Raw genomic sequence first — 243,381 nt, forward strand, 5'->3', positions numbered from 1 at the left:
AAAATAATTAAGAAAACTATTAAAAATCATTTAATGATTGGTATGTACATAATATTTCAGTTGATGTTTAAAAAATGTTTGAGCTAGACGAAAAGTTGTATTCGATAGCTTAACAAAATTTACAAACAATAAACGTAACTTCCACAGTTTTTTAAGGTAAATATTGTACCTAACAGCCAATTATTATTTTCTAATTATATGACAAAAAATAAAATCCGCAATTTTATATGCACCTATCCATGGTTTAAGCCAAAAGTTAAAGTTATTATTACCACATAATATATCTGCAAAAGTTATTTATTCATGTATAAATGCACATCATACTATAAAAACACAATTATTCTTAGGTAAACATAAAATACATTTTTAAAAGTTCTAAAAGGTTATTGTAATGTCTTTAATATGAGATAGTTGAACGAAAAAAAAAACTGTTATATTACTTACCGGGCTGTTAAAGTAAAAACTAATTAATTACACTATTCTTAATAGCTTAAAATGTTTTATTGTATGTGCTGCGAGTCACAAGTCACAACAAGACTGGCAAAAAGAGCGTTCTGAGGGAAGAATAGGTGCAAACTCCGTTATGTGCCATTAACGGGCGCAATATTAAGTTTTCCCCTTTAGTTAAAAATGCGATATGTGAACGGAGTCTTCATAGTGTATTTTGAAAGCCATTTTTCAAGTGAAAACACATAGCTTATTTTGCATTTTTCTAAACTAGCTTTAAAATCAAAAAAAGGGTTTCATAGGCCGATCCGTCTCTTCTTGTTACATGGCAGGGCGGAAAAAACCGAAATTTGCAAAAAAAACGTTTTACGGATTTTGCAGGCGCAACGACGATGTTGAGGTCCACTATCGTGGACCCCCATTTTCATTTCATGGACCCCTAAATTTTTTTTTCGTTGACGTAGACCCCTTGCAGGTTGTCATAGACCCCTGGGGATCGATATAGACCACTTTGGGAATCACTGATCTAAACAATCAGTATTTGACATAATATTTCAATTTAAAATAAAACACACATTAAATCAATAAGATAATTTATTATATTTCATAAGTGCTTAATTTCGGTATAATTAATGGTAGACTTTCAAAACAATTTTTAGAGGAACATCTGAAAGAAGAAAATTATTTTCTTCTAAATATGATAAATAAAATCTGAAACAAAAACTTTTCCTAACGATTTTTATTTTAAAAACCGACGAAAAAAAAATTGAAAATAATATTAGCATATTTTCTTCAAGCACTTTTATTTCACGTAAGTAATAAATATACGAAAGCAATTTATAACAATAATGAATACAATGCACTAAAAAATTCCAAAACGCACGACTGTCAAGCACCCGTTTTGTGCAAACACATTTATTACACTCAATCTTTGATTTGAAGTGATTTAAAGTACAGTAGAACCTCTATATTTGTCAATCGTCACATTTCTGTGGCTTGGATCTAGAACGGCCGATGTCAATTGAAAATTTTGCATATTTAACTATTTTATACACACAGATATTGTGTTGTAATATTTTTTGTTAATATTTGTTATCAAAAATGTCAATCAGTTCATTAAAACGCCACAAAATGGCTAAATTATTACTCTCCTGTAGTATTATAATTTACAACAAAAGCCTTTATAGATCGAAGCCACAGATTTGATGACAATTTTTTCCCCCATATTTGTCGTCCCACTGTAAAATGTATTTAACGATAATGTGAGTGACTGCTTCTGGGAGGTTTTTCAGAGCAGATGCAAACAGATAACATTGGACAAGTTATTTTGTTAAATAGTGTGCTACTGAATTATCCATCAGCAAAACGGAGTTGGAATTACCGTTGGCTGTTTTATTTTCATTGATAGCAACTCTTGTTCTTAACATTAATCTTCTCCCTTTTACGCATCTACCACTATATATATCTATTTAGTCATAGACATGCCCTGAGCCCTCAAAAATGATGACACTTAACTCATGTCCAACGCGTATTTAGTTGTTCTTCGAACACCAGCCGGGAGTGACGATTAGAATCGAAACCAAAATGCCTGCTTGTATTATGAAAGCCTGTAAAAAACCTTTAGGATAAACATTGTGAAAAAGATTGCGAAACTTTTTATTGGTACATTCACTAGTAATTAACAAAGCTTAAAATAATTAATAAAATATAAACATATTTTTTTGTACACGTCAAACACAGCAATTACAAAGCTTTTATTACTTACAGGGCTGCACTGTGATAGTCAGCGTTAGTATTGATTGTTAATGTTAAAATACAAACTTTTTTATATGCCGAAAATTAGTATTGTTTAAATTTGGTATTGTCGAATGCAGCCCTGATATAAATAAACAAACTTCATAACTATGGGTACGTTTTCGTGTCGCTACTTAAAAAAAAAGACTGTATAGGACGGGTCTATGTATATAATATGTCAATGTATTTAGTACAATAAAGTTCAATATTAAACAACATTTTTGTATCATTTTTAGGAGCTGGAAACAGATTAATGACGAATATAGAGGTTCCTCTGTACAAACATGGATTTAATTCTCAAACCACATTCAACGAAGATTACAAATCACACCAATTCAACCATTACCAAATATATTTAGACAACATCCTTGGCCACCATATCATTTAAGGAGATTTCCGACAGCCGCAAAGAGTTGAGAAAGCTCATTTTTCATAATTCACGTGCATTACATCTGAATACCCTATTCTCCATTATTCACAACGAGATCACAATAATTTCAGCAATTACATTCACAAGAGTATCTCTTCCGCTTTAATAAATAATGGACACAATATCCAAGATCTAACCTAACCCTACTTTTAATCCATCAGAAATGGAAAGTAAATAAAGTTCTAGATTATAAAACAAAATGCAGAGTGATAAATCATTATTTTATATGACTGAATGATAGAATCCATACATTTATTGAGGTAATCAAAGTCAATCTGGCTCTGGCCAAACATTAATTTGATTGACAATGAAAACCTCGATATTTTATCATATTGTTTAGGTTGTATTAGAGTGTAAGGTGACCAGATATATTCCGATTCAAAGATGGGGCACTATGATGGCCATTCAGCGGAAATGGATGCATATAAGTGCTTGTAAAATGTCTCTTACACACTTTTAAAAATCTACATTGTTTGCAAGTATTTTAGACATATGTATTTTTAATAACAAAGTCATAATTCTTTAAAAATCTACATACATTAAACATTTATTTAAGATTCGAGAGAAGTTTCATTCCTAGATGAAGAAAACCGTTTTTAAATTATATTTTAGGTAGGTACTTTTATGGCCCCAAAAAAATTATGTGCTACAGTTTTTTTTTCTCCCAGCCAAAATAAACTGTTTTGTAGCCTAATTTAACATTGCATTAAAAATATTTTAAAACAAAACTACTATGTTTGAGGGTATTACTTGCAAACTTGGCAAAATACAAAAGCATCAAAAAGTGAGATATTCATTGAAACTTATTCGGAACACAATAATTATAACACTGCAAGTTAAAAATACAGCTTTATTTGTGAGAATCTGACTTTCAAATAATGATTGGGTTTGTTGAAAACATGGCAGCCCCTACTCAAGAATTGCAAGATTGGCAATTTCCAAAATTAAATTAATTATTTCAATATTGTTTCTTTCATCACTAGATACATATAAAATATTAACTGGTTAAAATATTTTTAAAAAAGTTGAAGATGGTATCAGTTGTTTGTGATTTGCTCAAAATAAAGAAAAATGGATTTTGCCAGGTTTGCAAATACATAGTACCCTCATTTATTTGACAAGAGCCATTGGAATGAATAATGTACATAAATGTAGAATTTAACTGATGATACATATTTTTGATGAATAAAAAACGTATTTTTAAAGAGGGAAAAATCTAATTGTAGCCTACATGGTTCCTACATAAAAGTTTTTTGAAATTCTTAATTTCAAAATCTAAACCACTAATGTTCCATAATTTTTCATTGTACTTGCAACACTATTTTCAATGCTTCCATTTTTAAATCATTATTTAAATAATGCTATGTCAATTTTGCGCACATGGTAACGACGCCGATCTACATACAAGCCAGTACAGGTTAAGAAAGATGGCCGCCATTTAATGTCTTTCGTATTGAAATTCACGATGAAAATCCAAATAAAGTAGAATTGTTTTAAATTGGAACCATGAGAATATTCCAGAAAATAGAAAGAATTAATTGAATATTGATAAAAAAAAGACATGTATTAGGTGTTAAGATAAGTTGTGTCCATTTTTTTACAAATTTAAAATTAAGTACCAACAGTTTTAAAAATGGTACAGGTCATTCAAAATAAAATTTTCAGCTCTACAAGATGTGTTGGTTATACATTACATAGATTATTTTATTTGATTGCCTTCAAAATGGATTGTCAAGTAGATGAAAGTAAGCATTTTCGACACCTCTTTCTGTTCGCGTTCAAGTGAGGGGAAAAAGCCTGTAATAAAATGTAGTTCCTTTTAGTTCAAAGCAGTTTGTTTTGATTAATATTTTCTTACATTTTTAAGAAACTTCACCATGCAATTAAATATCTATCTCTATGTTGAACAATATTACTTTGGACATTGACATTTTTCACGTCTCTGAGGGAGTTTTTCGTTACAAGATTCTCTTACTTTTTTAACATATTACTCTTTGGATAATTTATTTATTTAGTTATTTTTATATATACCTAATTTTACCTTATTATTTTAATTATTTCTATATACATGAATTAAGATATTCCATTTTGTAATGTACATATATATGAATAAAAGAAATCATTTTTATGTCAGTAGCAATTTTCAGTAGCACTGAACTTCCTCATTAGTGAAGTTCATTAGTTCAGTAGATCAGTTCTGTTAGGATAGTAATTTAGGAGTCGATAGTTCGTAGTTCTCCCCATCACTCTCGCGCTACATTACCGATTCTGTATTATATTCACATCGAAGCATAACATCGTTTTATTCTGTCATCTCCAACTGGTGAAGAGCTCCCAGCGTCAACAAACAAAATCCCAGTTTCATATTTGACTAGATTCTCTATTATCCGGTACAGGCACGATATGTAGATCGGTTTTGATAGAATGAGATGCAAATCGGTTCAATATTGAAAGCCTTAAAAATATTAAACTTGAAACAAAGGTCACTTTTGTGTGATTCAGACAATCTGCATTCCCTACTATCTATGCAACCCTCGGACACAATATACATCATTACCTTCCTAGACGATACATACAAATCAGTTCGGGTAACATTAGCGTTAGCACCACCCACTAATTGAAAATAGCTTTCAATCTTTATAATATAAACATGGCTGTGATCACTGACATAAAATTAATAGACACATTATTTCCTTACTACATTGTTACATTTTATTAGTAAAAAATATTGACTTGTCTTTGATGATTTTAAATGAAAATATTTCATATTTAAATTTGTTGTAACAGAGAAGGAAAACATTTTTGAGAAGGGAATATGGGAGTCTAGGCATTTACAGGGCTACAACAAATTTAAATATGAACAACGCATTAGGGAGAAAGTCCAGCCAGTCTGCAAGCATTTGGACATATTCAAAACATTGTTGAAAATATTTCGTGCCGCGCTTTTCCATCAAAGACATGTAGTGTTGCCTTTCTAACCCTTAGTGTTATTAAAGGGAAAACTCACATACTACAAATACAGATAAAAATATATGAAACGGATTTAGAAAAATTGATTGTATTTTCAAAATCAATATGGATATCGTGGAGAAATGTTTTCATACATAACTTTAAAAAAGCATCGGAACATCGCATTGCATCCTCGTAGGAGCATTGCCTCGCTTATGATGGGTTTTAAACGAGTTAATTTACAATCCCAATATTTTGGAGCCCATAAAATTATATGTAGCGAGCGACTTATTTGTCTTTTATTACAGTTGTTTTTATGGACCTTAATAATCTATTGTACTTTTTATATCTTTTTGATGGCTTCAGCCAGACGACAGAATTTGATTCAGGATACGGCACTACCCGATGTAAGGAGTACTGTTTTACCAACTATTAAACTCCTGAGAGTCTTCCTTAATTCTGATCTTTCTCTCGACGCTCAAATTAGTAGAACGATAAGTTGAGACAGATTAAACAATTATGCAAAAATTTGCGAGTTGATGCCGCCCGTCGATTAATAAATGCGTTTGTAGTGTTTAGAGTTGAATATTGTAATGGTATCTACGCAGGTCTACCAATGAACAAAATGACTCGCCTACAGTCTGTATTGAATGCTGCAGCGGGACTTATTTTTGGAATCTCTAAGTTCAGTCATATAACTCAACTACTTTGGGAATTACACTGGCAACGTTTTCCACAAAGGGTGGAATACAAGCTCTGTTGGCTTATGTATAAGTCACTGCACAACTCTGCTCCGGAATATCTAAGGGAACTCTGCATTCCAGATGAACTAGCTGAAAGACGTCTTACGCTTAGATCAGCTACATCTACGTCGAGAGGAAAAGTTATTATACCTCTACGCAAACAGCGCACTTAATTTGGCGAACGCGCATTTGTGGTTGCAGGCTCTATGGCATGGAATGCTCTCCCAGCAGAGGTGCGAGGCTGTGAGAGTGAAGTGATGTTTCGGAAAAAACTTAAAACTCACTTGTTCTCTAAATCGTTTGAATAAATCCGTAGCATGTGATAGACAGCAAAGCAAATCATTTTTCTTAAATTATAAATTAAAAAAGTTGAAATTAAATTAATTTTTTTATATAATCACTTTGTAAAGCGCCGTCGGCCTCGTTGTTTAGTGGTCAGAGTATTTGCCTGCCACGTAAGAGGTCTCGGGTACGATTCCCGACATGGTTGATGAAATATTTATTTGATAAGGTGTTTTTTACACTTAATTATTTTATAATCATCTGAAGCGCAAGGCTGATCATCTTACCTTCATGTAACAAAAATGATCAAGATACGCTGCGATTTAGGTATTATATTACAAAAATGGCGCTACATAAGTTTTCCATAATAATAAAAAAAAACCTAATTATATTGTTTATGTACATTTTAATTGGCAGTAGTGCTGTATTGTACATTTAAATAAATAAATAAAAGAAATTATTGAAAAATATGTCCCTATAAAATCGCGACACGTTTGGCCTTGATAATTGTGACGTCAATATTCGTGACGATGTTTAATTTAAATTTAAATGGTCACAAAGTTAAAATTTTTTATTGAACTGTCACAAACAAGGGCCAATGCAATTGACCGTTTTCGTGGGAATTCAAAATCATAAATTTAAAAATATTTTATATGCTAAATACTAATAAGAAAAGACAATCAATAATAGCCCATCTGCCTGTTAAAATTAAAAAATTCAAGGTAATGACAGCGCATGAGTCAGATTATTTGACGTTTGAGATGACATAATGCGCATGCCCCATAAGGTGCAATGGCAACACTTTGGAAGAAACGAAAATATTTTTTCTTCGACAGCAATATCTTACTGAAAACAGGTATCGATATGTCGGTAGAGCCAGCTTCGTAATACCTCGGTAGATAAAGTAGAAAAGTTACGTTTAAAAAAAGTTTGTCGTCTCGATACATAGCGATGAAGATAGCGTTTGTAATGTCCCCCCTGATCAAAACAAAAGTCTGTAAGAGAATGAAGGCAAGAAAAGCAAATATTCACCAATTGAAATGTTGTTCAATTTGCGCTTGAAACGTGTCTAATTGATTTTATGTCATTGCGAGTGATTACATTTAAAAATTTCGAAATATGTACACACCAAAAGTGTGAAGTATTATTATGGTTACAGTTTTCGAAAAGTCTTGAAATAGCCAGCGGGGATCTTTGGCATAGGCAATCACAAATAGAGAAAAATTAGCAGTCATAATGTGTCAAAATAGCAGATTAATTTTAAATTTATTGTTGTGTATAAAATTATAAATTAGCAATAAATATAATCAAAACTTATATATTTAGAATGCAAAATTTAAAACAATTTTAATTTAAGGATTATACCATCCGCAAACATGTTTCTAAGTCTTTGAAGCAAAGCAATGTGCACTAAATTAAACATAAATTAATCTTTCATTAATACTTTTTTATAATAAATTATGTAGACAAGTGAAAAAATATACACCATAGAGTAAAAATATATCATTTCATAGACAAACAATTATATCTAAATCGCAAATAGTTTTCTTACGACTAAAGTAAAAATGGATAAGCAGCCAAGCGGTAATTATCAGCGCTTATTAATTTGAGATCATTAGAAGACTCGAATGTGGGTATCGTAATTTGAATGTCAGATACACGACACCTCTCCCCCAATAATGCAATTGATAGGTTCCACATTACTCAGTTATAAGAACGAGTAATGGCCCTCCTCTGTTCAATGGCATTTTTTAAGGTAAATTATTATTAAAAAATGTCATTTTTAATTTATATTAACTGAGTTATCGGAGAGCTGACTGCACTAAAGAGGTCAATTTCATAATACAACATTTGGCAAAGGAATTGCCAGGATTTAAAAATAAAATACATAAACGGTAAGTTAATAGTGGGGCAAGTTGGGCTACCAATTTTAATATGGGGTAGGTACTTAAATACATATTAAATATCAGAACTGGATTATTTCAAATAAATTTGATTACTCTATTATTATTTAATGTAGAAGTAGTTTTCATTGTTGAATTTTTTATTTGCAATTGAATTTAAAGGATAGATTCGTAACTGACCAAAGTCACATGCTTATCAGCTGGAAAGGAAATCATGTGCTCGAACATCACATGAAATGCAAGATCGGCCAACAAACAGAGGGCGCTGTCACAACTTTATAAAACAAAGAATACCAGACAGATCGCTTTCTTTTCCACGCTGACAGCCTCCCAACAAAAACGTGCAGTTTAATCTCCAAAGCTCTTGATTATTAATTGTTCTTACCATTGTTAAATCAGCAAAAAATCAATCTCATGTATGTAATCTTCATCACGTATCATTTAATAATCGTGAACTACAAAATTCTAAATAACTATAATTAACTAAAATCAAATCGGGATAATCTTCCAATGATCTTATCCCAACAGATTTGACAACATAGCCCAACCTGCCACTAATCTAAATATTCCAATGAAAATGCCTTCAATAAAATATAGATAAGAGTATGCTAATAGCACACCCCACCACCGAGAGTACCAAAGTCAATAAAACTTTGATTATGATTATCAATCACGACATTAGCTGCAGTTTACAGGAATACAATGGGCCGTAGGTACTCAGGTTGAGAATTGCAAGTGCAAGTTCTATGCAATAGAGCTTAAGAGCTTCTTTAGTGAATTATTACTCCGAGAGTATGAAATTTGATAAAATTTGGAATGAAGTACAGCACATGCAAAGCAAGGTCTGTATTTACAAAACATATGTCAGACCAATAATTACGTATGCAGTAGAGACGGGGGCAGATACGGTGAGAGTGAAAAATCTGCTCGGAACGTCAGAGATGAAAGTACTGAGGGCAATAGCAGGTAAAACCCTAAGGGACAGAATCCGAAATCACGAAATTAGACGGACTTGCGATACCCAAGACAAAGTACGGCATAGCAGAACAAGGAGAAGATTCTGGAGAGATCACGTCGATAGAATAGACGGCTTCAAAATCCCCTTTACCGTGGCCCATGAAATCCCAGCTGGTCGCCGTCTGCCCGGAAGACCGCCAAAGAGATGGAAGGACAGCTGGAACTCAGTGTCTCAGGAATTATCTCCTAGCCATATAATGTGTCAAACTGCCATAACTAAAAAGTTCATTATAACCACACTCTAAGATGATATTTATTTATAATCTTTTATAATCATCAAAACTGCCATAATATGAAATGTGGGAGTATGAATGCATGTAATATTGCGTATTTTTTTTTATGAATGTTACGGAAAATGACAGCTTTAAAAAGAACTGGAAGTGCGGATAGAAATAGCAGGTGCCACATTCAACAGTATGAAGGCTGTTTGGAGATCGGGGATATTTACTCAGTGAAAACCAAATGCCGCCTATATAACGCCTGCATTACACGTATTCTCCTTTACAGGTGCAAATCGTGGCACCTCACAAGGGCCCAAAACAGCAAAATTACGAGTTTCAAGAATAGATGTCTAGCAAGAATCTTGGGTGTGCGGTGGTTTGACTTTGTAAGGAATGGAGTAATAAGAGAACAGACGCAACAAACTCCGGTGACAACTGTCATCAAGCGGAGGCGATACGGTTGGCTCGGCCATGTATCGCGGATGCATCTGAGAGCCTTAACCACCCTAGCCTACTTTACAAGGCATCAGGTTCTCGACGTCCCGGACGTCCACTGCCGACTGCTCGTTGGAACTGCGGGATGCAAACCTGACTTGGGAGGATGGCAAACCTGACTTGGGAGGATGGCAAACCTGACTTGTGGCACTCCGGTCGGGGGAGGGGGGATGCAATAAGGCCAGCACAAAAATAATACAGAGTATGTTCAGGATCAGTTGTCTTTGGTAGTTTAGTTTGGCGTTCAGCCGCGGTCTTCTTCGTTGCCGCTCTCCTCTGACGACGCGCGGTCGGCGGACGACAAAGCCACGCGGGCGTACTCGTCCGTGTCAATACTCTTGCAGAAGTGGATGGCGTACCTGGGGAGAATAAAAACAAGGATTAAAGACGAACATTGCAACAACAGAGGCAGATAACTTTTTTCATGGAGAAGATCAGTGGTTTAATAAAAAACATGATTTTTTAACACACCTTATGTGGGTTTCACTAAAATGTAATAAATTAACGCAGCGGGCGAAATTGTCCAAAAAAATTAATCATTAATACTTTTATAAAAATCGTTATATAGAAAGAAAAAAATTCAAATTAGAATGAACTGACTTTGTGGTTATTCTTTCTAATAAAATAAAGAGAGATCCGAGCAAAATGTTCGTACGAGCTTTTCCCAGAGCACAAATTATGTCATACCCAAAACCCGTACGGCTTTTTTCTTTTCTTTTTTTATTTATGATAATTTCTATTTTGCATTTACAATAGGTATACATGAGTTACAAATATACAAAAAACTATTACATTAACAAATGAAAAAATCCCACAAAGGCATGGCCTGTGTGTGGGTACACATTTTATTTTTAATTGAAAAAAAGGCTACTGGAAGAATACAATATGTATCAATAAGTTAAAAAATGAGTGCTGATATTGAACACAGTTTTTTTGACACTAAAAATGAGAAAGTTATAGCAATTATTGAACCACACGTTAACTACTGTAGTAGCATTTTATTTTTATCAAACAAAGAAAACATAGATAAACTAACTGTATTACAAAATAAAGCCTTTAGAATCATTTTGAAAAAAAACAGATACACGAGGGTAAAGTTGATGGTAAATGAAATTAAATTATTAACATATAAACAAAGAATATTTTACAATACAATGATATTTGTTCATAAAATTATAAACTCTAATAAAAAAACAGAATTTTGGAAAAAAATTGATCGGAACCAGCATGAACACGATCACAATACTAGAGAAAAGAACAAAATTAGACTTCCATTTAGGAAAAAGGCAAAGTCACAAAATTCAATTTTATTTAAAGCAATTAAAAAGTATTACGAAATGGAAAAAAATATTTATGAAGAAAAAAACATATCAAAATTTAAAATAATGGTCAAGACATATGTGATAAACAATTTATAAATTAAATATATTTGCAATGTTATTATTAGAACACACATAACAATATGTATGATATGTGTGCCCTACTTTAAGATTTAAATAAATAAAAAAATAATAAAAAAAAGTACATACTATTCATTAAAAAATTCATTTTGCTCACAGACATTTTTCCTTTATCACACCGAGAGTGAATATTTTGGAAGAGGGTATTAAGCTCTCAAGGACAAAAAATATTTTTAAGAGAGGAATTAAGGACTGGATTTTCCTTAGTGGGACACTCCTTGATGATTTTCCGAATGTTTGAGATTACTGTTTTCATATTGATGTGTCATATATTTGTTTCTTTTAATTGTAATTATTATTATTGTTTCTGATCCTATAATTTCTTTGTGATGATATGCTCATGGTGTCTTTGTCAACTAATTGCTCGTCCCAACTCAATACAGAACTTTATGTCCCACGGAGTTGGGATTTATGTCTCAAATAAGCGACCACAGAGAGATGCATATTTTATAGGCCCAATTTTTTTTAATTCTTTTTTACTGATTCATTGATCATTGATCCCAAACATACAAAATTTTCCTTCTTTTAAAAAACACGCACTATCCTGGATTCAAACTAAAGATATTAACTCTTTTTTCTATGATATATTTTGTTGCCCTTTAATAATAAGCAATTTTTTAATGTTTTTTTTTGTATTTTTTAATTACTATAAAATAAAAAAGTACCATATAATCTTTTATGTATTATTTTCTTTCCTCTTTTTTATATTACACAAAAATATTATACTTGTCCATTTATTATGGGAGCAAAAATTCATACACATTTCTTGTATACCCACGAACAGGCCATGCCTTTGTGGGATTTTTGTTTACTATTTTTACTGTTAATATGCATTTCATTGCTATGTAATTATCCTTTATTTTTTTAATACTCTGCCTACCTCTTATGTATATTGTAAAAAATACAAATAAAAAAACGAAATAAAATAATGTGTAACAAACTGTCTTTAAGTGAATAAATAAACAAATAAAAACGATTATGAAAATAAAACTTTGTTGTCGTCTTCCCACACATTAAATCTTAGACTTACTTATTGCAACTTCCACTTATGTGCTAAATTATAAGAAATAAATTCGACTTAATGTTCTGCCTATGTTTTCATACCCGTACTTAAGATAACCATCCATTCATATGCCAACACCTTAGATAAGAATAAAACCCCCCTGCTCTAAGTTTCACTGATTAATCTGTTTATTTTTTGTTTAGATTCGATGACATTGTGAACAATATTCTGTGTTTATTATATTAGTTTTATATCACCCGTCGATGGGAGGAGTGCTCTCCCGAAACTATAGTTGTGTTCTTGTAAAAGAATAAAATTGTGTAACACTGATAACAAAGTTTTATTTTCATAATAATTTATAATGAAGTGTTACGAAGTGAATGCCGATTCAATTTAAAAAAAAAAATAATAATAAAAACGAATTTGTTTTTAACCACTTATTTTTTTTATTTTCAGAATTTGCGAACCATCTAACAGAAAATTATCATAATTTCAATAAAGACACTGGATTGAAAGTTCTTCTTGAAAATAAAAATTTAAATTTAGACAACTTGGATATCTTAGGAATTAAAAAGCGATTTATAATAAGAACAAAATAATGAATAACCAAATTAACTATATTTCCTTATCCAATTAGTCCACTCTTGTTTCGCAATACGCTTCCCACCCTTACAAGACAAAAAGATTTGATTTACACGCAGCATAATATTGATTAAAAAAATAGGATAGAATTCATTAGTTAAGTATACCTTGATAAAAAAGCTTGTATAATTTTGAAACCGGTCATTAGAAAAAATAAGTGATTAAAAACAAAGTTGTTTTATATTTATAATTAAATTTTATTCTTTATCTTTAATATTAAGAAAAAAATATAAATGAACACGTTTGCAAGATCTTTAAATGAATTTTTTTTCACCTGTATTATGGTATGATTTTCTGTGTTCTAAGTGAAATTAATATATTACAACATATGATTTTAGAGAAGGTAATATAGAAGTTTAGGCATCTACAAGGCTTATGACCTGTCATTGGCTGGTTTATGTGGCCGCTTTACACACTGTGTAACATTCACCAATCTGCCTATATTTGAGCATCTATCAATGACAGGTCATAAGCCCTGTAGATGCCTAGACTTCTATATTACCTTCTCTAAAATTTTCTTCATCTCTGTTAAAGTATGTTAATATTAACAGCTCCCCAAGGAGTCGAATCCAGTCCTCGTCTAGAAAATTTTGGACAAACTCAAAATATTGTTAAAAAGTAAGTGGTTAAAAAAGTGGGAAACGGAGGGCACTCAACAAATTAAAAGTTCCATTTAGTTTTCCTCACCTCAGTTTCTCCCGGAGTACCAGCTTGCAGGAGTAGCGCGGCATCTTGAGCAGGAAGAAGCACGTGTAGCTCTCGGGCAGGAAGTGGTCTGCCGGCTGGTACTTGTCCAGCACCTGCAGCACGAAGTCGCGCCCGCGGAAGTCGGCCTGCGAGCGCGGCAGGCGCGTGCGCCCCCACACGAAGCGCAGGAACAGCGCGCGCTCCGCGCTGCTCAGCTCCTCCATCACCTCCCAGAACCACTGCACCAGGGGGCTGCTGGCCTCCACCCCTGGGGACGGTCACATTCACCCTGTATGAGTACTGGACCGAGACACGTGCACCGCCGAATAGTCATAATTCACATTTTGTAATGGAATGTTTAATTTGTAGTTTATATATTGTAAAAATTTATGTTGAACGTTGAACTTATGATAAAAAATAAATGGGAATTTGGCAAAAAAACGCAAAGTTGTAATTTTTCCTTTAAAATACTTGCCAGTTGCAACGATACATTGATGCCAATGCTTAATCCAATTGTCCATGCACTTTTCATAGGCCTTTTTTAATTTGTTTATTTTTCCATACATATATTTCAAACAAATATAATTACAAAAATACATTTTAAAATTGAGCTAAAACATAAATTGGAAAAAATGCCCACAAAGACTTCAGTGTCTGAGCGTGGGCCATTCCTTTTATAATTATTAATAAGTTTATAGCATATACATATGGTATGACATGACCATGAAGAAAAAGAAAATTAACATATGCTGGTTTCAGCTCCCTTACTTCACAAAAGTCAACAGATGGAAGAGTTGAGGAAATGTGGATGTTTAAACATGGGCAGAATGGTGAATGTTACCAGTGTGCAAGGTGGCCACTTAAACCAGCCAATGACAGGCCATAAGCCCTGTAAATGCCTAGACTTTCATATTTTTTGAATATTTTTTTTAAAAATAAATATTTGCATTCTTATGATTTACCCAAATATTTAATTTTGAGGGCCATTTTCAACGAGTTGTAAATAACTCACTATCAGAAAATGGGAATCAAGTATGGGTAGAGTGGGATTCGAACCACAGACCTTTGGTCCGTGAGTCCGAGACACTAGCCACAGGACCACAACCCGATTCGATATTCCCTTCTCAACAATGTTTTCCCTCCCTGTTGAAATAAATTTAAATATGAATAACTCCCTAGGGAGGAAATCCAGCCAGTCTGCAAGCATTTGGACATACTCAAACATTTTTGAAAAAAAATATCTATTATAAACTTTTTTTCCCTTTATTTGTGCACGCTGCGTTTACATATAATTGATGAGCAATATCTAAAATAACAATTTGTGATTATTATACCAATGTCATAGGTATTGTTTATTGTTTTTGAACTAAAAATAAATAAAAAATATATAAAAAGCTCTTCCAAACGTTTCCACTCTTTTCGACTGATACTTTATCTTATTTTTTCTTAATGGTGAAGCTACATACTAATAGTCCTTCAAATATAGCTTGATTAAAATGACAGCTGCCAAACTAATGTCAATAGTGATGGGAAATTACTGATCACTGATTATGTACCGATCAAATCAATTTCAGTTTTTTCATGCAAACATTAAACTCTGTTTCCGAAAATTGATATAAAAACGCAAAAACAAACCCATTATAGTGTGTTTAAGACGATTATTCACCAAAAATAAGACATTTATACTTTTTTTATGAACAACATCAAATGAACTATTTTTTTATTAGATCAATTTACATTGATCAACCACCCATCTCTAACGTTTTTGCAAAATGATGTAACCTTGCAAGAACGTCGTTAATAATTAGGTTTATTTTTAATTTATTTCAACAAAGAGAGGAAACATTTTTGAGAACGGAATATGGAAGTCTAGGCATTTACAGGGCTTATGACCTGTTATTGGCTGGTTTAAGTGGCCACTTTACACACTGTGTAACATTCACCATTCTGCCCATGTTTGAACATCATTGAACATGACAGGTCATAAGTCCTGTAAATGCCTAGACTTCCATATTCCCTTCTCAAAAATGTATCCCCTCTCTGTTGAAATAAATTTAAATATGAACAACTCCCTAGGGAGGAAATCCAGCCAGTCTGCAAGCATTTGGACATAATCAAACATTGTTGTTACGTTTATTCTAGTTTTTTTTTGGGTTTTAAAGCTGGTTTTATTTATTTATGTTGATTTATATGTCAAGCATTGTATTAAAAAAAATAATTAACATGCCAGATACTAATGATTTTTCGTGTGCCAATATAAATCACTCCTTAGACGTCACTACAAAGTGATGTCGTCTATTGCTGACAACTGTCATTCTAATCAAGCTATATTTTAAGGACTATAGTACAAATCTGAGCATCTTATTAGATTTGTCTACAACAATATGGTGAAATTTGCTTAAAAATAATACCGAGATCTTTGATGTATGTGTGTATGTAGGAGTATGGCATGCATCAGTGAAGACGCGAACCTTAATATCACTTTGTCACACTCACCCTTGTAGGTGGCCAATGAGCGCAGCGCATGCAGAGGGATATCCGGAGAGCCGCACACCAGCGCCTCCAGCTCAGCCGCACTGAACAGCGCCAGCAGCGGGCCGGGAACCACGCGCGAAGCGCCATCTCGGACAGCGGCCGCTTGCTCGTCAAACTCGTGCAGTCTGCAATGACAAATTTGTTTTAAGGCTGTAGATAGTCTTGTAAAACGCACGCAAAATGAGGAAATCATACGATTTTGCCATTTTTAAACTAATTTAATTTTAATCGCGCAATAATAAAAATACATAAATTAGAGAAAAAAAAATTTTTCTGACTTTTTTATGTAACTAAAAATTTTATGTAACTAAAATATAATTACTTTTAGACCGACAGATTACACCATTTCAAATTTAGACTAAACTTAGGTATCTGGGATCTCAATAAAGACCAATACCCGTATGCAGAGACAAAACTTAAGGTGACGAAAGTACATTCTATTGTCTTCACCTTCGGGTTATTCTCCGCATTTGAGATTAGAATGTACTTTCCTCACCTTAAGTTTTGTCTCTGCATACGGGTATAAGTATTGAACTAAAATTTGTTGCAATAATTTAAAGATAATAAGTTGACCATGAAAGTGGCCGAAGCCAAATTTATTTTTTTTGATTTTGAAAAGAAATACAAGCATTTTGAATCTCATACATTTTTGTGACATTTTTCTTTATTTTACGTGAAATATTGAAATATTTTAATTGAAACCTTTTTTTATAGAATTGTATTCTCTTTTTTTTTAAAAGAAGTTATTTCTGGTTGTAATATTTAATTTATAACAACAACTTATTTACGTTTTTATGACCTTCAGACCTGCCCTTATCGTTTTCGGTATATTTTTTTACTATTTCGCAATTAAACAAAAACATTAGTTTTAAAATGACAAAATCGTATGATTTCCTAATTTTGCGTGCGTTTTGCCAGACTACAGCTTTAATATTGAGGCTCGTACAATAGATTTATACCTACAAACAGGGCGTTTGAATATTTAATAAGAATTCGGCTACAAATCGGCCTCGTGGTGTAGTGGTCAGTGCGTTTGCTTGCCATGCGAGAGGTCTCGGGTTCGATTCCCGGCACGGTTGATCTAAAATATTTATTTAAAAAGGTGTTTTTATATTTCATGATCCCTGAGGCGTGAGACTGATCATCTTATCTTCATGTAACAAAATATTATCAAGGTACGCTACAATTGGTGTACCAATGCAGTGCCCTATGCACCATCGGGTGTGGAAAGGTAATGATGATTATGATGAATCTGTTAGTGCTTGTTGTTGAACCGAGTAAACATACAAATTTGTTTGTGTTTAGTAGACACACTAGAATGCTTTATATGAGAACTTATTGTTACGCACACATAAATCAGAGGTTATTAAAGATTCGTAATGGATTGTACATTATTGCGCGTAATTAATCAATTATATTTTTAAAAAACACGTAACTAACCCATTGCAACACAAAGCTGGCGAATCTCCGGCCAAGGTCAATTTGTCACTGACCCACAAAGCTGGCGATTTCCGGTTTGTCTTTGAAGTGATTTTTTTTACATTAAAACTGAATGACAATAACTTTATGAATAAAAATGACATAAATAAGTATATTTCGGTTCCTAATTTCATAAAATATTAATTTGTTCTTAATGTTATTGTAATAAAAAATTGTGTCAAAATTAAATAGTGTGTTGTATGAACAAATTATGTCATCTTTATTAGTCTATGGGTTAAAATAAAAACTTTGAAAAAATATTTATAAAATGAAAAAAATTATTTATATGAAAAACTTTAAAAAAAATATATAAGTAAAATAAAAAACATTGATAATTATAATAATAAAAATACTTTTTAGTTTCATTCCACTTTTATTTACAATTTTTTTTTTACTAATTTTTTACCAGTGACCGGGTTTCGTCGTGACCGACATCGTCAGACTGGTGGGAGACTAAACAAATGTCTTTGTTATATACAAGTGCAAGCAGGGGTTGTAAATCATAATTTTATATAATTATGTAAATAAAAGAATTTAAATTAAAATCATTTAAGTATAAGGTAATAACAATTATAAAAAATAATTAATAAAAGTGGAATAAAACTATAAAGTATTTTTATTATTATAATTAAAATGCAGTTCCACCAAGAAATGTCAGTAGAAAAACTCAATATATTAAAAAACATTGATAAAAAAATATTTAAGAAGAAAAATTTTGAGCAATTGAAGATTCCAATGTGACAAAATTTGATTATAAACATTTGTTGGACTGTCGTTTGTTATCAACCTTTTCAGCCTGGACAGATAAGACAAACCATTTAGAAATAAAACTGAATTTTATATCAATCATGTAAAGTGTTTTTTCTTCTCTGTTGGAATTATTCAATATTGGAATTGTGCATTTGAACAAAAAAAAATGAAAGAACAATCTGATTCTTGTAGATGGGTGTCAGTGCTATGGAATCTTCTGGGGTCACTGCTAACCGTGTAGATTTGCTGTAGCTGGTTCCCATAAATTAATTCTTGCCCTATAAGCCTAGGTATATTAGCACTACAAGTATCAGGCTATCAGGAGAGCGCTTTCACATGCTCAAGTTCAAACTTCTTTTGCGATATAAAGCACAAGACAGGTAAGTTATGGTTGGTTTGCCGCCGCAGGTTTGACTTACCGGTAATTGAGTGCTAGAGAGACGTATTCGTGGCGGTTGTCCGGGGTGATTCTCCGGTACCGTCGAGAGAGAGGAATCTCTTTTCCGGAAGCCGACGGTGTGGAGAACGGGAGCTCTAATGACTGAAACTCCTGAAAAAATCAACGCTACAGTCAGTTTACTGAGAATATTATGTATGTGCGTAAAAATATATCTCTCTTTCCCAAAAATAGCGACAAAAATCATTATAACACTAAAAGTAAAGACAAATTAGTAAATATATTAAAATAAAATCACTTTGTTTTTATGTACCACTTATATTCTTATAATTTGACAACCGACTAGTTTCGGCAATACTATGTCTTCTTCAGAGTTAATTTTCACAGTAAGGGTAGAGTGGGCGTGGCTACGGAAGTAGAGAGGAGAGGGAGAGAGCCGAAACTAGTTGGTTGTCAAATTATAAAAATATAAGTGGTACATAAAAATAAAGTGATTTTATTTTAGTACCAGTTAGAGTGAATAGGCTAGTTCAACTTTATCACTGCAACAATCATATCTCAATATATTCTAGCAATTCAGTACTGAATCGTCTACATGCGCTGGGTAATAAACATGCGGATTTAGGTGACATATTTTTATTGAAATTTCCAGCTTATAAACAATTACTTTAAAACATTTTAGTGTGGAATCAATATTTTAATTGTGTTCTTTCTAAGTAAGCACTGAAAAAGTTGTTACTGTATATACTCCACTGTAAATACTTATGTATGTATGTAATGTAAAAGGTACTTGTACCGTTAATTCTTGAAAAAATAAAATAAATATGTTAAATAATAATGTTCCACAAAGTAAGTGCTTCAAACATGTGCAAAAAAAGATAGTGCAACTTTTCATTGATAAGTAAGAACCTTGGTACTTGTTTATAGATTTAAATATTGAATTTTATTAAGTTTAAATTCCAAAACGTAAAATAATTCATTTTTAAATAAAGAACTCTTTTTGCAATTGTCAAACTCTGCTCTTCTCATCAACAGGGTTGCACTCTATTCAGGAATGCAATTTTCAAAAATGTATCGAATGTCAGTTGATATTATTTTAGTATTAATAAAAATTCAGTAAAAAGATTAACGGGTAGAAATGAATAATAAATAAACAACTAATGTTGTTTGTAAACATTAAAAAACAAACTTTTTTTAAACACAAAAAAACAACATCCTTCCAATTTTTTTTGTATATGCATTCTAGGCGAATGCAACCCTGATGATGGATGGAAAAACATTTATGCTCCTAACTTATTTTCTACTTTATTAATTGAAGATTTTAATAGCTATAAATATGCTCGTGGCAAAGATCTACATTTCGCTGAAAACCGCACGTAAATTGGTCTAGTAGTTATTCAGTCTATCGAGGACACACATACAAACCTAGCCTTTTATATATATAGATTGAAGATAGCTCTCTTAAGGTTCACATAGAGATGTCAAGATGACCAGAGGTCACACCTCCGCACCGTGGCATATCACAGCTGCTAGAGAACCGCAGCGAGGAATAGCACCCCTCTATTTATATCTCGAGATGACCGGGTGACCCCTTACATTGTGGTCCGGCGGCATGTCTCGTATGCAGAGTAGCGCGGGCAGGAAGCCGGCGTCCACCTCCGCTAGGTCGCGGGGGCGCAGCGCCTGCCCCCCGAGCTGGCGCCACACGCCCTCGGCCAGGTGCAGCCCCAGCGGGGACCCCGTGCGGATGGCTATGCCCATCAGGACGCCTGCAAGGTAGAAAAACTCTTCAGTAACTGCGGTGTAAAAATAGCTTTTAAAAGCTTTCTAATTTTGCTAACATACTGTAGATATTCAATATTTTTCATTTATTTTTTTTTACTTCTGCTCTTATAATTACATTGTGCATATATATATGCATAGATTATTTGTAAACTGTTTAAGACATATTAAGGAATAAAGATGTTCAAGTATAGGCGGAATGGTGAATGTTATAGAGTGTGTAATTTCAACGCTTATCAGTTCATAGTTTACCTCTTCGTTCTAATTCTCAAGGCACTCTCTTAATACCCAACCACGGCTTGCCATCCATGCGGCTAGACTGTGGAATTATCTCCCAGATGTTACTACATTATCTCTGTTTAAATCACGTCTGAAAAAACATCTTCTTTCTCTTCTTTAATCTCTCCTCCTTTCCTCTTTCCTCTTTTTTCCCTTTTCCCATTTTGCTCGATGTTTTGATTTAAGGTAATTTATAAACAAATATGTTTGTAAAATTCTGTGTAAAATTCACCATTTTGCCTATGTGTGTAAAGTGGCCACTTAAACCAGCCAATCACAGGTCATAAGCCCTGTAAATGCCTTGACTTCCATATTCCCTTATTTTGTTAATCTTAATGACTCCCGAGGGGGTGAAATCCAGTCTTTTGTCTACGAACATTTGGACAAACTCAAATATTGTTACAAATATGTTTACTTCTATTTTTATATATATGTCTTTAGCTTTTTAATCTTTATTTTCTATTGAATATGTTCTGTAACTTGAATTATAAAAATAAAACAATTATTTTATTTGTTGGTTGGAAGAAATTGCCATTTGGCAATAATAAGCCCGCCAATGTATAAATAACATTATGTACAAAAAGTTAAATAAATAAAAAAATAAAGTGGCCACATAAACCAGCCAGGTCATAAGCCCCGCAGATGTCTTAGACTTCTATATTCCCTTCTCTGAAATGTTCTTCATCTCCGTTGTAATATGTTAATATCAACACAAAATGAATGTTGGTCTTATGGACTTATTTATGCCTCAATAATTATAAATTCAATCAATACTGCGAATATGTACATAAAATAAATATGGAAAATTTGAATCCCCTAGATCTAATCAGATAGTCAATTTGTCATCTCACCCAGGAAGCGGAACATGTTCAGGTGCAGGACGGAGGAGGCGCCCGGGTCCAGCAGCAGACAGTCCCGGGAGGCGCCCTGCTCCGCGCGCCCGTTGGGCGTCCGCACCAGCAGCGGCGCGGCGCCGCTCTGCAGCTCTTCGCACATCTCCGCGATGGACTCGCTGTAGCCGCCGCCGCAGTCGTCCACGCTCTCGCCTGACAACAGCAACCGCAATATTGCGTGTGGAATTTACTTTATTTGACGAGTCGTAGTATGCATTACTTTACGGTAAATATAATGTAAGTTTTGTTAATTTATTTATTTATACAGGATGTCCCAGAAGTCGACGTCAAGCCGGAAACGGATGATAGAACAAGTCATGCTAGTTGTGAGAAAAATGTAAAAAAAAATCTAAGTCTTGTATTTTTTTGATTATAGGCATTTGAAAAAAAATCGAGAAAATCGACAACCTGTGATGGTCTTTTAACTCTCGTTACTACAAATCTTTAATTTATTTCAATTTTTTTTTATTATGTAATTCTGAATAATGTTTCTGTAAATTGTGGTCCAAAGTTTAAAGCTAACTGCTCCAGCTTGGAAGAAAATGTTACTTTTTGTCAGAGAAGGAGAGAGTCATTTTACGAAATGTGAGCGAGACAGATAGTGGAGCCACTTTTACTAATGTGTGGGATGGATTTTTTAAACATTTTTCTCACAACTAGCATGACTTGTTCTATCATCCGTTTTCGGCTTGACGTCGACTTCTGGGACACCTGTATATATGCCCGATGGACATTTTTAGGGACGTATGTATAAATAGAAAATTATTATAAAAGAAAGTAGAAAGACACAATGGTATTTAGCAGACTATATAAGATAGGTGGATAGGTGTTTATAATTGAATTTGATTCATTGATCGTTTGAAAGAAGACAACTTGTTATCAAAGAAATCAAGACTGGTATGTTTGTTGGCAGACCTAAGAATTCTGGGCATAGGGGAATGAAAACCATAGTTAGTTCTATGGTTATCGGTATGAAAGAGTAAGTTTTGTCTGAGGTTTTTAGTTGGAATATTTAATTTTATCGAGCTCAGTAGTTCAGGCGCGTCAAAGAGTGAGTTGAGAATTTTCAATAGGACTCTAGTATTTCGACAGTCTTTAAGAGAAGATATATTTAAGCTAGTTTCTAATTAATTATACGTATTTTGGTCTCTGGATATACCCAACCTCCAGCCTATCTTTCTTAAAAATCGATGTTAAACTGATTCAATATTTTTATGAGACATATGACTCCCAACACATGTGTCGCTCGACGCGGCCGTTTTTGGAATTATTCATTTCTAGAACAAATCAGCCAGTTGACATTTCAATCGTAATGAGAATACCTAATACTGACCGAATTACAAACTTTTTACAAGTTATTTGTTAATTAATGGATAATATAGCTACACAATATAATATATCACGGAGTTACGTCGTTTGAGTTGATTTCATAAATGAGAGTTGTTGTATCACACAGAACCACAGAAAAAATAGCATTTTATAGTATATATACATTTTGTTATGTACCTACTATGTAGGTATAAATAAATGATCTTTTTTTATAGCTTACCTGTAAATAAAATCACTGTTCGCCACTGCTACATACAGAATCTTCGATTTCAATACCTGGGCTCGTTTCGTGTTAATTTTCAGATATATAAAAATGGACTTTTTTGATACCCGTCACCGTTACAAACAGTGACAGGGCCTCCGATTAATACGAGAATTATATATAGGATGCAACGGTCCATGGTTTTGATACTGGATCTCCCCCACTCACCGATGAACTTGACCTTCCAGACGCGGTGCGGCAGCGCGAGCGCCTCGTGCGTGAGCAGCGGCAGGCGCTGCACCATCTGCGCGAACACGGAGCGGGCGGCGGCTCCCGGCGCGCGCGCGCGGCGCCCGCCCAGGCGGCGCAGCTCCACCACGGGCCCGTGCTGGCGGTCCCGCACCATCGTGCTCATCACCACCTGCCGGGAATCAGCTTAATTACATGATGAATAAATAGAGTAACTGCATAGACTTTTTATTTTTAATCACTGAACACTGAACTCACTTATATATTGTCCAGTGTTCATTTTACTTCCTGATGAGATTTTGAGGTCATGTACTAATTCCGCGTCTCTCAGCGATTTTACGTCCGCTCATATCAGCAGTTTGTTAATAGTCAATTGAATGTTTCGATAATTAATTGTTCATATACAGGAAATATACAATTCATCTTCAGCACTGTCCTCCGGGCGATCATAGGTCAGATGACAGTGAGTATTGTTTTACAGGGTGAACATGGAGTCCCACAAACATATTGATGAATAATAGTATGGATAATTAAACTTTTGCACTGCAAATAAAAATGTCTGCCATAAAACAGGTTGTACCCAGTCAAGCGGACTACACACAATCCATAAAAATCTTTTACCACAAAAATGTAGTAGATTATAGGAATTGTTATGTCGATAAACCATTATTAAATATAATTGTTAAATTTTCTTTGAAATATTATGGCAGTCTAACCTTTCTGAATGCGGCCTCTTTAGCATGATATGGCAGAAGAGAGCGAAGTTTTTCTATGGTTTTGTGAGTGAGCATAGACAACACTGGAATGATCATCTCAGCAGCATGATGTAGCAAAACCTAGAACACACAATTTTTAAGATTATTATATCGACTAGAATCTATATAAATATTCTTATTTCGTGTCTGGAAGATTATTCAAAGAATGAAGGTTCTTCTTCACATTTTCTAGTTTTTCAACCGGTTGAAAAACACTACTTCGCAAAATGCGGACGAGAAAAAAAATAAATATGACATTGGCCCTTTTAGACCCAAGACACAGATATGTTTTTAAACAGTTATATTTCTTGGCATTAGTCTGACTTACCAGCCTGTTGAGCAGAGCGGCGGCCGGAAGGGAGTGGAGGAGGTGCAGCTCCAGGGGGGGCACGCAGGGGGAGCGGGGCACGCGTGGGGTCTCCCGACACAGGGCCACGGTGTGGGCAGAGCCGCACGCCACCATGCTGATCTTCTTGCCCTAGATACACAAATACCAAATGACAAATACAAATGCCAAATGAAACCACGCATTCCATAATGATGAGATGAGAGAATGAGAGGGTGCAGAAAAAAATTTCTGCATTATCTGTATCTCAGGGAGTGTGGATTTTACCTGTGGCTTTTCCTGACTGACTTCTTACTAGGAATGCTGGGCTACCAGTCATTGTTGGGGAGAAGGAATATTCATTTGGGTGTTCACATTTTTCAACTCATCGGTGGTCGCATACATAGTCCTGATATTCTGAATGAATTTGGTCTATTTGTCCCTGATAATTATTTATTTATTTATTTGACGGACTTATGCAGTCCATTCTAACGATGGTAAATACAATTTCTTATAATAAATACAGGACTAATCAAATAAAATACAACTAAATAAAATTAAAGCTAGGACAAAAAAAAATTAATACCTCGAGACAAGATACTACATCAAGGAATATCTAAGGGAACTATGCATTCCAGATGAACTAGCTGACAGGCGTCTCACGCTTAGATCAGCTACGTCTACGGCGAGAGGAAAAGTTATTATACCTCTACGCAAACAGCGCACAAAATTTTGTATTTTTCTAGCTTGGAACGGGGTATGTACCCTTGTTAGCTGGGCAAAGTGAACATGGAATTGTATTTTGATAAAGAGTGTGAATAAATAAATAAAAAAATAAAAATAATGGTGTGATCACAGCAGATAACAAGACAATGAAAGGTGAGAAAACCAGCTACAGGAAGGTAACTCCGACAGAAACATCCACCAGAGAAAGCAACGGGAAACCACTCTGGTCTTCATTTTCCAGGAATCACTGTAGCAAGTACATCAAAGAGCAGTCATTCTGGCTGGTTTAAAAAAACCTAAGTTTAAAAAGAAAGTTTGTAAGGCGAAACAGAAAAACACTGCCGGAAAGAAATCAGTATGCAGTAACGAATAATTAGTAATAAATATATGAAAGAGAACATATTGAGAAACAATAGTTACTTTATTTTGATAGCAAATCATTATTTACTTATAAATATGTAAAGGAAATTATTCCCTTTAATTTTGAAAGTTACAGCGTTCCGCGTTGTCGATAAAGCAGTGTTTCACAGTTGGACGGTAAAACAGATAAAACCAAGATGGCGACATTATGTCAGATTTTTACATGGCCGAAGTAAATAAAGAATACAGATAGTTTGAATAAATCGTAAAAGCAAATTGGAAAGAGATTGACTTAATAAACTTAAATGTCGTTTCTTTGTTTTCACAGGTAAGAGTGTTGATAAAAATATGTTAATTAAGTTCGTTTTCTGATGTAAAACTGATAAAATAAATCTTTGTTTTCACAGAGCAATCAATATTATAAATACAAAGACTGTGCAAAAATAAAAATAAATAAAAAAATCACAAGAGTGAAGATAAAATTTGCAATGAGGAATTCCAGCCCAACCCGGAATTAAATTTTAAAAATGTTTTCGTGTACACGTGAATATTTAAAAAATTTTGAGTAGGATAAAATATCTCAAAAACGCACGCAAAAATAAATAAAAAATGTTAAAAATAGTATTCATTTTAAAATCGTAAATAATGACGTCACTCCTTATATCTACGTGTAGTATTTCCGGTTTCCGCTTTAAAGCCCCCGCACCTTGTAAGGAACGTTTTGACCATAGAAAAAAAAGAGTATAATTTGTGATTGAAAAGTTTTGACATTTCAACAGCGTTGCCAGATCTACCGTTCGCAAAAACAATCATAACATAGAGATGAGCAAGTTACGATCAACTAAATGAAGTAATCAAAGCAATATTCCACAGATTCTTGTCAGTTTTGTTATTGGCTGGAGAAATACAACTTACCGCGGTCAGTGAAAGTAAGAACGCCAACCGTTTCATGACGTCACCACTGAAAAGTGACACACTGATTACAGTCATTTGGCACGGTATTTGATAAATGCAACTTTAAAAAATCATATCTTTGTAAATAAAGCACAAAAAAAAAAAAAAATTTTGCTTAGTTAAATAGTACGCAGAATGGAAAACAGTGGAATTCCTCTTTGTTGATTTTGTTCCAGAACACGGGACTTGGGCGTCAACTAGCAAGTTACCTGCAGAGCGAGGACAGGTCGAGGCCGCTGGGCTGCGGCCGTGGTGCCATCCCCCAGCTGCCCTTCGTCGTTGTCTCCCCACGTGAACACCTCTCCGGCGTCACTGCACGCCACGCAGTGCAGGGAACCTAAGAAAATAATGTATTTTTAATGTTTCCTCCCAAGTACCTTTTTCATGCATTCAAAGTTCAGGTGGGTGCTTCGCCCCCCAGAACTTCTACGTCACAATGTAAAAAGCGATGTTAGTATGTGTGTCCTCGATAGGCTAAAAAACTACTGGACTGATTTACGTGCGGTTTTCAGCGAAATGTAGATCTTTGCCTCGAGCATATTTATAACTCTCAATATCGACAATTTATTAAGTAGAAAAAAAGTTTGAGCGTAAATGTTTTTTCCATCATTACCAGGGCTGCATTTGCCGAGAACGCATGTACAAAAAAAATGGAAAGATGTTATTTTTTTGTGTATTAACTCATTACAATAATTGATATCAAACTTTGAATTGCGTTCATTTTATATATGTACGATTATATACCTACTGAAATCTAGCAATAGCAAAGCATCGCCAGGTTTAGCTCATAAAATATGTAATGATTATTCGTCCTCATCATCATTACCTTTCCACATCCAATGGTGCATAGGGCACTGCATTGGTACACCAATTGCAGCGAATCTTGATAATTTTTTGTAACGTGAAGGTAAGATGATCAGTCCTACGCTTTGGGGACAATAAAATATTCTAGTGTACAAACACCGTTTTAAATAAATATTTCGTGTCAACCATGTCGGGAATCGAATCCGAGACCTCTTGCATGGTAGGCAAACGCGCTGACCACTACATGATAAAATGATTATTAATGTAGGTTAAGTATGAAACAATGGAAGCAATTTATAAGAACCCACTGACAAGCTGTATGCTTACAATTCAGTAGGACTTTCATTTTAAGATTATTGTTTAACCTGGCCGAACCGAAGGGGGGATTCAAATCCCCCATAGACCGATTTTTTAAATTTTACTTTATGTACATAAGCATTTGGCAAACTAACAAAAACGAATAAAATATTTGAATGAGTAAAATATGAGTACGTGAAAACATGAATAAATTATTGCACGGTCATAAACACTTCCAATGTTTTATTTTCCTGACGCCATATACAAGTAGGGGCTGGGGTCGTTTGGTCCCCCCGTTCGGATCATGTGTATTTTTTGGATGCTTAGTGAGGAAAAGGTTACATTTTTTTTTTTAAATAAAAATTTATTTATTTATTAACGGACATTGTCCATTTATACAATTTATAGGGTTTAAATATTACAATAAAAGAAGGGTTAAAAACATTTTTAAAAAAAGAAAAGAAGCATTGACAAACATAAGGGACATCGAGACAAGATCTGGACTATTTATTAAGTGCTTGTTTGAATCGTTGTAAACCTAAGCCAAAAAAGTCCAGATCTTGTCTCGAGTTAACAATACGACAAAGACGGATTATTAGAGAATTAAGGACATAGTTTGTTCTAGGCTGATCGATGTTTCTGAACCTACGAGTTGGAATATAGAATTTTACCTGTCTCGGTAATGATGGCACATTGATTATACCATTTAGTATGCCGAACATATATATGGAATCAATATTAGTTCTACGTTTTTGTAGACTAGAAATATTTAATTTTGACTCTATATCAGCATAAAATAATTAAGGGGATGAATAAAATACATAAAATGATTAAGGGGATGAATAAAATAAAAACAATAATAAAATTTAATCAACAATGTCATACATATGAAACAAGGGGTAAAAAAAAAGATAAGATTACCAATGAGGAAAAAAACAGAATTTCAAAACTCATTGTATAAGGGATTGAAGCTGTACAATGAGTTACCTGAAGAAATAAAGGAAATAGAAAAAATTGTACTATTATTAAAAGTTTATATTAGTTCTTAAGATGTAATGAACTAACTTAATAAACCATAAATAAATAAGAATAATTACCTCTCTTTAGTTCAAGCATCCACGCTACTTTTCGAAGCGAGCGATGTTGGACTGATTCAATGTGATTTATGCGATTGACATAGAACGGATACCAGCCCACTATTCTGGGAGGCATGTTCTAGAAGAGGGCGAACAGTTGAGCAATAAAGAGTTTCCACAATACCTGTAGCGATGGAGATGATCTTGTATTCGTGCAGAGCTTGCACCTTGCGCGGCCGCCTCACGTGGTCTGCACTGCCGTGGCCCAGCCGATGGTAATCTCCCTTGCCCCTTGAAAAGCGCAACCGATATCAAATAATAACGCAGATTAAATTTGCATCAGTAATTAAATTAGAATATGGCAATCATTTATCTAGGTTCTCTCATCAGCGATGGCGATGGGTGTGAAGGTGAAATACGGCGACGTGTTGGTATTGCCAAAAGTGCTATGAGTCGGCTGGTGAAGATCTGGAAGAATCGCAGTATAACCATCAACACCAAAAAGAGACTGGTGAAGGCTTTGGTTTTCTCAGTGTTCATGTACGGTGTGGAGTGTTGGACACTGAGGGAATCTGAAAAGAAAAAAATCGAAGCTTTCGAGATGTGGTGTTGGCGGCGAGTGCTGCGGATTCCGTGGACGGCCAGACGTACGAATGCATCTATTCTCCAGGAACTGGACATAGGAGAAAGACTGATATCCATGTGCGAGAAAAGAATCCTGCAGTTCTTTGGGCATATTTCCAGGGGAGATTCTGATAGTTTGGAGAAAACTATTCTCCTGGGAAGTGTCGAAGGGGCAAGGTCGCGTGGACGGCAACCGACAAGATGGAGCGGCACAGTCACTGAGTTATCAGAATCATCACTGACGAATGCCTATAGAAGCGCACAAGACCATTCCAGATGGAGGGAGACTGTCCACAGACGAGCCATGCCAGGCCATGAGTCAGGCGTAATCACCATCCTCAGACATGAGGCACGGATTGAAGAGATAGCAATCTGAAGAAGTGCTTCAGCGACAGCGATACTCTCGCAGAATGTATGACCGATGTGTACTTCCATGACGCATGGAGTAGAAACGCTTACTCTCACCAATTCGACGAGGAAGCTCTGTGTAGCACAGAGAAAACACCAAAGACCACGCTTTGTATATCGAGCCACAATCGGCAGAACAACAAAAGTGAATTGGGCAGGTAAAGGTTTTTTTTTTGTTAAATATATATTTATTTTAATAATCCGGTAAATGATTGGTTACTGCCAATACTGAAATGACAGCCAAATTGTTTAAATACCTTCTGCTTTTAAGATAGTGGCGGTAACGCTGTTTTGCCTGTAATCTGACAGCGGTGCGAGCTAGCGTAACCGCCTACATTGTCGTCGGTTACGTTGCTGAGTAATTCTGGCAAAAGGATTTAAGTCATTGACATTCGCAGTTTAAATCCTTTGGTTAGAATGTGTATAAGAATTATGCGATTGGTTCAAAGCTCATTGGAAATAATGAAATTGTTTTTTCCATAATGAGGACGATCAGCGGTTTTTTTATTTGTCAAAAGACGAGCCAATTTTTGTTTTAATATTACAATGTATCGTATTAATAGCGATTATATGATTTTTTAAAGTTTCGTAATTTTGAAATTACTCCACGTGTGACGTCACAAGTTCTCTTTGGTGAGTTTTGCTGATTGGTGAATTAGCTTCCCATAAATCGGAAATCTATCACAACACGCTATCATCGTTTGATTTAGACGACCTAGTGACGTCGTTTGCAGTAGTTCGTTTTTATTAAAATACATTTTTGATTTTTCTAATATTTTCAAGAAACTTTGCCGTACAATTTAACACTTGAATTTTTACGGCGCGTAGGAAAACATTTTTTTAATCCGATTTCCCGTACCAGCGACCTTCCGCATTGTGGTTCGAAGCCTTCGACCCGAACTCTATCAATATGATGCTGTTCAATTTCAGGCAAAATAAATAATTACCAAGTGTACACGCTGCCTGAGCGAGTGAGGGCGACGGAGAACTGGGAGCCGCACTCCACTCGCGCGACGCCCAGCCCCGACAAGGACTCGATCCTCAGGGGCACCTTACAGTTGTCCGAGCCTCCACGTCCTGCCAATCACATATAGAAACATAATATCCTATAGTCCTTGAAATTTAGCTTGGTTAAAATGACAGCTGTCAAACTCATGTCAATAGTGATGGGAAATTACTGATCACTGATCATGTACCGATCAAATTGATTTTATCAGTTTTTTCATGCAAACATGAAACCTTGTTTCCGAAAATTGATATTTATTCATATTCATAATTTTATTTATTCATATTACAAAATGAAATATCTTAATTTATATACATAGAAATAATTAAAATAATTTATTTTATTTTATTTATTTCGAATACAAACAGATGCACAGGTTAAATGAATATTTTTTTTTTTTAATTATATAAAATGTATACATAGTAGGGGCCTGCCATCCAATTATATGTATTCACTAAATAATACTGTAATAAAGCGACGACGGCTTGAAGTTTAAACTATATAAATAATAAATATACTATATATTAAAATAAGATAAATATGGACAAAACAAGGAGATAGTGGAAAGGAAAAGAAGGAAATTGACAAGGAGCGGTAAAGGATGATAGAAGGAAAGTGAGAGTGAAAAATTGCATTTGATTTAATGATTAAACGAATTATGAATGAAGAGCATGAATCAAGCCTATTAATTCTCTTCTGTACATATTGTATGGAGTGTTAAATATATCAAGACTGTTAAATGTTTCACATATACGAGGGATCGTAGAATGTTTCCGATGATTAGTTTTAAATTTATGAATATAGAAAATATCAGAGAGTCTAGTTGGCCTGGAGGGGACACGGTAAGCAAGTAGATTAATGAGTTCCGGGGAATCGAATTTATTATTGACAATTAATAATAAATTATAATAATAATAAGGTTAAATCAGGTATTTATAAAAATAAGTGCCTAAGGGAAACACTTTGTGTAATTCTGATACATGCCCTAAATACATGGGCTGAAATTTTACTTCAACATTTATTGATTTGAAAATGTTTTTTAAATGACCCAAGCAATAATACCGAGCGATGCTTCGATGTCCCCCAACTTTCTCATCTGAGACATTGAAACAATTTATGAAGGTACTGGACATTGGATAGTCAACACATTCCTGGTCATGTGGCTACAAGAGGAGATCCCAGCAGAATGCTCGTACGAGGATTTCCTGTAACTTGAATTATTTAATACTAAAAACTTGCAAGACTTTCGCTCAGAGAAATTGATCTTTTCTAGGGAAATTTCCAAAACTGTTCAATATTCTGAATGAACATACCTGTACCTCAGAGGCAGACGGATGCAAATCCAAGCATCAACTCAAACAATCTACTTTCTCTAACTGATTTCAAATAATTTAGAACATTTTTTTATTTTTTTTTATTTATTTCTTAAGTTAGCTTATATTAAAACTAATTTAAACTATTATGTAAATTTACATCATCTATATATATTAACATTTCCTTACAGTAACTTATACATTTATTTTTAAATTCTTTCAGACACTTTTCATTCTTCATACATTCAGGCATCTCATCATACATTTTTAAACCCTTATACATCAAACAATTTTGCGACTCAGCTCTTTTCAATAATGGTAGTCTTATTTTATCCTTTTGTCTAGTAGCATATTCATGACAGTTTTTGTTTAAGACAACTTTATCGTTAAAATATTTTGGTAATTTATCGTGAAAAAATTTATGTATAAATATCAACATATTAGTCTCCTTCTTACAGATAACCATTTTAGTTCATCTCTCATTTTTTTTACATTGCTATATTTATTTTTCTTAAGAACTATTCTCATCGCTTTATTTTGTAAAATTTCTAGTTTATTTAAATTTCCTTCGTTTGCTAAAAATAATATTGTTGAGCAGTAATCTATATGTGGAAGAATGATTGTTTTGTAAATTAGTTCTGCAGCATCTTTATTTAATTTATTTCTCAATCTACTAAGGAAAAATATTACATTGATTTGTATGTTCAGTATCTTAATACATTGGTTCTTTCATTATGAGACTTACACTTCTTCAAAATCAATGGACATGGTCATAAACTGGATACGAAAATCGAAATGTCATTTTATCAGATTCTGGATTTGCATCCGTCTGCCTCTGAGGTACAGATATAAGGTTCTCCAAAACAAAAGCCATTTTCAGGAGAGGTGTAAACGTTTGGATTTTTTTCTAAGGAAAGAGACCATTGCAGGAGACTGCTGCGAGGCATTGCATAATAATATGCGTGCTTCCACATTCCATTATGTTGTATCCCAAATCAACACAGGGCTCTTGGCCTCATAGAGTTAGGGATACGTCATTATTTTTTCACAATACAGTAAAACCTCGTTTTTACACCGAAATGTTCAGGACCCATTTTTCTTCATACATTCTCATACAAATATTCCCCCCAATTAACGTTTCTTACATTTTTCATAACCCCGGTTTCACGATTAAAAAATTTCGGAATTCATTTGATGTGTCAAAAAATCCAAAATTATGTCGTAATAATGACGCCGCGGCCGCGCGCCACCGTGTGTGCCACGCGAATGAAGAATAAAAACAGGTAAACAACTAATAAAGGACAAACTATTGTCTTAACCTAAATTCAAAGCAGGCGCAGCGTAATTGACCTTTTTGTTCAAGTGTCTTCCTTTAGGGTTAGTCATTTCATTTGAACAAAAACGTCATATTGACTTGTACAAATCATGATACACAGTTGACAAACGTTTAGAAACAATAAAGTTTTAATATCATTGGATTGCAATGTTTAAAACATAACAATAAAAATATTTAAAGTTATAAAAAGGTGGTTTAAAAATCCGCGAACTATATGACAGTTGTTTTTAGTGATGCCATAGAAAAAAAAGTGATACCTTGTAAATAAAATTTCCCAACATTTAGGGGAAAAATAACTTTGCAAATTCAAAATTCTATTTTCGTTTTTTTTTATTTACACATAAATAATTTTAACATGCTGTTTTTAAATCAAATAAAAAAACAGATTACATATTGTTTGAAAAAATATATATTTTTTTTAGTGAAATCATTGAAAATAGGTTAAAAAAATATTGTCGATTTCCACTTATCACCGTTTTTGTAGCAAATATTTTATTTTTATGTAATTCCTATTTTTCCATACATTATTAAATTCCTCACTTTAGTGTTTTCCTCAGTTTTACACTTTTTTTCTTGCTCTCCCGAAAAACGTAAAAAGGGGCTTTTGCTGTATGTATCTTGGTATAAATAAATATTACACTTATGTAACTTAAATCATTCGGACTTGTCTGACAGATCTTACGAAGAAGACGATCAACAAGTTAAGGTCAGTAGAATTTCGATGATCACAAGTGGACGGCATATTAATGTGGTTAAAGGTTTAGCGAAGTCAGTGCAACTAACCGAGTTTGCCATAGTCCCCGTCTCCCCAGGACCAAACATTGTCGTCGTCGGTGACACACAGAGTTTGAGCGTCGCCGGAGCCGCACGCCACATCCACCACTCGATATCCAAACAGGGCTTCGACCTGCAAATAGACAACCACCATTACAGAAATTGTTAAATTTTAAAAATATTTTTGATTAATATTTTAATTTCAAGCGAGCAGCTTTTTTAACGAAAGTTAGTTGTTGGCATATTTTCACTTTTCTAAAACTAACCTAGCCCCTTTTTGAAGTTGTTTAGTATTGGCGTTCAGCTTGCCTTGGCGACAGCTTTGTTAATTTATTTGTAATAATAAAATACGAGTGACTCACCAGCTTGGGGGAGAGTTGATCCTCCGAGTCGCCGTGACCGAGGCGGCCGTAGCGACCCTTGCCCCACGTGTACAGCTGCCCGGCGGCCGTGACGCAGGCTGAGTGCGCGCCCCCGCACGCCACGTGCGCCACCTCCATCCCCACCAGCGCGCTGATCAGCCTCGGCCGGTCGTATTGCCTGGAATGGGACAAACAAAATGCCCGTGTACAGATTAAACACTCTCCTCCCTAGGGAGTTATTTAGATCTAAATTTGTTGCAACAGAAGGAAAACAGATCTCTTGTAGTAGAGGAAGCTATTACTGTAATACAATATTATTTTACAACACAAACTGTTTCCATTTTGAAGATAGACAGAAAAAACTACAGTCTGCTGGTTTAACGATGAAATTTTTTAACCATCAATATATCTATGTTGGTTTTTTTCAGTTGCATCCGTGCCCCTACTTACACTCTGTTCCCGTGGCCGAGCTTCCCGTCCTCGCCTTCCCCCCAGCTGTACACCGCCCCCTCGGCTGTGAGCGCCAGGCAATGCTTTCCCCCGGAATTGCAAGCCACCTGCAAAACATTAATAAAATTACCATATTGATAATAAAATAAATTAATAAACAGAGATAATTAACAATATGTTCAGACAGTTTTAAACACTACGTATTTATGTTTATAATTAATTTATGTACATCAATATTATTTATATTACAAAACCCACAATGAAAATAACAAAAAACTAACATAAGCTATACACTTGTGGAGCAGTTGATTCAATATTGGTTTGGGCGAATGAGACGATCCATTTTACTTCTACCTAACTCCACTATCCATTTTTTTTATAGCCTTTTTGAACATTTTCTCGTTACTAATTGTTTTAATAGATAGTGGAGGTAGGTTATAGATTTAAATTGAATAATACTCAAAATCCCTTTGTCCGAAAGTGGTATTAGTTTGTATTTGTTTAAGTGGATTTTATGGATTTTTGTGCAACAAATACACTATTTAAAACTGTGTCACTCGCACCACCCCATCCGATTATACCGTACTCCAAAATTGATTGGCACAATGCAAAATAAATCTTTCAAAGTATACTTAAGCTTATGCTATGTTTTTGTTCTTTTATTGTGCGTTTTATAATAAAAATAATATAGGTATACCGATATTGAATATAAACATATATAGGTAGTGTTTAAAACTGTCTGAACATTTTGTCAGTTAAGTTAGTCTACTTTGTATATTCTCACACGTAAAAAAATAAATAATATGGCGGTAAGTGTCCTCGGCATGGGTAACCCCAATGAGGTCACATTATTTGTATTATTTGTTATTGTTTATAATGTGAAAAAAATTACTAAATGAATGAATGAATGTTGTAAATTGAAATATTACAGGAGAGTAATTATTTAGCTATTTTGTGACATTATAATAAACTGACATATTTTATAACAAATATTAATGAAAAACATTAAAGCACATGTATTTGTGCAGAAAACAGTTAAATAATATAATAATAATAATATTTGGCCGATTTATGTAGCGCCATTTTTGTGCAAAATCACCCCAAGGGCGCTTTACAATTGTATACTTAAACTTACATTCTAACTAAGCTGTGACATATTATATTTTCTGATTTAAATTTGAGGGTATGTGTGTATTTGAGGAAGTGAGATTTTAGTTGGGATCTGAACTGACTGAGACTATTGATGATTCGTGAGTTTGAAAGCAATTAGTTCCAGGCAGAGGGGCCAGCAACGGCAAAAGCGCGATCTCCGAATCTAGTGTTTGAGGCGCTTTGGATTTTGACAAGTTTTCCTCTCCCTGAATCAAATGCTGACCTAAAAGTAGATTTTATTCGACATGTATTTTCCCTAATACAAAGGTCCGATAGGTATCTCGGAGCCATTTCACAAAGGGATTTGAACACTGTCCAGCAAAGCTTGTATTTTATTCTCTCTCGGCTTTTTAACCAGTGCAAATCTCGAAGATGTTGTGAGATGTGAAAATATTTTTTACTCGCGTAATAAGCCTTGCATGTACAAGTTTTTCAATTGACCCTCTACAAAATGGTGGCAAGAAAAATATGAAATCCGACATCGGCCCTTTAAGATCCAAGCCACAAAATTATTGACAGAATAAAAATCTACGCAGAGAAAATGAAATAAAGTGTACCTTGGTTATGAAGACATGCTGAATAGACTCCAGTAGAGTGGGCACCAGTACAGACTCGATGCCGCCAATTCCCAGTCTTCCTCCAGCTCCATAACCTAAAGGAGAAATTGCGTTTCATTGTATTTATTTATTTGCGGACTCTGAAGAACCAGTTACCCCCCCTCCCCGGTGCGCGGTGATGTGTAGCCAGTACACATTGCGTCTAACGCATAATATCTTTCTAAATATAATCAATATTGGGTTTAGATTTTCAGTATTCCTCTATTACACATTTACGTATCGACTGAAATCATTTGTTATTAAATAATAAGTACTTATTAGTTATTAGGCACAAAAAACATTTTATTGGAAATCGGGAATAAATTACAAATATCATCAAAAGTATACTCTCAGTCAGTTACGTAGTCCAGTACTATATAGCTACTTAGTAGCTCACGGGAAGTTGGCGCGGGTGCACGTTTCGCCCGAGTCGTTAGCGATACCCAATGGTTTTTTCATGTTTTCAGCAGTTAGATTTGAAATATTAGCATCTTTGAATTAAATTATGGTTAATTAAAGCCGTTCTCTATAAATATTCAATTTTTCCCTTTTTAAATCTCTTATTTTTTTAATGTGTAGTGACTACACAGCACCGTAACGGAAGGGTGTTTTTAGGACAGTAAGGTAAAGGTTAAGTACTCAACAATGTTTTGATTATGTACAAATGTTTGCAGACTGGCTGGATTTCCTCCCGAGGGAATTATTCCGCTCTAAATTTGTTGCAAAAGAGGGAAAACATTTTTGAGAAGGGAGTACGGAAGTCTAGGCATTTACAGGGCTTATGACCTGTCATTGGCTGGTTTAAGTGGCCACTTTACATACTGTGTAGCATTCTCCATTCTGTCTATGTTTTAACATCCCCTCAACTCTTCCATCTGTTGACTTTAGTGGAGTAAACAAGCTGAAACCTTTATCATGTGGCTGAGATTCATTTGGCTGAACTAATTTACCTACTAGACAACACCTGAAAACCATTTTCCAATTTTTATACTTCTTTTACCAGTTAGTTGATTCAACAATGTTTTGTGTACGTCCAGATGTTTGCAGACTGGCTGCATTTCCTTTTCCTAGGGAGTTATTCTGATCTAAATTTGTTGCAACAAATGGAAAACATTTTCGAGAAGGAAATGGGAAGGGAAACTTCACAAAAGTCAACAGATGGAGGAGTTGAGAAAATGTGGATGTTTAAACATAGACAGAATGGTGAATGTTACACAGTGTGTAAAGTGGCCACTTAAACCTGGATTCAAACTAAAGATATGAACTCTTTTATCCATGATATATTTTGTTGCCCTTTAATAATACGGAATACTTTTATGATTTTAAAAATATTTTTTATTTCCTTTTTTAATTACTACAAAATAAAAAAGTCCCCTGTAATCTTTACAGAATACTCTCTTTTCTTTTTCTAATACCACACAAAAATATTAAACCTGTCTATTTATTATAGGAGCAAAAATTCATAAACATTTCTTGTATATCCACAAACAGGCCATGCCTTTGTGGGATTTTTGTTTACTATTTTTAATGTTAATATGCATTTCATTGCTATGTAATTATCCATTATTTTTGAAATACTCTGTTTTCCTCTTGTGTATATTGTAAAAAAAACATATATTTTTTAAAAACCAGCCAACGACAGGTCATACGCCCTGTAAATGCCTAGACTTCCTTATTCCCTTCACAAAAATGTCTTTTCTCTGTTGCAAAAAATCTGTTAATCACTAATCAAAGATGGACGCCCACTACATTTGTCGTCGCACATATATTACGACCTCGATTAAACCGTCTCGCCCATCTCATTGAATCACTTATCGCATGTTTTCCACACACCTTATATCACAAGTGACGAGATTTTAAATTTTATTTGGCATTTCAAACAAGCACCACGAAGCGCACACAACAATCAGCTAACTCATAATGGCGCCAACAACTCAATGGTTCAGTGTAAGTACCACGCATGTGCGAAACTGCCATCGCAGCGCCGCAATGGCAAGAGATACAAACGAAACTTACTCTCTGTTCGGGTGCTCGGCATTGGTGTTGATATTAAATAAAATGCGTACATCGATAAATATAATGTTTCCTCACCGGTGGCGTACAGCTTCCCGTCGTGCGTGACCGCCAGCAGCGTCTGCTCGCCGCCCACGAGCTGCGCGGGCCGCAGCGCGGACAGGGCCTCGCAGGGCGCGGGCAGCTTGACCTTGGCGCCCTCCACGCCGCCCAGCTGGCCGCGGTGGTTGTGCCCCCAGCCGTACACCACGCCACCGCCGCCGCCCCACCACAGCGACCAGTCCTGCGGCCGCCTGCGGGTCGGAAGCCCTCGGTCAGGGTGTTTTTACAACTCCACATCGTCACTTTGACTTGTAAAACTCGCAAGTCCACAAATGGTCAAAAATGGTAATTTGGCATTTGCTGTTAAGACTTAAAATAATCCATTTGTGTAAATGCTTGTATATTCATCTTTTAAGAGATCCTAAGATCTGTGTTACAGAAAACTAGTTGTCCTACTGAGATGAAGACAAACTGTTCCTCAATCGTCAGTATGGAACCCTTTGTACAATTGCAACTCTTTTAACTCGGAAAGAGTTCAAAAAGGGTAAACCTATAAATGAAATTCGCTACCAAACTGTGATGGCTGAGTTGAGGTTACCATTGCTCTCCACCAGAAGGACAATTGCTGACCTCACTCTAATGCACATAGTGATATGCACCATAATAGATTGCCCAAAATTACTGTCCTTACTAATGATAAACTTTCGTGTGCCCACAAGGACCACCAGACTCCGACACATGTTCCAGTGTGAGTACAATAGAACAAACTTCACCCACCATTCTCCTCTTCCCTTCCCTAGTGAGCATCCACAGAACAGCTAATAATTATGCTGAGCTTGTTGGACCTGCTCCACACCACTCCTGCTGCTATCGAATTAGCTATCCTATCCATCCAATGGCCATACCCTCAATTCTCCCCTTTTTAATGTGTTTCTCTATTCATCTTCACTTTATTTCCTTTTTTTAGAATGAATTACATGTTAAGTGTAATATCGAGCGATGTCCTGACCGCATTCACAAAATGGCTTGATCTTAAACCACAAATGGTTGAAATTGTATATCTATTTATGAAAAGGTACTGGTAACGAGGTTTGACGGTACCGAGGTTCCAACTTGGATGTTGACACAGCAAGCTCCACGGTGTTTTTTAGGTTTTTCCCAATTATTTTCCCAGATCAGTCGGAGTTTGATTTTTAAATTACAAATGTCATCCGATTTCAGAAACAACCCATTTGTAGGCGAGTTATTTTTGCGTGCCTGAATGCTATTGTTCAATTAATCTCTAATTTGGAAACATGCGGGTCGGTACAAGATGTGAAAATACCTGTGCATGTTGCATCCAATTGACTTTATCCTAGAGACCGTTTGCCGCACCGTACATTCACCGATTGGATGCTGGAAGAACTCGAAGTTGATCATCAATATTATAAATAATGTTTGATTACTTGTTCAGCCACTGCAGGAGTTGTTCGTCGTGCTGCTTGCTGAGCAAGGCGTGGTCCTCCCACGGGGGCAGCTGCTCCCCCTCGGGCGTAGCCCCGTCCGCGCCCAGCTCCGCGATGCGCTTGCGTACCTCCAGGCAGAAGGACAAAGGCAGGGGGTTCCTGGACACAGACCAATCACGGTTACGCTACATTGCCTATAGCCTTAAGTAGTGAAGTTTGACAGTTAAGGTAGCACCAAATGGCGATTAAGATTTAAAAATTTGAGGTAGTTAGAGCACGAGACGACATCTGTTGCCATATGAAGAAAGGCGTTAGTTAACTGCATCGAAATAAATTCTGAGGAAATTAGCGTTCTGTCAAAAGCCAAGATTTGAGGCTGACGTAGCTTCAAAGACAAGGATACTTATTTTGTACCACATTTTGTGTCTCTGTCCTCGTACAGCAGACAAAGTGGCGTATAGGTTACCTGTTGATGAGGGACTCGGCGGTCCGAAGGGCGAGGCAGTACCGGCGGAGCCAACCCCAGCGCGGGGCTTCGGCCCCCGTGTACAGCTGTCGGTCTAACTTCAGGGCGCACGCGAGAGCTGCCATTTCCTATCAAAAAAGATTATTCACTATAATTTTAATTTTAAAAAAATCTAGGGTATATGAATATACCAATTTAATGTAATCAAGTCATAGTGAGAGGATCATTAGTACTATGTTATAGAAAGAAGAAACCAAAGAATGAGCTTTGGTAAGTGAGTGATCAAAACACAAGGGTTCAACTGATGTTGAACCCTGTGGAGGTCATAGTCCATGATCAATGACACACACACGTGTCAAATCATTTCACCTGAAATATAGAGCAACCAAAACAGTACAACACATTCTGCAAGACTAACAGTATTGCACATAAAATATCCGTCTACATGAGAGCAACGTCCTTCAGTACATTAACTTCGTTCCTGCCATGGAGACATGAAGAATAAAGGAACGCGGCCTATAAATAGACCACAGGTCGTGGTATTGCCAGTTAGCCCAACAAGTATTGACATTATCAACTATTAACTTTAAAAACTTTGATTCAAATTTTGAAGTAAGTCAGGATAAATTCTTTCTTGTAGAAGACGATATTCAAAATATTTTGTTATTTCAATACATACTACGGAAAAATAATTACAAAATCCTGATTCTGTCTCAGTTTACCAGAAGTAATAAATAAGTAAATGAACAAGTACCCGCAAGTAGTGCGAGTGCACGAGGTGCGTGCCCGCGCGCACCAGCGGCTCCTCGTAGTCGTGCTGCGCGAGCAGCGCGGGCGGCAGCAGGCGCGCGGCGGGCGCGGGCGCCGCGCCCCCGGCCGCCAGCAGCGCGCGCAGGCGCCGGCACGCGCGCGCCGCCTGCGCGCCGCCCAGCCGCGGCAGCAGCGCGCAGCGCAGCAGCGCGGCGGCCAGGCGCGCGCCCAGCGGGTGCGCGGGCGCCGGCGGCCCGCCCGGCAGCCGCATGGCCGTCTCCACGCTCGCGCGGGACAGCACGCCGCGGTCGGAGCCCACGTTCTGCGGACACGATTATGTTTATTAATATTTAAAGCACTCTGTGGCCAAACATACTCTGGTTCTATTTCACATACAGAACTGTATTCTTCACCCGCCTGAACACAGAAAATAGTATACAGTACTCTCTCAGTAATCTGCCATTTTTTAGTAATCGAAAAACTAAAATCAGGCTGCATAATTTGCTGGTACATCGTATTTAGTAGTCTACCATTTGCCAATAGCCTGGGTTTTATTCTTTTAGAAGAATTGATTCAGAGGGTGACTGAAAACATAGAACTAACACAAATGTTAAGTATTACGAAATGGAAAAAAATATTTATGAAGAAAAAAACATATCAAAATTTAAAATAATGGTCAAGACATATGTGATAAACAATTTATAAATTAAATATATTTGCAATGTTATTATTAGAACACACATAACAATATGTAAGATATGTGTGCCCTACTTTAAGATTTAAATAAATAAATAGATAACTTGAAGTTATATATAATAGGATTGAGGTCACTCCTCTACATCGCCTCTACTCAATATAACAATTTCTTAGCAGTCTATGAATGGAAATCAAATAACACTAAAAAATCATTTCCCTTAATTATTTCTCGATAACCCTTGACCTATGTAAGTTAATGTTAAATAATATATTATAATTTGTTTTTAAAAAGGTTTCCGAGATTGGTCCATTATACAATATTATTTTTGGTATGTATATATATTTACATATTTATACACACACAATTCTGGGTTTTTTTATCCCAAGGGGGAGTAGGTATATTATTATTTATATCACTACAGAGATGGGTAGAATTTTTGTTTCAAGATTATGGATATTCGAGCATTTACAGGGCTTATGACCTGTCATAGGTTGGGTTCAAGTGGCCACTTTTATGTAGAATTCTACAACATTCCCCATTCCGCTTATTAGCGAATATCCATATCGGTGACATTTTTGGTTTTAGTATATATGTCATGAAACAGGGAAAGCTTTCGCTAGCGCGTTTGGAGCGCCATCTATGTATTTGATATTGAGGTTAAGTAATGGGGAATGTTGTAGAATTCTACATAAAAGTGGCCACTTGAACCCAACCTATGACAGGTCATAAGCCCTGTAAACGCTCGAATATCCATAATCTTGAAACAAAAATTCTACCCATCTCTGTAGTGATATAAATAATAATTTGTCCATTATGTTCAAATAAATATATTTTTATCTTTAATTGTATCTATCCCACAATGATTTGCTGACTCACGGGAATACAATTATGTTTTGTACATTTTTGTATTTTGAAATAATAAAAAAATAGTCTAAATGGTGTAGATTTAAAAGCTGAAAAACAACAAAAAGACCTTGGAATAACAATAACAGATGATTTACAATGGGAAATGTCACATACTAAACATAATAATTACATTAATAAATTACAACAGGGATGGAGAATACCTTAAATAAGGTAATATGGAAGTCTAGGCATTTACAGGGCCTATGGGACTATGACCTGTCATTGGCTGGTTTAAGTGGCCACTTTACACACTGTGTAACATTCACCATTTTGCCTATATTTGAATATTCTCCATCCCTGTTGTGATTTGTTAATCTTAATGACTCCCGAGGGGGTGAAATCCAGTCTTTTGTCTACGAACATTTGGACAAACTCAAATATTGTAATGGAACCAACTGGTCCGAGAAGAAGTTTAAAAATTGGAAAATTGTTTTCAGGCGTTGCCTAATATGTGAAATAATTCAGTCAGATGAATCTCTTCACAACAATAAAGGTTTCAGCTCTTTAACTTCACATAAATTAACAAATGGAAGAATTGAAGAAATATGGATGTTCAAATATAGGCAAAATGGTGAATGTTACACCGTGTGTAAAGTGGCCACTTAAACCAGCCAATGACAGGTCATAAGCCCTGTAAATGCCTAGACTTCCATATTCCCTTATTTAAGGTATTCTTCATCCCTGTTGTAATTTGATAATCTTAATGACTCCCAAGGGGGTGAAATCCAGTCTTTTGTCTGCGAACATTTGGACAAACTCAAATATTGTAATAATAATTACAGTAAAACCCCCTTTTTACGTTTTTCAAGTGACAAATGTGCGAATTTCGGTGTGTGCGAGATGAAAAAAAGCTGAGAAAAATAGATTTCTGCAACAGAATGTCCTTACGTTTGGGTTGTGGAAAGCCATCACAGGGTGGACTACGAAGCGCCAGCCCCAACCGTTGACAGAGCCGTCGCTGGTAAAGTGCCATCGTACCGTGTCACCTGCAAAATTCATTTGTTTATTCTTCAAAATGTTTGTATATAAAACAAAAAAAAACATATTGAAAATGCACGATTAGCACATTCGGCACGATTTTTATTAAAAGTACATTGTCGGGTTGTGGTCCCGTGACTAGTGTCTCGGACTCATGGACCAAAGGTTCGTGATTTGAATCCCTATCTACCCCAACTCGATTCCCATTTTCTAATAGCTAATAACTCGTTGAAAATGGCCAACAAAATGAAATATTTGGGTAAATCATAAGAACTCAAATATTTCTAATAAAAAATATATTGTCCGCCTTGTCAGCGCGTTTGCCTACCATGCAAGAGGTCTCGGGTTCGATTCTAGACACGTTTGAAATGAAATTTTTCTTTAAAAGAGTGATTTACACTAGAATATTTCATAGTCCCTGAACCCTAATCTGCAAGATTAAAAATGAGAGTTACCCGGTACGATGAGGTCGGGCGACCAGTCCGGGGGGTCGCGGCCGGAGCGCGTGGCCAGCACGTATGCTTGGCCGTCCGAAATGATAAGCGGGTCGTGGCGACGCTCCGTGGAGCACGCGCGGTCAAACTCCAAGCGCAGCGACACCGCGCCCGGTACTCGCACCTCGCCTGAAACACAATAATAACGAGTTATATTTTTAGTATTTTTCTTCATTTTATTATATCGAAAACGTTCAGGACAAAGGCTTCGAACCACAGATCTGGAAAAAGCGGTTTCATCATTTCAAATGTGTTTTGAACTAACAATGTTTTGAGCTTATCCAAACGTTTGCAGACAGGCTGGATTTTGTCCCTAGGGAGTTATTTAGATCTTAATTTGTCGCAACAGAAAGGGAATTTTTGATAAAGGATATGGAAGTCTAGGCATTTACAGGGCTTATGACCTGCCGTTTGCTGGTTTCTCTCTGTTGCAACAAATTTGCATTTGGATCACAGAATTTCAAATGTCATTTACATCGCGGCAAAACTATTTTACACTTTTATGATAACGGTTTAAACAACCTTCTTTCCAAATTATGTTCATATCTTAAAATAATATTTCTATTACCAAATTTTTAAACTTTCTGCATCGTAATTTATTGATGTAAAGACTTTATTCTTCCTAAACATGCGTCAACCGCATGTCACAATTGAGTAAAATGTCAAAATTAGACACTTAAATAAAATGGTCAATTGCACTGTACCTACTTTGAATTTAGTTTGAGACAACAATTTACACATTTCTTTATTTACATTGATTTTATTCACCATTTTGGGCAAACGCGGCGGCGCGTGGCTCGGCATCTTTTGACAGATCGAATGAGTTTCGAAAAATTTTCAACGTAAAACCGGGGTTATGGAAAACGTTAAAAGCTTAAATTGGGGGAATATTTAAATGAGAATGTATAGAAATACATTTCCATATACCAAAGCATTTGTAAATGAAACCATTTTGTATATCTGCAAGCTTAACGACTTGTTTTATATTAGCAGACAAACAAACAAACAGATTATTCCGACTTTTGACAAGTCTATATTCAAGTATTTGATGGATTTCGTCATGACATGACAATGTCTTTCTCAGCCTTCCTCGTTTTCTGCGTCCATCGACATTCACACCGTGAATCCTTTTAGCCGTCCTTTCGCTGTCCATTCGCTCTACATGTCCAAACCGACGCAGAACTTCTTTCTAGATTGATACTTTTTGAAGTGATCTTTTCATTTAATTCCTTCATTTCAACACGTCCTACATTATTTCATCTGGTATGCCCGCTGGCGGTCGGCGATAGTGTTACCATTGAGACAGCAGTCGTCCGGGTAGGGGTGAGGCGACTCCTGGGTGACGGGGGGCGGCGAGGGGGGCGCGGCACCCGCCTGCTCCAGCTCCGTGACGCACGCCTCCCTCACAGCCTCCAGAACTGCCTCGTTCCCGGCGCACATCGCTACGGGGAACAAATAAAATATTATATGTATTTACATTTGAAAACATACAAGCACTGCAAACACGATTATAAGATTTATTTACTCCTGTACCCGCTGATATAAAAATGCGGCAAGTTATATGTCTCCATTTTTTTTTTTGCCGAAGTTGGTAGTCAGCATTACAAAGAAAATATTGTTTTTACTTTTACAGCCTGGTTTCATTATTATTTTACAACTATTTAGCATATTTTGAGTATGTACAAATGTTTGTAGACACAGACTGAATATTACCTGGTGGGGAGTTATTAAGATTAACATATTACAACAGAAATGGAGAACATTTTAAAGAAGTAAATATGGAAGTCTAGGCATTTACAGGGCTTATGACTGGTCCATTGGCTGGTTTAAGTAGTCACTTATTTATTTATTTTTTAACAACCAACCAGATCAGATATTATCTTCTATCACTAATTATATTTGAACATTTGTAATTCTTCCATCTGTTGATTTTTGTGAAGTTAAAGAGCTGGAAAAATTGAAAACACCCGCATCAATAAAGGAATTGATTCAGGTCTCGGAGAGTCAAACATAACGTCGCATATACATTACCTTGCAGAACGTTGGTAATGACATTGGCCGCGTTGGGGGCCTCCACGCGACCGGCCACGGCCAGCCTGAGCAAGTCCAGCAGGCCGCGAGCCTCCTGCTCCCCGAGCAGAGAAGTGAAGTCGTCCAGAGAAACCTGCCAACCGCAGCAGTAAACTAACATTATTGTTACTAGAATTTCAATGAGCCGTTACATCTCTGTATAAGGACAGCGCATCAAGTGTCAGGGTGAATGGATCATACACACTGTTGACGCTAGGCGAACTGTAATATGCTTAAAAACTAATATCATTTCATGCTGCACAAGGTTAGAGTATTTGAGGAAAGGAAAGGAGAACAGGGAATGGACCTACCTTTAATGCGATGAGACTGCGCTGTTTTTCAGTACTCAATGATGAAATTTCACTAAGAATTATTTTAATATTTCGATAATGTCTTGTCACCATAACGATTCCAAGAATTCTTGTGTAAGGTCAAACTTTGTATTTTATGTTCCAAATCCAAATAGTCTAATTTTGTATCTTGATGTGAGGTAGATACTAAGAATTGGGTCAAGGGAAGGATAGTAATGATAGGTAATCGGCCAGGAATAAGATCAATAAACGTTGTTTGTCAAACAGGGATGTGTGATCTCATCGTGGCCGTTCAACGTGTACATTTATAGATAACTGAATGAAAGAAGTTCTGAGTTGGTTTGGACGTGTGGAGCGAAAGATACAACGATAAACTCACCAGGGGTGTGTCGTGAGGAGGGCATGGCATGGTGGCAGCCGCCACTGACACGGCGCTCGCCGACATCCTCGCTGAGTGGCGCGAGCTGATGGACGCACTCAGTGGACTGCTCACGGTACTCTATAAACACAACAGAGCCAGTCAGGAGCCAGTCCGAGGTCAGCAAAATATTGCACCCTATAAACTAATATTTATTTATTAAACACTTTATATACATATACAATTTATATATATATATTATATAAATATTGCCTTAAGGCAATTTCTTCCTACCTACCCAAACCGTTCAGTTTGAGAAAATTATAAATACATGGACATTTTGAATCTTACAATTTTATGCAAAAATTAAAAGCAAAGGTTAACAAAAATAAATATTTATAAAAAAAAATATTAACACTATATTATGAAGAGAGTAGAGGGGATGGGAAGGAAAGAAGAAGGATAAAGGAACAACTTAAATATTTAGATAGTGATATTTCAATCTTGACTTAAGTGTAAATAAAGAAGGGGCGTCTCTAACATTAGTGGGTAGATTATTCCACAATCGAGCAGCTACTACTGTGAAAGGAGGCAAGAAAATTAGAGCGAAGGAAGGGTATTAAAAGGGTTCTCTCGTTACTAGAACGAAGAGATAGTCCGTGTTGTGATAGAGGTTGGAAGAGCTCTCTCAGATAAACAGGCGAAGTGGGATTATTTAAAATATTGTGAATAATGCAATAATTCAATTAGATAAATCTCACCTGCATAAATAAAGGTTTCAGATCTTTAACTTCACAAACATCAACGGATGAAAGAATTGAAGGAATATAGATGTTCAAATATAGGCAGAATGGTGAATGTTACACAGTGTGTAAAGTGGCCACTTAAACCAGCCATTGACATTCAACAATAGAATTTATACGAGAATTACAATCAATGATTCTAGGAAAAAAACAATTTGTTACTATATAAATCAAAACAAGAAAGTATGTTATCGAGAACTTTCAAATTACTATGTACATACCGCAACAAGATTATGCAGATCAGCCGGAGCCTCTCCGCCCCCCTCCCTCGCCGCTCCTTCATCTTCCTGATCCGAGCGCTGGCCGGCCTCCGCTCCGCCAGAGCTGCCCGTCATGCTGTTGCTCAATCCAGCGTCACTCGCACCCGTCAGCGAGACGCTGCCGACCAAACCCATCCCGCTCCCGCCCATTACAGAGACGTTCCCCAAGGCCATCCCGCTAGTTAGGGAGACGTTCCCCAGGGCCGTCCCGCTAGTCAAAGAGACGTTCCCGGCTGTCCCCGTCCCGCTCGCGGCCATGGTCGGCGGGACGGTGGCGTTGTTGGTAGCGCCCGTTTGTCCGACCGGGCCGGAAGTGCCCAGAATGGTGGACACCGATTGGCTGCCGCTGTCGGACAGCGGGGGGATGGGAGGGTCACCCGGGAGGGCGCAGTGGGGCCGTAGCGCTTCGATGATCAGTGAACGAGCCTGTAAAATGAATAAAAAGAAACAAATAGACATAAGCTCTTTCGGCGCTGGTGTCATCGTATGGTGTCATTAAAAAACATACCATTAACCGCATGTGGCATCCTAAGGTGACACGCAATTAAGACGCAAAAATACGGTTGAAAATACTTAGAGGCAGATGTGTGATCACTTCTCCATCGACATTTATATACAGCTCAGACGCTGAAGTCTTTGTGGGCATTTTTTCCAATTCATGTTATTTTTGTAATTATATTTCTACGTAAATAATATATGTATGGAAAAATAAACAAATAAAAAACAAACAAACAATATGATTCTGTAATAAACTCCGTGCAGAAGGCGATTATTAGAGTTATATTCAAAAAGCCTTTCCGTTGTGAATCAGAACCATTTATTCGTAAAGCCACCATATTAAATGTAAGACAAATGTTTATAAAGACAATTTTAGGAGGCATTCATATAAACAAAGCTTCGCTCATCGTCATACTAAAAGTACCAGATTTAAAACTGAAGGAAAAATAAATATTCCCCATATGAAAACTTCTTTTGCCCAAAAGCATCCAATTTTCATAGGCCCCCGTGTATCCAATATTCTCCCACAAGAAGATCCGAGCAGAATGCTCGTACGAGGTTTTCCAGTAATTTGAATTATGTAATACCGAAAACACGTATGACTTTCGCTCAGAGAAATGTCTCTTTTGTGGCCCCGGGAGTGTTCAATGTCCTGGGCCCCGATTACAATGGGAAGTTAACAGAGTTATCTTCGACTGTCTATAAAGAAAAATCTCTATTTGTAAAACATGGCTAATAAAAGCAGGTGATAGGAAGGAATGAAGACACTTTTTTTTTTTTTTTTTATACCCCGCTAAGTCTCTATTTTGAGGCTTGTCAGCAGGTGGGATAGAGGGGATATGGAAGAAGGTAATGAAAAATACACCACAACACCCAGACCAATTGAGAAAAAAATCTTTCTTGGATTTTTTTTTTTGCAACTGGCGGGAATCGAACCCGCGACGCCAGTTTCACAGATAGCCGTCTAACCAACTGCGCCACGGCGCCTGTCTTGGACGAGGCCTTTAACCAGCAGTGGAGAGAAGGAGGTTACATAGTTTAATTAAATGTAATTAAAATGGGATTTCAACATCCAGCCTGTTTCTCTGTCAACTCCCCGGCTGGTGTGGGGCCTCCTCGCCAACCGACTCTACCGAAACCCCCACAAACTAGGTAAAGCAGTCATAGGTAGAGGCAGAAATTAGGTCACTTAATTATTTTGCGCCGATTCGTGACTAACTCAATGACTCGGAATATCACGCAGATTCGACTGACCTGCAGGATGTGCGCGGCCCCGAGCAGGAGAGACAGCGCCCTCTGGCGGCAGCCGATGGGCTCGAGGTTGAGCACCTGCTGGGCCAACGAGGGCAGCTGCGCTAGCTTGTTGGTGCCCGCGGCCTCCTTAGCGGCCGCCTGCTCCTCTTTGTCGTATATACCTGGAACATATTATTTAAGTGAGCAGCTTGAACTGCGTGACGCTGTGATAGTTATTCAAAAAAATCCTATTTCAATCTCGTTTTTGCTACAGACGAAACGAAGCAGCGACAGAACCCACACTCAGGCTGTGTCACCATATTATGGAGCACCCCGTAGAGTCTCCCATTCCTCGACCCGAGAGCTAGCAAACTTAGTGAATAATCTGAAAATAGTTACCTAGGCTGTGCGCCCCGAGGGGATCTCTCTGCACGGCGAAGTACTGCGTGTGCGGGGCGGGCGGCGCGGCGCCCGGCGCGGCCCACGCCACGCTGTGCGACGAACCGGCGGCCACGCGCAGCGGCACGGCGCGCGCGGCGGGCGGCGCGCCGGCCAGCGCGGCGATGGCGCCCGGCGGCGCGGCTGCGACGCCCAGCCCCAGCACGCAGCCCGGCCGCTTGTTCACGCCCGTGGAGCCGTTGCCCTGCTGGCCGTGGTCGTTGTCGCCCCACGCGTACACCTGACGAAATAACACACACAATCAAATAAATTATAATACGATACAATTCAATTATGTGCATCACACGTCTATCCTGACGTATATTTCTAGTTTCTTCCACGTTCATACACCTTGTCACATGCTCTTCAGTTCCGTCCGCTTTTGACATGACCAGACTATGGATTCCTGACCACGGCGAATTGGACACTTCAACCTGAAGTAAGAGGCCCTTCTGTAGACATCTTCGGCCTTGACGAGACACAACTGGGTCCCCTAGCCTCCACTGCCGTACAACCAGTGGACGGAGCCGTGCGCTCTAGTGACCGCAGCGAAACTACAACACGACGCTGGTAGCGCATTAGTTAAAGCGACTATGCTGTAATTTTTTACCTACTTAGTCACGGTGATAGCTGCTTGTCAAAGAAGCTTTTTTATATTCAAATCGCAGTTCAAATGTAACTCTGTGACTTTTCTCTTTCCAAACTTCTTCCCGCTATTACCCCCAGCACCCAATTTGCTATGTCGATATGGCGTACCTGTCCGTCGGCCGTGGCGGCCAGGCAGTGCAGCGCGCCCACGGCCACGTGCAGCACGCGGCGCCCGCGCAGCGCCTCCAGCGGCGCGGGCCGGCGCACGTGCGCGTCGCCGCCGTGCCCCAGCCGGAAGTAGTCGCCCTTGCCCCAGGTCCACACCTCGCCGGCGGCCGTGAGCGCCACGCTGAACTGCGCGCCGCACGCCACCTGCACCACGCCGGCGCCGTTCAGCCGCTCCACGTTCTGCGGCGTGGCGCAGCCCTCGGACCCGCCGCGGCCTGGGCGACGGCGATAAAACATGCTTTAACATTTAGGAAGAAGAATTTAACCTAGAAAATAAATTTAGGGTTCGATATAAAATAACAACTAACCCATCCCTTTTTGTGCCAAAAACATCCGCGCGTTACGGTGCTGTGTAGTCATTACACATGCAAAAAATGAGAGATATTAAATGGAAAAAATTGAATATTCAGAGGCAATTGCTTCAATTATGGATAGTTGAAGTCAAAAGAAATAATATTTTTAATTTAATTGCTAAACATGAAAAAACCATCAGCTAAACAGCGAGCAAGAGAATCACTCCTGACGAAATTCGGGTAGCTACTAATTGGCGTCTGGCAGAAGTACTGGCAACTTTGCCGTTTACGAGTGTGACACTTGAAATTGTCTCTATCGCTCCCAAATATACGTGTATCGAGAGTAAGAGGTAAAGAGTGCGTGAAATAATTTACTTCACTAAAATCTCCCTTCTTTCGTTTATCATACCTTCAATTTGAAAATCAGAAATATAATATGTAGCGTTGGCTCAGATAGAATGTAATTTTACATATAAAACTGTAAAGCGCCCTGAGGTGATTTTTCATTAAAATGGCTATTATCAGAGAATACGATGATATTACCGAGTTTCCCAAAGTCTCCGTCCCCCCACGAGTACACCTTCCCCTGCGCGGTGAGGGCCAGGGTCTGGGCGTCCCGGGAGCCGCACGCCGCCTGTACGACGCGCTCGCCAACTAAAGCCTCCACCTTTAACGAAATAATACACATTAGACATTTTTGTTATTTTTATTTATTTAAATTTTTTTGTTATTTTTACAACATAAGAGATAAAACGGAGGTAAAAAATCCCACAAAGGCATGGCCTGTTCGTGGGTATACAAGAAAATGTTAATGAATTTTTGCTCCTATAATTTTATTTTATTTTATTTATTTCGAATACAAACAGATGTACAGGTTAAATGAATATTTTTTTTAAAAAAAATACATAAAATGTATACATAGTAGGGCATGCCATCCAATTATATGTATTCACTAAATAATACTGTAATAAAGCGACGACGGCTTGAAGTTTAAACTATATAAATAGTAAATATACTGTTTATTAAAAAAAGATAAATATGGACAAAACAAGGAGATAGTGGAAAGGAAATTGATAAGGAGTGGTAAAGGATGATTGAAGGAAAGTGAGAGTGGAAAATTGCATTTGATTTAATGATTAAACGAATTATGAATGAAGAGCATAAATCAAGCCTATTAATTAATAATAATAAATAGACAGTTATAATATTTTTGTGTAACATCAGAAAGAGAAAATAAAATATTCTGTAAAAGATTACATGGTATTTTTTTTATAGTAATTAAAAAAGGAAATAAAAAATATTAAAAGGTTCCTTTATACCGTCACTATTTGGCTGTCATGAACATCTGAACATGTGAACTTAAATGTACTACAAAGTTCAAAGTAATTTCTAACATAAACCATAAAAAAAAAATAAGGAGATAATCTTCATCTTCAATGCCAGGTCCCCCCGACGTTGGAGATCACTACAGCGAAAGCATCGTAATCCTGCTCTTATATTCCGCAGCCAGGACAACTGTTTATTGAATATACTCGCCATAGTGATTCCTGGGAAAAGATGACCAGAGTGGTTTCCGATTGCCTTTTCTGGTGGATTTTTATGTCGGAGTTACCTTCCCTTAGCTGGATGGTTCTTGTTTGGAGGCGCCAGAAACCCACCTTTCATCTTCTCGTTATCTGCTATGGTCTCCCCGTGATCACACTGTTCACACTGATCACACTGTGATCACACCGGAGTCCAAACTGTCAGTGGGGTCGTAGTGAGTCACATTTTGCTGGAGGGTGTGATTCTACAAAATGGTGCGAACGCCCAGTTGCAATCCACCAGCAACACTACCGACTAGTTCAACTCGTGAGCGTCCACATCGCGAACCCTGGGCAATGGGATCACACTGATAACGATGTGATCACAGCAAATAACGAAAGGAGATAACATAGAATTAAGAATACTCCAGAAACTGCATACGCACATCAAACCGAAGGTGAGTCAACTACTCATAAATGAGTAGGTTTACGTTTTGACCCATTAGTTTCTTTGTAGACGTCGCTCAGTACGCAACTCCTAATTTGAATTCAACTATGCCGTGTTGTGTCCTTTTAAAGTGTAGAAATACTGCTAGGATCTTAAAGAAACAGGATGCAATCGCATTTCATGTGTAATTAGCGAATGATTGTGTATATAACAAATGCATTACTAAAAATTTAATTATTTTTCCACCTGTCGAAGAAACAAAATGGAAATTTCGTTAGTGTTGCCAGGGTAGTAAATTTTTCTACCCCTACTTTGCTCATATAATAAGAGAAATAATGAAAATTAAACCTCGGTTTAAACAACGCCGTGGTGAATATTTGACCGACATTATCTTTAAAACATCAAATATTATTTAACATGATATAAAAATATCCGTTTCATGTAAAAAAAAAAATTAAGAATATTTTATGTTCAAAGTTTATTCATTCAATTACTTTTATTAAATGACCCTTTACTTATCTACTCTGTTGTGTCAATCAATGTTTCCGAGTGCACAATAAATATTTAGAAAAATCAACAAATAGTTTTTTTTTTTACCTTACATTTGTGTTATGGTTATATTTTTCGCGATCTGGCAATATTACGCGGTGACTTCTAGTATGCGCGCGTTGAAAGTGTGTCTAAGTGGGGTAATTATTGGACACAGTCCGATGTATTCAAATATGATTCTACGCTCCTTCTGGACTATTTATAATTCTATGGGAGATAATATCATTTTTTATTATAAATAAAATAAATGGGGTTAAAAACAAACAAAAATGAACCATCACACGGTTTTCCAGTAAGGGTAAGCAGAGAGCATAGAACAATAAAATAGGGTCTAGATTTTCATATTTCTTTCATGGGGATATTTGGAAAACGAGGCTCTCTCCCTGATGGCAGAAAAGGCGCGATTGTTCTGAAAGCACGAGACCGCGCGACCCCCTCGAAAACAACAACTAAGATACATCGACGTTTCGACTCACCAGCGTAGGCAGCGTCCTGGTGCGGTGGTCCCCGTGGCCGAGGCGGCCGTACTCGCCCAGCCCCCACGTGTACAGGTGGCCGGCCGCGCACACGGCCGCGCTGTGCGCGCTCCCGGCCGCCACGTGCAGCACGCGCGCCGCGCCCAGCGCCGCCACCTCCGCGGGCCGCCAGCGCGCGCGCGTGTCGCCGTGCCCGAGCCGCCCGTCGCCGCCCTCGCCCCAGGAGAGCACCTGGGCGGACGCAACGACGGGTAATGCGTTAGGATGGATTTGTTTTCGAAGGAAGGACCCGCTAAGCCTCTGTTCTAGGGGCTCGTCAGCAGAGGGGAAGAGAGGTTATGGAAGAAAATGCACCACAACACGCAGACCAATAGGGAAATATCACATACTACGAATACCGATAAAAATATATGAAATGGATTGAGAATAATTAATTGTATTTTCAAAATCAATATGGATATTGTTGAGAAATGTTTTCATACATAACTTTCATCTACCCTCATTTATAGAGCAATTAATACACCAATTGCAGTGTATCTTGATCATTTTTGCTACACGAAGGTGAGACGATCAGTCTTACGCTTCATGAGCCGGTCCAGTAGCTCAATCACAAATAACTGCTCAAAAGACGTGCTTAAAAAAAACAAAGCGATGAGGATAATATTAAGATGTGGGAGACGAACAAATGTTCAGAAAATGATTCAACTCCTAGATATTATGACAATTGATCAAAGAATCAAATTCAATGTTGCCAATGAAATAAACAAAATTATTAAAGGAATAGTTCCGAGATATTTTCAAAATAAACTAAAAAATAATGAGTTCTTTCATAACTATGCAACAAGAGGATCTAAAAATATAAGACTAGAAAAGAAATCAAAAGCAATGTCCCAGAACTGCCGCATGTACAAGGGAAAACAACTATTTGAAGAAATGCCAGAAAGCATAAAAAATGAAATTAATGTAAATATATTTAAAATTGAATGTAAAAAGTATATATGTGAAAAATATTAGGTAGTACATAGTTATAGTGTAAATAGTGAATTTAATTAATGAAAATGTACATATGAAACAGTTAATATTATAAATTAGGATACTAAGTGTATATTAGTGATAAATAATGTTAGAATAAGTATAGATGTAAATATTGTGTTGTAAATATATATTAGACTATGTTACACTAAATAAACAAAAAAAAAAAAAAAACATGCTAAGCTTAACAAATTACAACAGGGATGGAGAATACCTTAAATAAGGGAATATGAAAGTCTAGGCACTTACAGGGCTTATGACCTGTAGCATGGCCTCCGTGTTGTAGTGGTCAAGACGCTTGACTCACGCACGGAAGGTTCCGGGTTCGATTCCCGGTGAGAACACGAAATAATAAAAAAATGTGATTTTTTTCAAGCCTGGGTGTTCTGTGATGTAATTTACCACTGTGATTGGGCCCCCTGGCCTGTTGTGGTGCAAAAATAAATAAATAACAATATTGAAATAAATAAATATAAAAAATTGAAAATGACCTATAGTATGTGAAATAATTCAGTCAGATGAATCTCTTCACAACAAAAAAGGTTTCAGCTATTTAACTTCATTAAAATCAACAAATGGAAGAATTGAAGAAATATGGATGTTCAAACATAGGCAAAATGGTGAATGTGTGTAAAGTGGCCACTTTTTTATTATTTTTTTTCAATTAAAAAAAGAAATATTTGCGTTCTTATAATTTACCCAAATATTTAATTTTGAGGCCATTTTCAACGAGTTTTAAATAACTCACTATTAGAAAATGGGCATCAAGTTGGGGTACAGTGGGATTCGAACCAGGAACCTTTGGTCCGTGAGTCCGAGACACTAGCCACAGGACCACAACCCGATAAACCAGCCAATGACAGGTCATAAGCCCTGTAAGTCTACAGACTTCCATATTCCCTTATTTAAGGTATTCTCCATCGCGTGTGTAATCTCTAAGTCAACGCTCGTGTCGGATTGTTTTTTGTTTTCCTCGTAAATAAACATAGTTCATTGGCGAAAAATCGGCGTTTACTATAAAAAATAATACAATATATTGCATTTGCAAAATAGTAAGGAGTATCTAATACAAAAAGTAAAAATTCAATTACAATTACTACGGCAACTGCTCTTCTTGACATTTGGCTTGCCAACCGCCGGCTGAATGCAATAAATAGCATGATAAATAATAAATAAATAAAAATAGCAGTTTTGGAATATTTTCCATATTTACACCGATGAAATTCAAATATGTGATTGCGCAGCAGGATTATATGTCGCAAAACGTAAATATTTTGGCATCTAATATACGGTGTTCAAGGATGTTCCATTCTGTTCACGAATACGATAATGGTGAACAATTGTTATCACGCCACTTTTTAGCTTATCGATAGTTATTTGTGATTGAGCTACAGATACTATGAAATATTCCAGTGTAAAAACACCTTTTTGAATAAATATTTCGTGTCAACCGTGTCGGGAATCGAACCCGAGATCTCTTACATGGTAGACAAACATGCTGACCACTACACCACAGGCTGAAATCACAAAGTTAGCCACAGTTTACAGCAATGTGCTGCCTGTAGGTTCTCAGGTCGAAAATTGCAAGCGCAAACTTAAACTGTCTGTTACACATTTGTCGTTAAACAAAAAATTTGTAACTCTATTGTTCCATGTTGGTAAGGAATGAAGTAATAAGAGAATGGACACAGCAAACTCAGGCGACTGTCATCAAGCGGAGGCGATATGGTCAGCTTGGCCGTGTACTGCGTATGCCTCCTGAGAGCTTCAACAACGCTTGCCTACTTTAAGAGGCATCATGTCAGAGCTGCGGGACGTGAACCTGACTCGGGAGGATGCACAAGAGCTGGCAGCCGACAGAGATGCCTGGAGGATATTCTTGGTGGTGATATTATACAAACAAAGAGGACATGTATCCACCTTGCCGTCAGAAGTCAGCGCCAGAGCGTGCTTGCCCCCCGAATGGACGGCCACGTAGCGGATAATGTGTTGCGCCAGGTAGGGATTGGCACGCGGCATGGACACGTTGGCCGCGTGGCCCAGCCCCAGGCGGCCCCCTGTCCCCTCCCCGCACGCATACAGCTGGAAACAAACGTACATATTACAAGTTTGTAATTGATGCATCTGAGGAATTTACGTTGTACTCTTGCTATAGAAGGTAAGTCCCATAGAAGGGAAGTGGTAAATTACAAATCTAAATAGTAGACTAACTCGAGAGAACCGCGCGCCGACCATGCCCTAGGACCCGTTTTGTCTGCTCTAAGGTCTGAGAGATTGATAGGACGATTAAGGTCTCTGCATAGGATTGTTTCTACTGTTGGTATTGGGAAAATGGTTTTTGCGAGGAATTCAGTACTATGACGAAAAGTAATTTCGCCTGAGTTCGATAGGGATCATGTTAGGATCATGTTAGGATCTGTGTTAGGATTTTGCCGGTAGTGTCTTGATAATTTGATGTTCCTCTGTGATTTGTTATAGATACGTATTGTTTTTCTTCTGTTGCTCGAGCGCATGTTGTATAGGGCAAATTAATCTAATGTTTCCTATATGTATTTGGGTTTTGTGTCGTTGATTGATTTGTTTGTATTACTACGTTCATCTTCCTTTCCGAGGCGGGATCTGGAGCGTGCGGCCGCGGTCTCAATTTGGAACTAACACTGTATTCCTTCACTGTCATACTGGGAAATTAGAAAAAGGTGATTGTGCTGACCATGTGTGTTTGATTGATCACAAATTGACAATACTGCACATTGCAGTGAGGGGTACAATGAAAGTTTTTAAAGTTTCTTTGTTTTGTTATTTCCGTGGTTTGATTGTAAAGAAATATTAATTTTTCGCTTAGTTAGTTTAAAAAAAAATGATATTGATATGCGAAACTGAAGAAAGACTCGAGTCTTTATGAACAGTTTCGGGAAAGGGGTGGATGCTTTCATTGTACTCTTTCTAACTTTAAAATATGAACATTGTAATAAGGTGACCAAATTGTTGAATTGAATTCTAAATTACTTCTAACTAAGGCAGTAAATAGCACTTTGAGGGTAGTGATGGAATTAAAATCCTTTACAGTTTGCTGCAAATATCCGAGACATTTCATCGCCTTATTAGTGATGGTATCAATCTGAGGAATAAATGAAAATTTTTCCTATAAAACTATCCCCAAATCCTTTATTTGTGTAACTCTTCCCAGATTGATGTTGTAATCGATGTAATCAAGGGACAAAGGGATTTTGAGTATTATTCAATTAAAATCTATAACCTACTTCCACTATCTATTAAAACAATTAGAGAAAATGTTTAAAAAGGCTATAAAAAAATGGATAGTGGAGCTAGGTAGAAGTAAAATGGATTGTCTCATTCGCCCATACCAATATTGAATCAACTGCTCCACAACTGTATAGCTTATGTTAGGTTTTTGTTATTTTCATTGTGTGTTTTGTAATATAAATAATATAAATGTACATAAATACCTTGTTTTAAAACTGTCTGAATATTTGTTATTATCTTCGTTTTTTAATGTTAGTCTTCTTTGTTTATTCTCAAATGTAATTTAAAAAAAGTACATTGTTAAGTGTCCTCAGCATGGGAAACCCCAGTGAGGTCACATTATTTTTATTATTAATTATAGTTTGTAAGCAAAAAAAATTAATGAATAAATAAATGTAATTATGTATGAAAACTAAACTTGTCAGCCCTTAGAGCAGTGGTTCCCAGTTTCATTTGGCTATTGAACCCTATATAATTATCTCGACATTAATCTCTCAGAATTTAAAAGTTTTCCAATGGCCAAACAGCCAACAGTATGGAGGAACCGTTCTTACCTTCCCATCGTGCGACACGATGAACAGAGTCTTGGAGCCCCCGGCGATGTGGACGGGGCGCAGGACACTGAGCGCCGCCTGCAGCGCCGGCACCTTCACCTTGGAGCCGGTGACCCCGCCCAGTTGCCCCCGGTCGTTCAGCCCCCACACATACACCTGCAGACGGAGAAAAATACATGACGCACATATCAAGAACGAACCGTTTTCTCCTTTACTCTTTCGATTGAACAGAACAGAAAGAGGTATCGAAAATGCTAACTTTGGTCTACTTGACATTCTGTTTTGAAGGCTCGTAATAAAATAAAAAGAATCCCGCAGTTCAACCGACAAGATGGAGCGGCTTCGTCCCTGAATTATTAGAATTATCACTGACAAATGCCTACAGAAGAGCGCAAGATGGAGGGAGACTGTCCACAGATGAGCCGTGCCTGGAGTCAGGCGAGATCGCCATCCTCAGATATGAGGCACGGATTGAAGAGAGAGAATCAAAAACAATATATGTAACATAAAATCAAACACAATATCTTTTAGAGCAGAAAATTTTCTTTCAAATTACATATAGCCATTATGTTCATAATATACAGACTGTTATTCAATATGCATATTTTTTTCTTTTTATAATTCCATGTTTTAACCCTCCCTCCCCGATGCGCGGTGATGTGTAGCCAGTACACATTGCGTCTAATAACTATAATATCTTTATAAATATAATCAATATTGGGTTTCGATTTTCAGTATTCCTCCATTACACATTTACGTATCCACTGAAATCATTTGTTATTAAATAATAAGTATCGGAAATCGGGTATAAATTACAAATATCATCAAAAGTATACTCTCAGTCAGTCACGTAGTCCAGTACTATATAGCTACTTAGTAGCTCTCGGGAAGTTGGCGCGGGTGAACGTTTCGCCCGAGTCGTTAGCAATAACCAATGGTTTTTTCATGTTTTCAGCGGTTAGATTTTAAATATTATTATCTTTGAATTAAATTACAGTTAATTAAAGCCATTCCCTATAAATATTCCATTTTTCCCTTTTGAATTATCTTATTTTTTTGATGTGTACTGACTACACAGCACCGTAACGAAAGGGTGTTTTTTGGACAGTAAGGGAAAGGTTAATCCTGTTTTTTTCTTTTTGTATAACTGAAGTTATCATGGGAAGTATGTTTACTAGGGACGGAAAGGCCGAGACAGATATTGAAAGGAGGGTAAGTGCCGGGAACAGGGTGAACGGTGCACTGAAATCTACTTTGGCAAACAAAGGAACAAATCGCAGGAGGCTATACTACCAGTTCACAATGGAGTTTTAGTGACAACTCTAATGAATGGGAGCGAAGTATGGAATTGGAAAAATGATGATGAAAGTAGGTTAAATGCTGTCAAAATGCGATCCCTTAGGCGAATGTGTGGTAAAACGATGTATGATAGGTGCGCAAATATCGAGATCCGTGAACTGTGTAAGGCTGAGACATGCATTATTGACAGAATCAAGAAAGGGGTGCTGCGTTGGTTTGGACATGTAGAGCGAATGGACAGCGAAAGAACAGCTAAAAGGGTCTACGATGCAAATGTTGATAGATGCAGAAAACGAGGAAGACCGAGAAAGACATGGCACAATCAAGTCCATCAAATACTTGAAGGTGGACATGTCAAAAGTAGGAATAATCGGCGCGCGTGCATGAGAAGATGTATGAATGTAGAGGAAGCGAGGTCTGTATGCCAAGATAGAGTGTTATGGCGTTCTATCCTCTCTGTCTACTCCTACGGGGAAACGGCGTGATGGTTTGTTTGTTTGTTTTGTTTTGAAGTTATCATATTGTTAGTATTTTAAAAGGCACTTGTGCTGTATAGTAAATAAATACCCGAAGCTGTTCAACAGACCAGTTCGGTAACATCTGCAATGCCATACACATGTTCAGCCGTTTGATTTGACTCGGATCATTCACACGAGTAAAAGAATGGAGTCGACACTTGAATTCGCCTGAAATACATAGCATTGAAAGGTGTTATTACCTTGGGACAGTCTTCAGGAACCGAGAGGGGCATCTCTGGTCCGGCCAGGTCTCCCTCTCCCCAATCTTCAGCCAAGAAGCTCATAGCCTGAAAATACAATCAACGTTCCATGAGAAAACAACGAGAAATACCACTGTCCATGATCGCTGATTTTGGGAAGGCCAAACGAAACCGATAGTAAAAAGACTATTTCTTTTAAGATCAATGCGTGATGTGGACATCATCATCGTTCCATGTCGGCTCCCTAATTAGAGCATATGGGTGTATATATTGTGTACAATGCGCCTCCATGCATCTCTATCAGCTGCCAGCCCCTGTGTGTCCTCCCGAGTCAGGTTCGCGTCCCGTAGTTCTGAGATGAACTGCAGACGAACAGTCGGCGGTTGACGTCCAGGACGTCGAGAACCTGATGTCGAGACCAAACTATGGTCTTAATCCTCCAATGACCCGCCTTTGTCGTATTGTTGACTCGAGACAAGATCATCTGAACTTTTTTGGTTTACGATGGCACATCGATTATACCATTTAGCGTGCCGAACATAAATGTATAGAGTCAATATTAGTTTTACGTTTTTGTAGACTAGAAATATTTAACATTGACTATGAGAAACGAAAATTTGAAAAAATCCATAAATTTCGTAGAACAACTGAGAGATAAGGTGACATCATAAGTAAAAGAGAGCAAATGGAGTCTAGAATTTCAACAGTCCATGCGCTCAGTAGCTGCAAGACTTGTTATCTAACTTCTAAATTTATAAATTTGCTATTTATTTCGTTTTTAAAATATCACTTAAACTTTTAACTTCATTGTCAAATAAAAATTTAAAAAATAAAAATGTAAATAGGGGCTAGATTTCTTACTGTCCATGCGCTCTGTAGCTGCAAGACGTTCTGTTATCTAGCTCATATATATCATTATTGTATTATATCATAATTAGAGACGAGGAACTAGAATCCCAACCGTCCATGCGCTCTGTAGCTGCAAGACGTGTTGGGATATTTATTTATTGTACAGCGCCCTTGAGGTGATTTTTACAAAAATGGCGCTATATAAATTATCCAAACATTATTAAGTGTATTCAAATCATAGTGGCTTACAAATTACATGAAAACACGGAAAGGATAAACGACGTACTTTAGCAGCTTCTGTGTTTGAGTCGGGGGAACGAACCCCTTTAACGATAAGCCCGTGGATTCGGCAGTCAATCCCTCCGTTCCAGCACTGCTTAATCACAATCTCTACGGTCCGGTAGTACTAGAAGAGGAATAAAGTCACGATGAAATACATAAACTACATCACAATTCTATAATAGATAAATAGATGTACAAGATTGCAGACTACCTTTGTTGTGGCGTCTGGTAGACATTATTATTTTGTAAATTCTCAAATCGTCAGACTGCACCGGCTCGGAAACGAGTATGGGGAAATTAAGATGTTTCGTTTTCCATTGTAAGTTTTAAGATTGAAAATTCTCAAGCCTATGCCTTGTTTGGGGAGGTCGCATTTACGGGTAATATAAATAAAATTAAGATCCTGGGTGGGAGGGTACCGCCAGATTATTCCCTCATCCACGGGCCACGGTTAAAAAGGCTATCTTCATCTGTACATACCGAGACGGTTTACTTAACTTCTGTACTCTCTCTATCTACCTCGGTATGTTCTACCAACTTGTCATCTCGACACCATATGATCGAATCCATCGAATAAATAACCCAGAAAATTTAGTCTGCGTTCCTTACTTAATTAAAATTGAAAATAGTTCTCATTTATATTTTAAATAGCCTGCTGTGATGAAAAGTGCCCACTGCAAAGCGATTACAAACTCCAATAATTCCCAATTCGAGCACTTGAACATGATTTTAATCGGAATTTAATTCGACTTCAAAATTAACTTATTTCGCTCTCATATTTTTAATAGGCTTTTAAGGCGTCCGTGGTGTAGTGGTCAAGACGCTTGACTCACGCTCGGAAGGTTCCGGGTTCGATTCCCGGTGAGAACACAAAGATCAAAATGAATTTTTCTCAAGCCTAGGTGTTCTGTGATGTAATTCGCCGCTGTAATTGGGCCTACTGGCCTGTAGTGGTGCAAAAATAAATGAAAAATGAAAAAAAGGCTGTAGTCGGGTAAAACGCACGCAAAACTTACTTTTTTGTCTTATACTTAGTTTCAATAATAAAGTTTTATTTTATTTTATTAAATTTTATCTCTATTTCTTAATATTTTATATATATTTATATTTTCGATACCTGTCACCCTCTTTCCAATATAACACCCACACACCCACCCTCTCACTCACTTACACTCACACAAACACACTAGTATGTATTGTACGTGTATTTAATGTATTTCTGTGGATATCTGTCATTGGTTTTATTCTCTGTATATGTTATTTGTTATATTTGTATTACATGTATTACTGTTGATATCCCCAATAAATAAATAAAAAATAAAAATAAAAAAATGAGGAAATCATACGATTTTGCCATTTTAAAACGAATGTTTTATTTTTTATTGCGCAATAATAAAAAAACAAAAAACATAAATTAGATAAAAATAGTAATTTTTAATGGTATTTCTATTTAAAAATATATACTTAAAAGTTTTGTGTCACTAAAATATAATTAATTTTGGACCGGCAGATTACGTCATTTCAAATTTAGACTAAACTTAGGTTAATACAAGTCTAGGCATCTACGGGGCTTATGACCTGTCAATGGCTGGTTTAAGTGGCCACTTTACGCACTGTGTAACATTCACCATTCTGCCCATATTTTAACATCTATATTCCTTCCATTCTTTCATCTGTTGATGTTTGTCAAGTCAAAGAGCTGAAACCTTTATTTATGCGGGTGAGATTCATCTAATTGAATTATTTCACCTTGTCTTCTTAATTATCTGAATTATCCAGTCCTTGTCTACAAAAATTTGGACAATCTCAAAATATTGTTGATAAATCCAGCTGGTCCATGAAGAAGTATAGAAATTGAAAAAATAACATTTTCAGGCGTTGCCTAGTATGTAGGTGAAATAATTCAATTAGATGAATCTCGCCCGCATAAATAAAGGTTTCAGCTCTTTAACTTCACAAACATCAACAGATGAAAGAATTGAAGGAATATAGATGTTCAGATATGGGCAGAATGGTGAATGTTACACAGTGTGTAAAGTGGCCACTTAAACCAGCCATTGACAGGTCATAAGCCCTGTAGATGCCTAGACTTCTATATTACCTTCTCTTAAATGTTCTTCATCTCTGTTGTAATATGTTGATATAAACAGCTCCCCAGGGAGTTGAATCCAGTCCTTGTCTACAAAATATTGTTGATAAACTTAGGTATCTGGGTTCTCATATAAAGACTAAGTATTGAACTAAAATTTGTTGTCATAATTTGAAGATAAAATATTGTTGATAAACTTAGGTATCTGGGTTCTCATATAAAGACTAAGTATTGAACTAAAATTTGTTGTGATAATTTGAAGATAAAATATTGTTGATAAACTTAGGTATCTGGGTTCTCATATAAAGACTAAGTATTGAACTAAAATTTGTTGTCATAATTTGAAGATAAAATATTGTTGATAAACTTAGGTATCTGGGTTCTCATATAAAGACTAAGTATTGAACTAAAATTTGTTGTGATAATTTGAAGATAAAATATTGTTGATAAACTTAGGTATCTGGGTTCTCATATAAAGACTAAGTATTGAACTAAAATTTGTTGTGATAATTTGAAGATAAAATATTGTTGATAAACTTAGGTATCTGGGTTCTCATATAAAGACTAAGTATTGAACTAAAATTTGTTGTCATAATTTGAAGATAAAATATTGTTGATAAACTTAGGTATCTGGGTTCTCATATAAAGACTAAGTATTGAACTAAAATTTGTTGTCATAATTTGAAGATAAAATATTGTTGATAAACTTAGGTATCTGGGTTCTCATATAAAGACTAAGTATTGAACTAAAATTTGTTGTGATAATTTGAAGATAAAATATTGTTGATAAACTTAGGTATCTGGGTTCTCATATAAAGACTAAGTATTGAACTAAAATTTGTTGTCATAATTTGAAGATAAAATATTGTTGATAAACTTAGGTATCTGGGTTCTCATATAAAGACTAAGTATTGAACTAAAATTTGTTGTGATAATTTGAAGATAAAATATTGTTGATAAACTTAGGTATCTGGGTTCTCATATAAAGACTAAGTATTGAACTAAAATTTGTTGTGATAATTTGAAGATAAAATATTGTTGATAAACTTAGGTATCTGGGTTCTCATATAAAGACTAAGTATTGAACTAAAATTTGTTGTGATAATTTGAAGATAAAATATTGTTGATAAACTTAGGTATCTGGGTTCTCATATAAAGACTAAGTATTGAACTAAAATTTGTTGTGATAATTTGAAGATAAAATATTGTTGATAAACTTAGGTATCTGGGTTCTCATATTAAGTATTGAACTAAAATTTGTTGTCATAATTTGAAGATAATAAATTGAACAATATTTTAAGTTTGTCCAAATTTTTGTAGACAAGGACTGGATTCAACTCCCTGGGGAGCTGTTTATATTAACATATTACAACAGAGATGAAGAACATTTAAGAAAAGGTAATATAGACGTCTAGGCATCTACAGGGCTTATGACCTGTCAATGGCTGGTTTAAGTGGCCACTTTACACACTGTGTAACATTCACCATTCTGCCTGTATTTGAACATCTATATTCCTTCAATTCTTTCATCTGTTGATGTTTGTGAAGTTAAAGAGCTGAAACCTTTATTTATGTAGATGCCTAGACTTCTATATTACCTTTTCTTAAATGTTCTTCATCTCTGCTGTAATATGTTAATAAATTGAACACGAAAGTGGCTGAAGCAAAATCCTTATTTTTTGTTTTTGAAAAGAAATACAAGCATTTTAAATCACATACATTTTTGTGACGTTTTTCTTTATTTCTACATAAAATTTTAGCCACTGTCTTAAGCTAGGGTTTCCTAGGACAGCGGTGCCCGTATTTTAACGGCCGTAGTGAACGGTGATGCAGTGGACAGCCGTCGTAAAGGTGACTAGAGTGTGGTTTTATAGGAAAACGGTGTTATCAACACCATTTAACCACTCTCTAATCACCTTTACGACGGCTGTCCACTGCATCACCGTTCACTACGGCCGTTAAAATACGGGCACCGCTGTCCTAGGAAACCCTAGCTTTAGTTTTTCACCTACCTATCTACGATATTGCTTCAGTTGAAATATTGCAAAGTGAAGTTTCTAATATCTGACCCTAGAGTTAAGTTACCGCAAACAAAACATATTTGTACGTGGCCCGGCCGGCCGGCTCTCCCCCTGTCTCTTACCTCGGGCACGTCCCGGAGCAGCTCCAGCAGCACGGGCCCGGCGCGGGCGGGCGGCGGCAGGTGCGCGGCGCGCAGCTCGCGCGGCTCCGGCGCGCCCGGCGCCCAGGCGCGCACGGCCAGCGCGGCCGGGCAGTAGGAGCCGTCGCCGGGCTGCAGGCGCAGCGCCAGGCGGCGCACGAGCACGCCCGCCTGCAGCTCCAGGCGCACCCAGTGCTGGAAGCCGAGGGACATTAAGTTCGGTCGCAAATTGGGTATTTGCGGATTGATGGATGTTACAATGTGGCTCGTGGGTAAGGAGTGCGATGACCCAAGGCCAATAACCCAGAAGAAGGAAATAATTAACATTACTTGGGTTGTGTTTAACCCATTATGTAATGTAGACTGTAAATATCAGGTAAGATATTGGGGACTTGAACAAGTTCTGGCTGTTTTTGTTCGAGGTTTCTCGACTTCAACTCATACGGCACCCAATTCCCTTGCTATTGAATCATTCTTAATACTTTTAAAGAAGAGCAACTGTTGGGGGGATCAACTCTCTAAATTTCTCTCGGCTTCAACTCGTACAAGACACCCAGTTCCATTGCTATTGAATCATTCTTAATACTTTTAAAGATTAGACAACTTGGGGGGATCAACTCTCTCAATCTCTCAGCTTCAACTCGTACGGCACCCGATTCCCTTGCTATTCAATCATTCTTAATGCTTGGCAACTGTTGGGTGATCAACTCTCCCAATCTCTCTCGGCTTCAACTCCTACGGCACCCAATTCCCTTGTTATTCAATCATTCTTAATGCTTGGCAACTGTTGGGTGATCAACTCTCCCAATCTCTCTCGACTTCAACTCGTATGGCACCCAATTCCCTTGCTTTTGAATCAATCCTAATGCTTTTAAACATTTAGCAACTGTTGGGGGATTAACTCTTAATGATTCTGCAAGTTCAGTTTACGTCTGACATGAGTCTTTCATTGGACTCTTTTCTTTGGGGTTGTTTGAAGCCCAAGGTTTATGCCTGTTGGAAGGGCTACCGCTATGCTGAACAACATCGCTCTGGATATTGATCTGTTCCATGTATCCGAAGGGGATTTCCGGAGAAGGATTCTCCTACTACTTTGACATGAGTCTCTTTCGTGTATTTTTTTTTCTTTTTATAATATGTACGTATTGAATATATGTTTGTAATGTATATGTTATATTTAAAATAAATTAATTGAATTGAATGCCAATTTTTTATTTATTTTAAGGTTAAAGTTAAAAACCTGTCTACTGTGTGACGCTTCGTATCTTGATGCTCAAAATACCTCTCTCTGATTCTGTCGAATCAAATCATGGAAAGAGTCGTCACGAGTCTTCCATTGGACTTTTTTCTTTGAGGTCTTTTGGTTTATACAATAAAATATTTTATTTTAAGGTTACTGCTAAAAACCTATGTACCGTGTAACACTTCGTATCTTGATGCTCAAAATCCCTCTCTCTCATTCTGTCGAATCCAATCATCAAAACAGTGGACACGAGTCTTCCATGAACTATTTTCTTTGGGGTATTTTTAAGTCTAAAGTTTATGCCAAAAAATTATTTCATTTAAGGTAAATGCTAAAAGCCCATGTACTATGTAACACTTCGTGCTTAAAATCCCCCGACGAATCAAATCATCGAAAGGGTCGAGAGTTTAAAATACCTGGAAGTATATGTTACAATAAATGGCAGCTTTCAAAAATAACTGGGAGTGGGGCTAGGAGTAGCAGGCGACCCATTCAACAGTATGAAGGCTGTCTGGAGATCGGACATTTACTCAGTGAACACTAAATGCCGCCTGCATAGCACCAATTCTCCTCTACCCGAAAGATGATGAAGATAATGTTGTCTCACCCTTCCTCTTCCCGAGTCGGACTGCCAGAAGGTGTGGGGGCGCCCGTCCAGCAGGTAAGCGGCAGCGGGGACCCCCGAGGACACGCGCAAGGATCGCAAGCAGCCCCGCCAACCCAGCACCGGCTGTTCCGGAGTTTCTGCACGCGGACAAATCAAATATTCATTATAATACTCCCACCACTTTGCAGAACTGGTCGAGGGGAGTCAGAGAAGTTTACGTAAATGCTATATCTGTCATCAAAATATAAACACATTTGTTTCAAACCGTAGTTAATTGCATCCTCCCTAGGGAGTTATTTAGATCTTATTTTGTTGCAACAGAGAGGGAAAACATTTTTGATAAGGGAATATGGAATTCTAGGCATTTACAGGGCTTACGACCTGCCGTTAGCTGGTTTAAGTGGCCACTTGAATCGCTTCATCCAGGTGAATCTCACCCACATGATAAAAGTTTTAGTTTGTTTACTTCACTAAAGTCGTTAGATGGAAGAGTTGAGGGGATGTTCAAACATAGGCAGAATGGTGAATGCTACACAGTGTGTAAAGTGGCCACTTAAACCAGCCAACGACAGGTCATAAGCCCAGTAAATGCCTAGACTTTCATATTCCCTTCTCTAAAGTGTCCTCCATCCCTGTTGTAATTTGTTAATGTCACATATCAGTCTGATAACTTACCAACTAATCAACGAACCGTTGTTGATGCGGGAAAGATTCACCTGACTGAACTATTTCACCCGTGTACTAGGCAACGCTTGAATCGGATTGTGGTCCTGTGGCTAGTGTCTCGGGCTCACGCCTCAAAGGTCCGTGGCTCGAATCCCACTCTACCCCCCAACTTGATTCCCATTTTGCTAATAGTGAGTTATTCACAACTCGTTGAAAATGGCAGTCGAAATGAAATATTTAGGTTAATTATAAAAACGCAAATATATTTTTTTTCCAAAAAAATTTATATATATATTTTGATAGTTCTTCTTGGACCAACTGGTAGTTACCAATACATTAACATCATTCTTATTCTTCATATTCTTAGAGGTGGGGGTCAGTGCTGTACAAGCTCCTGACATCACTGCGACCTGTGAAGATCTATTGTGACGAGTCCCCGTTTACGTACGTAAAACGGCGAGAGTTTACATTTTGCTAAATCTCCCCCTCCAAGCCCAAATCTGTAAAGTATCAGGCTATTAGGTAGGGGGCGAGCTCTTTAACATCCTCAGGTTTAACCAGTGGTCCCCCGAGGATGAGGCTCCTTTTACGATGCCAAGCATCACATTCACATAGAATGTGTATAGGTGTTCCTCATCTGCACTGCAGAACCTACACCTAGAAGTTTGGGAAAGTTTCATTCTAGCGTGGTGTTTGTTCAATCTGCAGTGCCCTGGGCGGCCTCTAGAGATAACCCTCACTTGACGAGGCAGAGCTTTATTAGGTCGAAGGCAAACCATTAACGTCATACTGAAATGTGCATAGCAAGCAAGGTTTTACGGGATTTAATTATAAAGAATCTGTCGGCCTCGTGATGTAGTGGTTCGATTCCCGACATGGTTGACACGACGAAATGAAAAGGTGTTTTACACTGGAATATTTCATAGTCCCTAGACTGGCACCCGAAATGTAAGACTGATCATCTTACCTCCGCGTAACAGAAATGATCAAGATACGCTGCGGATTGGTGAACCAATGCATCGCGGAAATGGAACGATGATGAGGAATTAAGGAATTATAGAGAACAGGTCACCTTTAGTTGCCCGCTCCATCTCTCCCAGCTGCCCTGTCCAGCCGGGTTGCTGGGGAAAGTCCACCGTCACGTCGCGACCGTTAGCGGCTATGCCTGAAATTAATGTGGTTTGTGGTTTATACATTGACAGAAATCTGATGATGGGCGGTTCAGGTCCAATTGCTGGTTTCCAGATTAAGAAAGCTGGGTCATGGATTCTGCTCACTTAGGAACATCTTGGACATTGGCACTCTCAGAATGATGTATTTTGCTCTTTTCCAGTCAGTGGCAACCTATGGCATAGTGGGCTGGGGAGGTTGCGCAATGTCTATCACGAACCCCCTAATAAACTTACAAAAATTAATACCAAGAGTGATGCTTGGATGTCCCCCACTTTCCCAACTGAGACATTGTTTCAATTCATGAAGGTACTGGACATTAGACAATTAAAAAAAAAAGTGTGTTTGGCACATTTCTGGTCATGCGCTTACAAGAGGAGATCCCAGCAGAATGCTCGTACGAGGTTTTCCTGTAATTTGAATAATTTAATACTAAAAACACGTACGGCTTTTGGTCAGAGGAATTTCTCTTTTGTGGCCCCAAGAGTGTTCAATGTCCTGGATGAACATATTAAGTTCTCCAAAACTATTTTCGAAAGAGTGTACAAGTTTGGATTTTGTCTAAGGGAAGAGACCGTTGCAGGAGACTGCTGCGAGATATTGCATAGATTTATATACTACGAGCTGAACCCGGCAATGCTTTGGTATTGCTAGATTTGAGTTCTTGCTAAATGGATTAAATAAACACAGATTAAATGAAAGTTTGATATCAATTATCGTATTTAGTCCGAATTAGATATGTAATTCATTTTCAAATACTAATTCAAATAATAATTTAAGTAGGTACTTGTCTATGTTTGAATTCCAAAACATAAAATAATTCATTTTCAAATATAGAATTCTTTTAGAAAATGTCAAACTCTGCTCAGGGGTGCACTCTAGTTAGGAATGCGATTTTCAAAAATGCATAGAATGTCGACATTTAAAGGTAGGTAAAAATGGAGTATATCCTTAATTTCTCGGACTAGCATCTCTTCCACAAACGCCTTCCCCTCTCCTACTCAGCCGTTTCCCTTGTCCGCGTCCGGTGTATATCGCTTCATTGTCGGCCCCCGGCGCCCTCCGTGGTGTGGAGGTCAAGACGCTTGACTCACACACGGAAGGTTCCGGGTTTGATTCCCGGTGAGAACACAAAAATTTAGTGTGATTTTTCTCAAGCCTGGGTGTTCTTGACAATAATTAACCACTGTAATTGGGCCTCCTGGCCTGTTGTGATGCAAATTTTAAAAAAAAAATATAATACATTTTCAAATCAAATCCCGTCGTCAAATTTTTCTTGGAAAACATTTTTATAAGCTGATTTCTGGAGGTATATATAATCCAATTATACTGAAAGAGATCAGTTTGTATGTTCCCAATAATTATACTAGAGTGAGATCTCATGCACTGTTTTACACACCCAGAAGCACGTTCACTAATGCAAGTCAAAATTCACCCATTAATAGGGCGATTCGCTTGCTGAATACAGCTTCTGCAGATAATATGGATCTATTTTTCTGTACATATCGGCAGTTTAGCAGCTATTTGCTTTCTATTCATTGACATCAAACTTACGTTATACAGGGTGTTCATTAAACCCTGTCACATCCGAAACCACGATGATCAGTATGAGCAAGAAGACATATTGGCACATTAAAATATTTTTTTAGAACAAATAAAATAAAAAATATATATGTAAAAAAAGAAAATGGTTGCTCACTTCTGCAGGGGAGAAACGAGGAAGTGGAGGGGGAGTCTGATACTGCGCCGCGCTCCCCTCACTTCTCCACTGCAGAAGTAAGCAACCATTGGTTTTTTTTTATTTTTATTTCTTTGTCCTAAATATTTTTTTAAATATGCTAATATGTCTTCTTGCCAACACTGATCATTGTGGTTTCGGATGTGACAGGGTTTAAAGAACACAATGTATTTACAGTCTGCATTATGTAATGGGTTAAACAGCCCGTAAAGTAATGCAGACTAAAATTTGTCAAATAAATAAATTAATTTGTCAAATACATTTTTTTTATCTCATTTTTTCTGTAGGGGAGGTTTGTGGACGGGATGCTAGTCTGAGACATTAAAAATTTACTTCATTTTCGATTTTTTGGAAAAAATTTATTAGGATTTTTTTTAAAGTTTACCACGAGGAATGTTCCTCCGAAATTTCACGGTCCGGCCCTGAAACACCGTGTATCAATAATATCTCCCTACACTTACTGGTTATGACGCCCACGCTGCTGTGGTCTATGAAGCCCCATTTGTAGCGCGGCTGCTGCACGCTGCGGCGCACGCGCACGAGGTCGCCGGCGCGCAGCGGCGCCGGCGCGGGCGGCGCGGCGGGCGGCGCGGGCGGCGCGGGCGCCTGCCCCAGGAGCTCCACGTGCACGAAGCGCACCCAGTACATGGAGCCGCGCTGGTACCACTCCACCTGTACAGGGGAAAACGGAAATGGAAAAAAAAAACAATGGAGGCACTGGGGAGACTAAGGTAGGTAGGTGACTGTTTTTTTATCCATGTAAAAAATATTTAAAAATTAATATTAACGTAATTTTAAATTTCCGCAAAAACGGTTCACTGCAATGGCCATGCCTCTAATACGTCACAATTCAGTTAAATTTTGAACATTGTTTGTGATCGTTTAAATTTAAACAGGACATTGTAACAAATCTTGACATCACAATTGTCTAGGCCAAACATGTCGCATTTTTGTGGAGACATATTTTTAAACAATGTTTGAGTATGTCCAAATGCTTGCAGACTGGTTTACAAAAGTCAACAGATGGAAGAGTTGAGGAAATGTGGATGTTCAAACATGGGCAGAATGGTGAATGTTACACAGTGTGTAAAGTGGTCACTTAAACCAGCCAATGACAGGTCATAAGCCCTGTAAATGCCTAGACTTCCATATTCCCTTCTCAAAAATGTTTTCCCTCTCCCTTGAAATAAATTTTAATATTTTTAAACAGTTTTATTTTAAAAGTTGTACATGAAAACATTTCCCCACAATATCCATATTGACTTAGAAAATACAATCAATTTTCTAAATCCATTCCACATATTTTTATCAGTATCCCTATTTCTGTATTCTGTACATACTAAAGAAGGTTTTTTTTTAAATGTTGGTATATTTATTTTTTACTAGCAGGCAATGTATGAAAATATCCTAGGAAATTCGGCATCGTATAATCGGCCCTCCGAGCCTCAGTTGATCGGCCCTTCGGGCCTCGGTTGATAAGGATCTCGGACACCTAATTTTATCGGCGCTTTGGCCCTCAGAATTAATTTTTTGCTGTTCGGAGCAGTCTTAATGTAGTAAAAAAGATGAACCTCTCATTTAAAATTATGCTATGAAAACCACGTAAAGTTAAGAGATATATTAAATATTCATTCAAGAAGTTTGATTTTTTATTTTAAATCATCAAATCTCATGAATCTGAAGTTTGTCTCTAGTCGTTATACCAATTTCTTAGTCGGAAAAAATTGTAATCCCCACTGAAAACTGACAGCTCAAGAGTCAGAAGTTAGTCTCTATCGTTTTACCAACCTTTTGGTAAGTTTAATCAATAGGTGAAATGATTGCCGCTATTTTCGTATTTTTATAGTTGTAATTCAAAGACAATTTGTGTGTTTCTGCTTTACAAGTATTTTTTCCGGCCATTTTTGTGTTTTTTGGTTGTAATTTTACAAACAGTTTTTTTATGGACATTTATTGCCGCCATTTTCGTGTTTTAATTGAAATTTTAAAGATGCTTATTGTGTTTTACAGACATTTATTATTTATGAATACGATATTTTAAAAAGTTGCAATTAAAAAATGGTTCAAACATCACCATAATTTTTTTAAAAACAAATAATTTGCTAATTTTTTTTTTCAATACCCTCTATTTACATTTTCCCTCCGTTAACATTTATTTTCGCCAGTCCCTTAAAAAACGTAATTTAGGGGATTTACGGTGTGTTTTCTTAAAGTCCTAGCAGCGGAGCGCTGGTCGGCCCGGCCACGCCGATCCGACGGCCTCACGCGACGAAGTGACGACGATTACCTGCAGATTGAGATCGTGCAGTCCCTCCCTGTCCACTCGGACGATCCTCCCCAAGTCCCCCAGGCGGACCTCCTCGTAGGCCTTGCAGCAGCGCACGGGCTGGCCCGGCCGCGCCTTCTCCGACACGTAACGGGCGTACTCATCGTCGCTCGGGAAGTCGGAGCGCCTCTTCAGCTGGTTGGCAACCTGCACAGAGAGAACAGATGGTGAGTAGCTCTACAGATAAACACCTACGGGTGAGATAATCAGTCTTACGCTTCAGGGGCAGTTGAAGAACGAGATATTGCACTCGATACAACTCAATGGAGATGCTAAGTTTGCGGTGTCAAGTAGTATAATTGAAATCTGTTTTTGCAAGATTTAGAGACAGTTTTGAATTACGCTTTTGTTGAGGTAGGTAGGTTGTTATGTATAGTTTATTTTGGCATCAATAATTCATTTTCTGTTTTTGGTGGAGATTTCTAAATTTGCTTCTAATATCCTAATAATGCCACTCGTTCAATTAAGCCATTTAGTTAATTAAACATAAATACGCAGTCAATCTCCTTGTAAATCTAACTGAAGTTCCGCAGGTTAGTGATGAATTAGAGTGAGCACTTACCGCAAGGTCGGGAGGAGCGTCGGAGTCATTATCACTGACCATGTCCTCGCACGGGTGCTCCAGGAGCCAGCTCACCACCCGCACTACCGTGGTGTGGTCGGTCTGCAGGTGGGGGTCGCAATCTGGCAACAATACTTCAGGCTTAAACTAAAGACTAAAATATTTTAGTACAATAGTTAATACAATCAAAACTAGTGATGAGGAAGTTTACCCGGAGCTGACCTTACAATCATCATTCCTCCATCTGCACCGGATGCATAGGACGCTGTACCGGTACACCAAATGCAATGTAACTTCAACAATGTTCAAGGCATTTACAGGTCTTATGACCTGTCATTGGCTGGTTTAAGTGGCCACTTTACACACTGTGTACCCATGTTTGAACATCCACATTTTCTCAACTCTTCCACCTGTTGACTTTTGTGAAGTAAAAGAGCTGAAACCTTTATCACGTGGGTGAGATTCATCCGGCTGAACCAAATCACTTACTAGGCAACGCCTGAAAACAACTTTCCAATTTTTATACTTTTTCTTTTACCAGGTAGTTAATTCAACAAACATTGTTGAGCATTTTTGCTTTAATTGGGATTTATTTGAGGTTATAATCGCTTTGAAGTGGCTACTTTTTACCACAGAAGCCTTTTTAACCTTTACCTTACTGTCCTAAATATACCCGTGCGTTACGGTGCTGTGTAGTCACTACACATTAAAAAAATAAGGGATTTAAAAAGGGGAAAATGGAATATTTATGGGGAATGGCTTTAATTAACCATAATTTAATTCAAAGATGATAATATTTCAAATCTAACTGCTGAAAACATGAAAAAACCATTGGGTGAAACTTACCGAGGGCCTTTATGCTGGTTTCCACATCCTTCCGCGGGAAGCCCATCTCAATCAGCAGCCGAACCAGAGGCGCCGGCAGAGGCTGCCCGTCGTCTTCCACGTCCAGAAGAGCTGAAAACCAGTAACAACTTATTCAAAGTCCGAGCAAATAATCTTATCTACTATACTATACAATACCTGTATCAGACCAACGCTCGAATACGGGTCTCAGATATGGAATCCCTATTTTGGTGGATATCAACTTTTTGAATTGAACCTAATTAAGTGTTTTGGGATCGCAACGAATTTTTATATTTAGCTTCACTTGTTCGTATTTGTTTGACGTTTAATCATCAGTGTGGCCATAAATGAAGCAAAGTTTCGGTGCATGCAAAAAATAAGGATCCCCAAACTAACCACTCTATAGGGAAAGATTCAGAATACCACCACTGGATATGTTTATTAGAATTGGTTCCACAGATATTAAAAATTGACAGCAACACGACTTTGTTTTTCATGTCTCCATGGCGTGAATGAACTGCAGGACTAAAATTTTACATAGACAGACATTTTATGTACAATATGTTGTATTGTATTCAATATAAAATTATTATATTCAATATAGATTTATTTTTCAGGTGAAATCATTGCATGTGCGTGTGTCATCGATAAATGGACTATGACCCCCACAAATACAATTTATATTGTTGTTCTTCTTTTATCAAGTTCTTGATTATACAGATTTGCATACATTCGTCTTCTATTTCCATAATAACTGACCTTGTATAGTGGCGGCGGGGACGTCCCCCAGAGGAGTGGTGGCCTCGATGACCTCCTGAATGTCCTCCGTCATGTCCTGCTCTTGTTCCTGTTCCGACTCTTGGTCCGACAGCTCTACACAGAACAAACAACTATTAGAGGAAAAAGCGCTTGCATAAGTGATCATTATCAGGCATGTAAAGAAATTGAGATATTTTTATTTATATCCCTACAGAGATGAGGTAGAATTTTTTCAAATTCAAGATTATGGATATTCGAGCGTTTACAGGGCTTATGACCTGTCATTGGCTGGGTTAAGTGGCCACTTTAAGTACTACAACATTCCCCATTCCGCTTATTAGCGAATATCCACACAGGTAACATTTTTGATTTTTGTATATATGTTATTAAATGAGAAACCATTCACAAGCGAGTTGGAGCGCCATCTATGTATTGATATTGAAGTTAAGTATTTTTAATTAGCATATTACTTTATTTTATGTATTTAAGACTCTTCCGAGTTAAATTAAGTACTAGTAATCGCCTGCAGATGACTCTGCAATTTATTTTTACTTATATTTTGACCAGATCTTATTACACAACATTATTTTGGTACGTGTATTTTGTACATACACAAATCTGGATTTCTCCCAAGGGGGAGTTGGTATATATTTTTATTTATATCCCTACAGAGATGAGGTAGAATTTTTTCAAATTCAAGATTATTATTAAATTGAGATATCACTATTTAAAATTACCAATATTTTACCAATGATCGAAGTGTTTTTTTATCGAGTAATTCTATTCTACTAGTCATGATAGCGCCACTGGCCAGAAGCTGATGGACCCTTCAATAACTGGTTTGCGGATTTGCGTTATCTTTACATTATTTGCCACTGAACCCTAATACAAATTAATGCAATTATGTGTGATAAAACTATGTGCGATAGATGCACAAATGTTGAGATCCGTACATTATGTAAGGCTAAGATAAGAATTATCAACAAAATCAAGAAAGGAGCTCTGCGCTGGTTCGGACATGTAGAGCGAATAGACTGCGAAAGAACGGCTAAAAATATTTACGATGCGAATGTTGATGGATGCAGAAATAGAGGAGAAGACCGAGAAAGACATGGCATGACCAAATCCAACAAATACTTGAAGATGGACATGTTAAAGGATGGAATAATCAGCGCGTGTGCATAAAGCGAGATCTGTATGCAAAGATAGAGTGATGTGGCATTTTATCCTCTCTGCCTACCACCCTTGCGGGGGGATAAATGTGAGTATTTTTCCCTGATTCCAAGATTATTTTGTTTAATAATTGTCGATTATGGAAAGATTGATGATAGCGTACCGCTCTGCATGGCGAGGTGCTCGGCGAGCGTGTGGAGGGCGTGGCGTATTACGGGCAGCTGGTGGGCGCTGCGCAGGGGAGAGGGCCGGGTGGCCAGCCACAGCAGGCGCCGCACTACGAGCCCCCGGCTGGCCGAACCTAAAATCAGAACGACGAATAAGGCAACAAACTATTTCATTAATGTCACTGTTCAGTTTTAAGCGAGCATCTTAAAGCTGATATGCTTAAATCTATTTTAGTGCAAGAGAAATCTTATATATGTATTTACAAGAAATCTTCTCGGTCCTGCGCTGTCCCGAGGCCAGGACAACTGGTATTGGATGTACTCGCCATAGTGATTCCTGCGAAAAGACGACCAGAGTGGTTTCCCGTTGCCTTCTCTGGTGAATTTTTCTGTCGGGGTTACCTTCCCTTAGCCGGTTGGTTTTTTGTTTGGAGGCGCCAGAAACTCGCCTTTCATCCTCTCGCTATCTGCTGTGATCACACCGCAATTTATATATAAATTGTAAACTCTCTTTTTGACATACCAAAAATACTTGAATTTATTAATTTTAACAATATCAAGTTTATTTGTAGCTGCTCGTCAAACTAACATTGACAATTCAATTCCATAAATTTAAAAAATACTTACTTGTTTATTTTTACTGCCTTATACTTGTTTTTTATTTTTTACTATTATATCAAATTGCATTGTAGTATTGGCAAATACGCATTTCATAGATACATATTTTTATTTCTTCTTTTTTCGCGATAATATATGCTTGCTTGTTTATTAATTTAACTTAAATTTGCCTTTCTTGCTTACCGTAACACTTTATTTACTGTGTTTGCTTTACAGAATTTATTTCATAAGCTTATATCTTTGCATTTTTTGTTTATATGCTCACTGTTTTTTCTTGCATACCTTTGTTATTATTATTTTTTTTTACTTTGTAAAACTTTTTATTATATCCTTTCTAACTAATTTCACATATTTTTTCTGTATATTCTGTGTTTATTATTTAGTATGTTAGCATGTATTTTATTTTTATTTTTTGTAAATGCCTTTTGGGCGTTAATGAACAAAATAAATAAACAATGTTTAATAACCATCTACACATAATAATAAAATTTGTATTTAGTCGTAATATTATATGCAATAAACATCAAGATTTCCAAACAGAAAGACAGCATTTTGATTCAAGCAAGCCAAAATATACAGTCCACACTCAACAATCCTCATGTCTCTATCAAGTCACCCCTTTCTCGTCATTCCTGCAGCGTTGTAATAGAAAGTTTCAAAAGAATCAAAAGCTATTTTTTTTAAAATAATTCAACGCATAATAATGCCCCGAGTACATAAAGCGTAAAAAATATTGTTTGTATCCACGAGATTTAATTCAGGCGTGAAGGGCTATGGAGAATAGGACGAGAAACTGACCGTTAGAGGCGGGTTCCGGGAGGGACAGAACGGCGCGCAGCCTCTCCTGGTTTCCGAGTAGGGAAGCGGAGGCTCGCAGGCTGAGGAGCTCCAGCTGCTGGCAGCGAAGGGTGGGGATGTCGAGTCCTGCAACAGATTATCGGCCGTGAGAACGGGCGGAGCCACCTGTAACGTGGCGATCGGCAGCTAGGCTCAAAGTAAATTATCTCAAGGCACTCAGATTCAGACCTTCCCAGATACAAGACGTATTCTTTACAATAAACTAGTATCTCTACATCAACCTTTCCGGATCGAACGATAATTTAAGATTAACAAAAAATATGAATCTGTGGCACTCACCAAGCGTATGGTCAGTGCGAGCCAAGATGGGGAGGGGTCTGGTTAGGATGGTGGCCCAGCCCTGGAGTTCCTGTTCTGCTCCGGACAGCTGCCACACATCAAACTGATCTTCCGCGGGCTGCACATTGTCAATCTCCACCTGGTGATAACAATCTCATCAGTTAACTTAAAATATAGAAGACGAGGAATAAAAAGGGATGGCGCTATCAAGTCCAGCCGATTCTTAAGAGTTGGAGTGTCAAAGTCAGAATAATCGGCAATTCTCGATGCGATGCATAGCATTGCAATGCAGGGGCGAATCACTTATTTGGACGATTTGCCCCAGAAATATACCTACATACATTGCAAAATTATTAATTGTAGTTTGAGTTAAATTTATAGATTATTGGTAATAATTTAGGTAGATAAGCGAATGTACCAAATACTTTACAACAAGGTGGACCTACCTTCAATTGATTTTCGTATTCAGGATTTTTACCCGAGAGCAGCCATCGAGTCGAAAACACCCGTCCAGGGTTCTGGTTCTATTTCACACGTAGAACTGTATTCTTTATGCACCCGGGCTCAGAGATCATCATCATTTCTGGATATATCTCGTATTTATTTTTGAATAATATTTTGTTGTACTGATGCTCTATTGACTGGGACGCGTGTCCTCATAATGTAAATAACCCGGAAGCAGATGAAATGAAATTATGTGTCACATGTCATACCTTGACGGGAGTGTCGGCGCCGTGGTGCTGCAGCAGCAGGCGGGGGGCGGCCACGCGGAGCACTGTGGCGGCCTTGCCCCCCTCTGTGACCTGCTGCCCCGTGTGCGGCCTGTGCTCCGCCCCTCCCATCGCGGCGAGGGCGCCACCTGGACATGAAAATAATCGCAATAATAACCTCTAGCATCCCTGGGTACACATGTATGGACTTCCCTTTTTCTAAACTGACAGACTGTCTGAATGATTCATGGTAGCCTGGGAGGTTATTCAACTGTTTTGTTAAGCGGCCAGGCAGTCCCATAGACTTCTGGTTTTCAATTTATTTTTAACACCGAAACTGATTTTTTTAAACTGGCAACAATTTTAAAGGACTCTCTACTGTATTCTCAAATTGCATTTTGAATTATTATACAAACCAGTCCCGCGGAGTGAAAGTAGGTAAAGAATATTACCAATCAGGCACAGGTCGTCAGTGGGGGCATCCCTCTGCACGGGCTCTGGGGCTGCGGGGCGGCAGGGCGACGAGGGGGGCGTAGCAGGCGTGGGGGCGTCGCCCTCTCCGGCCGTGTAGCGCTGCCACTCTGAAGATGTCATCTATAAACCACGTATTCAACTTCTTACATTGTTACGGATTAGGCTGATCTTTCTCATCATTTCCATAACTGCTCCGGAACATTTGAAATTGTATTTTGCTTTAATAAGCTAACGTTATGTATGTATTTCAAAATATCCTGCAATTAACTTAACTGTCGGGCCCGTGGAGTAATGGTCAACGCGTTTGCCTACCATGCAAGAGGTCTCGGGTTCGATTCACACTAGAATATTTTATAGTTCTTGGACTGGTACCTGAAGCGTAAGACTGTCCGTCTTACCTTCATGAAACAAAAATGATCAAAATACGCTGCGATTGGTGTAACAATTTATTTTTTTTCAATTTTATTTATTCATATATATGTACATTACAAAATGGAATATCTTAATTTATACATATAGAAATAATTAAAATAATAAGATCAAATTAGGTATGTTTAAAAATAACACATAAATATACATAATATCCAGAGAATAATATGTTCAAAAAGTAAGAGAATCTCGTAACGAAAAACTCCCCCAGAGAGGCGAAGTCAATGTCCAAAGTAATATTGTTCAACATAGGGATAGCCCTTCCAACAGGCATAACCATTGACAGGTTGATCCTGTATATTGGAATGTGAAACAGTCTATGTTGACGCTGTCTAAGGTAATTATCCGGAACATAAAAGCTAATGCTCCGCATAACTCCAGGGTTGTCAATAATACCGCGCAACAATCGAAAGAAGTGCGTAGTGAAATACACATTCCTGTGTATTTAACTACTTTCATATCAACACAGTGCCCTATGAACCATTAGGTTCGGAAAGATAATGATGATGATGAATAATGTCGTATTTTGCTAAATGTAATATGACATTACAGCACCGTCTCTAAAGGGATCTTTTGGCAAAGTAATATATTATATTTTGAATGTATAACCCGCTTTATGGGTAACGGTCTCAAAAGCTCGCCCGTCTCTACTCTAGCTCGTACCTGCTTGGCGGCGCGGTGCAGGCAGTCGGCCAGCAGGCGCGCCAGCGCCGGCGCCCAGGGCGGCGCGGCCAGCAGCCGCCGCAGCAGGCGCACGCCCGCCGCGCCCAGCGCGCCCGAGCCCGGCGCCGTGAGCAGCGCGTGCGCGCGGTTGTCCACGCCGCCGCTGCCGTCCGTGCCCTCGGCCACTGCGGACAAATTCGTCCCTTCAGATTGAGACATCTCAGCAGGAAATCTAAGAAATCTAGGCTTTTCGGGGTGCCTCCGTATCACTCGGAAATCTCCCATTTGGACCGTCCCAAAATCAGTCGGGTGCTCGTTATTAATTATCAATCCATTTGAATCAAGTTGTGATTCTGTGGCTAGTGTTGCGGACTCACGAATCAGAGGTCCGAGGTTCAAACCCCACTCTATCCCAACTTGATTCCCATTTTTGACTTCAAAATTAAAATATTTGGGTAATCATACGGTCTAAATTTTTTGCAACAGTGAGGGAAAACAGTTTCGAGAAGAGAATATGGAAGTCTAGGCATTAACATGGCTTATGACCTGTCATTGGCTGGTTTAAGTGGTCACTTTACAATTCTTTTAGTATTTTACCTTCATATTTAGGCCAACTAGACTCTGATATTTTCTATATTCGTAAATTTAAAACTAATCATCGGAAACATTCTACAATCCCTCGTATATGTGAAACATTTAACAAAAAATTTAATAGTCTTGATATATTTAACACTCCATACAATATGTACAGAAGAGAATTAATGGGCTTGATTCATGCTCTTCATTCATAATTCGTTTAATCATTAAATCAAATGCAATTTTCCACTCTCACTTTCCTTCAATCATCCTTTACCACTCCTTATCAATTTCCTTCTTTTCCTTTCCACTATCTCCTTGTTTTGTCCATATTTATCTTATTTTAATATATAGTATATTTATTATTTATATAGTTTAAACTTCAAGCCGTCGTCGCTTTATTACAGTATTATTTAGTGAATACATATAATTGGATGGCAGGCTCTACTATGTATACATTTTATATATTTTTTTTTTTTAAATATTCATTTAACCTGTACATCTGTTTGTATTCGAAATAAATAAAATAAAATAAAATAAAATATGAAATAACCAACACTTTTTTACAAATATTGCAACATAAATTAAACTCAAGTTTATGCGCTTACATTCAACAGTGATATACATAACCATCGCCCACGATCTCATAACTGTCTACATTTACCCCCTGTACACTGTACACTCCTCTAAATTCGGAGTGAGATCACTCCTCTAGATTGCCTCTACTCAATATAACCTCCTGCCTATTCACCTTAAATCAATTTCTTGGCAGTCTACGAATGGAAATCAAATAACACTAAAAAATCATTTCCTTAAATTATTTCTCAATAACCCTTGACCTATGTAAGTTAATGTTAAATAATATATTATAATTTGTTTTCAAAAAGATCTCCGAGATATGTCCATTTTTGTTTTGATTATGTTCAACTAAATGTATTTTTATTTTTATCTGATAATCTTTAATTGTATTTATCCCAGAATAAGTTTGCTAACTCATGGGAATACAATCATGTTTTGTACATTTTTGTATTTTGGAATAAAAAAAAAATAAATTAAAAAAAAAAAAAAAATGTATACATTATAATTAGCGTTTTCTTTTAAAAAATAAAACATTTGTACACAAATATTGTAGGTACACTTTTATTACATATGACCGAATCAGTCAAGATTGCCGACCCTCATGATGCAGAGCTTTTCTTCTCGATGCTATAAAACTTAGAAAGAATTGCGCTCTACATTGGCTTTCGGCTCCAATCCTCTTCCAAACGATCTATCCACCTTCTCGACCTCTATGACATTACCTGCGAGTGGGGGGAGCGGGTCCGCCTCCGGGGGCACGGGGGACAGCAGGCGCCGCCCCACCAGCGACACGAGGCGAGACAGCAGCTCCTTCTGTCTCTCTTCCTCCATGGGAGGGTGCGAGGGCAACACTCGTTGCATGAGCTCGCACACTTGGACCTGAGGATGAAAAACTCATCACAGTTGATTTTAATTTAGACAGTCTTCAAAGTATCCTTTCGAGAGATAGAAAAACCAGAAAAATGTTTTATTATTATTATTATTATATTAAATTCATTTTCAGCGAGCAGCTTAAATAAAGCTGATATGCTCAAATCTATTTTAACCAAAGTTAGCTGTTGGCACACTTTAACTTTTCCCAAAGAAATCTAGTCTATTTTTTAACCCATTGAGATCAGCTCTTGTGGCAGTTTATTCCAACCATCAACAATTATTGCTCAGGAAATGCTTTAGTAGATTTATATTGAATCTTGTTTTCTCCAGCCTGAGACTGTGGCCTAGAAGACGAGCATCTTGTTTAAGCTCGAACATGGGATCCAAATTTGGGCAGCTATAGTGACTGTTGAGTGTCTCGTATGTCTCTATCGGGTCACCACTTTCTCGCCGTTCCTGCAGCGTTGTGATACTGAGAGTTTCCAGTCTCTCCACATATCCATATTTAAAAAAAGACGTAGAGTTGTCGGAGAAAGCCCAGAGAAGAGCAACTAAAATGGTAGTTTCTCTAAGGAATAAATCATACGAGGACCGCTTGAGGGAGCTCGGGTTAAGTTCACTGGAAGAGCGGAGGCAGCAATGACTTCACTGAGCAATATAATGTACCCAAGTTGAAATCAATGTTCACTATGAATGAAAACCGCCATCTCAGAGGTCATTCATTGCAACTAAACACTGCCTCCTTCTCATCCAACCCCGGGAAGAATTTCCTGACAAACCGAGTCATGGAGAAATGGAATGGCCCAGTGCTAGTTCGGTTAATGTTAACTAGAAAGGGAGGTAATGTTGAACTGTCTGATGATGTCGCCAGACTGGTCTGTAATCCAGACTTATTTAAGAAAAGTAATCATATGTCACAAAAAGATCTCGGAGTTGCGATTACTTGTGATCTTAAATGGGAAACACATATTATCAAAAATTGTCAAACGCACCAATTCCCTCTTATACTTAGTAAGGAAAACATTCGCTCACATCACCCAAGATTTGTTCCTCAAAATTTATAAAACATATGTTCGTCCACTCCTGGAGTATGCCTACCAAATCTGGAGTCCCTATTTTAAAAAAGACATAGAGTTGTTGGAGAAAGTCCAGAGAAGAGCAACTAAAATGGTAGTTTCTCTAAGGAATAAATCATACGAGGACCGCTTAAGGGAGCTCGGGTTAAGTTCACTGGAAGAGCGGAGGCAGCGGTGACTTCACTGAGCAATATAATGTACCCAAGTTGAAATCAATGTTCACTGTGAATGAAAACCGCCATCTCAAAGGTCATCTCATCCAACCCCGGGAAGAACTTCCTGACAAACCGAGTCGTGGAGAAATGGAATGGCTTTCCCGAGAAAGTGATTGGTGCTAGTTCAGTTAATGTTAACTAGATGCACACATCAATTTAAATGTTCAATCAGCACACAACTCAGTTGAATAGCTGCTAGTGCATTATTAATAATAATATGGGAGACATTTTAGGCTCGGCGACAATTTTGTAGCTTATTTTATTTTATTTATTAAGGACAAACAACAGTTGTTATATGAGAATACAAAATACTACATCCATCCAGTTAAAGTTTTTCACAAATATAATTAAGAGAACATGTTACACAGTAAAGAGAAAAATAATATATTTTATAAGACACGAGAAAAAAAGAGAAAAAAGAGCTCTTAAGAAGGTTTTTCATAATACGAGTATCTATATTCGTAAATTTAAAACTAATCATCGGAAACATTCTACGATCCCTCGTATATGTGAAACATTTAACAAAAAATTTAATAGTCTTGATATATTTAACACTCCATACAATATGTACAGAAGAGAATCAATAGGCTTGATTCATGCTCTTCATTCATAATTCATTTAATCATTAAATCAAATGCAATTTTCCACTCTCACTTTCCTTCAATCATCCTTTACCGCTCCTTATCAATTTCCTTCTTTTCCTTTCCACTATCTCCTTGTTTTGTCATTTAACCTGTACATCTGTTTGTATTCGAAATAAATAAAATAAAATAATATTTTATTTTATTTTTATTTTTATTTATTAGGGAAATCAACAGTTCTACATACATATTTTTAGTAAACAAACAGATATAGTGTATAAACTCAGAACTAATAACAGATTTCCACATAGTATACAAAGTTAGTAAAGTAAATATATTACATATCAAATAAATACCTACAATTTATACATATAAAAATATTATTTTAATGTACTCAATAATCAAAGATTTTTTAAATATTAATTTTAAGAACATAAAGTTACTGTAAATTGGGCGGAATAAGGACAAAAATGCTTGAAGAGAGGATAAGGAGGGGGGGGAGATGTACATATTTATTATTATAATGTCTACTAAGTTACATAATACATATAGTTGAACAATTCAAAATTTTGATATCATAATAAAATAAACATAATTAAAGGAACATAAACTTATTACACACTGACAAATGTTTTGTATTAAAAATATCTAAATGGGGACAAAGTAAATTAAATTTGGAGCAGCTACAATAAATAAACGAGTATTGAACATAATTTTTTTAGGGCAATAAATTATAAAAAAAATGAACTTGTCGTGTTGACTTTACGGGACAATTGATTGAAATACGCTCCGAGAGATATGGACTATCGATAGAATTGTTTAAAATTTTGAAGAGGAAAGACAGATCAGAAATGCGTCTACGTTTAGTAAGGGAAGTTAAACTATGAAAGGAAGAAGAGTCTTCGTACGAGTCAAAATATGTAAGAGATTTACGATCCAGAAGTTTAAGGAATAAGTTTATCTCTGGACTCTCTCCAACAAGTTTATATCCTTAACAAAATAGGGATTCTATATCTGAAACCCTTATTGGAGAGTAGGTCTGATAGAGGTTTTGTATATTTTTAGTGGCATATTCGGTGTTATATATGAGAAGGCTTTTTTTTTAAAATAGATAATTGAATTGGATTTTTTCATTACGTTTAATATGTGGCATTCCCATTTTAAATCTTTAAATGTAGGTAAGTAAATGAGGGAAACACTCGGAATTTAGTAGAGACGAGAGGGACAAACCTGCATATATACCGAGTCCTGTGTGAGGGTTTCATCCGTGGCCTCCAGTATGGACAGACACAGCTTGACCCAGGCCGGGGAACACAGGGCCCGGCGCATGTCCTCACTCACAGCCATATCTGATAACAGCAAACGATCCATCGATCCCGGTGAAAATGGGAAGACAAATTTCCTCATCATCACCATTCTCATTTTCGCACCTAGTAATGCATACTGCATTGGTACAATGAAGGTAAAATTATCAGTCTTACAATTCAGGTGCCAGTCCAGGGACTATGATATATTCAAATGTAAAAGCACCATTTTAAATCAATATTTCGTGTCAACCATGCCGGGAATCGAACCGGAGACTGATTTCGTGGTACGCATACACGCTGATCACTACACCAAGAGGTCGACTTTCATATCAGTAACTATAATAATATCGCATACTTAATAAAAATCATTTTTAGGTTGCTAGAATTTCAATATTTTGAGTATGACCAAATGTTTGTAGACAAGGCTGGATTTCACTTGGTTGGCAGTTATTAAGGTTAAAATTTGTTGCAACGGAGAGGGAAAACTTTTTTGAGAAGTATGGGGATTTACAGGACTTATGACCAGTCTTTGGCTAGTTTAAGTGGCCACTTTACACACTGTGTAACGTTTACCATCTAGCCTATTTTAAAACATCCACATTTCATCAACTCTTCCATCTTTTGACTTTTGTTGAAGTATGATAGTATAGAGCTGAAACCTTTATTGATGTGAGTAAGATTCAACTGGCTGAATTATTCCACCTTCTAGGCAATGCCTGAACAACACTTTTCAATTGTCATACCATTTATGTATGCATGTTCATAGAAAAATGTGTTTTTTTTTTCGGTAAATAAGATGGAAAAGTGGATGTTCAAACATAGGCAGAATAGTGATTGCTACACAGTGTGCGAAATGGCCACTTAAACGAGCCAATGATAGGTTACAAGTCCTTTAACGGCCTGGACTTCCATATTCCCTTCTTAAAAATGTCAAAATGTTAAGTAAATAACTGTATATCTGCCCGGAAACAAAAAACTACTAGAAATTTGTCTTACTCTTGACGAGCGCCACGGCCGCCCAGTCGTCGAGCACGCCGCGCACGATGCGCAGCTCGCGGTGCCGCGGCTCCGGCGGCGCCAGCAGGCGGCGCAGCAGGCCGGCCGCCACGCGCGCCACGCCGGGGCCCTGCGCGGAGCTCGCGGCGCCCAGCAGCGCCAGCAGCAGCCACAGGCACTGCGCGCGCACGCACGCGCCGCCGCCCCCCTCCTCCGGGGGAGACGACAGCTGCAGGTCTGGAATTATCCAAATTTCAACATATCGTCGGTGGCATATGTGATTAGGAATGAATATCGTACGGTTCGTTCTCGGAGTCATGTAAAGTTTTGCTGCGAACAATATTTGTGTACTTTTAAGCGCCTTGTGTGCAAAAACTATAAAGATTACAGAATATCTAGAACAATGATTCGATAACCTAAATTTGGCATACCTCTGTCGGGGGTCAGCGGCGCACTGGGCGCAGGGCTAGGCGCCCGGGCCAGCTTCAGGTCGTAGCGGTCCTCCTTGCCCATACGGTAGGAGTTGGTGGCCCCCGTGTCCCACTCCACGCGCACCCAGCCGTCCTCGCCCAGCTCGCCCACCACGCGGCCCTCCGAGGGCGGCGGCCCGTCCTGTATGCGGACAAGATTCGCATCAGTATGTCTTTCTTACTAAAACTTAAAACATCAGATGTGATCACCGAGTAATGGACCTGGCTCGGACGCGTGCTGCGGACGCCTTGGAAAAACCTTAACCAAAGCTGCCTCTTCTTCGGAGCTACGGGCTCCCAAGGTTCTGGAAGACCGGCGGAACTAAGAGGCGCGGGATTGATGCGGAAGGAGGCGAGAGATACGGCTCGAGGTCACTGCCGAGCGGGATTTTTAAAATTGTTATTAAAATATTTTATAATATAATGATAGGAGTTATTGAAAGATGTCACTCATCAACAAATGTTCGGGGAATATTTCAGTATAAATTTTTTGGCTATCTATCGTCCACTTATCAAAGTATCAGCCTGTAAAGTCAAAAATGTCTAAAGACAGTTACCGCTGGGATTGGGTTAAAAGCCTAGGAATTATTTTTGGAAGCCACCAGATCCGTATACCCGAAATGAACTATAGCAGGGCCATGAATATTAGTCAGAGATGGGTGAACCCTGTAAATCTCAATGTCAACAAAATTCCTCTTTACCTGATCTCCCCACTTCCAGTCCTTGCCGCGCACGACGCGCGTGCCGATCTTCATGAGCGCGGCGAGGCGCGGCCCGGGCGGCGGCGCCTCGCCGGCGCCCCCGCGGCGCGCGGCGCCCGCGCCCTCCTCCGTCACGGCGCGGGGAGCGCGCGCCCCGCCCGCGGGCCCGGCCAGCGGCCCCGCCGCCGCCGGCAGCTGCGCCAGCGCGGACAGCGCGGCGCTGCACGCGCCCCCGGACCACGCCCAGCCCGCGGAGAGGGGCGACGACGCGGTCACGCCCACCAGCGCCATCAGGGAAATCATCAACCTGGAACCATCTCATTGATAAAAATTGTGTACTTTGCGCTTGTACAAAGTGTACTGTCGTACGGTATCTTAGGATGGGGAGGTGCATCATTGTCTTGTCTCGACCCTCTCATCAAGTGTCAAAAGTCTGTTCTTAAAGTAATAAATAAAAAAACGTATCGTACCCTTCAGAGCAACTCTTCAAGGAATTTGATGTTTTGGACGTTAGACAATTGTATGCTAAAACAATAATAATGAATAATCACAATAATAAAATTGACCACGTCTTAACAGCACACAATATATCAACTCGTAGTGTGACGTCACAGAAACACATTGTACAAAGATTGCGGACAAAGATCTTTTAACTTTATGGCTCCTAGAATTTATAAAATTTTATTCACCCAACACGATGTAACTTCTATGCAAAAAAATAAAATAACCTAGAGGCTCATTAAGTCAGGAAGAAAATAAACCGAAACCTTATCAAATTACATTGCAAGGTAAATGTATTATAATTTTTTTTTATTTTTATTTTTCTATTATTATTTTGTATATTGTTTTGATTATTTTGTACATTTTTTTGATTACCTGTATATTGTTTTAATATGTCAATAAATATTTTTGATTTATATATCGAAGAGTCCCGACTTAACACGGAATTTTCTAACAAGTCGGGACATAAAAAAAACATATAATTGTGGCTATGTAAAATTGTGTATTTTGTGCATTAAATAAATAAATAAAATTATATTAGTATTAATATTATTCACGACAATTTAAACACCATACAATACAATGAAAAGAAGGATAAAATTTATAAAATATATATTTTCTGTATGTATGTGTATGTAAGGGTGTTTATGTATATGTGTGTGAATATATGTATGAATATTTATGTGGGTATGTGTATATGTATGTATATGTTTACATATGTGTATGTGTATATGTGTGTGTATGTGCATGTATGTATCAGTGGCGAATGGTGATTTTATTTACAGGTAAGCTATAAAAAATATCATATATTTGTACCTACATACGTAGAAGGTACATAATATAATGTAAGTAATATATACTATAAATTGATAGTTTTTTGTGGTTCTGTGCGATACAACAACTCTCATCCATGAAATCAACTCAAACGATGTAACTTCGTGATATATTCTATTATATAGATATATCATCCATTACTTTAATATCTAATTCATTAAAAATAAATAAAAATACCACTATGAATTCAGTCGATATTAGGTATTCAATTGAAATGTCAACTGGCCGAATGTTCTAGTAATTAATAGTGCTAAAAACAGCTGCGTCGAGCGCCATACGTCCTGCAATATTATGACGCATGAAAGTATTATGGTCTTATGTTAAAAGTACCATCTCAAAGAAAAATAGTCCTTAAGAAACAATGTTTGAAATACTGTTTTCCAAATCAAGAATCTTCAAATAATTTGTGTAATCTGCAAGTTTAATCTAGAAGAAAAAACACGCACTGGGGTTAAGACATTCAAAATATAGTATACTTATTTGTATGAAAAAATAATTTATATTTATATTAGGATAAAAATACAAACGGTGGAAATGATTTTAAAAAAAATGTTAATTATTTATTTGTTTTTCGGTAAATATAGTTACAATAAAACATTATTATGGTTGGTCAAATTTAATGGTAATCTACTCATAATCGCTTCTATACACGGTTCGCCCCTGGTATGTATGTGTATGTGCACACCAGGCGCGTTCCCCCTATACATACTGTAAATGCGGCGCATCCCTTGACTATTTGAAATTAATGATACATAGTTTACTATAAAAAATATAAAAAGAAAATCCTAAAATATTCCTATAACTATCTTGTTCTGTATTTCCAGTCAAGGTTACTGAATATCAAGGTACCTTAGCCTCAGTATTCAGTCAGCATTCGTTAGACACGCTGGAATCTGGATACTACTCTTCATTTTGAGTCCAGTCCTATTACGAGTGATCGAATTTCTGTGCACGCGCATTATTTATTTATTTATTTATTAACGGACATTGTCCATGTATACAATTTATAAGGTTTAAATATTACAATAAAAGAATAGTTTAAAACATTTTTAAAAAAATAAAAAAGCATTGACAAACATAAGGGACATCGAGACAAGATCTGGACTATTTATTTAGCGCTCGTTTAAATCGTTGTAAACTTAAACCAAAAAAGTCCAGATCTTGTCTCGAGTCAACAATACGACAAAGACGGGTCATTGGAGAATTTAGGCCATAGTTTGTTCTATGCTGATCGATGAACAGTACTTCATTGTTTCTCAATCTACGAGTCGGAATATTGAATTTTACTTGTCCCAGTAATGATGGAACATCGATTATACCATGTAGTATGCCGAACATATATATGGAGTCAATATTAGTTCTACGTTTTTGTAGACTAGAAATATTTAACATTGACTCTATTTCAGCATAAGAATAATTATTATATTGTTCTTCAAGACTCATAGAGATAATAGCATCCAACTCGTGTAAAGCAAAGAAAAAATTACTTTAATAAGATATAGCGTAAAGATTTAAATTGCGTATTATTGAAATTTGGCCAAAGTTCAATTTAACTAGTATCATTTTCGTAATATATAAACTCAAGCGCACTTTATAAAAGTGATTCTATGCTTTATTGATTTTAATTAGATATTTATCTATACCTATGCACTATTATGCCTACTCGAAATAAAGACATGTTTTTTTGTCAGCATCCCTACTGATAATATTCACACGCGCTCGGTGCACACGTGTGTGTCTATGTATATGGAAATAAATAAATTACATATATGTTAGTCTGCCTTAGCACGGGTCTTCTTCTACTAGGCATTACATTATAATATATATTTAAAAAATAATAATAAATAAACAGAAAAAAAAAAATATTCAAATTTATTCAAACCGTCGCACTGTGTTCCATCACCATCTTCAATTTCAATTTATTTATTTATAAATTGTCGGAGTAATGATTGGGTATTTTATTAATAATTGAAACCTTCGGTACTTCAAAGGTGTCACTGCTTGTTGTGCAATATAATAATGGCCACCCTGCCCGTCAGTTCTTTCACCAGTGACCAGTTTTTTTCATTTTAGCCGCTAGGGGCTTTGGGAATGCGATAGCTAGTCCCGCGTGATATGCAGTATCAGCGTTTACCAGAAGATGCTCATAATTTTGTTTATTTGTTTATTTATTTAAATTTAATGTTGTGCACACAGTGCTATGTTAATATAAATCTAGACAATATTACGAACAAAAAATAAACCTAACACAGCACCAATTACGTACACAACACAATATATGAGACAACTATCTAACAGTACAACAAGATGTAAGAAGAATTTGTGTTTTGTGTGAATTTACTAGTGATTGTGTTTTTATTGTTGTGAGTATGAAATGTAGTGCGTGGAGTGAGGTGTATGGAGTGATGTGTATAAGATGTGGTGTTTATGTAGTGTGTATTCTGGTAGTACCTAGTTTAGTATTAATTGTTTCTGTTTATTTTCAAAGAGGTTAAATGATACTAATATTACAGTAACTTTAAACTTTGAAGTAGGGCACACATAATCAAATTCCCCTATGTGCTCCAATAATAATAATATACATTATTTACTTTAAGCAAAATATGATATATTGTGAAATACAGGTATTAAAAAATAATTAACACATATTTATACTGTTTAATAACTTCTTTTTTACCAACCAAATGCAGTGTATTTTGACCATCTGTTACACGAATGTAAGTTGATCAGTCTTACGCTTCAGGTGGTAGTTATTTAAGTTTATCGTTGTGCACACAGTGCTATTTTGGTTAAACGACAGTATCTCACCTCCCTCGGCCCGGGTGGTCGCGGCCCAGCTCGTGCGCCGTGTTGTGCGGGTGCGGCAGCGCGGCGTGCGAGCGCAGGCGGCGCGCGGCCCAGTGCGCGAGGCGCGCGTGCGCCAGCAGGAGGGCGGCGCGGCGCGGCGCGGGCGCGAGCGGCACGCGCCCCAGCGGCGCGGCGGGCGCGCGCGCGCCCGCCGCCGCGCCCAGCACGCCGCCGAGCGCGAGCGCGTGCACGGGCGGCGACAGCCAGTGGGAGGCGTGCAGCAGCTCGAGGGCGCTCTCGTACCCCAAGAGCCGGATGTCGGCTCTCCGGATCTGTAATGAACCCGGAAAATTTGCATCGTATCTTACTCCCTAGCTGTTGGACTCCACACCACTTAATGAAGTCACTGAAATTAAATATTTAGGTGTAATGTTGGATTCAAAACTTACATTTCACCAAAACGCTAAGATGGTAATAAATAAGATTGCAAAAAAATATCAATTTTGGGAAGGATCAGAAGATTTATTGATAAGGACTCCTGCAAAACTATTTACAAAGCAATTATTGAACCACACGTTAACTACTGTAGTAGCATTTTATTTTTATCAAACAAAGAAAACATAGATAAACTAACTGTATTACAAAATAAAGCCTTTAGAATCATTTTGAAAAAAAACAGATATACGAGGGTAAAGTCGATGGTAAATGAAATGAAATTATTAACATTTAAACAAAGAATATTTTACAATACAATGATATTTGTTCATAAAATTATAAACTCTAATAAAAAAACAGAATTTTGGAAAAAAATTGATCGGAACCAGCATGAACACGATCACAATACTAGAGAAAAGAACAAAATTAGACTTCCATTTAGGAAAAAGGCAAAGTCACAAAATTCAATTTTATTTAAAGCAATTAAAAAGTATTACGAAATGGAAAAAAATATTTATGAAGAAAAAAACATATCAAAATTTAAAATAATGGTCAAGACATATGTGATAAACAATTTATAAATTAAATATATTTGCAATGTTATTATTAGAACACACATAACAATATGTATGATATGTGTGCCCTACTTTAAGATTTAAATAAATAAATAAAGCTAACCACACCTGCTGCTATTAAATTAGCTATCCTTTACATTAAATGGCCATCTCCTCAACTCTCCTCTTTTTAATGTGTCTCTACTCATTTTACTTTACTTTATTTCCTTTTTCTTTTTTTAGAAATAATTACATGTTTAGGTGTAATAGTTAAGGTTTTATTTTATGTTATTTTCTATAATTCTTCATATACTTTAACTGTGTGTTGTAAGAGCTCTCCGGGCATTTATTAAATAAATAAGTCCATAAAAATTCGGATTGACAAAATGGATCAAACAGTCCATACCTGACAATACATGGCTTTCCTCAGGACATCGATGTCGCAGCCATCTTCAGCCATCACAAAATCTATAATGGATGCTATCATACGCCTTCGCTTTTCCGGGTCCACTGATAACTCTGACGGCTCCCAGTATGTCTCGCAAGCTGAAGTGTAACCTGCACATTAAAAAAAAAAAAAACACATCTACATCAGAGTTGAGGCAATGTGGATGTACAAACATAGGCAGAATGGTGAATGTTACACCGTGTGTAAAGTGGCCACTTAAATCAGACAATGACAGGTCATAAGACCTGTAAATGCCTAGACTTCCATATTCCCTTCTCAAAACTGTTTTCACTCTCTGTTGCAACAAATTTAGATCTAGATAACTCCCCAGGGAGGAAATCCAGCGTGTCTGCAAACATTTGGACAGATCAAAAATGTTGTTAAAAAAGAGGATGAAAGGCGAGTTTCTGGTGCCTCCAAACCAGAACCAACCAGCTAAGGCAGTGATCGGCAAACCGCAGCTCAGTGGAAGTTACACTTTTTGTTCAAATTATTTAGTCTACAGGTTCTACAAAAGAACTTCTAGGACTATTGCCTTTTGAATTGTTGAAGATATTGCAAATACTGTAATCGAATGCATGGAGAAGCGTCATATTAAAATTGATGTAATTATTTCAATTTCAACATATGGAGGTTAAATTATTACCCAAGTGAGAATGGTTTTTTTTATATTTTCAAAGCAAAAATTAATCACATGATGCTTTTTTACCATTGCATCATTCAAGTATATATATATGTATATGTATGTATATGTGTGTATATATATGTGTATATGTATGTACGAAGTATGTATGCTTTATATTTGTGTATTTAATTGTATTTTTACATTTAATGTAAACTTAATTTTTTTTTCTTTTCTTCTCTTTTGGGCTATAACTGTTTTTTATTTTATTTCTTCAATATAGTTTTTTTATTTATAGGAAAAATATTCGTAAACCATATTTGCCGCAACAAATCGGTTTCTTAGAACAGGCATTTGCCCATATAGGAACCGATTGCAACATTAGGCGTATTAATATTTCTGGCTTGCCGACCCTTCATATACTGAGCCTACTCCTAGTACTAGCAGAATTTTGCCAGAGTGTTTTTTGTGCCATTTTGTAACATTGTATGTATAAACTAATAAATAAATTAAAAAAAAAAAAAAAAAAAGAGGCGAAAAATTTCAAACGTTATGGATTTGGTGATCAAGATCGTCAACACAATTGTCGTTAAATCTCCTTTACATCGCTAATTTAAAGAATGTTTACTCAATAACAGAGAGTAAATACGGAGATCTTCACTGCATTTAAAGGTTCGTTGGCTTTGAAGAGGAATCAGTTTAACGAAAAGAAATTTGGCCCTCAAAAGAGATCTTTGGCTCTTTTGACCAATGAGTTTGACGACCACTGAGCTAAGGGAAGGTAGCCCCGACAGAAAATTCCACCAGAGAAGGCAATGGGAAAACACTCACTGGACCCAAAAAGGCATAAAAAAATCATTCCATTTATTATATGTAATTGTACTGGGGGTAGGAAACAGAATAGGTCATTTTGTTACATCAATAACAACCATTCTCTAAAATTTCAGCAATCAATTCGAAAATAAAAATCTTTATCATGTTTGGGTTAGTGATGAATATTTTGAAAACAAATTAAAAGATTTGTTACAAAAATAATTCCTTTCATTGTTTTTGTAAAAACAAGGCAGCCTTCATATTTGAATTTAAACTTACCAGCATCTTTAGTCAACCAAGCACCGAGAGACACGGAATTATCTCTCTCGGATTGATCGATATCCTTCTCATCCTTCGCACTGCTCAGCTCCTTTTCCGGTTCAGTCTCGACCATGTCCATCTTTACGTCCTCGGGATCCAGTAGTAGTTTGGAAGAACCCTCAAACGAGTCTTTCAACAAAGAATTATCCGTCATCTCATTGATGGAACTGATGGAAATTTCGTTAGTTGGAGTTTTATCATCCATTTCGGAATGCTCAATATTCTGCGAAAGCGCCATGTTTTTATCGTTGTCTATGCTTTCGCTCTCTTTCTCTATGGATTTTTCTCGCTTGACGGCCTTGTCGTTGTCTATGGTCAGCTTGTCCTTGTCTTTGAGGGATATGGCGGCGTTGCTTTGGTCCGCCGCCTTGGAGTTGCAGTCCATAATAATGATTGAATTGTCTAGGGTGGGTATGTTCGGTTTCGATGCGGCGTTGTCGGAGTTAGTGTCGATGTCAATGGAACTTTTGTCGAGGACTTTATCATTGTTTCTGTCCATAGATGAAGATCTATAAAGATAACAGTATTTTGTTGAATAAATAAATAATAACTCATTTATTGTGTGCGCAGATAATTGGTAGAATTCCATATCAAAATTTGGTAAGGTATCCAAAATAAATCACTTCTTTTGGATTTAATTCTACTTTTATTTATTTCATATATGTGACGCGTTTCATCTTGTTAGGACATTATCAAACTAAAGTTAGGGTTTCCTAGGACAGCGGTGCCCGTATCTTAACGGCCGTAGTGAACGGTGATGCGGTGGATAGCCGTCGTAACGTCGACTAGAGAGTGGTTTTCTAGAGAAACGGTGTTAAATGGTGTTGATAACACCGTTTTCTTAGGAAACCACTCTCTAGTCACCGTTACGACGGTTATCCACCGCATCACCATTCACTACGGCCGTTAAAATACGGGCACCGCTGTCCTAGGAAACCCTAGCTTAACGGAAATATTTACAAAGTTTCCTGTTTAACGCTATAGGTGCATAAAAGTGCCAATAGTTTATGGGGGTATTTAGCAAGTATTGAGGATTTATATAATAGACCAAGAGTAAATAAAAAGTAATTAAAAATCAGTTAGGGTATATACTGAGTACATTTTATTAGGTACAGTATATTTTTAAATTTCTAAATGTTCCACTAAATCTTTTCAAAATTCATTTGTAAGCAGAACTTGCAATATGTGTAATCAGAAATTAAATTGTATTGATGTTAATAACATATCTTTAACTTCCTTTAAAAATAAAATTTCCAAAATTAATTCAAGTTATGATGTTGCGCCTTCAATCCGCAGCCTATATTATGCAGGTTATGTGCAGTTCTGTATGTAGGCACATGATAAATGTACACTATGACCAATATTCAAAAGTAGATATATTTTCAATAATATGTATTACATTTCTAGTAATATTTTAAGTTTTGTATGCTTAGTTAGTTTATGTTATGTATAATTTTTATGTGGCAACATTTACAATAACAATATTATGATATATTATGATTATGATACGTATCATAAATGAGTATCATAACACAAACTGTATACGTATTTTTATTATTATAAGTTAATATAACATAAATCCGTTCAGGGACAAGGGGCCCCGTAATGGTGGGCCATCGATAACAATATTTCGGATGTATTCAGCGGAGCTTACGGAGCAGTGCTGACTTGAGGAAAGGTGAGATTGTCGGTCAGCGACATGATGTCCTGGAGAAGTCTAGTAAGATCGGGTTGTGGTCCTGTGGCTAGTGTCTCGGACTCACGGACCAAAGGTCTGTGGTTCGAATCCCACTCTACCCCAACTTGATTCCATTTTCTAATAGTGAGTTATTTACAACTCGTTGAAAATGGCCCTCAAAAATAAATATTTGGGTAAATCATAAGAACGCAAATATTTCTTTTACAAAAAAAAAAAAAAAGTGACGTCTACATGCTTCACTCAGGGGCAAACGTGGCAATTATTATTTTCTTTATTTTCTCTTTTTACTAATTAATTATTATTTTACCTAATGTAACAGGTACTGTACATTAGATAAAATGATTACATAACTTTTTTAATTAAAGAAAAAAAAACATTTCTCACAAAGTGACTATAGGAGGTACAATGTGACTTCAATTTAATAGTAGATTAATTGGGGGTTAATAACGTTTTTTTTATTGTTTTTATTATGTTAACTTTGTTAAATAGCTAATTTCAGGCATGTTTCACATTTTGTAAAATGTTTCCCTCAGCACGGGACACCCCAGTGAGGGAACATTATTCTGTATAAAAAAAAAGAATACAAACAATGTAAAAGTATAAATAAATAAATAAATTTGAATTCCTTACTGTGGTATTATGTATCAGCGAAAATGCACTAAGTCATGTCAATCCACTATTATTTTTAAAAAAATGTTGTGAAAGTTTAGTTTTTATTTATTAAACTATTGAATAAAATGTAGTAAATAGATCAATTGACCATTTTTTCAATTTGGCTTAGTAATGTTTACTATAAAAAAAAGTTATTTCGTTGCAAACTTTGAACTTCAATTATCTCAGAAGTAGTAATTTTGACTTAGTGCTTTTTCGCAGAATACACACGATATAATACATATTATATAAATACATATAAGTTTATGCATATAAAAATGTTATTTTTTAATAATCGAAGAAAACACGTTTTTTAATTTTTTTGAAGAACAGCACGTTATTGTCAATTGTGCGGGATTAGGACAAGGATGCATGAAGAGAGGATAAGGAGGGGAAGGGAGATGTACATATTTATTATTATAATGTCTACTAAGTTACATAATGCATTTTTAGTGTCAATTTTAAATCTGACAGAGTGATGTTTGTATAATCTATATCTTTAAATTTTGTATTGTACACTGAAAAAGTCCTACGAAAAAAGCATCTTTAACATACAATGTTTTACTTGTTGGTACATGAAACAGGTGGTACCGTCTAAAAATCCTGGCTGGCACATGTATTGTTATTACACTAAGTAATTTTGCACAGTCAACTATTCCTGTCATAATTTTGTGAAGCAGTAGTCGGTTCGCACACACTCTGCGGTATTGTAGAGAAGTGATTCCATGGTAGGTGGAGGCAGCGAGAGTTGATTATTATTATTATTAATTACACTAGCATATATTAAGCTGAGTGTACATAGTTATTTATGAAACATTATAAATTGATGTGTGCATCTAGTTAACATTAACTGAACTAGCACCAATCATTTTCTCGGGAAGGCCATTCCATTTCTCCACGACTCGGTTTGTCAGGAAGTTCTTCCATGATACATAAGAAATACCAGTTTTGCATTTTAGGTACTTTATAAATTTGTTCTGAATGTTTTCTATACTTGTTGTGTATATGGCATACTGGGGATTCCATATCTGAGATGCGTATTCCAAATGGCTTCTAACAAACGTACAATATAATGAAGTTAGGGCACCATTAGATGGGGAAATAGAACAGTGTTTGTTCGTATGAGAATGTTTGGCATTTCAATGGGGGCCTACCTGGGCTTGGTCCTCATGAGGCGGGTGGCGGCGCGGAAGAAGGGCAGCGGCGGCGCGCGGAGGCGCGGGAGGGCGGCGGCCGCGGGGGACTCGGCGGCGCGCACTTCCAGCACTAGGAAGCGGGCCCTCTCCACCAGAGGGGCGCACACCTGGACCGTAACCGCACTTTATGCATCGACAGCGCAGAAAGTATAACCAACTCAACTATCAATGTGTTGAGAATACACATCCCCTTCACAATACTCCTGAACTACTAAGCTCCGTAATTTAGTCTAGCTGTTTCTAGTCTACAAAACGTAGAACTAATATTGGCTCTATATATATGTTCGGCATACTAAATGGTACTCGTATAATCGATGTGCCATCATTACTGGGACAGGTAAAATTCTTTATTCCGACTCAAAGGTTCAGAAACAATAAAGTACTCATAGAATTAAGAATAGTCCAGAAACTGCATACGCGCATCAAACAGAAGGCGACTAAACTACTCTTAAACGAGTAGTTTTACGTTTTGAGCCATTACTTTTGCCACTTGCTCATACTGATTATCGTGGTTTCGGATGTGACAGGGTTTAATGAACACCCTGTATAGACAGAAAACCACAGAAAAAACAATATATTCAACAAAGTTTTGAGTATGTACAAATGTTTGTAGGCAGGCTGGATTTCCTCCCTAGGGAGTTTATCAGATCTAAATTTGTTGAACAGAGAAAAAAAAAAATTGAGAAGAGAATATGGAAGTCCAGGCATTTACAGGGCTTATGACCTGTCATAGGCTGGTTTCAGTATTGTATAACATTCACCATTCTGCCTATGTTCAAACATCCACATTTCCTCAACTCTTCCATGGCACGAGCTTCGTTATGCCCTCCTCGAAGAACTTTTGTTGAAAATTTAATTCCATCCACGTGTGCCTTCAGAGGTAAAAAAAAGTTGAAATTACAATGTTTATTTACCTCTTTATAGCCGCGATTGACCTGCTGCCGCATCCTGGCCAATCTCCACTTGTTCTTCCACACGGCCTCAGCCACTTCCACCAGCCCGCTGTCCAGCCGCGGAGACAACCCTCGGGCCTCTAAAAAAACATTCAAAAACACATTTATTATTATCTCTTCTCTTTTCCACATCAGCTTCTAAGTGGAACGTGTGGACATCACCAGACGCTTCCGGGAGACCAGTACTCTTCTTTTCACGTCCCAAATTTCTGCCATATACAGCCGAAAGACATTTCAGTTATGTGCGATAATTTTTTAAAGAAGGTGGATTACCTAGTGTGGCGGCCCGCAAGGCAGGTGCGTGCAGCGCAAGGTGATGCACCAGGGCTGCGGCCAGCGCGCGAGCCAGCTCCTCAGCCGGGTGCTCCGGGGGCTGAGGGGGGCCCGGCCCTGTGCGCCCTCGCCCGGTCCGGCACAGCGCCACCCACAGCCAACCGGCAGGGGACTCAACCTGGGACACAAAACACATTGATACTAGACCGTACTCATGAAAGACTGTGCTAAAAAAATATTCTCGAAAGGGTGCTGTAGCTTGATTTTGGACAGACCGAAAATTGGACCACCGTCCAGCGAAGCTGCAGTGGCCATTTGCCGATATCATATTCCATTAATAATGTAATTAAATAGTCTTTCAAATCAAAATAAAGAACTACTGATATCAATTTAAAGTTCGAGCCTCCGAAGAAGTTTTTTTCTCTACGAATTCCATAATAGGTAAACTATGCATCGATCTTACGTTAAGCTTGGCGTCTGCCAGAGCGGCCACGATCGAGGGGGGCTGCTGCGGGGGCGGCGGCGGGGGCGCCGGGGCCGAGGGGGTGCTCCCAGCCGTGCTGCCCGGCGACCGCGCGGAGCCCTTCTCCTCGTCATACGGATTCGGCGGCTGGACAATCTGAAATGGAAAATAACGATAATGCAATATTTTGCTCCCGCTCATTTAGAAACACAAATACATTAATTTCATAATAACCCTTCTCGAATGAGGAAAGGGAGGTAATGTTGAACGGTCTGATGATGTCGCCAGACTGGTCTGTAATCCAGACTTATTTAAGAAAAGTAATCATATGTCACAAAAAGATCTCGGAGTTGCGATTACTTGTGATCTTAAATGGGAAACACATATTATCAAAAATTGTCAAACGCATCAATTCCCTCTTATACTTAATAAGGAAAACATTCGCTATTTAAAAAAAACAGAGTCGTTGGAGAAAGTCCAGAGAAGAGCAACTAAAATGGTAGTTTCTCTAAGAAATAAATCATACGAGGACCGCTTGAGGGAGCTCGGGTTAAGTTCACTGGAAGAGCGGAGGCAGCGTGGTGACTTCACTGAGCAATATAATGTACCCAAGTTGAAATCAATGTTCACTACGAATAAAAACCTTAACAGGTATCCACACTGTAGTTAAAAGTAGTTATCACGCGCCATTGTTCTTGGACTTTGCAACAATGGTGATTGGACTCATAAAGGTAATAAACCAAAATCAGCGATCGAACATCCCATTTCCAAGACAAACAAAAACGATTTTTTCCCAGTACCTTAGCCTTGTACATGACACGTAAGGCTACTAAATACAGGGGTCCAAATATATGCGCTCAGTAGCTGCAAGACTTGTTGTTATCTTACTTCTATTATATAAATTTGCTTTTTATTTCATTTTTAAAATATCACTTCACAGTTAAATAAAAAAAAAAAATTTAATGTAAATAGGGGCTAGATTTCTTACTGTCCATGCGCTCTGTAGCTGCAAGACGTGCTGTTATCTAGCTCCCATATATCATAATTGTTATATATTATAATTGGAGACGAGGAACTAGAATCCCAACCGTCCATGCGCTCTGTAGCTGCAAGACGTGCTGGGATATTTATTTATTGTGAATTATCCAAACATATAAAAAAAAAACCTCAAATCAATATAAAGGGAGGTGCTTTCACTGAATAAATGTGTTTTATGGTAGTAAATATGTGGTCCAAATTCAGTATAACACTCCGGGTACCTGTAGGCCGCCTGTGAGGGCGGGGTGAGACAGCAGCGCGGAGCACTGAAGCTCGCAGGGCTGCGCGGGCAGGGAGCAGCACAGGGCAGAGGCCTGCAGCCCGAGGGCCATCCCCAGGTGGCACGCGGCCCCCCCCAGCACGTGGTACAGTCGCGTGCCAGCGTTCATCTCCTGTAATCATATTCAGTGCTCGATCAATATACTTCTCTTCTCAGTGGTAATCTCATCTTTTTTATCTTTACTTTCGTATGCAATGGCGTTGATGGTTAAAATTTATTTTTACATAAACGGCATAAATTTCCTTCAACATATATTTTATTTATTTAATTTTACAATACGGCCAAGGGGCATTTACAAAAAATATACAGGTAAGTACAAACATAGTGCGTAAAAATTTAAAAGATAAACAATGCTTTTTTGTATACATTTAGAAACAATAAGAAGCATACTGCCATGCAAAATAAAAAGTGAAACTTTACATAGTAAAAAAGAAAAAAAAAAAATTATATGGATATAATAAAAGTAATTGAATTAAAAAGCAAATTGTAAATAACTTGTAAAGGATTCAAACAAAAAAATAAATACATTTTCATATACTTATAAGTATAAAAAAAATGGTATCAACAAATTATTGTTAAAAACAAATAATGAAAATTAGTTAACAGTAAGTATATATGTGAAAATAATATAATATACGGTACACAAAAATATTTGATAAATTAATATCAGAAAGAGATAAGATAATAATAATACACATCAAAAACAGAGAAAGAATTGTATGAAAAAGAAAGTTTTATTACGACATTAATAATTAGTTTCAAACAGTGCATTTAAGAACGTTTTAAAATTGATAATTGTCGTATTAAAAATGTCTATTTCACAAGTAAATTTGTTGGCTAAGGAATGTAAACGCGGAATCGGAGAGTGTCGTGCATAGTTAGTACCCACGTATGTACTCGTAGTTGCAAACAACTCCGTACTTCTAGTGACTCGATTAGGTATTTTGAAGTTAATGAGATTCAGGAGTTCACAACAATCGAGCTCCGAATTTAAAATTTTAAATAAAATATTGAACATATGTATGAAAAAAAAGACATATAAATACATAACAAAAAATGATAAAATTGCATAACTCTAACAATAGTAACAAGTAGGTAAATACACATAAAAAACTAAAAATATTAAAGAAATAAATACATAAATATGAAAAAGCAAAAAAGGAAAACCTTATTAAATATAAAGAAGTTTTAGAATTATATTGCGAGAGAAAAAAAGAAGTCAGACTTGTTTTATAACTTTCAAGTCCAGAACCAAATATATCAGCCTTGTCCTCATACAATGTTATTGTAACAATGTTTAGAGTATGTCCAGATGCTTGCAGATTGGCTGGATTTTCTCCCTAGGAAGTTATTCATATTTAAAATTGTTGCAACAGAGAAACAACACAGTATGTAAAGTGACCACTTAAACCAGTCAATGACAGGTCATAAGCCCTGTAAATGCCTAGACTCCCATATTCCCTTCTCAAAAATGTTTTCCCTCTCTATTGCAACAATTTAAAAAAAAAAAATATTTTATTAAACCCTTTAATTATTTTATGAATAATAATTGCTAGATAATATTTTATTTGTTGCTTTACTGTGAGAAAGCCAATTTCTTAATGCATTACTCTACATTGGAATATATATTTCATTCGAATATCCTCATTCTGTAGAATTTAGTTATTTTTCATTTTTCAATGAGGAACTTCAGCCCTACGGGAAATTTGATACAAAAAATGTTTTCTTACGCGGGGTAAAAATTAGAGCATTAAATTGTACGCCAAAGTTTCTTGAAAATGTACAGAAAAAATAATAAAAAATATTTTGATAAAAACGCACTACTTTAAATGACGTCACTGGTTCATGTGAATAAACCTATGATCTGAGAGCTATGGAAGATTTCCGGTCTACTTGTCGCTTCTGGACCAATGGGAAGAACTGAATGAGAATAAGCGGAAATGAACCTCTGACGTTACAGGCGGAGTTATTTCAGAAATACAAAACTTTGAAAAATCGTATCGCCGATAATACGATATATAAAAATTAAAAAAAAATTTTTTTGGCTTAGTTTAACAGTCTATTAACAAATAAAAAAATAAAAAAAAACCACTGCACTTCCTCATTCAATTTAATTTATTTATTTTAAATAATACATACATTACAAACTAAAATTGAATACGTTCGTATTATAAAAAGACAAAAAATACATAATGAGACTCGAAATGGGAGAATCCTGCTCCGGAAAACCCCTTCGGATACATGGAATAGATCAACATCCAGAGCGATGTTGTTCAGCGTAGCGGTAGCCCTTCCAACAGGCATAACCATCGGCAGCTTAGTCCTGTATATCGGAATATGAAACAATCTACGCTGACGCTGTCTTGGCTAATTATCAGGAACATACAAACCAATGCTCATCACAATCTCAGGATTATCGACCATACCGCGCAACCATCAATAAAAATGTGTAGACAAATACACATTCCTCCTAGTCTCTAAACTGTTGTAGCCGAGCATACCCTGGAGAAAATCGGTCGGGTAGAGAAGAGGATAATCCGCACTCTCTCATGTAGAGATCTAAGAAACATTTTTTGAATTTTCTCTATTATAAGAGAGTACTTCAGTTCACGTGGCCCCCAAATCATCATTTTGGAGGTAGCTCGCCATTAATTTTAACATACCGTCCGAGAAGCCGATGGTCAACAGCATCAAAGGCCTTGGCGAAGTCATTATATCGTTTATTTAGATCTTCTCTCCACGCCAATGCTGATACAAGAGATTTCAGTGCGAAAAGATGTTATAATTATTATAAGTCAGAGTACTCACGGCGTCAGTGTAGTGCGGGGGTTCCAGCAGCCCAAGGGGGCTCATGAACAGGTCCGGGAGGCAGCGGTTATGCGGGGCGCAGGAGAGGGCATTGGTGGCATCCTTCCCCGCGTACCGCCGAATCAGTTCCTCGGTGCTGCTGTCCAGGTTTCTACAAAATTAATTTAATTTTAATTAAATAATGAATAGTTAAAAAAGGGAAGAATCCTCGCAACCACGGAGAGAGGAACTATGGCAACAGGATAATAATAACATATTACATCACTTTAACATTGAAAGAACAAGTTATACCTCCTATAAATATTTGTATCCACACTACAAAATACAATGAAGGATATCAGTTTCATAATGATAATTGCCTACTGAAATACTGAAATAATTAGCATAAAATATTTAGGCATTATAATTGATAAAAATATAAAATGGAAGGAGCAAATAAATAATATTGTAAATAGAATGAGAAAACTTACATATGTATTTATTAGATTAAGGAATATATTAACCATCGAAAGATTTAAATCAATTTACTTTGCATTCGCCTAAATACAAAAATGAATTATAAAAGTTATTTTGAAAAAACCGTCAACTTTTCCCACTGTTCCATTATTTAAAAAATTGAGGTTTTAAAGAATTGTTTGCTTCAAATACATAAAGATAAAATAAATAGCAGTATTTCTAGGTTACAAAACGTAAGTACCCGACCTAGAACAGGTGGTAATATCTTAATTCCCAAATTAAAAACAACTACAGCTCATCATTATACTTACAGAGGAATATTTTTCTTTAAAGAAATGAACAAAGATAATAAAAAGTACAGTCAGGAATACATATTTAAGAAAGAAGTGAAAAGTTACATTTATAATTCTTTTTTATGTTCTCAATCTTAATTATTTATTTATGTTATCCTAAAAATATTAATAGTTAAAATAAAATAATCTATTGTAAGACGTCACTCCCCATTATGTACACAAGAATTGTTTATTTCTTTTACGTAATGGGAAACGTTAGTGTAAATATATGTATTAAAATTAATGTAAAAAATTGTATTTATTAGTAATATTGTATTTTTATTTGTTATCTGAATAAAATAAAAAAATAATTAAAAAAAGGATCTTGGATTGAGATCGTGGATGGTGGACATCTACCCTACTCCCTATGGATCGCCCTCAACAGAATAAGTTGTTATACTAACAGCTCCCTAGGCTAGGGGGTTGAATCATCCACTCCAAGTCCACAAAAATTAAACTTAAACTCAAAACATTGTCAATAAATAAGCAATGAAGGACAATACATCAGAAGACTAACCTTAAAGAGTTGGCATTGTAGACCATTCCATTCACAACAAGCAAAGTGTTGCCATCTTTGGTTTCGTTTTCAATATCACACCTAAAAGAAATTAAATCAATTTAAACATCAACAGCTCTTCAAATAAGTAAAAATAATCATAATCACTTAATGGTTTCCAACTTAAATCTGCAAGCGTCAAAAAAACTGGGCTTAATATCAACGAATTTCAAATGAGAACCTCACATCACATCTATCACCAAGAAAGCCAAGTCAAATATTTGTTTGATTAAGAAGGCACTCCAAAATATAACTGCGGAGATTTTCGTTAAAATATACAAGCAGGCCTCTGTTGGAGTATGGAGTCCCTACTTCACAATGAACATTGAGATACTGGAAAAAGTCCAAAGATGTGTTACGATAATCCCCAAACTACTTAAAAGGATACCCTAGCACGGTAGATTAAAAGCATTAGGACTTACACAATGGAAGAACAACGGCAGAGAGGGGACTTGATGGAAACTCATGTTAGAGAGGGTTCAGAAAAAAAATCTGAGGTATCTTTTTAATGAATTGAATGAATTTTTAAATTACCATTTTTTACTAAAAACATTAAATTTGTTGAAACTTAACGATAGAAGAAAAATTATAGACCTTTTAAATTTATTCAAAATTGTAAATTCAATATGGAATTGCCCTGAACTGTTATCTCTCATCAACATCAGGGTGCCTGGAAGAATGACTAGACAGGTGCCACCGTTTTGTAGCAACAATTCACGGACAGTGTATACTTGTAATGCAGTATTAAATAGACTTCATGAACTCGGCAATAGTTATTCCCACGTATCTGATATATTTAGTGTAGGGTGTTGTTCCTATAGAACAAACCTTTTGAACTTTTTCAAAGATGGTGAATGGTAATTATATTTATTTATTCATGCATTTCATATACAATTTTTTGTTCACTTTGCCTAGCTGTGTGAAACAGTACTTATGATTTTCTTGTTGTTTTACTGTGGAATGTTTTATTATTTAAACTTTCTACTGAATATCCTGTATAATTTTTAGGTTATTTTTTAAAATTTAAATCTTGTATAATTTTTGGTGTGATTTTTTTTTATAAATCTTATTTTTAATATTCATGTTTTTGAAAAAAATATTAAGCCAAATATGTTAATATTATAAATATTTGTAAAAGGCAGATTTGTCGTTTATGTTAATAAAATAAAATAAAATAAAATATGTCTCACGCGGCCAATTTGTCCGAGTCGGTCTTTAGTTCTGTTAGATTCAGGCACATAAAACATTATGATATCTCTAGATCGTCTTTTCCATTCGTCTAGCTCCGCTATCACATAATTGACATTATTACTACTGTGATTGTTTTTGAGTTTCAAAACTTCCTCTTGCGGGTCTTCGATCATTTCGACGAGTATGGGTATCCCCTCGTGGCAGTCTGTTCGATGAAATTGCAAAACTCTACTTTTGAGTTGGAGACACTTAATTTCTGTAGCTGTCAATCCACTTCAGAGACCTTAACTTCCATAGCATTATTTCAATTGCTTTAAAAACGTGTGAGTTTGTTCAAAACTTTGCAATACACATTTTTGAAGAAAACAATAAAAAAACCTTATTCTCAAACCAAACACTATATCTCACTTAGTAATAAACAGATTCCCCACAAATGAATGTATTACACCAATTAAGATACTGACCAAATTATATTTAATTACTATCTTTCACAGAGCAGAACAAAGAAGCACTTTTGACAGTAGATATTATTGTTGCAATTTGTTCAGTTGTAACTGTAACTTTCTAAATAAGAGACTGGCTCTTGGGCTTGGAAAGACTTGCACTTTTATAGTTATTTAGTAATCTGAATTTATATAATTTGTCATATACACGAGAAAAAAATTATAATTATAGGAAATTAAAAGAAAAACAGAAAATATTAATAAAGTAATGATAATGATGTAATAACTTATATTTACATATAACATATTTATTTATTTATATTTTTTTTCTTAAAAACTATAATTAATAATAAAAATAATGGGACCTCACTGGGGTTACCCGTGCCGAGGACGCTTAACAATGTACGTTTTATTTAAATATTTTATATTTCCGAATGAACAAAGAAGACTAACTTTATAAACAGAGATAATTAACAAAATTTTCATACTGTTTTAAACATTACGTTTTTATGTTTATAATTAATTTATGTACACCATTATATTACAAAACCCACAATGAAAATAACAAAAACCTAACATAAGCTATACACTTGTGGAGCAGTTGATTCAATATTGGTTTGGGCGAATGAGACAATCCATTTTACTTCTACCCAGCTCCACTATCCATTACATAGAAGTTATTAATTAAAAATATTTTGTACACTTCCACTTATTTGTTTGACCAATTAGCGCTTTCACCCTCTAATGCGAATCTTTTTCGTAAATATAAGTTATTATATCATTACAGTGAAACTCTATCAAGAATTGTCAATAAATAATTTAAATCAAATTTGTAGTAATAATAATTAAAATAGATGCTATTTTTACCCGGGTTCAAAAAGTTTTAATGCTATATTAATATACATTTTATTATTGACTGATTTACTCTTTATGTTCATCGTGTTTATCAATATATCATCATCATTCCCTTTCCGCGCCTAATGGTGCGTAGGGCACTGCATTGGCACACCAATCGCAGCGTATCTTGATCATTTTTGCTGCATAAAGGTGAGATGATCAGTCTTACGCTTCAGGTATCAGTCCAGGGACTATGAAATATTCTAGTGTGAAAATACTCTTTTCAATAAATATTTCATATCAACCACGCCGGGAATCGAACCCGAGACCTCTTGCACGGTAGGCAAACGCGCTGACCGTTACACCACGAGGCCGGTTCCTTTAAAAAAACAAAATTATTTTGAACATGACTTGTGTGGAATTTAGGAATTTTGATATCATTTTGGTATCTGAGTGACTTATTGATCTCAAAAATTCGTGTCAAAGATTTATTTTGTAAATAGTTTCTACTGTATGAACTTTAAATGATTATATATAGATTATCCATATTAGATATATTATTGATAATAAATAATACACAAGCAGCTATAAGCTGATGCGTGTATATCAAGTGTACATGGTTATTAAACATTATACATTGCTGTGTGCATCTAGTTAACATTCACTGAACTAGCACTGGGCCATTCCATTTCTCCACGACTCGGTTTGTCAGGAAGTTCTTCCCGGGGTTGGATGAGAAGGAGGCAGTGTTTAGTTGCAATGAATGATCTCCGAGATGGCGGTTTTTATTCATAGTGAACATAAGAAAAGTCGGCAAGAAAAGCGATTTGCTAACGGATGTTGATAAATCGAAAGTGACGGTTTTTGAAAGGGATGCAAATATAACTAAATGTGAGATCAGTGTGAACGGAGATATTCTGAATCCGGTAGAAGAATTGTGTATCTGGGAAGTGTGTTTACTAAGGATGGAAATACCAAGAAAGATATTGAAAGGAGGCTGAGTGCCGGGAACAGGGTGAACGGTGCACTGAAATCTACTTTGGCGAACAAACGTTCATCGCAGGAGGCAAAACTACCAGTTAACAATGAAGTTCTAGTGGCAACTCTAATGTATGGGAGCGAGGTATGGAACTGGAAAAATAGTTATGAAAGTAGGTTGAATGCTAGTCGAAATGCGATCCCTCAGGCGAATTTGTGGTAAAACGATGTATGATAGGTGCACAAATGTCGAGATCCGTGAACTGCGTAAGGCTGAGACATGCATTATCGACAGAATCGAGAAAGGGGCGCTGCGTTGGTTTGGACATGGGCAGCGAAAGAACGGCTAAAAGGATCTACGATGCGAATGTTGATGGATGCAGAAAACGAGGAAGACCGAGAAAGACACGGCACGATCGAGTCCATCAAAAACTCGAAGATGGACAGGTGAAGAGTAGGAATAATCGGCGGGCGTGCATGAGAATATGTATGAACGTAGAGGAAGCGAGGTCTGTATGCAAAGACAGAGTGATATGGCGTTCTATCTTCTCTGTTTGTTGTTGTTGTTAAAAAAAAGAGTGATATGGCGTTCTATCCTCTTTGCCTACCCCTACAGAGACGTGGTGGTTTGTTTGTTAAAATTTTGAATGTTTCAATCGAGTCACCACACTACCTCCGCTCTTCCAGTTTTTCCAGTCAATTAATATATGAGAGTATTATACCTCAATAACCCGGTCATGTGTAGCTAGTACACATTGCGTCTAATAACTATAATATCTTTATAAATATAATCAATATTGGGTTTAGATTTTCAGTATTCCTCCATTACACATTTACGTATCGACTGAAATGATTTGTTATTAAATAATAAGCACTTAATAGGCACAAAAAAAGCATTTTATCTGAAATCGGCGATAAATTACTTACAGTATACCAATGTTTTGCATTTTTGCATATGAAGAAAAGAGTAAAGAATTTATTTATGTACGCTTAAAAGTTAGCCCGTGTTATGTTTTATATTTTTAGTTTATAAAACCCTTTTCAGTTTTCAACATTCTGGATAACTTCACTTTAAAGTTTAGTTTACCAGTGTAAAAAAAAATAATTATGTTTTATTTGAATCCTACTATGCCTTATATTATAAACATAATATAATGTATGTATTATATCTTAATAGTGTATTATGTTAACTATGTAACTTTATTTTTAAATTTTAAAAATATTTTTAAAAAATTTTTATATTTGAAAAAATATTAATTATGTTTAATGTGTAACTTTTTCTTATTGTATAGTATGTATAATGTAAAAGCCCCATGGGCGTCAAAAGAAAGAAAATAAAAATAAAAATTTACGCCCATCGCAGAGTCAGTCACGTAGTCCAGTACTAGCTACTTAGTAGCTCTCGGGAAGTTGGCGCGGGTGCACGTTTCTCCCGAGTCGTTAGCGATACCCAATGGTTTTTTCATGTTTTCAGCAGTTAGATTTGAAATATTATCATCTTTGAATTAAATTATGGTTAATTAAAGCCATTTTAAATATCTTATTTTTTAATGTGTAGTGACTACAGAGCACTGTAATGAGCGGGTGTTTTTAAGACAGTGAGGGAAAGGATAATGTTGAGTTCGGGGGTTCCTGGTTCAGTATGATGTCCTCCCAATACAACGCATTAAATATATTATTATTTGTGATGTTATTTTGGTAAAAGATTACTATGACTGCCCCCTGCACGAGATGTATCGATCAAATCCCACTTTCACATTCCAATAAAGTTGCCTTTTGCTATTCTCGGTTCTAGTGCACTCGGGTTGAGTCTCCGAAGCCTCAGCGGGATATAATCGCCTCACCTCCGGATGACGGGCGGGTCGCACAGCACGGGCTGGTCGGGCCAGGCGAGCTCCAGCGGCTGCAGGCGCGGCGCGGGCGGCGCGGCGGCCCTGAGGCGGTCCAGGGCGACGAGCAGCGCGCGCAGGGCCGCCGCCGGCGCCGCGGGGCACGCCGCGCGCGCCCACATGAGGCACATCAGCACGCACAGCTCGCACAGCACGGTGCCTGGCCGAACATGCAAACAGATTGTTATTAAAATTAGATGACAATATCGCACCCTGGGAATAATAATAATTTACTTGTGATTTAGACATTTTTAATACAACAATTATTCATTTTAAAACGTTCTTAAATGCATCATTTAAAACTAATAATTAAAGTCGTAATAAAACATTCTTTTTCATGCAATTTTTTCTCTGTTTTTGATGTGTATTATTATTATCTTATCTCTTTCTGAAATTAATTTATAAAATATTTTTGTGTACATTATATTATATTATTATCTTATCTCTTTCTGAAATTAATTTATAAAATATTTTTGTGTACATTATATTATATTATTATCTTATCTCTTTCTGAAATTAATTTATAAAATATTTTTGTGTACCATATATTATATTATCTTATATACACTTACTGTAAACTAATTTGTATGAATTTTTTTTCACATTAATTTTTGAATATATTTTTTTTGTTTAAATTCTTTACAATTTGCTTTTTAATTCTAACATTTTTCTTATACCCATATTTTTTCTTTTTTCTTTTTACTAGACAAAGTTTCACTTTTTATTTTGCATTACAGCATGCTTTTTTGTTTCTACATGTACACAAAAAAAAGTGTTGTTTATTTTTTAAATTATTACTTACTATGTTTGTACTTACCTGTATATTTTTTGTAAATGCCCCTTGGGCGTATTGTAAAATTTAAAAAAAATAAATTAAAAAATAATGACACTTCTTAAAAAACTTATTTATACAGAAGAGTACTAACATTAGTTTGCAAAAATGCAAAAAATAAGAGCATAACTTAAAACGTTCACCGAGTTCAATATTTTATTTATTTATTTTATTTTATTTAGAAAACATACAGTCATACAAAATAAGTACTAAAAACAAAAAATTTTAACATAAAAAGACCAATTAAGTTTTCATAAATTAAAAAGATATAAACATTAAATGTGACAAAAAATAAAAAATAAATAAGAATATTAAGTGAAAAAAGGATAATTGTTGACATTTGCGTTTTCCATGGAGGTAATAAAATAAAATAAATAAAAATACCAAATGTACACTCCGAGCCATCCACGCACACACATGAACGCACATATAAAACATACACAAACATATACATTACATGCGGCACATATACATAGCATGAACCACTCAAGATGTACATTCAGCAACTATCCCAAATAATCGACCCCATGAAGAAATTTTCTGTACAAATGCAACGTGCAGTTAAAAATGTCTACATCAATACTGAGTCCGTTATAATATATCGCAAACAATGACGTTATGCTGACAAATAGCAATTTTTAAAACGCTAAAACTATAACAAAACGCCCTATGTACCACTGGGTGTGCGGAAAGGAGAACGAAAATATGTGAACAAAACCTGTGTGGTATGTGGGCTAAAGCTGGGCTACGAGGGCCGATATGGCGCCGTCTCTGGAAGTTGCTCGCGACCGGCTTGCGCTACAATCTACTCACCGACTATGTCCACGTTGAGCAGAGCCCACACGGCGGGGAGAGACACTCGCTCCTGCACGAGGGGCAGGGCGCGTCGCAGCGTGGCGGTGCAGTGGCGCGCCACGAGCGCGGTGTGGCGCGCCAGCAGCTGCCGGGCCGAGCGACGCACGTTGCCATCGCGCGACCGCAACTCCAGGAACAGTAATCTGCGGAGATGAGACGACACAGTGTAGTTTCACAGCTGCCGTGCATTTAAAGTATTTTTTCATCACACACGACGGCACATTTTTGCGTAGCATCCCGACTGATCATGAATGAAATTCCATAGAGAATAAAGCAAACATTACTAAAATCCCACAAACTGAAATCCCATTTTCATTGCACTAATAATGTGTTTTTTTTTTATGTCATTGGGTACAATGAAATCTTTTAAAATTTGCAAGTTGTCATAAGTGAAGTATAAAAAATTGATAAAGCACATTTACTAGGATGAGCCCTTCAAAACTTATTTGCTACCTACTGGGCCCTGGTTAAGATGTTGCAATGCCTACCGTGGGTACCGATATTGTCCCGGCCCCAGAATAACAACTGAACTGATCGTGTGTGCATGTGCTTTTGATATTCTCACCGCAATCGCGATTGCGATCATAACTCATTAAATCCACTGTGCCGTGTAATCGTCAAGTGCCCCTCCTTCCTGACCACAAGATCTGATCTGATCCCGACTGCCGCGACAGAAGTTCCAGACAATAAAGGTGCCAGAACCCAGTACAGGGTAGGTAATTGCATTCATTGTCTTTAGGGTTCGGTTGCAAAGTAAATAAGGATAACACATCCCGCAAACCAGACCATTTGGAGCATTCATCTGCCAACAGGCAAGTGGCGCGATTACCCTCAATAACAGAACTAAGTTATTACAAAAACGGTTTGTTTTCTTAGAATTCCTGATGTGAATGGGAATGAACATCTCATGGTTTGTTCTAGGCGTCATATAAGGTTTAGCCGCGGCAAATATTTGTGTACTTTCGAGGGCAAAAGGAAAAAGGCAAAAGGCAAAAACTATAAGGATTACAGAATATCTAAAACTATGAGTGGATAGCCCGTTTTATCGGCAACCGGAAATGGTTTGTTGCGATCAGAGGAGGGGTTGGGAGGAGACGTCACAGTGCTGCGCGTGGGGGGTCTAAATTTGGGCTTATGTGGGCAAGGCGCCCGCTCAATTCAGTTGTATCTCTGAAACGAGTCGTTCAATTTTAGTGATTTATTTGTTAGCCATTTGTACTAAAGATTTCGATGAATAAATGTTATGTAAAGCGTGATTTTCTTTATAACTTTCTTACTGACAAACAAAACAAAATAACCTCTCAATAACTTATGTCATTTTGCATTTCTCAGAATACAGATCCGACAGGAGTATCAAGAATACTCCCCGTGGCCAGACTGCTAGTGGGTTCAGATTGAATAGGGTTTTCTTCATCCTACATATAATTTCATCACACATTACCTCTGGTACTGTAGGAGGAGGTCAACCGTGGGGCTGATCTCATTGTCAGCGAGGTCCTGCGCCTCCTCTCCGCGCGCCTTCTCGCCCCCTTCCCCGGGGGGCTCTACCTCCGCCAGCTTGCCCGGGATAGGGGGGCCCTCCGCCAGAGCGTTCAGGCGCGCCTGTGTACTGGAACTGATACTGCGAACTAGCTGTTTTACCTAGAGACAAAACGTATATTTTTTAAAGGGATTTGAATACTGTCCAGCAAAGCATGTATTTTATTTTCTCTGGGCTTTTTCACCAGTGCAAATCTCGAAGATGTTGTGAGATGTCAGAATATAAGAAGCCCTGTAGATTCCTAGGCCTCTATATTCCCTTCTCTAAAATGTACTCCATCTCTGTTGTAATGCGTTGATTTCTATAATAAATGACAATGAACATCACGAGGATATTCACCAACAAATTTGAATGTTTTATAGAATAACTCTTACCAAGTGCAGAAGTGGTACAGCATCCAGTTTCTCATTTTCAGTCGAGTCTTCCTCTGGTTCTTCGGACTCCCCGTCGCCATCTGCACGGTGAAATAAAACAAAAGATTGATTTAGATGGCACTAGAGAGAGTAAGTCGGTCTTCGTACTCGAGAGAGTGAAAGTTGATTACCCGGAGAGGCATCCGACAGCTGATCCTGGAAAGGAGGCTCAGCCCAACTTTCATCACCGCTCACCTCGAGCTCCAATTCATCTTCATCTCTGTAACCAAACATACTCAGTAAATATCAAACTAAAAATTTAAGACGTACATATTATAAAAAGACAAAAAATACATAAAGAGACTATAATTTTTTTGCAACAGAGAGGGAAAACATTATTGAGAAGGGAATATGGAAGTCTAGGCATTTACAGGGCTTATGACCTGCCATTGGCTGGTTTTAGGCTGATGTTCAAATGAAGGCAGAATGGAGAATGTTACACAGTGTGTAAAGTGGCCACTTAAACCAGCCATTGACAGGTCAAAAGCCCTGTAGATGTCTAGACTTCTATATTACCTTATCTTAAATGTTCTTCATCTCTGTTGTAATATGTTAACTTTATTTATTGTTTGCTTTACAGAATTTATTTCATAAGCTTATATCTCTGCATTTTTTGTTTATATGCTTACTGTTTTTTCTTGCATACCTTTGTTATTATTGTTTTTTTTTTTTTTTACTTTATAAAACTTTTTATTATATCCTTTTTAACTTATTTCACATATTTTTTTCTGTATATTCTGTGTTTATTATTTAGTATGTTAGCACGTATTTCATTTTTATTTTTTGTTTTTATTTTTCATTTTTATTTTTACAAAATAAATAAATATATATACATATACCCAAACCGTTCAGTTTGAGAAAATTATAAATACATGGACATATTGAATCTTACAATTTTATACAAAAATTAAAAGCAAAGATTAACAAAAATAAATATTTATAAAAATATATATTAACACTATACTATGAAGAGAGGAGAGGGGATGGGAAGGAAAGAAGAAGGATTAAGGAACAATTTAAATATTTAGATAGTGACATTTCAATCTTGACTTAAATGTAAATAAAGAAGGGGCGTCTCTAACATTTGTGGGTAGATTATTCCACAATCGAGCGGCTACTACTGAGAAAGAGGCGGCAAGAAAATTAGCGCGATGACAGGGTATTAAAAGGGTTCTCTTGTTAGTAGAACAAAGAGATAGTCCGTGTTGTGAAAGAGGTTGGATGAGCTCTCTCAGATAAACAGGCGAAGTGGGATTATTTAAAATATTGTGAAGAAGTGATAGAATGTGGATGTTTCTTCTATGCCTGATACTGAGCCAGTGTAGTTGCGTGCGATACTCGGTTATGTGGTCAAATTTGCGAAGATTAAAGATATAACGAATACAAATATGATGTACGGAGCCTCACGTGTGCATGGGGGCCTTCAAGTGCTTGCGGAGAGTGGAGCGCAGCCCTCCTCCAGCCAGCAGCGCCGACACTAGCAGCTCCCTCATAAAGCGCCGACCGGGAGACACCGTATCGGTCTCGCCACCTAGAAACAGTGTTCTTATTGTACAAATTGGTAATATATTTATTTATTTAGAATACAAACAGATGTACAGTAAAACCTCGTTTTTACATTCCTCAATTTCACAATTTTCCCGCTTTTTACGGCGAAATGTTCAGGTCCCATTTGTTTCCACACATTCTCATTCAAATATCCGCCCCAATCAACGTTTTTTGTTTTTCATAACCCGGTTTTACGTTGAAAATTTTTCGAAACTCGTTTAATCTGTCGAAAGACGACAAGCCGCGCGCCGCCGCGTGAATGGAGAATAAAATCGAGGCAAATAACAAAACATGTCAATTATTGCCTCGAACTAAATTCAAAGTAGGTGCACTGTAATCGACCATTTTGCTTAAGTGTCTAATTATGACATTCTACTAAATTGTGACATGCAGTTGACGCATATTCAGGAGGAAAAAAATAAAACACATCAATAAATTACGATGCAGAAAGTTTGGCAATAGAAATATTATTTTAAAACATGATGTGAAAAGAAGATATTTAAACATTTATCATAAAAGTGTGAAACATTTTTGCCGCGATGTAAATGGCAGTTGAAATTATGTGTTACCATACTAAAAAAAGTGATACCATATAAATAAAATTTCCCAATTTTTAGGGAAAAAACCATTGTATGTAGTTTATGCAAATTCAAATTATTATTTCCGTGTTTTTAAGGTGAGTAACTACATAAAATTACTAAAACATGTTTTTTTTTTAATTCAATAAAAAAAACACATTATAGCATTGATTGAAAAATACAAAATATTTTTAATAAAACCATAGGTAAATATTAATAATCCCCAATTATGGCACTTTTTACAATTTTTCTGCAGTATATTTAGTATGGTTTTGTGCAATAATTATATTCTTATGAAATTTAATTTTTTCCATACATTTTTCATTTCCTCACTTTAGTGTTTTCCTCAGTTTTACACTTTTTTTGTAGCTCCCTAGAAAAACGTAAACCAGGGGTTTTACTGAATTTGTTAAATGATTATAAATAGAAACTATGTTCGCAATAGTCTTTAAAAATTTAGTCTGAGATAAAAATTGGAGCCGGACGGACGCCGCGCCCTATTATTGCGCTCCTCCTACCTCTGGGCAGAAGCGACGACAGCAGGCGCGCCCGCTCGGCCGGCGTGGGCAGCAGCACGGGCCAGGCGCGGCGCAGGGCGCGCTGGGCGGCGGCGCGCGCGCCCCCCGCGCCGCCGCCCGCCGCGGCGCACACGGCCGCGCGCACGCCGCCCGCCCAGCCGCGCACGTCCTCCGCACACCACCCAGCCATCACACCCTCCAACTGAAAAGAAAATCACAATTCATAAATTTTGCATATTTCGTAGAGTTAAGGATACTTTTATGTGTTTTTATATGAATGAATAAATATTTTTTTTAAACATATATTTTTACATTTTTGTAGACTTCTCCAGTGTAGTCTCGCCTCTCGAGGCTAAACATCTATACTACTTTTCTTAACAGACGATGCTACACCAATTCAATATGATTTATCCGCCCTACATACAAGGCAGACCAAATCATGGAGGCATATTCTAAAAGAGGGCGAACAAGTGAGCAATGGAATGCTTTAACTGTCAAGTCACTAGATGTTCTGCTAAGAGTTTTAGCATAGAATTAAGAATAGTCCAGAAACCGCAAATCAAACAAAAGGCGACTAAACTACTGTCAGATTGTCAAAGAAAACAAAATGGACAATTCGTTAGTGTTGCCAGGGTAGTAATTTTTTTTCCCTACTTGGCTAATCTAATGAGAGAACTAATGAAAATTGGACCTCGGATTAAACAACGCCGTGGCGGACACTTGACCGACATTATCTTTAAAACATCAAATATTATTTAACATGATATAAAAATATCAGTTTTATGTAAAATAAAAATTGTTTCACATTTTATGTTCGAAGTTCATTAATTCAATTACTCTTATTAAATGACCCTTTACTTATCTACTCTGTTGAATCAATTAATGTTTCCGCGTGCACTGTAAAATTTTAGAGAATTAACAAATTGTTATTTTTTTTACCTTACATTACCTTTTACCTTGTTGTGATTATATTTTTTCCCCTCTGGCAACATTGCGCAGCGACTTCACGAATGCGCGCGACGAAAGTGGGGCAAAGTGGGGGGATTTTTGGATGGATCATTTGGTCTGATGTATTCAAATATGATTCTACGCTCCTTCTGGACTATTCTTAATTCTATGAGTTTTAGGGACTTATTAGTCATCAATATGTTCACTAACGTTACCTTCTTTGTAAAATAAATATCTGGATACACTGCATTCGGAGTAACAACACAGTGACTTATGTAGCACTGAGTGTGGATAGCGATCGCGAATGATGGATTTGTTGAAGGGCCTTAATTCTCCCCCTAAAAACTCAGTCATGAAGTAAGCGCAGCGAGCACTTTACCTGTAAGCGTAGCAAGTTGAGGGTGGCCACCGCCACGCACTCGCTCTCCTGCGGGGACAGGTTGCAGGGCTGAGCGGAGGCGGGCGCCCCGGGCGCCCCGGGGCCCTGCGACATCCACAGCAGCCTCTCCAGTTGCCTGGAATCCACAGAGAACTTTTATAAAACAAATGTTCATCCCCGCCTGGTGACATCCTATCTACCTATTTGGATGTTTGTTTTCAACAAAAATCATTGCCATCCCGCGAAACGATCCAGCCCGGAAGACCCAGCACCCCAAATCTCCGTAGGCAACTCATTAAACATTTTTTGTTTTTTTTTTTAAAAAAAGAAATATTTGCGTTCTTATGATTTACCCAAATATTTAATATTGAGGGCCATTCTCAACGAGTTGTAAATAACTCACTATTAGAAAATGGAATCAAGTTGGGGTAGAGTGGGATTCGAACGACGGACCTTTGGTCCGTGAGTCCGAGACACTAGCCACGGGACCACAACCCGATATTCGTTTTTCTTAATGCCTTGACTTCCATATTCCCTTATTTAAGGTATTCTCCATCCCTGTTGTAATTTGTTAATCTTAATGACCCCCGAGGGGGTGAAGTCCAGTCTTTTGTCTATGAACATTTGGACAAACTCAAATATTATAAAATAATATATACAAACAATTATAATGAAACAAAACACCTGTACACAAGTATTGAAAATATAAATACATAAAATAAAATCAGCATAAAATAAAGATACAAAAAAAGAAAAATAAATAAGAAATTATAACATAGGTATGAAGCAAATTAACAATAAATAAAGAGTTTAAATATAAAAAGTATTGAACAGAGGTGATGTATCATAGTATAAACAGTAAAACAAGTATAACAAAAGTATTGATTTTAATTTGTATAAAGATAAATTAAATAAATCTAAGTTTCCATGTTTGTTCGCTTACATGTGGAGCCGTGGAATAGGTGAGTTTTTAGCACAGTTTAAACTATGCAAATCAACAGCAAAATAAGTATTTTGTCTCGTCCCACGCTGTCTCACATAAAAATTCACACAATTTAAAACTTTGGGATTGTCAAGAACATTATTTGATAACTTAAAAAGCAGCGCTAAATCTGAAATTTCCCTTCTATCACCAATACATATTAATTTTAACTGCTTCATTAAACATTTCTAGTTTAACTCTTCAATTGGGATGTTTAATTTGAAATTCATAAATCTTAAAAACATGTGTTGGACCTTCTCCACACTGTTTACATGGGTAACATAATGAGGAGGCCAAACTGAGGACCCACATTCTAACTGACTTCTTACTAGGGTCATGTATAATATTTTTAATGCATCAACAGACTTAAACTCTCTTGTTGTTCTGATAACAAAGCCTAGGGTTTTTGTGGCTCTATTAATCATCTCATTCATTTGGGTAACAAAAGTTAATTTATCATCAAAGATGATACCCAGATCATTTATTCACTTTACAAGAGTTAATGTCGCATTACCGCTCATGATAACTTAAAAAACCGTACTAAAAATAATATTTAAATATCCTCCTACCTTTTCATCGGATTAATTGTTTAAAGAGGTCAAAGTTATTTCAATTAGACAAATCTATTATAAGTCATGTCTGATCAACTTTTATTTATTTATTTATTTATTAACGGACATTGTCCATGTATACAATTTATAAGGTTTAAATATTACAATTTTTTTATATTTTTTTTAAAATTTATTTTTAAAAAATATTTACAATATATTCTTAAATTAAAGTCCTGCTGAGTTGCATACATACAACTCGTCAGCAGGTTCTTATAAATTACATTAATTATTTACACTTAGCCTACATTAACAATAATTTTACTTGAAAAACAATTACAGGTTACATTTTGAAAAATTAAAAACTATCACTAATACAAAAAACTTTTTTCTAATAACCATAATTTGAGCAAACGTCGAACTCCTGTATTTAACTCAGTATTTTTAATATTGTTTGGTAACATATTAAATATTTTAGGTATACTGTATTGCAGTGTCCTTTTGCCATATTTATTGCAGTATCTAGGAACAGCTAGCCCTTCCATACTAGTAAACCTGGTGTTGTAATCATGCACCAACTTGAGTTTATACTCGGAGTGCGATGCATGCTGACAAATTAATTTGTACCAAAATAGAGCCCTAACAGATAATTTATTTACAGATTTATACATTAATTATATTGAAATATTGTGTCTCTGTCTAATAAAAGAATAGTTTAAAACATTTAAAGAAAAAAGAAAGAAGCATTGACAAACATTTGGACCACAAGTAGTAAACAAAGAACACAACAGGAAATAATAACAAGATATTCCTCAAAAGTAAATTAATACGTACCAAAAAGTATAACAACTTTGGCTAGGAGACATTTCTCTGTGGTAGGTCCAAGAATATTTAATTTACTAGATCAGGTAACAAAGGAATCTGAGTCATTTTCAAAATTCAAATCCGGTTTGAGTAATTGGTTTGCTCGAATGGGAATGGATTTCTGCGATCAAATGTGGACTAACTGGTAAATGATTAATATGTATTTATAAATGTAAAATGTAATAATGTATAAAGTATCAATGATGTGTATAAACTTAATATATATGTATATGTATGTATAAAACATAATATAAATATGTATGTGCGAATATGTATGTATATATGTGTGTGAATGTGGTTATGAATGCATTACAAGTGCCGCGACTCAATATGGATTTTCTAGCGAGTCGGAGCAAGTTCACAGACATGGGTCGTTCCTGATTGTGTCGCTACAAACTGTGTCTCTGTCCTTAACAAATGTATGCATAATGTAATCAATAAATAAAATAATAAATAATTACTAATTAATAATTTTGATTAGAGAAAACCGCATTACATGACACTTATCCACGTTAAGAAAGAGAGCATTTCTAGTGCACCACATTAGCCTTTGTTGTTCTATGTCATCATCGTCTGTAAGCCTGTCAGTATTTACATGTCCTAGGTATTTGACCCGCTTAATTGCGTTCGTTACTGTTCCGTTGTTTAACTATAAAATAACACAACTTAAGACTTTTTTGGGTTGTGCGTCATTTTGTGAAATAAATAATGATAATCTGCAGAACGGGTACTGTTTGCTCGATGGACTTACTTGAATGTGGACTCGGTGAGATCGAGAACGAACGGAAGGGAAGGCGGCAGAGACCACGGCCGAGCCTCGCTCCATATTAACATCTGACTGGGACCGCAGCTGACACCTGTGTTGACACATAATAATCATTTTACGCACACATACATACATAACCTTTACACTCGAAAGAATTTTGTTTTGGACGGAGGAATTTCAACCCCCCTCATCCCTCACTCCGTATACCATCACAAAAAAAAAATATTACAAGACAAAAAGACTTGATTTATTACCTCCCTATGTTAAGATTTACAATTTAGTACACACTGTTAAAATAAAAAAAAGGATAATATTCATAACTAAATTTTCTAAAAGCTTCGAAATCTTCGTCATCTTCATTCCCTTTCCGCACCTAATGGTGCATAGGGCCCCGCTTTGGCAGACCAATCGCAGCGTATCTCGATCATTTTTGTTACATGAAGGTAAGATGATTAGTCTTACGCTTCAGGCGCCAGTCCAGGGACTATAAAAAATATTCTAGTGTCAAAACACTGTTTTAAATCAATACTTCGCATCAACCATGAAGAGAATCGAACCCGAGACCTCTTGCATGGCAGGCCAGTGGCGTCTTTGATACCAAATTTCTAGTGAAGCTCAGCTTTTAAGGATAAGTATAATATGCGTAAATGTTAAGTAGACCTACAGTAAATAACACAGTACGGCAGGGGCGAATCGTCAAAGTAAGCGATTATGCACAGCTTACCATTATATTTGACTTTAAATTATAATAATTTATAGTAACCATGTTTATGGGAAAATATATAAAGTAATTGTTATTTATTATAATCACCGTTTATATCTTTCTACAAAAAAAAATATCTATGAAGTGCGCCCAGCGCCAGCGCCCAGTCCATTCTCACTGAACGATAAAACTAGCCGATTACCTCAGCTTATTCTTCCATACAAAAAAGTACACTGTATTTTTCGTCTTTAACCCAAGTCGGCTTTTTTAGTACTAAAACAAACTTGCAGATTACAAATATTTTTAGAAGATTCTCTATTTGGAAACTAGTATTTCGAACATTATTTCCGAAGGACTATTTTTCTTGGGATGGGATACCGTTGACATATTATGTATCACATAGGACAGGTGGCGTTCGCAGTGGCCGTTTTAGGCATTATTCATTTTAAAAGAAATCGGCCAGTGCTCAAGTCTTGACAGTACTGTCAATGACAGATCATAATGAAAATATCTGCTGAATGTCATTGTGGTATGTGTTAATAAACTTTTGTACAAGTTTAGTATTCTATTAAAATAGTGTAGATTAAAGTTACGTATATCGCGTGGTTAGTAATAATTGTTGTTTGAGTTGATTTTCACAGAACCACAGAAAAAGTAGTAATTTATAATTACATTACTTACATGTTATGTAAGTACTTATATGTAGTACAAATTATTGAACATTTTCGATAGATTACCTATAAAATAAATCACGGCTCGCCACTGCAGTACGGACCATGTTTGTAGGCATCTTTGAGCATTTTTATATTGGTTGCTAGTTTTTTATCTTCATAATGTGTTGATATAATGCGAATTAAAATACATATTAGGTGCTAGTGAATAGCAATGATTTCTTAGTGAGGCTCAGCCTCACTCGCTTCATATGCTCCTTCGACCCTGTGGCAGGCAAGCGCGCTGACCACAACACCACGAGGCCGACGAAGCTTCGAAACCGGTTGGTAAAAAAATAAAAATAAGGTCTTAAAAACACAAAATTGTTTTATTTTAATTATTTTGATAAAATTATAAATAAAATTATCAATAAAACTTCTCCGTTTACTTTAGTCAGTGCTTTAAATATAAATTTTCAATTACACATATTTTATGTCCTCGGTAAAATTTGGTTGTTACAAACCTACAACGGCCAGGCTGTCGGGGCAGCGGTGCAGCAGCTGGAGGGGGCGCGCTCCCCCCCACCCCCACAGCTCCCCGGCGGAGGTCACGGCCGCCGCCCCCTGCGCCCCCAGGGACAGGGAGCTCACGCACTTATCTGGAAAACGCACACACAGAATTAGATATCCACAGTTATAGTGCAATATGTCGCAACTCATATTTGTAGGATTTAGGTGTTCTGTATTCTGTGCGTTCTAAAGGAATTATTCGAAAGGAACACCCATGTTATGAAACCGGTCGGCATACAATATTTATTTTAGTGGTTGTACACAAAAAAATGTTTATATTATATTGAATATTTTTTAATTTATTTTTTATTTATTTATTTAAAACACACTTTTACAGAAAAATATACTTAAACAATCTTATGCCTACAAAATAAGTTGACTTAAAAGATATACATTTGACAATTTCAGAAAGTACAATGTAAACATATTTTTAAAGCCAAACAATAATATTTAAATACAATATATTTAGTACATCAGCACTGCTAAATAAGTCATATAGACTGATTCACGTAAATATTTCCATTCTTGAGCCATTTCTAGTAAAAAAAACTGTGTTTGAAAATAGGAAACAAGTTGTGGTAGAGCAGGATTCAGACCTCGGAGGCCTTATCACATTCAATGAATGTACAACAAACAACGAACAAACCATCATGTCGTTTCTCCGTAGGGGTAGGCAGAGAGGATAGAATGCCACACAACTCTGTCTTTGCATACAAATCTAACTTCCTCTAAATTCATACATCTTTTCATGCACGCGCGCCGATTATTCCAATTTTTGACATTTCCATCTTGAAGCGTTTGTTGAATTTGGTCATGCCCTGTCTTTCTTGGTCTTCCTCTATTTCTGCATCCATCAACATTCAAACTATGAATCTTTTTAGCTGTTATTTCGCTGTCCATTCGCTCTACACGTTCGAGCCAACGCAGAGCTCCTTTCTTGATTTTGTCATCTCAGCCTTACATAATGTACGAATTTCAACATTTGTGCATCTATCGTACGTAGTTTTACCACAAATTCGCCTGAAAGATCGCATTTTGAAAGCATTCAGCCTACTTTCATCCCCGTTTTCCCAAGTCCATATTTCACTCCCATACGTCGGGCCCAGGACTCCATTGTGAACTGCTAATTTTGCCTCTTGCGACAAACATTTATTTGCCAAGGTTGATTTAAGTGCACCGTTCACTCTGTTTCCGGCACTCACCCTCCTTTCGAGATCTTTCTCAGTCATTCCATCCCTAGTAAACATACTTCCCAGATACACAAATCCCTCTACCTGTTTTAGTATAACCCCATACACAGTGATTTCACATTCAGTCATACTTTCATTTCTTTCGAAAACCATCCCATTCGATTTATCGACATTCATCAGCAAATCAAAATGTACGGATCTCGACATCTGCGCATCGAAGTACATAATTACATAAAGTGTGGTTACCTTGCATCCCTTGCACCAAGATGGCCGCCACCACCTCCTCGGGGCTGTAGAACCTCAGCATGAAGTAGTTCTCCTCGTCCCACATGTACACCCTTCCCCTGGGGGTACACCAAAAGTACTTTAGTTTATTAATCCCGGGCGGACAACTCGCCAACATTATAATTAACAAGTGAAAATTGCACGGGTGCCAGACATAAAATTATAAACATGTATAGAGTCTTTAAAATAAAGCTAGATTAAAATGACAGCTGTCAAACTAATGTCACTAGTGATGAAAAATTACTGATCACTGATCAAATCGATTTTATCAGTTTTTTCATGCAAACATGAAAACAAGCCTATTATAGTGTGTTTAAGACAATTATTCACCAAAAAATAAGACATTTCTACTTTTTTTCATGAACAACATCACATGAATTATTTTTTTATTCAATCAATTTACATTGATCAATTTATCCCATCTCCAACGTTTTTCAAAATGGCGTGACCTTGTAAGAACGTTGTTAATAATTATGTTTATTTTAGTTTTTTTTTTTAGTTTTAAAGCTGATTTCATATATTTATGTTGATTTATGTGTCAAGCGTTGTATTAAAAAAAAAATATCACGCCAGATACGAATGATTTTTCATGTGTCAATATAAATAACTTCTTAGCAGTTACAATTAAGAAAGGTCTTTTGCGATGGTTCGGTCATGTGGAGCGAATGAATGATGAAAGAACGGCTAAAAAGATTTATGATGCGAATGTGTCTGGTTGTAGAAGTCGAGGAAGGCCGAGAAAGACATGGCATGATCAAGTACAACAAATTATTGAAAGTGGTCATGTGAAAAGTCGGAATAATCGACGTGCGTGCATGAGAAGATGTATGAATGTGAAGGAAGCAAAGGAAGTGTGCCAGGACAGAGTGGTGTGGCGTTCTATCCTCTCTGCCTACCCCTCTGGGGAAATGGCGTGATGGTTAGTTAGTTAGTTAGTTAGCAGTTACTACAAAGTTATGTCGTCACTTTTGCTGACAGCTGTCATTCTAATCAAGCTATGTTTTAAGGACTATAGGGTGGATTATTTTTTTTTTCGAATTTTTAAATGAAAGGGGTCTAAAAAGTTGCCTTTTGGATTACTCGGAATGCAAAAAATATTTGATTCTACTTTTGGCCCTCAACCAGAGCTTGAAGTTTTCGAAAAAGTCAATTTTTTGCACTAAACAAGCTGACATTTCATATTTAAGTAAGAAAATCATCATTCCTTATCCATGAACGTAAGATGATCAGTCTTACGCTTCAGGTACCAGTCCAGGAACTGTGAAATATTCTAGTGTGAAAACCCCCTATCAAATAAATATTTCACATTAACCCTGTCGGGAATCAAACCCGAGACCTGTTGCATGGTAGGCAGAAAATCAGTCCAATTAAATTGTATAATGTGCATTAAACCTTATTAAATAAGCATCTAAGGGCGTGAGTTGCACTTTGTTTTGTAATAAATGGGTAGCATTGGTGATTTGAGGTGATTTTAACAAAAATGGCGCTATATAAATTATCCAACTATATATAGCATTGTTTTAATGAGCCATTGTTTTCGTCAATATTAGCCAGGCGCTCAACGGAATCAGTTCCGTGGAGTGTAAACTTTTTGCATTTTGGTAGTTTTAAAACATGTTTGAATTTGTCATGTGATTAAGTTATATCTTTACTAACAATTTTTTTTTTTTATCAATATAGATTATTAACAAAATATTCAGACAGTTATAAAATTCAAACCTCGGTTGAAGCCAAGAGTAGTATGGAATATTTTTTTTTGTAATTTTTACGTTCAATGTGATCCAAAATGCAACTTTTTAGACACCTTTCACTTTGATGTGTAAATAAAAAACCTCATACATTATTGGCCCACTAATGTATATATATAATGTACCTGTCATCTTGCGCCACACAGAAGTGGGGGCCGCAGTAGACGCGGCATATGCGCAGGCCCGCCAGGCCCGGGAGGGCGGTCAGCTCGGGCGAGGGCGGAGACTGCGTGCCCCAGTCCTTCCACAGGTACACGGACCCCGCGCTGCTGCAGACCAGGAGGTGTTCGTCGTTCCACCCTTGGAGGACCAGAGTATCAAGTCAGAGACTGAGTGTATTCATGTGTGATATGAGGTTAAAAGCTCTCCCCCCCCCCATACGCAAAAACTGTTTTTAAGACAGTCATTTTTCTCATAGTCAATTTAAAAACAGTGAAATTTCCCAACATTTCCGGGAAAATGACTGTATGTTATTTTATGCAAATTCAAAATTCTATTTTCGTTTTTTTTTATTTACACATAAAATAATTTTAACATGCTGTTTTTAAATCAAATAAAAAAACAGATTGCATAATATTGTTTGAAAAAATTTTTAGCGAAATCATTGAAAGTGGGTAAAAAAAAATTATTGACAATTTCCACTCATCACCGTTTTTACATTTTTTCTGGATTTAAACTATATTATGTACACTATAGTGCAGGGGCGAACCGTGTATAGAAGCGATTATGCGCAGCTTACAATTATATTTGACTAACAATAAAAATGTTTTACTGTAACTTTATTTACAGAAAAACAAATAAATAATTACTATTTATTTTAAATCATTTCCACCATTTGTATTTTTATCCTAATATAAATATAAATAATTATAAAGTGCGCCCAGCGCCTGCGGTGAGCCAAGAAACTAGCCGATTATTCCAGCTTATTTTTTCATACAAAAAAGTATACTATATTTTGAATGTCTTCACCCCAGTGCGGGTTTTTTCTTCTAGATTAAACTTGCAGATTACACAAATCATTTGAAGATTCTTGATTTTGAAAACGGTATTTCAAACAGTATTTCTTAAGGGCTATTTTTCTTTGAAATGATACCTTTGACATAAGACCATAATTACTTTCATGCGTCATATTGCAGTACATATAGCGCTCCACGCGGCCGTTTTTAGCACTATTAATTACTATAACAATTCGGGCAGTTGACATTTCAATTGAATACCTAATATTGACTGAATTCATGGTGGTATTTTTTATTTATTTTTTAATGAATTATATATTAAAGTAATGGACAATATATCTATATAATATAATATAATATATCACAAAGTTACATCGTTTGAGTTGATTTCATGGATGAGAGTTGTTGTATCACACAGAACCACAGAAAAATATCAATTTATAGTATATATTTATTTATTTTTATTTATTTATTTGACACTTTATATACATATACAATAAATATACATATAAGGGCGGGCATATTGCCTTAAGGCAATTTCTTCCTGCCTACCCAAACCGTTTAGTTTGAGAAAATTATAAATACATGGACATATTGAATCTTACAATTTTATACAAAAATTAAAAGCAAAGATTAACAAAAATAAATATTTATAAACAAAAAAATATTAACACTATACTATGAAGAGAGGAGAGGGGATGGGAAGGAAAGAAGAAGGATAAAGGAACTATTTAAATATTTAGATAGTGACATTTCAATCTTGACTTAAATGTAAATAAAGAAGGGGCGTCTCTAACATTAGTGGGTAGATTATTCCACAATCGAGCGGCTACCACTGTGAAAGAGGAGGCAAGAAAATTAAGATTAATTACTTACATTATATTATGTACCTCCTATGTAGGTACAAATATATGATATTTTTTTATGGCTTACCTGTAAATAAAATCACCATTTGCCACTGCTATAGTGCAGCAAATCAATTTTATTTTTATGTAATTCCTATTTTTTCCATACATTTCTCATTTCCTCACTTAAGCGTTTTCCCCAGTTTTACGCTTTTTTTCCTTGCTCCCTTGAAAAACGTAAAAAGGGGGTATACTGTATGACCCGGCTACAAGTACTTGATGAGAACCTCGAAATGAGTGATGTTAATTGCGCGACTATGGAACCAATGTTTAGGTAATAATAATAATAAGAACCCAAATCGATTTGTGATATGACGGGAATGAGAAGATTAACAAGTTTGATGTTATGCGCTAGTGGAAGTCATCTTACCGAGAGCCATGTGTGAGGCCTTCTCTCCCAGGGGGAGTTGGACGGCGAAGGGGGCCAGGAGCTGCGTGCCCCACCCTCCCTCTCCCCAGATGTACAGGACGCCGCGTACCGACAGAGCGGCGCTGCGAAAATCACAAGTTGATGAAGAATAAAATTGATGTCTGTCAATATCAGTCTGTAATCGCTGACCGACATTTTAATGAAAAATTAATGTTAGTAAACAATAAACTAAATGTTATTAAATATTTGTACATAATCACTTACCGACTTTTCTATGTCTACCGGTTTTGAGACGTACACATCTCTTTGTCGGGACACCAATTAAACCAACATGCAAAACCCACTATACACCTTCACCGTAGTTGTTGCACAAAAATATAAAACCAACACGACATGCATTTTAATAAGCACATGCACTGATTAAATTAAGAAAATACTCTATGTTAAATTTATTTCAACAGAGAGGGAAAACATTTTTGAGAAGGGAATATGGACGTCTGGCATTTACAGGGCTTATGACCTGTCATTAGCCACTTTACACACTGTGTAACATTCACCAATCTGCCCATGTTTGAACATCCACACTTCCTCAACTCTTCCATCTGTTGACTTTTGTGAAGTAAAAGAGCTGAAACCTCTATCACGTAGGTGAGATTCATCCGGCTGAACCAAATCACCTACTAGGCAACGCCTAAAAACAATTTTCCAATTTTTATACTTCTTCTTTTACCAGGTAGTTAATACAACAATGTTTGAGTATGTCCAAATGCTTGCAGACTAGCTGGATTTCCTCCCTAGGGAGTTATTCATAGTTAAATTTATTTCAACAGATAACTATGTGTTAAGTAAATAATAGCATTTATCGATACTATTCCTGGCCGATTACTTTCGTTCCCATCCTTCCCTTGACCCATCCTTATGGTACCTACCTAACATCAAGATAGAAGATATTCAAAATTAGAAGATTCGGATTTAGAACAAAAACCAAACAACATTTTTGACTTGACATAAAATCCGATAAAAAGCGGATGGAATCGTCGCACGTCATGGAAAACATTGTTATATTTTATAGTTCATATGTGATCCAGTGTCAGAAATTGAAGAACATTCAGATTATATTAATGGTAGGTATTCATTCCATGTTCCTATCCTTTCTCAAATATTTCCCAATAACAAAACTGAATGAAATTCGATTTTCATTTACAGTCCGCCTTTTCGTTAACACTATAAATAACTGAAATGAAATCCAGCCAGTCTGCAAGCATTTGGACATACTCAAACATTGTTATATTCTATGTTGTTTGAGAAATAGTTGAAAAAAGTAGACAGTCTTACATACAAATAATACAGGGTAAAAAGGAAATAATATGGAAATATTTCACATTGGGAAAGCATTAAAAAATAATGTTCCTATTTAATTAATTATTGTAAGTATTTTAATGGTCAATCAGTTGAAAGGAATTAATATTATATACTTTTTCCCGATTTGTGGAAAAATACCCTATTGATCCATGTACCACCCTTATACAATATTTTTTGAAACCCATTTAACAATTATTGATTTTTGTTAGTAAATTTGCAGCCGCGGCCTATACATACAGTAGAACTCCATCTATCCCAACTCCAGTCATCTGAATTGCCAAATATCCAGATCGTTTTATTTTTACATTTACCTCGCTCGGGACGGCATCCCCGAGCGACGCCTAGCAACCCTCAGGTTTAAAATCACCGATCTACAGTATCCGGCCACGCCCTCACTACGCCTCTCACCTGGAGGACGGCCCGCAGGCCACGCAGGAGATGCGGCGGCCGCGCAGGCCGGGGACGCGCGCGGGGCGGTCGCGCGCCTGGCGGCCCTCGGCTCCCAGCCCCAGCTGCCCGCGCCGCCCGCAGCCCCAGCTCCACGCGCCGCCGCGCGCCCCCGCCGCCAGGTAGTGGCGCCCGCACGGGTGGCAAGCTATCTGCACCACGCGCTCGCCTTCCACACCTGGGGAATCGAAACAGAGTTATGAAATAACAGATCGAATAATCATATTAAAGTCTTCGACATCATTGCCCATGTCCGCTGGCTAGTTGGAGCATACGGTGACCGCAAAGAGCCTCCCGGCATCTTTCGACCTTGTCCCTTCGACACTTCCCAGGAGGATAGTTTTCTCCAAACTATCAGAGTTCCCTGGAATGGCTAGGTCACTGAATTATCAGAATTATCACTGACGAATGCCTACAGAAGAGCTCAAGACCATTCCAGATGGAGGGAGACTGTCCACAGATGAGCCATGCCCGGAGTCAAGCGTGATCACCATCCTTAGACATGAGGTACGGATTGAAGAGAGAGAGGCTATCGAATATCTTTATATATTCAATTCTTATGTACGTGTGATGTTACTGAACTCCTCCTAAACGGCTTAACCAATTTGGAATCAAAATCGGGTTGTGGTCCTGTGGCTAGTGTCTCGGACTCACGGACCAAAGATCCGTGGTTCGAATCCCACTCTACCCCAACTCGATTTCATTTTCTAATAGTGAATTATTTACAACTCGTTGAAAATGGCCCTCAAAATAAAATATTTGGGTAAATCATAAGAACGCAAATATTTCTTTTTTTTTAAAAAAAAAAAAATTACGTGCAGTGTTTATCGAAATGTAGATCTTTGCGCTGCGCGTGTTCTTAGATATTAAAATTTTCAATCGAATCTATAAAATAAAAGTTAGAAGCATAAATCTTTTTTTCATCGACCTACCAGGGTTGCATTTGACGAGAATGCATTTACAAAAAAAAGGGAATAATGTTGTGTTTAAAAAAATATCATTTTTGAATGTTTACAAACAACATCCGCTTTTTATGGATCCCAATCAGATCAGATCGGCGGCCTTCGTGGTGCAGTGGTCAAGATTCCAGGTTCGATTCCTTGTGAGAACACAAAAATTAGATGTGATTTTTCTCTAGCCTGGGTGTGCTGTGATGTAATTCACCACTGTATATTGGGCCTCCTGGCCTGTTGTGGTGCAAAAAAAACTAATAATTGTAACAGATCAGACTTTATAATGTCTTCCCATTTATTTCTTTTTACTGGATTTTTGGTAAGACTAAAATAATATTAACTGACATTCGATACATTTTCCAAAATTGCATGAATGAATTTTGAATTCATTAACAAATTGCACCCCTGTTGGTGAGAAGAGCTGAGTTTGACATTTGCAAAAACAATTCTATATTTGAAAATCAATTATTTTATATTTTGGAATTCAACCATAGACAAGTACATAGGTACCTACTTATCAATGAATTCCAAGGTAATAGCAGGCAAGCTAACGTTCAGGCAGGACAACGTCTGTCGGGTCCGCTAGTTTATTACAAAAATTATGACTTTTAGACCAAACGGGGCAGTATAATCTTAGTACCTACAAACATATCCTGATCGTACTGCCCATGGGTATTTGATTGATCACAAATCGACAATACTGCAGTGAGGGGTACAACGAAAGCTTCCTCATTACCTTAGCTGACACGACAGTATTAGAACGCCATTGCTGATCCCGTTTTCCTGTCAAATGACACTCACCGAGTATGGGCTGCAGCTGCAGAGTGTCGTAGGGCACAGTGTACAGAGAGCCGTCCTCGGCCAGCAGCAGAGCGAGGAGCTCGGCACACGCCAGCTGTTTCACTCGCACCTCCCCCAACTGGACGGCCAACACGTTCCCGTTGTAGAGAGAGATTACTTTCTGCGCTGGGACTTGGTCCTTCTGCAATAAAGTCAGAGAATCATAGGAGATAAGTAATGGAATTAATAATGAATAACAAAAAAAAACACTAATAATTATAGACCACACACAATTGTTGTAAATGCCTATTTTATTTAAGCGATTTGTGCATAGGTTTGAGATCAGTAATTCGGTCAAACGGCAACTAATTGACATTCGCGGGGTTCATATTATTATTATGATGGATAACTTATACAGCGCCATTTTCGTAATAAAATACCTCAAGGGCGCTTTACATAGTGATTCTATTGTTAAATTAATTTAATTGAAGCTTTTAAATTTGTAATTTAATTAAAACAATTTATTTTGTTGTCACGTGCTGCGGATTTATTCAAAAGATTTAGAGAACAAGTGGGTTTTAAGTATTTTCCGAAACATCACTTCACTTTCACAGCCTCGCACCTCTGCTGGGAGAGCATTCCATGCCATAGGGCCTGCGACCGCAAATGCGCGTTCACTAAATTTAGTGCGCTGTTTGCGGAGAGGTATAATAACTTTTCCTCTCGCCGTAGACGTAGCTGATCTAAGCGTGAGACGCCTGTCAGCTAGTTCATCTGGAATGCATCCCTTAGATATTCCGGAGCAGAGTTGTGCAGTGACTTATACATAAGCCAACAGAGTTTGTATTCGACCCTCTGTGGAAAACGTAGCCAGTGTAGTTCCCGAAGTAGTGGAGTGATATGACTGAACTTAGAGATTCCGAAAATAAGTCTCGCTGCGGCATTCAATACAGATTGTAGGCGAGTCATTTTGTTCATTGGTAGACCTGCATGGTAGGCAGCGGTGGGCTACCAATTTTTTAACAAGGGGCTCGCGGGGGTAAGTGGTTGGAAGGGGGGGTTTGTAGGATGGTCGAAGGGGAAAGGGGGAGGGGGAGGTGTATCATTTGTTCTAACTATCCAAAACACTAATACATAATACGAGGGCGGATTGAAAATTAAGCTACTTAAGTAGGAAAAAAACATTTTTATTTTATTTTTAAAACCATTTATTCCTCCCTGCACCCTGCGGCTCTTCTCCAGTTTGTCAGGCCAATTTCTCTAATGTCACTTTCCACATTATCCAGCCATCTTAATTTTTATCTGCCTCTGCTTCGTCAGCCTTCCGAAATGGTATGAAGAATCTTTTTAGGAGTACAATTATCATGTAATCTTATTTTTATGAATGAGGAATTCCACTGTTTTCTAATTTATTTTTTCTCTATTAGCGTACTATTTAACTAAGCAAAAATATATATTTATTTTTTTGTGCGTTATTTACAAAAATATGATTTTTTAAAGTTACATTTATCAAATACCGCGCTAAATGACTGTAATCAATGTGACACTTTTCAGTAGTGACGTCATGAAACGGTTGGCGTTCTTACTTTCACTGACCTGACAAGAATCTATGGAATATTGCTTGGATTACTTCATTTAGTTGATCGTAATTTGCTCATTCCTATGTTATGGTTGTTTTTACGAACGTTTCGATTTAGAAAAACCTAGAAAGTTGACATAATCTCTGGTTGAAATGTCAAATTATACAAATTATACTCTTTTTTTTCTATGGTCAAAACGTTGCGGGGCTGTAAGGCGGAAACCGGAAATACTACACGTAGATAAAAGGAGTGACGTCATTATTTACGATTTTAAAATGAATACTATTTTTAACATTTTTTATTTATTTTTGCGTGCGTTTTTGAGATATTTCATCCTACTTAAAAATTTTTAATATTCACGTTTACACGAAAACATTTTTAAAATTAACTTCCGGGTCGGGCTGGAATTCCTCATTGTGCAATGTTGGGTTCGCCATTCAGTGCCTCGAATTCAACTAAATTTAAAACAAAATTAAAGCCATCAATTAAACTGTCAACTGATGTTTGCTCATCACATTCGAGATCTCGCTATTTTCGTGAGCGTTATAGCCAAGTTCGACAGCAGTTAAATTACTCGCAAGTTTGAGATTGTCGGACTCACCGCGGTCATGCCCTGCGCGGAGGCCAGCAGCGGCGCGGCCAGGCGGTCCAGGTGGCACAGTAGCACCACACCGGCCGCGCGCACGCTCACCTCGCCCGCCTCCCCCTCCACGGGCAGCTGAAAACTCCTGGAAACATTACAAAAAGGAGGTAAAAAAACGTACATGATTATCCTAGTCAACGTATTTTGGACATGATACATTATTATTATTGTGGATAATTTATATGGCGCCATTTTTGTGAAAATCAACCTAAGGATTTACATTACAATAATAGCAAATGGAATGGGCAATTATCGTGGATTTTTTTTATTGGCTAATAAATTAATCTAAAAAATCACAAGCCAATCGGTGCTATTCTTATTAAAATCTGTTAAGAAATAAGGGAGATATAAAGGATTAAATTCTAGTAATTTGAATGGTGCCAAAAATAAACAATTCGTGACGTCATCAAGTATGACGTCTTCGGATGTTTTGTGATGTCATCAGATTGTTTTCATCAATGTCTATGGATTTTATAGAGTATTGTAGATAGCTTCCTTTTTCTATGTGTCGTTTGTTTACATTTTCGGCGTCCTGTCACTTATCAAATGCTACGAGTTGTGATTTATAATTTTCATGATAAATTGATAATTCAATTTATCATTATCATAATAAATTAATATTTAAAAGAGGTTGAAAACCATAAAATAATAAAAGAAATTCGAGATGTAAGATGTAATCCGTTTTCACTTTCATCTGTCAGGGCCTGGAACTGGAGTGTGGAGTGGGTAAGGGGGGGCTTAAGATAATATGCATAGACAACTCTCCTTATATTTCTATCTGTGGCCTGTGGCATTACCAACATTAAATTGAATGCATTAGTCGTGAAATTTGAAATTTAATACCAACTTGAGAAACGATCGTTTTCAAAAGACCTTATTTTCTAAACGAAAATAATGAATGAAAATATTCATTATAAGGGTTTGTATAAACACTAGGAGAATCTTTAAAAAATCTTTTATTTGTAGAGTAGGTTAAATCCGATATTCCTCCCGAGTGATAATACCCTATTAATGGTTTACACCAGATTACACTAAAAAAAATTAAAAAATTGTGGGTGTATTGTACATGATAACTTTGAAAGTAATCCTCAGAGGATTTAGAGCAGCGATCGGCAAACGGCACCCCACGGGCCAGATCCGGCCAATGATGTGCTTTCTTTTAATGTACAAGAAATCATTTTAAAAAAAAAAATGTTAATATATTCATACAAATACATATACTCATATATTACAAAAAAATAGTAACGTATTCCTCACTCTATGAGGCCAAGAGCCCTGTGTTGAGTTGGGATACAACATAATGGAAAGTGGAAGCTTGCACATTAAAAAACAATAGCAAAAATTAAAATTAAAAATGATTACATAAACATATATTTCAATAAACATCTGGACAACACGCTCAATAGTATATAAATCACTGAAAAAAATAGCATTAAATATTTAGGCATTATAATTGATAAAAATATAAAATGGAAGGAGCAAATAAATAATATTGTAAATAGAATGAGAAAACTTATATTTGTATTTATTAGATTAAGAAATATATTAACCATGGAAAAATTAAAATCAATTTACTTTGCATTCGCCCAATCCATATTACAGTATGGAATAATCGGATGGGGTGGTGCTTTTAAAACAAATATTTTACCGGTTGAAAAAATACAAAAATTAATTATAAAAGTTATTTTGAAAAAACCGTCTACTTTTCCCACTGTTCAATTATTTAAAAAATTTAAAGTTTTAGATATAAAATTGCTATATAAAAAGAATTGTTTGCTTCAAATACATAAAGATGAAATAAATAGTAGTATTTCTAAGTCTCAAAACGTAAGTACGCGACCTAGAACAGGTGGTAATATCTTCATTCCTAAATTGAAAACAACCACTGCACAACATCATTATACTTACAGAGGAATATTTTTCTTTAATGAAATGAACAAAGATAATAAAAAGTACAGTCAGGAATACAATATATTTAAGAAGTAAAAAATTACATCTATAATTCTTCTTTATGTAACACTGATTGAAAACATTGTTAATATCTTTATTTTAATTTATATATGTTATTTTTAAAATATTATTGATTAAAATAAAATAATCTATTATAAGACGTCACTCCCCATTATGTACACAAGAATTGTTTATTTCTTTTACATAATGGGAAACGTTAATGTGAATATATGTATTTGATTAATGTAAAAAATTGTATTTAGTTGAAATATTGTATTTTTATTTGTTATTAATAAAAAATATAAAAAAATCTATGCAATATCTCGCTGCAGTCTCCTGCAATGGTAGCTTCCCTTAGACAAAATCCAAACTTGTTCAACAATGTTTGAGTTTGTCCAAATGCTTGCAGACTGGCTGGATTTCCTCCCTAGGGAGTTATTCATATTTAAATTTATATCAACAGAGGGAAAACATTTTTGAGAAGGGAATATGGAAGTCTAGGCATTTACAGGGCTTATGACCTGTCACACACACACTGTGTAACGTTCACCATTCTGCCCATGTTTGAACGTCCACATTTCCTCAACTCTTCCATCTGTTGACTTTTGTGAAGTAAAAGAGCTGAAGCCTTTATCACATGGGTGAGATAAACCAGCCAATGACAGGTCATAAGCCCTGTAAATGCCTAGACTTCCATATCTCCTTCTCGAAAATGTTTTCCCTCTCCATCGAAATAAATTTAAACCAAACTTGTTCACTTATCTTGAAAATGGCTTTCGTTTTGGAGAACCTAATATGTTCATCCAGAACATTGAACATTCTCGGGGCCACAAAACAGAAATTTCTCTGAGAGAAAGTCGCATGTGGTTTTAGTATTAAATAATTCAAATTACAGGAAAACCTCGTACGAGCATTCTGCTGGGATCTCCTCTTGTAAGCGCATGACCAGAAATGTGTCAATGACTCTTTTTTTTAATTTGTCTAATGTCCAGTACCTTCATAAATTGAAACAATGCTTCAGATGGGAAACTTAGGGGACATCGAATCACCACTCACTGAGCATTAATTTTTGTACATTTATTGGGGGCTTCATGATCAAATCTCAACTATAAAATTTTCCCAGGACAAGAGGCGGTCTAATCCTCTCCCTCGTGGCAAATTGGTTGCGAGTTACCTCAAGAAATTGTGTGTCGGTGAGCAGTCCACCGTCGGGGAATCGAGCAGGGCGGCGTCGCCGCCGGCGGGGGAGTGGGCGGGAGACGGGGAGGAGAGGGCCCCGAGGCGGCGCAGGAAGGGGCCGAGTGGCGCAGTACAAGCCTCCGGGCACAACCTAAAGGACATTGAAAAATATTTTTACTACTTATTAGTAGCATAAAAATATTTTTACTACTTATTAGTAGCATAAAAATATTTTTACTACTTATTAGTAGCATGAAAATATTTTTACTACTTATTAGTAGCATAAAAATATTTTTACTACTAGACTTATTAGTAGCATGAAAATATTTTTACTACTTATTAGTAGCATGAAAATATTTTTACTACTTATTAGTAGCATGAAAATATTTTTACTACTTATTAGTAGCATGAAAATATTTTTACTACTTATTAGTAGCATGAAAATATTTTTACTACTTATTAGTAGCATGAAAATATTTTTACTACTTATTAGTAGCATGAAAATATTTTTAAATTTATAATTTTAATTTCCCCAAAAACGGTCATTGTATTGGGCCACGTCCCTATTACATCAAAATTCATGTAAATTTTGAACTTTATTTGTGACCGTTTAAATTTAAATAGAACATCGCCACGAATCTTGACGTCACAATTACCAAGGCCAAACATGTCGCGCTTTTGTAGGGACATATTTTTTAAAATTTCTTTTTTAAAGTTATTTATGAAAATATTTCTCCACAATATCCATATTGATTTTGAAAACACAATTCATTTTTCTAAATCTATTTCATATATTTTTATCAGTATTTGTAGTATGTGATATTATACTATTATTATCGTCAATTTATTTTGCTTTACTTTTCAAGGATCAACTTGAAACGTCTTAAGTACAACAAAACCAGTGGCATATTAATGCTTATCATGGGAATCAATAAAATAATTGTACATTTTCATTTACAATTATTGTTATATTTGTGAGCGTAAAAGATAGCTACACTATTGTTCTTCTTAATCACTTCAGCCACAACAATACATCTAGTTTGTGTTAGTAATTATCATAGATTTTGTAGTTGTCATTTAAAATTAACACAAACGCTTTAAGGGTTAATGAGATGCAAACCTGTTATCGTGCGTAGGAAGCTGCAGTAGTAGGGCAGTGGCCTTGAGGATCCTCGGTAATTCAGCCTGACGGATGCTCAGCTCCAGCGTGAGACAGAGAGCCACCTGCCAGTCCTCGGAGCCGATGGCGCAGCCCGCCTCGCTGGAGACCCAGAATGAACAGACTCATAATATTGGCATTTACAATGAAAATATTTTTTTATTTAATCTTAAAATAGTACATACATCTGTGAGGCTCATAGTCTATGATCGATGACACACACGCGCTAAATAATTTCACCTGAAATTATAGTGCAACGGCCGATAAAGCAAGTCATCGTATTTTATTAAATTCAATACAAAATATAATGGAAGTCTATAACGACGAGAGCGTCATTCTGTAGTACATGGTTTTCTACCAGAAGTATTACTAAAATATTATTCCCTACAATTTTCCATGCCTTTGATTTCAGGAGAATGCAGAAAGCTAGCTACGAGCTCACCCAGATTCACACGGGTCATGGTGGGTTCATGAGCTACCTGCATCGCTTCAAGCTCTCCGAGATCGACAGCTGCCCATGCGACGATGAAACTCCTCGAGATGTCCCTCACCTGTTGACGCATTGCCCCTTTGAAGATGGCTCCTGCAATGGTAGCCGAAACGTCGGAACAAATCCAACACACACGGTTTCACCCAAAAAAGAAACATATTGGTAATAGTGACCGTGAAAACCTTCGCACCAATTAATTATTTATTCACCGTGTAATAAATACGCATTAAACAGCAAACTCGTGTCTTCTATCAATCTTCAACTGGGGTAGGAACTCCAACCCTCGGGGTTTAATCCTACACAAATCAGGATTCCAGACTGATCAAGTAACATCTATCGGGCCGTCCGACATTGCGACCCTTTCTTCATTCAGAAAGAGAACATTCGTAAGGACAGCTAAAAATTTTATTTAAAAATGGATCATTCTCACCCAGTCACAATTTGGTGCAGGAAGTCCACGGCCGTGTCCATCAACTCGGGCCACAGGTCGGGGCCGGCGTCGCCCGCGCCGGGGTACAGCGCGCGCGGCGGCAGCGCGCGCACGGCGCCCAGCGCGTCTCGCAGCAGCGCGGCGCACTCCTCGCGCGCGTCGCCGCCGCGCCACGCCCGGCGCGCCACGCCCAGCGCCAGGCGCAGCGCCGCGCGGGCGCCCACGCGCGCCAGCATGGCGCGGCAGCTGCAAGTGACACTTCGGTGGTGAGACAATTCGAGACGAATACTTTGTGTACTGTCAATATACAATAACTGATTAAAAGTTTGATTCCTACTACGGTAATGTTATCAGATATTTATTTTTGTATTTTATAGAACACGATACATTAAAAATGATGTGAACTCACTGGGGTAATCCGTGTCGAGGTCACTTGACAATATATTAGGGACCAAAGTAAGTTGTGTTTTTTACAAATTTAAAAATTAGCACCAAAAGTCAAACAAAATGGTAAAAGTTATACATCATTAAAAATATTTTTTTTTGCTCTACAAGATATATTGTTATATATATTATTTTATTTACAATATTTTGAGTTTGTCCAAATGTTTGTAGGTTTTTAATTACTATAAAAAAAAATACCATATAATCTTTTACAGAATATTTTATTTTCTCTTTCTTAGGTAACACAAAAATATTATATCTGTCCATTATTTATTACAGGAGCAAAAATTCTTTAAAATTTTCTTGTGTACTCACGAACAGGCCATGCCTTTGTGGGATTTTTTTGTTTACTATTCTTGCCAATGACAGGTCATAAGCCCTGTAAATGGCAGCCAATGACAGGTCATAAGCCCTGTAAATGGCAGCCATGACAGGTCATAAGCCCTGTAAATGGCAGCCATGACAGGCCATAAGCCCTGTAAATGCCTAGACTTCCATATTCCCTTCTCAATAATGTTTTCCCTCTCTGTTGCAATAAATTTAAAAATGGAATGTTTAATTTGAAATTCATAAATCTTAAAAACCTGTGTTTGACCTTCTCCACACTGTTTATATTGGTAACATGTCTAATGATGGCTTGGTAGTACCAAAGTATGTAATAATTATGGAAATAGAACTCTCAAATATTTAGTACCTAGAATTTTAAATTTATTACCGAAAGAACTTAAATTTAACTCACATTGTAACAAGAGCAAAATAAGAGAGTGGCTACTCGATCAAGAGTTTATATATGAATAGTAGCTTAGGTGTAAATATTTTAATTTTTCATATATTTTCTTGTATTTAAAAAATTAATTTATATATTATTATTTGTATAAACATGTTTATTCTGATCTTTCCGGCTGTTCATTTTTATCTGTAATTCATTGTTTTTATAAATGTAAATAATATTATTAAGTTAGTATAAATATAATCTTCACCAACAAGCTACAAAAAGTGGCTTGGTGGGAATTTAGTTTTAGTAAAAATATAACAAGTGAAATTTTTTGAAATTGTAAAAATGTATAATTATACTATTAAAATAAAAATAAAAATTAAAAAAAAAAAAACATAATGAGGACCCATATTTTAACTGACTTATTACTAGGGTCATGTATAATATTTTTAATTTTTAAATAATATATTATTATTTTTATAAATTATGTAAAGCGGATTATTAAACAGCTGACATACAAACAAAATTTTTGTTTTCAAATACCTTTGTTCCAAATCACTTGCCTTTTGCTTAATGTAATACGACATTACAGCACCATTTCCAAAATAATGTAACGCAGTCTTTTAAGAGTTTCGCAGAGAAATAATCTTTGCACCTTTGACCAAATGTTGTTTTAGACGAAGGAATGTAGTTTTAATAATGTAATTATTAAAGCGGGAGTTAATGGTGCACAAGCTCATGCACCCTGCGAACTTTTATGGCGAGAGTGAGGAGTCTTACTTGGTCGGTTCGGGCTCCCCCTTGTCTTTCTCGGCGTCTCCCTGCTGCACGGGGGCCCAGCCCCTGCGGGCGCTGGCGGCCACCACAGCCTGGCGCTCCGCCGCGTCGTATACCCTGGCAATAATAAAAAAAATTATATTCGGATTCGTATGAGTTTGTCTCTGTGTTGACATAGACTATTTTAGGCGTCCCAGGGTTAGACTAATTGGAACTCAAAACAACCTGTTTTTTAGAGGCTCAAACGTGTTAACCTTTTATAGGACACAAACTTTGTGTATTTTTTTTTATTTTTTTAAAAGAAATATTTGCGTTCTTATAATTTACCCAAATATTTAATTTTGAGCGCCATTCTCAACGAGTTGTAAATAACTCACTATTAAAAAATGGAATCAAGTTGGGGTAGAGTGGGATTCGAACCACCGACCTTTGGTCTGTGAGTCCGAGATACTAGCCACGGGACCACAACCCGACTAATTACTATTTTATGACTAAAGAAAGATATAATAATATCAGACTGTTACCTTAATTCAACTAATGAGGAAATTGGATACAAAAAAGGATTTCTTATGCGCGGTAAAAATTAGAGCGTTAAATTATGCAGCAAAGTTTCTTGAAAATGTATAAAAAAAATATTAAAATAAAAATGAACTATTTTGAACGGCGTCAATCAACCGATGAAGAGTTGTGGAAGATCTCCGGTTTTTGTATTTATCAGTCATGTTTCTTTCTATGTATCATAATTTTATATTCATGTGTAATTGCATAATTTAATGAAATAAAAACGATTTTAAAACATTGAGATTGTCATTACAAATTAGTTTAAATAAAATTATGTTAAGTATAAACTATCGGAGTTTCGATAATTAAATAACTGTACGCATTATTATAACTTGTGACTCGTGAGTCATGACTGAGACCGGCATTAGGCACATGGCTTATGGTAGTAGCAGTGGCAAATGGTGATTTTATTTACAGGTAAGCTATAAAAAAATATCATATATTTGTACCTACATAGAAGGTACATAAAATAATGTAAGTAATATATACTATAAATTGATATTTTTCTATGGTTCTGTGTGATACAACAACTCTCATCCATGAAATCAACTCAAACGACGTAACTTCGTGATATATTATTCATTACTTTAATACATAACTCATTAAAAAATAAATAAATAACACTATGAATTCAGACGATATTAGGTATTCAATTGAAATGTCAACTGGCCGGATTGTTCTAGAAATTAATAGTGCTCAAAACGGCCGCGTCGAGTGCCATATGTCCTGCAATATGACGCATGAAAGTAATTATGGTCTTATGTCAAAAGTACCATCTCAAAGAAAAATAGCCCTTAAGAAATACTGTTTTCGAAATCAAGAATCTTCAAATAATTTGTGTAATCTGCAAGTTTAATCTAGAAGAAAAAACCCACACTGGGGTGAAGACATTCAAAATATAATATACTTATTTGTATGAAAAAATAGGCTGGAATAATCGGCTAGTTTCTTGGCTTACCGAAGGCGCTGGGTGCGCTTTATTAATATTTATATTAGGATAAAAATACAAACGGTGGAAATGATTTAAAATAAGTTTTCCTGTAAATAAAGTTACAGTAAAACATTTTTATGGTTAGTCAAATATAGAGGTAAGCTGCGCATAATCGCTTCTATACTCGGTTCGCCCCTGGGTAGTAGGCACATGTGCTCGTGTTTTTTTATATACTAAAAGTTTCTTAATATAACAATAATAAAAAAATACATATCCTAAAGGGATATTTAAAAAAAATCATTTAAGAATGAAAACTTTAACAGCCCTGCTCTGACTAGCACAACTATCGTGCGACAGAGACGCATCTCTACAATGTCAAGTTAGCCAAAATTGCCGACAGTCTCTTTCTAAGAGCCGACATACAATATGTAATGCCGGGTACTGTATGTTCACCCAAACACTGGCAAAATGGCTCATCTTGCCCTTGTACGGTCTTTTTTTTTATGGGATAATCGGATGAGGGGGGGCTTATATTAATGTAAGCCTTTATAACCATTAAAAACCAATCATTAAAATAAAACTCCATAAAACATTTACTTTTCCCTCACACTAATATTATTGCAGGAAGCTGAACTATTGGAACAAAGTCAAATTATGTTTTAATATACAAATTTTTGTTGAATCCTGACATACACTGACCGAAGACACAGAGTTCTGGCTAAGATAACATGTGATTACTTGGAGAGCTCCACGAGATGGCGGCCCATGATGGAGCAATGGGTGGCGAGCGCCACAGCCGGAGCGCTTGATCCCACCGCGTCCTGCGCCCCGCTCACCAGCTCCTGCCCAAGCCGCTCCAGCAGCCGCTCCACGGATGCCTTATCTGGGAAGTAAAAGATAACATATACCATAATCCACTCCTACTTTCCTTCATTCATCCTCCACCACTCCTCATCAATTTCCTTCTTTACTTCCCACTATCTCCTTGTTGTGTCCATATATCTTTTATTTTAATTTACCTGAATTATGTTGTTTCAATTACATATAATTTTATTTATATATTTTTTTCTTATGTGTTATTTATTTGTTTATTTAAGTTATTTTACACTATATATACATATAAGGGCGGGCATATGCCCTAAGGCAATTTCTTCCTACCTACCCAAACCGTTCAGTTTGAGAAAATTACAAGTACATGAACATATTTTAACAGAATCTTTTAATTTTATATTACAATTTAAATGGGTCCATATTGAAAACATCAGGCCAAAATACGAGTACAATTGGAATATACTATAATGATACCTGTCAAGGGCCCCCAGTGGGAGGCCTGCAGGAGCTTCTGCACGGAGGGCGGAGGGGGGGCGCTGCGCGTGGGCGGGTGCGTGGCTGTCACCCGCGCGCACGGCACGCACGCACAGCCCGTCACGGGCCCGCACGTGCCCCCCGGGCAGCACGAACAAGTGAGCACCTGAAGGAAAGCGAATAATTAGAACTATTTTTTGCAGAAATACTTTGGAAAAATTATGTTAGTTGATCCAGAACTTGATCTTGAGCATAAAATTGTTAATATTTTACTGTTTTTGCTTGTATATGTAGTTTTTAATACTTTTGAAGTGATTTTTATACTTTTTTAACCTGTATTGGGTAGACACATTTTGTTAATTTTAAAAACTTCTTTATTCTTGAAATTTTTAAAAATTTGCACTCCCCTACTCGTTCAACTTATATATATCCATACATGTCGTTTTTATACTTTTTATTTTTTAAACATTTTTTTTTATTCTTATTTTTTCTTTTTTGATTGTATTATGTATATATTGTCGGCCTCGTAGTGTAATGGTCAGCGCGTTTGCCTACCATGCAAGAGGTCTCGGGTTCGATTTCCGACATGGATGATGTGAAATATTTATTTAAAAGGGTGTTTTTACACTAGAATATTTCTTAGTCCCTGGACTGGTACCTGAAGCTTAAGACTGATCATCTTACCTTCATGTAACAAAAACGATCAAGGTACGCTGCGCTGGTGTACAAATGCAGTGCCCTATGCACCATTAGGCGCGGAAAGGGAATGGTGGTAAAATTATGTATATATCATTTTGAATTCATTTGCATACTTTATCATAATTTCTATTCTGCTTTTGTACGTAAAAGTTTAAAATATAAAAACGTTTGTAAATAAATATTGTCATCTGCATGTCCCTTAATGAGTTTTTTACAAAAACTCCTTAGGAATATTATATAAAATTATGTAGGTATATGTTTTTAATTTAAATAAAAAAAATAATAAATCTAGAAAGTTTATCGCAAAACAAATTTTTACAGTGGGTATTCAAATAAACTTTTTTTTTTAATTTACATTATTAACCCAATCGGGATTTTCAGGGTATGAAATAAATCTAAATCTTCACTGTAATGATTTGCAAACTACATGCGAGTAATGAGGAAGTCCAGTGATTTTTTTTATTTGTTAAAAGACTATCAAACAAAATATAAAAAATTAAAAATAAATTTTTTAGCACTATGATTTTGAAAATTTTGTACTTTTGAAATTACTCCGCGTGTGACGTCTCGAGTTCTCTTCTGTTTCTTCTCGGTCAGTTCTGCCGATTAGTAAGTAAACCGGAAATCTTCCATAACTTTCTTATCATCGGTTGATTCATATGAGCTAGTGACGTCATTCAAAGAAATTTGTTTTTTTGTTTTTTGTTTTTACCACGCGTATAAAAACTTTTTTATGTACAACTTCCCGTAGGGCTGAACTTTTTATTGGTGAAATGAATGAAATGACTGGAAAACAAATAATTGAGTCTGGTTGGTCTGTGAGGCATATGAAAATGTATAAAACTTAACAATCTTTTTTATTATTTAATAATTTGAGAGGTCATTCATTGTTCTCCTTTAAATTAGGCATCACAGTTTTATATTTTATACATTTTTGAGAAGGGAATATGGGAGTCTAGGCATTTACAGGGCTTATGACCAATTATTGGCTGGTTTAAGTGGCCACTTTACACACTGTGTAACATTCGCCATTCAGCCCATGTTTGAACATCCACATTTATTCAGCTCTTCCATCTGTTGACTTTTGTGAAGTAAAATAGCTGAAACCTTTATCATGTGGATGAGACTCATCCGACTAAACCAATTCACCTACTAGGCAACGCCTGATGTTCAAACATAGGGATAGTGGTGTATTTTTTATTTTTATTTTTATTTATTAAGGAAAAACAACAGTTGTTATATAAGAATACAAAATATAAAAAATAGTACATACATCCAGTTAAAGTTTTTCACAAATATAATGGGAGAACATGTTACACAGTAAAGAGAAAAATAATATATTATGTAGGTGAAATAATTCAATTAGATTAATCTCACCCGCATAAATAAAGGTTTCAGCTCTTTAACTTCACAAACATCAACAGATGAAAGAATTGAAGGAATATAGATGTTCAAATATAGGCAGAATGGTGAATGTTACACAGTGTGTAAAGTGGCCACTTAAACCAGCCAATGACAGGTCAAAAGCCCTGTAAATGCCTAGGCTCCCATATTCCCTTCTCAAAAATGTTTTCCCTCTCTGTTGCAACAAATTTAAATGTGAACAACTCCCTAGGGAGAAAATCCAGCCAGTCTGCAAGCATTCGGACATACTCAAAACATTGTATAATTAATTAAGATTGCACATATACTTAGAAAACCGTATATGAGGGTACTACTTGCAAACCCGGCAAAATCCAAAATTTAAAAAAAGTGAGATATTAATTGAAACTTTTTCAGAATACAATTTTTTCCAATAATTTTAACATTGTCAGTTAAAAATACGGCTTAATTTGTACGACTTGACTTTTAAATTATCGGCTTTGTTGCAAACATGGCAACCTCTACTTGAGTATTGCAAAGTTGTTAATGAATAAAATTAAATATATTTTTCATAACTGTTTTTTGACACAATCATGCTTATGTCATCACTGCTTAGGTATAAAATATTTACAGATTAAAATAAAATATTTAAGTTTTAAAAAAAGTTGAAGTTTAGTATTGTATCAGTTTTTTGTGATTTGCTCAAAATAAAGAAAGATGGATTTTGCTGGGTACTCGCAAAGGTTTGCTTTCAACCTAATGAGGCTTGGCTGAAACCAAGTGAGGGTTATCACTAGAGCCCGTCCAGGACACTGCAGATTGAATAAACACCTTGCTTTTCAGCACATAAATATATATCATAGTATGCTATGGAAACCGGCATCACTTATTTTGAACGTTTTCTGCATAACAACGTCCAATTTACGGAGACCCGTCACAATACATCTACACAGGCTGCAGAGACGTCAGGAGCTTATATATAACTGATCCTTATTTTTCAAAATAAGAATACGCGGCGAGTTGAATCTTAAACTTATTTTTTGTTAACAAACGCCACTGTGTGTTACTGAGCTGAAACATTGAATATTACGGAAATCAGTTTTCACCTTGAGTCCGCAATAGTAGGAACCGTTGGGGGCTCTCCTCGAGAGGACGCCCGCCCCGTTGGGCACGCCGGGGCGCGGGGCGGGCAGCAGGGAGGCGCTCCACTGTGCGGCCAGCCCGGGCCGGCGCAGCGCCTGCAGCGGGGTGACGGTCGCCCAGGGCGGCGCCCCGGGGGGCCCCGCACAATCCTCCTCCTCAGATACAGACATCTGCGGACAACAGAATTAAATCAAACATATCTCGCACTTCCTTCGGGACAAAAGATTTTCCAGAGCCCACGAAAGGGTGCTAGGGTCTTTTCTTTATTCAATGGCTAATGCCTCAACAACAAAAAATCATAAAACAAAATTCAAAGCTACGTATAATTTGGATGGAAATAGGTAGACATAGAAAAGTCTGTAAGTGGTTATAAACAAATATTTAATAACATTTAGTAGAATGTTTGACCACAAAGTCAATGCTTTAAACATTTATAATATTCCATATATTTATTTGCCAGGTAATAAATACACCCTTGGAACACCAACACTGAGTTTTCTGTCAATCTCCAACTGGGTAGGAGCTCCAGCCCTCAACAATAGCAAAATCCTACGAACAAGTTTCCTCATTCATAAGTACCTAGTAGTTTTATATTTCATCAACATAAAAAGACCTAATATTTCTGTGTTTGAATTGCGTACTGCCAGGGTTTTTGAAATTACCGGCATACTGAGAATGATTTATAACTCCTTAGTGCGAAGTAGACTCAAGAGTGGCTCGATGATTTGGGGACCACATGAACTGAAGTACTCTCTTATGATAGAGAAAATCCAAAAGTAATTTCTGAGAAATCTCTATATGAGAGAGTGTGGGTATTATCCTCGGCTCTACCCGACCGAGTTTCTCCGGAGTATGCTCGGCTACGACAGTTTAGAGACAAGGAGGAATGTGTATTCGGCTACACATTTTTCTCGATTGTGGCGCGGTATGGTCGATAGTTCTGATGAGCATTGGTTTGTATGTTCCTGATAATTACATAAGACAGCGGCAGTGTAGATTGTTTCATATTTCGGTATACAGGACCAACCAGCCGATGGTTATGCCTGCTGGAAGGGCTACCGCTATGCTAAACAACATGGCCCTGGATTATTATTATGGATAACTTATATAGCGCCATTTTCGTAATAAAATACCTCAAGGGTGCTTTACATAGTAATTCTATTGTTAATTAATTTAATTGAATCTTTTAAATTTGTAATTTAATTAAAACAATTTATTTTGTTGTCACGTGCTACGGATTTATTCAAATGATTTAGAGATTGTTCTCTAAATCACAAGTGGGTTTTAAGTTTTTTCCGAAACATCACTTCACTTTCACAGCCTCGCACCTCTGCTGGGAGAGCATTCCATGCCATAGGGCCTGCGACCGCAAATGCGTTCACTAAATTTAGTGCGCTGTTTGCGTAGAGGTATAATAACTTTTCCTCTCGCCGTAGACGTAGCTGATCTAAGCGTGAGACGCCTGTCAGCTAGTTCATCTGGAATGCATAGTTCCCTTAGATATTCCAGAGCAGAGTTGCCATTCAAATACCACATAAAATTAATTGATTACTTATGGGTACACCTAATATTTTGACAAGAGTCTCTGTATGTATTGTTTTTGTCTTTTTATAATATGTACGTCTTGAATCTTAGTTTATTTAAATAAATCAATTTAATCTAATTTCTTGCAGCAAGTGAAACCAGCACTGGCGGAGATATCGGAATATATTCAGTAGTAAAAGAGTTAATTCTATCTTGTCTTCTTGCCAGATCCTCCTCTATTCGCATTATTATGTCCTTATTGTTTTAATATATTTGATATGAACATCGAAGACTTTTATCACGGCACTTGGATTATATGAGAAATTGTGCAAAATAAAATATTTCCCGTAAAAAAAATCTCCGATCTGCCGAAGGCAAAACTACACAATAAGTCACAATACCATTATATTTACTCGCATCTTTAAAAAAAAAGGTCGATGTAAATGTGAGTAATTCAGTTATAGATAAAACTGAGCGGGGTGTCCGTAAAAATATGCAAATCTTTTATTAATTCACCATACCCGGTGATTTCCGTGGAGCACGGTCGGCCTAGCAACTTGTTAAATATTCACATCTTTATTAGTATAATTAAGTTACATTATATCGTAAATATTAAAACACTACGATGTTAACAATACCTGATGCTCTGTATGCTGAACTGTAATCAATTTCGATATTTTACTTCATTTCTCACACAATTCTGAATCCGATAGGATTTTCCGTGAGGAAAATAAGGGTGTTCAGATGTCAAACAAAATTTTATTTACTGGCACAGCCTTCTATATCCTTACGTCAAAAGCTTTCTTTTAATATTTTATGACTAATGAATAAATATATATCTTCCAATACATTTATTTCTATGTTATCAAAATGTTTCGTTACTATGGTTTTCATTTTTTTTTTCATCCCAAACACCACGAGACCCTAGCGTTGCCAGCCTTGATTAGAAATGTAAGGCCGGTAGAGGGCCGGTAGTATACCATTGGTAGTTTATTGTAAGAAACGTATTCTACCGTAGAATACGGTAGTTTTGGTAGAAAGCGTTTTTCTTAATACGAGTAAAATGGCTGTATAATAATTTGATTAGTAATATTTTATTATAAGGCCAGTTTTTATACCATTGATGTTTTATATTAAGAAACCGTATAATACGGAATTTTTCTATGGTTTTCATGTTTGGCCTCGCGGTGTAGTGGTCAGCGCGTTTGTCTACCATCCAAGAGGTCTCGGTTGCGATTCCCGACATGGTTGACGTGAAACATTTATTTAAAAGGGTATTTTTGCACTAAAATATTTTTCATAGACCGTGGACTGGTACCTGAAGCGTAAGACTTATTATCTTACCTACACATAACAAAAATGATCAAGATACACTGTAATGTACCAATGCAGTGCCCTATACACCATTAGGTGCGGAAAGGGAATAATGGTAAAGATTTTATAGAATACATTTATTTTTTTTAAATGGCAATTGAATCATTTTCGTCCATAGCGCACCGTCTCATTTCAGTCCATAGGGTACTGTTTTGTTTTTTTTCTCCCTTCTCACATAAATTTTCCTTTTAGCATCACAGGTCAAAAATTTTGGTGCATAAGCCACTGCCTCATATTTTGAATAAAACAATATTTACCTATTAAGATATTACTAACTTTTGTTGTAGTTTGTGCTTTGATTATTTTTAATGTTTTGTAATCAAACTCAATACTCATTATTGCGCTTGGCCTGGCGTATGGCGTACGGCAACGTTACGTGTGTATATTGTAAAATTGAATCATCATTAAACTTATCCCCGGAAGGTAAATAAATAAAAGGCTGTTAATTGAATTTTGAACGATATTTTTATTAAATTTAAATATTACAAACAGGACAATGTGAATTTTAAAATGTGTAGGTACTTGTTGTATTTACCTGAAAGAAACATGAAAATTATAACAAATATAAAAAATACAGGTTCTCATACAGTTCCATACTTAGAGGATCTTCTATTTCCATATACTTCTAGTTCTTCATTCTGGATAAACGATAATTCATTAGCAGCCACTTCAGTTGCATAATTCAAATTTGGCAAAATGCTTATTTTTGCATGGTAAAAGAAGCCGTACCGTCACGAAACATGAAATTATTCATTAATTAACTACTTAAGAGACAGCAAGGGGCTCAAAATAAAACAAGAATAATAAAATCAAAGTAAGAAAAGTACTTATTTTATAAAAATATTTTTATATTCTTTACCTATAAAATAAACTACAAAAACTACGGTAGGAAACGTTAGACTACCGGTATACTACCGAGCGATTTGGTAGACTACGGTATTTTTACAACTCTAGCCTCGACCAAGCGAAAATAGGTAGATTCAGAAAAATAAATCGGTAGATTCTGAGGGGGTGAGAAAAAAAAATTGACAGTTGTTCAAAATTAAAGCGCCGTTTTGCCTAAGACCGTTGTTTTAAATAATCGAAAACACTTTAACTGCAATATGTGAATCACCAAAATATATTGATTCCGGCTGCAAAACTGGGCCAGAATACAAATAAATCTTGTTATGTTACTTTGAGGTTATGTTGATATCGGTTGGGGAAAAACTGATTTCGTATTTCGCGCCCCTTTTTTCAACTAAGTATTTCTCGTTCATTATTGGTCACATCTGATCATACGATCCGGCGTTGTAAAGGTGTGAGTGTATAATACAAAAGCTTCTTTGATAGTATTGCGCTTGGTTTTAATTTTTTTTCTTTCCTGCTGACGGGCAGAAAGGGATGGATTCATTTCATAACATGATAAACCTTAGTTAAACAAAAAATCTTGTTTTTTAGGTGCAATGAGGACCGAAATAACAAATATGAAAAGCAACAGGTCAAGAATCATAGTTTACATTAAGAAATACACAAGAATTGGAAATTATGTTTGTAGATTTATTTCCTTAAGAGAAATAAAGTATGAAAAGGGGGTGCAGGAAAGGGGTTGTAAGTTGAGCAGTCAGGTCAGGTGTTGCATGGATGCGTTTATCTGGAAATTCAGAGTGACTGATATCCTGGAGCTAGATAACTCCTGTTAGTGTATTCAATTTGTTATTTCATTATTTTATCGCTTCGAAAGTAAATAAGGATCACAGTTCCGAGCAAACATAATAAAGTTGAACAAATGAAAAGCTTTGTACTGGATGGATATAAAAAAAAGATTATTGTATAATGTATTTTTATATTATATTGATGTTCTTTGTAGATATTTCGATTTAGATAGAGTTATCAATAAAACATAGTTTAGTTTCACTTTTACTTAATTTTAATTTGAATATTATTACAAATGTTAAGTGTTTAACAATCTTATGCCAAAGTATTTTGTTTATTATAATTTAGCTTCTTTCAGTATTAAATCATTGTAAAGCGTCATTGAAGTAATTTTTTACAAATAACAATAGTAAATATTTAGGTCTGATGGTTTTTCAACATTCAAATTATAGTTAAAACGAGTATTTTTATTTTAAAAGACGTCCATCTTTAGTTTATTTATCTATTTATTCATTCAAAATTACACATTATCAATGTAGTTTACACGATCTTCTTCCATCTTAGAACAGGCTGAGCCATGTTAGTTGGACAAGTTACACTAACCTAACCAAAGGACACTCCATATTCATTTTCAAATGCACTAGTGTTGTAGATTCCTTGGTAATAAATATACATGCAATTAATTTATAAATAAAAACAAATAAATGGTGGACCAAACCACTTCAACATGTAATAAGGAGCACAATTCCAACCTCAGAATAAGTCGCTCCTGCTTAAAGAGAGGCCATTTAGCTCTAATACGTAGGGACACAATATTTCATATATATATATAGGTTTACTAGTATGGCTGTACTAGAGCTAGCTGTTCCTAGATATTGCAATAAATATGGCAAAAGGGCACTGCGATCCAGAATACCTAAAATATTTAACATGTTACCAAACAATATTAAAAATACCGAGTTGAATACAGAAGTGAGATATTGCTCAAATTATGGTTAATAGAATAAAGTTTTTTGTATTAGTGATAGTTTTTAATTTTTGATAATGTTATATGTTTTTCAAGTAAAATGATTATTAATGTAGGTCAAGTGTGAATAATCGATGCAATTTATAAGAACCTGCTGACGAGTTGTATGTATGGTTTTGTTTGTTACCTACTAAACGTCGGGTTATGTCGACTGCCTAAGTAGGTTCCACATAAATTGCTAAATATTTATCCGCGTTGATATCATTCCGTAAAAATTGTCTCGTGAGAACGTTTTTTACTTCACGCTCGTTTTAGATAAATCTTCAGACTAACATAGTATGTGTAATGCACAGATAGAGTAAATGATTGTACTTACAGTTTTATTATCTTTTATTAATACAAAAGATACAATATATAAACTTAACTAAACTTCATATAATAGAGAATGGAAATACATAAAAATAACTCAAGGAGTCTGATTTGTAAAACGTAAAATAAAGCAGTTAAGAAAAAGTATGAAATCGTAACAATTAAAATTAAATCGAGTTTTTGTCTAAAGAACGTGTGTCGCCGAACACAGCCAAAACGCTTCTCCTGGTGTCCGTTGCTCGGACCTAGCACGCGACGTCGCGTGTGACGTCTATAGTGTTGCCACATATGTATGCAACTCAGCAGGACTTTAATTTAAGACTATTTTATAAATATTTTTGAAAAATAAATTTAAAAAAAAAAACAAGTGTTCCAAATTTTTGGTTGGGTTTATAGTTTAACAACAAACGTGTAGCGGACAGTTTCAATTTGCGTTTGCAATTTAAACTGTAGTTGGGGTTGCAGAAACAATTGGTCGTGAGCTGGGAGATTTATGAGGAAGGACGCGGTCTGAGTCATAACTCGACTTCCTTGGTTTTAATTACATTTGTTTTTTGGCCCTTGAGACGTGAGGGTGGACGAGTTGGCAAAAGAGGCGGTCTATTCCGGGGATCCTGCCTATAGTAATTTCCTACCACTAGGTGATCTCCTCGTTATAACAAAGGAGAAGCAACTTCGCACATGGCAAGAATATTGGGTGGCCTCCTCCCAAGCCAAGGGAAGACACCTTTTCCAATTGAAGCAAAAATTGTTCTCATTTGTTTAGAATCCATGTCCGGGACTCTGCCATGTGCGCATGTCAGCTTGAGGAGGAAGATCTGAATCATGTTTTCTTTGGATGCCCCATAAATGATTGTTATCCTGAGTTCCTATCTGACCTCTCCAAAATCAGCGTCCCATTCCCCACTAATATTTTAACTCTCTTGTCCCCACCCAATAAACAGATATTTAAAATTTTCTGTAAATATGTAGTTATAAATGGAAATAAGTTATATATTATGTAAAGTGTATGTAATATTAAATACTAACACACTAACTTGTATGTATAGTACTAACAGGTGTGTAAATATTTCAATAAGATATCTTAAACTTGACACTGGCTAGGGGTGAAAAAAGCCAAAAAAACTAAGAAGAAGAAGAATTCAAACTGTAGATAACTTCGTGGTTGATAATCATAGAATGGTTTCAGTCCGCATGGGCGACTATTACCCAGTGGTGTATTATTACTCTAAGGTTCCAACAGCTTGTACACTCTGTGACTGCGAGTGGTATATTACAGTTTTAATTTTTATAATGATTCATCATGAAGTGTTACGAAGTGATGGTAATTATGAAATAGAAATTTTGGTCAAAACGAGTACTGTTGTTTGATCATACGTCTGTCCAAATAGTCACTAACTCTATACACTGTTTTGTGAATTTTCAGCATGTGTTTATGAATCCCAGGATTTCTTTTAAATTTGACATCACAAATTGGGCAAGATAAACGTCTTTCGTCAGAGTGTGACATTATATGCATTTTCAACGCCGCTTTGCTGATACTCCTGTGGTCACAGAGCTCACACTTAAAGTTCTTCTTTCCCGTGTGCGTCATCAGGTGACCGATCAGGCCTCGCTTCAATCGGGTCTTGTGGCCACAGACGTCGCATTCGAATTTCTTAGTCGGGTCGGTGTGCATCTTCGCGTGCAAGTTTAGGTCATTTTGATCCACAAAACAACGTTTACAAAAGCTACATTTAAAATCTCTTATGTTCAAGTGACGTTTGATGTGACTCTCGAGAATTTTTTGGGACGAGAGTTGCTTGCCGCACATTTCACACATGAAAGAGATTTTGGTGCTGCAGGCTTTCGGACGCCGCTTGGGATCACCGCTTCCTCGAGTCTTCTTTAATATCGATGAGAATCTGAAGTAGTCGAAGCCAGACTTAAAGGGAAGATCTACCGAGCAAAACATCTTGTGAATTTTCATGTACTGTAAATTAGGAAAGGGCATAAGGCAGACATCGCACTTTGAATATACCGGTTTACGGTATTTTCTAGGTTTCCTAGTTTTGCTGTGCGCGTGTTTTATGTGTGAAGCTAGTAGAACCCGATAGTTGACAGAGAAGGAACACTCCGTACAGCTGAATGAATTTTTTTTATTTGAATTAACACTTTGACACTGAATATTAAATTCGTTTCTTTCTGGTGTAGAAAAAAATTTGCTTTTCCTAAGTGCGGTGTCGTCGTTTTCTCGGATTTCAGAGGAAAAATTCAATTTACTCTGAGAAGGTGATTTCTCATAGCTGTCAGGATCAGTAAATTCGCAAGCGGGAGATTGAAGCAAGGAATCGCTATCAACATTATCTTCAAACCCGTAATCGATCCACTCTTCATTGAATGCTTTTTCTTTCGCAGAAGTTGGTGCATGTCTTTTCACGTGCTCCCAGACATTCCCCTGTTCTGTACCGTTGCAAGACTTCCTCAGGAGGGAGTCGGCGAGCTCGCACCGGAGCCTGAAGCTGTTGGCAGCTCTCAGGTCCCCTAAGCACCGAGCGCAGATGATATCGGGTAGGCCATCCCGACAGGCTATCTGCACTCTCGCACACAACATCACCATGGACGCGATAGAACTTGAGTTAATCTTGTCGAAAACGCACTTGGACATTTTAATATTTTCTGTCAAGCAAACTCGACAAAGCTTTGTCGATTGTTTCATCATAACATTTTTTGCATTAGATTCTGCATTCATTCTATTTCACTTTATAGTGTTTACAGTTTTCACGCGTTTGGTTATAAATTTAAACGTCAAAAGTCAAAATCAACAAACACAGAAAACACCATAGACAAAAGATCCGTAGTGACGACAGTGTTGCTAACTCGTCACGAGCAAATGTCGCTAAACGGGGGTTCAAAAGTCGCTAAATCTTAAGATGTTTAACGGAGGGGGGTGGGAGGCGAAGGGAGAGGAGGGATGCGGATGGGATGGGGGATTAAGGGGGGCAAGGATTTTTGGCGGCAATTTGCACGATTACCTTTAAGTACTTTTAAGTAATTAAAAAATAAAAACATGTTTAGGTTTTTGTTTAATAGAAATTTAACTGGTAAAAGTAAGTAATGTCATAAGTAAAGGAAATTAGATTTAAAAATGTTTATTTTCAGTGCTACTGATAAAAAATATAGTCAGTGGCAAATGAGTATCACGTTAATATTAATGACAAAAATATTTAGTTGTCATGAAGTACTCTTAATTTAAAAAAAACAGACACCATATATTATATTCCCCAAAAAAAAATACGGAACACTTTTGCCATGCAAAATAGCATCTCTATAATCATATGCATTCTAACAAAAAGGCATAAATACATTACGTATTTTTATAAGTGTAAATTAAAACAAAATAATTGTAATTTTTATTAAAAGTAAATAATATATATCATATCATATCGTTAAAAGTAAGTACATATTAATGACAAAACTTGAAATGTCTGTCTTCCCATTCCTTTCTATATTTTTGGGAATAAAATGTTTTCATCACAAGTGATTCCATTTTTACTTTAACTTTTGACAGCTCGCTTAAAAGTCGCTAGAAAAGTCGTTAGAATTTATTTGTCGCTAAAAAATAAAAAAGTCATTTTCAACGGCAAAATACCGCTTGATCTAGCGACAATGTCGCTAAATTGGCAACACTGGTAACGAACGAAAGAAGAGGGAAGTATTTTTGCTTTTAAATAAATATTTGCGATTTACCCAAATATTTCATTTTGGGCCATTTGTAAATAACTCACTATTATAAAAATGGGAATCAAGTTGGGGTAGAGTGAGATTCGAACCACGGACCTTTGTTTAATATTAAAATAGTACCTACATTATGTACATAATGTGGGTACTATTTTACATACGACTATTTTACTGACGACAATTTAAGAGAGAAAAGTTTTGTAAATATTTTTTTCAAGAATAACATTTTTTTAAATAATGTCAATATGAAAATAACATTTTTTCTATACAATATTAGTCCACACATTTTTTTTCCAGCTAATGATGCCTAGAAAAGGGATGATTCAACTTTTATCAAACAAAATACTTTTTTTTTGTGTTATGATAACAAAGGTTGTGGTGATGACTAGTGTCGCGGATTAGGTCCAAAGTTCGAACCCTACTCTACTTCAACTTAATTTCCATTTTCTACAACGTTGAAAATTTTTAATAATTGGGTAAATCATAAAAATGAAAATACTTATTTTTTACTTTCAATAAAAAAAAGAACAATAAATAAAAGTATATTTGTAGTTAAATAATTATAGCTTAAATTAAGAAATACACAAGAAAAAGAAATCATATGTTTGTATATTTATTTCCTTTGCATAAATTTAATTACAAATGAGATTCGCGAGAAGTTCATAACGATCATAACTCAAAATTCGAAAATAAGTTGTTAACTGATAAAAAAAAAAACATTGAGTGAGTGTTTATAAGCAGTCAATGTGTGGAAAAAGAGGACTTAATTTTATTGCATTGTTTTACACTTTATTCTTACCAAAATTTATTAATTTATTTATTTATGAACGCAAGGTTTTTGATGTACGCAGATGATAAAAAAAAATATACTTCAAAGTTAAGAATCCCCTTGACTGTCTTAAACTTCAAGATGATCTAAACCGTTTGACCGAATACTATATGAAAAATCGTATTAACGTCAATGTATCAAAGTGTTTGCTTATTTCTTTTTCGCGATGTCCCCATCCCATATCATTATATATTAGAAAACCAATCTGTTCAGAGAGTTGATACCGTACGCGATCTGGGTGTTATTCTTGATAGCAAACTTATATTTGAGAATCACTTCGATGACATACTGACCCGTGCACATAGAAACCTTGGTTTTGTACTTCGTACATGTCAGGTATTTAAAGATATCGCCTGTATTAAAATGGTCTACTTTGCTCATGTTCGCAGTTTGCTCGAGTATGCCTCTTCTGTTTGGTCTCCACAATATGTCACACACAAAGAAAAGTTCGAGAAAATTCAATGGATATTTCTTAGACATCTTAACTGGAGATGCAGGTATACCGATCTCAATTATGTGTCTTCCTGCAAAAAGCACCACTTGCTTACTTTAGAAGATCGCCGTCTACTGTTGGACATGGGGGTGCTTCATGACATACTTAGTGGACGCCTTGATAGTCCGGCTCTTTTGTCAGAGTTATCATTAAATGTCCCCGGTTACCGCACCCGTCACACGTCGAGCTCTTTATTTCATCTGCCAGCAGTTCGTACGAACTATGCCCAGAACTCTCCACTTATACGTTTTGTTAGTGAATATAATTTGAACTTTCCCCTTATTGATCCATTTGATTGTAAAAAAATAACATTTAAAATGTGCGTCTTAAAACATACTTTTTTGTCTTATACTTAGTTTCAATAATAAAGTCTTATTTTATCTTATTTTATTTTATTATATTTTATCTCTAATTCTTTATATTTTAAATATATTTATATTTTCGACACTTGACACTTGTGCAATATTTACACACATGTCCACCCTCATTCCAATATAACACCCACCCTCTCACTCACTTACACTTACACTCACACAAACACACTAGTATGTATTGTATGTGTATTTAATGTATTTCTGTGGATATCTGTCATTGGTTTTATTCTCTGTATTTTTTATTTGTTGTATTCTTGTTACATGTATTACTGTTGATATCCCCAATAAATAAAATTAAAAAAAAAAATGTTGTGACAAGTAGTGAACAACGGAAACTTACAAACAACAGTACGCCTATTACTAAAAAATCATAAAAAAACTATATGAAACCATTAAAACTGTTTGAGAATGTATTAATTTGTGACTCGAAAGTACACAAATTTAACTATTTGGATCACCCATAATAAATTACACCATTTCTAATGAAAATGAATTAATGTTTTTTTGTTAAATACATAATATAATAACATTAAAAATGATAAATCAATCCTTATGCCACTCTCACACACGCATTTGTCGAATATTAACGTAAACAAATAAATTGAGCGGGAATGTTGCGTACCTATCATAAAACGAAACAATTCAGACCAAAATGGACACCAAGTCATTGGAACAATACGCATCATCCCTCGGTAACTGCTGTGCAGACTATCTCCCAGGAATCAGCGAGCAGCCTGTTAGCCACATGTCCGGAAATAACTATGACACCTACAGTCTACGAAAGCTACCCTTCGGATATCTTTCTTTGTTTTGTCTGATAAGTGACTGATATCCATCTAGTTCCTGTCTAAAAATTCAAATTATTACATTACTTCAACAGAAAATAAATATCAATTCAACAGTCCATACAATCTGCTGCCGAAAGTGTTATAATTTGGCTTCCTTCTCTATCAAATCATTATAAAACCCCAAGGAGGTAATTTTTTTACAAAATGGAGTAATAAAAGTAGTCAATTGCAAGCAGGAAACAGTCAGCATGGTTTTTTAACATTCAAATTTTTAAATAAAAGTATTATTATTTGATCAGACGTCTGTCTGCGTAATCACCAACTCTGTATATTATTTTGTGAATTCTCCACATGTGCTTATTTATGATTGAATTTCTTTTAAATTTGGCATCACAAATTGGGCAAGAATAATGTCGTTCATCAGAGTGTGATACCATGTGCATTTTTAATGCTCGTTTGTTGATACATCTATAGTCGCAGATTTGGCATTTAAAGTTTTTCTCTCCCGAGTGGATCATCAGGTGACCGATCAAGGCTCGCTTCATCCGGGTCTTGTGGCCGCAGATGTCACATTCGAACTTCTTCGGGTCGGTGTGCATCTTTGCGTGTAAGTTTCGATCTTTTTTGTCAACAAAACAACGTTTGCAATAGCCACATTTGAAATCTCGAATATTCAAGTGGCGTTTGATGTGAGACTCGAGTATCTCGTGGGATGAGAGCTGCTTGCCACATATTTCGCACATGTGAGATGAGCTGCGAGTATACGAACGGAGTGGGTTCGCACGGCAAGTATTCGCACGGCGGGTATTTAAACAGCGAGTTTTTGCCCGGCAAGTTTTTGCGCCGACAGTATTTTCACAAGGAGCATTCGCACTAGGAATGTTTGTACTAGGAGTATTTATACGACAATTATTAAAAGTATTTGCACGAGGAGTAATAGCGCGAGAAGTAATTTTACCGAGACGATTTCCTCGGGGGGCTATTGAGTAGGGAGTATTCGATTGGGAAATAAAAGAGCGGCGCGTATTTGAACGGGAAGTAATTGTATGGCGAATATTTACACGGCGTGCTTTACAACTATTCTGCTTCGCTTTATCACGTTTTCCAGTCATTTTAAATATCGACCCAAAGTAGTCAAAGTTAGACATAAAGGGCACATCTACCGAGCAAAACATCTTGTGAATTTTCATATATTGTAAATTAGGAATGGTTTTATGGCAAACATCGCATTTTAAATATTTCTGTTGAGTTTTGCAGTGGACATGTCGGATGTGTGAGGTTAACAGGAACTGATGACACGCAGAGAAGGAACACTCTGTACAGTTGAATACATCTTGTAAACATACATTTTCTGACTGAATGTCACTAAGCGTAGATAAAAAATCATTATTACTTATTGCTGTATCACTATTGTCTCGAGTTTTTAAGGATAAATTAAATTCATTCTGAGACAGTGATTTCTCATGATTGACAAGATCAGTAAGTTCGCAGGCGGGAGATCGAAGAAAGGAATCACTATTCACATTATCTTCCAACCCGTAGTCGATCCACTCTTCGTTGAATGCTTCTTCCTTCACAGATGTTTGAACATGTCTCTTTTCGGTTTCTCGGACACTCCCCTGTCCAGTCCCATTGCGAGACTTCCTCAGGAGGGAATCGGCGAGCTCGCACCGGAGCCTGAAGATGTTGGCAGCCTCCAAGTCCCCTAAGCACTGAGCGCAGATGATATCGGGCAAGCCATCCTGGCAGGCTATCTGTACCCGCGCGCATAGCATTAGCATGGATGCGATAGTGCTATTTTCCGTCTTGGTAAAAATATATTTGGATTCCTCAATGTATTCAGTCAGACAAACACGACATATCTTCGTAGAACTTTTTATGATATATTTTTTAAAACTGAATTCTGTATTCATTTTCTTGATCCAAATTTAAGCACAATTACAATTCGTCAATCGAAATTGCCTACATTATTATGTAATGTACCCTACATTAAAATATACCCACTGATTATACATGTCAAAAGTCGGAATAATCGGCGCGCGTGCATGAGATGTATGAATGTAGATGAAGAGAGATATGTATGAAAGACAGAATTATATGGCGTTCTATCCTCGCTGCCTACCCTAACGGGGAAACAGCGTGATGGTTTGTTTGTTGTGTTTGACTTTGTCGGCGTCGCTTTGTCCCGCCCTCGCTGAATTTTATTTCTATTACCTGTCACTGTCACTGTCAAAAAACGAGAAGCTGAAAAAGCACAGATTCAGACATTCACCCTAGAAATCTTCTTCTTCTTAATTTTTTAGGCTTTTTCACTTTCCAACTGGGTGTTCTAGCCAATGTCGAGTTTTAGATTTGTTAGTACCTATAGTTTTTTAAATATCAGTAATATGTACAAGCTAATGTGTTAGTATTATACTTTTTTTTTAATATATACAGCATATTTATAGCTTAACCCCATTAATCAATAGATCTTACATTTATTGATACGAGCTAAACATATCTGTTTAAAATATTCAGGAATTAAAAACTTTTGTCCCCGTAAAAATAAGCAGGTATTTTCGTTTTAGATTATAAATTAACCTTTGTAAGTATTGTGAAAAAACGCGGCGATGTTTCTAAATATTTCAATACGAATTTAAATATAACTTTCCAATACATTCTATTGTTTTCTCTAATCTGGGGTTTCTCAGCAATAATGCATTTAAATATAACCTTTTAGTTCATGCCAGCCAATTCTCAAAAGAACCCCATTTTAATTACCGCCTTTACAAATAAATACATTAAAATAAATCCCCATTTACCCGAGCCGTTAATAGGTATTTACAAATATTTCGTCTCTTTTTATTGTCAATTTCTATTCAATACCTCGGGTTAAATTCAAATGATCGAGCGGCGAATTACCTGGAATTCCAAAACCCTTTCTATTGAAAACAATAACTTAAACAATAAACATTGTCCCATGTTTTCCGCTGGGGAAAAACATAACCTTTTTAATAATAATTCGCAAGCCGATGGCCATTAAAATAATATTTGTATTTTAAAAACTTATAACAAAATAAAGCGCATAATTAATTCCTCTGTGATACATACAAACCTTTCTTTTTCAAATTTCATACATCTTCATTTATACGCGCGTCGATTATTCCAACTTGCCACATATTAACTTAAAACTCTAATTAACTTTTGCGCCATCATTTTCTAATCCGCGCCCGTGGTACACAAGGCACTGCACTAGTGCGCAAATCGCAACGTATCAGCGATTATTTTATAATATGTACGAAGGTATTTCACATCCACCTTGCCAGAAATCGAACCTAGGACCTCAAGTATGGTAGGCGATCGCGCCAACCTCCAATTTTTAATTAATGATTCCTTTCTAATCTTCAAAAATATAAATTAGTTTGATGATTTAATTTTCTATGTTTAGTATATATTTATTTTAACGTATTTACTATTATATACATTCTAATCTTAGTTAATATAATTTAGTTTTATAAGAAACAATATGCAGAACATAGTATTTTAGTTTTAAATATGACGAGGTGTTTATTAATAAGTGTGGAAAAGAGACATTGAGTTTTAGGCAATAAGTGAAAGAGAAAAGGAGAGACCTCCTAATTTGGGAGTTATAAAACCACCCCAAACACTCGGAACGAGTAGAGTCGGAATACAGCCGGGAAGGAGAGTCGACCAAGAGTCGGTCGACAGTCGGGGAAGCGAGTCGAGTCTACGCGATCGTACCGTCGATCGCGGAGACGATACAATGTCGAGAGTCGTGGAAGTTGAAGTGAAGTGAGTGTACGGGTAGCCAGTGCTACGTAGCAAACCTCGTGGAATCCGACTACTCCACGAGGGTCGTCGGAGGCCACCTTCCAGCTGCGAAGGTCCCTCCACATCCAGGACATCCATCGTCCTCCAAAGGAACGCCAGTTTCTTGCACCGCCAGCGCGTGTGCCCAGCCCACGGCCGGCCAGTCTTCCAGCTGGCTGTCACCGTCACCATCGCCACGGGACTGAATCCCGAGAGCCGCCCATGGCTCTATCCATGGCAGATCTCCGCCCAGGACATCGCCCAGCATGTGTTCGTCCGAACACAGCATCCGAACTACCCTCCGTCATCTCTCCACATAAGTGAAACCACCGATAATATTGTGATAGAGTTAAGATATTAGTGAAGAGTGACAATTACGAACTGCATTAGTTAAGGACCTAGATCTGTAAGTATTTTTCTTTGTCTCATGTTTGTAACTAGTTCTAAGATTATTTCCATGTTCTAGTTTAATAAACATAGGTACATAAAACATTCAAGCTTTTTAAATTATCTTCCAATTTACTCGTTTTCAGAATAGATTTAAGTTTTTTTAGTTTCTTTTGGGCTTTAAATTCATTAAGTTTTAATTAGGATTATATTATCATGATGGGGAATAAAAATGGAAACACCCATGTGTTCGCCATCGAAGGAACTTACTATTCTACATATCTGATGAGGCACCAGGAAGACGCGATCTTCCAAATTCATCTCAAGTTTCCGTTCGGCGAATGTTCCCGCTTTCTCTCAGTTAGCGGAGAGACGGACAGCTTCCGTCTACTCATACGTGCGAACGCGGAACTTGATTTTTCACAGCCTCCGAGATGATCAAATCTCGTCTATAATTTTTCTCTCGCCACCTATCTATCTCAATACCCAAACAACCCCATAAAAACATATTTTTTTTTACATATTATTTTACCCCCCCCCCCCCCCCGTGATAATACATATAAAAATAAATGCATGTATGTTTGTCCTTTATAGACTCAATAACTACTAAACCAGTTTATGGGCAATTTTTATCAAAATAATCTAATTTACGTAAATTTGGTTTGTAAAAATAATATCTTCATTGCGTTCATCGGAAAAAAGTTAGGAGCGAATATGTGTTTTTCGTCAAACTTCCAGGGTTGCACTCCACTAAAAGGCATATTGCAAAAAGTGTCGTTTTTTTCATACTAAAAAAGTTCAATTATTTTTAATGGATACTGAATTGATTAATTTCCTTACAATTTCTTAATTTCTACATATTAGCTGATTTTAAATGGATTTTTTAGTAATGCTTAAATATTTTTTTAACATTTGGTTCATTTTTGAAAAACGAATTCTTACACAAAATGCACCACCATTTTTTTTCTTTATTAGGGCCTTCTACTAAAACCTGATAACATCGGACAAAAACAAGTTACATTAATTTACAATAAACATGCATGAGAACAATACGAATAACAATATAGATTCAAACAATAGACAACAATCCTCTAGCCAATCACATCAGGAGATAAAACGAAAAACTAACCCTTAGTCGGCCTCGTAGTGTAATGGTCAGCGCATTTGCCTACCATGCAAGAGGTCTCGGGTTCGATTACCGACATGGTTGATAAGAAATATTATTTAAAAGTGTTTTAAAACTTCATTGTCCCTAGATTGGTGCCTGAAGCGTAAGACTGATCACCTTGCTCTTCGTGTATCAAAAATGATCAAGATACGCTGCGATTGGTGTACCAATGCAGTGCCCTTGCACCATTAGGCGCGGAAAGTTATTTACCACTTTTAGGAAATGGTCTGAAAATTTAAATATTTGAGTAAATTATAAGAACTTTCTCTTTTTTAAAAAAAAAACGTCTTGCTCCGCATACTGACATTCGCACACAGATATTAATCGATTATTAAAATAACTTAATATTCCGGATTCGAAGTAGTCGATTATTAAAATAAATTGTTATGACATCACTACTCCCAAGTACTGTTATTATATTTTTTTCTACGCTTTCATTTAATTTGACGTTTATTGTGATTGTGACAGATTGTGATCTAATCTCTGTTGTGATCTGTGTCATAGTTTTGTTTTTCAGTATCCTGTAGCATCTAAATATTATAAACTTTATCTTCATGTTTACGATTTTATTCGCATTAAATTCATCTTCTAATGTCAAACATAAAAAGTATTGTAAAAATGCAAGCAAAATTCCAAATAGAAAATATATTGGTGAAAAGATCAACAAAGCTATGTCGTGTTTGCCTCACTGAAAACATTAGAAAATCGAAATATATCTTTGACAAGATTGACTCAAGTTGTATCGCGTCCATGGTGATGCTGTGCGCACAAGTGCAGATAGCCTGCCAGGATGGCTTGCCCGATATCATCTGCTCCCGGTGCCTAGGGGACCTGGAGGCTGCCAACAGCTTCAGGCTCCGGTGCGAGCTCGCCGATTACCTTCTGAGGAAGTCTCGCGGCGGTACCGGACAGGGGAGTGCCCAGAAACCCGGCCAAAGTCAGGCACCGACTTCTTTAAAGGAAGAAGCGTGGATCAATTACGAGCTGGATGATAACATCAATAGCGATTCCTTCATTCGATCCCTCGCTTGTGAACTCACTGATCTTGTCAGTCACGAGAAATCACAGTCTCGGAACAAATGTAATTTTTCCTCCAAAACTCTAGCAAACAACGATACCGCAATTAGTAACGGTGATTTTTTATCTACACCAGAAATAAGTGAATTGAATATTCTTTCTGAGAGGCAAGCACCGACTTTTATGAAGGACGAAGCACAAAGCGATGCGTGGATTAAATCAGAGCTTGACAATAATGTCGATAGCGATGTATACAGTGATCCATTAGTTGAGATGTCGGAATTTGAATATACCGAAAGAATGAACTGCAAGAAATCTCCATTGCAAAAAAGAAAGGAAAAGAAAAATCATTCGAAAATTACAAATCACTCTGATAAAGAGAGATTTTCTTGTACTGAATGTTCCTTTAAGTGTCGTTATCGGTTCCAACTTACTTCCCACGCCAGAAAGCACACGCTGCAAATTTCCTTGGGGTGTGATACCTGCGGAGCTCGCTTCAATAACTCCCACTACTTGAGAGTGCACAAGATGTTTTGCTCGGCGAAGAGGCCGTTCGGGTCCAACTCCGTATTCCTCCAAGACCGCAAGACGCAAATCGCCAACAATCCTCACTACTGCAGTTTTTGCTGTACCAAATTCACCAGCCTCGCCAGATTGAATAAACACAAAAAAGTTCACAGTAATCTCACTAAATTTGACTGTCTGATTTGTGGTAAACGTTTTAAAAACCGCCAGTCTCTCAAAGTGCATAAACGTATCCACAAAGAGGCCAACATGTGCGAGTTGTGCGGCAAACAGCTCTCGTCCCAGCAGACCCTCCAAGTTCACATAAACCGGCACATGAATATTCGCAACTTCCACTGCGATGTCTGCGGCCGCTCTTTCGCGGGTAAAGGAGATCTCTCCGTCCACGTCAAGATGCATACCGACCCCAAGAAGTTCGAATGTGACTTCTGCGGCCACAAGACTCGCATGAAGCGAGCCCTGATCGGCCACCTGATGATCCACACCGGAGAGAAGAACATCAAATGCCAAGTTTGCGAATACCGGTGTTACGATAACCCCGCCTTGCAGAAGCATATGCTATCCCACTCGGAAGAGAGAAAACACAATTGCCCAATTTGTAAAGTGCAATTTAAAAGAAACTGCCATATTAACAGACATATGATACGAATCCACAAGATAGTTTATAAAGTAGGTGACCACACTGATAGAAGAGTGATTAAAGAATAAAATTTGACCTTTTATTCATGAATAGTGATTCTTATTATTTATAGTCCCTGGACTGGTACCTGAAATGAAAGACTGATCATCTTACCTTCATGTAACAAAAATGATCGAGATACACTGCGATTGGTGTACCAATGCAGTGCCCTATGCATCATTAGGTGCGGAAAGGGAATGATGATGACATTAATTTTAAGAGAGCAGCTTAAATTTATTTTAATGAAAGTTAGTTGTTGGCGCACTTTACTTTTCCGAAACAAATCTAGTCCATTTTTTAACCCATTGAGACTACACCTTGAGATCAGCTCTTGTGGCAGCTTATTCCAACCATCAACAACCCTATTGGCTCAGGAAATGCTTTCGTGGATTTAGATTGAATCTTGTTTTCTCCAGCCTGAGACTGTGGCCTAGAAGACGAGCATCATGTTTAAGCTCGAACATGGGATCCAAATTTGGGCAGCAATATTGACTGTCGAGTATCTTGTATGTCTCTATCAGGTCACCACTTTGTCGCTGTTCCTGCAGCGTTGTGGGACCGAGAGTTTCCAGGCTCTCACTTTCCAGACAACTTTGTAGCTCGTCTTTGGACTCTTTTCGACAAGTTGGCATCCTAAACAAAATAAGGATTCCATATCTGAAACCCAAATAGCGCTTTTTTTGTGAAAATCACTTCAAGGGCGCTGTACAATACGCCTTGCAGCTACAGAGCGCATAGGCGGTTGGGATTTTAGTTTCCCATTTTTGATAAATTTTAATCATATAGAAGCTAGATTACAACATGTTTTGCAGCTACATAGCGCACGGATGTTTAGAAATCTAATCTCTATTTACACTGTACAAAAAAAACAATAAGAAGTTACAACAGAGATGAAGAACATTTTAGAGAAGGTAATATAGAAGTCTAGGCATCTACAGGGCTTATGACCTGTCATGGTTTAAGTGGCCACTTTACACACTGTGGAACATTCACCATTCTGCTTGTATTTGAACATCTATATCCCTTCAATTCTTTCATCTATGTAAACCGTAACCGTTACCTATGTAAAACGTAAACCAGCCAATGATGGGTCATAAGCCCTGTAGATGCCTAGACTTCTATATTACCTTCTCTAAAATGTTCTTCATCTCTGTTGTAATGTGTTAATATTAACAGCTCCCTGAGGAGTTGAATCCAGTCCTTGTCTACAAAAATTTGGACAAACCCAAAATATTGTCAATAAGAAGTGTTTTTAATTTATAATCGTTTACAAATAGAATCTAGAGTAGCATATGGGCAGTCAAAAATCTAGACTCTATTTATAATTGAAATTTAATTTAAATATAATATGAAAGCTAACGTCACCAAAAGTTTGCAGCTATAAAGCGCATCGACGAGAGGAATTCTAGCTACTTAAAAATTATTTTTAAAAGTTTACAACAAAAAAATATAATAATACGATTTCCGTGAGACATTTAGTGGGACAGATGGAAAATTTTACAAACCTATACGCATGATATCAGCGACATTGTTCCCGCAGGGATATATTCAATAAGCGGCTGATTTCTTTATGTATGCATATGGGAAGCACCCAAAGAATCTAGAAAACGTTCTAAATTTAGGTATAAGAAAGATCAGGAATTGGTAAGTGAAACATGGCTTATATCTATCTAACTGGTAAAAGTAATGCCATAACCTTCTGTAGACAGAGAAAAACTATAACCATAAAAATTCAGCACAGAGATGAGATTGTCCCTTTTACGATCCAGATTAAGTTCTTGGGAGTAATTGTGGACGCTATTCTTACATGGAACTCATACATAAAACACATAGTAAACAAAGTGTCAAACCGGTAGTCATCGGAGCCATGAAGTCTACTTCAATTAACCTCTGATGCCCCACTCGGAATTACAATGAAACATTATTGAATACAAAAAGAAGGGAAGACGATGCAAAAAAATATAATTTCTTTCTGGCTGTGACACCTTTTTGGTCCCATAAAACCCATCCTTTACTAGTCAACAGTTTTCATATTTTCTAATCCTTTAAAACCAATATAAACTCTAAAGACTTTTTCCCACTTAATTGTTTCCCTTTTAAAGTCTTGACTTAAGCCTGAAGTATTGAACTCACATTCAAATTTGAAAGCCACCTACAGCCCTAGAGTACTTTCAACCAAATTCGGTCTCAAAATGGATAGGTGGGAGAATAATTACACTGATGGATCTCCGTCAGATTCACCAATCCACACAGGTGTGGCCATACATTGTGAAGATGACAGTGTGGCGGGTCGACAACGACGGCACGAGCCGAACATTGCCGAACGCCGACGTAGAGCGTACGAACGGGCCAAACCGGCTAGGAGAAAACTACCGGATTCCGACCTCACCGCACGCGTCTTCGAGGCACAAAATTACCGCCAATTTAGATTTACCAACTTCATTTTATTTTGCCTAATATAGTTATTAGAATCCTTCTTTCAAGGTGTTAGCTTCAGTAGTTTAGTTTCGTGAATAAATCTTTGTGTAAAACGTAAGTACCCTGTTTTACTTGCTCTCATTCTGTGCACCCACATAACTTTGTACATCACAAAATTAGGCCACCAACTAGGTGCCTACATAAAGGTGGTAACAACACCACCAAAGTGGTATACCCCGACGTTTGAACACGAAAACACAACATTAAACAATCAATCACGGTGACCCCATTCAAATTCCATAAAAATTGCGCAAAATTTCAGACAGAAATATCTTCGCTTGACAAAATTGTACAACAATTACTTTTTTTCGGTCGGTACATGAAAAATTTAAAATATCATTTTTAATTTGATTGCACTTTTAATTTATTTGTAAGTAATCAAGGTTAATCTATTTCAAGGTTAACTTATTGTAAGGTTAATTAATTTAGTATAATAGAATTATATTATAATAATTATAATATATAATAGAATTAGATTTTTCAAAGACCGAGCGAATCGAGTGAATTTTTCTGTCGGTAACAATCTTCAATGTAAATGTAACTAATGTAAATGTAATTAATGTAACTAGTGAATTGATTAAACTGTGATTAATTTCTTAACAATATTACTCGGCCGGGATTAATTCAAACAGGTGATTCATAATTTAACTAAAATTATTATAAACAAACATAATATAATACGTTCGAGCGACTCGCTCACCAAAAATCGCACGCCGAGTAATACATTCCTACAACACATATAAATTTTATTTTTTTTATTTTTCTTGAGTCGAACACACAAACAATTCACACGAACATTTACATAGGGTGCCAGATTGAGTAGAGGTACTTACAGGGTACCGGAAAATAATTGTTATTTATAGTTCTTAAATTTTGTTTTTTTTTTTTTTTTTTTTTTTCAAAAATCCGGTACATAATTATTTTTGACAAATATCATATGGCGAGACAAGCGTGACGTAGGCATCCGAAAGTTTTCTCCTTGTGAACGCACTGCGGGAGTAAGTTTTTTTTTTACCAGCGAAATCTATCGGAAATATTTTTCAGCTGGCGCAGTCGTTCACAATACTTGCAATTTGTAAAATTTTATTTTTGTAAACAACTTGAAACTATCAAACAAACAGATATTCGGGCGGCTAAGCCGACGAATGTTTAACTTAGTACGTGGACATTAGTATCCATACTTTTTTTCTATATACATTATATCGTGTGACTGTACTATATATGTTTATATTTTTAACCTAGGCTATGCATGTTATTATGTGTTACAGATTTGAAGTTTTACCATAAACATTTTTAAACTTGATATATTGTACAACGGACAATCAAAAGGAATATTAATATTGAGGGGACCACTCAGGCTTGGAGAATACAAATACCTAATAGTTGGAAAATGTGTTCCGCCGTATGGTAAAATAATTATTTAAATTTTCTGTTTTTAATTTGCTTTTCTATAACTTGCACAGTACATACATAACAAATAGTGACTCTGACATTTAAAAAATAAATATTTTTGTTTGAAATTTAAATTTAAATTTAAATTTAAATCTAATAATTTAAACTTAACTTTTTAATACAACTACACTCATTATTGAATACTTTTATTTCAATATTTTAACTTATACTGTAATCATTATTACATACATTTTTCTGAATTTTTTTTTTTTTAAAAACGAATATTTTTAAACTGTAAACAATGGCTAACAAGGACAACACTGACTTGACAAATATCAACACAGCAAACAACATGTTCCACACGGATAGGATTAGCGTTAAACTACCACAGCTATGGGTGAACAACATCGAACTTTGGTTTAAACAGATAGAAGCACAATTCGAGTTGGCAAACATAGTTTCAGAAGACGCACGTTATAGTCACTTAGTGTCAAAACTTGAACAAACGCACATAGAACAAGTTTCAGATATTTTACTCATGGAACCGAACCGAGCAAAATATACGAGGCTGAAGGAAGCTATAATCCAACGCATGGGCTGTCCACAGGACAGAAGGAGAGAAAAACTGTTTTCTTCCTTACAGCTTGGGGATCGAAACCCATCCAGCCTACTTAGAGAGATGCGGACGCTAGCAATAGGTTTACAAATAGACGAAACGACGTTGCAATACTTGTGGATACAACAACTGCCCAAGACGATCCAAGCGCATTTAGCCATAAGCGAAGATGACTGGGATAGGCAAGCGACGATAGCAGATCGCCTAATACAGGTGTACACACAGGATAATGTAGCGGTAGTAGGTACCAACAATAAAAATAACATTTGTAGTTTAGAACAGTCCGTACAAGCTCTAACCCATAAGGTAGAGAGTTTATTTCACACAATCAACAAACAGCATAGCCACAACAACAATAACAATAGATTCAAACACACAACAAGTAACAGCAGTAACAATTTCAATAACAACAAATACAACAACAATTTCAACAAAACAAGCTATAGGGCCAACGGAAATAACAAGAAAACTATTCTTTGTTACTTCCACACAAAATTTGGCGATCAAGCTAAGAAATGCGTCACACCATGTGAATTTAAACCGCATCTAGCTTCAAAAAACTAGATGGTCGAATCATAGCGGAGGCGGCTGATTCAACCAACACAACACGTCTCTTTGTTAAAGATCGTGATACCGGTGTGTCATACCTCGTTGACTCCGGATCGGAAATATCATTAATTCCTAGATCTTTACACAAACGCCATGGAGAAAAGTCTAAGCTAATTCTCTATGCAGCGAACGGGACTACGATCCAGAATTTCGGAGTTACCACGGTAACACTGAATCTGGGATGTAAACAAATGTTTACATGGAAGTTTATAATAGCGGATACGACACGCCCTATTATAGGAGCAGATTTTCTCCACAACTTCCACCTGTTAGTAGATGTTAGGAACAAACGGTTAGTAGACAATACAAACGGCAAGATAATCAGAGCATTTGACATCTCCACAAACAACAACATAACATGTTCCATATCATTAACAGACAAAACCAACATTTACCACTCACTCATATTGAAGTATCCACAACTAGTAGATATCAATAAACCATACGCAGGGCTGGATAAACACAACACAATCCACCATATAGATACCCGTGGCAAACCCGTTATGTGTAAGACTCGTCGGCTGTCCCCAGAACTACTGAGGCAGGCGAAGCAAGAGTTCGATCACATGGTGGCTCAAGGTATTTGTAGACCCTCCAAGAGTGAGTGGGCCTCTCCATTGCATATGGTGAAGAAGAGCGATGGTACTTATCGCCCTTGTGGCGATTACCGTAGCTTAAACGCACAGACGGTACCTGATCGTTATTCCTTGCCACATATCCACGATATATGCAATGACTTATTTAACTGTAAAATTTTTTCCAAAATTGACTTACAACGAGCATATCACCAAATTCCAATTAATGAAACTGACATTAAAAAGACAGCTATAACCACACCATTCGGGTTATTTGAATTTGTAAGAATGCCATTCGGACTATCATGCGCTGCACAAACATTCCAACGTCACATCAACGAAGTCACAAGAGGTCTAGAAGGAGTACACGCATATATCGACGATATATTGATCGCTTCACCAGACGAAGAAACACATGTGGAACACTTAAAAGCTTTGTTCCAGCGACTTCAAGATCATGGAATGGTGGTAAACCCATCTAAATGCGAGTTTGCCAAGAAAACACTGTTATTTCTTGGTTATGAAATTTCGGCTGAAGGCATCGGACCCTCGCCAACAAAAGTGGAAGCCATCACGAACCTCAACAAGCCAGAAACCATTAAGCAGTTGAGAAGATTCTTGGCCATGGGAAACTTCTACCGAAGATTCATACCACGAGCAGCACACAAATTGATACGACTACACGATTACCTCAAGGGAGCAAAAAAGAATGACAACAGAAAAGTAGAGTGGAACGAAGTCACTACACACGATTTCGAAGAGGTCAAGAACTCGCTGATCAACGCCACTAAGCTTAGCTACCCAGAGGAAAGCAGCAAGATGTCAGTGGGGACAGACGCCTCAGATTACGCAATCGGGGGCGTGCTACAACAAACCACAGACGGCATCAACTACAAACCGATAAGTTTCTTCTCAAAAAAGTTGAACAAGGCTCAGTGTTCATATAGTACGTACGACAGGGAACTACTAGCCATTTTTGAGACTGTAAGGTACTTTCAACATTATCTGGAGGGCAGAGAATTCTGTATATACACGGACCATAAACCACTACAATTCGTGTTTAGAAGGAAAAGTCACGACAAAGAAAGCCCCAGACAACTCAGATATCTAGACTACATCTCACAGTTCAGCACGGACATCAAATACATAAAAGGAGAAGACAACGTCGTCGCCGATACCTTATCAAGAATCGACATGATCGAACAAGAGGCAAACATATCGTTCGAAAAGATCCATAAAGAACAAAGGCAGGACAACGAACTACTCGCACTCTTGGACGACAAGAACACTGCTCTGAACCTGATCAAAACCAACATGCAGGGACAAGAAATCGTCTTCGATCTCAACAAAGGCAACATGCGACCGTACATCCCAAAAACGCTACAGAGATCTTTCTTCAACCAAGTGCATAACCTCAACCATGCAGGAGCCGACGCCACGACCAAGACCATCAGTCAAAGAGGCGTCTGGAAAAATATGAAAGCAGACTGCGCAGCTTGGACGAAGGCCTGCATACCCTGTCAGAAGAGCAAAGTCAACAAACACACGAGGACACCGATCATCAAGATCGACATGCCGAGACAGAAATTCTGCGTGGTCCATGTCGACCTCATCGGACCTTTTCCACCATCAGAGGGACTGAGGTACTGCCTCACATGTATCGACCGATACACTCGATGGGCGGAAGTAATCCCTATCGCAGATATCCAGACCCACACAATCATCAGAGCCATCTGGGACAACTGGATTGCGAGATACGGCGTACCGGAGAAAATTATAACTGATCAGGGTAGGCAATTCATGTCTACGGACTTTAACTTGTTTTGTTCCAGATCAGGCATAGCACACTCCAACACGACGCCTTACCATCCACAAAGTAATGGCATGATCGAGCGATTTCATAGAACGCTGAAGACGGCCATTAAAGCTCACCACCCTGTTCCGTGGACAAAATCGATCAGCACCATACTACTCGGACTGAGGGCCACACTGCGCACGAATGCAGAGCACTCAGTAGCAGAGATGCTGTATGGGTGCAAACTAAAGTTACCAGCAGACATCCTGGAGCAGACGAACGACTACATTGACCCGGACTCCTACACTAGGCAACTGGTAAATTTCATGCAAAACGTCAAACCAAGGCCAGTCGAGCACCACAATAAAGGTAACGTTTTCATCCACCCGGAACTAAAGAGAGCCACACACTTGTTTCTGAGGGACGACAGAGTGTACAAACCCCTGATGCCGAACTACAAGGGGCCCTACAAGGTCATCACCAGGGCGGAAAAGACGGTAACACTGGACGTGGATGGCGAACATAAAAAGGTTTCGCTGGACAGGTGCAAGCCGGCGTTCCAGACAGCGGAAGAACGAGCCAGTCCAGCAGAAACGGAAACACCAACAGAACAACCGGCATACACAACGCGTAGCGGCAGGAGGGTGATACAGCGTCAGTTTTGAAAAACAGATTTCAAAACTTGGAAGGGGGCTGTGTGGCGGGTCGACAACGACGGCACGAGCCGAACATTGCCGAACGCCGACGTAGAGCGTACGAACGGGCCAAACCGGCTAGGAGAAAACTACCGGATTCCGACCTCACCGCACGCGTCTTCGAGGCACAAAATTACCGCCAATTTAGATTTACCAACTTCATTTTATTTTGCCTAATATAGTTATTAGAATCCTTCTTTCAAGGTGTTAGCTTCAGTAGTTTAGTTTCGTGAATAAATCTTTGTGTAAAACGTAAGTACCCTGTTTTACTTGCTCTCATTCTGTGCACCCACATAACTTTGTACATCACAAAATTAGGCCACCAACTAGGTGCCTACATAAAGGTGGTAACAACACCACCAAAACAGCTTTCGAAAATTGTACATATTGCACAACAATGCGTCTGTATTTACAGCAGAATGTATCACAATCCGAGTTAAATAATTCTAAAGCCCACAATATAGCATGTTCCGTTTCCTATCGGATTTCCAGAGTGCCCAACAAAAGATCAAATCCCCTCCGTTCTCTTATCGCGAGGACAAGCTCTGCGTCAAAACTCAATTTCGTCTTTCGTTATCAGAGGCATCAAATAAAAGTGTTGTTATATTTTGGATCCCTAGCCATTGTGGTATTCCCGGTAACGAAAAGGTGGAATCATTAGCAAGGGAGGTGGTCCGATCTGGGGATCCTGCCTATAGTAATTTCCTACTACTAGGTGATCTCCTCGTTATGACAAAAGAGAAGCAACTTCGCAGATGGCAAGAATATTAGGTAGCCTCCTTTCAAGCCAAGGGAAGACATCTTTTCCAATTAAAACCAAATGCAACAGAAAAGCCTTGGTTCTCCAAAGTGATTATGAACAAATTTGAGACATCTTCCATATGCAGAATGCGCATTGGGCACTGTTATAATGGTTATCACTAGTTCAGTGTCCATGTCCGGTACTCTGCCATGTGTGAATATCAGCTCGAGAAGTACATTTTTGGTCTTAGGAAATATGACCACATTTCCGATTATCGTAGGCAACTGAAATGGCTCAAAATTAGACAGCGGAGAGACTATCACTCCCTCTCACTTCTGTTCAATGTACTTCATAGTCCTAACGCTCCTATATACCTGCGTGAAAAATTTCAACGCTTATCAGTTCATGGTTTACCTCTTCGTTCTCATTCTCAAGGCACTCTCTTAATACCCATCCACAATTCCTCTTTCTTCTCTAACTCATATAGTGTCCATGCGGCTCGACTATCGAATCATCTCCCATCCACCATCAAAGATGTTACCACATTATCTCTGTTTAAATCACGTCTGAAGAAACATCTCCTTTCTCTTCCTTAATCTCTCCTCCTTTCCTTTTTCCTCTTTCCTCTTTTTTCCTTTTTCCCATTGAGTAATAGTTTTGATTTCAGGTAGTTTATTTCTATTTTAATATATTTTTAGCTTTTTAATATTTTTTTTTCTTCTATTGAATATGTTCTGTAACTTGAATTATAAAAATAAAAGTTTTATTTTATTGGTTGGATGGAAGAAATTGCCAGTTGGCAATAAGCCCGCCAATGTACAAATAACATTATTTACAAAAAGTTAAATAAAAAAAAACATATAAATCCATTTTTTTTTTTGATGCCCCATAAATTATTATTACCCTGAGTTCCTGTCAGACCTCTCCGATATCAACGTCCCATTCCCTACTCATATTCTAACTCTGCTGTAGTATTCAAAATTTTATGTGAACATGTAGTTATAAATGATATTAATTTGTATATAGTTATATATGTATAGTGTATGTAATATCAAATACTAACTTGTATATAGTACTAACCCATGTGTAAATATTAAAATAAATAAATATCTGAAACTCGACACTGGCTAGAACACCCCAGTTGGTGGAGAAAAAAAAAAAAAAGAAGAAGAAGAAGATTGAAATATTTGCCTCTTTTATCTTTGACAACTGACACTATAACTGACAGCTAATGGCAACAGGGATCGCGTACAGCCTAATAGTTTTTTGTATATAAAATCTTGTTTTTTCTCGTTACTTTAATTATTAATTAACAGTTTATATATCAAACCTATAATTTTTATTTTCCAAAAATGAATTCCGAATTCGAAATTCCAATATATTTAGAGAAAAAGCACAGTAAACAATGTCGAATTTGTTTAAGAGAAAATATTGAAGAATCTGAATGCGTTTTCGACGAGAGAGAATCTAGCACTATCGCTTCTATGATCATGTCGTGCGCGCGAGTGCAGGTAGCAAGCCAGGACGGCTTGCCCGATATAATCTGCGCTCAGTGCTTAGGGGACCTGGAGGTCGCCAACAACTTCAGGCTTCGGTGCGAACTCTCCGACTCGCTTCTGAGGAAGTTTTACTGCGATCAAGGTGATGTTCCGGAACCGGAAAAGGCGAGACGGACACAGAGTCCCGTGAAAGAAGAAGTGAATACTGCGGATTGTTCCAAATACGAGTCAGAAGACAATATTGATAGTGATGGACAAAGCGATCAATTAGTCGATATATCCCCCGATGAACTTACCGAAGTTCAATCTGATGTCGCGACGAATACTTCTAATCAAGAAACGAACATCGAAGCCGACGCATTGCCAAGTAAATTGGAGAGAAGTGAAGAAAACGCGAGTAATTCTAAAGCCGTATCTCGCAATACACGCAGCAGGTTGAACTGCACCAGGTGCACCTTCTCCTGCAATCTGCAGAATCAAATGGTTGCCCATTTTAGTACGCACTTGAGAAAGAATAAATTCTATTGCGATGTTTGCCAACTTCGTTTTCCCAGTTTACATAAAATGAAAATCCACAGAGAAATGTGCATCTCTAAAAAAGCTTTTAAATGCGAATTCTGCCAGGCGAGCTTCATCAATCATACTTACTTCAAAGTGCACAAGATAATTTGCAAGAAGAAGAAGCCGAAAAGTCAGCTAACGTGCAGCGAAAAATTAGACGCAGTGAACGATTCCGATTCCTCGAATGCTCTCAAGTCACAAGAGACCGACAAATCAGAAGCCAAACCGCAAGTTATTAAGCCTTACAATTGTGTCCTTTGCAACGTCCAATTTTCTAGCCCGAGAAACTTGGTCGGCCACACTAAACTCAAACACTACGACCTCCAGCCCCGCCAATTTGACAAACTGTACAAAACGAACACTTCTTACGAGCCCCTTAAATACACTTGCGAAATGTGCGGCAAGCAGCTCCACTCGAGGCAAACGCTTCAGGTCCACATCAAGCGGCATTTGAATATTCGCGACTTCGCGTGCGAGTTTTGCGGGCGCACTTTTGTGGACAAATCCGAGAGAGATATGCACGCCAAATTGCACACCGACCCGAAGAAGCATTTATGCGACATCTGCGGATTCAAAACCCGAACTAAGCCAACTTTGATCGCTCATTTGTTGACTCACCAGGAAGAGAAAAATTTCAAGTGCGAGCTCTGTCCGTACAAGTGCAACGGCAAATACAAACTTAAGTTACATATGGGGTCGCACTCTGACGAAAGAAAGTTCTCTTGCCCTAAATGTGATGCGAAGTTCAAAAGGAATAGTCACATCAATAAACATATGCAACGGATTCACAAGATACACTACAGAGTAGGTGATTATTCTGATAGACGGTACATTAAGTAATAAAACCATTTGTTGTCCTAACTGATTTATTTATTTAAATATATACCTCCGAAACTTCCAAGGAATTTTATATTATCTTCAGTACCGAATAGGTTAATTGTAGCTATATAAAATGTACGAGACACGTTTCCGCCTCGTATAAAGAATTGTGAGACTGTAATAATCTCGGCAAGGCGCTGGTATTCTACTGCGAGCTGCGATAGGTATCAGTAGCCCGTAGGTGTGAGTATTTATTCCAAATACTGTCGGCTGACAGTGACGGCTGGCAGGTTGTAAATCCGCTTCTGGATTCGGCCGAGTCCAGGAAAGGTGCAGTGAAGATCTGAAGACGAAGTGGCGAAGTAATCGGGCAGAGTAGAGTTAAAAGAGGGTGTTTACTGTTTTCGATCGATGTCTTAATTTTCACGTGTGCACATATTTATACAAGGTTACAAAATCTGACCCTACGGCTAACTTAGGTATGGGAATCGTGCCGGCCCCCCCCTCTTGCCAAGTATTCTCCCAAGCGGCCAACGTATAAGCCACGACCCCCTCCCCCGTTCCTCCATTGCACAATCAAGCGCCGACTAGAGTGGACGTGAAAGGGCCGCTAGCTCGACACGCTCCGCTCAATTCGCCCTTCATACGGCGGCGGCCGGTTAGACACGGAATTAGCCTCGCAGACTCATACATACTAGGTTTCATATTAAATACGACTAAAATAATGATTGGAACATTTATACTAACATACAATAATAAAAGAAAGGACTATGACGTCAGCTACATAAAAGTTTAGGAAAATATTTATTTTAAATTTAGTACTCATCATCCATTCGCTTTCCCCACTAATGGTGCATGGGGCACTACATTGGTACACCAATCGCAGCGTATCTTGGTAATTTTTTTTACATGAAGGTAAGATTATCGGTCTAATGCTTCAGGTGCCAGTCCAGGGACTATGAAATATTTTAGTGTTTTTAGCACAAAATGCCACAAATTAATACTTCTTATGACCTTCTGCCTCGATAAACCTTTAACTCTTTTTGGCATCTAATCGATGAGGCTTTGGCATGTAGACATTATTTTCTCATTTTTAAATTTATTTCAACAGAGAGGGAAAAAGTTTTCGAGAAGGGAATATGGAAGTCTAGGCATTTACAGGGCTTATGACCTGTCATTGGCTGGTTTAAGTGGCCACTTTACACACTGTGTAACATTCACCATTCTGCCCATGTTTGAACATCCACATTTCCTCAACTCTTCCATCTGTTGACTTTTGTGAAGTGAAAGAGCTGAAACCTTTATCACGTGGGTGAGATTCATCCGGCTGAACCAAATCACCTACTAGGCAACGCCTGGAAACAATTTTCCAATTTTTATACTTCTTCTTTTACCAGGTAGTAATTCAACAATGTTTGATTATGTCCAAATGCTTGCAGACTGGCTGGATTTCCTCCCTAGGGAGATCCCAAACCATGCCTGAATTATGGATGAAATGAGCTTTTCCACTGTGGTGCAATCGGCTTCGGAGTGATTATTCTTTCAGATTGCCCATAGATTTTCGATTGGGTTTGTGTATGATAAATTTCCGGCCCAATTTAGTACAGCTGTCCGCTTAATCATAGTATCCATCTTTGAAAGCGTCATTGAATTGTCACAATTTTAACAAACAATGAAAAAACCAGTAAAATATCTTAAACAATATATAAAATGTGATATTCATTAAACATAAATCAAAGACAAAATAACTAAAATTACAAATGGTTTGTGCATACATAATTAATTATAGCGTTTCTACCTCTCAAACAAAAAAACAGAAATACCATCATTTAAAATTGAAATGTGCACATAACAGGCATCAAGCCTTTTTTAAAACATTATTTCTTTATATATCTGTATCCATATCTGTATTCACATCTACATCTATACCGGCATTTATATACATATACACATATATACAGATATATATACATACATATTACATATCATGTCCATACTCTATATTATTTACATTACTAATCTATATCCACATATATAAATACTGTTTTATTCATACATAAACTCCTGATCGAATAGCCATTCTCTTATTGTGCCCGTGTCTTTATTCGCAGTGCCGTTTGGCATCAAATTAAACATAACTGGAACCAAAAAATTATTATATTCTAAAAGATACACAATTTTCTACTGTATGTAGTTCAGTATAGGGTAAGTCTCGTGTGTTTTTTAAATTAGATTTAATTGTTTTAATATTTGCTAATGATTTTAAGATTTCTGGAAGATTAATGAAGTTTTTTTCCCCAACATATGAATAATGATTTAATGCTGCAGTTGTATTGCATCTGTGTAAACTTAAGTTATTTGGAAATCTAGAGTTTCGAGAATTTTGTAAATTAGTAGGTTTTTGTTCTTTGAAAGTTTGTATAATAGTTTTTTTTTAAAGATTTCATTAATTGAGGGTGTATCTAGTTCTTTAAAAATTAAATTTAAAGGGTAAGTTCTCGGCTTTTTTAATTGTTGCCTAAGTTTAACACAGCAAAAAGGTTTGTTTAAAAAATTAATCTGTTCGGTACTGTATTTGTTTATGACTCTTCCTAAAAAAATTGCTTCGAAAATAAAACCTCAGTTCATATATATCTGAATAGTTATTATTGTTAACATATTACACCAGAGTTTGGCGGCCTCCATGGTGTAGTGGTCAAGACCCTTGACTGACTCACTCACGGAAGGTTCTGGGTTCAATTCCCGGTGAGAACACAAAAAAATTGTGTGAGTTTTCTCAGGCCTGGGTATTCTGTGTTGTTATTCGGCCTCCGGGCCTGTTGTGGTGCAATAATAATATTTTAAAAAAGAGTTGGAAAACATTTTAGAAAAGGAAATACAAAAGTCTAGGTGTTTACAGGGCCTTTGGCTGGCTTATTTATGAATGTATTTATGGGTTAATTGGCTGGTTTAAGTGGCCACCTTACCACTATATAACGTTCACCATTTTGGCTATGTTTGAACATCTTACCCACATCGATAATGGTTTCAGCTCACCAAAGAATGTCTGAATGTTCCAATAAAATCAGCCACTCAATTGAGCGGATGGAGCAACTGAATGGTTAGGTCGTTTGTTGAATGAACGTTTGACAAAAGAGCTGAACATCATTTATCCCCCTTAATTTTAATACAACATAATAATTCAACAATATTTTGAGTTTGTCCAAATTTTTGTAGACAAGGACTGGATTCGACTCCCTGGGGAGCTGTTCATATTAACATATAACAACATCTTCATCTCTGTTGTTATATGTTAATATAAACAGCTCCCCAGGGAGTCGAATCCAGTCCTTGTCTACAAAAATTTGGACAAACTCAAAATATTGTTGATAAATCCACCTGGTCCATGAAGAAGTATAGAAATTGAAAAAATAACATTTTCAGGTGTTGCCTAGTATGTAGGTGAAATAATTCAATTAGATGCATCTCACCCGCATAAATAAAGGTTTCAGCTCTTTAACTTCACAAACAAGAACAGATGAAAGAATTGAAGGGCTATAGATGTTCAAATATAGGCAGAATGGTGAATGTTACACAGTGTGTAAAGTGGCCACTCAAACCAGCCATTGACAGGTCATAAGCCCTGTAGATGCCTAGACTTCTATATTACCTTCTTTTGAATGATGACCTGTCAATGGCTGGATTAAGTGGCCACTTTACACACTGTGTAACATTCACCATTCTGCCCATATTTGAACATCTATATTCCTTAAATTCTTTCATCTGTTGATATTTGTGAAGTTAAAGAGCTGAAACCTTTATTTATACGGGTGAGATTCATCTAGTTGAATTATTTCACCAACATACTAGGCAACGCCTGAAAAACTTATTTTTCTTATCTTATCTAATCTAATCTTATTCAAAATATTGTTGATAAATCCACCTGGTCCATGAAGAAGTATAGAAATTGAAAAAATAAGATGATGAAAGAATTGAAGGAATATAGAAGTTCAAATATGGGCAGAATGGTGAATGTTACAGAGTGTAAAGTGGCCACTTAAACCAGCCATTGACATTTCATAAGCCCTATAGATGCCTAGATTTCTATATTACCTTCTCTTAAATGTTCTTCGTCTCTGTTGTAATATGTTAGTATAAACAGCCCCCAAAGAGGTTGAATCCAGTCCTTGTCTACAAAAATTTGGACAAACTCAAAATATAGTTTTATTTTTACTTTTTGTTTATTCATTTACATTTATTTTATTTTTCTTATTATTACTAGTATTTACACGTTTGTTTAATTTTTAAATTATAAATGGTTTATTCTCTAATTTATATTTGTTCTTCAATTTGTATTATTATCGGTATGTTTTCCAATTTATATTTATGTTTAATTTCTTAATTACTAATGCTATATTTTAGAATTTGTATTTATGCTTAAATTTTTATTATTATAGGTATGTTTACTAATTTATAATAATTATGTCTCATTTCTCAACTATTAATGGTATATTTTCTAATTTATATTGATTTTTTTAATGTTATTATTATTCTTTGAATTTATTAAGCATCATTTAATGGAATAAAAAAAACACATGTAAAAAAGAAGGTCCTTCCTAAACACAGGAATTTCCTAGCTAGTCGGGCTCTAAAACAAAGGAACTCTGTACATTTTAAAACGGTGAAATACATAAATAAATTAACAATGCTTTATATTTCTTTAGATGCAGAAGTTATTTTCCATATTTGTCTTTAATATTTAAGTATCAAAATCTGTCTTTATGTCTTATATCACAAATAATCCACTTCTAAATCACGATTCTCGCTAAAGATTTAAATCGGTGAAATTAAATGAAATCAACCAATTGATTGTCTGATTTTGGGAAATCAAGAATGAGGAATGAAAGAATAAATAGTTACTTTGATCCCGATTATGCTTTTAACTTCTCATACCAGGTTAAAGTTGTTCTTTTTTACAAACAAACACACAACAAACCATCACGCCATAACACTCTGTTTTGGCATACAGACCTCGCTTCCTCTACATTCATACATCTTCTCATGCACGCACGACGATTATTCCTACTTTTGACATGTCCATCTTCAAGTATTTGATGGACTTGATCGTGCCATGTCTTTCTCGGTCTTTCTCGTTTTCTGCATCCATCAACATTTGCATCGTAGATCCTTTAAGCCGTTCTTTCGCTGTCCATTCGCTCTACATGTCCAAACCAACGCAGCATCCCTTTCTTGATTCTGTCGATAATGCATGGCTCAGCCTAATACACTTCACGGATCTCGACATTTGTGCACCTATCATACATCGTTTTACCACACATTCGCCTGAGGGATCGCATTTCGACAGCATTCAACCTACTTTCATCATCATTTTTCCAATTCCATTCTTCGCTCCCATACATTAGAGTTGGCACTAGAATTCCGTTGTGAACTGCTAGTTTAGCCTCCTGCGATAAACATTTGTTCGCCAAAATAGATTTCAGTGCACCGTTCACCCTGTTTCCGGCACTCACCCTCCTCTCAATATCTTTCTCGGTCTTTCCATCCCTAGTAAACATACTTCCCAGGTACACAAATTCTTCTACCTGATTCAGAATATCTCCATTCACACTGATCTCACATTTAGTTATATTTTCATCCCTTTCGATTAATCAACATGCATAAGCAAATCGCTTTTCTCGCATAGATCGTAGACTTTTGTTACCAAGAATTGCAGGTCTTCTTTGCTGCTAGCAAGAAGCACGGCATCATCCGCATACAGAAGACAGTTAACAGTTATACCACTAATTTTTGCTCCCATTCTTAAATCTTTCAGTTCCTTCATACAGCTATCAATGTATATGTTGAACAACCATGGTGACATTACACATCCCTGTTTGACTCCTTTCGGAATATTCACACATGCTGTGCTGTCCTTATTTTATATTTATATCAAAAGAATAATAAGTATAAAGTATAAATTTTTTGACGTTTAATCATTCCATGCGGCCATAAACGAAGCAAACCGGCGTCTTCGTATGAATGAACCGATGAAAAGAGAGTAATGAAAGATTTCTGGTTTGCTTGCGGGCAGAGCTGATCGAGAATAAACGGAAGAGAACCTCTGACGATGACGTCACGCGTATGAACGCGGAGTTATTTCAGAAACACTAAACTTGAAAAAAATCATAGCGCTGATAATACGATATATAAAAATTGAAAAAAAGCTTTTTGGCTTAGTTTAACAGTCTTTTAACAAATAAAAGAATGAAAGAAACCACTGAACTTCCTCATTCCGCCAGTGTTTACCCCAAGCTTCCCACCGTTGACTTAAATCTGGCCGGAGCGAATATTTTTAGCCTTAATAAATATTTTTTTTAAAAATCTCATCTACTGAAACAATTTAAAGGAACTTAGAGGGTTTCACGAGTATGTATCATGTCCAAAATACTATTTTGTTTTTCATATTACAATTTTGTAGACTTTTGTATTGTTACAATTAATCTATTTGGTACTGTAGATAATATAAAATGCCTTGGAAGTTTTATAAGTATATATTTAAATAAATAAATCAGTTAGAACAAAAAAACATTTTATTACTTAATAAACCTTCTATCAGAATGATCACCTACTTTATAGTGTAGCTTGTGAATTCGTTGCATGTGTCTATTAATGTGAGAATTTCTTTTGAATTTTGCATCACATTTAGGGCAAGAAAACAATCTAACGTCAGAGTGAGACCGCATGTGTAATTTAAGTTTATATTTGCCGTGACACTTGTACGGACAGATCTCACATTTGAAGTTCTTCACTTCCCGGTGAGTCAACAGGTGAGAGATCAAGTTTTGCTTCGTTCGAGATTTGAATCCGCAGATATCGCATAAAAGCTTTTTCGAATCGGTGTGCAATCTGGCGTGCATAACTTTCTCCGATTTGTCCACAAACGTGCGTCCACAAACCTCGCACGCAAAGTCGCGAATATTCAAGTGCCGTTTAATGTGGATCTCGAGAGTACGACTCGAGGATAGCTGCTTACCGCACTTTTCGCAAGTGTATTGGAGCACCTCATGGCGAGTATTATTACTTTCGTAGGCTTTTTCACTCTGACCGTCTTCTGAGAGGTGTTTGAGTTTTTTGTGTCTGCTTAGGTTTTTGAGGCTGAAAAATCTAATGCTGCAATGATTACACTGGTGAGATTTAAAAACTTGCGATTTGTGAAATAGGTGTCCTGACGTGTCAGAGCTTGAGGAAGCGGAGTCGTCTAATGTAGCTTCAGTAACCGGCTGATCTTCGGGTTTCTTTTTCTCGCAGATTATTTTGTGAACTTTGAAGTAAGTAGAGTTAACATAGATCGCTTGACAGAAATCACAGGTCTGACTATTTTTCAAGGTGCACATCGTTCTGTGGGCTTTCAATTTGGATAAATTTTGGCAAGGAAGTCGGCAGAGATTACAAGAGAATGGTTGCTTTCTCACATGCGTACGAATGTGAGAAATCATTTCACGGCGCAAAGGAGAGATGAATGAACATAAGGTACAACTGAATATATTGCGTGCGTTGTGTTGTATGTTCAAATTACTCGATTTATCTTTATTTCTAGCCAATAGATCATTAGACGGTATTCCGTGACAACTTTTTTTCGTTTCTTGATAACAGCTGTCTGAAATAACATCCGATTGAACCAGGATGGGTTCGCCGGAGAGAATACTAAAAACTTGATCTTGTTCCGTGTCGCTATCGAGGTCAATGATTGATTCAGGTTTAATGCAATCTTCACCGAGCTCCTCCTGTTTTACCTGTCCTGGCTCCTGAACACCACTGCACGCTTTTTCATCACTTCTCATTAGTTTACACGGTAATTCATTGACACGACTTTTTGTTGCTTGATTAGAAGCATTCGTAATAACATCAGATTGAATTTGAGTGAATTTACCCGGGGTGGCATCAACAAATTGAACGCTGTCTCCATCACTATCAACATAGTCTTCCGACCCGTATTCGGTACAATCCACAATGTTCACTTCTTCTTTCACGGGACTTTGTGTCTGTCTCACCTTTCCCGGTTTCTGGACGTTACTTCCATCGCAGTAAAACTTCCTCAGGAGCGAATCGGAGAGTTCGCACCGGAGCCTGAAGCTGTTGGCGACCTCCAGGTCCCCCAAGCACCGAGCGCAGATGACATCCGGCAAGCCATCCTGGCAGGCTACCTGCACTCGCGCGCACAACATCAACATGGAAGCGATGGTGCTAGATTCTCTCTTGTCAAAAACACATTCGGATTGTTCGATGTTTTCTGCCAAACAAACACGACATTGTTGACTTATTACTGAACTGTTAACTGAATATATTTGAATTTCAGATTCTGAGTTCATTTTAATTAAGGCTAAATATAAATGTCCTATATATAAATTGTTGTATATTTATAAACTAATAGCAAGATGAAAAAAAACGTTCATAGATAAGAACTCGGTTGAAAACTGTCATCACTCGGCATGTTCCAGCAGCTGCACGGTGCAGAGAATACAAATTATATTATTTATTTTTATATTATGATATTTTGCCACACAAACTTAACATATTATGCTCTATCCAACCATTTATTTAACTTTTGACAGCTCGATTATGTATCGATTAGGGATGTCCTAATGCGTTACCGAATCGATTTCTCATAAAAATCGACTTTATTTATGAAAAAGTTTTAATCTCAACATTTTGTAGCTTATAAACATACCCAGACGTTTAAAGCAGAGTTTATATTACGAAAGCGCTGTAGTAAAACTTTTTTTTTTTTAAGTCTTCATTCAATAAAAAATATTGCAAAAAATACATCATTTCTTTACAAAACAAACTTTAAATACAGTCTCGATAAACTCCTTAATTGGAGTTTGTCATTGGGTGCAGGAGCTACAGAAAACCCAAATATGCATCGGACTATTTTATTGTCGTAATGTAAATTGAGAAATTTTGTGTCGCGACACTGTCAGTTTGTCGGCGACAATAATAAATGACAGCGACCACGGCGCCATTAAAATTCAATATATTCTGACAAACTGTCAAATTAGTTTTGGCCATAGACAAAATCCGTCGCCAATGACGCAGTGGCGGCGTTAATTTGCCATCACTTGCAACGAGACGCCCGTGCTATATAGTAACTACATTTCCGTTCGCTGAGAGTTCATTCACATTTTTTATACGTCGAGTTGAGTATTTATATTCCTCCGTATTGATTGTTATTATTCCCGTGAGCTTCATACTTACAAAATAATGCCGAAAGGTATGGTGCTTAAAGGACAATCGAGAGAGCTTGTGCTGCGCCTTCGTGAATATTTTGAAAAGGAAAGTCGTAATGGCGGACCTCTTATACCAGTGACGCAAGTTAGAGACCGTGTTGCAGCAGCATTGGGAATAAGTGCTCCAACAGTGGCAAAAATAACCAAAGAAAGCTACGGCAGAAGCGGCATGGAACAGAACACGCTATCTACGCCTAAGAAAAAACGTCAGCCCCGTTAAGTGACTGCAGTTGACAGTTTTGACGCTGATGCTATTCGCCGTCATATATACGACTATTACTTTAGAAAAGAGATTCCAACATTTAAAAAAACTAGTAGAATCTCTGAAAAATAGTGGCTTGTTTCGTGGTCAAAAATCTTCTTTGGCAAAGGTGTTAAAACAGATTGGGTTTCTATATAAAAAATGTGACAAAAGAAAAATATTGATGGAACGCCATGATATTGCTTTGTATCAATGTCAATTTTTAAGACAAGCGAAGAAAAAAGAAAACTGGTCGAATGTGGTTTTCACAGACGAAACTTGGCTCAATGCGAATCATACGCTGTCAAAAAATTGGACTGACGACACTGCTGCCTCCACTTCTGCAGTGCCAATGGGGAAAGGAGAACGCCTCATCATTTGCCATGCGGGAGCAGAAAAAGGATTTATGCCAGACGCTCTATTAGCATTCAAATCCCAGAAAACAGGAGATTATCATGAGGAGATGAATGCGGACGTGTATGAAAAGTGGTTCAGAGAAATGCTGACATCACTCGAAGAGCCATCGATAATATTTATTGATAATGCACCCTATCACTCTCGTCAAATTAATAAAATGCCAACGCAGGCCAATAGAAAAGCTGTTATCATAAACTGGCTCCGTGACAATGGGGAGGATGTGGACGAGTCCTTACGAAAAATAGAGTTACTGGATATACTGAAAACAAAAAAACAGCCAAAACGGTACGTGATCGATGAAATGGCAGCAGAACATGGCCATATCGTTCTCAGAATTCCCCCATACGACTGTCAATACAATGCTATTGAGCTTATCTGGGCACAAGTCAAAGGACACGCCGCTAGAAACAACACAACTCCTCCTTTTACCGCTAAAAAAATGATAGATCTTTTTAAAAATGCGTGTGCTAATGTGACGCCTGAAAACTGGGCGAATGTCGTCGAAAGCACAAAGAAGAAGATATTTTCTGATTGGGATCGTGATATTGCGTTTGACATTGTTAATACGGGAGAATTTACAATTAATGTTACTGAGGATTCAAGTGATGATTCCAGTTCATATGGGGAAGAATCCGACGATTTTTCTCAATAAAATTCATTTAAAGTCACCTTTTGTAAGCCTACAAGAAAGTATCAATACTTTTCACTGCCGTTTTCTTTGGAAATTCACACAGAAATTTAATGTGATAGTGTAGTGGATCGACTATCAGCATTACAGACCAATATTATTGGTCAGAGTCAATCGGGCATCTGAAACGGGGTGAGTTTTTTTTGTATCTTGTTGTACTTTGACAAATAATACTAGATAGCGTTGGCTCCTCTTTCCAGAGTTGAGTAGAGCTTTGACCGCTAAAGCGTGCATCACAATTGCGTATTCAGAAATCGATAAGTAGTTTTTAATAAATATTTGATATTTTCACAATATTGAATCAGTTAGACATTTATATTTCATGTAAATTAGTCGTATTCATTATTAAGTGAACTGTGGCTTTAGATAAAAAAAAAATTTTAAATTTCTGGTTTTAATTTAATTCACATTTTATATTTTTTCATGAAAAAAAACAACTTGTATAATCCTCATTGCATAAGTAGGCTCAATAAACATCGATATCGATAAATATCGGAGCAAAAGAACATGTCGCTTCACTATCGTAATGAAAAAAACATGAAGTATTGCATTTTTCGGTCTATGGTTGCCTGTCAATAATTACGGAACTTTATAGGCGCCCATGTGTCAAAAGTTAAATAAACGCTTGGAAATACTTTTTATAATACTAAATTTTAAATACTTTTTATAGTTGAAGTCACAAATTACTCATACTAATATATTATAGATAGGACACTTAAATTATAGTTACGTTGTTAGACACGAAGCGCTAGTGTCGCTTAGTCATAGATTATGCAGTAACTGACTTAGTGTTACGCCACATTACGAATTCGATCATCGATATCGATGTAATAATGTCCAAATCGATCGATATCGGTCGATATTGGTGAATTAAATTCAAAATTAGGAACAAAAGTAGAAAAAAAACACCGATTAGATATATTACATTTTTATTAATAAAATCACATTTCTAACAAAAAACCAGTACCGTAAAACGCTGCAACTTTGCCGCAATTTTGACTTTTTTTGTAGATATCTCTGAACCTATTTATTATTATGGCTGTTAATGCGTTTTAGATGGAAGACGGACCTAATGCCTAGCCGTATAAGTTCCAAATCCTTTTAAATCTTGCAAGTTTTCCTAATTACATGCATTCAAAGTCGTAGGCAAAGTTGTGTGCAAAAGGCGCAACTTTGCCTCGAAGAATACCTCAGTAAATATAATGTTTCTCTTTATAGTATTTTTTTTCCATATGCAAGAGTCGCTGTGCTTGACCCCGGCAGTCAAATGATTGCCATTAAGGAAATAGATTTTTATTCACAGCTAATGGGGAGAGTTGTAGCAGGTACCACAAACTTCCCATACAAACATGTCGGTAAGTGTAGGGTTGTGCCAAAAAAAGATTTTTTTTTTCCACTTTTATTTCTATTTTTTCCTAAGTTAAACAAATAATCAGAAGTAAATCTAAATAAAGTTGGTAACAGTAGGTATTAATATCAGTCTATTATATCTATAATAATAGGTAGTCTTCTCTCTCAAACCTAAAGTTACTTTTTAGGCAGGTAATTAAAATTTCAGCAACACAAAGTAGGAACAATATTAAAAGCTATGACACTAAACAAACATACGTAAAAAATAAAACGAAAAACAAAAATAGCTAACTGTTTAACCAACATCGTTACTTTTTACTTTTAGAAACCACTAAGAATATATTTAAAAAAACTAGATATGCTTAAAACCAAACAAGCTAATAATAGTCTTATTTTGCTGAAAATACCGTTAAGTATAAAATTAGCATGTTATAACAAAAGATTGAGTCTTTTTTCTCTTTTTGTGTATTTATTTTCGTAACCTTCTTTATTTTTTTAGCTTTAGCTAGCTCTTCTGCTTGTTCAGTTGAAATAGATTTACCAGGTATGACTGGAAGCTTGCTGTTTTTGCCTGTTTTTATTGGTTGTGATTGTCTATTTTGCTGTAAAAACTCCAAAAGGCTAGCATCAAATTGACGAAAATTTTCTTCTTGTAGTGTTGGCATTTTTAATGTCACTCTTAAGGGATTGAAAGGAAATATTCCGGATCCTTCAAATCCTTTACATATGTTGATCTCTTTTGTAATGTTTATTTTTGACATTAGCTCCTGCAGTAGCTGCGGGAAATGACATTTGTTGATTGTGCTTGTAGTGATGTGTGCAGCTTTATAATTTGTTAAAATTTCACACCAATGTCGTTTCATTGGTCCAAAAAATGCCACGTCTAGTGGTTGAGTAAGGTGTGTAGCATTTTTTGGAAGAAAAGTAAATCTAATGTTTTGACTTTGACATATTTGAATTGTCTCGACACTTAGGTGAGATGCCAAGTTATCGCCGATAATAAGTTTTACGCCGTCACGAGAGTCTGCCCATGGCATAACTATAGTCTTGAACCAATCATCAAAACAAATCATATCGAACCATCCAGATTTGGTGCGATTATACCTAGCATCTTTTGGACCATTTTCACACCACTTGGACCACAAATGATCTGCTTTGTAAACCACATAAGGTGGTAGGCAAATTCCGTCAGCAGTTCCGCTGAACATGATTGATACTGAGCTTTTGCTTGCATTAATTACCCTTTCTGGGTGTTTTGTGCCTCTTTTGAAAATACATTTTTTAGATCCGGGGTCGTCACTTAAATTTGTCTCATCAAAATTGAGAATATTACTGGTGGGAACATCTTTAAGAGAAATTTTCAAATTTCTGTAGTATTCGTCCATTTCCTCTACTGTTTTTGCAGCACGGCTTCGTTTTATATTTTGTGTTGCCCTTTGTGAAAAATTGTGTCGTTTTAAGAAAAAACGGGCCCAGCGTTCACCAGGCATTTTTCCTTTAAAAAGAGCAGATTTTCCACTTTTTAAAAGGTAGTTGTAAACTACAATACGCAAATCTAAAAGAGAAAGAGGACAACCAAATTCTGCTGAAATATTCACCACGTCCGCTATGTGAGCTTCTTCCTCAGTTGAAAACTCTGTAGGTCGACCAAATGGTTTATTATGTACGCTTTTGACTTTGTTGCTAATTGTCCGACGTGGGATCCCAAACTGCTTTTCTGCTTCGTATGATGAAATAATTTTTCTTCGAACGAGATCTACAGCAACTTCCAGCATTTCCTTCGAGTAATCAGAATAACTACGAGCTCCTACTCTACGCCTTCTTCGCTGTTGATTGTTTGCCATTTTTCACATAACTGCAATAGAATTAAGATTTCCATAATTTTTAGTATTCAATTTGTCCTCGAAATATCGTTTTATCAATAGATTTGAGATATTTTGTAAACTTATTATAACGATCATCGATAGAGATAAACTTTGAATTAAGTTATGTTTCGAACACTTATATAAGTAGTGTGTCATATTTAAATCATAATTAAAAGTTTATTTGTATTACTAGAAATAAACGAAAAAAACTTTATCCGGGTAAATTATATAAAGTCAAATAAATTCAAATTTCGTTTAATAAAAAAATTAAATTAAATGAAAAAATCAAATTTAAGATAAAGCACGTTGACTACTAGTGATAACCCTAGAACCAGGCAAAAAGTACAAATCGTGTTTTCAAAACACTGCACAACATTGCCTAGCAAGTTTTTTTGATGAAATCGTGTACTTTTGATAAAAGTATCAAACAATACGAAAAATATACAGTATTTTCTTACCCCGGGACGGTTTTACTTTTCAAAAACACTTTTGGTTTTTCTTGAACTTTAAAAGTTTTAGGAGACCAAAATTTCACGACTCCTCCTGCCGACATTCATCGCTCAACTGAGAGCGCAACAATGGAGTTGGCGTTATGAAAAATAAAAAAGGTGTTGCCAGGACAATGAAAAATTACTACCAAATGGTAAAAAGTGAGAAAAAGCCAATCAAATGCGAAATATCGTAATCGTAACGAAACAGGAAAAGTTGTGGCCGGTAGGAAAAGTTGCAGCGTTTTACGGTAACATAAAAGTTTATATAATATACATTATACAAAACTAATAAAAACATTTTTAACACAAAATGACTGTCAAAAAATGCACAAAAAATATTTCCAAAAAAACGATCTTAAAATAACAATCAATTTTTAAATTTTTATAGTTTAATACCAAGGGGAAAATCACAAAATAAATATTGATATACTTTAAGAAACAACTAATGTCTTATTATAAAAACAACAACTTAGTTATTAGCGTTACACATTTATTATACTAACAGAACACAACTACATTTTCGGGAGAGCACTCCTCCCATCGATGGGTGGTACAAAACTAACATTTTAAATACCGAATATTGCTCACAGTGTAATAAAAAAGTTTTTATGTTTATCCAATAATTCATCATCCAAAAAGGTTCATTGTAGATAGGGAAACCAAAATAATATCATTATCATCCCCTTTCCATGCCTAATAGTGCATAGGACACTGCATTGGTACACCACATTTTTGTTACATGAAGGTAAGATGATCAGTCTTACGCTTCGGGTACCAGTCCAGGGACTAAGAAATATTCTGGTGTGAAAACACCCTTTTAAATAAATATTTCATATCAACCATGTCAGGAATCGAACCTGAGATTTCTCAAATGGTAGGCAGACATGCTGACCATTACACCACAACGCTTACATTAATATAAATTATAATGAACCATAAAAAATATTTAGATATGGTTTATTTTAGTAGATTGCAAATATACAAATAAAAATAATGTAATTAATAATAAACCTTAAAGAGAACTAAATATACATAAAACAAACTCAAATTTTTAAAAATAGGTTACTAGTTTTCTTTCAAAAATATATTTAGCATTTTATCATGAATGTCGGTAATTTTAAGAAAGAATTGCCTTTAAATTGGATAGTAAAAATAAAATATTTAAATTTTAAAAAATATTTTCGTTCTTATTTATAAGTTTCCAAATACTTAAATTTTAGGGTAATTTTCAAAAAGTCAGAAATAGCCATTATAGAAAAAAAAATTGAGTGGTAATAGTGTAAAAATATTTTTTATTTGTATTCTAAAACAAACCCTATCTATTTTCAAAAGCATTTTTATAACATCGCCGTAATAAGACACTGAATGTTCGAGATCTGATAAAAGTTTCTCGGCGTTTGTTACATTATTTAAATTATCGTAACTTAATTAATTCCACGCATTTATATTTTTAGAGAAAAAAACATAATACCAAAAAAATATTTGTTTGCATGAGAGCAACTGTCAAGATGTCATAGATGAATTTCATGTTGTCCGGATCTCTTTGGGTTCGCCATTTTGGAGCATTTCTAAAACAAAAAAAATAAATATTTAAAGCTTTAACTTTGTGGTCAAACATATTAATAAATGTAAGTCAATATCTGTACATAACCCGAAAATACGGGTATATCTCGAAACTGGTAGGCCTAGAAGTCCGTACGTGGTTATATACATTGTTTCATTACGCAATTGTTAGGAATCGACAGCTATCTAAATAGAAAAACTAATTAATAATATAAAACACAAAATGAGTATACAGCTAACTTACAGAACTTTTAAGAGCATGGCAATTGTACGTGCGCTGAGCAGTTGCGTGGCTGCTTTCAATTTAATTTTCATCAATTTGTCTGGGATCATGTCATGATTTTGTCATGTTATCTGAGGTAGGTTTTTTGTGTGGCCCAGTTGACAGTACAAGTTGTAAACTGTAAAAATGTCAACCCATGAAGCAGTTTCGTCCTCCCTCTCCTCTGTCCTAGACCATGTCTTCTATAATATTGAATACAATTTTTGTCCAGCAATATCAATGGTTGCATCTAAAATTAACGATTTTAATTTTTTTATTTTATTTGTGTAATCAACAAACATAAAAAATTACTATCAAAATAACACTTTTCTTACAATTATTACCATTTCTTGGCGTTTTGGCGTGCATCTCATGATGTGGCACGCCCGGCAGCGTCTCACGATCCCTCGTAGCGTGGTACGGAGTCTCAGCACAAAATATTTCGCTCTAATATCACTCATTGTGCGCTCCGTACCCGGATGCCCTGATGCTGCATGCTGGTATTTTAACATTAGTTGTGTGTATTCCTCCCCGCCGTCTAGTATTAGCGGGGCCCTGATGTCCTCATCTTGCATCTCTTGTAGGCGCGTGCCCATACGCAGCATGCTGTTCTTCTCCAGGAACGGTGTAACTGGTCGCAGTCGGCCTCCAGGCGGGAGTGGCTCCCCCCGCTGTAGGAACTCTATCTCTTTGTTGAGAAGCGCCTCTGTGAAAGGCGCACCCAAGTTTCTTCGGCGTTATTGATTTCATCCGTCCGTAGCTCGGTGTGGCCTCCAGGCAAGGCGCCTACTTCGGGTCTTCGGGAACGGCGGCAGCGATCAACAAATCGCTTGATCCAAGCCGTCGTTCTTAGCAGCCGCATCCATGATGAGGACCGCGCGACTTCTAGTAAGCCTTCCATTTTCCGACAATGGCCCACAAATGCCGCGTCGGTCTTATTTCTAATGTCTCTTCTGAGGGTGCCAGCTTACTTCTCTCCTGAGGCCACTCACTCTCCGGCCGGGAGAGGAACTCGGGACCTCGGAACCATATTCCTTGTGAGGACAGATCGGGCGGCTGCGTGTCTCGCGTCCCGACGTCCGCTGGATTCATCTTCGTTGGAACCCAGCGCCATCCGCTCGTACCGGCTATCTCGTCGATTTCGCCGAGTCTGTTGGCTAAGAATGTCGAGTATTTAAGTGGATCTGTGCGTAGCCAACATAAAACCGTGCTGGAATCGGTCCAGAACACGGTTTTTTTTTATCTTCATTCCACTTTCCTTTTTTATGCTCGCCGCCAATCGTGCGGCGATAAGGGCTGCCTGTAATTCGAGGCGTGAGATGGTCATCGGTTTTAGGGGCGCCACCTTTGTCTTGCTCATCACAAATGACGTGCCCGCTCTATGTACGAAATAAGCGATCGCACAACAGGCTTGTTCTGAGGCGTCGCTAAAATCGTGCATGGTTACTGCCTCCACTCTTCTGTTGACGCAACATCTCGGAATTGCGCAGTTGTTTTCTATTAACAGTTGTTGCCATTCGCGCCATTTTTGTGCGTGCTTTAATTTGAGTGCTTCATCCCAACCGATGTCAGAGCGCCATACGGCTTGCAGAAGTATTCTCGCCCTTATCGTTAGGCAACTTATAAATCCCATAGGGTCGAACAACTTTCATTGCCGCACTTAACATTTGCCGTTTCGTGGGCCATTCGGTATCATCTTTCTCCACTTGATTATACCTAAACACTAGGCAATCTACGTGCGGGTCCCATTGAATTCCGAGGACCCTTTCCGTGGTAGCTGCCTCACCGATGATGATTGCTGACTTGGCCCGGTCCTCTTCCCGGACCGAGCTCAGTACTCTGGCGTTGTTTGACGCCCAGCTTGCCATCTCGAATCCTCCGGCGGCCAGTAGCGCTGTGACATCTTTAACCAGCGCGGCTGCTTTGCTGACCGAATCCACCGCGTCTAGATAGTCATCCATATACATGTTCTTCTGTACCGCGCCTGCCGCTTGGGGATACTCTTCTGATTTCACCGCAGCCACGCGGTTCCTTACGAATTAGGCACTGCTCGGGGAGCACCTAGCCCCGAACATCATTGATGTGAAGGCAAATGTCCGGATTTCTGCGTCCGGCCGTCACCGCCATAGATACAGTTGTGAAGCGGTGTCACTCGGTGTTATCTTGATTTTCATTTATTTATTTATTCATATTTTTCGCTTACAAACTATAATTAACAATAAAAATAATGTGACCTCACTGGGGTTTCCCGTGCCGAGGACACTTAACAATTTAGTTTTTTGAAATTACATTTGAGAATAAACAAAAAAGACTAACTTAAAAAACAGACATAATTAATAAATATTCAGACAGTTATAAAAACATGGTATTTATGTACATCTATATTATTTATATTACAAAACACACAATGAAAATAACAAAAACCTAACATAAGCTATACAGTTGTGGAGCAGTTGATTCAGTATTGGTATGGGTGAATGAGACAATCCATTCTACTTCTGATTCTGAGGAACATTTCCTTTATGTCGGCGGCAATTGCTACGCCGCCCTCTCGGAATCTTTGAATGCTACCTACTAGCGATGTAAGTAGGTCGGGTCCGGTTAGTAGTTGGTCGTTTAAACGCACACCTCTGTGTGGACACGCCGCGTCAAATACAACCCGCAACTTGCCGGGTTTATTGGCGTTATGCACAGCGAAATGCGGTACAAAACACTTCCTATCACTCTATTTCGCGAGTTAATTCAACGGCATAACCTTTGGCCTCGTACTCGTTCATTTTTGCCCGGTACGCAACTTCAAGTACCGGGTCCTTGTTAAGTTTTCTCTCTAACGAGTAGAGGCGTTTCTCGGCCGTATCGCGATTGTCCGGAAGCACTGCGTCATCACTTTTCCATAGCAGGCCCGTTTCCCATCTTCCCGTGGGAAGCTGCTTCGTAGTGATATTCATTATTTCCAGTGCCTTCTTTTCCGCGGCGCTAACGCGCGGCGTAACTGTGATTCCTAACGAATCTACGTTAAAATTAAATTTCACTAACGCGTGAAGCGCGTCATCACGGGAGGGCCCTCTGGCACACATAAGCACTGCCTCAGGCGATGGCGGGCCCTCTTTATTCACTTGCACGTACGACTTGAGCACTGACGTGTCGGTTTAAAGGTTGATTTCACTAGCCGTTTCACCCGTAGGCGCTCACATTTTTCGCGTTATTTTCATCGATAATTCGGCCTCCGAACGCGACGCGGCCTAAAGCTAGGGTTTCCTAGGACAGCGGTGCCCGTATTTTAACGGCCGTAGTGGACGGTGATGCAGTGGAAAGCCATCGTAAAGGTGATTAGAGAGTGGTTTCCTAGGAAAACGGTGTTGATAACACCGTTTTCCTAGAAAACCACACTCTAGTCACCTTTACGACGGCTGTCCACTGCATCACCGTTCACTACGGCCGTTAAAATACGGGCACCGCTGTCCTAGGAAACCCTAGCTTAACGGTGTTTCACTTATAATCATTTCGTCACTTCTAAACTCTGCTTGTTCCTTTCGCACTTTCAAATGTGCATTGTCCAGGCCTATGAGTATCTGCGGTCGCACTGACACTGTACTCTAAGTATTATCCGAACTTCGTACCATGTGTATCGGTAAATTCAACGTTTTTACCGTATACGCGATCGCGTCGTGTGCGCCCGAGTCACCTTGCACTGTGACCGTCACACGCCACGATACCGATTCACCCGCGGGCATTCCGCAATGCCAGTTAAGCGGATGTCGGCGCGCGGGCCTCGTGCACCGATCGTGTCAGCTATCTTTTTTTCTAATAGTGTCACCATTGAGCCTTCGTCTAACAAGGCGTGAGTTTTCACTTGACCTTTAGGTCCACCTATTGTCACGGGCAAAACTTTAAGGGCGATCGGGGCCCTTTTCCCGCGACATATTTATTTATTTATTTATTAGTTTATACATACAATGTTACAAATGGCACAAAAAACACTCTGGCAAATTCTGCTAGTACTAGGAGTAGGCTCAGTATATGAAGGGTCGGCAAGCCAGAAATATTAATACGCCTAATGTTGCAATCGGTTCCTATATGGGCAAATGCCTGTTCTAAGAAACCGATTTGTTGCGCCAAATATGGTTTACGAATATTTTTCCTATAAATAAAAAACAATATTGAAGAAATAAAAAAAAATAAAAAAAAACAAAAGAGAAGAAAAGAAAAGAAAAAAAAATTAGTTTACATTAAATGTAAAAATACAATTAAATACATAAATATAAAGCATACATACTTCGTACATACATATACACATACATACATATATACACACATATACACACATATATATACACACATTCATACACAATATATATGCACATGCGAAAATACAATAAATTTATATATGATTCAATGGGATAGCATAATATTTAGATTACTATCTTCAATAAATTCTCCGATGTAGCACTATTTCATCGGGCCGAGCCCGTGGCGAGTGTAACGTGCGGTGGTGTTTACCGTCACAATCATCAATGTTACACTTCGCTCCTCGGCGCTTTGAATTCCGGCATTGCTTCTCCAGACACAAGAAGCTAAGTCTCGCTTTACGCACTAAAGCCCACTTGTCCTTTACACTTAGTTCACCATATCCGCGGCACGTTTCGAGCTTATGTGTTCTGTCACATTTCGCGCACCTTTCACTCGTTTCACTATTCACATTTAACACTGAATAGTGTCCTTTAGGGGCGCGATTTCTCTCGGCCTTAGCGTGGCTCACATTCACTTCGAGACACCCCGCGGTAGGTATCGCGGCCGTTAAGTCCTTTAACCAGTCGGATAGTTCACTAAGTCGCGCCTTGTTGGCTTTTCCCACTAGCGCGCCAATCGATAGTAGCTCCGTTAAATGAAGGTGTATGAAATTTGAAGAAGAAAGGTTTGTATGTATCACAGGAATTAATTATGCGCTTTATTTTGTTATTTTCAAATAAGTTTTTAAAATACAAATATTATTTTCATGGCCATCGGTTTGCGAATTATTATTAAAAAGGTTATGTTTTTCCCCAGCGGAAAACATGAGTCAATATTTATTGTTAAAGATATTATTTTCAATAGAAAGGTTTTGGAATTCCGGGTAATTCTCCGCTCGGTCATTTTTTAAAATTTTTTTTATGTGTAGTTGCATTATTCAATACCTTGCTTGTAATGTACAAGGTTAATATATACTTCAAAGCGATAGTTATTAATTTGTTTACTTAAAAATATTTACTTTAATGAAAAACTTTATTTCGTTATTTTATGTAATACCGCTCGGTCATTTGAATTTAACACGAGGTCGTAATTGACATTAACAATGGACGAAATATTTGTAAATACCTAGTAACGGCTCAGGTAAATGGGGATTTATTTTAATGTATTTATTTGTAAAGGCGGTAATTAAAAATGGGGTTCTTTTGAGAATTGACTGGCATGAACTAAAAGGTTATATTTAAATGCATTATTGCTGAGAAACCCCAGATTAGAGAAAACAATAGAACGTATTAGAAAGTTATATTTAAATTCGTATTGAAATATTCTAAAACATCGCCGCGTTTTTTTCCAATACAAACAAGGTTGATTTTATAATCTAAAACAAAAAAACCTGTTCATTTTTACAGGGACAAAAGATTTTAATTCTTGAATATTTTAAACAGGCATGTTTAGCTCGTATCATATTGAACATTTGATAAATAAATAATAATTATGAAGAAGATAGCATACATTTTATGTCTGCAGATTGAACTAAACTTTGTTTTTTGAGATGGGTGACATTTTTATGGTTTTTGCAGTAAAAAAAAACAAATTTTAAGTTAAATGCCGATTAAAGATATGTTTCTTCTGCCTCCTTCCTTTTTAAACTTTGCTCTTTCATAGCTTTAAATACAAACACAGGATTTCTTATTTCCATCGAACGACGAACACGAGGGTTTGTTATTATAATTCTGGAAGCAAAAAATCTGTGTAAAATTTAACTAGTTTTCTTTTCATTTTTGACTCCCAAAATTGGTCATCTCGGCGGACGGTGTTGACTTTCATTTGTCTATCCTTACCAAACCAGATGTCAAGCATGCAGACGCTCTTATTTTTAATACGCAACTGACCCTGAATGTATGAGTTTCATTTACCGTGTAACTGTATTATTTCTAAAATCGTTGTTTTTTCATCGCATCTTCAAGATTTCGAATGGCTTAAGAAGGATATTTAATATCAACTATGCTATCTGCATATTTTCAAATATTCCATATTAAAAAACAACAACATCAACAAAATAAAAAAAATAACGTACTTGTTCGTTGTAGTTTTCTGTGACTCCTACATTATTTTTAATATCAGTCTACACTTCAATCCTAAAATAAAAAACACAATTACTAACAATATTTCAAACTACCTACTCATAGTTTGCCTACGGAAAAGTTAGTAAAAACGAATACGGTTTGGTCAATACAACCTAATTAAGTGTTTTGGGTAATGCTTAAGGTCGCAATAATGATGGTCTGAATGAAAATTTTCATATTTAGTTTCACGTCTTCGTATTTGTTTGACGTTTAATCATCCATACAGCCATAAATAAAGTAAAGGTTTAGGTGCATGCAAAAATTGAAAAATCCCCAAATTAACAACTCTATAGGGGATAGTGAAGATTCAGAATACCACCACTGGTCGAACGAAGACAATTGAACACAGCCCGCTTTTTTTTTTCATCTATGCCACAGTTTTCTTTTGAATTTGGGCAATAATGTATCTTTGGTTTGGTCTATGAATAGAAATTTGAGTTTGACAGCGGACTTCGACTTCACTTCAACTAATATGTCAAATTTGTGCGGCATAATATTATAATATAAAAATAAACAATATAATTTGCATTCTCTGCACCGTGCAGCTGCTGGAACATGGCCAATGGTGACAGTTTTCAACTGAGTTCTTTTTTATGAACGTTTTTTTATCTTCCTATTAGTTTATTAATATACAACAATCTATATATCGGATATTTATATTTAGTCTTAATTAAAATGAATTCAGAATCTGAAATTCAAATATATTCAGTAAACAGTTCAGTAATAAGTCAACAATGTCGTGTTTGTTTGGCAAAAAATATCGAACAATCCGAATGTGTTTTCGACAAGAGAGAATCTAGCACCATCGCTTCCATGTTGATGTTGTGCGCGCGAGTGCAGGTAGCCTGCCAGGATGGCTTGCCGGATGTCATCTGCGCTCGGTGCTTGGGGGACCTGGAGGTCGCCAACAGCTTCAGGCTCCGGTGCGAACTCTCCGACTCGCTCCTGAGGAAGTTTTACTGCGATGGAAGTAACGTCCAGAAACCGGGAAAGGTGAGACAGACACAAAGTCCCGTGAAAGAAGAAGTGAACATTGTGGATTGTACCGAATACGGGTCGGAAGACTATGTTGATAGTGATGGAGACAGCGTTCAATTTGTTGATGCCACCCCCGGCAAATTTACTCAGATTCAATCTGATGTTATTACGAACGCGTCTAATCAAGCATCAAAAAGTCATGTGATCAATGAATTACCGTGTAAATTAACAAGAAGTGATGAAAAGGCATGCAGTGGTGTTCAGGAGCCAGGACAGGTAAAACAGGAGGAGCTCGGTGAAGATTGCATTAAACCTGAATCAATCATTGACCTCGATAGCGACACGGAACAAGATCAAGTTTTTAGTATTCTCTCCGGCGAACCCATCCTGGTTCAATCGGATGTTATTTCAGACAGCTGTTATCAAGAAACGAAAAAAAGTTGTCACGGAATACCGTCTAATGATCTATTGGCTAGAAATGAAGATAAATCGAGTAATTTGAACATACAACACAACGCACGCAATATATTCAGTTGTACCTTATGTTCATTCATCTCTCCTTTGCACCGTGAAATGACTTCACACATTCGTACGCACGCGAGAAAAAAAAAATTCTCTTGTAATCTCTGCCGACTTCCTTGCCAAAATTTGTCCAAATTGGAAGCCCACAGAATGATGTGCACCTTGAAAAAGACTCAGACGTGTGATTTCTGCCAAGCGAGCTATGTTAACTCTACTTACTTCAAAGTTCACAGAATAATCTGCGAGAAAAAGAAACCCGAAGATCAGCCGGTCACTGAAGCTACATTAGACGACTCCGCTTCCTCAAGCTCCGACACGTCACGACACCCGGTTCCCAAATTGCAAGTTTTTAAATCTCACCAGTGTAATCATTGCAGCTTTAGATTTTTCAGCCTCAAGAACCTAATCAGACACAAAAAACTCAAACACCTCTCAGAAGTCGTTCCGAGAAAAAAACCTTTCGAAAGTAATAATACTCGGCATGAGGCGTTCAAACACACTTGCGAAAAGTGCGGTAAGCAGCTATCTTCGAGTCGTACTCTCGAGATCCACATTAAACGGCACTTGAATATTCGCGACTTTGCGTGCGAGGTTTGTGGACGCACGTTTGTGGACAAGTCGGAGAAAGTTATGCACGCCAGATTGCACACCGATTCGAAAAAGCTTTTATGCGATATCTGCGGATTCAAATCTCGAACGAAGCAAAACTTGATCTCTCACCTGTTGACTCACCGGGAAGTGAAGAACTTCAAATGTGAAATCTGTCCGTACAAGTGTCACAGCAAATATGAACTTAAACTACACATGCGGTCTCACTCTGACGTTAGATTGTTTTCTTGCCCTAAATGTGATGCAAAATTCAAAAGAAATTTTCACATTAATAGACACATGCAACGAATTCACAAGCTACACTACAGAGTAGGTGATCATTCTGATAGACGGTTTATTAAGTAATAAAATACTTTTTTGTCCTAACTGATTTATTTATTTAAATGTATACTTCCAAAACTTCCAAGGCATTTTATATTATCTAAGTACCGAATAGATTAATTATAACAGTATGAAAGTCTCGAAAATAGTTTAAAAAAAATATATATTTCTTAAAATAAAAAACAAAACAATATTTTGGACATGATACATACCTACACAGGAAACCATCTTAGTTCCTTTAAATTGTTTTAGTAGGTGAGATTTTGTAAAAAACTGTCTCTTAAATGGAATTAATGGTTTTGCCATTTTAGTTACTTTTAGTGGGTTTTTATACATGCTTTTGATACTAAACCTCTGAGGATTTAGTAAAATATTTGATAAAAAATTTAATGATAAATAAAAAAATATGAAAATCTTATAAAAATGATGTGATTAAAACAAACAAAAAATCTTGCAAAGTGTATGAAACTCCAAAAAGATGGGAACTGATAGAAAATAATAAAATCTAGTGAAATACTATTTTAATTTTTTTTAAATACCAAACTCAAATTTTTATTTGTTGCTCCGACCTCTATCCCATTTTTAAAATCAACTCTTTTCTACAAATTTTGAATTTATTACCAGCTGAACACAATATTTCTTGTGGTAGCATTTTGTATACACGAGGGCCTATACAAATTGATGCCTTTGGGCGAAAGTAGTTTTCATCTGTGGAATATTTATTTTTCCTTCGGTTTTAGATCGGATGCTTTTTGTTGTTTCGTTATTATGAATGTCTTCTAAAAGTGTCTTTATCAAAACTTGTTTTACGTTTAATATATTGGGTACTACTGCTACCATCCGCCTGTAGCTGGTGAGCTACTGACGAGTTAGCAGGTCCACCACTTTTTATTTATTTATTTATTTCGACGGCTTACGCCTTTGACAAAGTATAAAATAATATTAAAAAACAATTATAATGAAACAAAACACCTGAACACAATATAGAAAATATAGATACATGAAATAAAATCAGCAGAAAAAAAGGAAAAATTAAATAAGAAATTATAACATAGGTATGCGGCAAATCAACAATAAATAAAGGGTTTAAATATAAAAAGTATTAAAGTAACAGAGGCGATGTATCTTAGTACATTTTTATAATTTAGAAAAGAAGTGATTAAAAAGTAATGATTTTAATTTGCAGAAAGATAAATTAAATAAATCTAAGTTTCCATGTTTGTTTGCTGACATGTGGAGCCGTGGAATAGGTGAGTATTTAGCATAGTTTGAACTGTGCAAATCAACAGCAAAAGAAGTATTTTGTCTCGTCCCACGCTGTCTAACATAAAAATTAACACAATTTAAAAGTTCGGGACTGTCAAGAACATTTTTTAACAACTTAAAAAGTAGCACTAAATCTGATATTTCCCTTCTATCACTAGTACATATTAATTTTAACTGCTTCATTAAACATTTCTAGTTTAACTCTTCAATTGGGATGTTTAATTTGAAATTCATAAATCTTAAAAACTTGTGTTGGACCTTCTCCACACTGTTTACATGGGTAACATAATGAGGACCCATATTATAACTGGCTTCTCACTGGGGTCATGTATAATATTTTTAATGCATCAACAGATTTAAACTTTCTCAGCATTAAATCTGAAATTTCCCTGCTATCACTGATACACATTAATTTTAACTGCTTTTCACGAGGTCGTCCCTTCCACTGTTTGTAAGGCAGCGGAAACAGAAGAACGAAGCACACACTGATTTCAATGGCAACCGGAATTGAAGGGCGAAGCACAAACACTGGTTCGCTGGCAGCAAAAAGCCGATTTGACTCGTAGCCCTGAAAAGGACTTTAAATTCCAAAGAGAGCGCCGCCAACGGGATCCGTGGTGAGACGTCCAGAAGTCGAATTCAAGGGCAGGCGAAGGTCTTGTAGAGTAGTCTGTATCGGCGGAGAGTAGAGCGGGAGATGATTTAGATTGATTTATTAAATAGCGCTGCGGCCTTTTATACACTAAAAATATGTGTGGCTGGCCAATGGCTGGCGGGAGTAAGCCGACCAATCCCGTAGCGAGAGAGATAGTGCGCTGTCGCCCGCTCTATCTGTCCCTCTCTCGCCACGTATAAGGACTACCTCCTCCCCGCCACCCGCCCCCATTAGGGTGAAGACCGCGCAATAAGAAACATGTACAGAACAGGGAAAATATTATTATTAAAATAAGTATGACACGGCGATATATTTCTTAATACGAATAATCCCAAATTTTATAGGGCTCGATATAACGAAAACCACCCCCGAAAGTAACAAAATAAAGTCTTTATTGAGGAGGCGGCATTTCGTGTTACATTACACTGAGGTTTCTATTATAGCTAGTTATTTAGGAGGCCCCAGGAAGGGCCGCTGCATTGATATGACGTCCGTAACAACACCATTTCCCCGTAGGGACACACGTTCATCCTGGCATACATTTCTAGTCTTACAAATTCATACATCTTGTCATGCGTGCCCTTTGGTTCTGCTTGCTTTTTAAATGAGCAGACTTAAGATTTTGGTTTATCTGATCATGGCACGTCATCCTTGGCGGTCCTCGTCTCATATTACCGTTCATTTTTGACATATATACCTACATGTTTTACGATTCTTCTAGTCATCCATTCATTTTACATGACCAAACCATCTCACAGACAATTTCTTAATATTATCAATTATACCTGACTCAGATTTACACTCTCACCTGATTTCATAATTCGTAACTCATAATCATGTCATATGTTGATTCCCTACACATTCGTCTAAGAGACCGCATTTCGACCGTGTTCACTCGGCTTTTATTCTTCCTCTGCCAGTTGCATGTTCACTTCCATATATATAAGTATTAGGACTAAAACTCCGTTGTGCACTGCCAGTTTAGCTTCGATTGACAATTTTTATCAGCAATTATTGTGCAAAGTGTGCCCTTAATTTTGCTACCCGCATTCACTGTCCTTTCAACATCTTTTTTACTCTTCCATCTCTAAGAAATATGCTCCCCAGATAAACAAATTTTTCTACTTGATCAAGACATTCGTTGTTCACATTTATAATGGAGGCATATAATTGCTTTACGAAATAAAAATTCCATTGAAAGCATCCACCACATACCCGAAACCAATTTAAAGACTAAATGTCTTTCTTCGGATTCACTCGAACAAGCAAGCATTTTTTTTTTTCATTACGAATTGATAATATTTATTAAGGAAAAACGCGCACAAATATTTACATTTACAACTTTCAATGTCCCTTTCACTGTCGCTCTAAAACCCCCCCATCATCGCCTACAAGGTAGGGAGAAGAGGAAGTATAAATAAACGATATTCAACAAACATCAATAGTTGGAGCATATGGCTTTTACAAACAGCCTCCTGACGTCTCTGTCGGCTATCTGCTGTAAAAAATAGTTTAAAAAAAGTCTCGTTGAAAATTGAATCAAACAATATTTGACAAACATAACTCCATGTCAGCTCCATAGTTGGAGCATATGGCTTTCTTAAACAGAATTTAGACGTCTCTGTCGGCTATCTGCTGTAAAAAAAGTTTTAAAAGTCTTGTTGGGAATCGAACCAAACAATATCCAACAAACATCACTCCATGTCTGCTCCATAGTTGGAGCATATAACTTTCACAAACATCCTCTAGACGTCTCTATTGGCTATCTGGTGTCAACTGCTGGGAAAAAATTGTATTGTTGAAAATCAAACCGAACAATATTCAACAAAAATTAATAGTTAGAGCAAATAGCTTTCACAAAAAGCCACTAGACGTCTCTATCGGCTATCTGCTCTAAAAAAAAATGTTTAAAATATACTTGTTGGGAATTGAACCAAACATCACTCCATATCCGCTCCATAGTTGGAGCATATGGCTTTCACAAACAGTATCTAAACGTCTCCATCGAAAATCTGCTGTAAAAAAAGTTTAAAAAAAATAATTGTTGGTAATTGGACCAAACAATATCCAGCAAACATCACTCCATGTCTGCTCCATGGTTGGAGCATATGGCTTTTTTAAACAGCCTTTAGACGTCTCTATCGGCTATCTGCTGTTTATCCCTGTCAAAAAAAGTCTTGTTTGGAATTGAACCAAACAATATCCACCTAACATCATTCCATGTCCGCTCCATAGTTGGAGCTTATGGGTTTCACAAACAGTCTCTAGACGTCTCTATCGGCTTTCTGCTGTAAAAACAAAGTTTAAAAAAATACTTGTTGGGAATGGAACCAAACAATATCCACCAAACATCACTCCATGTCCGCTCCATAGTTGGAGCTTATGGGTTTCACAAACAGTCTCTAGACGTCTCTATCGGCTATTCGCTGTTTATCCCTGTCAAAAAAAATACTTGTTGGGAATTGAACCAAACAATATCCACCAAACATCACTCCATGTCCGCTCCACAGCTGGAGTATATGGCTTTAAAAAACAGCCTCTAGACGTCTCTATCGGCTATCTGCTGTAAAAAAAATGTTTAAAATTATTCTTGTTTGGAATCGAACCAACCAAAATCCACCAAACATCACTCCATGTCTGCTCCATGGTTGGAGCATATGGTTTTTTTAAACAGCCTTTAGATGTCTCTATCGGCTATTCGCTGTTTATCCCTATCAATAAAAATACTTGTTGGGAATTGAACCAAACAATATCCACCAAACCTCACTCGATGTTCGCTCCACAGTTGGAGCTTATGAATTTCACAAACAGTCTCCAAACGTCTCTGTCAGCTATCTGCTGTAAAAAAAAAGTTTAAAAAAATTCTTGTTTGGAATTGAACCAACCAATATCCACCTAACATCACTCCATATCTGCTCCATGGTTGGAGCATATGGCTTCTTTAAACAGCCTTAAACGTCTCTATCGGCTATCTGCTGTTTATCCCTGTGAAAAAATTCTTGTTTGGAATCAAACCAACCAATATCCACCAAACATCACTCCATGTCTGCTCCATGGTTAGAGCATATGGCTTTTTTAAACAGCCTTAAACGTCTCTATCAGCTATCTGCTGTTTATCCCTGAAAAAAAATTCTTGTTTGGAATCAAACCAACCAATATTCACCAAACATCACTCCATATCTGCTCCATGGTTGGAGCATATAGCTTTTTTAAACAGCCTTTAGACGTCTCTATCGGCTATTCGCTGTTGATCCATGTCAAAAAAAATACTTGTTGGGAATTGAACCAAACAATATCCACCAAACATCACTAAATGTCCGCTCCATAGTTGGAGCATATGGCTTTTTTAAACAGCCTTTAGACGTCTCTATCGGCTATTCGCTGTTTATCCCTGTCAAAAAAAATACTTGTTGGGAATTGAACCAAACAATATCCACCAAACATCACTCCATGTCCGCTCCATAGTTGGAGCATATGGCTTTTTTAAACAGCCTTTAGACGTCTCTATCGGCTATTCGCTGTTTATCCCTGTCAAAAAAAATACTTGTTGGGAATTGAACCAAATAATATCCACCAAATTTCACTCCATGTCCGCTCCACAGTTGGAGCATATGGGTTTCACAAACAGTCTCTAGACGTCTCTATCGGCTATCTGCTGTAAAAAAAAAGTTTAAAAAAAATCTTGTTTGGAATCGAACCAACCAATATCCACCAAACATCACTCCATATATGCTCCATGGTTGGAGCATATGGCTTTTTTAAACAGCCTTTAGACGTCTCTATCGGCTATTCGCTGTTTATCCCTGTCAAAAAAAATACTTGTTGGGAATTGAACCAAATAATATCCACCAAATTTCACTCCATGTCCGCTCCACAGTTGGAGCATATGGGTTTCACAAACAGTCTCTAGACGTCTCTATCGGCTATCTGCTGTAAAAAAAAAGTTTAAAAAAAATCTTGTTTGGAATCGAACCAACCAATATCCACCAAACATCACTCCATATATGCTCCATGGTTGGAGCATATGGCTTTTTTAAACAGCCTTTAGACGTCTCTATCGGCTATCTGCTGTTTATCCCTGTCAAAAAAAGTCTTGTTTGGAATTGAACCAAATAATATCCACCAAATATCACTCCATGTCCGCTCCATAGTTGGAGCATATGGGTTTCACAAACAGTCTCTAGACGTCTCTATCGGCTATCTGCTGTCAAAAAAAAGTTTAAAAAAAATCTTGTTTGGAATCGAACCAACCAATATCCACCAAACATCACTCCATATATGCTCCATGGTTGGAGCATATGGCTTTTTTAAACAGCCTTTAGACGTCTCTATCGGCTATCTGCTGTTTATCCCTGTCAAAAAAAGTCTTGTTTGGAATTGAACCAAACAATATCCACCAAACCTCACTCCATGTCCGCTCCATAGTTGGAGCATATGGCTTTGACAAACAGCCTTTAGACGTCTCTATCGGCTACCTGCTGTTTATCCCTGTCAAAAAAAGTCTTGTTTGGAATTGAACCAAACAATATCCACCTAACATCATTCCATGTCCGCTCCATAGTTGGAGCTTATGGGTTTCACAAACAGTCTCTAGACGTCTCTATCGGCTTTCTGCTGTAAAAACAAAGTTTAAAAAAATACTTGTTGGGAATGGAACCAAACAATATCCACCAAACATCACTCCATGTCCGCTCCATAGTTGGAGCATATGGCTTCTTTAAACAGCCTTAAACGTCTCTATCGGCTATCTGCTGTTTATCCCTGTGAAAAAATTCTTGTTTGGAATCAAACCAACCAATATCCACCAAACATCACTCCATGTCTGCTCCATGGTTAGAGCATATGGCTTCTTTAAACAGCCTTAAACGTCTCTATCGGCTATCTGCTGTTTATCCCTGTGAAAAAATTCTTGTTTGGAATCAAACCAACCAATATCCACCAAACATCACTCCATGTCTGCTCCATGGTTAGAGCATATGGCTTCTTTAAACAGCCTTAAACGTCTCTATCGGCTATCTGCTGTTTATCCCTGAAAAAAAATTCTTGTTTGGAATCAAACCAACCAATATTCACCAAACATCACTCCATATCTGCTCCATGGTTGGAGCATATAGCTTTTTTAAACAGCCTTTAGACGTCTCTATCGGCTATTCGCTGTTGATCCATGTCAAAAAAAATACTTGTTGGGAATTGAACCAAACAATATCCACCAAACATCACTAAATGTCCGCTCCATAGTTGGAGCATATGGCTTTTTTAAACAGCCTTTAGACGTCTCTATCGGCTATTCGCTGTTTATCCCTGTCAAAAAAAATACTTGTTGGGAATTGAACCAAATAATATCCACCAAATTTCACTCCATGTCCGCTCCACAGTTGGAGCATATGGGTTTCACAAACAGTCTCTAGACGTCTCTATCGGCTATCTGCTGTAAAAAAAAAGTTTAAAAAAAATCTTGTTTGGAATCGAACCAACCAATATCCACCAAACATCACTCCATATATGCTCCATGGTTGGAGCATATGGCTTTTTTAAACAGCCTTTAGACGTCTCTATCGGCTATCTGCTGTTTATCCCTGTCAAAAAAAGTCTTGTTTGGAATTGAACCAAACAATATCCACCAAACCTCACTCCATGTCCGCTCCATAGTTGGAGCATATGGCTTTGACAAACAGCCTTTAGACGTCTCTATCGGCTATCTGCTGTTTATCCCTGTCAAAAAAAGTCTTGTTTGGAATTGAACCAAACAATATCCACCTAACATCATTCCATGTCCGCTCCATAGTTGGAGCTTATGGGTTTCACAAACAGTCTCTAGACGTCTCTATCGGCTATCTGCTGTAAAAACAAAGGTTAAAAAAATACTTGTTGGGAATTGAACCAAACAATATCCACCAAACATCACTCCATGTCCGCTCCATAGTTGGAGCTTATGGGTTTCACAAACAGTCTCTAGACGTCTCTATCGGCTATCTGCTATAAAAACAAAGTTAAAAAAATACTTGTTGGGAATTGAACCAAACAATATCCACCAAACATCACTCCATGTCTGCTCCATGGTTGGAGCATATGGCTTTTTTAAACATCCTCTAGACATCTCTATCGGCTATCTGCTGTTTATCCCTGTCAAAAAAAGTCTTGTTTGGAATTGAACCAAACAATATCCACCAAACCTCACTCCATGTCCGCTCCATGGTTGGAGCATATGGCTTTTTTAAACAGCCTTTAGACGTCTCTATCGGCTATTCGCTGTTTATCCCTGTCAAAAAAAATACTTGTTGGGAATTGAACCAAACAATATCCACCAAACATCACTCCATATCTGCTCCATGGTTGGAGCATATGGCTTTTTTAAACAGCCTTTAGACGTCTCTATCGGCTATCTGCTGTTTATCCCTGTCAAAAAAAGTCTTGTTTGGAATTGCACCAAATAATATTTAACAAAAATCACTCTATGTCCGCTCCATAGTTGGAGCTTATGGCTTTCACCAACAGCCTCTAGATGTCTCTATCGGCTATTCGCTGTTTATCCCTGTCAAAAAAAATACTTGTTGGGAACTGAACCAAACTATATCCACCAAACATCACTCCATGTCCGCTCCATAGTTTGAGCATATGGCTTTTATAAACAGCCTAGAGACATCTCTATCGGCTATCTGCTGTTTATCCTTGTCAAAAAAAGTCTTGTTTGGAATTGAACCAAACAATATCCACCTAACATCATTCCATGTCCGCTCCATAGTTGGAGCTTATGGGTTTCACAAACAGTCTCTAGACGTCTCTATCGGCTATCTGCTGTAAAAAAAAAGTTAAAAAAATCTTGTTTGGAATCGAACCAACCAATATCCACCAAACATCACTCCATATATGCTCCATGGTTGGAGCATATGGCTTTTTTAAACAGCCTTTAGACGTCTCTATCGGCTATCTGCTGTTTATCCCTGTCAAAAAAAGTCTTGTTTGGAATTGAACCAAATAATATCCACCAAATATCACTCCATGTCCGCTCCATAGTTGGAGCATATGGGTTTCACAAACAGTCTCTAGACGTCTCTATCGGCTATCTGCTGTCAAAAAAAAGTTTTAAAAAAATCTTGTTTGGAATCGAACCAACCAATATCCACCAAACATCACTCAATATATGCTCCATGGTTGGAGCATATGGCTTTTTTAAACAGCCTTTAGACGTCTCTATCGGCTATCTGCTGTTTATCCCTGTCAAAAAAAGTCTTGTTTGGAATTGAACCAAACAATATCCACCAAACCTCACTCCATGTCCGCTCCATAGTTGGAGCATATGGCTTTGACAAACAGCCTTTAGACGTCTCTATCGGCTATCTGCTGTTTATCCCTGTCAAAAAAAGTCTTGTTTGGAATTGAACCAAACAATATCCACCTAACATCATTCCATGTCCGCTCCATAGTTGGAGCTTATGGGTTTCACAAACAGTCTCTAGACGTCTCTATCGGCTTTCTGCTGTAAAAACAAAGTTTAAAAAAATACTTGTTGGGAATGGAACCAAACAATATCCACCAAACATCACTCCATGTCCGCTCCATAGTTGGAGCATATGGCTTCTTTAAACAGCCTTAAACGTCTCTATCGGCTATCTGCTGTTTATCCCTGTGAAAAAATTCTTGTTTGGAATCAAACCAACCAATATCCACCAAACATCACTCCATGTCTGCTCCATGGTTAGAGCATATGGCTTCTTTAAACAGCCTTAAACGTCTCTATCGGCTATCTGCTGTTTATCCCTGTGAAAAAATTCTTGTTTGGAATCAAACCAACCAATATCCACCAAACATCACTCCATGTCTGCTCCATGGTTAGAGCATATGGCTTTTTTAAACAGCCTTAAACGTCTCTATCAGCTATCTGCTGTTTATCCCTGAAAAAAAATTCTTGTTTGGAATCAAACAGACCAATATTCACCAAACATCACTCCATATCTGCTCCATGGTTGGAGCATATAGCTTTTTTAAACAGCCTTTAGACGTCTCTATCGGCTATTCGCTGTTGATCCATGTCAAAAAAAATACTTGTTGGGAATTGAACCAAACAATATCCACCAAACATCACTAAATGTCCGCTCCATAGTTGGAGCATATGGCTTTTTTAAACAGCCTTTAGACGTCTCTATCGGCTATTCGCTGTTTATCCCTGTCAAAAAAAATACTTGTTGGGAATTGAACCAAATAATATCCACCAAATTTCACTCCATGTCCGCTCCACAGTTGGAGCATATGGGTTTCACAAACAGTCTCTAGACGTCTCTATCGGCTATCTGCTGTAAAAAAAAAGTTTAAAAAAAATCTTGTTTGGAATCGAACCAACCAATATCCACCAAACATCACTCCATATATGCTCCATGGTTGGAGCATATGGCTTTTTTAAACAGCCTTTAGACGTCTCTATCGGCTATCTGCTGTTTATCCCTGTCAAAAAAAGTCTTGTTTGGAATTGAACCAAATAATATCCACCAAATATCACTCCATGTCCGCTCCATAGTTGGAGCATATGGGTTTCACAAACAGTCTCTAGACGTCTCTATCGGCTATCTGCTGTCAAAAAAAAGTTTAAAAAAAATCTTGTTTGGAATCGAACCAACCAATATCCACCAAACATCACTCCATATATGCTCCATGGTTGGAGCATATGGCTTTTTTAAACAGCCTTTAGACGTCTCTATCGGCTATCTGCTGTTTATCCCTGTCAAAAAAAGTCTTGTTTGGAATTGAACCAAACAATATCCACCAAACCTCACTCCATGTCCGCTCCATAGTTGGAGCATATGGCTTTGACAAACAGCCTTTAGACGTCTCTATCGGCTATCTGCTGTTTATCCCTGTCAAAAAAAGTCTTGTTTGGAATTGAACCAAACAATATCCACCTAACATCATTCCATGTCCGCTCCATAGTTGGAGCTTATGGGTTTCACAAACAGTCTCTAGACGTCTCTATCGGCTATCTGCTGTAAAAACAAAGGTTAAAAAAATACTTGTTGGGAATTGAACCAAACAATATCCACCAAACATCACTCCATGTCCGCTCCATAGTTGGAGCTTATGGGTTTCACAAACAGTCTCTAGACGTCTCTATCGGCTATCTGCTATAAAAACAAAGTTAAAAAAATACTTGTTGGGAATTGAACCAAACAATATCCACCAAACATCACTCCATGTCTGCTCCATGGTTGGAGCATATGGCTTTTTTAAACATCCTCTAGACATCTCTATCGGCTATCTGCTGTTTATCCCTGTCAAAAAAAGTCTTGTTTGGAATTGAACCAAACAATATCCACCAAACCTCACTCCATGTCCGCTCCATAGTTGGAGCATATGGCTTTGACAAACAGCCTTTAGACGTCTCTATCGGCTATTCGCTGTTTATCCCTGTCAAAAAAAATACTTGTTGGGAATTGAACCAAACAATATCCACCAAACATCACTCCATGTCCGCTCCATAGTTTGAGCATATGGCTTTTATAAACAGCCTAGAGACATCTCTATCGGCTATCTGCTGTTTATCCTTGTCAAAAAAAGTCTTGTTTGGAATTGAACCAAACAATATCCACCTAACATCATTCCATGTCTGCTCCATGGTTGGAGCATATGGCTTTTTTAAACAGCCTTTAGTCGTCTCTATCGGCTATTCGCTGTTTATCCCTGTCAAAAAAAATACTTGTTGGGAATTGAACCAAACAATATCCACCAAACATCACTCCATATCTGCTCCATGGTTGGAGCATATGGCTTTTTTAAACATCCTCTAGACATCTCTATCGGCTATCTGCTGTTTATCCCTGTCAAAAAAGTCTTGTTTGGAATTTAACCAAACAATATCCACAAAACCTCACTCCATGTCCGCTCCATAGTTGGAGCATATGGCTTTGACAAACAGCCTTTAGACGTCTCTATCGGCTATTCGCTGTTTATCCCTGTCAAAAAAAATACTTGTTGGGAATTGAACCAAACAATATCCACCAAACATCACTCCATATCTGCTCCATGGTTGGAGCATATGGCTTTTTTAAACAGCCTTTAGACGTCTCTATCGGCTATCTGCTGTTTATCCCTGTCAAAAAAAGTCTTGTTTGGAATTGAACCAAACAAAATCCACCTGACATCATTCCATGTCCGCTCCATAGTTGGAGCTTATGGGTTTCACAAACAGTCTCTAGACGTCTCTCTATCGGCTATCTGCTGTAAAAAAAAAGTTTAAAAAAAATCTTGTTTGGAATCAAACCAACCAATATCCACCAAACATCACTCCATATCTGCTCCATGGTTGGAGCATATGGCTTTTTTAAACATCCTCTAGACATCTCTATCGGCTATCTGCTGTTTATCCCTGTCAAAAAAAGTCTTGTTGGGAATTGAACCAAACAATATCCACCAAACATCACTCCATGTCTGCTCCATGGTTGGAGCATATGGCTTTTTTAAACAGCCTTTAGACGTCTCTATCGGCTATCTGCTGTTTATCCCTGTCAAAAAAAGTCTTGTTTGGAATTGAACCAAACAATATCCACCAAACCTCACTCCATGTCCGCTCCATAGTTGGAGCATATGGCTTTGACAAACAGCCTTTAGACGTCTCTATCGGCAATCTGCTGTTTATCCCTGTCAAAAAAAGTCTTGTTTGGAATTGAACCAAACAATATCCACCTAACATCATTCCATGTCCGCTCCATAGTTGGAGCTTATGGGTTTCACAAACAGTCTCTAGACGTCTCTATCGGCTATCTGCTGTAAAAACAAAGGTTAAAAAAATACTTGTTGGGAATTGAACCAAACAATATCCACCAAACATCACTCCATGTCCGCTCCATAGTTGGAGCTTATGGGTTTCACAAACAGTCTCTAGACGTCTCTATCGGCTATCTGCTATAAAAACAAAGTTAAAAAAATACTTGTTGGGAATTGAACCAAACAATATCCACCAAACATCACTCCATGTCCGCTCCATAGTTTGAGCATATGGCTTTTATAAACAGCCTAGAGACATCTCTATCGGCTATCTGCTGTTTATCCTTGTCAAAAAAAGTCTTGTTTGGAATTGAACCAAACAATATCCACCTAACATCATTCCATGTCCGCTCCATAGTTGGAGCTTATGGGTTTCACAAACAGTCTCTAGACGTCTCTATCGGCTTTCTGCTGTAAAAACAAAGTTTAAAAAAATACTTGTTGGGAATTGAACCCAACAATATCCACCAAACATCACTCCATGTCCGCTCCATAGTCGGAGCATATGGGTTTCACAAACAGTCTCTAGACGTCTCTATCGGCTATCTGCTGTCAAAAAAAAGTTTAAAAAAAATCTTGTTTGGAATTGAACCAAACAATATCTACCAAACATCACTCCATATCTGCTCCATGGTTGGAGCATATGGCTTTTTTATACAGCCTTTAGACGTCTCTATCAGCTATCTGCTGTAAAAAAAAAAGTTTAAAAAATACTTGTTGGGAATTGAACCAAACAATATCCACCAAACATCACTCCATGTCTGCTCCATGGTTGGAGCATATGGCTTTTTTAAACAGCCTTTAGAAGTCTCTATCGGCTATTCGCTGTTTATACCTGTCAAAAAAAGTCTTGTTTGGAATTGCACCAAATAATATTTAACAAAAATCACTCTATGTCCGCTCCATAGTTGGAGCTTATGGCTTTCACCAACAGCCTCTAGACGTCTCTATCGGCTTTCTGCTGTAAAAACAAAGTTTAAAAAAATACTTGTTTGGAATTGAACCAAACAATATCCACCTAACATCATTTCATGTCCGCTCCATAGTTGGAGCATATGGGTTTCACAAACAGTTTCTAGACGTCTCTATCGGCTATCTGCTGTCAAAAAAAAGTTTAAAAAAAATCTTGTTTGGAATCGAACCAACCAATATCCACCAAACATTTCTCCATATCTGCTCCATGGTTGGAGCATATGGCTTTTTTAAACAGCCTTTAGACGTCTCTATCAGCTATCTGCTGTAAAAAAAAAAGTTTAAAAAATACTTGTTGGGAATTGAACCAAACAATATCCACCAAACATCACTCCATGTCTGCTCCTTAGTTGGAGCTTATGGCTTTCACCAACAGCCTCTAGACGTCTCTATCGGCTATTCGCTGTTTATCCCTGTCAAAAAAAGTCTTGTTTGGAATTGCACCAAATAATATTTAACAAAAATCACTCTATGTCCGCTCCATAGTTGGAGCTTATGGCTTTCACCAACAGCCTCTAGATGTCTCTATCGGCTATTCGCTGTTTATCCCTGTCAAAAAAAATACTTGTTGGGAACTGAACCAAACTATATCCACCAAACATCACTCCATGTCCGCTCCATAGTTGGAGCATATAGCTTTTTTAAACAGCCTTTAGACGTCTCTATCGGCTATTCGCTGTTTATCCATGTCAAAAAAAATACTTGTTGGGAATTGAACCAAACAATATCCACCAAACATCACTCCATATCTGCTCCATGGTTGGAGCATATGGCTTTTTTAAACAGCCTTTAGACGTCTCTATCGGCTATTCGCTGTTTATCCCTGTCAAAAAAAATACTTGTTGGGAATTGAACCAAACAATATCCACCAAACATCACTCCATGTCCGCTCCATAGTTGGAGCATATGGGTTTCACAAACAGTTTCTAGACGTCTCTATCGGCTATTCGCTGTTTATCCCTGTCAAAAAAAATACTTGTTGGTAATTGAACCAAACAATATCCACCAAACATCACTCCATGTCCGCTCCATAGTTTGAGCATATGGCTTTTATAAACAGCCTAGAGACATCTCTATAGGCTATCTGCTGTTTATCCTTGTCAAAAAAAGTCTTGTTTGGAATTGAACCAAACAATATCCACCTAACATCATTCCATGTCCGCTCCATAGTTGGAGCTTATGGGTTTCACAAACAGTCTCTAGACGTCTCTATCGGCTTTCTGCTGTAAAAACAAAGTTTAAAAAAATACTTGTTGGGAATTGAACCAAACAATATCCACCAAACATCACTCCATGTCCGCTCCATAGTTGGAGCATATGGCTTTTTTAAACAGCCTTTAGACGTCTCTATCGGCTATCTGCTGTCAAAAAAAAGTTTAAAAAAAATCTTGTTTGGAATCGAACCAACCAATATCCACCAAACATCACTCCATATCTGCTCCATGGTTGGAGCATATGGCTTTTTTAAACAGCCTTTAGACGTCTCCATCAGCTATCTGCTGTAAAAAAATAAGTTTAAAAAATACTTGTTCGGAATTGAACCAAACAATATCCACCAAACATCACTCCATGTCTGCTCCATAGTTGGAGCTTATGGCTTTCACCAACAGCCTCTAGACGTCTCTATCGGCTATTCGCGGTTTATCCCTGTCAAAAAAGTCTTGTTTGGAATTGCACCAAATAATATTTAACAAAAATCACTCTATGTCCGCTCCATAGTTGGAGCTTATGGCTTTCACCAACAGCCTCTAGACGTCTCTATCGGCTATTCGCTGTTTATCCCTGTCAAAAAAAATACTTGTTGGGAATTGAACCAAACTATATCCACCAAACATCACTCCATGTCCGCTCCATATTTGGAGCATATAGCTTTTTTAAACAGCCTTTAGACGTCTCTATCGGCTATTCGCTGTTTATCCATGTCAAAAAAAATACTTGTTGGGAATTGAACCAAACAATATCCACCAAACATCACTAAATGTCCGCTCCATAGTTGGAGCATATGGCTTTTTTAAACAGCCTTTAGACGTCTCTATCGGCTATTCGCTGTTTATCCCTGTCAAAAAAATACTTGTTGGGAATTGAACCAAATAATATCCACCAAATTTCACTCCATGTCCGCTCCATAGTTGGAGCATATGGGTTTCACAAACAGTCTCTAGACGTCTCTATCGGCTATCTGCTGTCAAAAAAAAGTTTAAAAAAAATGTTGTTTGGAATCGAACCAACCAATATCCACCAAACATCACTCCATATATGCTCCATGGTTGGAGCATATGGCTTTTTTAAACAGCCTTTAGACGTCTCTATCGGCTATCTGCTGTTTATCCCTGTCAAAAAAAGTCTTGTTTGGAATTGAACCAAACAATATCCACCTAACATCATTCCATGTCCGCTCCATAGTTGGAGCTTATGGGTTTCACAAACAGTCTCTAGACATCTCTATCGGCTTTCTGCTGTAAAAACAAAGTTTAAAAAAATACTTGTTGGGAATTGAACCAAACAATATCCACCAAACATCACTCCATGTCTGCTCCATGGTTGGAGCATATGGCTTTTTTAAATAGCCTTTAGTCGTCTCTATCGGCTATTCGCTGTTTATCCCTGTCAAAAAAAATACTTGTTGGGAATTGAACCAAACAATATCCACCAAACATCACTCCATGTCCGCTCCATAGTTGGAGCATATGGCTTTTTTAAACAGCCTTTAGACATCTCTATCGGCTGTTCGCTGCTTATAGCTGTCAAAAAAATACTTGTTGGGAATTGAACCAAACAATATCCACCAAACATCACTCCATGTCCGCTCCATAGTTGGAGCTTATGGGTTTCACAAACAGTCTCTAGACGTCTCTATCGGCTTTCTGCTGTAAAAACAAAGTTTAAAAAAATACTTGTGGGGAATTGAACCAAACAATATCCACCAAACATCACTCCATGTCTGCTCCATGGTTGGAGCATATGGCTTTGACAAACAGCCTTTAGACGACTCTATCGGCTATTCGCTGTTTATCCTTGTCAAATAAAATACTTGTTGGGAATTGAATCAAACAATATCCACCAAACATCACTCCATGTCTGCTCCATGGTTGGAGCATATGGCTTTTTTAAACAGCCTTCAGACGTCTCTATCGGCTATTCGCTGTTTATCCATGTCAAAAAAAATACTTGTTGGGAATTGAACCAAACAATATCCACCAAACATCACTAAATGTCCGCTCCATAGTTGGAGCATATGGCTTTTTTAAACAGCCTTTAGACGTCTCTATCGGCTATTCGCTGTTTATCCCTGTCAAAAAAAATACTTGTTAGGAATTGAACCAAACAATATCCACTAAACATCACTCCATGTCCGCTCCATAGTTGGAGCATATGGCTTTTTTAAACAGCCTTTAGACGTCTCTATCGGCTATCTGCTGTCAAAAAAAAGTTTTAAAAAAATGTTGTTTAGAATTGAACCAACCAATATCCACCAAACATCACTCCATATATGCTCCATGGTTGGAGCATATGGCTTTTTTAAACAGCCTTTAGACGTCTCTATCGGCTATCTGCTGTTTATCCCTGTCAAAAAAAGTCTTGTTTGGAATTGAACCAAACAATATCCACCTAACATCATTCCATGTCCGCTCCATAGTTGGAGCTAGACATCTCTATCGGCTTTCTGCTGTAAAAACAAAGTTTAAAAAAATACTTGTTGGGAATTGAACCAAACAATATCCACAGAACATCACTCCATGTCTGCTCCATGGTTGGAGCATATGGCTTTTTTAAATAGCCTTTAGTCGTCTCTATCGGCTATTCGCTGTTTATCCCTGTCAAAAAAAATACTTGTTGGGAATTGAACCAAATAATATCCACCAAACATCACTCCATGTCCGCTCCATAGTTGGAGCATATGGCTTTTATAAACAGTCTAGAGACATCTCTATCGGCTATCTGCTGTTTATCCTTGTCAGAAAAAGTCTTGTTTGGAATTGAACCAAACAATATCCACCTAACATCATTCCATGTCCGCTCCATAGTTGGAGCTTATGGGTTTCACAAACAGTCTCTAGACATCTCTATCGGCTTTCTGCTGTAAAAACAAAATTTAAAAAAATACTTGTTGGGAATTGAACCAAACAATATCCACCAAACATCACTCCATGTCTGCTCCATGGTTGGAGCATATGGCTTTTTTAAACAGCCTTTAGTCGTCTCTATCGGCTATTCGCTGTTTATCCCTGTCAAAAAAAATACTTGTTGGGAATTGAACCAAACAATATCCACCAAACATCACTCCATATCTGCTCCATGGTTGGAGCATATGGCTTTTTTAAACAGCCTTTAGACGTCTCTATCGGCTATCTGCTGTTTATCCCTGTCAAAAAAAGTCTTGTTTGGAATTGAACCAAACAATATCCACCTAACATCATTCCATGTCCGCTCCATAGTTGGAGCTTATGGGTTTCACAAACAGTCTCTAGACATCTCTATCGGCTTTCTGCTGTAAAAACAAAGTTTAAAAAAATACTTGTTGGGAATTGAACCAAACAATATCCACCAAACATCACTCCATGTCTGCTCCATGGTTGGAGCATATGGCTTTTTTAAATAGCCTTTAGTCGTCTCTATCGGCTATTCGCTGTTTATCCCTGTCAAAAAAAATACTTGTTGGGAATTGAACCAAACAATATCCACCAAACATCACTCCATGTCCGCTCCATAGTTGGAGCATATGGCTTTTTTAAACAGCCTTTAGACATCTCTATCGGCTGTTCGCTGCTTATAGCTGTCAAAAAAATACTTGTTGGGAATTGAACCAAACAATATCCACCAAACATCACTCCATGTCCGCTCCATAGTTGGAGCTTATGGGTTTCACAAACAGTCTCTAGACGTCTCTATCGGCTTTCTGCTGTAAAAACAAAGTTTAAAAAAATACTTGTGGGGAATTGAACCAAACAATATCCACCAAACATCACTCCATGTCTGCTCCATGGTTGGAGCATATGGCTTTGACAAACAGCCTTTAGACGACTCTATCGGCTATTCGCTGTTTATCCTTGTCAAATAAAATACTTGTTGGGAATTGAATCAAACAATATCCACCAAACATCACTCCATGTCTGCTCCATGGTTGGAGCATATGGCTTTTTTAAACAGCCTTCAGACGTCTCTATCGGCTATTCGCTGTTTATCCATGTCAAAAAAAATACTTGTTGGGAATTGAACCAAACAATATCCACCAAACATCACTAAATGTCTGCTCCATAGTTGGAGCATATGGCTTTTTTAAACAGCCTTTAGACGTCTCTATCGGCTATTCGCTGTTTATCCCTGTCAAAAAAAATACTTGTTAGGAATTGAACCAAACAATATCCACTAAACATCACTCCATGTCCGCTCCATAGTTGGAGCATATGGCTTTTTTAAACAGCCTTTAGACGTCTCTATCGGCTATCTGCTGTCAAAAAAAAGTTTTAAAAAAATGTTGTTTAGAATTGAACCAACCAATATCCACCAAACATCACTCCATATATGCTCCATGGTTGGAGCATATGGCTTTTTTAAACAGCCTTTAGACGTCTCTATCGGCTATCTGCTGTTTATCCCTGTCAAAAAAAGTCTTGTTTGGAATTGAACCAAACAATATCCACCTAACATCATTCCATGTCCGCTCCATAGTTGGAGCTAGACATCTCTATCGGCTTTCTGCTGTAAAAACAAAGTTTAAAAAAATACTTGTTGGGAATTGAACCAAACAATATCCACAGAACATCACTCCATGTCTGCTCCATGGTTGGAGCATATGGCTTTTTTAAATAGCCTTTAGTCGTCTCTATCGGCTATTCGCTGTTTATCCCTGTCAAAAAAAATACTTGTTGGGAATTGAACCAAATAATATCCACCAAACATCAATCCATGTCCGCTCCATAGTTGGAGCATATGGCTTTTATAAACAGTCTAGAGACATCTCTATCGGCTATCTGCTGTTTATCCTTGTCAGAAAAAGTCTTGTTTGGAATTGAACCAAACAATATCCACCTAACATCATTCCATGTCCGCTCCATAGTTGGAGCTTATGGGTTTCACAAACAGTCTCTAGACATCTCTATCGGCTTTCTGCTGTAAAAACAAAATTTAAAAAAATACTTGTTGGGAATTGAACCAAACAATATCCACCAAACATCACTCCATGTCTGCTCCATGGTTGGAGCATATGGCTTTTTTAAACAGCCTTTAGTCGTCTCTATCGGCTATTCGCTGTTTATCCCTGTCAAAAAAAATACTTGTTGGGAATTGAACCAAACAATATCCACCAAACATCACTCCATATCTGCTCCATGGTTGGAGCATATGGCTTTTTTAAACAGCCTTTAGACGTCTCTATCGGCTATCTGCTGTTTATCCCTGTCAAAAAAAGTCTTGTTTGGAATTGAACCAAACAAAATCCACCTGACATCATTCCATGTCCGCTCCATAGTTGGAGCTTATGGGTTTCACAAACAGTCTCTAGACGTCTCTCTATCGGCTATCTGCTGTAAAAAAAAAGTTTTAAAAAAATCTTGTTTGGAATCAAACCAACCAATATCCACCAAACATCACTCCATATCTGCTCCATGGTTGGAGCATATGGCTTTTTTAAACATCCTCTAGACATCTCTATCGGCTATCTGCTGTTTATCCCTGTCAAAAAAAGTCTTGTTGGGAATTGAACCAAACAATATCCACCAAACATCACTCCATGTCTGCTCCATGGTTGGAGCATATGGCTTTTTTAAACAGCCTTTAGTCGTCTCTATCGGCTATTCGCTGTTTATCCCTGTCAAAAAAAATACTTGTTGGGAATTGAACCAAACAATATCCACCAAACATCACTCCATGTCTGCTCCATGGTTGGAGCATATGGCTTTTTTAAACAGCCTTTAGACGTCTCTATCGGCTATCTGCTGTTTATCCCTGTCAAAAAAAGTCTTGTTTGGAATTGAACCAAACAAAATCCACCTGACATCATTCCATGTCCGCTCCATAGTTGGAGCTTATGGGTTTCACAAACAGTCTCTAGACGTCTCTCTATCGGCTATCTGCTGTAAAAAAAAAGTTTAAAAAAAATCTTGTTTGGAATCAAACCAACCAATATCCACCAAACATCACTCCATATCTGCTCCATGGTTGGAGCATATGGCTTTTTTAAACATCCTCTAGACATCTCTATCGGCTATCTGCTGTTTATCACTGTCAAAAAAGTCTTGTTTGGAATTTAACCAAACAATATCCACCAAACCTCACTCCATGTCCGCTCCATAGTTGGAGCATATGGCTTTGACAAACAGCCTTTAGACGTCTCTATCGGCTATTCGCTGTTTATCCCTGTCAAAAAAAATACTTGTTGGGAATTGAACCAAACAATATCCACCAAACATCACTCCATGTCTGCTCCATGGTTGGAGCATATGGCTTTTTTAAACAGCCTTTAGACATCTCTATCGGCTGTTCGCTGCTTATAGCTGTCAAAAAAAATACTTGTTGGGAATTGAACCAAACAATATCCACCAAACATCACTCCATGTCCGCTCCATAGTTGGTGCATATGGCTTTTTTAAACAGCCTCTAGAAATCTCTATCGGCTATCTGCTGTTTATCCCTGTCAAAAAATGTCTTGTTTGGAATTGAACCAAACAATATCCACTAAACATCACTCCATGTCCGCTCCATACTTGGAGCTTATCGGTTTCACAAACAGTATCTAGACGTCTCTGTCGGCTATCTGCTGTAAAAAAAAAGTTTTAAAAAAATCTTGTTTGGAATCGAACCAACCAATATCCACCAAACATCACTCCATGTCCGCTCCATAGTTGGAGCATATGGCTTTTATAAACAGTCTAGAGACATCTCTATCGGCTATCTGCTGTTTATCCTTGTCAGAAAAAGTCTTGTTTGGAATTGAACCAAACAATATCCACCTAACATCATTCCATGTCCGCTCCATAGTTGGAGCTTATGGGTTTCACAAACAGTCTCTAGACATCTCTATCGGCTTTCTGCTGTAAAAACAAAATTTAAAAAAATACTTGTTGGGAATTGAACCAAACAATATCCACCAAACATCACTCCATGTCTGCTCCATGGTTGGAGCATATGGCTTTTTTAAACAGCCTTTAGTCGTCTCTATCGGCTATTCGCTGTTTATCCCTGTCAAAAAAAATACTTGTTGGGAATTGAACCAAACAATATCCACCAAACATCACTCCATATCTGCTCCATGGTTGGAGCATATGGCTTTTTTAAACAGCCTTTAGACGTCTCTATCGGCTATCTGCTGTTTATCCCTGTCAAAAAAAGTCTTGTTTGGAATTGAACCAAACAAAATCCACCTGACATCATTCCATGTCCGCTCCATAGTTGGAGCTTATGGGTTTCACAAACAGTCTCTAGACGTCTCTCTATCGGCTATCTGCTGTAAAAAAAAAGTTTAAAAAAAATCTTGTTTGGAATCAAACCAACCAATATCCACCAAACATCACTCCATATCTGCTCCATGGTTGGAGCATATGGCTTTTTTAAACATCCTCTAGACATCTCTATCGGCTATCTGCTGTTTATCCCTGTCAAAAAAAGTCTTGTTGGGAATTGAACCAAACAATATCCACCAAACATCACTCCATGTCTGCTCCATGGTTGGAGCATATGGCTTTTTTAAACAGCCTTTAGTCGTCTCTATCGGCTATTCGCTGTTTATCCCTGTCAAAAAAAATACTTGTTGGGAATTGAACCAAACAATATCCACCAAACATCACTCCATGTCTGCTCCATGGTTGGAGCATATGGCTTTTTTAAACAGCCTTTAGACGTCTCTATCGGCTATCTGCTGTTTATCCCTGTCAAAAAAAGTCTTGTTTGGAATTGAACCAAACAAAATCCACCTGACATCATTCCATGTCCGCTCCATAGTTGGAGCTTATGGGTTTCACAAACAGTCTCTAGACGTCTCTCTATCGGCTATCTGCTGTAAAAAAAAAGTTTAAAAAAAATCTTGTTTGGAATCAAACCAACCAATATCCACCAAACATCACTCCATATCTGCTCCATGGTTGGAGCATATGGCTTTTTTAAACATCCTCTAGACATCTCTATCGGCTATCTGCTGTTTATCACTGTCAAAAAAGTCTTGTTTGGAATTTAACCAAACAATATCCACCAAACCTCACTCCATGTCCGCTCCATAGTTGGAGCATATGGCTTTGACAAACAGCCTTTAGACGTCTCTATCGGCTATTCGCTGTTTATCCCTGTCAAAAAAAATACTTGTTGGGAATTGAACCAAACAATATCCACCAAACATCACTAAATGTCCGCTCCATAGTTGGAGCATATGGCTTTTTTAAACAGCCTCTAGACATCTCTATCAGCTATTCGCTGTTTATCCCTGTCAAAAAAAATACTTTTTGGGAATTGAACCAAACAATATCCACCAAACATCACTCCATGTCCGCTCCATAGTTGGTGCATATGGCTTTTTTAAACAGCCTCTAGAAATCTCTATCGGCTATCTGCTGTTTATCCCTGTCAAAAAATGTCTTGTTTGGAATTGAACCAAACAATATCCACTAAACATCACTCCATGTCCGCTCCATACTTGGAGCTTATCGGTTTCACAAACAGTATCTAGACGTCTCTGTCGGCTATCTGCTGTAAAAAAAAAGTTTTAAAAAAATCTTGTTTGGAATCGAACCAACCAATATCCACCAAACATCACTCCATATCTGCTCCATAGGTGGAGCATATGGCTTTTTTAAACAGCCTTTAGACGTCTCTATCGGCTATCTGCTGTTTATCCCTGTCAAAAAATGTCTTGTTTGGAATTGAACCAAACAATATCTACTAAACATCACTCCATGTCCGCTCCATAGTTGGAGCTTATGGGTTTCACAAACAGTCTCTAGACGTCTCTATCGGCTTTCTGCTGTAAAAACAAAGTTTAAAAAAATACTTGTTGGGAATTGAACCAAACAATATCCACCAAACATCACTCCATGTCTGCTCCATGGTTGGAGCATATGGCTTTTTTAAACAGCCCTAGTCTTCTCTATCGGCTATTCGCTGTTTATCCCTGTCAAAAAAAATACTTGTTGGGAATCGAACCAAACAATATCCACCAAACATCACTCCATGTCTGCTCCATGGTTGGAGTATATGGCTTTGACAAACAGCCGTTAGACGTCTCTATCGGCTATTCGCTGTTTATCCCTGTCAAAAAAAGTCTTGTTTGGAATTGAACCAAATAATATTCAACAAATATCACTCTATGTCCGCTCCATAGTTGGAGCATATGGCTTTAACAAACAGCCTCTAGACGTCTCTATCGGCTATCTGCTGTAAAAACAAAGTTTAAAAAAATACTTGTTGGGAATTGAACCAAACAATATCCACCAAACATCACTCCATGTCTGCTCCATCGTTGGAGCATATGGCTTTTTTAAACAGCCTATAGACGGTGTCTATCGGCTATTCGCTGTTTATTCTTGTCAAAAAAAATACTTGTTGGGAATTTAACCAAACAATATCCACCAAACATCATTCCATGTCCGCTCCATAGTTGGAGCATATGGCTTTTTTAAACAGCCTCTAGACATCTCTATCGACTATCTGCTGTTTATCCCTGTCAAAAAAAGTCTTGTTTGGAATTGAACCAAATAATATTCAACTAAAATCCCTCTATGTCCGCTCTATAGTTGGAGCTTATGGCTTTCACCAACAGCCTCTAGACGTCTTTATCGGCTATCTGCTGTAAAAACAAAGTTTAAAAAAATACTTGTTGGGAATTGAACCAAACAATATCCACCAAACATCACTCCATGTCTGCTCCATGGTTGGAGCATATGGCTTTTTTAAACAGCCTTTAGAAGTCTCTATCGGCTATTCGCTGTAAAAAAAAAGTCTAATAAAAATTTTGTTTGGAATCGAACCAACCAATATCCACCAAACATCACTCCATATCTGCTCCATGGTTGGAGCATATGGCTTTTTTAAACAGCCTTTAGAAGTCTCTATCGGCTATTCGCTGTTTATCCCTGTCAAAAAAAATCTTGTTTGGAAATGAACCAACCAATATCCACCAAACATCGCTCCATGTCCGCTCCATAGTTGGAGCATATGGCTTTAACAAACAGCCTCTAGACGTCTCTATCGGCTATCTGCTGTTTATCCCTGTCAAAAAAAGTCTTGTTGGAATTGAACCAAACAATATTCAACAAACATCACTCCATGTCAGCTTCATAGTTGGATCATATGGCTTTCAAAAACAGCCTCTAGTGTCTCTATCGGCTATCTGCTGTCAATCGCTGTTAAAAAAAATGTTGTTGGGAATTGAACCAAACGATTTTTAAAAATCATCCCTTAATATCTGCTCTGATTGCATGACCATGGAGTCAATCATTCAGTGACTTAGATAAAAGACGCCAGAGTTGCTTTGATATAATTTTTTTTTATTTAATGTTTAAAAAAACTATAATTGAAACGGATTTTAATACTAGTCAACATGAGAATGAATGACTATATCCCATATAAGCCGTTTGTATGACTATCCACATTGACAGTTTAATCGGAATAGTTGAATCAAATGCAATTATTTACGCTTTACTTATCTTAAATTTTAAAGCATAACTTGGTTATTGACAATATATTTTAGTACAGGTTATGTTGTTTTAGTACGGGGAAAACTGATAGAAAAAGCCACTCTCTTTTAAACGGTTTTCGAGTATCTGGCTCTGTTTTACTGTATTTTATCCTAATGTAAAAAATAATATTTAAAAATCTGCATTTTTCTCACCTTAAAATAACGATTCTTGTATTGTTTTTGTTTCAGAATAGGTTCTCACTCAATATCTTTATTATGTGTCCTTTTATTTATTTATCATATCTGCAATTAATGTTTATCAGTTAATAAAAAAAACTTACCTTGCGTTTCCCTCGACTAATTCTGTATTTAAAAAATACTCTTCGATCTGTATCTCTCGTATTTCGCTCAACAATTTTAATTTCTTGCAGTACACTTGTTGCGTTGAATAAGAAAAACGGAATATCGTTCGCTTTTGATAAAATTAACCGCAACCGTAATTGAAACCCGAAATTTTTCGACCGACCGCGTATAGAAAAACGTTATTATCAACATATTACAACAGAGATGAAGAACATTTGAGAGAAGGTAATATAGAGGCCTAGGCATCTAGAGGGCTTATGACCAGTCATTGGCTGGTTTAAGTACACTCTGTGTACTATTCACCATTCTGCCCATATTTGAACACACATATTCCTTAAATTCTTTTATTTGTTGATGTTTGTGAAGTTAAGGCGTTGAAGACTTTATTTATGCGAGTGAGATTCATGTGATTGAATTATCTCACCTACATACTAGGCAACGCCTGAAATTTTTAATTTAACAGTTAAACCTAGTTACTTCACCTCTGCTTAATATATATATTTTTTTAAATCTTAATTATTTGTAATTTTATTTTATGTACGAGTATATCACTTAAATGTTATATATTTGGCCTGGGCCAATAACAACAGTTACATGAAGAAACATATATGTTTATACAAGAAACTGAACAAAAATAACATTTCACTATGTAACAAAGATAAATAAGGGCAATAAAATAATGTTATGGAATAATATACATGGATAAACACAATCAACATACAAGACACTGTTTTTTATGAAACTATCATGTTTTGTTTCACTACATAATTTTATTAATTACATATATCATAAACTTAACAATCTTGAATAAACGTATTTAAATAAATTTAAGTTCTGGTCTTTGCCTTGAATATTCAACGCGTTCAAATATTGATGTTGCTGTGCTTTGAGTTTTTAAAATCGTGGCAATAAAATAAACGCGGTCTTTTACCCTAAATTTGCTTTTAAATGGGTATTAAATACTAGCGCGGAGTTGTGAAATAGAAATTATTTTATTTACAAAATTAAATTTAATTGAACAAAAAATAATTGCTAAATTAATTACTTTACAAGTTTTCAAAAATTAAAAAAAAATAATAATCTGTGAAAAAAAAATACAAATTAATCAGTTATTTACGATGTGTATTGTTGAATCAAATAAAGCCTTTATATAAAACGTGTGATTACTGTTTAGAATATTCACAATATAAAAAGACAAGAAAATCACAAAAAATATATCATATATAAAATATATCCCTTAAATCAAATAATAATTTAAAGTTTTGACATACTGCTGTCTTCTGCTTGACTGCAATGAATTTCGCCATCCCTGATGATGCACTCACTCACTCACTCACTTTCTTTAATAAATCGCGCCCGGAATAAATTAATAATTATTTTTATAACACAAATTTATCAAAAATAGCAAAAGGTAATTATTTTTATTTCGCTTTTATTAAACCGACATTGCGATTTTTAATTTCAATCAAATCGAACCAACACTCACTTTGAACACTCCCGAGATTTAAAAATAATTATTATTGTGCAAAAATAATTTTTAAAAAACGCCAGAATTATCTTTGGCAGGCCATGTGGTGAATGGCTAAGACGTTTGTTTAACGCACTGAATTTTCGGGTTCGATTTTCGGCCAGGTCACAATGAAATTTTCTGAAGCCTGGGTGTTTGCATTTACAAACCGCTCCCGAAAATAAATGCACTTTATTTTTAAAACCACATTTTTAGAAAACGCGAGGGGGCAATTATTTTTATTTTTACTGATTAAACCGATTTATGTTTGTTTTACTATTAATTACACTTTGTTACACTCGACATTGGACAAGTTCCAATGCGGCCCATCTCGACACAGGACTGTTAGTCCCGTGGAGTTGGGACTTATGTCTCAAATAATGTACAATACTTATGTACGTAAATAAATAATTAAAATAACAAAATCGCCGATTTGGCGGATAACGTGGTCTTACGGCCAAGACGATGCCTCATTCACGTTTGTGTATTCGGGGTTCGATTCCCCATTCTTTAAACCAGTAGGATAGTTACAATTACTAACCCAACACTTCGCACTTCACTTACTAACACACAAAAAAATAATTTTAAAACGGTAGGGTTTTTACACTGTAATTTGAACAATTTATTTTTAAAAAGAGAAATTGCCACCCCAGTCCACCACTTTTTATACGAACAGATGTTTATTATTATTAAATGAATAAAAAAAACGCATCGCAAAATCACCCACTTTTTGTTAAAACTTTTGCAAAACACAATACTTTTACGCGCGTGCTGCGCGAACGAATTTTCGAGAAGGACTGACCACAAACTACAATCTTTGTATGAAAATGTTTTTTCTCTGACTTTGTTTCTTAACTTTTCGCACTATCTCCCTCTAATGTCTGTAAAAAAAAAAAAAAAAACATAAACTCGACAGCCATAAATAAAATTAAAAAAAGATTTAAAAAAAAATGAAATCTCAAATGTCAAAATCAAACTGTCAGTGAAAAATATTGGTTGGTGTACGTATTTAATCCGCCTTACCTTAAGTTATTTCATTTTTTTCCATTTTTCAATTGAATTGATGAATGAAAAATGCTTTGTTCCATTAGTAAAATTTATTTATTACAATTTATTTAAAAAAACATATTATACTTTAAACATAAGTATTTGGACAAGACAAGTAATCAAATTCGGGAGAAATAAATGGTCAGGATGAGCTACCGATTACCCACCACTTTACCAAAGCTGCCCCAGGAGTAATGGCTCCGTGTCAACTTCTCACGAGCAACCCGAAACAAGATTGTTTTCAGCAAATAGACATTAGCATTGTTTATAAAACCAACAGAATTCGGAAAAATCTGTGATTTTACAGTTAAGTGGTTTGAGGGTTTCAACATTTGTGAATTAATGCAAAAAATACGCTTAAGCTACGGTTTCCTAGGACAGCGGTGCCCATATTTTAACGGCCGTAGTGAACGGTGATGCGGTGGACAGCCGTCGTAACGGTGACTAGAGAATGGTTTCTTATGAAAAGGGTGTTAAATGGTGTTGATAACGCCGTTTTCCTAGGAAACCAGTCACCGTTACGACGGCTGTCAACCGCATCACCGTTCAGTACGGCCGTTAAGATACGGGAACCGCTGTCCAAGGAAACCCTAGCTTTACATGTTGATTTGACCGTTGAATTTTTAGAAACCACTTTATTTAACCCGAGATAAATGACTGTCCCAGTTTACAATATGTAATCAGTTCAACTTTGATTTTAAAGAAAAATAGGCCGGAGGTTGGGCTTATCCAGAAACCAATATACGTACAACGAGTTAGAAACTAGCTTAAATATATCTTCTCTTCAAGACCGTCGAAATAAATCCGACTTTCTAGTCCTGTTTAAAATTCTCAACTCTCTCTTTGATGTGCCTGAACTACTGAGCTTACTTTAAAACTTACTTTTTCATACCGATAACCATAGAACTAAGTACGGTTTTCATTCCCCTATGCCCAGAGTTCTTAGGTCTGCCAACAAACATACCAGTCTTGATTTCTTTCAAACGATCACTGAATCAAATTCAATTATAAACACCTCTCTCCCGCTTCTACTCCCACCAAGTCTACTTTATACCATTGTGTCTTTCTACGTTAATAAATAAATAAAGCTCTGTGGCGAGCTAAAATGTCTAATTTCATCTAATTAAATTGAAAAATGGTTGAAGTTCTACATTATTTTTTGTTCAAATGAAATATTTGCGTTCTTATGATTTACCCAAACATTTCATTTTGAGGGGCATTTTCAACGAGTTGTAAATAACTCACTATTAGAAAATGGAAATTGAGTTGGGGTCGAGTGGGATTTGAACCACAGACCTTTGAGCTGTGAGTCCGAGACACTAGCCACTACTGTGGTACCCTACCACCGTAGTAGATCAATGCCTTTAGTGAAAGAGCGACTCCATTCTTGATATCCATATTTCAATAAGGTTATCCTATGATAAACAAACAAACCATCACGCCATTTCTCCGTAGGGGTAAGCAGAGAGGATACAACGCCATATCACTCTATCTTTGCATACAGACCTCTCTTCCTCTACATTCATACATCTTCTCATGCACGTACGTCGATTATTCCTGTTCTTGACATGTCCATCTTCAAGTATTTAATGGACTTGATCGTGCCATGTCTTTCTCAATCTTCATCGTTTTCTGCATCCATCAACATTTGCATCGTAGATCCTTTTAGCCGTTCTTTCTTTTCCATTCGCTCTACATGTTCAAACCAACGCAGCACCCTTTTCTTGATTCTGTCGTTAATGCATGTCTCAGCCTTACACAGTTCACGGATCTCGACATTTATCATACATCATTTTACCACACATTCGCCTGAGGGATCGCATTTCGACAGCATTTAACCTACTTTCATCATCATTTTTCCAATTCTATACATCGCTCCCATACATTAGAGTTGGCACTAGAACTTTATAGTTAACTGCTAGTTTAGCCTCCTGCGATAAACATTTGTTTGCCAAAGTAGATTTGCACCGTTCACCCTGTTCCCGGCACTCATCCTCCTTTCAATATCTTTCTCGGTTTTTCCATTCCTAGTAAACATACTTCCCAGATACACAAATTCTTATACCTGATTTAGAATATCTCCATTCACACTGATCTCACATTTAGTTATATTTCCATCCCTTTCAAAAACCATCACTTTCAATTTAGTAACATCCATTAGCAAATCGCTTTTCTTGCATGCATTGTAGACTTTTGTTACCAAGAATTGCGGGTCTCCTTTGCTGCTAGCAAGAAGCACGGCATCATCAGCATACAGAAGACAGTTAACAGTTTAACCATGAATTTTTTCTCCAATTCTTAAATCTTTCAGTTCTTTCATACAGTTATCGATGTATATGTTGAACAACCATGGGGACATTACACATCTCAGAGATGAGGGTCCTCAGATCGATTACCGGAAAAACCTGCGCGACTGGGTCTGAAATGACTTTATACGGAAAACGTGTAAAATCGAAGATATAGTGCACTGGAGCAGATATGGAGTGACCACATAAACAGAATGAGCAGCGATAGACTGATGTCCACAGCAGTCAAAGAATCGCCTCCTGTAGCTCAATCATAAATAATTATCGACGTGCTTAAAAACATGCTAAGCATTTGAGCGATCACAATGAACAATAATGAACACGCTTAAGTTATCACAGTCATAAGTCAACGCGTGTGTAATCTCTAAGTTAACGCTCGTGTCGGCTCTTTTTTTGTTTTCCTCGTAAATAAATACAGTTCACTGCCAAAAAATCGACATTAACTATAAAAAATAATACAATATATTGCATTTGCAAAATAGTAAGGAGTATCTGTTACAAAAAAGTGAAAACTAAATTACAATTACTATGGCGACTGCTTTTCTTGACATTTTGTTTGTTAACCGCCAGCTAAATGCAATAAATAGCATGATAAATAATACATAAATAAGTAAAAATAGCAGTTTTGGAATATTTTCCATATTTACACCGGTGAAATTCAAATATGGGATTATACGTCGCGAAATGTAAATATTTTGACATTTTTTAATATTAGGTGTTCACGGATGTTGCATTGTGATCGCGAATACGATAAATAACCATGGCTAAGAATTCTTAGCACGTCGATAGTTAATTGTGATTGAGCTACTGGACGGCGCCCACCTCGAAAACAGATCGAAGGATAGTTGGACTTTATCACAGGAGACTAAGTAGTCCAAGTAGAACAGATCGTCAGATCTACAAGAAGAACAAGAAATATATAAAAGGTCCGAGGTTCGAACCCCACTCTACCCTAACTTGATTTCCATTTTCTAATAGTGAGTTATTTACAGCTCGTTGAAAATGGTCATCAAAATTGAAATATTTGGGTAAATTAGAAGAACGCTAATGTTTATTTTGTAATTTATTTATTTAACGAACATTGTCCATTTATAAAATTTATAGGGTTAATTTATATTACAATAAAAGAATAGTTAAAAACATTTAAAAAAAAGAAAAGAAGCTTTAGATAGCAATAGCTGAGCCACAAGTTGGCTGAGCCTTCATTCTGGCATTGGCGGAACCCTTTGGCAGCTGTCGAAAATATTTTCAGTAACATTTCAGTTCAGTATTATTTGAAACATTTATGAGAGCTGCATCTCATCATGCATGACGCAAGAGAGGATAATAATGTATTGAGCCACATGTTTTCATTATAATTGAGTGAGGACTCTTAAAAAAATATTTGTTCGTGGATATTAAATCTATTAAGCTTAGGTCTTTCATTTATTTTTTGATCGGATTAAGTTTATTGTATTGTTTATCCCTAGCTTTTAGATAGGGACAAATAACCCCTGCCAGGTCCTTTTTTTAAATTCATAAATAATTTTATTTGGACCGTAGACATTTCCTAGCGTAGTTTTGGATTCTATAAATTACCCACAAATATAAATAAGGTTTTCAATACAAAATTAAGTAGATTTATGGGACAACATAGTCGTACCAAATTATTATAATAGTAAAAACTAAACAAGTTTGAGACATCCTCCATATGCAGAATGCGCATTGGGCACTGCTGCAATGGTTCTCACTCGTTCAGAATCCATGTCCGGGACTCTGCCATTTGTGAATGTCAGCTATATGAGGAAGATTTAAACCATATTTTTTTTGGATGCCTCATAAATGATTGTTATCCTGATTTCCTATCCGACCTCTCTGATATTAACATCCCATTCCCTATTCATATTCTTACTCTCCTGTCCCCACCCAATAAACGTGTATTTCAAATCCTATGTAAATATCTTGTTGTAAATGGTGTAAAGCTGTAAATATGTTATATTATTATATGTATATATTATATTAAATACTAACATACTAACTTGTAAATATTATATTACTAACACATGTGCATATATGTAAAAAAAAAAAACAAAAATACTCGATACTGGCCAGAACACCCGAGTAAAGTTGTGAAAAAGCCATGAAAAAACGAAGAAGAAGAAAAACATTTCCATTTATCTACGTTTTTTTCACCTTGACTTTGTCTGTGTTTTTGACTTTGACGTTTGACGGCTGTACAATTTTTGGTTTGACGTTTGACATAATTTGAGTTTTTGATGCTAAATGCTGACAATAAAATGGATTGACAACAATTAATCAGAGCAATAAATATTTAATTTAATCGGTCCTTAATTCGTTTCTCTATTCAGTTTGTTAATTCATTAATTAAAAACATTTAATTGTTAAGATGAATTTGGAATTAGAAATAACACAACACTATTTAGTGAAAAGGTCTAAGCAAATGTGTAGAGTTTGTTTGACAGAAAACATTGAAGGATCTAAATGTGTTTTCGACGAGATAGAATATAGCACCATCGCTTTCATGGTGATGTCGTGCGCGCAAGTGCAGATAACCTGCCAGGATGGCCTGCCCGATATCATCTGCGCTCAGTGCTTAGGGGACCTGGAGGCTGCCAACGGCTTCAGACTCCGGTGCGAACTCGCCGATGCCCTTCTGAGGAAGTCTTACAGCTGCACTAGTCAGGAAAATGTCCGGAAACCGGTGCAGCATACTAAGACTCTGGCTCCCGTCAAGCGAGAAGTGCTTCCCGCGGATTGGTTTAAATCGGAATTAAAAAATAATAGCGATAGTGATGCGCAAGATGATCCGTTAATCGAATTATCTGACTGTGATGATGGGGAAAATTATGCAAAAAAATCTTCGCATCAAACTAATTTAGCGAGTGTTAACTCTGATCTCCCGAGCCTAAAAACTGAGGAAATAGAAAATAATCGCAATATAATACAAACTATTGAAAAAGATAGCGAATCAGAAACTACTAACCTGTTTAGATGTAAAAAGTGTTCCTTTTCGTCAGCTTCTCAACGTAAATTAATTTTACATTCGGGAGCTCACGCAAGCAAGAAACCACTACAGTGTGATATCTGCAGGACCAAATGCCCCAGTGCTGAATACCTCAAGTCTCACAGGGCGGTGTGCACGGGACTTAATTTGAGCAAGTGTTTTTACTGCCGAGCGAGTTATGCTAATTTTAACCAGTATAAAATCCACAAGATGTTTTGCAAGGGAAACGAGCTGTACAAACGCCGTATAAAGGAAGCTTGCCTCCTGGACGCGGATGACCGGGGCTTCAAGCGCACCGCGGAAAACCTTTACGAATGCGAGTTCTGCAGCAGGAGTTTCGACAAGAAACATATATTTATCTACCACTTGAACCAGCACACGGACAAGCCTTATAAATGTGATGTTTGTAAAATTCGTTTCGTCGACTACGTTACTTTAATGAAACACAGGAAGCGATGTCCGGATAATTTTGAATGTCGTAAATGCGGGAAATCGTACAAATATAAAAATTCATTCAGAAGACACCAGAAGGTGCACTCCAAGGTGTACGTGTGCACGTGCGAAATCTGCGGCAAGCAGCTCTCTTGCAAACGCATTCTCAAAATTCACCTGAAACGACACATGAACATTCGCAATTTCCCGTGCAAGTTTTGCAGTCGTTCTTTCGTAGACCGAGGGGATCTCGCTTATCACATCAAGATGCACACCGACCCCAAGAAGTACGAATGCGACTACTGCGGCCACAAGACTCGGTTGAAGCGAGCTCTGATCGGCCACTTTATGCTGCACGAGGGGGAAAAGAACACAAAATGCCAGCTTTGTGATTACAAGTGCTACGACAATCCCTCGCTACAGAGACACATGCTGTCGCATTCTGACGAAAGGAAATACACTTGTCCTCTTTGTAATATGAAATTCAAAATTAACCAGCATGTTAACAGACACATGTTGAGAATTCACAAAGTACATTACAGAGTCGGCGAACATACAGACAGAAGGGTTATTAAGTAAAATATTATAACTGCACGACAAGTCTGCACTTCGTATTGGCAAATAAGCAATGCCTGCTTACTGCCTACCCTGATTGATTACCAAAAATATTAAGAGACCATAGAATTAAGAATAGCCCAGAAGGAGAGAAGGAGGTCCATAAATCCCCCTACTATGCCCCCCTTTCGCCGCGCGCATTCGTGCTACGCCGCGTAATGTTGCACGATAGGAAAAAATATAATCATAACACAAATGTAAGGTAGAAAAAAAAGCTATCTGTTAATTTCTCTAAAATTTTATTGTGCACACGGAAATATTGATGGACACAACAGTCATTTAATGTAATTGAATTAATGAACTTTAAACTTAAAATATAAAACAATTTTTATTTCACATAAAACTGATATTTTTATATCATGTTAAATAATATTTGATGTTTTGAAGATAATGTCGGTCAAATGTCCACCACAGAGCTGTTTAATCCGAGGTCCAATTTTAATTAGTTCTCTCATTAGACAAGCAAAGTAGGGTAAAAAAATTACTACCCTGGCAACACTAACAAAATTTCCATTTTGTTTCTTCGACAATCTGACAGATAGAAAAATAATTAAATTTTTAAGTAATGCATTTGTTACATACACATTCATTTGCTAATTACACTTGAAATGTGATACCATCCGGTAACTCTAAGTCTACTCTCTCGTCTCTCTACTGAGCGACGTCTACAAAGAAACTAATGGGTCAAAACGTAAACCTACTAATTTATGAGTAGTTTAGGCGCCTTCTGTTTTATGTGCGTATGCGGTTTCTGGACTATTCTTAATTCTATGATCACAGGGTTAAAGGTGTAAACTTTATGTGATGTTCCCCTTTTCTAAATTGGTAGCTATCAAAACGCATTTATGTGTGGATAAAATTATCGGTTAAGATACTCTTGACCAATAACTCGGGTAGCTTATAACTTTCCACTTATTGCCACATTGAAAAGCTTTGTGCATAACACACGCAACAATCCAGCGCAGTGCCTTATATATTATTTGTAGGGATGAGTGTCAGAAGTCAGAATATACTAGGCATTTATATATTTTTAGCGTGGTCAACGTAGACCACGGCTGCAAAATTATGTGACATACACTATAATCTATAATGTAGGCAGTGAGCGGATCTTAAATGCCTATATTATATTCAATAATGTGTAATAAAATACAGTGATTTAATTGTCAACCCATTCCATCACGAATACATTATACATCTAAATTAAATTTTGTATTTGAAGCACTAAGTTTGTGGTTATTCATTATTTTTATAAATATAATTCCTCTGTACGTGTGATGTCACCGTACTCCTCCTAAACGGCTTTACCGATTTACGTGCGGTTTTCAGAGAAATATAGATTTTCGTGTTGTTCATGTTCGTAGATATTAAAACCTTCAATCGAATATGTAAAAAAAAGTTAGGAGCATGAATGTTTTATTCATCGATCTACCAGGGTAGCATTCGAGGAGAATGCATTTTCAAAAAAATTAAAAGATGTTTTTTTGTGTATAAAAAAGTTTGTTTTTGAATTTTTACAAACAGCATTTGTTTTTTGTGGATCTCAATCAGATTCTTTCCTTAAATTCCTTATAATTTCTACCCATTTATTTCTTTTTATTGGATTTTTGGTAACACTAAAATAATATTAAATTCAATACATTTTTTAAAATCGTATTCCTACGTAAGTACACCCCTGTGTTGGTGAGACGACCGGAGTTTGACGTTTGCAAAAAGAATGCCATATTTGAAAAAATATTTACTTTATGTTTTGGAATTCAACCATAAACAAGTACCTACTTAAATTTAATACTTTTTGAATATCAACAATTTTTAGTTTTGGAATTAAATCACAAACAAGTACCTAGATGAAAATTATTTTTTTATAGATAATAGCAGGCAAGCCAACGTTCGGGCAGGACAACGTCTGTCGTGTCCGCTAGTAATAAAATAAAAAAATAGGAAAGAATTAATTAGTTATGTAAACATTGACAAAGAACCTTGTTTGCTTTGAAACCGGTCGGTGAAAAAGAAAAAA

At 36.9% G+C, this 243,381-nt stretch overlaps 8 protein-coding genes across 8 annotated transcripts; 4 read left to right on the forward strand and 4 right to left on the reverse strand.

The window, feature by feature from the left end:
- Positions 1 to 1,231: 1,231 nt before the first annotated feature.
- Positions 1,232 to 152,786, reverse strand: HERC2 (E3 ubiquitin-protein ligase HERC2). The gene is made up of 88 exons (XM_088227494.1): positions 152,643 to 152,786; positions 150,444 to 150,650; positions 147,277 to 147,442; positions 146,710 to 146,854; positions 144,483 to 144,596; positions 142,544 to 142,789; positions 141,585 to 141,725; positions 140,460 to 140,615; positions 137,294 to 137,420; positions 135,134 to 135,314; positions 133,341 to 133,557; positions 131,571 to 131,692; positions 129,465 to 129,639; positions 127,553 to 127,650; positions 126,071 to 126,205; positions 124,179 to 124,284; positions 121,034 to 121,169; positions 119,707 to 119,908; positions 118,470 to 118,593; positions 117,194 to 117,282; positions 117,024 to 117,103; positions 116,551 to 116,750; positions 115,068 to 115,252; positions 113,378 to 113,582; positions 108,046 to 108,126; positions 106,741 to 106,891; positions 103,874 to 104,044; positions 102,615 to 102,770; positions 102,152 to 102,329; positions 101,840 to 101,958; positions 100,884 to 101,032; positions 97,338 to 97,888; positions 95,582 to 95,733; positions 94,208 to 94,518; positions 90,065 to 90,371; positions 89,325 to 89,505; positions 88,894 to 89,130; positions 87,821 to 87,939; positions 84,568 to 84,724; positions 82,691 to 82,875; positions 81,577 to 81,718; positions 81,128 to 81,273; positions 80,415 to 80,553; positions 80,076 to 80,201; positions 78,656 to 78,793; positions 77,320 to 77,433; positions 76,561 to 76,671; positions 75,715 to 75,836; positions 75,114 to 75,299; positions 73,288 to 73,498; positions 70,991 to 71,083; positions 69,253 to 69,389; positions 67,385 to 67,597; positions 63,157 to 63,276; positions 62,022 to 62,108; positions 60,005 to 60,160; positions 58,107 to 58,268; positions 55,155 to 55,385; positions 52,702 to 52,825; positions 51,806 to 52,080; positions 51,011 to 51,290; positions 50,633 to 50,793; positions 48,842 to 49,306; positions 47,839 to 47,958; positions 47,110 to 47,242; positions 46,374 to 46,520; positions 45,040 to 45,207; positions 44,495 to 44,592; positions 42,008 to 42,325; positions 41,254 to 41,381; positions 40,788 to 40,946; positions 39,379 to 39,593; positions 37,249 to 37,343; positions 35,540 to 35,646; positions 35,090 to 35,267; positions 34,737 to 34,860; positions 31,246 to 31,375; positions 29,451 to 29,557; positions 27,299 to 27,426; positions 25,053 to 25,202; positions 24,686 to 24,805; positions 23,949 to 24,141; positions 22,148 to 22,342; positions 20,832 to 21,004; positions 19,258 to 19,388; positions 16,571 to 16,734; positions 14,075 to 14,342; positions 1,232 to 10,641 (listed from the first exon to the last, which is right to left on the reverse strand). Exons 2-88 carry the CDS (start codon positions 150,648 to 150,650, stop codon positions 10,527 to 10,529), a joined length of 14,565 nt encoding a protein of 4,854 aa, XP_088083620.1. The 5' UTR covers positions 152,643 to 152,786; the 3' UTR covers positions 1,232 to 10,526.
- A 9,220-nt stretch (positions 152,787 to 162,006) lies between these two features.
- LOC148285274 (uncharacterized) lies at positions 162,007 to 164,582 on the reverse strand. The gene has a single exon (XM_088227987.1). It carries the CDS (start codon positions 164,464 to 164,466, stop codon positions 162,841 to 162,843), a length of 1,626 nt encoding a protein of 541 aa, XP_088084113.1. The 5' UTR covers positions 164,467 to 164,582; the 3' UTR covers positions 162,007 to 162,840.
- Positions 164,583 to 168,331: 3,749 nt separating this feature from the next.
- Positions 168,332 to 170,179, forward strand: LOC148285275 (uncharacterized). The gene has a single exon (XM_088227975.1). It carries the CDS (start codon positions 168,510 to 168,512, stop codon positions 170,166 to 170,168), a length of 1,659 nt encoding a protein of 552 aa, XP_088084101.1. The 5' UTR covers positions 168,332 to 168,509; the 3' UTR covers positions 170,169 to 170,179.
- A 10,066-nt stretch (positions 170,180 to 180,245) lies between these two features.
- Positions 180,246 to 181,962, forward strand: LOC148285276 (uncharacterized). The gene has a single exon (XM_088227998.1). It carries the CDS (start codon positions 180,394 to 180,396, stop codon positions 181,939 to 181,941), a length of 1,548 nt encoding a protein of 515 aa, XP_088084124.1. The 5' UTR covers positions 180,246 to 180,393; the 3' UTR covers positions 181,942 to 181,962.
- Positions 181,963 to 188,434: 6,472 nt separating this feature from the next.
- LOC148285277 (uncharacterized) lies at positions 188,435 to 190,395 on the reverse strand. The gene has a single exon (XM_088227962.1). The coding sequence runs from the start codon at positions 190,266 to 190,268 to the stop codon at positions 188,493 to 188,495; it is 1,776 nt and encodes a 591-aa protein (XP_088084088.1). The 5' UTR covers positions 190,269 to 190,395; the 3' UTR covers positions 188,435 to 188,492.
- A 3,354-nt stretch (positions 190,396 to 193,749) lies between these two features.
- LOC148285278 (uncharacterized) lies at positions 193,750 to 196,314 on the reverse strand. The gene is made up of 2 exons (XM_088228033.1): positions 196,206 to 196,314; positions 193,750 to 195,737 (listed from the first exon to the last, which is right to left on the reverse strand). The coding sequence occupies exon 2, from the start codon at positions 195,724 to 195,726 to the stop codon at positions 194,272 to 194,274; it is 1,455 nt and encodes a 484-aa protein (XP_088084159.1). The 5' UTR covers positions 195,727 to 195,737; positions 196,206 to 196,314; the 3' UTR covers positions 193,750 to 194,271.
- Positions 196,315 to 204,851: 8,537 nt separating this feature from the next.
- On the forward strand, positions 204,852 to 206,891 carry LOC148285279 (uncharacterized). The gene has a single exon (XM_088227956.1). The coding sequence runs from the start codon at positions 205,092 to 205,094 to the stop codon at positions 206,868 to 206,870; it is 1,779 nt and encodes a 592-aa protein (XP_088084082.1). The 5' UTR covers positions 204,852 to 205,091; the 3' UTR covers positions 206,871 to 206,891.
- A 32,592-nt stretch (positions 206,892 to 239,483) lies between these two features.
- Positions 239,484 to 242,592, forward strand: LOC148285280 (uncharacterized). Its single transcript, XM_088227888.1, has one exon. The coding sequence runs from the start codon at positions 239,703 to 239,705 to the stop codon at positions 241,329 to 241,331; it is 1,629 nt and encodes a 542-aa protein (XP_088084014.1). The 5' UTR covers positions 239,484 to 239,702; the 3' UTR covers positions 241,332 to 242,592.
- Positions 242,593 to 243,381: the final 789 nt, after the last annotated feature.

This window comes from Micrasema longulum, unplaced genomic scaffold, assembly GCF_059751315.1.
Source record: "Micrasema longulum isolate JH-2025_06_02 unplaced genomic scaffold, ASM5975131v1 h1tg000044l, whole genome shotgun sequence".
Lineage (NCBI taxonomy): Eukaryota > Metazoa > Arthropoda > Insecta > Trichoptera > Brachycentridae > Micrasema > Micrasema longulum.

What these genes read in the sequence shown, in the direction of transcription:
- LOC148285274 (XM_088227987.1), bottom strand. Translation starts at nt 164,466, where the DNA reads ATGAATACAGAATTCAGTTTTAAAAAATATATCATAAAAAGTTCTACG.
- LOC148285277 (XM_088227962.1), bottom strand. Translation starts at nt 190,268, where the DNA reads ATGAACTCAGAATCTGAAATTCAAATATATTCAGTTAACAGTTCAGTA.
- LOC148285280 (XM_088227888.1), top strand. Translation starts at nt 239,703, where the DNA reads ATGAATTTGGAATTAGAAATAACACAACACTATTTAGTGAAAAGGTCT.
- LOC148285278 (XM_088228033.1), bottom strand. Translation starts at nt 195,726, where the DNA reads ATGGCAAACAATCAACAGCGAAGAAGGCGTAGAGTAGGAGCTCGTAGT.
- LOC148285279 (XM_088227956.1), top strand. Translation starts at nt 205,092, where the DNA reads ATGAATTCAGAATCTGAAATTCAAATATATTCAGTAAACAGTTCAGTA.
- LOC148285275 (XM_088227975.1), top strand. Translation starts at nt 168,510, where the DNA reads ATGTCAAACATAAAAAGTATTGTAAAAATGCAAGCAAAATTCCAAATA.
- LOC148285276 (XM_088227998.1), top strand. Translation starts at nt 180,394, where the DNA reads ATGAATTCCGAATTCGAAATTCCAATATATTTAGAGAAAAAGCACAGT.
- HERC2 (XM_088227494.1), bottom strand. Translation starts at nt 150,650, where the DNA reads ATGTCTGTATCTGAGGAGGAGGATTGTGCGGGGCCCCCCGGGGCGCCG. An exon ending in CTGTACCACTTCTGCACTTG is followed by an intron (nt 116,751 to 117,023) that starts GTAAGAGTTATT and finishes TTTTGTCTCTAG; the next exon opens with GTAAAACAGCTAGTTCGCAG. An exon ending in CCCTCACAGGCGGCCTACAG is followed by an intron (nt 102,771 to 103,873) that starts GTACCCGGAGTG and finishes TTTCCATTTCAG; the next exon opens with ATTGTCCAGCCGCCGAATCC.